This window comes from Ptiloglossa arizonensis, chromosome 13 (assembly GCF_051014685.1).
Source record: "Ptiloglossa arizonensis isolate GNS036 chromosome 13, iyPtiAriz1_principal, whole genome shotgun sequence".
In the NCBI taxonomy this organism is placed as follows: Eukaryota; Metazoa; Arthropoda; class Insecta; order Hymenoptera; family Colletidae; genus Ptiloglossa; species Ptiloglossa arizonensis.
The window spans coordinates 1,418,384-1,706,741 of record NC_135060.1 but is presented as its reverse complement, the minus strand read 5'-3'; the positions used below and the strand labels follow the sequence as shown (position 1 = coordinate 1,706,741).

General features: G+C 42.3%; 13 protein-coding genes across 31 annotated transcripts in view; 7 read left to right on the top strand and 6 right to left on the bottom strand.

Moving 5' to 3' along the window:
• LOC143153963 (kinesin-like protein KIF23) overlaps window positions 1–2,774 on the top strand; it is a 4,142-nt gene extending 1,368 nt beyond the window's left edge. Inside the window, exons 4-15 of the mRNA XM_076325655.1 lie at window positions 1–23; window positions 83–221; window positions 281–480; window positions 561–665; window positions 743–828; window positions 897–1,027; window positions 1,109–1,212; window positions 1,270–1,374; window positions 1,446–1,592; window positions 1,654–1,911; window positions 2,000–2,236; window positions 2,315–2,774. The exon at window positions 1–23 is cut by the window's left edge and continues 176 nt beyond it. Of these exons, the coding sequence (XP_076181770.1) occupies window positions 1–23; window positions 83–221; window positions 281–480; window positions 561–665; window positions 743–828; window positions 897–1,027; window positions 1,109–1,212; window positions 1,270–1,374; window positions 1,446–1,592; window positions 1,654–1,911; window positions 2,000–2,236; window positions 2,315–2,497 (1,718 nt within the window). The 3' untranslated portion in view covers window positions 2,498–2,774. The remainder of the gene's footprint in view (window positions 24–82; window positions 222–280; window positions 481–560; window positions 666–742; window positions 829–896; window positions 1,028–1,108; window positions 1,213–1,269; window positions 1,375–1,445; window positions 1,593–1,653; window positions 1,912–1,999; window positions 2,237–2,314) is intronic.
• A 668-nt stretch (window positions 2,775–3,442) lies between these two features.
• Pip4k (phosphatidylinositol 5-phosphate 4-kinase) lies at window positions 3,443–11,019 on the bottom strand. 2 transcript variants are annotated; one of them, XM_076325640.1, is made up of 9 exons: window positions 10,381–11,019; window positions 9,304–9,401; window positions 8,740–8,850; window positions 7,620–7,802; window positions 6,855–6,993; window positions 6,490–6,789; window positions 6,250–6,425; window positions 6,037–6,179; window positions 3,443–5,972 (listed from the first exon to the last, which is right to left on the bottom strand). In XM_076325640.1, the coding sequence occupies exons 1-9, from the start codon at window positions 10,516–10,518 to the stop codon at window positions 5,785–5,787; spliced, it is 1,476 nt and encodes a 491-aa protein (XP_076181755.1). In that variant the 5' UTR covers window positions 10,519–11,019; the 3' UTR covers window positions 3,443–5,784. The 2 variants fall into 2 exon arrangements, with proteins under 2 accessions (XP_076181755.1, XP_076181756.1); XM_076325641.1 differs by lacking the exon at window positions 7,620–7,802 and having other exon boundaries at window positions 10,381–11,017.
• A 760-nt stretch (window positions 11,020–11,779) lies between these two features.
• Window positions 11,780–15,127, top strand: LOC143153839 (carnosine N-methyltransferase). Of its 2 annotated transcripts, none has more exons than XM_076325437.1 (7): window positions 11,780–11,963; window positions 12,461–12,668; window positions 13,062–13,219; window positions 13,361–13,501; window positions 13,580–13,742; window positions 13,805–14,038; window positions 14,112–15,127. In XM_076325437.1, exons 1-7 carry the CDS (start codon window positions 11,857–11,859, stop codon window positions 14,280–14,282), a joined length of 1,182 nt encoding a protein of 393 aa, XP_076181552.1. In that variant the 5' UTR covers window positions 11,780–11,856; the 3' UTR covers window positions 14,283–15,127. The 2 variants fall into 2 exon arrangements, with proteins under 2 accessions (XP_076181552.1, XP_076181551.1); XM_076325436.1 differs by having other exon boundaries at window positions 12,461–12,686.
• A 131-nt stretch (window positions 15,128–15,258) lies between these two features.
• Window positions 15,259–16,889, bottom strand: LOC143153840 (protein KTI12 homolog). Of its 2 annotated transcripts, none has more exons than XM_076325439.1 (6): window positions 16,675–16,889; window positions 16,313–16,606; window positions 15,963–16,224; window positions 15,756–15,894; window positions 15,614–15,676; window positions 15,259–15,484 (listed from the first exon to the last, which is right to left on the bottom strand). In XM_076325439.1, the coding sequence occupies exons 2-6, from the start codon at window positions 16,473–16,475 to the stop codon at window positions 15,287–15,289; spliced, it is 825 nt and encodes a 274-aa protein (XP_076181554.1). In that variant the 5' UTR covers window positions 16,476–16,606; window positions 16,675–16,889; the 3' UTR covers window positions 15,259–15,286. The 2 variants fall into 2 exon arrangements, with proteins under 2 accessions (XP_076181554.1, XP_076181553.1); XM_076325438.1 differs by having other exon boundaries at window positions 16,735–16,889.
• On the top strand, window positions 16,552–22,504 carry LOC143153837 (putative chitinase 2). 2 transcript variants are annotated; one of them, XM_076325435.1, is made up of 9 exons: window positions 16,552–16,662; window positions 17,681–17,829; window positions 18,535–18,732; window positions 20,200–20,365; window positions 20,439–20,535; window positions 21,128–21,334; window positions 21,415–21,609; window positions 21,772–21,900; window positions 21,974–22,504. In XM_076325435.1, the coding sequence occupies exons 2-9, from the start codon at window positions 17,766–17,768 to the stop codon at window positions 22,196–22,198; spliced, it is 1,281 nt and encodes a 426-aa protein (XP_076181550.1). In that variant the 5' UTR covers window positions 16,552–16,662; window positions 17,681–17,765; the 3' UTR covers window positions 22,199–22,504. The 2 variants fall into 2 exon arrangements, with proteins under 2 accessions (XP_076181550.1, XP_076181547.1); XM_076325432.1 differs by lacking the exon at window positions 16,552–16,662 and having other exon boundaries at window positions 17,580–17,829.
• Window positions 22,505–23,074: 570 nt separating this feature from the next.
• On the top strand, window positions 23,075–24,389 carry Prosbeta7 (proteasome subunit beta type-4). Its single transcript, XM_076325709.1, has 5 exons — window positions 23,075–23,234; window positions 23,499–23,705; window positions 23,772–23,918; window positions 23,983–24,181; window positions 24,249–24,389. The coding sequence occupies exons 1-5, from the start codon at window positions 23,104–23,106 to the stop codon at window positions 24,336–24,338; spliced, it is 774 nt and encodes a 257-aa protein (XP_076181824.1). The 5' UTR covers window positions 23,075–23,103; the 3' UTR covers window positions 24,339–24,389.
• A 22-nt stretch (window positions 24,390–24,411) lies between these two features.
• Window positions 24,412–26,708, bottom strand: LOC143153992 (methionine aminopeptidase 1D, mitochondrial). Of its 3 annotated transcripts, none has more exons than XM_076325706.1 (7): window positions 26,668–26,708; window positions 26,385–26,424; window positions 25,450–25,686; window positions 25,191–25,382; window positions 24,912–25,062; window positions 24,739–24,849; window positions 24,412–24,668 (listed from the first exon to the last, which is right to left on the bottom strand). In XM_076325706.1, exons 1-7 carry the CDS (start codon window positions 26,703–26,705, stop codon window positions 24,478–24,480), a joined length of 960 nt encoding a protein of 319 aa, XP_076181821.1. In that variant the 5' UTR covers window positions 26,706–26,708; the 3' UTR covers window positions 24,412–24,477. The 3 variants fall into 3 exon arrangements, with proteins under 3 accessions (XP_076181821.1, XP_076181822.1, XP_076181823.1); XM_076325707.1 differs by having other exon boundaries at window positions 26,412–26,424; XM_076325708.1 differs by lacking the exons at window positions 26,385–26,424; window positions 26,668–26,708 and adding an exon at window positions 25,753–26,216.
• Window positions 26,709–27,136: 428 nt separating this feature from the next.
• Ebo (exportin ellipsoid body open) lies at window positions 27,137–36,451 on the top strand. 3 transcript variants are annotated; one of them, XM_076325698.1, is made up of 16 exons: window positions 27,137–27,337; window positions 31,706–31,879; window positions 32,214–32,405; window positions 32,494–32,653; window positions 32,784–33,040; window positions 33,120–33,286; window positions 33,381–33,687; window positions 33,759–33,851; window positions 33,921–34,089; window positions 34,162–34,300; window positions 34,391–34,749; window positions 34,842–35,169; window positions 35,255–35,452; window positions 35,527–35,805; window positions 35,881–36,046; window positions 36,122–36,451. In XM_076325698.1, exons 1-16 carry the CDS (start codon window positions 27,320–27,322, stop codon window positions 36,197–36,199), a joined length of 3,084 nt encoding a protein of 1,027 aa, XP_076181813.1. In that variant the 5' UTR covers window positions 27,137–27,319; the 3' UTR covers window positions 36,200–36,451. The 3 variants fall into 3 exon arrangements, with proteins under 3 accessions (XP_076181813.1, XP_076181810.1, XP_076181811.1); XM_076325695.1 differs by having other exon boundaries at window positions 31,706–31,909; XM_076325696.1 differs by lacking the exon at window positions 27,137–27,337 and adding an exon at window positions 30,650–31,080 and having other exon boundaries at window positions 31,706–31,909.
• Window positions 36,452–36,616: 165 nt separating this feature from the next.
• Aldh7a1 (aldehyde dehydrogenase 7 family member A1) lies at window positions 36,617–40,122 on the top strand. Of its 4 annotated transcripts, none has more exons than XM_076325701.1 (10): window positions 36,617–36,753; window positions 37,181–37,288; window positions 37,437–37,653; window positions 37,724–37,911; window positions 37,978–38,177; window positions 38,301–38,416; window positions 38,505–38,633; window positions 38,745–38,854; window positions 39,170–39,430; window positions 39,505–40,122. In XM_076325701.1, the coding sequence occupies exons 2-10, from the start codon at window positions 37,181–37,183 to the stop codon at window positions 39,715–39,717; spliced, it is 1,542 nt and encodes a 513-aa protein (XP_076181816.1). In that variant the 5' UTR covers window positions 36,617–36,753; the 3' UTR covers window positions 39,718–40,122. The 4 variants fall into 4 exon arrangements, with proteins under 4 accessions (XP_076181816.1, XP_076181815.1, XP_076181817.1 ...); XM_076325700.1 differs by having other exon boundaries at window positions 36,739–36,879; XM_076325702.1 differs by lacking the exon at window positions 36,617–36,753 and adding an exon at window positions 36,821–36,946.
• Window positions 39,744–40,496, bottom strand: LOC143153994 (rRNA N(6)-adenosine-methyltransferase Mettl5-like). Its single transcript, XM_076325711.1, has 2 exons — window positions 40,117–40,496; window positions 39,744–40,054 (listed from the first exon to the last, which is right to left on the bottom strand). Exons 1-2 carry the CDS (start codon window positions 40,454–40,456, stop codon window positions 39,759–39,761), a joined length of 636 nt encoding a protein of 211 aa, XP_076181826.1. The 5' UTR covers window positions 40,457–40,496; the 3' UTR covers window positions 39,744–39,758.
• Window positions 40,497–40,594: 98 nt separating this feature from the next.
• On the bottom strand, window positions 40,595–42,491 carry LOC143153995 (SOSS complex subunit C-like). Of its 2 annotated transcripts, XM_076325712.1 has the most exons (4): window positions 41,345–42,490; window positions 41,063–41,218; window positions 40,870–40,994; window positions 40,595–40,784 (listed from the first exon to the last, which is right to left on the bottom strand). In XM_076325712.1, the coding sequence occupies exons 2-4, from the start codon at window positions 41,088–41,090 to the stop codon at window positions 40,629–40,631; spliced, it is 309 nt and encodes a 102-aa protein (XP_076181827.1). In that variant the 5' UTR covers window positions 41,091–41,218; window positions 41,345–42,490; the 3' UTR covers window positions 40,595–40,628. The 2 variants fall into 2 exon arrangements, with proteins under 2 accessions (XP_076181827.1, XP_076181828.1); XM_076325713.1 differs by having other exon boundaries at window positions 41,063–42,491.
• On the top strand, window positions 41,642–80,379 carry Lis-1 (LisH and WD40 domain-containing Lis-1). 3 transcript variants are annotated; one of them, XM_076325703.1, is made up of 7 exons: window positions 41,642–41,781; window positions 48,574–48,721; window positions 70,008–70,161; window positions 70,940–71,146; window positions 72,915–73,325; window positions 75,677–76,025; window positions 77,598–80,379. In XM_076325703.1, exons 2-7 carry the CDS (start codon window positions 48,684–48,686, stop codon window positions 77,669–77,671), a joined length of 1,233 nt encoding a protein of 410 aa, XP_076181818.1. In that variant the 5' UTR covers window positions 41,642–41,781; window positions 48,574–48,683; the 3' UTR covers window positions 77,672–80,379. The 3 variants fall into 3 exon arrangements, with proteins under 3 accessions (XP_076181818.1, XP_076181820.1, XP_076181819.1); XM_076325705.1 differs by lacking the exon at window positions 41,642–41,781 and adding an exon at window positions 42,529–42,664; XM_076325704.1 differs by lacking the exon at window positions 41,642–41,781 and adding an exon at window positions 43,537–43,685.
• Window positions 80,380–88,574: 8,195 nt separating this feature from the next.
• On the bottom strand, window positions 88,575–253,910 carry Cut (homeobox protein, cut). 5 transcript variants are annotated; one of them, XM_076325449.1, is made up of 8 exons: window positions 253,147–253,910; window positions 179,700–179,900; window positions 114,432–114,750; window positions 111,360–112,757; window positions 91,934–92,276; window positions 90,893–91,550; window positions 90,543–90,816; window positions 88,575–90,279 (listed from the first exon to the last, which is right to left on the bottom strand). In XM_076325449.1, exons 1-8 carry the CDS (start codon window positions 253,252–253,254, stop codon window positions 88,589–88,591), a joined length of 4,992 nt encoding a protein of 1,663 aa, XP_076181564.1. In that variant the 5' UTR covers window positions 253,255–253,910; the 3' UTR covers window positions 88,575–88,588. The 5 variants fall into 5 exon arrangements, with proteins under 5 accessions (XP_076181564.1, XP_076181565.1, XP_076181566.1 ...); XM_076325450.1 differs by having other exon boundaries at window positions 90,558–90,816; XM_076325451.1 differs by having other exon boundaries at window positions 90,893–91,526.
• Between the last annotated feature and the right edge of the window lie 34,448 nt (window positions 253,911–288,358).

The following is a 288,358-nucleotide window of genomic DNA, read 5'->3' as shown; positions in this document are numbered from 1 at the left end:
TTTTTACTATAAGGCTTGTACAGGTAAGACAAATTTATAATATTATTATAACCTTCTTGTTATTACACGAGTTTTCTACCAGGCACCATTAGATAGAGAAGGTGAACAAATTGTTCAAGATAAACGAGTTATTTGTGTTAGTCAGTTATCTTTGGTGGATTTGGCTGGAAGTGAACGTACGAATCGTTCTAAAAACACTGGTCAACGACTCAGAGAAGCAGGTAAGTAATACAAATATTGCTTACTTTACCATGTACATAATCTATATTTATTAAAATAGGAAATATAAATAATTCACTAATGACACTGCGAACATGCTTGGAGATACTTCGAGAAAATCAAACCCAGGGCACAAGTAAAATAGTTCCTTATCGAGATTCTAAAGTGACACACCTTTTTAAAAATTATTTTGATGGCGAAGGAAGTGTGAGGATGATCGTTTGCGTTAATCCTAGCATTGATGATTATGACGAAACTATTGTAAGTATTTATTTATTACAATTCGAAATAATGTACAAAATACATTAAATGTGTGCTAATGATATTTCTTTTTCATAAAGCAAGTAATGAAGTTTGCTGAAGTCAGTCAGGAAGTACAAATTACAAATTCTACAACTCCAAAACTAGATCTGGGATATATACCTGGTAGAAGACAAGCCAATAAAGTAGGAAAATGAACTTTTTTAATGCAATTAAATTTAGAATTGGATCATATATGTTTATTATTACCCTTTTTTTATAGATATTTAAAGAGGCAAAGAATAGATTAGAATGTGCTGGTCATTCTACTGCAAGTGACTTAGAAGTTGATTTGGGTTTAGTATATAGGTACATTGCATTTTATTACTGTTTACATATCAAGAATATTATTTTGTTATACAAAAATTTTCTTGTAGTCTTGGAGGTCCATTTCCAGATACTGACTTAACCAATCCACATAATGACGAAATAATTACTACGCTGATGCGCTTTCTAGAAATGCGTATTCAAAAACGAAACATTTTGCAAGATGATTTGAGGCAGAAACGTAATTTTTACACGTGTATAAATTTTATATGGAGTACTAATTTCCCTAAATAATAAATTCATCTGAAATTGACCTTTTTAGAAAATAACTTCAGGAATATGCTGGTGAAGATCGAGCGAGAGAACGTATCACTAAAAATTGAAAATTCTGCATTACAAGCATCGACTAATCAACAAAAGAAAAAAGTAAACTTTTAAATGAATATTGTAAACATTATAACTACTATTATCAAATTATTACAGATATCTACTTTGGAGGCTCACATCTGCAAAACGGAAGCTCAAATTGACACATTATTGTATAGATTAAATAGTGCAAATGACATAATCAGGCACATGAAGCAAGAAGTAATTTAAAAATGTTATATTATGAATTATTTGTCTTTTATCGAGCAAAAATTAATAAAATCTCTCTACAGTTAAAAAACAAAGACGTAGTAATAAATCAACGTGAACTGGATAAGCAAAAAGTTAAGGAAAAATACAACAGTAAAATTCAAGCAGAAACTGACAAAATGAGCAAAGAATTAGAAAGTAAATTACGCCGCCAACGTGAACTTCTTCAGGTATTTAACTACATTCACATACATTTTACATGGCTGTTAATTTTGGTGAATGTTTGATTAGTGTCAAATGAAAGAGAAGGAGGACAAACTGAAGTTAATGAAACAAATATTAGTAAACAATAATGACGTTGACATTAAAGGGAAAATAGAATCTAAGGAAACAATTTCAGTAACAAATGATACTGAAATTCCTACGTTTTCTAAAACTGCAACTATTGCCTCGGAAACTGTATCTTGTATGCCAACTACCCCCAAAACTACAGTAGGAGCTTCTACTGTTAAATTTGACGATAACAGCAATCTCCAATTAAGTAGAAAAGTAAACATTCCATATCCATTACCTTATTGCATTCTTATCATAAAACACTATAATTATAACAAGTTATTTTGCCTTTGATTATTTTTAGGAAAAAATTCCAGTAGTAAATCTAAGATATAGACGGTCACAAAGTGCAGAAAGGTGGATTGACCATCGACCTCCTGGTTTAGTTCCAGTTGGAACCATTTTCCAACCACTTATGCGACATAAACTAAGTGTTACACAATTGACAGATCCAAAGGACATAACAGATAGAGCATCCAGATACTGTCTCGTTGCACAGGAGCAGGATATTGACGGTGAACTTGAAACTAAACTATATAAAGTCAGTACTAGTAATTTTTCTGAATATAAATACAATCGTAAAATAGGGCATAAACTATAAGTAATTCTTGCATCATAGGGTGATATATTACCAACTAGTGGAGGAGGTGCACAAGTTGTATTCAATGATATGGAACACTTGAAGCAAGTATCACCCATTACGCGAAGAAAACGTAGTAGTTTTATAAATCCAGAAAATATAGATTCCACTTCTCAAAAGGATTGTGTAGAAGAAAATAATTTAAAGAAACCACGCGTTTAGTTTTATTAAGTAAACTTTCGTATGTGTTATTACTTTGCTTACGAAATATCGTGAAAACTTGTCTCATAAATAAGATTAAGTACGTAGCGTAAATGTAAAAACCAAAGTTGCGAAAAGATACAAATCTTTTCAATTTTTGTATGCAATAACAAAAAGTACAAATCAATTATAAGCGTATAAACTAACGTTTAGTATATTTTTGTTTAATTTGATAACGAAATATATATTTTCTGTTGCCGAGTTATTTTAGTAATAGAAAAATAATTTAACTGTTTGTATTTTAAAATATATTGTTACGAAAAATTTCGTTTGCTAAAAGACTAATTCCTTGATAGCTTATTATAAAATAAAATTCAACGTACTCTTTTCTAATGTCTTTTTTATTTATAATTCCGTATCATGTTAAATGTTCATTTATTTCCCGTGGCTTATACAACACAGACTCTGTGAATAATACAAACGTTAGGACAACAGAAGCCTGGATATGTACTGCCAACAGCAGAGTAATGAATATACAGGGTGTCTCAATAACTCTGTTATAAAGCGATATCTCCATTACCGTTAGTGATATGAAAAAATGGTTAAGAAACAATTTGTTTGTTTCAAAGAATCACATGTTTTGGTGGAAATCATTTTTCCTTAAGGTCATATTCTTTGTGATTACACGGTTATAGAGTTTTTTTTTTTAAATAGGATTGCATATTTTTATTATATTATAATAGTGGAGATTAAGGTAAATCCAATGATCTATAATACCATGACCTTCAGACAACCTTACACACGAAAAATTCAAAAAGTTTTGGAAATGACACAAATAACGAAAACTATTCTAGAAAATGACTACTAAATATTTATTAATACAATTTTAGATAGAGTTTAATAAACCATTTAAAAAAAAAAAAAAAAAAAAAAAAAAAAAAAAAAAAAAAAAAAAAAAAAACCGGTGACCTACAAATCTCGGAAAATATGACCTTGAGAAAAAACAGTTCTCACCACAATGTGTTCCTTCGAGCCACATAAAGTGTTCGACCAAACAATTTAACGATAACAGATATATTGCTTTGTACCAGAATTTCTGAGACATCCTATATGTATACATACATCGTTTCTATACGGTGCGAATTGCCAAAGTTTAAATTGAAAAATCATCTTAATGTTTTTTTTTTCTGTAGTCGATTTACAAAAACGGTTTTGCGAATGTGTAGACTTCCAAATTAATAATTAAAGAAACATTTTTTATAAATTTTTAACGCTTTTAGTATTTGTAAATCAGTTGATACAGTAGTTAAAAAAAAAAGTATATTCCAAAATTTGCTACTATGTAGCAGTAAACTGTAGTCGACAGAACAAGTTATATTTTTTATCTTAGAGAAACTACATTACAGAAATTGAGCGTACTCTTGCAACTGATATTATTGTATAGTACAGTGTCGTCGGCAATATGCATCCCATTTTCATTTTTACTTCTTATGCTCCCGATGTGTTGGCAACGTATAAAATCATATAAAGTATCGAGACTAGATGAATACCTTAATTAGTAAAGTAATTAGTCGTTATATTATGATCAGTTTTAACAAATTATAAAAAATCGATTATTAGATTATTTAAGGATAGAGTGTTATGCAACGATGCATTCTCCCCTTTGCTTTTACGTAGTACAAACGGTACAATATTGTTCATTAGAAGCTATTTGTTGCAAGGTAATAAATTTATCGAATAAAAAAGTGAAGTTACAATAAAGTTGTCTTGCATAGAAATTGTTAAGCGAGTTCTTGTGCAGCTGAAGTTGCGCTGAAGTCTTAACGCATTGAGAACCGAATGCTATCAGTAATTTATCTTTTTTTTATATATATGTACTTTGTTAGAAAAACTAATATATTGTCATCAAACTACTATTGCTTAATTTTTACATCGAGGAAAGAATATAAATATACTTTGGTTACATCATACTGCTCAGGAAAGGAACAAGTCGGCGTCCCATCCTCAATGCGTTAAAAAAGAGTATATATGCCATTCTCATTTATTTAAATTCTATAATCGAAACACGGGGCTAACTTTGAGCACTTTCGCGAGTGAAAGGAGACATGAATCGTGCATAATACGTACGACTCGCTTTGTTCCCTGTAAATATACTTCACGAACTAAGCGAATCGATGATCTAAACATCGACTCGCAATAACTGAAACGACCGAGGAGGTGACATTTACAGACTTTAACATTTACTCGTAATTCTTAAAGTTTGAAGCTCTTATTATATATATAGTACCTTCTGCGCGTATAATATATTACTTCTCTCCTCCCTTTAGACCTACCGAAACAAAAGTTCTCGTCGTAAAAGCGGTTACGTTCTAACTCGAATATTTAAACATTCCAGATAATACCACGGATACTAGACCAGAAGTATTGTGATTCTTCTTTATGAAATTGGAGAGACTCATTATGATAGGCGTAGGCTTCTTTCTCGAAACATTTAAATCGCGTTTCATTTGAGATTATTATATGTAACATCAACATTACTTTTCATATTTTCCAGTAAAATAGCATTACGTGTAATTTACTGTCAGGCGACGGTAATTAACACAGCTTTTGTAGCACATTATATGTACCAACAATAACATACGATATAAAGTTTCATTATCACTGTCGATATGCCAATGTTTAGGACACCAAAATAATAAACATACTAGTAAATATCCACATATGAGAAATTTTTCCTTGAGTATAATGTTGAATATCATTTTATGAAACAAAGAAGACATACGGTAAGTTCTTCTGATATTTTATAAAGTCTTCATATACTCTGTTTGTACACGTAATGCGCGCAAAACAAGGTTTTGCATTTCGAAAATATCGGTAAAATCGATAAAAAGAAAAAAAAAACGAAAATCATAACAAAACTACGATGTTTAACGATCGAGACTATAGAAAAATTGTAAGCTAATACTGAAAAAATATGTCACTGGTTATAAAAGTTCACAAACATTCCCATGAAAAAAATTTTTGAAAGGTCTCCTTAAAATGGCGATCCGTGAAATTCAATCATTTGTTACGCTTCTACCTTCATTGTAAATGTCATAAGGAATACTGAGATACTCGATAATAAAAGTATTTCTGATGGACCAAGTGAAAATCTATGTGGTCAAACATCAAAAGTGCAAAGAGTAAACATTCGATGCACTAAACCTTCCTTTTCCATGAACGTAAAAACATAGTATAAGCAACAGTTTCATCACGACTTTCGAACGAGCGGTCCAAATTTACAAGCTTAGCAACAACGAACAACGAGCTTACTCTATAGCTTTGCTCATGAACTCTATAAATCGCTTGCCATATTGTTCTGGATCACAGGTTGATATACCATCAACATTAGCACCATATTTCACTGTTTTAGCTGCCTTTGCCGCTTGCTTACGAACACCGTAATGGGTTAGCACATCGATTATGGCTAAAAAATAAATTTCCTTCATTGGTGCACCTAAAACAAAATACCATTTCAATGTTAGATTAAGTGATACAATATGAGTTGAAAGAATACTTACCTTCTTTACTAGGAATAGCATAAATATCTAACTCAGGAATTATTGCATCTTCGTACTGAAGGCTCGTATCGCGATTCAATGGAGCATGTGGTGATTCAGGAGGTGTTGCCATACCAGCAACACCACTCCAACCCCATCCACGACTAAAAAAATAAATAAACATTTTAAATATTGATAATCAAATCTTTTATAGAACTTTTAAATGATACCCACTCTCCCATTGGACCTCGTGAATCTAGACCACTTCCAGACTCACTATCCTCTTCATCTTCATGATTATCCTCTTCTTCCTCCCTCTCTGCACGTTCTCTATTTTCTTGTTCAGCCCTTGCACAATCGTGTAAACCAAGTAGTAAAGAATAATCCATTAAGTGCAATCGTGTTAAGAACTGTAAAAATAATTTTTTAGTAAATGTGGTATATAACATGCCATAAAAAAAAACGGGAACTCACATCAACATCAGCAGTTAATGTTTCTATAAGCTTAGCTTTTGCATCTTCGCCAATATAAATTTTCATTCCTTCTTTAACAAAATCATTGTCCTTATAAGTTGGCAGATCTTTTTCTTTTTCTTTGTCTGATGCTTCACGGTCTACTGTTGAACCTTTTAAATCGAATTTCTTATGTGTTGTTAAGTGATTCGAGAATACATTCCTTATTGCAACAACATAATGTTGGACTCCATCTACCGTTAAGCGATACATGCCAAGGTACTGAGGCAATAAAGTTTTTCCATGCCTTTCCACAATATACTGTAAACAATGTTGTTAGTCTAATATAAAAATATAGAAATATTGCAATAAAAATTGTTCCATACCGGATGATAGTGCTTTAAAAATGAATGCATTCTTTCCACCTCTTCGCTTGTAAGAGTTTTAATAATGAACAATTTATCATATGATTGGTAAAATTTTGCACCACTTTTGCCAGATGGATCATCCAGTATTGGCTGTGATCTGAAAAAATAATTTCAATTATTTATTTATGTTATTGATCCTAGCATCATATCATATTCTTATTAAGGATAAAGCATTTATCTCTTTCACATAAAAGCACACCAGATTATTCATTTCTTGCAGTAAGAATAGTTTTGTTTTTATAATTTTTTTGATTCTAATAACTACAAATACATTTTAACATGCATACAAAAATGAGGAGGCTAATTTTCCATATAAATATTAAGCATAATAATTCACTTGTTATAATAATATTATTCACATATTATGTTGTGTACTCTGATCGAATAAAAAAACATTGGTACAAAACTATGAAAATGACATCTAACAGTCAATCAAATAAAACTCAGAGAACATTATAATATTATATACTGCAAAAACTAAAAGTATATCAAGCTAAACAAATAAATGCATGCTAATATTATATGTAATTCTGAAGGTTTTAATTTATGACACTTTGTAGGAATATATGAATAAATATGTTCTTTGTGTATGATAAGACAGTACTATGAAATAGTGTATGTGCTTTGTTTCTTTTAAGTGATTCTTTGTCCTTAATGAGGAACTCATGGAAACGTGTTAGCCACAAGCAACACGCACAAAATGAAAAATCAAGTCTGGCTAACCTCAGACGCTTTGGCTTAAAACTGTAGGAACGTAGTGGCTTATTTAGGACTGGAATTTGTGAGAAAACAGGAGAAGGAGAAAAGGTTATTGAAGGAGCAGTAGCAGAGCGCTGTACCAAATCACGAGCCTTCCCAGCCAAATCCGAATGCCTCTCTGTTCGCGAAGGATTAAATGCCCGACATCTAGCATCAAAATTCTTGTATTACAATTTACCATCAGCAGAATTATTTGATATTTTCAAATGAAAAATATACTTTGTACATATGACAAAGCGAAGCAAATTATTTTCTCATGTAATGTGAACTCATTATTTTCTCATGTAATCACATTTATAATACTTTGAAAACCACATATTACTTAATATATTGCATATATATTCCACTTTAGATGAAAAATATGTTAGTCACAAAATCAATTTATAATCTGGTAATACACTTTCATTTACATGCCTTGTAGAAAGAACACTATATTATTTTAATGTTTTAGTTTTCTTAAACCTTAAAATGTTTAACTTCCTTTATTTTTACAAATGTAATTTTAAACTTTAATCGGATAATATATTTTCTTCAATGTTTAGACATATTAGAATAAGTATTCAAACATAAAAACTGTGCATCTTCATTAATGCAAAATGTTACTAATATTATAACAAAATATCTTTCTCATGACATTTTAATTCAAACTGATATTAAATAGCATGATAAAATTTTTATTTACACTAATTTGCCTATGAGTCATTGGGTAGATTATCTTCCTTCAAGGTTGTATGATTCCCTAAATCTGCAATGTTCTATAAATAAATAAACATGCCTTGTAGCAGAAGGAATAAAGAAACATTTACTAAATTATTTTAATACATACACAGATGCTTTACATGTGCACTATAGCTATCATAACTTATACTGAAAACTTTCTCAAAACATGACACATATCTTTAACATGCAGTGTAATATGAAAAAAGAAAATTTTTTAAATAAATTAAAGGTTGTTTTTTATTCATAAAGTACATTGCAAATAAATGTTGGGTTTCATTATTACTTTTATAATACTTTTCAATCAATTTATAAAATCTCAAGTAAATGTTTGAAAGATATAAATATTAAATAAACTATCTTTTACCTTGTCATTGATTCCTTATAGTCCAAGTCATCTATACCAAATCTTTCCCGTAGATTTCTGAATACTAATGGACAATACTCTTTGATCTTAAAGTGAGAGGGCATATTCTCTCTAAAACAAAAAATTAAATATATGAATATTCAAAATTCTTTATGAAAAGAACAATGAAAATTTCATTAAAGTACTTATATTCTTAGATGTTCAATAACTCTTAAGGAGAATTGCTATAACAACAAGTAATACTCGCTTTCAAATTAAGGAATAAAATTATTCATATTTTTATTGTTAATCACAACCTCAGCTCATGAGGACCTTCATTGATTCTATTATTAAAAGCAGTGACCAACCTACTAATTCAGTATTTAGCGATATATTTAGAATAGGCCACCTCAGTGGTTTGCTTTAAATTTACATTAATGATTTCTTTCCTAGGTTAAACAGAATATTGTATTAATATTTTAAACTACTACTAAATACATTTACATTTATTCTTTCTCTATCTTCTTGTCATTTCAAGTAATTTCCAAACGAAAGGAACATTACTATATAATGTACACAACTCACTTGTTGAAAAGATGATTATCCACTTTCAACTTGCTATAAGCTCTGAAATCATCTGGCAGGAGCATTACTGGTACATTAACATGACTAAGTTCATTTATCTGCAATATATAAAAACATAATATTCAGATAAAAATAATTTCTTATGTCCTGAAACAATTTTATTATTAGTGCTTTCAATTACTATGTAAAAATATTAAATTTGTGTATCTACATGTATACATATTTACTCCATGTAATATTTATTGTATAATCTGCATATAATGAGATTACACAGTTGTGTATACAAATGTAATCACTCATAAATGGATATAGAATATATTGCATATATTTTCTCATATTGATTCTTAATATAACTTATTTTAACTGCTCAATATTTTCCTATAATTAATACTTAATTTTGAGCTTATTTTTGAACATATAAGCAAACCTCATGAAAATATCAGAGCTACAGAATGAAAAAATGTATTCTACTTTCAGTTATGTGACAATATATATGTAAATAAATGTTAAAATAATTTTTCCATCAAAATGATTTATTTGTATTTATAATAAAACTAATACAATCGTTTAATTAATTCATTAATCTAATTGTAATGTTTATAATAGGCAACATTATTTAATTGAAATATTTTTAATTGAATCCTAATTAAAATAAAATTAAATAAACACACGGCAATTGTAGAGAAATCAACGCGTAAATAAATGTATATAATTAACGAGCAAAGTTTGCAAAAAACAAAACAAAGTATAATAGAATATAAATGTTTCGACGATCGATCCCTTACTGTCAAAAAAATTTGCGTCATACTTGCTTTGTAAACGTGAATGTAAAATAATTCGTGAAAAAGTTAATATTTTGCACGCAGCGAGAAAAAGGTAATCGAGATATTATGTATACTCAAATATTTTCGGATTACGGAGAACCCAACGAGAAAATCATAAAATCATAAACACAACAAAATACTGCAACGTTTGTATAAATTTCCGGATTCTATTAAGTTTCAAGAAAGAACGAATGAGGAAAATGGCATTTCGATGACGTACGATGCTGTCACACGCAAATACGTTAGTACTCACCATGTGATTGACACCCCACATGAAAACACTAAGAAGGGGTTCGTTCGCACGAAACAGCTTAACCTTTTGATGTTTAACTCGAAAGTGTTTCTTTTTGAGCTTACTAAGCCCGCTAGACATTTGCGGCGCACTGGACATGTTTCTTGCGCTGGTGCCTATTTACGAACACCTTTTGGTAACACCTCTGTTGCACGCACAATGAAAACTCACGGGAACTTCTTTACACAGTCGTCATCGCGGAATTGTCTCGTACTGCGAGACCTAACGCGGAAAAAAAGTCGCACAAGTTCGAGGTGACAATTGCCGCGAAATAACAAACGTACCCGACCGCGGTTGATTAGCGACTGAGCTCCTTTTAAAAATGGCGAGGACTATCATGTCCTACCTGCAACCGCACATCAGCTATAGAAACTCTGCAGATACGCGAGTTGCGCCTTGGCACCGTTTCCAATCGTGGCGAACAAATTTTACTCGCAGATTCGTTGCAACGTTCCGTTTGTGTTAATTATTGTACAGAATGGTTAATCGAATTTTATTATATTTAATATACATTTTCGAAATTTCAATATATTTATGTGTACACGTATGAGTATTTCCCTTTAATTATATTTCAGACCACAAATTTAATGCGTCATACAGATTTAGCATACGATAGACGTCATTTTTATGAATTCTACAAACGCACACTGTTACAATTACTCTGATACTTTAAGGCAATTTACATTTTTACTATTAGTTTCTTCATGCGATTCATGATATAGAGTTACTGCAGTATACAGGGTGTTTAAATTATAAGTATTCAACTATTATTTGTGGGTACTGAAAATGTTTCACTATTTTTATAAACAAAACAATGATTCAAATCATATTTAAAAATTTGCAATAAATTTCGAACTTTGGAACAAATTCCATTTTTTAAGTAGTAAGGTATATATTATTTTTTATACTTTTTAGAAAAGGGTCTTAAGATTAATTCAATAATATATGTATATGTCATAAAATAATATTGAAGATAACGTAAGATTATGGATATAATTTAAATATTTATAATTTTTTACACTGTTTATACATATCATTTAAAAAATTTTGAACATAAAATCATTACTTTCTTTTCTACTATATGAATATTATATTATAATTATTTTACATCCTAAAAGTATAATTTATTGTTTTATAATATACAAAATAAAACTGACTAAAAGAAATTCGACAAGACAAAGTTTATACATTACTTGACTGAATAATTTTATCATATTATAATATTTAGAAGGTAATTACAATTAATTGAACGTAATAATAGAAATTTATTTATCTTAATACATTTGTCGATAAGCAAAATCTGTGAACGATTTTGCCTTAAAGGTAGATTCATCGTGATAATGTGAACTGGTCATAACGCGTGCACCAAGAAAGCCGCCACCGAACGTCGTGCTAAAAAACTCATTAAAATACAGAGCTCCACGTTCGAATATAAAAATGGAAACAATGTCGAATCCTTATCCAAGAAAGATGCACGATACTTACGAGGACGAAGAGGAGAGAAAACATTTTCAACGCATCGTGTCGGCTTTCAAATATTACAAGTGAGTACTTTGTGAAAAATCGTTCCGTTTGCTTCACTTTAATCCTCGAGTTGACGATTTACCCTTATCTTTATTACCCTTATTTTTTCCCTCTACACAATGTACCAGTGATAACTCTGTAGAATGCTATTCACGATTTTGGTTGTTGAATATTCTCATCGGTATTACTTAACCTTCGGTGAAATGGTGTACTGTAATATTTCATTTAAAACTTTTCACGATTGTCCTATAATTAGAAATTGTGATTTAAATTCTGTTATTAAATCATCATTGTCAGGACAAAGATTCAATCACATGTGTTCAACATAGGTTTGTGTTAAGAAGAAATTCAGAGATTTATCCAATTAGATATGGCTGTAGGCAATCTGTCAAGTGTTGATCTCTTAAAATCAGTATTAGTTTTGAAGTAACAGCTACATGACAAGAGAATAGAATAAATGTTATTTATAATTATAATCATATGATGAATGCCTTTCATTTTGCAATCTTTTTTGCAGAAATCACTCATTACTAAGGGTAAAAGAAACAGAGTCCTATTTGCTATCGCTTCCAGCTCATCATCAAAAACTACTGTCAAAGTATAGGGAACATCTGCAAGAAGTTAAAAGATGTATTGAGAATAATGATGAAATAATTAAACTCATCATAAAGGATGTAGCCCATATTTTTGAAAATGTGAGCCCAGCCAGTGCACAGACTGACAGTGTAAGAAAAGTTTACATGGTGTGTGGCATGTATATCCTGTTGTACATTATTACATGTTTTAAATATTATAACAAATTTATTCTATTAATCCCATTAAATATAAGCAAACTAGTTTTATTAATGTCACAACATAAATAATGTTTTACTTCACTTTATCACAAAAATAAAACTGTAAAATAACATAAATGTAATGATTCTCTTATATTTCATAAAATTTAACCATTAACTTAATTTAAAAAAAATAAGCCCTTTTATCTTTGATATGATTTATATTTTCAATAAGAAATTTTGGATCTATTTCTCAAGCTTGGATTTTTTCTTGTCATCTTAACAAGCTTCTTTTTTCATAAATATATATTCTATTGTACAAAATATAGGTAGGTCTGATTGCAGACACTAAATCCTCGTCCAGTAATGGCTGATCAGGAAAAGGTTCAAGCTACAATTAAACAACTGGTCCGTGATTGGAGTGTGGAAGGAACTGAGGAACGCACTGCATGTTATCAACCTATCATAGATGAAATCTTGAATCAATTTCCTTTAGAATATTGGTATGAATCCTTCAAATTTTATGAATACTTTGGATGTAAACAATATATTCTCTATCGGAGTAGCGGTAGATATTTAGAATAGCTACTGTGTTATACTAAAATATTGTTCAGAAAAGTATGAAATGATAGGTAAATTTCCAGTACACCGTCGCAAGTGCAAATTCTAGTTCCTGGAGCAGGTTTAGGAAGACTTGCATATGAAATTGCACGACGCGGATATACTTGCCAAGGAAACGAGTTTTCTCTGTTTATGTTGTTTGCTTCGCATTTTGTATTAAATAAGTAAGTATTAATAAAAATGATTTCTTAACAAATGTTCCAAACTAAACCAATGTTTGTTAATAATTGATTATTTTAAAGATGCAGAGGAGTAAATTCATACCAAGTACATCCTTGGGTACATCAGTATATGAACAATTTAAAGCCAGAACATCAAACTCAAGCTGTATTTTTTCCTGATGTAAATCCTAGTGATCTTCCAGAAAATGCTCAATTTTCAATGGCAGCAGGAGATTTTCTGGAGGTGGGTTTCATGATGTATAAAAAAAAAGTAAATGTATTGAAAGTTTATTTTCTACATTATAGGTTTATACAGAAGATAATCATTGGGACTGTGTTGCAACATGTTTTTTCATAGATTGTGCAAACAATGTTGTACAGTTTATCGAAACAATCTACAAAATTCTGAAACCTGGAGGAGTATGGATAAATCTTGGGCCATTACTATATCACTTTAGTGATATGCCAATGGAAGATTCAATAGAACCGAGTTATGACGTTGTTCGCGATGTAATTCAGGGATTTGGCTTTCAATTAGAGGTAATTAATTATGTATTTAATACTATTACTACTGTATGTAATACTATTTAACCTAATCTTACTGTACTTTCAGAAAGAAGAAACACGGGTGAGAACGCGCTATGCCCAGAACGTTAATAGTATGTTACAATGTGAATATAATAGTGTATATTTTGTTTGTCGAAAACCTAAAAGACGCATAGACCATGATACAAGTCATAGAAATGGTTCTGAAAGCAACGGTATGCACGAACAAGAAAATTAACTATCAATGACCTGATGTGTTTCACTCGTAAGGAAAATTGATATAACTGTAAATGCATTACATAATAGTTTCATTACTACGAAAGCTGTTATACTTTGTGAATACAAGTCAATATTAGGCAATTTGAATCTAGAAAGGAAACGAAAATCTTTAAAGACAATTAACAACTAAACTGATATTTTTTTATCAAGAATTTTATTTCAGTAACTGCTAAATACATTCGCTCCAATGTGAACAAATTGAATAATAAAGCGGTACAATTATTTTTTTAAATATCAACAAGTTGATTTAAATTCAAAATAGTAAATCTTCAATAATAACAGTTTTGCAATTTCCCTATTGAGTTCAATATTTGTGATTTAGCATAATCATTAACGTTTATTGTTTGACTTATTTACCAAATATCGTGATAATGTAAAATAAAAGAAACTAGATTTGTTGCATGTGTATACTATGCAATATTCCCTATTCGCAAAGCTCTCTTCCATTTGCTTTATAGAAAAATTTGATTTGTTAACAGTATCAGATGCATCTTTTAAAGAATACATGTTCCAAATTTTTGCAAAAACCAATGTTGCCTTATCCAGTTTTGTCTCAAATTGACGAATATTAATATTACAAAGAACGTGCAATTTGAATATTATATTTTTTATTTTGATGTTCAGTATTTTTTCTGCTTTTTCAATAATGTATTTTACAAGACTAAAAAAAAGTCGCACAAATTTAATTATCTATTTCAAAATAATTTATGTCCAATGTTGTGTTACTACATAAAAGAAAGATTGCATTTTGAAGCAAAAATTTACTTTACAATGCAGAATACGTGCAGGCCAAAATTAATTATAAAATAAGTTAGGCCTAACAATGTAATTAATATAATTTTTTATTAAAAAATACATGAAGAATTTTGTTAATATATTTATTACCTCTTAGAAAATCATTATTTTAAAACACTTATGATACAAAAATAGATAGTGAGAAAATAATGCCAATATATTTTGTCCTTACAAACTTTTATTAAGATACTGTACAAATAATGCTGCAATTTGATTAATTTCAATTTGTTGCATTTTACTATAAGTTAAAAATTGTCTTCGTAATCTCATAAGTTGTGCTGCTGTACATGGGTTCTGTACTGTTAAGTTATAGCCAGGTATCTTAAATTCATTTTCAATACCTAATTGTTTGGCTGATAATATTGCCTTTACAACAGAAAACATATACATTTATAATTTATCATAATTATATTATTTATGATTCCTGATCAGTAATAGTATCATAATAAATTTTATCACAATTAGTTGGAAAATAAAAACTTCTAAATAACTTACATTTACAACTTCTTGTGTTACTGAATCCAAATCGTATAAATAATTGGTAGATGATAATGGTGGCTGAAATGTGGCACATGTTTTCATAAGCTTGAAAGAAACATTAATAAAGTCTAATTTACTAAATTGCATAGATACTAACACATTGAGTACTTAAATTTGGTTTTGGTGCTTTCACTCCATATAGTGATCTATTAATTTCATCAAATTTTAATTCATCTTCTGCTGAGACTGTAAATAATGGTGCATCCCAACGATTCTTATTATTTGGGATTTCATACCTATACATTGTATTATAAATATCTTATTATATTACAATAAAAAGTTTTTCTGTATTGTCCTTATTCACCTCATTACAAGAGCATCAAAAATTTCTCTAGTGTATTGTTCACATTTTGGTCGACTTTCATTCCACAACCAAGCATGTTCAATTGGTATATCACAATGTATTGTACATTGAGGAGTTTTATATAACTTTGTCATACAGTAAATCTCATAACGATATCCCTTAATATAATTGCTACCATCGATTATTAATACATCATTTGTATTTAGCATTCGTTGTACTACCGATTTTATATCGCTTCTTACGCTTTTCTCTTTTTTAGAATCTGCAGCAAATAGTAACAAGAGTAATAGTTCAATAATTCCTATTGAAATGTAAAGATTATAGTAAAAAATAACAACATAAAACCTGACCAGCGTAAAATGTATTTTTGTTATAGCCTGCTTTAACCACAACATCAATTTCATTGATAATGTTTACATTTTTTCCCGCTTTATTCTTAAAATAGTCTTTTAATTCGGCTGTTCGCATAGTTTTACCACTACAAGGTATACCAGTTATAATAATAAGTGGCATTGTGCAAAAATGACTTCAGAAATGACAATTCAACATAGACGTCCTAACCTATTACACAGAAACTATGGGGGCTGTCATCTTAAATTGCAATCTTACAGCGGATTTGCATGATACGATTACAAGTACTCAATCTAAAATAAATTTAGAAATAAATTAAAAAATTAAACAAAATTTAAAAAAAAAACAGGTATGTACGTACTACGAAAATCCAAATGAAATCTACAAAATAAAAAGCAGACAACGTTTAATTAAAACTTACTTGTCAATTCTCAAAGCAGACTATTCTATAAACACCATTGTATTTAGAATTTTATAAAATTCGCGGCATAATTTAATATATTTAATAGTACAATAGTAATCGTTTTTAAATCTGAATTTTTTCTTCGGATTCAAAACGCAGAGTCATCCCCACCATTATTTATATTACCTCAGTGTAAAAAATGCGCGTCGATTTAAGTGGCCAGCTGCTGTGTTGACAAAAGCCGGCAGTAATAAACCTCAACATTTTTATATTTTTCATTACATCTTGATGACCGTATTGCCATTGGATTTATGATATTTTTACAATGAAAATGAATCTAAACATGACTCTATTCGAATTATTCTTAATTATGTTTAAAATGAAATAATTCTGAATTCCACAAACAAGAACGTCGCGGAATAGGGTCATATTTGGATTTATTTACATCGGAAACATTTGATCAATGCATTAATAATATTCTTATAAAGATATAATGAAAATTATACAAATTTCATTAATGTTGACACACGCTATGCAGACGACATCAATTTGAAGTTTTGGTACTTGCTCGCTGTCGCTTTATCTCGCTTACTCTCAGTGTATTCCACTTACTTTCCTCGTCGGATAGTGAAAGCGGGAACTATTGTATCACTATAAATAGAAATATTTAATAAGATCTACCTGTGTTAAAATCTTTTAAACACAAAAATTTCAAATAAATGATTTAACTGAGAATTAGTTTAATATAAAGGAAATTACAATTCGACAACTTGTAAATAGAGAAGGCTTAAATTTATTATCAGAAGTAATTAATGAGTCACTGATAGACCGCAAAGCATACCTATATTATCATTTCTGTAAATTCTTCCGGGTTGTGTATACGCACGTGTATATCGACACAGCAACAGGTTCTAGTTCCGTCCTTTTTTGAAACACCAACACCGGCGATACTCTCCTTTCTTAGAATCGAGTACCGTAATGCGGCTTTAAGCCGAGTGAAAGCTATCTACTTGGCCAATAACTCGGCATTCGCTCAGTTGGTCTCAACAATGAAGGTGTGCGGTTTCCTATCTCTATTCGCGATTCTATTTCTCACTTTCAACAATGCTGTATGTAAGTACTTATCATTGCAACCAATATTCGCCGCTTATCTTTTACTATCGCTTGAAGCATTATTTTTATCGTTTAAAAAGATTCATCGTGTACAGAAAAAAAATCTTTAGTGAACCACATTGAAATGTTTATGTTTGCAATGCAATATCATATTTTAAAATAATTTTTAAATTCTTTCAAAATAATATTTCTTCTGCAATTCGTAAAAAAATTAATTCTATCTTATCCAAAGACGAAAAATGTTTACGAATTGATCGGACTGTTTTGTAATGCATTTCGTTTAATATCGGTACTCGCAAGCGACGGAGGACTAGAAGCAACATAAAAGAAAGTCTGGAATGTGTTTGACATTTTCTCTGGCGTCTTGTGCAATATAAATCTGACATTTCGACACGACCTTCGGTGTCATGTCTCGAAGAACACAAGCTGATTAACTTTCGATTTCTTGAGTTAATACATTATTTCCAAAAGACTTAACAGCTCATCGTTTAATAAATAATATTGTCGGCATAATCTTAAAGTGACTCACACGAAGTGTTCAAACGTTTTTTCCTTTGCGATTAACTGCGTAAAGAAATTTGATTAGGTGATGAAAATTGAATCTGAAAAAAACATATTACAAATAACGAATTAGTGATACGAATTTATTACAGAATATTTACGATATCGTTATAATCGTTTAATACTTAATGGTTTATTCGCAAGCTCTAATAAGGACAACACAGGATAAAGTAGTGACCTGCTACATTGCTTCCTGGGCTTCGTATCGGAAGGGTAGTGGCAAATTTACGATAAACGATCTTCGTCCAGAACTTTGCACGCATCTCATATACGCGTTCGCCGGTTTAAATAACGAAACGTGGAAAATTACCAGTTTGGACCCCAATAAGGACATTGAAAATGGTAAATAGGAAAAATCTCTATTCCACGTTTATTAAAACGTTTGATTAAACTGAAAACTTTTCTAAAACTTCAAAATGTAGATATATCACAAACATAACAATGCGTATTGTTAAGAAATGAAGGTAGAATATTTATTGCTATAAAAATTGATACAATTTTCTAATCATGAACTATAAATCTGTTAATCGATCTGTATTTTAATTCCTGAAAGGAATACTCTCGTTAAATAAATAATAAATAATACATTTAGTAAGTGATAATAAGTTTTTCGGTGCAAATGTTAGAATAAAGTTACTTATCCTCGAAATTAGAGCAAAGTTACTAAAATGTTAAAACGTCAAGTCATTTGTGTCGCGGGTTTCTATTGTCCAATTAACTGTTACTTTCGTAGATATTGGTTTTTTACCAAATGGTACAAATCTCAAGGATCACAAAATACAAGGAAAAATATTAAATAAACCGTATAATGTGACCATTTCTACTATTTTTAACGTGGATGATATGATTACTTTCAAGAGGGTCCTCACTTTTTATCTTTTATACGATCTTTTAAACCTGTAAGAAAAGATAATTCTAATCAAGAAAAATTTTTTAAATATTATATCAAAAATACGTTCCAAGATCTCTGATCACATATTAGATATAAAAAAACATTGTTTTTGAATGTGTGTGTGTGTGTGTGTGTGTGTGTATGCACTTACCTAGGTACGTGTTTGTGTCTGTTAACACTATTATGTTTAAACGGCTTGATGGATTTTAATGAAACATTTTCCTTTAAATTTAATATTCACATTGTAAGATCTAATTAAATTTTGTGCAAAATCATTATATGCATAATAATAGTTACCTCGTGAGATTTTTTTGATTTTCTGATATATATTTGTTATTTGTAAATTCCTTTCAAATGTTTTAAGTAAATTTTAAAGAAAATTAAATTTTATATTCAAAAATTCACGAAATGTTTTCTTTATCTTTTCTAATAAAGAAAAAATTTAATAAAATCTTATTCATTAAATACATCAACAAAGGAAAAATATTATGATGTTTTCACTACTGTTCATTTTGTAAGATTTCGTTTTGTTAACTATACTCCTATAGTTACCTTTACCTATTATTTAACGGGCATTGATATGTAATCAATGAACTTAATAAAAAACATCGTTCTCATTTCAAGTAATAATATGGTGAACAAAGTGGTTATCTAAGAAAAATAAATTTACTTAGACTGAGTAAGGTGCGATATTTTTAATCATATGTTTCCATACCCTTTCCTGTATTGTTATTAAATATAGTATTAATCATTAAAATTTGTTGTGTTAAATTCATCGAATACATGTTGTTGCAAGTTAACAAGGGTTGTACTTAGCAAAATTAAAAATGATCTTGAAAATTTACAAAAAAAGTATATAACAAATATCCTGTTGTAATATTAATAATAATAATAGTACACACTTTTATGTTTAACAGGAAACGATGGTTACAGGAAATTAACTGTTCTTCGTAAAACGTATCCCAAATTGAAAGTTTCTCTTGCAATTGGTGGATGGAATCAAGGCAGCAAGAGCTATTCTGATCTTGCTTCGTCCCCTGAACGAAGAAGCAGATTCATCGATAGCGTACTCAGTTTCCTTAAGTAGTGAATTTAAATTAAAGATAATTTGTATTTCACAAAATTTCTTTTGAATGATCAATTTTATTTTACACAGACAATTTGATTTCAATGGGTTCGATTTGGACTGGGAATTTCCCGCAGCACGTAATGGATCATCAGTGGATAAACAGAATTTTGTTTCCCTTGTAAAGGTACGATTTTGTAAAATAATTGAAAATAAAAGTCAAAATTGTTGTTTTTAGTACATTATATTTAAACAATGCAAATGAAACTCTTTTTGAAAACAATTCTAACATTGTGAACTTCAATGGAAACAGACAAATAAAAGTTTTAGTTAGAATAGAATTTATACAAAAGTTTTGTGTAACAAGAACAGATATTTTGCTCATTGGTACCAATAAAGTTTTTAATCCATACACATAAATATAATATTTAAACATATAATATATACATCAAGTTATATATCATGACCTTATGACCATCATCACGTGTTAATTAATCTGTAATAAAAGTCCAAAATAACTGTTTCTATGGAATTTTTATTAAAGACATTCTAAAATATCTGTTTCAGGGGAATAGTTTTTAAAAAAGTTCCTAATGTTACAGTTTTTATTTATAAAAATACAAGAACAATTCTTTTAGTTGAAAAATATACGTTCTAAAAGAGTGTTTCAAAATAACAAATTGATTATTTTTTCCAATATCTGATTTAAAACATTCGGTAGTTCGAATGGCGATGTCTGTAGATAGCCAACATAATGAAAACGTTTAACTTTCTACCAGGAACTCAAAGAAGCATTCATTGAGCCCGGCTATATATTGACTGCAGCTATAAGTGCCAATAAAGAAATCATAGATGCAGGGTACGATATTCCTGAAATTTCAAAGTACCTTGATCACATTCACGTAATGGCTTACGATTATCATGGTACATGGGACATGAAAGTGCTTCCAAATTCACCACTGAAAAGCCAAAATGATCTTAGCGTGGTAAGAATACATAAATAAATACAATAAATGACAGATACTGCATTCAGAATACAACTGTATGTGAGTTCACTTCTTTTTAGGATGTTACAATCAAGCATTTGTTAGATAGAGGTGCACCTCCGAGCAAATTAGTGTTAGGTTTGCCCATGTATGGGAGAACCTTCATATTGGCCACTAAACCAAGTTCTCTAGAAAGTCCTATAAATAAACAAAGCTCGGCGGAAGGATTCAAGGGGCCTTATACCGATCAAAATGGTTTTATGGGGTACAACGAAGTACGCGTCTCCTTTAATAATGTCTTTCTACTTAGATAATTTGTTTCGTCAAGTACCTCGATTTGCATGCTTCTTTCGCTCGCGAAAGAAATAAAAAAAAATGAAAAGGACGCGAATAATCGATATTTTTGTCTAAAACTGATACACAATGTATTTTGATAGATTTGCGAAGAAATATTAGACAATTCCGAAAATTGGAGTACTGGATGGGATAATGAGAGTAGTACCCCTTACGCAATCAAAGACGACCATGTTATTGTGTACGATAATCCGATTAGTATGAAGGCTAAGGTTGGTGTTTCACAGTGTGAAATTACGGTAGTTATTAAATGCGCTCGCTGTAAGCTTTATCGATAATTCTCAGGTTGAGTACGCAATGAAGATGGATCTAGCTGGCGTGATGATTTGGAGCATCGATACTGACGACTTTCATGGTAAATGCGCGGTTTTGGGAGATTCTTTGGATCCAAGAGATAAAACTTTTCCCTTGATGAGATCGATCAACGCTGTCCTTCGGAAGTCCTCCACAGGAAGATGTTTATATAATTCTACATTATTATTATTAGTGTTTCTTTCACGTTACCTATGAAGAAGGCTGGTGTTAGGAGATGTAAAAATGCCAAAAATTTTATAAAAATCCGACGCACTTCAAGGACTGATTTGTGATCTCTAAACAGTAATTCAAAAGAGTTCCTCTAAAATTAACCACCCATTACGATCCATATTGCAGTAATAGGTCTTGCGTATAACAAATATTGTGCTAGTGATTATACGTTACTAAAATTTTTTTATTATTTGTGTATATAAAAATAAAGAAACCATATACTGAACAATTTTGTAAGAAAGTGTATACTTAGGTGTATAGATGAATAGAAATGTATCTATAAAATCACGATAACAATAGTGAAATTATCTCTTAAAATGTTTTACGTGTTGAAAAGATGTAATATAACGATATAATGTATAATACGATAATGAATTCGATCAAATACTTTTGAAAGGATACATAATTTAATCATATAATTCATTCTTTGAACTACGAGTGTTTAGTATCGAAAAATCAAAACGATATTTGACCGACATATCGAAGTTAATCAAGGAATCGATTTCTCTAGGGAGAATTTCAAATGTAACTAGGCAAATTGAAGTTACATCATTTGCTATCTATGTATACAATATGTAGTAATGTTGCGACACTTAAATTTTGAATAGACAAATCTCATTGTCAACAAAAACTTTTATTTTTTTTTTAGCTTTCATCAAAAAAGTAAATTACTCTAAAAATTGTAAAAATTTTTCTCAATCAAAAATGTCAGAACTATAAACTTATTTTTGCGGATTATCCTCTTTTTAGTTATATCACTAACTACTATCGTTCATATGAAACACCTTATATAAGTACGCACATTTATAGGAATTTTTTTTAAAACTGTAAGCTTGTGGGGCGCTCAAGCTTCAGCTAATGACATTTCAAACTGTTGCAACTTAAGAAACATGGCGCTTCTCAGTAAAGGTGATTGGTATACTCCTGCACCGTTTTGGCAAAATGGACCAGCACCGGGTTCATTTTATAATTTTCCTGGAAGTTCTACGCAATCTAACGTTGGAGGATTTCAAAGATTACAGTAAAATTTCTATTTGCGTATTTATTTTCATTTAGACGACTTTTCTTAGAAAATTGCATGTCATGTCGCTTTTCGTGAACATAAATTACAGACTAATTACAAACTATTTCAAAATAATTAAAACCTTTGTAATTACATAATTTCATAAAATAACGATTTGGTAAAAAATATAGATTTTTGAAATTATGTATATATTACAAATAAATAATGTAATTCTAACCTTGATTTAATACCTTGATTATGAAATTAGTTATCTCTTCATAGGGGTCCAATGACAACTGGTACATCTGTAATTGGAATTCAATTCAAGGATGGAATTCTTATAGCAGCAGATACTCTTGGATCCTATGGATCATTAGCTCGGTTCAGAAATCTTGACAGAGTTATGAGAGTCAATAATAACATTATTCTTGGTGCAGGGGGAGATTATGCTGATTATCAATATCTTAAAAGTATCATTGAAACGAAAATGTATGTTTTTATTATTGTTCTACATATATTTTATAATTTTCAACTCATACAACATATATATTATAGCCTTGAGGAAGAATGTGTGGATGATGGTTTGTCTTTAAAACCAAAAGCTCTCCACTGTTGGTTAACTAGAATAATGTATAATAAAAGATCAATGTTGGATCCATATTGGAATAATTTTATCATTGGTGGTATAGAAGATGATAACATGTAAGTAATATATTTTTTGTCGTTTTAGTTGTATATATAATGTTTATTTAAATGCCTCACATAGGTTTCTGGGTACTGTGGATAAACTTGGCACAGCTTACAGTGATCCAGTAATTGCAACTGGATATGGTGCATATATGGCAACACCTATTCTGAGAAAAGCTCTGGAAGATAATAAAGAAATGACTAAGGAGCAAGCAATAGAACTCTTGTACAAAGTAATGCAGGTCCTTTTCTACAGAGATGCACGATCTTTCCCAAAAGTAAGTTTATACATTGTATTAAAACCACATGATATAAAATACAAGACAATTTAACTTTTATTTTTAGTACCAACTTGGTATAATTACAAGAGAGGGAGGCATTGAAATACAAGGATCATTAACACTAGACAGCTATTGGGGACCTGCTGTTATGTAAAAATGAAATATGAATAAACTTTTTCTTATTAAAAATATTAATACAAAACTATCAAAAGAAGTATCATTTAACCTCTTGTAAATGTAATTTATTATGGACAAAATTTTGTACAAAGGAGAAATTTGTACACAAAGTAATATTACAAAGTTAGTATATCACAACCAGTATCAGTAATCAAAATAGTATGTTCAACCTGAGCAGTACATGAATTATCAATTGTAACAGCTGTCCATCCATCTTCTAAAATTTCAATTTCTGTGCTACCTTGACTTAGAATTGGTTCAATGGTAAAAGTCATTCCTGGTAGCATTTTTCCAGTCAAATCATTTGCTATTGGTAATAAAATATATAACATTATATTTATTTAATATAATTGTAGAAAATGAAAATAATAACATACCAAAATGTAAAATGTTTGGTGGTCCATGAAAATATGTACCTATACCATGTCCTAGAAATATTGGAATTACAGAATATCCATTCTTGTTTGCAGTCTCTTCAATAATATTACCTGAAAATTATAAAGAAGTAAATAACAATTTTTTTTTGTACTTTGATTATTGTATTGATTACCTATGTTGCAAAGATTCTCATTTGGTTTACAAATATTAATAGCAGATTTTAAGCATAATTTTGTTACATTTATTAATTGTCTAACATTACTATCGCATTCTTCTACCTCAAACATATCAGAACAATCTCCATGATACCCATTCAAATATACCTAAACATAAAGGAACAAAAATTCATACATTTCTATGTAATCATATAATAGGTTGTTCAATAAGTTTTTTCATTTGATAAAATTTATTGAGCAAACTAGTACATCTCAAAAACCATATTTCTACATACTGTTACATCAATATTAAGTGTATCTCCTTTTTGTAGTGGTCGATTGTCTGGAATACCATGGCACGCAACATTATTAACACTAGTACATATTGATTTTGGGAATCCTTGGTAATTGAGGGGACTGGGATAAGCACCATTACTTATAATCATTTCATGTGCTAATGCATCTAATTCATCTGTAGTTATGCCAGGCTAAAACAAAATCTATTAATTTAATGAAATACTTGATTAAATTTTATATTAAATACATATTAAGTACCTTTACAAATTGTTTGATATAATTCAATACTTGTTTGGCAAAATAGCAGCTATCTCTCATGCATTTTATTTGATTTTTATTTTTTATTTCAGGTTCTTTTGGATTTTCTTCAGGTATAGAGGATTGACTGTAAGATGGTTTAGATATACATGCTGGCACTTTTCTCAACCTTGAAACTGTCCATGGTTCAACAATTTCATAATTTCTACATAAATTTACAATTTTTTGTATCGATATCTACAAAATTAATATGTTACATAAATGCCACAGATAACAAAAACAGTTTTCTAACAACAAACGTACGTTTGATTTTTTTTTAAATAAATTTCTAAAAAACATTTTTGACAATACTATGTTCAAGATATATTTTTAATCAATTGTAGTTTGAATAAAATTTAATTAAATATTAGTATAGGAGCAACTAATACCACAATCGGGCTTTATCTTTTTCGCACAGAAAAATTTGTCATGATAATTTTTATTTAAAATATGAGGTAACCAAGGATCATAAGAGTATGTATTTTAATTCTAAAACATTGCCTGACTTCGTGATAAAAATTAAGGAATATGCTATACACTTTGGCAAATGGATTCTAGTAGCATAGGGAAAAGTTACTAACAACCAGCTGTCCTGGAGATAAAGAACCATCAATAGTTATTATGGTCGACAGTTACCGATAGTTCAAAATATATATTACAACTGAAGAAATATATAAATTTATTAATTTTAATCTATTAAAGTCCTCTTTTTTAAATCTTAGATCCGAAAGTGTGATAACCATAGAAACTATTCTAGTTTCATAAATAAAGAATCTTTTTTACCGATCGAGCAAAAATAAGGTACTTATTTGATAATTGCTCGACAAAGTAGAGATATTGGTAGACGATGACCTTAAAACTAACGTAGACATATAGTTTGAAATTAAAGAACCCACTACGGATGCGATGTCTTTGTTCGATACCTTAGCAATGAACCTAAAACAGAACTTACGCACACAATTAATTATAACTAGTGTGGGAGATTCATTTAAAAGAACTTGATATGACAAATAAATAAAATTTCAGAGTTCCGCACAAATAAAAAAAAAAATGTACCCAACTCTATTTCAACTTGTAATTCATTATTAAATTGGCACAAAAGTTGCTTATTTTTTGAGCAACATTTTTAACTTTGTATTAATACCTTTAGATACTTTGTGTTCAATTTTCGATACTCACCGAGTAAGTTTCCACAGGTCACCGTTAACATCTGTCATCTACTGGTAAAACAAGGAAGTTGCATTTCTTTCTAGGTTTGTTAGATGACACCACATCATACATTACACGTTATAGAGCTTTAAATTTTATCTATTGTACCCCCAATATCTATGTACTTAATTAAATTATTTGGAACTTTTGAAAAAATTTATTAATCTACTTAAACTTAAACTCATTATACATTATTTTAAATTATAAATAAATTATTACATTTCATAAAAATTCATTACGAGGTTATTGCTATAATACTGCTCAAAATCATTACAATATAAAACTTCATCCAAATTCAATCAATTGTTTAACGTGCATATGTATATATATCTTGAGTCTTAAAAAATATTTTTCCGTAAACAATACTTTCCCGAAATTTTTTTTTATTACAATACATTTCTTCTTCATAGATTTGAAACAATTGTCAAAACAATGGCAGCCAAGATTGATCAAGATCAGTTTTTATTAGATGGACCAGGTTTTTTTGCGCATGCCCACCGAGAAAGCGTCAGTAAAGTGCTTTGATCAAGTGCGAAAGGTATTGAATGGTCCCCTATTTTATAATTTCTAAAATTATCCGGAAGTTTTTGAAAAATCAATAAAAAGTGTGAGGCAAGATGAGATGAGGTGTGTTGTGTGTGTAAGTATAAGTATATGTATACGTTAATACAGCTGCGAATAAATACGTATCAACTGTTAAACTTTTTTAATTTAACGATTTTATTCTTCATAATTAAAAAAAAAATAAAATCCAATCAATATACAATTGCTACATACGTGTAAATACGATCACGCAGTGTTACATGTTATTGTATCTATGTACGATATTAGTAGAAAGAATAAGTTAAAGCAGAGAAGTTGTTGAAATAATTGGTTAAATAGAACATCAGTTTTATTTGATCTAAAATAGAAATGTTATCGATGTGTTAGAGGCCGTCAAAATTTGTTTCCATAACGTTAGATATGCACGTTACTGTTTTTGCTGTCACATTTCAGCTGTTTCAAGAAGGAGAAAGAAAGGCTTACATTCGCCTTCTTTTTCGATTCCCCGAAGCTGTCCGAAATGCCGAGCTCACGTACACTCGGTCAAAAAAAACCTGACCGCACTACACACATGTACGGTCACTGCATATTATGCGCACCGCCCCTCGCGCATCACATAGCTTAGGAAGGGACTCCTTCGCTAGCGACGACGGTGCATCTACACTAGTGCGGCCAGGTTTTTTTGACCGAGTGTACACGCGGCTAGTGCATAGCATATATATATGGAGGGGGAAATTCTCTCTGATCCCGTCTCGAATCTGGTATCATTGGGTCTCACAGTTCCGAGTTAAAATTCACTACCTACCCCGAATTTAAAGCAACTGACGGACCCGATTTTTCGTCTTGAAAATTGGAAGTGCTGTAGTCGGTTCTTAGACCTTGAAATCTGAATAGGTTTTATCACGTCATTATACGACATACAATGTCAGTCAAACGCAGCAAAACACGTGTTTACTTGACACTGCAGCAACAGAGCGACATCTTACAGAAACTGGAAAATGGTTTTCCGCAGAATCAATTGGCCAATGACTACAATATCAGCGATACAACCATCCGTCGCATCAAAACGAATGCAGTCCAGATACGGAAAAAGTCACAGATACCGGCATTACAAGGTTGGAAGAAATTGCGGAAGCCCGTCCTGGTTGATCTGGATGCTTGTTTATATTCGTGGTTTTTACAGCAACGAGCAATAGACGATTGCATTACTGATCTAGTACTACAAGAGAAAGCGATTGCATTAAATAAAGAATTGGGCGGTCCGTCGTCATTTTCAGCTTCTGCAGGTTGGGTATGGAGGTTTAAACGTCGACATGGGATCCGTTTTCTTAAATTGCATGGTGAAAGCGCAAATACCAACACAATGGCGGCAGAAGAATTTTCCCGAAGCTTTTTACAACGACTAAAAGAGGAAAATATAAATCTACGGAATGTCTATAATATGGATGAAACGGGCCTAATGTGGAAGGCTGTTCCGCAAAAATCATTGGTACACGCTGGAGAAAAGGGAGTCTCCGGAAGTAAAATAAAAAAAGATCGAGTTACCGTGGGGCTCTGTACGAATGCAACCGGAACGCACAAGCTTCCGCCAATCTTCATTAATAAATACGAAAGGCCACGGGTCTTGAAGTATTGCCGGAATCCATTGCCGGTTATTTTTAAGGCTCAGAAAAATGCTTACATGGACCAAAACGTGTTCGCTGATTGGTTAGAAAACCATTTTAAACCAGCTGTGAAAAAACAACAGCTCGAAGAAGGTACTGGCGGAAAGGTGCTGCTATTACTACATAATTATGAAGGTCATGTGCTTCCATCAAGAGAACAAACACAAGGCGATAATATCGAAATAGTATACTTTCCGGCAAATACGACGTCCATTTTACAGCCAATGGGTCAGGGAATAATAGAGACTATGAAAACATCCTACCGTCACCGCATGTTGCTGAAAATTTTGGAGTTTCCTGGTGGACTGGAGGAATTTCATAAAAAATACGATATCAAGGATTGTATTAATATACTTAACGAGGCTTGGGTAGATGTGACGCAGATTATTATTTGTAAGTCATGGGAGAAAATACTGGCAAACGAGACAATGATGAAACAAGAGGCACTTGGAGGCCAAGAAATTGTAAGCACATTCGTGAAGGAGACGGCTCCTCAACAGGAGATAGAAGAATCGTTTACTAGTTGTAGCGAAGCAGAAGATTATTTAGATTTAGAGGTTTGTGACCACCGAGACGAAAAACCGTCCCTCGAACAAAAGTCGCCTCTAGACGAAGTGGAAATAAACAGAATGTTTAAAAACCTAGTTTTATGGTCGCAAAAGCAACCAATGTTTATTAAGATACAGGTGCAGGCATTACAAGATTTTTATGAATATAAACGAAGATAATGTAATTGACACCCTAAAAACCAATAAAGCTTTCATTTGTATTCTCTTTGAATTCTTTATCAAGCTAATACTGCTCACTAGTTATCGCTTCCGTAATAAAAACAATACGCATTCCTATTATAGATATTTAAAAAAAAAAATATCGAGAGCATTTTATCATTACCGAATTCAAAGTAGTGTTTTATAATTATAGTATACCATAATTTTATTATTAACTCTTTCATTATAAGAAATAAACTTTTTTGTCGCGTAATATTTTAATCTGCAGAATTCAGGAGTGATTTGTATAACTATAAATAGTCCAAATAAGGTCATATTTATACTCAATTTGATGGGCACAAACTGGCCAATCTGTTAATAATACACTCACAAAGATATCATGAAATATACATATAAACAATTTTGTATTACACTAGGTAACACATCGACACGTGTGAAATATCACTAAAGTTTCAGCTACTCGCTCGCTGTTGCTCTATCTCGCTCACTTTCTTTGTATTATTTTCTCGTCGGGTGAATTAGGTCTTACTATATCTCAGACTCAACTCGCAATAGTATTCGCTATATACCCCTAATTCAGAGTAGTTGGCGGACCCGATATTTCGTCTTGAAAGCGAAAACTATTATCATTACTGGTTAGCAACATTCTGAGATTGAGATTTGTTGCTCATAGTTGATTTCAGCAAAAGAAATTAAGGTTAAATTGGAAATTTATATGAATAAACTTTTCGACTCGCGCCAATCACAACCAAGAACGAGTTTGCGTCTCTTTGGGCCCGTTGTGTAACAGTATAGTATGATATGCATACATATATATGTATGTACAAAACGTTCTATGAGAAGATAAACCTGTATATAAATAGATCTTGTCACGGGATCAAAATTTCATTGGTCCGCTAGGTGGACACGATTAGTTAGGAATGTGTCGTAGGTCGTCGGTCGAATAAAAGTCTATCATATTTGTATATATTTCGGGAAGAACGTTTTGTCAAGACGGCCCTGCTTAGTCACGTGGTTTTGTTTGGACCCACTTCATCGACTCATGCAACGTACTATAGCATGAATGTATCATTAGAAGGAAATTTGATTTCAAAAATAAATCAACAGATTTTATTTTAAGTTGGAAATTTGATTCAATTTAACAGTTTACTTTCTGCGATATCGTTCACAATCCATAGTGACTTGTCAATAGAGCTTTCTTGTTATTTCTTACGATTGGTTATATTTCTACATGGGATAATGACTTACGCTCGTGTATATATGTGTCATAAATATACATGCGGAGTTGCATTTACGTGCTGCATGTATAGGAATTGAAGAATCAAGTATTTTGATTACTTTGTTGCTTCAAATATGACGTCTGACAAGTGAAAATCAAACCTTCTTTGATTTTGATACATAGATACTGCATTTTTAACAAGACACGCATTTTGACTGTAGCTATAATGGTACGTGCAATGGTTACCGTTCGTTTTACATTTAAACTGAAACGAATGTGTAACATTTCATCGCAAAATGTAGACATAATTTGTGTAGTCGAACTACTTTTTAAATGATGTTTAATACATGTTATTTTATAAAAAATACAAACGCTGTCAATAAATTTTAAAAGCATATTATTTATTTTTGAAAATACATATAAACATTTTAGTACTTACTATCTGAAATTGTGAGAATTGCTGACTTCACATAATAGTTTATTAATTATTAAACACAATGATTATAATATTTAATGTTGTAATAAAAAACAATAATCACCTACTTTAGTATATACTGTCAAATATTAATCTCAGTATATTATCTTACAGCAAAATTAAAGGGAATCAATTTTTGGGGCAAATAGTATATACTTTTCTATGTAAACTATTAATTGTTCCTTTATATCACTGTTTTCAAAGTAACGTTTGATGTTTGAAATGAAATTAAAGAATCAAAGGAATATAGTTAATAATCTTTTTTATTTAAAACTAGCTACAGAATTGATTAACAATGCATTTGTATTTCTCCCCAGAATGTGTCATTTTATAGCATAATTTGTATTACAAAGATTTAAAATAAATGTTAAACTTCCAGGACAATGATGCAGCTGCTCTGCAAAATTTGGAACACCTTATGACAGAGTTTTTTTCTCAAATGACAACTAATGAACGAAAACGTACAATTGAGCAAAGTTTTCAGGAATTTGCTGGACAAATTGATTCTTGGCGTCCTTGTTTACATTTTTTGTCTTCTACTAACAATCACTATGTTAGTATGTTTGCTTTGTCCACCTTAGAGGTATATATTTGCATAATTATATTTTATAATTTTGGTCTTTGTAATTAAAGACTACAGTACAATTCATTTTTATTATTTTTGCCCTTCTTACCTTTTGCAAATTATTTTACAAATTTATAATCAATACTTGTATTGAATTCATATAATGAAAAGAATAGTATAGAGTAAAAATTATGAATTTGAAAGACAATTTCAATATATATATTTCTTGTATTTAAATCTGAGTGTAAATGGTTAAACTAATTATGCAGTAAAATAATAGAAAATACATGCTACATAATTGCTAACATGAATATGGTTGTAGACCACTATTGGAAGACGGTGGCCAATTCTCCCATGGGAAGACAGAGCTCTCACAAGATCAACCTTATATACATTATCATTAGAAAGAGGTGTAGCTCCTTTTGTAAGAAACAAAGTAGTCAAATTGGTTGTAGATATTGCAAGACATGACTGGCCACACTTTTATCCAGATTTTTACTCAAATATTTTACAGGTTTGTAAATATGCCAGTATAAGATTTTAATTTTATATAAACTACATTTGACGTAAATAAAGTTTAATTTTTTTGTGCACATTGAAAGCTCTTAAGTCACAAACATACAAGACTATTGGGGCTTATTTATTTGAGAACAGCTTCAGAGGAACTGGCAACTCCAAGAGAAGATTTACCAATGCAAAGGAAGAATGAATTATTTAGATTTCTTAGTGCTCAAGTGCCTTTGACTTTGGATACTCTTGCAAGTATGGTTATTTCTATAAAAATACAAAATTTTGACTTTACTTTAATTAAGTTTAGATTTCGTTTTTAAATCAAGGTTTCCCTATATTATTTGCACATTTAACAAACTTCAATATTATTTTCTCAATTCAGTACTTTTAAAAGAGACAACAAAATTGCAAAATCGCTCTGGAACAGTTACTCCACCTCCCTCACCCACCAGTGGTCAAACTGTAGCACCTGCACGAGCTATTTTAGATGTGGAGGGACTAGTTATAGGAACTAGTGAGGTGTGCATAGCGACGCTGGATGTATTAGCACATCTTTTCAGTTGGATTGAATTATCAGAACATATCTCAACAAACCTCCTGGATGCCATTTTTACCTGTGCCAGGTACCATGATGCAATGGTAGGCTTATATGTTAGATATGACAAGATATTGTAATGTAATCAGTTAAAATTGTAGCTAACTATAATTTTATTAATAGAATGGTAAACAGATAGAAATGGCTGTACAAGCTGTAACTACGATAAATGAACTTTTATATCGACCATTGTGCTCTCCTGATGTAACTGATAGATTGTTGGTAGAAATATTCCAAAATGGAATTACATTATTTCAATTTATGGAACGTTTGGATTCCATAGATGATAGGTACTCATTATCTGCTTAAATAATTTTATATTAAATCTTAAACATTTTTAGATTAAAGCATAATATTTCTAAATGAGGTACATTGAATTTCCAGTTATATGGAGAAACTAACAGAATTCTTGCAATTATTTGTAACGAATCATCTGAAGAGGGTTGAATCATGTCCTAAATTTCCAGTGAATACTTTGTTAGAAGTCCTGTGTCATCATACTTTTCAACAGTGTTCAACAGTGAATGGATATTTAAGATGCTTAGATGTTTGGACCACTCTTTTAGAAAGCACGCAATCTCAGTATTCACCAGTGGCATTAGCTCTTGCTGAACGAGTATTGCAGAAGATGAGCTTCAAACTTAATACACGTGCACTGAAAGATCTTGATACAGAAAGCTTAGATGAAAATGTGAGAGAATTCAAGAAATTTAGTTCTGTTTTTTTTTGTTACAGCACCCTTATCCTAATAATTTATTACAGGAGGAAACAGAATGGCAACATTTCTTAAGATGCAATGTAGAATGTTTAGCAAAAGTGGCAGATATTTCCCCAATTCCAGTTTTTACATTACTGGTAAAATTGGAAATAATTACGGATGTATTTAACTTAATTTGCTGTTAATAATTGGTCTGAACTTTTTAGTGTCGTTCTTGGAGAGAAGGACTACTAATATTTGGAGAATTGGGTGCTGCTATTGCTAATAATCAAGTAATTTTATTAAATGAATCAGAGGCTTCTAATGTTCATGCACACTTGCGAGATTTAGCTTCCACTACTCAAGCGTTGGCTAGACTATATTCACTGTTTCTTGGTAAGTTAATTTTGTTGCACAAGTATTACGGTTATAATATTTGAAAACATAAATCCTTATTTGTGATAACAGGGGATGAGCATAGTATTAATCAATCACTAGCTGAGGAAGTAGTGTCTCAGACATTGGATGCATGTAAATTTGCCAATGTTAATCACTTATATAAAGCATCATTACAACCAGCTGCAATTGTAATAGATCTTATAGAAGTGTAAGTAATGTAAACAAAAATATAGTATTTATAGTTTTCAAATATTCCAAGTAAAATGAGTTTTATATTTATGATATTTCTTTTAAATAGTCATTCACAGTTATTAGCATCGCTCCAAGCTTGGTGCCATTGGGTAGCCAATAGGCCAGAAAAAATTAAAGAAAATCTTTGTCAACGCTGCATTGACTCATGCATTTTAGCATTAGATTATACAACATTCTGTGATAATCCTCCACCAGCAAGTCTAACTCATTCTGCCACGCATCTATTCCAAAGTATTACCGCTATTTTGAAACCAATTTTATGGGACGTACCTACATTTAGAAACTTAATTTCTATGATATCATACCCATTTATGAAACCTGATACAATAAAAGTATTGCGCAGAGCATTAGTGAATGCAATTATTCTACCACATGGTGATGGGATTATCAGAGAGAGACTATTAGGTAGGTATACATGCATAAGAGGAATATAATTAATAATTTTGGTGTATATACATTGTACAGTAATTAATAATGTTTGATTTTAATTTAAATAGGTACCATGGTATCAACATTATCCTCGTCTCTAGGTTCAGAAGGACAACCTGTACCTTCAGAATCCACAATTTCAATTACAGTAGTGCCCTTAACTCAGTTACTAGAAGATTGTTCTTCATCATCCACAATGATAAAAAAGATGTTGCACTCATGTTTGGGATCAACTGTGAATCGAATATTAGAATTGTTGCCGTACATGATAAGGTGTCAGAGTATATGTGAAATTTTACTTAGTTTTCTGCATTCAGTATTTTCAGTATTACAACAGCAATTAGGACCTGAATTTACTCAAAATGCAGTTCAAGGAATACTGCATATTTATACTAAGTGTGTAACTTAATTATTGTTATCAGAATCTTTTATTTTTAATTTCAATAAGAGAAAATAAAAATCTTTTTTAATACATTTGCAGGGAAAATATATCCGCGGGACCTGCATTAGATCAATTGTTGGAAATTTTGATATTGGTCGTGTCAGCGCCTAGCAGTGCATTTAAAGCATTCGTCCCTTCAGTGACGAATTTATGTTTAGGCCAAGTATGGCCAGCTATTGGAAATGATCTTAGTATGCATCCTGATACTACACTTGTTTTATTAAAACTTTTTCATAGGTAACAAGTGAATTGTTCAATGTTTCCATTTTACACAATAATAGAACCACAATTAATGTATAATCTTTCCTTAGTATTCTCATGCATCGGTGGCAATACTTTTATAACACCTCTGTATTACGCACGCTTGGTCATACTGATGAAGATGAATCTGTTGAGCACAAAGAAGAATTGGTCGCAATTTTAGAAGCTTTTGGCCAGGCTCTTCTTCAACCAGATGTAAATATTTTTCGACAAAGTTTGCAGAGTCTTGAACAATTGAACGTACGATGGCGACTTTATCAACGATCTGTATTCAAGGTTCATTTGCTTCAAAGATTCTTAATGGCATTATTTACAGTGTTGTTTCAACAGTGAGTCCAACAAAATATTTTGGTCGTAATTTATCATTTTAATCGATAAAACATCTTAACAATATCCACTTTCAGATCCCATAATTTATTGGCAGATGAAATTGCAACAGCTGTTCATAGTTTAGCTTCTGTTAATATAGCATGGTTTTTTGGGCACTTTCTGCCAACGTTTTTAGCGAGCTGTGAAGGAGTAGACGACATGCAAAAAGCCACATTATTAGGGAACTTTGATAAGTCTACAGTAAGTTCCTATCAAAAATATAAATAATTCAATTAAAATATGCGGCTCTTTATAATTCTAATTGAATATCGATAGGATCAACCAACTTTAACGAAGTCAGTGCTTCAACTTATTTCTGATCTACGATGTTACCAATTTTGTCGACCTGGCTGAAGCAATTACATTGAAATGAAAAACTGGATTATGATGACACTGCTTAATACAATTTCAACATTGAAATTTAAAGAAAGCAGCATTTACAATGAATTTCCATTCTCTGTGCCTCGAGAGAAATACCAATATTCTTTTTGTAAAGTGGAAAAGGACGAAATATTTTCTAAATTTATTAATGTGTGTAAACCACTGCCGTACCGTATTGTGATGTCGCTAACATTATTGTTACGAAATAAAACGCGTTTTTTTTTATGTTTTCGAGTTACATAAATGTTACCTAATTCAATTAGTTCTATAAAATTTTCTTTGAACCACGTTTTTATCAACGAAAAAATATATACGTGTAGCGGACCTCTCCGGATAGTTTCGGCGAAGTATAGCTATGCGTCGAAAACGTAATTTGACGCGCGACAGTCGCGCTTGTGTAACATAAACAGGCGAACTAGCTTATTGTTGCCGGCGGAGGCCTGCACTTGACTAGATGAGTTACCGCTGTCCGAAAGAAGGCAATCGTGAGAATCGGCTTCGAGGACAGCTGAGTGGCGGTCGAAGTAGTAAGCACAGGTCGCCCGTAAAACGAAGAACGCAGGCAGATCCTTTCCGTCCGCCGAACTATTCACTCGACTTTGACTCGCTTTGTGTCAATTATTTAATACCTACCTACCGTACAGTCCCCAAATGTGAATAAATTTTCGATATAAATTTGAAATATCCAGATTTATTATCTTTGAAATAACATTGTAATAAGTTAGTACTGAAATAGTGTATCATGGACTCAATTTTAATTACTTAAGATATATGTTGTTTTATACTTATCACATCCCTTCTCTTTTTGTTGATAAGCGAAGTCACTCTGATAACCTACAATCTTTTTGCATTACATTGCCAAGATTGCAAGAGTCAGTGACAGACTGACTCTTGCAATTTATAGTAATGTTTCGCTTATTGTCTAGAAATACTAGTTACGTTTCTGAGTTACAGATGGCAAGGTACTTGGTGACTGATTCGCAATATGGATTTTTAAAACAATTAGGTCTTACAACAGAGAACCCAGGTCTTTATGATGGAGAATGGAGAGGATCTGGCGAGGTATTTTATGTAGTTAAAATTAATCTTAAAACTAATGAACTAATGAATAATCTTAAAACAGTATCCGAATAAAGTTATTGTTAATGGAAATTAATTTTTGACAGTAATAAAGAACATAAATTTTATTAAACTCAATTTTGTAACGTAGATTATAGAATCTATTTCACCAACGACTGGCGAAATAATAGCGAAAGTTCGAACGTCAACTACACAGGAAGTAAACGATGCTATTACAAAGGCACATGAAGCATGGCCACAGTGGGCAACATTACCAGCACCTGCGAGAGGAGAATTAGTACGGCAAATTGGGGAGGAACTTAGAAATAATTTAAAACCATTAGGACAATTAGTGTCCTTAGAAATGGGTAAACCTTGGTAATTATACATTTTTAATTTTCCATTAATTTGTTTTAATCTTAATTGTATAATTTTTAGGGAAAATATTAGCTGAAGGTATTGGAGAGATTCAGGAGTTCATTGACATATGTGATTATGCTGTTGGCTTATCTAGAATGCTATCTGGCAGTATATTTCCATCAGAAAGAAAAAATCATGCACTTCTAGAGAAATGGAATCCCGTTGGAGTTATTGGAGTTATTTCTGCATTTAATTTTCCTGTTGCAGTAAGTATAATTACAAACAATAAATGAATGAAAAAGGAAAGTAATACAAAGATAATATTGTTTTAGGTGTATGGCTGGAACAGTGCAATAGCAATGGTTTGTGGGAATACAATAGTTTGGAAAGGAGCACCTACTACTCCTTTGGTATCTATTGCAACTACTAAAATAATCGCAAGTGTATTAGAGCGACATGGTGTACCAGGTTCTGTTGCATCTTTGGTAACAGGTGGGTCAGACATTGGTGAAACTATTGTCAATGATGCACGGTAAGTCTAGAAATATTAAATTCTACAAATCCAATTATGTTGTTTCTAGTAAAAATATATAATCCTGTAAATCTAATTGGCATTATACATAGTATTGTCTTCCATTTTCTATTTATTTCTAAGTATACCAGTCGTTTCATTTACTGGGAGTACTAACATTGGAAGAAAAGTGGCTCTTAAAGTTCAAGAACGTTTTGGAAAATCTCTGTTAGAGTTAGGAGGTAACAATGCATTAATAGGTAAATCAAAATTATATTTCTATAGTTTGTGTTGTATTTATTTATATTTGCCTTGTTTGAAATATTGTTGCATTTTATTTGTTAATAGTTGCCCAAGATGCAAATTTGGAAATGGCAGTCAGGGCGGCAGTGTTCTCTTGTGTGGGAACAGCAGGACAAAGGTGTACTACTACTAGAAGATTAATTCTTCACAATGAAATAAAAGATGAATTTCTAGGTAACATTTTAAGTTTTAATTAAAAGTTGGTCTTTCATGAAAGTTACAATTGTAAAACTGTGCGATAATATAAACAGTGTTGAATTAAGAAAATAATTGCAAATTTTTTAGGAAAATTAAAGAAAGCGTACGAGAGTATTTTAGGGCGGATAGGAGATCCGTTAAAGAATAATACATTGTATGGACCATTGCATAGTCAACGTGCAGTAGACGACTACAAGGTACTAATATTTTATGTAAAATATTTATTTTTTGTACTCCGATGTTGCCCCACAACTAACATGAAATTACAGTTTAACTCGAATATTACGCAAAAGACAACATATGTTTAGCAAAAGAACTCTTAAGTCTGTCCTTTAAATTATATGTCCTATAAATTTTAATAGTAATTACGTATTTTTAATCTTATTATACGTATAGCATCTTAGATATTATAAATAATATGTGAGGGGACTAATTCGAAACATTTCTACAGATCAAATATAGATTAACAAATAAAATTTATAGTAATGCAAAGAGTTTATGACTTTTTACAGAATGCTATAGATAAAGCTTTAACGAGCGGTGGTACAATTGAATTTGGTGGAAAGCAAATAGACAGACCTGGCTTTTATGTAGAACCAACAATTATTTCTGGTTTATTACCTGACGCCGAGATAGTTCAAAAAGAGACTTTCGCACCGATCGTATATATTTTCGAAGTAAATTCTTTAGAAGATGCTATTGCTCTTAATAATAGCGTAAAACAAGGACTCAGTAGTTCTCTATTTACTAAAAGTATGGAAAATATTTCTCAGGTAAGCATGTGATTGTATAACTATACACTTATGTTATATCAATGTTACTAAAGGATATAAATATTGTCTCATAGTGGATCAGTCCCTGTGGCTCTGATTGTGGAATAATAAATGTTAATATTGGAACTAGTGGTGCAGAAATAGGTGGTGCATTTGGAGGAGAGAAAGCCACAGGCGGTGGTCGTGAGAGTGGAAGCGATGCATGGAAACATTATGTGCGACGTGCAACTATCACAATTAATTATGGAAATGAATTGCCATTGGCTCAGGGAATCAAGTTTGAATAGTTATTCTGGATAGAATATACAATTAATCTCGTAAAAATATTTTAATGATTTAATTCAAATCGTATAAAATCCACCTGAACGTCGACAGAAGCTTTTTTATGAAATTTGTATGCTTTTGGTAGATCGTATCTCAATTCTGCAATAACTTTTCCTTTGGCTCCAAAATGTGCAGCTTTTTGGAGAATGTAATTACGCGTACTTGTCTTGTGCAAAGAATACACAGTATTTGATGCAAGTTTGGTTGCAATTTCTAGAAACTTTGTATCTGTACCTGCATTATGCTTTGTTCCAAAAGGTGGATTCATTATCACTGTATCAAAGTATTTTTCGAATTTTCCTGCAATATAATCGTGAAAAAATATGTATTACTTTTAATGAATAAATTTAATATATTCATACCTGGTAGGTACTGCAGTACATTGCATTGCACAGCTTCTACAAATAGTTCTATATCACTGCAATTTTTAGTTTGAATTTGAAGTGCTTCAGAGTCTATTTCAAAACCAATTACATGATTTGCTCCAAGCATTTGTGCCCCAAGCGACAAAATACCACACCCACAGCCTAAATCAGCTACTGTACGTCGTTCTATGTCATCAAATTGGGACTGGGCAGTATATAACATACGCGATGCAATATGTGCACTAGTAGAGTACTGTTCAAGTAATATTTTTGGCTTATCGAATCCATCCAATTGCTGTAGATATTCTTCTAATTCACGAAGTTGCATACTAGCCATTTTCTATGTTTAGTTATTGATCGTCACTTAGTTCTGTACTCTAGTTTCATGGGAAGTGTACTCGAGAAACTATTGAGCTTTTATTTAGAGTCACTTTCATCACACTTATTTACATACACAGTCTTTGTAATCATTTATTATTTACAATTTCAATATATGTTAATTAATTCTTTCATTTAGTATCAAACCTGGGAAGAACAGGTAAAATTAGATTGCCAAAAGAAGAGTCCTGTGTCACAAAATATCCTGACGAGGCTGCGTGTGCATTATGCAAGGCAGCTCTTTGCGATGCACTCATTGCAACACCATCAGTAGGTTGTGTCGTAGGCTAATAAGAGATATATGAGAAGTAAACATACAATAGTATGTCTTACAATTGAAATAAATTACCAAAATATGAAGTATATGTTTACCAAACTAGAAGGGGAACCTGTTGATGTAACGGCTAACGAAGTGTTCAATGTTGGTGCTACACCTTGCTTTAATAGCATCTGCTTCTTCAGTTGCAATTCTTCTAAGATTTTTCTGTTTTGTAATTCTATAATCAATCTAAGTAAAGACTTCGCTTTGTGTTCAGAAGAATGATGAAATTATGAATGATAATACCTCTTGAATTCGATTGTGAAAAAGCCATCAAAAATTTAGATTCCTTATTTTGAAATAGGGGAAAAGTTTTATAATGCTTCCACTTTACGGAACAAAAAGAGATGCGTAATCGGAAATAGGTTACGTTGTCGATCGTTTTAAATTTATTTTTTAATCCTAGTTAAAAAAATAAGGTAAAAAAATATGTAATTAATATAAATACTTCGTCGTAAATAAATCGGTGGTGTCCGAAACATGTCAATATTTTGATAATGTTTACATTTCGGAATAATTGTGTGTTACCTTAACCTCATTAAAGTGACAAACTCTGAAAGGCCACTTTGTTCGTCTAATATCGGTGTCATATGTATCTTTCTATTTAAATAAAATCTTATCAGTTTCTACAATATTAGTGTCCATTCAATACTCCTGAAATATTGTTGCGCTATTTCAAGATTCCCTAATCTCTTTTCCAGAAGGTGTAAATAGAATTAATGAAAAATTCCCTAGGTGCGATCGGATGGTTGAAACGCATAGTTCCTAGGGTACCGAGAGAGATTTGTGACATCGATACTTGACGCATGCGTCGGGATTGAAGATTCTCGCAGGCGCCACCTTGCGAGACAGTCCTATCGTAGAAGTTATCTCGAGTAGTTCTTCGGTGGTTGTGTTCGTCCGGTTTTCCCGTGATTTTTTCCGATCTCGAAAGATCCCGGTTACTGCTACTCCGACAAAAAGACGTGAGTATCGAACTCTCAGTCTGCAAAGTTTGTTTTTGACGTCGCATTTGCGAGTGGGCTGGACGGGCTGGCTGCAAAATCTACAGCAACCAGACGTGACAGGTTCTAGCAAAATGGCCGTACACGATTTACAACAAACGGTTGTTCCGCGTTCGTCCGATGATTTCATAGCAGTGCTTTCTGACCGACATGACACTGCCTGACATCGTACACTCGATCAAAAACTGACTAAGTCAATAAGCGGCGATTCTTGGTCAGCCATCGAGCGGTGTTCCATACATATTCTACGTACATGTTGCACGTCACTTCGAATTGATTTTTTCGCGAGTGACCGCTTGCGTGGTGCGGTAGTATAACTGCTTTGCCGCAACTATCGAGCCACCGAACTTAAACCTTTGTACCGAATTTCGTTGTTCCTCAGTTTTAGATATTATCTTATCTGTCAGACGATGGACATTGAGAGGTAATTTGATTGCACTTTTTGACAGGACGGTGTCTGCGCGAGTTGCTATTGAGTCAGCGATCAGCTGTCGAGTCTGTCAGCGACTTCAATTTCTGATGACGTTTTTGCACGGAACGTAAATGTATCGATATACTTGAACAGTTATCTTCTTGTTATTAGACTCTGTTTTTTTTTTAAACTTACGAAGATTTTTCTTGAAAACTGACATTGTTGCCAAACGAGTTTTGCCTTGTCCCACTCGAACGCGCGAACCGAGAAGTCTCGGTGTGTCTAACGCTGTGAGGTTGCCAACGATTTCGAGTAACTCCTCGTGCTAGCTCGTAAGGTGATTAGTTAAGAAGAGCGAAGCCACAGGTAGATCGCGGGGTCGAGAAGGCCAAGAGTCGCTCACCTATACCGACGATCCCGGAAATAGCCGTGGTAAAAAATCATAGATGATTAATATAACATATAGACGGTAAAATCGCATGTAGAGTGCAAGTGTGGTGGTAGTTTACATGTTACCGGTCGGAGTAATATACGTGTTTTCCTGGTTTGTTAACCAGGTTGAAAATCCATTTTCGAATAACAATTAAAATGCTTCAAGTAATCGATTAAAAAGTTATTTTCGTATACGAAAATTCATTTCGTAAAGAATATAAGAATTTTATTTTTAAACCGGTTTGTAACATATCGCGCGACCTTCAAAAGTGGGGCGCAGCTAGCCCAAGTTTTGTCACAAAAAAAAAAAAAAGAAAAAGAACGCAGCTCAAGTGCGACACAAGTGCAAAAAGTTTCGTGAAAGATTTAATAATCTTGTGTTTAATGTTTACAGTCACTGTTAATGTAACTGAGGGTAGAGAATTGAAGAAGGCTGGCATGAATATTTGAATGCACTGCAAGGTGAAACATACACGGTACCGAGGGTGGGCGGACAGCCGGTTTATCGATTACGGCGCATCGCGCCGATAAGCATCGTCATAAAGCGTCGCGACGACGCATCACGCTCTTGCGATTGTCAAGGTCCTTCCTCGTGGCGTATTTCTTCTTGTGGTGCATTGCTTTTCGTATCGGAGTAATTAAAAAATCGTGACCGGAAATTTTTAGTTGTCGGTTGAACTCGAACGTTACCGGGGAAAGATGGCTGCTGGTGATCCATTGTTTCTAATTGGCTAATTTCGACTCGCTTTAGCCAATCACAGTGGACTTTTCTGCCTGCCGTTCAGAGATCACTGGCCAATCGCGTTCCCATTTATTTGATCCAAGCCCGCGTTTTTTGCCAAATGTTATGTCATACTGGGGATTGCATCGTGAGGAGCGTTTCGTAGAGGCAGAGAAATGCAATCGATATTTTGGTCCTTATGCGTTGTTTGTGTTCGAATAAACTGTTACAAAGCTATCGACGACTTTAGATGCAGATTTATTTAATTTTTATTTTCGAGTATTGCCGAATTTTACACATGTATGTATGAAACAGTGAACGTATATAATTTTATACAATTTTATCAGTTTCTATTTATTCAGAAAGCTGTGCAGTTATCGCAATTTCACAAATTGTATTTTTCACTTTGTTAACAGTCGCACATATTGATACGGGACGATGTAGTTCAAGTACACTATTAGATGGAACTTCTGTAATGCTTTTGAAACGATATCATTGTTTAAACCAGTATTCCCATTTTATTTAACGAACAATATCTAGTTTAAGACGATAACGAAGTAGGGAATCACTTTTATCGTATCGAGTCTCCTTCACTTTTCACATTCGGTTTGTTTGTTACGCGTAGAAAAATATTATCGGTTAAGTGAAATCGTTCGCAATAGATAGCGTTCTTCGGTATCGAATGTTCGCAAGTGTTCACCATTGGTAGATAATGTGTAACCAGTTTACTTTTCCAACCGAAATATCTTCCAATTTTACGAATACAAAATCATTCATTTGGTTATTTTCAAAATCCGTATCGATGGATCAGGAATAAATTGATAGTGATTAATATTCGAATGCTTTTTCTGACAACGGGATGACTGTTTTATTTTTATCTCTTAAAATTGACACTTTTCCAATCAATTTCGTGCGAAAGGAGTAACGTGTGCATCTGTGAAAAATGATAACAGAAAGAATTCAATAAGCAAAGAGTTTGCAACGACTGCGTGTAGTTTTTATCGTTGTTGTTTCTTATTGAATTTCTAGCGTGAAATTTCCAATTACAATCTAGGGCTATATCGATTCGGTGGTGAAAACGTATGACGCTTATAGGAAAGTAAAATAAACCGCGGAATTGATTACAGTCTCGGGAGCATGTTATTGTTCCAATTAAGGAGTTCGGGACAAATCGTTCTCACACGTTCGTTTCGATGTTCGTATATATTACTTTCTTATTGGATAAGAAATTGTTTTGCTGGAAGTATTTTAAACCGAACCACACAGTTCTGTAGGAATATAGAAAATCATGTTACGCTATCGTTTTCTTTTCGGAATTTGAATTTCTCGTATTTTCAATCCGTTTAATATTCAGTCGATTGAATCGTTCTTATAATCCCTATTCTCAAACGGAAATAATAACTTCTTTCTCGAGTTAAGCGTTCATTTTGCTAGTTAACCGAAACATATTTATCAGAGAATTACCGTTCAATTATGTTCACCTGTTGTTACACGAATTCTCCCTTACGAGATTGCCTAGCATACTTTCGTACTTGCTCGACGATTAATTTTATGTAACCATGGTGTGGATCGAAATTGGGTACCATAGACAGACTGGACTTGGTCGTGTAAACCGAACAGACGATACAAAAGTGTATTGTTAACACGGTTGGGAAAAGAGTCGTACTTCAATAGGGCAATGTACTTGTAAAGCGCGCCGCAGACTACTTTCCTAATAAAAAGAACCGACTGTTTTGGAATTGTTGGCAAGAAAGTCTCATTTAAATATAATAGAGAACCGAATTGAAAGAACTTTTAACTTTGTTTGTTACCGATGAGAAGAGAATCGCAAGTGGAAACCCACTTTTTTAAGGAATTCTAAGCCTGGACGAGCTGTTCGCGAACATCGTGTTGTGCCATCCACCTTTTAGGCATATGTAACTAGTCGTTCTCAGGATGAACAGAACAAATAGATTAAAACTATAAAATTATAAATGGATTAAAACTTTTCTTTGGTTAGTCGTGTATGGAAACCGCAAAGTTCTGCGATTAAAATAAGGATAAAATTTGGAAAATTCATTTTACTTTGAATCACTTGTCATTTGAAATTGCAGTAAATCCACCTATCAAACGTACGAACAAAAGAAATTGGGAATTCGTTTTTTAGACAAACATTAATTTACATTTATTCGAAAAAGTTAGTGATTTTTTTTTTTTTTTAAAGAAAACGCTTCGTTTCTTTTTATCTCGAATCGAGTTCGAGTCTTGTACTTCGAGAGCGAGTGAGACAGCAACACCGAATGAACCTTGGAGGTCTTGCACGTGAGATAAGTCGTTCGTTAATGGAAATTTCAATTTCTATATATAATTTTCAATATATTTTCCCGAGAATATTACCAATGGATTGGGTACGTCGACGAAAATGTGTCGAAACACGATCTCGGTCGAGCCATCTTTAATTATGCGTTATCCGAATCACTTCCCAAGAATTTCAAATTACGTATAATTAAAAGCAGTCCGAAATGAGGTCGTGTTTGGACATTTTTGGCGTAGAGAAATTCTTGTCTACTCAATGGTGATACTTTCGGTAAGATGTACCGCAAAATATAAATATTTTTATATCGAATTGGTCGTCGATTCATTTCGTGGCTCGTTGGAATCACTTTAGGTCGTTGATCGCAAAAATCGACAAATTACGCGAATAAAAAACGAACAGTGGTGTGTGGATTATATTGTTTCAGTTATCTGGGTGAAATTGTATTAGTTATCCAGGTGATACTGTAAAAGCTGGAAGTAATCTTTCAGAGTCGAACGTGAGTCACGAGCAATGCTCAGCCAAGAATTATCTGCAAAATCTATTCGTTGCTATTGTATAAAAATATTTTCTGCGAACGTATTGGGTCATACGTTTTTTTTAAATACGATTTTTTTAGAGTGTACAAACACATTTTATCGAACGATATATTCTCCATTTTGGAAAACGAAATCACTGGAGACGTTCAGTGGAGACGAACGATTATTTAATATCGTTTTTTGATCACAGATCGAATATTATTCGATACCAACATTGGTAAACATTTGTTAGAACCGTGCGGTTGATGGATACTGCAGTTGCGCGATAATCGATTATCTGTGATTACTTTTACACTCGAGTAATAGGACTAATCGCTATAATGATAATCGTAACTGTTCAACATTGACATTGAACAATCAATGGGGGCTTAAAAATAACATTTTTAATCTGTAATCATAGATCGTGTTCAGTGCTAGATTACCTATCTTATCTTTTACAGCAGTGTATCTTTCATTGTGGGAATCTGCGTCAATCACTGTTTATATTTCTTCGGCTCAACCACTATTTAAATTTCGTCGGATCCGTCGACTCTCGTGACCAGCAGTTGCGTATTTATTATAAAAACCAGCTTGTCGAACTTCAAAGCGATGACGCGTACATCTTGGTATGGTAGCTACCGATGCAAACTAAAAACACTTCAATTTCCCACCGTGTGTTCACGAGAGTATTATCGTTAAGATGGTGGAATTTTTTCAATGAAAATATCGTCCGAATGCGATCTGATTCGAACTACTTTCAATTGTACAGTGAGGGTCGATATAAGGTTAACGATTACAATTTTTAAAATCGAAAATCGAAAATCGAAAGTCTAGGCAGAACCGATACGAATAAGTTATAATAGAAAATTCTTCGCAAACAGTCCTTATTTGGACAATAATTTCTAATCAAAGATCCTGGGAATCGATTAATATTATTATCGTAAAGATACAACGAAAAGTATAGAAAAGATGTTGGTTCGTATCGATGTTGACTCTTGTTGTCGCTTCGAAGTTTCGATCACGAGCGATGTCTTCTTCGTATACGGGATCAAATTTACAGCTATTCAACGTATGCACGTATCCGAGAGCTCCGTTGCTTTATCTCGTTTAGGGTCTGTGTTGTATCTCGTTCACTTTCTTCGTCAGCCGACACTCGTGAAATAAGAATCGTTATCCGCGTGTCATTTAGAAGCGGCTTCGCCTTTGTCTCCTATAAACGGGGGTAGGTGGAAATTTGACACTTTAAGCCAGGACAAATAGCGATTTTTATCTCTAAGTCGAAGTCGAGCAACTCCTGATTTCAAAGTCACAGGTAAAACGGTCGTAAACCTTCGCGCGTATGGGTCGATTTTAGCTCGGGACTTATCGCGCGGAATAATGCTCGGAGTACGTTATTCTTTTTAGAAACATCTCTCATCGATGTAAACGGTTCGAGAAACTAATTAAGCCAGGGATCAATCGATCACTGCTGCATCGTCATAAATTTGTGCGTGTCCGTCGGACACGTGCGTTTCTAGCTACGCAAAACCCACGACTCGAGGCTTTCATTTCTATTCTCTCGTTTCCATTCTCTTTGTATTCTTTAACAAGCTGATATCGTTGACCAGTTATCACTGTTGCGACAAAAACAACACGAATTGCTTCTATAGTTATTCTCCAAGAATCTATCGCTCGAGTTTCGACACCATTGAATTCAAAGTAGTAAATTTTAATCAAAACTAGTAGAAATCCGATAGAATTCTAATGTTGATTATTACGCTATAGGAATAAGTCGTTTCGTTCGAATTTCCCGAACTTGAGAGTGATTTTGTAATTAAAAGTAATCCAAACGAGTTTAGACTCATTTTCATCGGAATAGTTATACCGATCGATTGATATTGTTCTCTCAAAGGCACAAAGAAAGATGTAAACAATTCAATATTAATTCACGTTTACGTTGACGCAACAATACACATTCGGCACCGCTTCGAAGCGGTTGTTTCTCAACGATACGCTCAACTTGTGCTCAAAATTGGGGACAGAAAAGAAAATCTCATCACAGATGTCATTTAGCGCTAGATAATACGCAATTGTGTAATTAAATAATTCATTTCGTATCGGTCCGTAATTCGAGAATCTCTGTAAATTCGTCCGGTCCTTATTTATCCTCTCGACCAACTTTTCAGGGTCGTGACAAAGATTATTGCACTTTATACGGTGTAACGAAGATCATTGCCCTTGGGAGGAACGGTGACCGAAATGTAATTTCCTAAAAATTGTATATCGAGGTCTTAGAATGAATTTGTTCGTATTCGCGCGATCGAGACTCTCGAATTGATCACGAGTATTACATATTTTGTTTATTTTACCGTAATAACAGTGTCGATTTGTTTTACAGGCGATGTCGATAGCTGGGTACTAAAGTAATCAGGAGCTGACTGGAGAAGAATCTAGTCGCGCTCATTCGAATCAGTGTTGAGTATCAGCCAGCAAACACACGCGAGGATCATGAAAATGGTGCTGTCTCAACGTCAGAGGGAGGAGTTGTAAGTAGAAAATTTCCATATTCGTTAAAATACGAAAAGATAATCAAAATTTCATTGGAACGCGATCGTAAAATTTGGCGATTTTAGTCACCGTGTAAAACAAAAGACAATTGCACGATTTTGTAAATTAAATCCGACCGAGCTATTCAAACTTCAAACTTCTTGTATAATTTGACATTCGTAGTTGTTTTCGTGGAATTTTGTATATACGTACATTTTCAATGTAGAAGAATCAAGTATTTATTGATGTTTTTTATAAAAGCGTCATATGGATAGTTATTCTGCTCGAGAGCTACATATTCGATACCACTCGATACTGTTTAGGTTCTAACGTACAGCCTAGTATCGTTTGTATTGTTTTGGTATCATTTCCATCACTGACTGGAACTCAAATAACATTAAAAACGGAAAGTAATCCGGTGTATGTATCGTTATTTCGATATACTTGCGTTAAAGACGTAAGCCCGTGAAATTCTTTATCGTGCCATTATAACCGGATTCTAACACACGATGCATACCAATTAATAACGTAGAAGCAAGTGTGGATTGCAATGTTTGCTCGTCGGCGGCGGTGTGGGTGGAGTGGGAGACGTATCGAGTAGTGATGGAATCAACTCGATATGTGCTCACGAATATCAATCGATTTAATATCAATGTTTTTCGTTTCGTTACAATTTAGAAGTTGCGCGTCAATTGTTTCAAATTTCTAAATTTGTTAACAGTGGGTTGAAATTTCTGCGTTGATTATTCGTTTAGGCAACTGTGCGTTGTGCTTTTATCGTATTAGAAAATGATTGAAAAACCAGTATGTAGAAATTTTCGAAATACTTTAATTTTTCCATAAAATTCTCTGCGGCTTTTGGTACAGAAAGAAATCATTTTTTTCTCGAATAAGTATAAAATGCATTTTATATCCGATAGAAAAAATGTGACGTTTGTTTTTATAGTTTGAACATTTGAACGAGAATAGTTCTCCCCAATTTGAACGAGAGTAGGTTTGTAGAGGAAGCATGGACGATGCCATTTAGTCTTTCTTCTGTCACGAGCCTTCTTGCAGCTGATCTTTTATCAATTGTTTCTGGAGTTTCAATTGTATCACCAAAGACAAACATTCTCGTGTTTTTCTTGGTATCTCACCAGCCAATAACAACACTTCCGCTTTGTATCGGTTAAAGTAAAGATAAAATATTATTGAAAAAAGTACGGTCATGTTTTCCGTGCTTGTGATTACCATTATCTCGCGACGTTTTAAATTTATGTACTCACTGTGAGGTAAGAAGTATCATAAAATATCTATGAAAAAAATTGTTAAATATGCATACGGTAACGATGCATTTTGAATTGCATCCGTTTCTTCGATCGATGCATTCGTTGACCGGTCTATACTTATTACTGCAACGTTTATACTTATTAAAACGTAACTATTTTTTAAATCGGAAAAAAAAGATGTCTGGTTAGGGATAGAAACTGAGACAAAGCTTTCGAAAGTGAGTTTGAGACTGCGCGATAATTTTCAACATTTGAAATGGTAAAGTTCCACAAGTAACTACTTCGGTCTTTGCAAGTTTGGAAAACTTTAAGTAAGATTCAAGTCCTTCTGGTCAGAATCTTGTCGGACTTGTACGGCCGGTGCAGTGAACAATACACAAACATGTCAATTGTTACGCAGAAACACGACGCATGTAATAAGTAGAATCGCTGCGAAATTATCTGCGAGACCGCGAAAGGATGAAAGGGATTGCGGCACAACGAAATTTTATCCAGTAAGGTCGCATTAACCTCAGCCGAATAAGCGAGAACAAAAGACGTTGTTGCGTACTCGTAACTTTCCTTTTCCTTCATTTCTACGCGATCGTGTCTAGGTATAGGATCAACGGTATCATAAATATTGAAGCACGATGGTTCTATATAATTTAACAAAATAACGCCGTTAGAATACGTTCGAACGACTACAGAACTTTCTAACTAAAAGTCGCAAACGTGGTCCCGAGTATGGTAAAAAAAGAATTACGTACGATAAACGCACATTTATTATTCGACGTAAATTAGGTGATGCATGCTACAAAATGATCCGAGTAATCGCGATACATCTGCTAAAAGTAATACTCGTCGTCAAGAGAATCAGGATTAAATATATTTTAACCCTTCGAACTCGAGAGGAGACCCTCTCTTCCAATTCGGGGAAATTTTGTGAAATTCAAATTGGAGATTAGGTATTACACCCTTTTAAGATGTAAACATACGTGTGTCAAGTATTGAAATGAAAATATTCCATTCCATATTAATTTTGCGATTTAAAAGATTCAGACCAGTTTCAGGTAGCAAAATCGCTTCGAGTGCAATGGGTTGAGCTACAAACCTAGGCTTTGGCGGTTAGACGCGATATATAATGTATATATATAAATTTGATAATATTTCCTGCACGGAAAATAGTGTCGAAAGTTTGGTATTTCGATAAAATGTTGGGTAGCCGCGATGCATGAAATATCCGTTCGGTGGTGGTACCTCTGATCCTCTGAAAAAATATTGTTAGGGAATTTGTAGGAAAACTTGGCATAAGCGGTATGACAGTTTCCAGACATTTATAATTAGAGCTCTTTCACACGGGTACACGAGTGCCGAGGCAACTGTCGAGCTTCCAGGTTCTCACATGCCCATGCGAAGGTGCATTCCTTATTATAGTTTCAACGACAGTTCCTTCTGGTTGCTGCCTTGGTACTCGCCCGATGAATTCCACGTGGACGAGTGAAATAGTTATTAACCCTTTGCACCCGATCGTCAACCCATGCATCGGAATTTTTCTAATTTCTTTAATCTCTAAGGAAAAATCCAGATGAAAAAAAAAAACGAAAGTTTTGTAAACTATACAAAGATATATTAAATTAATTCCGCTTAATTTTCATTTCAAAGATCTCGAGAGGTTTTCAGTTTCCCGTGTAAAAGAACAAATCGAACGCGAATGGATAAAGAAAATTGGAATCTGGAACAGTTGGTTCTCTGTATGATTCATGAAAATGACAAAAAACGACGATACGTAACACGATGTGTGACGTGAGATGGATAATAATGTATCGTGCTTGTTTTGGAGTAGTTTACCCGATTCCCAAGGTCAATTTAGGTAAATATAAGTGACGTTCTGTCTTGATACGCGATGGAATTTTCTTATTAATGTTTATGACTCTTATACGCTATTATATCTATTTCGTTCACTTTTTCATCGATCGCTACGGCACGAGACATTGGACAGTAGATGTTGGTATAGTTGTAAACGATTAATGGCTTACGTTTTTGTATCGTTTGATATATTTCTCTTTATAAACTTATGGAGCAAAGTGGCTGTACGATACCATACCTTACTTAAATTTGCTTCTGGAGCAAAAATGCACATCTGTAACTAAAATATTCTGGTTAACGTGGGATAATGCAGTTAGTTAGTTATTTAATGCAATACCGAGTATGAGTATATTATTTTAAAAAATAAAATCATTCGTATATGCACCTAAGAAAAATAACTAAATTGAGCCGTACGAAATATCGTTTTCTCATAGTATCGGAAGTATGTAAATTTTTTGAAACTTTATTTACTTCATCGAATCAGTTTCCACGCCGTTTTTACGCGTCTCCAACGATCCATTCACTTAATTCTTCGTCTTTAATAAATATCAGAAACAGTGGAGGTCGAAAGGGTTTCAAGTTTCATTGTTTACCACGCTCTTTGATCTCCTTGCGTCGGTTCCATTTTCATTGATAGATTCTTCGTTCTGTATTTTGAAAGTTTCCATTGAATATTTCTTACATCGACGACAGTTTTATCGAACGGTGAATTTGTTCCTCCCGTATTTATAACATTTCTGCCGACATTTAAATTCCTAAAGAGAAATCACTGAAACATCTCGATTATTTATATTGTCAGATAGGAAATGTTACATAATAAACTGGGAATCCTTTTCAAAGATTAATGTTCACGTGTTGTGAGAAACTCCCCTTTCACTGCTATCTACATCGATACGCGCTCGACGAAATTGCTCTACCGTTTGCTATCGGCGTTTACAGACGTTCGATTTTGTTTTTACAATCTCTGTTGAGTTAAAAAAGGCCATCTCTTTTGAAAGTTATAAGACGATGAAGCAATAGCTTTTAATGCCTAATACAGGCTCTTTATACAACACGAGTACCGTATGTGTAAAACGTGAACAGGTATTCCGTATACAGTAGTGCCTGATTCTATGGGAAAATTACACCCAGGATATATGCGAAAAAATAATCTTCATCGAGTGTTTACATTTCTTCGGTTCGACTGGTCGGTAGTTGTGAAAACAAAATTTGATTTTTAACAATCCTTTTACTTGTCATTGAAACTGCATTCTAGTATTTATTACTCATAGAAATATCAGTGTGTTCGTGAGATTTTCTCGATGAAAATGATATTGAACGCAAATTTACTTGGATTACTTTATTATATATACAATAGTGTGTATATAAATAAATATATATATTTATAACGACACACACAATGCTATTCCCACACTCTCTGATATAAAATCATCGATAGTTACATGCTTTCCCATATATATTTTAAATTGTCACATAAAATTCTGTATTTCGTTCGCGAATTTTGCAGATTTATTTTCCTATCTATTTCTTTTTCACCTACAAATATCACCAGAGAAATTTATCATTGTTTTCGCGATCCCTCTTGATTTTATTCGCTGAACAGCAGTTGCTTCTACGAAATGTCATTGGAATCTTCAAAGGGCAAAATCTTATCAACTTTTACTTAACATTTACCGTGTTACGGTTTCGTTGTTCCAAAATTGTATCATAAAACCGATTAACAACGGACACTAATCTGCTTTGCTGACCGTAAGTAACTGACGACGTTTGGGAGACGTTCTTGACATTTATGGCTTGGGAAAAACCTGGTGTCAGGAGAAATGTCATTCCAACTAAGAGGTTAATAATTAACCCCAATTATTGTGTCTCGCTGCTTTTCACTGTCCTTTACTCTCGTCCCTGATATTCAGGGTGCGGTTAAATTCATGGTACAGCTGAGAACGGGGCGGTTCCTCGTGATGCATCCGAGTCGAAAGTGCAGAATTGCAATAAGTATTTTCAAACAAGCTATCATTTTCGAGAAAATAAAATCAGTGTTCGTAAAATGCATTTGTTGAATGTAAACGCCCAATAGATTCAAATTGCGAGATCCAGATTGCATCTGGAAAACATTCTAACGCACAAAATTGAATCGTTTAAGGACATCGAGTACGCTACAAGCTCGCTTCTTTGTGCAAGTGCAACGATGCAATTGTATCTTTTATATGAAATGAACTCTATATATTTTTTTATACGAGCCAATTCTTCTCATTCTGCGTATAAATCTATCGGAGTACAAACGTTGAAAAGCGAATACTGTGTAAAATATTTGGAACCGGAACATATTTACAATTACATTTGTTTTTAATCGAAACATCGGGCTGTGGTCGGGTGGTACGGGTCGAAGCACGGGAAAGCTACCCCAACAAACGTGTTTCACTTCCCCATATGTTGTAAAGATGATCACTTTCCGATGCTTGTACTTTAATCCGCGTACACGCAGGATGACTAGAATAATCGGCTTATACGAAAAAGTGTATAGTTTTCCTTTTAAAAGAAAAGATGCAATTGCTTCTTCGCGTGCATCGCTGCTCTTGCGGAAAAAGTGGGGTCATAGGAAGTTAGACATTCTTAAACCATTCAACTTTTTCCATTACCATTTTTTTTTTCTATCTTCAAGCAAAAGAAACACATGACCCGTTCCAGTTTCTATAATCATTTTGTATATGGCCGGTTGTCTATAAGTGTGCCGTCGATATCATCGTATAACTTACATCCGAATTCTCTATAGCGAAAGTAATACTGTTAATACAGTGTATGACAATTGACATTCAAATATCGTTTAACTCGTTATTTTACGGTAAGAGTGTAACTTTAGAAAAACGTTTCACGTGCATCGACTCGATAGTTCTTTGGTGTTTTTTTCGTCTGCCAATTTATTTCAATATATTTTTATTACACTTTTGACGCGTACGTTTCGTGGCATCTATAGAAAATTCGTCAGGAGCGATTCTTCGTTTCTTTTTCAGAATCGTAAAAATAAAAATTATAAACATTTTATAGAAATAATGAAAGAAAACGTATCAAATTACATTACACACATATTATAAACATTACTGTTATTATTTCTTGCTTAGACATCTCCGCTGTTATATTATTTCCTAATTTATTTTTTATTCGACATTATTGGTCTTGCTCTCACTGTATCTCTTGATTTGAATTGTATTCGTTTCACGATTTCGGCACCGAGAACGACAAAATTTCGTTAATTGTAATTCTGCGACTCTTGCGACGGAAAACGATTATGTTTCACGCACGAGATTCGTAAATTGACGTTCAAAATGGCGCGCATTTAAAAACAAATTAAATTTCATTCCACGTTCGGGTTTACGTATCGCGATTACATTTATTCGAACCGAATCCCGGAAACTGTACTTACGCAACGTTGGAAATGCTATTCCTTCGTTTGTAACATCGTAGAGACATCGCGTTCAGATTGCATCGTCTTCGAGCACGTTAAACGTATTCCGAAGATCGAATCAATTTCATCGTCGATAAGCGTTTATTTTTTCATCTCGAAGGGGGGCGAAACGAACGAAATCGCCAATAAACGGAGCGACGTGTTATTGTTACCAAACGTTTGATTAATCGATCTTAAAAAGAAAAAAAAAAAAAAAAAAAAAAAAATAGAAAGATATCGAAGTTCTCCAGCGGAGATCAATAAACGAACGTGTAACGAAGAACGGGGCTTGATTCCGTCGTTCTTCTCTCAAGGGAAACTATGTCGATCGCGAGTGAGCCCAGTTTGAGGGTATATTCGATATACCCTGGCAATAATGCCGAAACGGGACGTCATCGATCGTGGTGTCTGATCGATGCTGACTAATTCCGGTGACGTTGAATCGGTCGTGGATCGACGTGTGTCGTGCGCGAGTTGCCACAGGAGAGGGCGTCTCTCGAGCACGCGCGAATACCGGGATCGATAACGCGTCGAATGAGTCGACTGCGGCCGAGGGTGGAACAGAAAGAAAAGGGGCTAACAGGGAAATGCAGGAAGACACTAGACGCTGCTGGAGGGGAGTACTGGAATTGGTTCTATTCGGTATATGTAGAGTATTGCCGAAGTTACCGTACATTTTCTCAAGATAGAGTAAATTTCGAACAAATCTCTCGATTATAAAGTGACGGGAAAATTGGAATATCTAGTCTGTCCGAGCATAGTTCGATTATGTAAACGTTTCGACTAGAGAAATCGAGCCCTCTTCGGTAGAAACATCGGTTATGTTTTAGGCATAAGGATACACGTACCAGTCTCGAAGAAAGTGTATTTGTCATTAGAATTTTTTTGATTAGAATCGTATTTTGATGTTTTTAATATTTGTGAGAATACATACTGTGCTATTATATTGCACCACTACTGCTACGACTGCTGTTATATTGCAAATCATTGTAATTCTCCTAGTTTACGAAAAACTATTTTCTTATCGTACATTGGGTGACAAAAGGGTCAATGAAAACATCGAATGAGCGAGACCAAGTGATAAATTGCAAGGTCAGGCTGTCAACTTAACGCCGATAGTATAAACAATCTATGAGTCGTCTTATGACAAAGATAGAACATACGTCAGAATTTACCAATCTAACAAACTATTAACACACGGAAGGCGGGTGGTTTGGAACAGAGATGGGCAAAATTTTATTCATTGCGTTTACACGATTGGATAGTTAAATTTTGATTTGTTGATATCTTTCATTCTATAATTCAAATTGTAAATTTTATTCAACGAGTAACAGGTAAATATCGTTAAGATATTTATTTGCGAGTTGCTCTATTTCGTAGAGACATGTAGTTACATTTCTGACATCCTTGTACAGCTTGTGTAAATGTAAATAATTGACCGTTCATTCGTACAGTTTGTCTAGACTTTATGGCTATGTAAACGTGTGGAAAGTGACGTGTTATCTCGACGTCATCGTGAACAAATCTATCGAGTTAGAAAGCCTAAATATAGCCGTCAATCTTGGTTGATTCGAGTTGATCAATGAATACACGTCGTTGAAGATACATGTATTTTAGAGCGGTCTTTAGTGTTTCTTCCGAATTTATTTCGTCTCACGCTTCAGAATGGTTTCAACGTATAAGAAAGTAATTCCAGTGAAACATGAACTCGATCCGATAAGAAGGAAACGTGCCTCACGAGCCTTGAAGTTTTACAAGCAAAATTATGTGCCCGCGGCTCTGTCGTTGCTCCCAAATCGTATACAAAAATTGTCCACCTTGACCGATCGTTATATTTTACTTTTATCAACCGATACGTAGACGACCTTTTAATGCCTTTTTCACACGAGGGGTGTATTCGATCGCAACACCTTTTGCAACTGTTTTCCCCGGGGTCTGGTTATCGGGCTGGAAAAAAGTTCAAAAACAAAAATCTCCACCATTTTTAATTAAGGAGTAACCCAATACACACGGATCCGGTCAGGCAACATCAGTGAAAACAGTTTCAAAAGTTATTATCTTAAACACGCCTTTCGTGCGAAAAAGTATTAAAAGATCGTTTACTAGTAGATAAACATAAAATGTAATAACCAACCAGGGGGACAATTTGAGTATATATTTTGACACACTACGAAAAGGTAGCAACATTAAATCGAGTCTTCCTAAATATTTTTTTACAATTCGTAGTCTCTTTAATTCTTCATTTTAGTAGAATCCCACGTTTAACGAATAGTTTACTTAATATTGACATTTATGAAAGAAAATGTACGCTTAGGAAATATGTACAAAAGATTACTACGTGTATACGTAACAACCTCTCTGATCCTTGTTATTGATTGTAGTTTGGTACTGTATTGGTGTAATACTTTCTATAAAATTTTGGCGTAAAAGGTCCACCGAGACGTATTTGGAGAATTGGATGTGTCAACTGTTCTATCGTAAAAGCACCTTCTCCTCGAAGCTTTTGCTTCGCAACGACTCATACATTTTGTATTAAATTGGTGTCGGGCGGCTGAGATGCCCATTTAAACGAAGAAACGCAATTTTGCTGTTTCCATTCACGGCTGAGCTAGCTTGGATGTTTTGGATCGTTATCCTCTTGAAGTATCCAATCTGTACATTCACGACGAAACCACCTTTCTATGGAGCGATACCAAACTTCTTTTATAGAATTCGATCGTTCGTGGTGCCCTTAAAATGCCAATAAATACGTACAAAGTGTCGAAATCGCAGAAATTGAAACAACTGTAAACGTTGAACAATTATTGGGTGTTTAACGGTTTGTCGAATCATTGTATTTTTGCAGAAAGATTAAGATTTCCGTCCAGGAAGTAACGCTCGAGAATCATCCGTGAAAACGACACCATTCCAGTCACGATCGATATTGTTTCGAATTAATGTTATTGCGCTTTCGATCGCAGAGATCATAATGCTACGTTCCGTTAGGAAACGTTATTATTTTTTAAACGCCGTTTATTACACTACGGTTATTTTTTTCGTCGGTGGATGTTAGCAATTAACGTAAACTTCATTCAGGTTTACGTTCAAATGAATCGACAACAGTATTTATCTCTTTAAAGCTTCTTATCCACTTTCTGATAAAGTCGTTTGATTTATCGATACATTTGGATGTAGCATACAAGCCGTGTTTCGTCATTTCGCATTCTTTGCACGTTCAGCAGTTATGTTTGAAAGACTTTGTAAGGTACAATGAAACGACAGATACTGGGTCAACTGTTGTAACGTGTATTTGTATACATTATGTGTTTCAAGAGTATAACAATTCCCTCTGTCTCGTTTGTTTTTCTTAGAAGTCGCGAACACTACGCTCTTATGTGACGGAGTGTAGTTATTTTCACCGAGATGTTACTTACGCACAATAATGGTACCTTTAATATAATGAAATCTCCGAGCAAGCCTTTTAGCATCCGTAATAACAGTTAGTCGTCCACGCGTCAACCATTGCTCTAAACTCGGAGAACTTTGCGAGAAATTATTGTCTATAACAAATTACTTTTTATAAAAAATGTTCTTTGGGGAGATTACGAGTACCGGTGTATTATGTCGGAGCTACATCATCGTATTCTATAATAGGTTGTTCGATAAAACTTATGGAACAATCTAGTAAATCTATTGAGCAGCATTCCTCCAGTACAGGAGGAATCGATACAATCGTAATAGAGGTCCTTTTCCTCCATCAGTTGTACAGTTATTTGAAAATCGTGCATTGTCTTTTCAATCTAGATCATTTCGAAGACTTTGAGAGAGATAGAAATCCAAGGAAACAATGTACGACGAATATGCTAACTGCATAATTCTCAGGTGAAGCCTTGTCATTTTAATAACGCTCCTTTTACGATACGTAGCCTCGCGTTATCCTGGTAGAACAAAGCTCCATGTCGCGTGACTGAAGCCAATTATTGTTCGACTGTGTAGACTGTCAGTTGCGACACTATTGCCCATATTTGTAATTTGTTCCAATATTTTTTAAACGACGGTGGTTTCTCGAATGATTCGTCTTCAGTTTAGTACCGAGTTTTTCAATACTTCAAATTTCTTCAAAAGATTCACGGATCTTTCGATCCAAGCATCTTCGAATTTGCTTAGTGTACCTTTATCGGTACACTTTTTTTAATCTTCCTCAATAGAACGGTACATTTTCCGTCGATATGGTTTTATTTGTTCTTTGTTCGAACGTGTATTCTGCAGAGAAAAAAAGATGATCCGTGCGAGGGTATTGTTATTATAGTCAGTCATCATTCTACTTACGCGCAATACCACATTCCCCTTAATCCGAGACTGTTCCGTCATTCCTCGTTGCAATAAACTCGCTAACACGGATTCGTACCGCGCGAGGGGTAAATGGCTCAGTTCACGTTACCCCCTCTCCTTCGCTTGTAGCTGTCGTGCAGCTGAATCGTTAGATGGCGTTATTGTAACGAAGTGACGTAGTGCGCAGAATCATTATGGCATCGAACGCACGACAGGACAACGGAAACCTTCCAGAACATCTCACTTCGTCGCGGTAAACCTATGTGCGACAAGTTGCACGAACGATTATGAATTGATAATGTTTCGTCAACAGCTTCGCAACATGTACAGTTTTTAAAAGATCGTCAATTCAACGAATAAATTACCATTTACGAAGTACGTATAATTACGTCTCGGGAAACAATTCTGTTACGTGTAATTTCATTTAAATGGCGTATCGAAATATACCGATATAAATATATTTCATTTACCAAAATATGCAAAATATAAAATACGCTGAATGTAATGTACGAGTTACAGATAAATGTGTAGAGTGTACAAAACACTCTATTTTAATATATTTCGTATATATATTCTGTTATATAAAACGTACGTAACGTATTTGTGTGTACGTCGTTTAAATAAAATATCGATTATACGTATCGAAATTTATTCATAAAATTCAATAGTACCTACTTGATAAATAATACTTGATCGATCAATTATTTGAATCTTCATAGATCGTACGATCTGGAAAATAATTTTTGGAAAATATTTATTTGTTCGTTGAATTGATACGATACAGTCTAAACGTCGTGTAGTTCTTGTGAGTGCATTGTCGCTATATAGCCGAGTCTATGTGACTCGTTGCATATACATATGTATGTAGGTTAGATGTTTGGAGGTTTCTGCTGTTGTTATGCGTTCGATAAGAATGATTCTGCGCACCTACGTCACACGGTAGTAGTAAATATGCGCTATGTAGTCATCAAACTGTGATACGACATTGAAAGATAGTTTGCGTTTGTATTACTGTTCCGTCTCGCGATATTGTTCAGCCGATTGTCGTGATCACACAGTCGGAAGCTATCTTACCGGAAAGAATGGCACGTTGACTATGCATCTCTTATAAGCACGGTGTATCAATCACGCCACACTGGTGCACTAAATTTCATAACTCGCGCAAGTAAACACGCATCAATTATCTCTACGTTTTTCGATACTTTCATAAAATTCTCTTCACACCGTTCCTTACTTACACTGTTTTCTCTCTTACCGAGTAAATTGAATCCACTTTACGGACGATCAATCCTTGGATTTGGTTTTCAGCAGTTCAACAAACAATTTAACACACTGTAACGAGGCAATTTACTTCGTAAACGCGAATTTTGAATCATATATATTCCTACTCTGTAAATTTCGTCGAACGTGTATACACGTACACGTATACACCGTTTCAGACCACTCATGCTTCACGTATGCAAATAAATATAGTTTTGTATATAGTACTATGATAGTTCTTCGTGTTAATTTCCATGACTCGTACAAAATCAAGTAATGCAAGGTAAGTGTAATGGAGCAATGGAATTCCTTGCGTAATATTACGTGTTCGATTACAATTGTATTCTTCTGTGAATGGTTAATGTCAAAATTTTGATCGACAATAACACGGAATCATTAATCGAATTGCAACGTTTCCGTTGAAGTACAATATTTTTGTAAAAAATAATTTTCAGTTCAAAATTGAAAGAAAAATGTATTTCTAAAATTATCACACGAAAATCAACAATTCCAATGCGAATAATTCGTTCTTATCAAAGTGTATCGTTATATTGTAAAGTGTTAAGATTAAATCTAGGTAAATATACAAATCGAGCCGACTCAATTGATCGTAAAACTCAATTCTAAATCAGAGTCTGAGAGGTGATAATTCATTAATTTAAAAGAACACCGATTCAACAACGCAGGATTAAAATTGATCCATTTGAAATTGATTACCCGTTTCATCAATCAAGATTCACAGTCCCAATAAAAGTATACGTATCGATGGAAAATAAATCGTTATTCGTCCGTTTTCATTATTCGTTTATTACTCGAGGAAATAAATAACGAAATATTTCATATTTTGTGTCATAAAATTAATGTATTACACAGGGAATGTAAACATTTATCATGGTACGTTTTTCGTTCGGTAATAAACAATTTCCGTACGTATTTAACAATTTTCTTTGCTACATTCGTATAAATTCCACTATAAATTATTGCACTGTTGTAATTTAAATTTACAGTTTCGCATTCATCTAATTTTAATAATACCAGAATGTGTATACTTGATCAATCTTGAACGATTAATTAGGTTTGGTTGGGTTGTTTGAGTTCACAGATATACGGTTGATTATAGCAACTATACACGTTGTTAAAATAGGTAATTACATATCTGATGAAATGCGCCGTGCACATGCTTTGAAATATCGGTTTACCTCTTTCACTACGAAGTGTTACTATTACCACTCATCGAAGAGTGCTCGTAGTGTACTATACGGAGAAACACTACTTACACGCAGTAACATATTCCTCTTAATTCGAGGCTGTTCTTTTTTTCTCTTTGTAATACGAAGAACGACTATATTGATCACTTACTACGAACCAAATACTACATATACTTATGACGTCGATTTACATATATCATCGGTCGCGAAAGTTCACACAAGAGTTTCAATAATTCTATATTAACCCATAAATGATAAGATGAGGATCCGATGGACTCTAGCGAATTTTGTTACTGTCAAAAATTTAATGTATCGATTCCCGAGATACTGTATCAACTAACGCAAAGAAGCTAACCAACTTCAAAATTTCGACGTACCAGTGTTAAAGTATAAAGTTCGGTTCAAAGTCCTTTTCGGAATAATGCACGAAACGTTCGAATCTTTAAAACGTTGCGAACCGAATCGATTGTCCACCTCCTGACCAAGCAGATCACGTTAACGGATCATTGTGATCCAACGGAAAGAAATCGGTGCTCGTTACACCCGGTCGTACCGTAATTTCTCGTTTAGTTATTTCTAATGGAAATATCAAGATAAGGTAGGCCGGTTGAACGTGCCAACGAAAGAGATTCTACACGTTTTAATGAGGCAATAAAGCAAAGAAGATACCACTAGGAAGGAGATCGTTAAAGATATCTCGAGTTGTCCGGAGTACTCGGGCGACTCGACTGTGTACACGAAAGTTCCGAAAGGATATACCAGCTGCACCAGTGAGACCTAGTAATCGATAGAGCTCCTCCCTCTTCGACGGCTTACGTTTCTTCCAGTCTGTTTCGTTAACCGTGTACTTAAGAGGCGGAAAATAATAGGGGAAAAAAGGGTGAAAGTGGTGATTCGGCGCGATCAATACGTTCACCACCGTGTAAAGGGTTTCAAATATTTAAAGGGTTGTAACTGATAATTACGACACCGAGGGCAGTGCCACACGGGCGTCGACGTTCCTACCAGCGATCAACCATTAACTGTGTCTCTCTCGCTCGCTCTCGACTCTGTTCCCGACTCGTCCCTCGTTCTTTCTCCCTCGCTCTCGAACGGAGCCAAGGCTCTCCTTCGTCGTCGTTTTTTCCCGAAATCTGTTGCCAACATTGGCGCCAACGCCCGTCTCATGGCCCTAAGAGTAGCGGTGGGTGTTCACGTGACGTTTAAAGTCGAAAAATCGTTGTTTCGAAGCAACCGACGGTTTAATATCTTTTTCCACCGGTAATTTTGTCGCAGTTCTGCGTCACGACATTCGTCACGATAAACACCGCTGCGAGGTGATTAGATTTTAGATGCTCTTCGTACTCTGGAGGAAATTATTCGCGCAGACAGTGAACGAATTAACGGGAAATGGAAATACGCGAATCGGAAAGAAAATTGAAGTAGAATGTAAGAATTAGTTTTATTTGAGGTATGTAAAATACAAATGGGACAATCGCTGTAGAGACAAAATGTTATTCGCATTACAATTAGGTCCAAGATGTGTAATTTCGACTCGTTAATGAAATATTGATAAAGGTGTACAACATCTTGGCAATGGCGTGCCAGAAACGTTGCAATTCCTAGTTCCGACTCTTAATATCGATCGGATGTCGTTGCATATTGTGGTGAAAACGTAAGTAAAAGCAGCTATTTTCTGCAGTATCAACATTTTATTCGTATAAATATTTTGCTTTCTCAACGATAACAACGTATCTATAATTTCGGTAAAATTTGTTACGTTACTTCGATAAGTTTTTTATTCGGTATGGAATGATCCGTTTGTCTTTCAAAGAGGCAAGACGAACACTATGGTGACTTTCTAGCGAAATCGTGCCTTGGATACGCAATGTTCAATGTTTGTAATTAAAACACAAGGTGTTGAATATTAGGTGTGGAATTTACAACGAATAAGCATTTCATCGTAATAGTGAAAATCTTTTGGGTGTACACCGTGTAATTATAAAGAACCGATACAGACTTCCGTGGTGTAACTATCGTAAAAAGTTGAAATATATTTTATCGCGTTATTTTATTGTCGAAATTTAAGCTTTACATCCTGTAAAGAATATTCTGGAGAATGTTAACAAACAAGTATATAAAATTGTAATTCGGTTTTCGATACGAAGTGAATCCGAATTGTGGATCAATTTTAAAAATTAATACCGGCGTGTAGATGATTATTTCGTCTACGAGAGATTATTTGAATAATAATTGTGATTAATTTACACGGTATAGAAATCTCGACTGATGCCACGTGACAGTTACTGAAGCAAAATTTTGAATAATAATACACAGTGGAACGATAACACACTTGGTTCTATATTTGGTGTGTTATTTTGCCAAGGAAATATATTTAAAAAGAATGTATCGTTGCAGTTCTTTTTTTTTTTCAATTGTTTTCGAAGAAGAAAATTGTTGACGAGAGGAATAGCTTCGTAGAAGTGGAAGGCTTTCGTAGATCGGAACCAGACTCACTTTCTAAAGGCTGTATCTTGTTATTCGGACTTTTATACAACTGCAATTAGAATTGCAATTTCCACTTATAGGTAGTAACTACACTGGCAAGTTTTATTGCAGTGAAATTAATTCGCATTATCTTGCGTGCCTATACGTGCTTCGTTGAACCTTAATGAGCAGTTGATGGAAAAAAGAAACAACGTTGGTTATCCATTGAAATTTATTCTGTATGTACGTTTTCTATATGTTGAATTATTGGAGGCTTTAAGTGCGTATAGAAAATAATCACTTGCATAAAACGTCACGTTGTAGATTAAGATAATGCTTTAGATCAACAGATTACATATAACTACTGGAGAAAATTTGAAAGAAATGGGTTTCTTTCGGCCGAGGTTTTACACTCAGTCCGTTCCAAACAAACTCCTCGATTAATTCAACGCGTTTGTTCTTTGTATGAAATTTTGGATCATTTTGAACACAATAATTCATTTTTAAGAGATTAATCGCGTCTCGCGTCGTGCGTTGCACGTATAGGAAGACGGTCTTACGAATTAATGCAGTGTAAAATTAATTATGGAATTAAGGGATGACTCAAAAACAATGTAAAGAAGCTCCATTGAAAAAGTCGTAAAATATGACGTCGAAAGTGATTGCCTGTGCGGCGAGTATCGATGCACCAGAATTTTTGTCATGCATTCTCAATTAGATCTTTGTTCGCTTTGTAACTATACAATACCTAAAGCGGACGAGTTTAATTGAAGGCTGAATGGCTTGATACCTTACGTAGAAATAGTTGCACAACATCTGGGATTTCCTAATCGTATAATATCCCCTGAATATTATTCAGTACACTGCGGCGATCGTGCGAGTTAAAAAGTCGCGTTGGTTGTGATTTTTGTCAAAGTTGCATTGATTTTTCAACGTGAAACCGCCTAATTGGTTCGAAATATACAAAGATGTACCAGATACGTATTCGTTCGCGAGTTCTTGGTTCATGGTATAGTCCTTCAATGTTTAACAATTTTCATCCGTTGTGTAAACTCTTCTACTCTACAGTCGTAATTCATCCGTCCGATGGTAATGCTCAGAGCGTCCATTAGTTGAAATAAGAATTTTTTAAATTTATTTTATGCACAGTTGTTTATTAACGAACGAGAATTTACGAGATTGCATACGAGATTAAAAGGTGGAGATCAAGACCATAAACTTTGCTTTCGAGATATTTAACGTCTCTGTCGTACGATTTACATGTAAATGATTATAATATATTGAATTCGAAATGTTTCTCCAAAGAATGTTTGATTCGGCATGAAATAACCTGATCCGTATGGTTTACACGCTACGGTGTCTCGCCACGTTTTAGTTGCGTGGGGAGATCATTTTTAAGCGAGCGATTTCTAAATAAATGGGTTGGACGTGGGAGACATCGCCCGGTTACCTCGATTCTCGTATTGAAATCCAATAGATTTTTATATATCCAAAAAATCGTCAAACGTGTCCAATATGGTGTAGAATAATTCATGTACGATGCACAGCTTGAAGTAGAACGTCTCCCAATGATTGATTATTGGAAATTATTCAATAAACTTGTTTCCAAACAAGATGGTATTCGTCGATTAATTTTCTGTTTACAGAAATGGAAAATAGTTTGAGTAAATAGCAATTTCTGTCCATACATTAAAGTTGTATCGGTGTTTCGAGATTGTACAACGACGTGCAGATTTTCTTCGATCCATTGATGGGTATTGTGAAAATTTGATACACGATTTTTGGTAGATAAATAATATTGGATACAGAAAATTCTGGTTAGGAGTCTGCAATGACACTATTGAGAAGGTCAGTCGTGGTAGAAAGTTACCAGAAGTAAAGTCCTTGCACCCTTTGTATGTAGTACGGATACAGCTGTTCATCATTCAGTATTTTCCAAACAATCGCGTGTCCCACGTTCTCCATTCTCGCAATTATTCGAGTGCTATCCCTATCACTGTACACACGAGACGAAACCCAATTTCTTTTCCTTTCTTACGCCTCGAATTATTAATTGTAGCCTCGCTACACGTGAAATAAAATTCAGCAGTATCTGTAGACAAGTGTTGTTCGTTTGAATCGAAGACTTTAATTTCCATACTTCCGTGTGAGTATGGGTATCGGTAACTCGTATAAACAAAGTATTTTTAAAATGAGAGATTTTCGCAAATAATAAGGGTTTTCTTTTAAAATACTATTCGATAAAAATTGTAATAAATTAATTCGATGAAGATTCACGCGAGTCTGTTAATACTTCTCATATTTATTTTTATTCATTGCGAACAATGTATAAAAAATAAAAATTAAAAAATACGGAGCGATTCGAATTTGTAATACAGTTTTAATACGGTTTTAAAATATACTTAACGAATAATAATTCTACTTAGGAGTTCCGCTAAAAGTTTCCCTTTATCTAGGGCATTTACGGGAAGGTAAAGTTTAAGAAACATTGCCCTTAATTATTGTCCTATATTATTGTCCCGTTTATACCTTTCTTCGTTTCAATATTAATAAAACTACATACGAAAACTATTCAAAGATATTTAATATTCAGATTACAAATTTACGCTATTGTGGATACATTGTTATCAAAACCGTAAACGTCAGTAACCGTGATTTTTTAAAATAGGAAAATAATCGTCCGCGAAATTGTCCGCGATGGGTTTTGCGCACAATTAATTAAATTAAAACTCATCGGCCTTGTAATCCAAGTATAAGAAACGACGTGTTCCGTGCTTAAAATTTACGGTGTATTTCTCGTGCACGCGTTCGTACGATGAGAAACCTTATATCTCTTATACGCGATACCTGCTGACGGGTGTGTTAAGGTACATAGAAAAAGAAGAGTCAAAGAGAGTGTAAAGGGATCGCCTTCGCTATAGAAGACGATCGCGTCGTTTCGAACGACCCCCGATGCGTTAAATTTATGTTAGCGTAAAATGGTAAAAACTATTCCTCTTGCATCGTGCGTGATCAATTTTCGTTTATAAAAATCGATCGAACCTTTCCCACCGATCGATCGAACGTTCGAATTTCTGTGCGCAACTGTTCCTCGTGAGATCGATCTTCGCGCAAGGAACACCCGAATCGGGTAAACGGGGTTACCGGGAAGTCATCGATAACGAAAGGCAAAGAAGTCTCGAACGGAGGGATGATTTGTCGTTACGTTTAGTGAAACGATAAGCTCCGTATAGAAGAGAATCTATCGCACATCTCGGTTGTTCGCTTTGTTTGCCGGCACTCGAACGCCACGAGATAAAACCGATGGTGATAATTCGCTACATACTATCACGTGGAAGCAGGTGAACAGAGACGAACGACCGACTTCAGGCCTTTCACCCCAGCATAATTTTACCCGACTTTCAATCTCTTTCCCACGTACTCAACCTGTGGCCTCTATTGTATCTGCTTACATTGCGAACAGTTGTTACTGAAATGTCATTATCGAAAGTCTGCTATAATTCCAGGTCCGTTAATATTCCTGGGAGAAATGATCGTTCGTGAATATATACCGAATAAATGATCGTACTGTAGGTAAAATTAAACGGAGACGGAGTTAAAGTATGCACACCTGTGAACGAAGAGAGAACGATGCGTAAAAGTTCCAAGTATTGTTGCATAGACCGAGGCAAAGAAAGTTTGTGGAAGGTGAGGCACCTAAGAAAGACAGCTCGAGGAGTGTTTCTCATGCTTTGGAGATTCAAAGATGGTGCCTATGTGATCAAGGCACGTTGATTATTAAAATTATTACGCTTCCTGGATCGTTTGCATTGTCGAACGTCTGTAAAGTGATCTGTGGATCGTTGGAAACTTTTTAGGCAAATCGTGCTGCATCTGTATCGGTCAATGTCAAACTGGTGCACCGGTGCAATGGTGCAATGCATACTTGGAACCTAATATAATTCGGTCTCCTCTTTTGTATGTTTTTCTTTGTACGAAGAAATTGCTTTATACCTTAAAGAATCGTGTAAAAGTTTATAGTTGTGGTTTGCAAGGATAGGATAGTTCATTGGGCAGTTGCATATTGAAACTGAGGATATATGTATATCGTTTCGAAAGTAGACAGTTAATAGTTTTGGAGATATTTAACGTTTAAGTTTTGGCGAACTTTATCTTATGAAATACCACTTTAATTGACAGCTGAGAACTGAACATGCTGACAAGGTGTTTCTTGGCCAGAGTGATGCTCTCTTAACGCAGGCTCGAGTCCCGTTGGAACTTTCCCTGAAGACATGTTTTTATTATTATTCACACCGATACGAACATTTCGTTATTTACATTCGAGTTCAAAAATTACTTTTCGTCACTAGTGAATTCGATTAATATTCTTGTTGTAATTGATGTACGGGTTTGGAAAATATTTATCGTAAATGTAAGTTATAAATATTGTAAAATTTGTTTCTAGACACGATTCGTAGACAGTGTATTTTATAAATACGATGAAAATGTATTCGAGAAACAAATATAAAAGATTCCTGTATGCTCGTCTTGCAAATGCACAGTACATTTAATTATCTTGTATTTAAATAGCAATTTGATGCTACGCACAATTAATCTTCTATCTCGGGTGAAAATTTGTATCAACGTTTGTTTTTACCACTGCTGCCAAATAAATGGCACGAATAACATTGACTTCTTCATCGTATGGTCAAATTTTAATTAAAATATACGGGGTTTACTAGAAACTCGCCTAATTCTTCTAAGAATTATTATTGTTTCGTATATCGACGAAACGGTCTCACACTTTTGTTTTCTAATTAAACAACTGACGTTCTTCAGAAATTTCCTCATTGTTACCACTCGCGTTACATGCAGGCATTTCCTTCGTTTGTTCACATCAACGAGCAATCGTTTAGTCGTTATTGTTATATTTATAACTCACAATTAACTTACGGTAAAAATATACGGTTGATTTATGCTGTAATATAGGAGTGGAAATGCGGTTGGATTAAAAAATTATTAGTTATCACGAGCGTAGATTGCGACCCACTCGCAATGGTCTACAATGCGATTACAATGTCTTCACGAGCCACGTTGTATTTTGTTTTCGCCGTGGTTTACGTAACATAACACACCGAACGATCGAAAATAACATTTTAGAACTTCTGACACTATTTCGTAATTTTCGATCCGAGGATTCTTAAATTAAAAAACATAATTTTTGGTCGGCACGAAACGTTAGAAAGGATAACAACGCCTACGAAAGTTTCAATTTCATTTTCTCAATGCAGCCGTAAGATAAAAAGAAATTCTTCGAATTGGTGTCGGGATAACTACAAGACGGTCTAAAAGATCATTGTTAAACGTTGCGGTGTTGCTCAATGAGTGATTCTCAGTACCCGAGACTGGTTTCGAATGCAAATTCGCGGATAATATTGCAGATCCACCAATAGACGTTACGTTAGAAAATGCAATTACGAAAGCTAATGATCGATGTATTTTTTTTCAGAAATAAGGCGATCGCGGACTACCTCAGCACCAATGGTTATCAAGATGCGCTCGAGGCGTTCAAGAAGGAAGCCGATATGCCTGGGGAGGTGGAGAGAAAGTACGGAGGTCTTTTGGAGAAGAAATGGACCTCGGTCATACGCTTGCAAAAGAAGGTAACAGAATTATACAATTCAAAACTGTGTGCTAATACATTTTACATTACTTCGCATTGACTGCATTCCGTAATATGTGTATCGAGATGGAAGCGAGTTTTTATTTAGAAGGAAGGAAAGTTACGCGTAAAAGAGAGTTCAGAGCGTGTTAGGCAAGTTAAATCGTTTCGATGCTATTTTAGCGGAGATTGTAACAAAAAAAATTTGTCAAACGTTCCGACAGAGCGTTTCTACATTACGGAATTAATTTTTAATAAAACCATCGACTCGTTGCAAGTCTCATTCCCAATGCATTTTTAATATACGAGTATCGAAATGGTGTTATCGTATCGTGGTTAAATTTTTCAGATCATAGATAATATTATTAGACAGAGAATAGGCCAGTACAAGGGGCGAATTCGCATAATTCGTACGTTGATTGATAAATTTTTATCGAAATTTAGTTACACACCACTATTCGTTGATCGGAACATCGAGGTGTCGATATCCGTGTAATCGTGGAAGCATAGGCTCGCATAACCGTGTAACTTTTCCTCCGTAGCTCGAACCCACAAGTAGAATCCACAAAGTACGTGTCTTAGTTTCTGGAATGCTCTCTCTGATCGTAAAAATGTTCCCAACAGTTACGTGTAATAACTTCGTGTAGATGTAGAACACGTGATGTGGTGTCATGAAATGGCAAGCAAGACGCGTAGCGTCGTCGGGAGTGGGAAAAGGAACAATGAAGTGTAAAGCTGTCGTGACTGAAATGTTAACGGATTGTTTACTAAAACTGCAGGTAATGGAACTGGAATCCAAACTTTCCGAAGCAGAAAAAGAATTCATCGAAGGAGCACCGACACGCAACAAAAGGTCGCCGTCTGAATGGATACCAAGGCCACCCGAAAAGTACAGTCTCACTGGACACAGAGCTCCCATCAACAGAGTTATTTTTCATCCGGTTTTTAGTCTTATAGTGTCTGCTAGCGAAGACGCCACCATTAAGGTAAAAGAAGTACTCTATTAACGAATCGACCCTCTGCGCTCGAAGCATTTTTCTACGCGAGAGAAACCTCAAAGAAACCTTCTACATCGGATGTGTTATCTCGTCGAGATATTTCGTACACAAGACACTTTATTTATTCACGAAGGAAGTTTTTCTCTTGAAAAATTGAAACTTGGAAAAATGAGAAAAATCCAAGTGCATCGGTCGGCGAGTCTCGGTCGCTTTTCGAGTGCAAAGGGTTAACGGACCAAAGAACTGGAAACTCGTCGAGTCTAAATGGTTGTTATCTCGAAAGAAATGTATCCTTACGGAGTGATCGACGTACGGCACTATTACTAGGGTTATCGAGCTCATTTTTTGGCGAGATAGTGCACAGTGCCTTACGGTTACGGCTCATAGGACGCAGAGTACGCGCTAGTTTACAGTAATCGCACGATGCACATCTCGACGACTGATTGGTTAATGATGTCACCACTTCCCCGAAGCGATTTTATGTTTAAGGTAGACACTAATTCCATAAAACGTTAGACCCTCGGCACGATAACCAGATACGTTTCGAATAGAATTTTCCGTTATATTTAACGTTAAGGATCAGCGAGAGATTATTTCCTGAAATACAACTGTAATCAACAGTTAATAACGATTGAGATCGTAAACTCTCTCGGGGGTTTCTCTTTCCCGTTTCTTTTATTCTTTATTGTAAAAGAGATTAATTAATACTTCTGTTGTAGTCGGTAAGCTTCGATAAAGTTTGAGTAAAATGTATCATAAGAAGTTGGTGTTTCTTGCTTGCGTCAGTGTGAAAAATTCCGCTAAAAAAATCAATGTTACACCAAAACGCTTCTTCTTAACAGAATGTATCGCGTATTCGTTCTACGCGTTGATCGATTACATACTCGTACGAATCAAATTGTACTTTGTGCCTCTAATGTAAACTTATCACAAAGTCGTGTTCTATTTTTGTGTCCGGTGTCTAACGTTTCGTCACGTTAATGTTTATGTAAAATATACAATCTCTTTAAGCAGGTGATGACATCATTAGCGAATGAATAATTTGCCAAGATGTTTAACACGGAACAGTCTCTCCATATTTTGCAATTTCCGCCTACATAGTCACGAGTAGGGTTGTCCGACCATGATTCAAAGGGGTGCAGGACTATGAGCCTGAGCGAGGGTGTGCTCGAACGTCTTTGTCGTTGATATCCTCCCGAGAAAGATAGTTGATCGAGTTTACGGGCAAACCTCCTGTAAACTTTAGTATTATACCGTATTATACCGTGTACGTGCAATGTTCAAATTCTGTATTCATTTAATGCAAATGGACCTATTACGGTCCATAAAACGGAAGAAAGCCTCGATCTGCCGAGATATAATTTTACCTCAGTCACTGGCGGGAAAATATCTTCGACCGGCCAATAGATTCGACGCTAGTTACAGTTTCGGAGGAGCATAGATTAGTTCTTACTCCAAAGTGTAAATATTACTATTCTAATTTTAAATACTTGGAAAATGTGTATAGTTGGACATATATGGCACACGATTTTCTATTCCGTGTATTAAATTTATCTCCATCTTACAAATGTATCGTATACAATTCACGTTAATAAAAATGGCAAGTTTTCTTTCCAAAAAAATTGTGTACGGTGGTATTTTACACGTTTCGAGATAGCAACCAGTTATTTTCGACTGTTCCCGTTTATCACGTTTTCAACGTAAATCGATCACCTTAACCTGTAGAAAAATGTCTCATCTGCGATTCTTTCACCAGGTATGGGACTTCGAAAGCGGCGAATTCGAAAGAACATTGAAGGGACACACTGACAGCGTACAGGACGTTTCATTCGATGTCTCCGGTAAACTGTTAGTCTCTTGCAGTGCGGACATGTCTATTAAATTGTGGGACTTTCACCAGTCATTCGCCTGCGTGAAAACCATGCACGGACACGATCACAGTGTCAGCTCCGTCGCATTTGTGCCACAAGGGGATTTCGTAGTGAGCGCTTCTAGGGATAAAACGATCAAAATCTGGGAAGTGGCAACGGGTTATTGTGTTAAGACATTGACGGGTCACAGAGAGTGGGTACGGATGGCCAGAGTCAGTCCCTGTGGCGAGCTGATTGCTAGTTGCTCGAACGACCAAACGGTACGAGTCTGGCACGTGGCAACTAAGGAAACAAAGGTACACGTTTCAAAATTAATTCATCAACTTCCAATATCGTTCCATCGCAACGTCTCTGCGTTTAATGCGTGTATTCACGGGTTATCGATACTCGATCACGGTTCGTTCAATGCACTCTTCGTTCGGTCGCGACGTATCAAATGTGTACTTAAAAATGGACTTGTTTGCGTTTGTAGATGTAGGTAGTTTTACCTACAGCGTATTCTCTTTAGCAGCTGATTGAGAACCATCTCGCAACCTTTTGCCGATACGGACAAAGTCCGTTCTACTTTCCGTCCCTAAAGTGCTCGGTAATTCATCTTGTGTTTGACATACTAAACTTATCTACCACATATACCTTTTTTCGTTCATTTTAAACATTCCTCGAACAGAACTACTTTTAGAATTCATAGAACTTATGGTTTCGGCTTTACACGAAATCACAGAGAAATTGTAACTACTTTAAGAGAATTTTAATTTAATTTTAAAACACATGTGTCGTACACTACAACCAAATATTAGAGAGAACTTAATTTTAGAGTATGCAACCTATTAGCTAGAGTGGTTCTTCGTTTATTTAGATTAATGATACTACTTAGCTTTTTCTTAATTGAATATATATTACACGTTACAAAGTTATCGACTTTAACGTAAGACGACTTAACGTTTCAACCAGACCGTTCTTACGTCTGCACGAGTTTACAGCTTTGCTCTCTTATGCTACATGTCCACTTGAGAGTTACTCTCGACAGCCACTGTCGACATTAAGAGCACTTTCACACACGCACGCGAGAGATACTGCGTTCTGGCTGTTGTTTCGGCACTCGCGTACAAGGCTCTCGTGTAGCCGCGCGAAAGAACCCGTTTTCTCGATGCCGCGTTCACCGAAGCGGTGGTTTTCGAATTTTTTGGAATGCGCCACACCCGAAAAAAAGTATCTCTGCGATCGAGATAAGTGGTGGATTTAAAACGATTCAAGAAAAATTGCTGCGCCGCTTGGCAATAGGTTTAAAACTATTCAACAAGTATTCGCTAAAGTTGTCGATGATCTATCTATTAACGGGAAATATTGTTACCGAAATTTGTCTGCATTAAAAGTTTTCTTTCTCCTCTTATATTGTAAAGCGTGTCACGAAGTGCCAAGCAATTCCTCTTATGGGGCACGTCCCTCACTTTGGAAAACAGAGAGAGATTTGCTCTCAATAGTGTTATCGCATTGGTCTAGTAACTCGATCATTTCATACTAGAATGTATGTATATAATATATATAATAGAGCGTGTATTAAAGATAGCTTTTCTCCTCCTCCTCTTCCGGTTAGAATTTTGCAAAGTTATAAAACTTAGATTGTAAACTAAGTTACACCACTGATACACTCGAGTCTCATCGCAATCGCTCCAGCCGGTTCTCCGTAGAGCGATAACAAATAGATTGTTAACGTTTCGTTTACACAGTTTACTTAAATTTATATTCTAAATCGTTTATCAATATATGTTGTTACACGCATTCAACTTTTTGCGTCCCCATTTTTGTTCTCATTCTTGTCAAAATAAAATAAAAATTACTCGAAGATCGGGCAGGGTTTGTATCGTACGTGTACTATAGCGAGAGAAAGTAATTTTACGGGATTCGTATATTCACATTGCGGTGTTCCACTTCATATAGGAAAGTGCTCTGACAACCATCGCAATAAATTAAAATGTTAATGTGAATGAAAATAGGTAATATTTTTTGTATCGATAAAAGATACGCGATTATGATATTACAATAGCATTTGTAAAATATAAATTATAAACGTTACTCACGGTATTACGTCAGACGTTTTCGTTACTTAACGCGCCTTGGATTTCACTCGGAAACGCATAGCTGATAAAGTTTTAAAACAAGCTGTCGAATTTTACGAACATATTTTACTTACCTGTACGATAAAGCATTTAGGGTATAGACAGGACCGTAAACGATTTTATGAATTATTAATTAATAATCGTGCGACAAACATTGTCTAATGTCACGCAGGAATTATTGTATAACGTGAGAAATCGTTCAAACATTAGATAACGATAAGGAATAATTAATAAACAGCCACTCTTGGTGATCTCATCGATCGGTGGCCCACTAAAAAGACGTTTGTACCTAATTGACGCAACACACAAATAGAAACAAGAAAGATTCAATTTTTCAAACGTTTTCAAACGGTATAAATCAGCTTGGTAGTTCCGCGCATAGTGTATTCTGCAATTACTAACTTCTAATAAACGATTCTTTTTCAATTTGCGATACCTGGTGCGGTGAAGGCTAGGTCGACGAATTTCGATATACCAATTGAAGAAAGATTGGTCGCAGTGCACGGCGTTAAGAGAGTTTCAATTTCCAGGTCGAACTCAGAGATCACGATCACGTGGTGGAGTGCATCGCATGGGCACCGGACAGCGCAAGGGCATCGATCAATGCTGCAGCAGGGGCCGACAACAAGGGTGCCCACGAAGGACCTTTTCTCGCATCTGGTTCGCGAGACAAAGTAATCCGCGTGTGGGACGTCGGCGCTGGTGTTTGCCTATTCGCACTCCTGGGACACGATAACTGGGTGCGCGGCATCGTTTTCCACCCGGGTGGCAAGTTTATCGTCAGTGCTTCTGACGATAAAACCCTGCGAGTCTGGGACACGCGCAACAAACGAGCGATGAAAACCCTTGAGGCGCATGTTCATTTCTGCACCTCCGTTGGTGAGTAGGATTTCATCTTGTGCCTTCTTTCAGAAATAATTACAAACTTCGGGGATACTTACCGAAAGTCCCCGGGTGATTGCAACCTTAACCTTTCAAAGGGTTATCGTTTTGCACAATAATAAGGTTCGACCCACCGAGAGTAATAATTTATTAGTCTCTGGTAACATCATTTTTAGTTTCAGTATTTTATTATCCGAGAATAATCATTTATTAATCTTTCGTGACTAATAATTTAGCAGTTATAGCATTGATCGCTGAGACTAATTATTTATTAGTTTCGCTACGTCGAACCTTGTTACATTGTTAGCACCAATGTAGCGGAACGTTGATTAACCGAAATGTTGATTTTTGGAAAGAGTGTTATCGAAACTATTGATTGTTGAAACAGACGAGGTAATAAGTTCCTCTGGTTTATTCTTGAAGAGGAAGAAAGTATTTTCTTTATTTTTCGAAAGCAGATCTATCGTTTTACGCGTACAATAAATGCTCCGTCTGTTAAAAATAACGAATACAATTCTACGAAAAGAGTTGATAAAATTTATTACCAAAGTGTCCTTGAAATGCAATTTGATATTTTTATTTATCGAACGTTCACTGAAACTTTGACACAACTGACACGGCCAGTGTACACACGTATTCGTTTCATTCAATACAATCTATTTTTCAAGATAAATCAATTTCTAGATTAAAATTGATCGTTCTTTGTGTTCTTGCTGGCAAACACTCAAGATTTATCACATAATCTCGTGGCAGATAAAAATGTATAAGTAGATACGTAATACGTCGCATCGTTTACTGGCATTCGGATCGTAATAACTTGATTTGCATTTAAATTCATCGATAAGACTCAGGATGATGCAACGACAAATATAGAAAATTAAAATTCCAGTATTGCAATATGCTCGTATTTGAAACAAAAACTTTCCATTTTGAAACCGTCTTCAAATTAACAAAAATGATCGATAAAATATACGACGCAATCTTAAGTATAAAATACCAGTTCGAACGAGGCTGTGCCTGGATTTATTTTTATTAGAAAAACTTCTTAGATCGATTATTACTATCGCCATAAAGATAGAATAAATGTTTCTTCTTGGAGCGGTTCGTTCACCTAGATGCAAAATAAAATTTTCTATCGACTCCAACTTCAAGATCGCTGACAGTTCCGATTTTCGTTCTTAAACTATTCAACGTTCTCAACTGTGCAACGAATGTCGAACGAATTCTGTACAAGACGCGTGTACGATCCAGTTGGATAAATTACCAATTGAGCAAAGTGTTTGTCGAGTAATGGTAGAAACGATGAGTATCCACAAGTGAAACCACCAGAATGAATAAGCCGGATAAATGACAAATAGGTAGATCTACGGATAAGAAAGAGACTAGAATCGCAGAACTGTTGTCACGAATAATCCCGTATGTTGAACGGTGGTGATTGTTCCAGAGCTAAGCGTTTTTTCGTTCCTTGGTATACGAAAAGTTTGTCACTCGTTGCAAGGAAGAATGCTCTCGCGAGGTGAATTCTCCCCGAAAGTCTCAACTTGGGTTAAATCAGTGTCGTTTTTATAGATTTTCACAAAAGCCATCCTTACGTGGTCACGGGTAGCGTCGATCAAACGGTGAAGATCTGGGAGTGCCGCTAGTCACCAAAACGTCGGGGTCTCGTTAAACCTTCGTCAAAGAAGACAGATTGTGGAAAGAAGGCGAACGATGCGCGTCGAATTCGATGGAAACGGCCGAAAGAGTAAGCTGCTACAAATGAAAAAAAAATTATCGTACATACTACTATTATTAATATTAACATTATTATACACACATAAACACCTACGGTTAAGAGCTCTTTAATTTATAATAAAGTATACTTAGTAATTATTAATATTATATGTACCTTCTTCGGTAACGAGCTGCACGACTCGAGGAGAATCGGCCGGGGATTAACTTTCTTTCGCGGGGAGGACATTGCCATAAATTTCATCGATGGTAAACAAGCTTACGAGTAACCGAAGATTTGACCGATGGAACTTGGTTCTTCGAAGAGGGCTATTTACTCGGGGATTGTTCCGCGGTAAAGCATCTTGTACGATTTGTTCGAACGCGTCGTCCTCCTCCAACAATCGACGGTGGCAAGAATTTTGGCTATGTCGTAACTTAAAGCATCACGATCACTCGTTCTCGTTTGCTACGCTGATCTCTCCTCGAGTGTTCTTGACGATGTGAATCGAGAAACGACGCCGATATATAGGACACAGGTACTGGCGCATGTGCGCTCGTGCGCTCGTGCAACGTACACTCGAGAGGAATGCGTGGCGACATCGTTTACTGTGTATTGAACGTCGATAATTTATCCAACGCTGGTCGAGTACGTAGCATTGGTTCTCGTGCGAGTTAAGAATACACAATGTAAATCGAACGAGCGTGTCAAAGTGAACACATTGGGCGTTTGGCTGTAAAAAAAAAACAAAAAAAAAAGAAGAAACGAAGCAGCGCGGTTGAAAACGAATGGCAAGTCGAGCAATGCCCCATTGAAACGTTCAATTTAACATGCTGCGTTTATATCCTTGTATGTGCGTACTATTAATATCGAGAAAAAAATATTGAAACTGTGCTCTAAAAATTGAGGAAACATCCGACGAGATTGGCCGGTGGAGAACCGTGTACCGCGGACGGAAACTGCTGATTAGCGTATAGAAGCGATTAAAAGCGACGAAGTATGCAATTCAACAGTGCACGGTATCCAATCAACGTGCATTATTAATAATAATAGTAGAAAGCAGAGACGGCTGAATGGAGCGTGCGATTTGTGAGAACGCAAAATGCAAGCGTGTACCCGTATGGAAGTATTTCAGGCGCATAAGTTGTAGCATGGGTCCCGAGGTACGAGAGGTACTAGTTTTATAGTTAGCTCTAAACTGCTATTAGAAGTAGCGCAGACGTAACGTAGACAAAAGTTTAAACAAAGGGAATAGAATCAGGCCACGAGTGGAACAATCGACCGGTACACGCACTTATGCAGACACTCGTCAAGACCTCATGTAACAATGCTTAATCGATTAAGACCGATTTTTAAAACGGTACACACTATTGCCAGCTACAACATCTTTCCTACCATAATTTCTCCCCCTACCCCACCTACCCATCTAGGTAGACGATTCCTGCTCCCCGTGCTCTTCATACTTCGGGAGAGCCAAACTATTTGACTCGATGTGGTACTAAATTATTTTGATGAACAATAAAAACCGAAGTTCTCATTGAGCCGTGTAACATTGTTCTATTGTACTACCGGTGTGTTTCGCCGTCGTTGTGCATCGTTGTTGCCACATTTCGATCCATTGATAATAAAAGAAATCTTGTAGCGATCACGATACATTGGAGATTCTCTTCTTTTGGGAATTCACCTATATATGTATATATATATATATTTACATATACGCGTACACGTGTACGTGTATGTATATATAAATATATAGGGCGAAATTGTGGAAATTCTTCGGAAGATAAATCGATGTATTCTTTTATTTGAGCAAACTTCATCATACGTCTACTTCGTTCTTTTTTTTCTCCCACCCCGATAGAATTGTAGCACTCTTGTACAAAACGGTTCTTTGGAATCGGAGCGTGGCAGGATCGCGAGCATATCGCGGGTCCGATTTTTGACGGTGTCCGGGACTCGCTTCGAACAACACTGAAACATTTTTTCTTAAGCGATCGGTATACACCACGGTTACGCTTGCGAGAGACGGACCACACTCGCGACTTCCGCAGCGAGAAATGCATTCGATTTAAGTCACGACTCCGCATTACATGCATGACAGTATTTTACATTTATAATAGAGAGAAAAAGCTAAACACACACTTACACTTACCTACACACACTCATACACGCACAGAAACACACACAAACACGGTTATATATTTATAATATATAATATATATTATATATATACACGTATGATGTATGTACTTATACAAACAAACAAACACACACAAACAGAGAGAGAGAGGGAGAGAGAGAGAGAGAGAAAGAAAGAAAGAAATAGAGAGAGAGAAAGAAAGAGAGAGAGAGAGAGAGAGAGTACACACGCACCACGTACACGCAACACACATGAATATACAAACACATTATTGTAATTAAGCAATGGAATCGAACAAACGTGTACCGAACCCGGTCCGATGTTCGATGTTTATACGTAGGATGACGTAATAAAAGTAATGTCGTAGCTGCTTTTCGTAAATTCCGTCGCACTTGCTTTAGTGACTTTTCGCTTTTTCTACCCGCCCTTCGAGAAACAATACTGATACGTCAAGTAGAGTAATAATAAAGTGTTGTCACCATTTGTGATATATACGCATACATCGACGAGCTTTCATTGAAATCCTTGCGTTACGAATTTGAACGAAACCGGCGAATTTGTGCGGAACATATGGGGAAAAAGAGGGAAATAATATTTAAAAAAAGAAAAAAAAAAAAAAAAAAAAAAGTCACGATGTAAGTAGCGTTTTTGCGTAAATGTGTGGCTCACAGGGACAGTGACACCTTTGACATTTTCAATTACCTCTTTTTGGAGAATCTGGAACGAAAATAAAGGCATATGTGTCCATATTTACACAGATTGTTAACGTTGAAAATTGAACCCTTTCATCGACGAACGAATGCAAAAGTACTCCGTGTCTACGACTCGTTCGTGTCAATAATCGGTACGGTAGCGTGTACCATTGGTTTCGAATGAGCTTTCTGTACTATTGTAAGCGTGTTGACTTCCTTCTTCCGATTAGTGGGCAAGCTGATCGGTGATTGCTACAACGCATTCGTGTGCTATATTCGTAGCGATGTTTACGACTCGTTCGTGAGTCGCGTGACGGTTAGATATTTTCGGAAGATTCGAATCTCTTTATTATGCGATCGGTGACAGAGCGAGATCGATGCCTTTCGGTGTACCCACGAACGCTATGATATTGTACACGCGCGAGAAGATTGCATTTGACGTTACGGCGTGTTCAATTTGTTCGGACGTCCTCGAGCGCGAACAAGAGGGACGTATACGCATCTTTTTTCCCGCCCGACGAGACTGCCTTTGACCGAATAGGATTCGCTGAAACACCAAATGCAATCTTCTCGCGCGCGTACTGTACATCACGATGATCGACGAATTATGTTACGCGTGCAAAACTTGTTACATAAAACTTGTTAGTTCTTTTGCCGCAGCCGTCGACTACCTGGCTATGATCGAACCTCGATACACGAATTCCAATTAGACATGTATTTTTGTTCGCTAGTGTTGTTTGGTCTTTAAGTTATCGATATTTATTTGTTCGTTTCCATGGCACATAACGAACAGTATAGTTAAAAAAAAAAGAAGAAATCGGACAAATATTGAATGAAAAAGAGGCGTAACATTGGCAAAGTTCTTGCGTTCGAGCCTGTTACGTAACACGTGTCTTTTGTTACGATCTTTCGGACTGATCGGTTGGTTAAGATTTGAACAATTTTCAATATTGTACTTACATCTTCGTAAATGTCGCCCATTGGTACGAACGCTCGGACTTGCGAATTTATTTTCGTTCTAGATTCACCGAAAGAAATTTTAGAGAAACGAATAATTTTATCGAATCGTACTTACCAATTTTGCATTTAGATTATTTTCTATTTTTTTTTTTTTTTTTTTTTGAGTGTTTTCTCAAGGATCTTTCATTCGTTGTGTAAGAAAACGGTGAAACATATTCTTTGCAATTGACGATTGTAGAGTGAAAGTTTGTAATTCGAATAGAAAATCTCGTAAGGAACACGAACGTTTGCGTCTTTATGATTTTAATGTTTGGTACTAAAGACGACTGTAATGGTTTCCGGACATACTTTCCTGAATTGATGATTGGTAAAGTTTATAAATCGTTTGTTCGAACGAAAAATTACCACAATAACTCATTATTAGCATTTGCTACGTAATAAAAGTGCCAACAAACATTGTAATTGAATAACGATGTAATTTATTGTGCCATTGTTATACAGCACAAACTAAGGCTTTTCATAGAGACAGGGTGTTACTTGTTTAGTATTGTATACACGAGAAACGTTCACAATGGAATAATATTACTAAAATTTATAAACATAAATATTAGCAAATTCAGTTAGAACGTGTTTTAAAACGCAAACTTCATTCGGTTCTGAAGCCTGTATCCGAGATAGAATTATGCCTTTCTTCTTTCAAAATAACTTTGTAATCCTGTTTTCTTTCAACATTCTTTTGTACATTTTTTTCATCAAAATCAGAATAAACGGTCTTATTCATTTTGCATTTAACACGAAACATCCACTGAAGCGGGACTCTATTCTAAATAATAGTAAGTATTTGTCTTATTTTTTATGAAGTTTAATGAATTAGAAATTTCTTCGTACATACACTCCAAAAAAAAACTTTAGATTTGCTAATTATCTTTGGAAATATTTTCTTAGTTACCACAAGATCGAGGATCTAACGTATACGAAATAAATTTAGAGTAAATGTAGTTTCGGTTTACGGAACTTGATGATACACGATCTGAAGTACCGACCTCGATATATCGATCATTTTGGAGCGACCTCTTCGTTCAAGAATGCTGATTCTGGGAACCAAATTCATCCGAAGCAACAAAGTTGGTAAAGGTAGTAAACGTAGAAAATTCGTCCCTGTAACTAACATCGTTTGTGATTTTATCAAACCTATCGATCGCAGAAAATATTCTAACGATAAGTTTCATTCGTTTCCGCAGATGGAACTTGGAACATTTTAGCAACACGAAACCATGAATATTTTCAAAATTAAAGTTGTACCAGCGCTTACTAAAATTTTCCAAGTCCAATCTATGTTCAGATCCTATTCTGTAATACACAATACTTGGAATTTTAATATCCCTTTTCCGCATAATTTAAAATTGTATAAACGGAAGGAAACAGAGAGAATCGTTCGACGATATTACGAATGATTTTATTAAAAAAAATCAAAGTTACATTCATATTTTTACATTCCGTTAAAATAATTTAAGTATCATAGATTCTTATGTGTTGCACAAGTTTTCTATGTTAGGGAAGTAAATGAAATTTCCTCTCTAATAAAAGGAATATTTTTTCGTTTAATATGGAATTTTTGTCGTTCTTGAAATTTATTTATCTCTTCACGAGGAAAATCTATTCTTAAAGATAAAACGAAATTTTATGGGAAGCAAGTGTAAATTTTACGAGTGCAAATTATAAGAATTAAACAAATGTTCCATCAATGTGTCTGATAAATAATTAGTTATTAAATAAGTTATCGTGCCTGTGTTTCTAAACAAACCGGAGTTAGCTATCGGTTGAATAACATTGGATAAACTTTTATGCAAATAATTATTTAGATAAAAAGTTTTATTCGAATCATTTAAGTGGATAATCGTTATTTCTTTCTCGCAGTGTTCCTCTAAAACGAATAAAATTATATTTAGATAAAAGTTGATTCGAATAACGTACAAAAGGAAAAATACTTATTCGTTGTACTATATATGGTAATTAATTAATTCTAGCGAGAGGATTTGCAACCCCTGATTCGTGTGACACGAAAAACAATTTCTTGCAACGTTTATTTTCTAGTTGTGACTTTCAATGGATAAGTGATTCTTTTCCGAATTTTTTATCAGAATCTGGAAGGAAAGTCATTGAAAAAATGCGACCGTATTTATTCCGACAATTCAACTAGCCAATTTATTAACGGTTTTGGCAAAAGCAGAGAGCTAATTATTGTTTATCGGTAATAAAGGGCATCGATAATTAATAACGTTCTTTTTACAGGAGAAGTAGAGAAAAAAATACAATGAGACGTTACGAAGACATTTATAAATGATCGTTTTATTGATATTCGTAACAACAGTAACATAATATCGCCGTATTACTAATTAATAATATTATCAGCTTCTCGTGTTTTTCGTTACCGGCAAATGGTAAGGTAGTAAATCTGACTTCGTTGAGAATATTCTTCAACGTTTTCTTTTTTTCTCGTAATTCGGTGCCCGGATTGTTGCAAACAATGTTCTCGTTCGAGCGTAACTTGTTCCTAAAAAAATTTGTACCGAATACACTAGTGCAGTCTTTTCTCCGTATTCGCGATTCCGTGACGATATCGTTGCACTCGAATCTATCGAAATATCGATCGGAAAACATAGAAAAAATCACATCGAGTACTATTTGATTCATTTCCATCGTGCATTATGATTAAAATCGTTGTTCTCGATTCGTTTACTTAATTCGAGGTGTTAAATATTTTCAACAATTCCATTCGAAATAAGGAGGGATCAATAGAATAACTTTTATACAATTTTCAATACAGTTCTTTTAATTTAGAAATTCTTGAAAGGAGACACTGATATGAATAATATAATCATATACGTATATACAATAAAGAGAATTTTCCATTTGTATCGTGTTTTAATCGTATTATTGCGTGTTTAACGTTATCGCGGAATTTAAATTTGTATAGGCTGTTTACCAGGTTTTATATCAAACGAGAAATAATCTGTACATCGGTAAGTCGTAACGTGCGAGACATCGAGTGTTTCTATCGATTTGTATACTTCCAGTGCTTTTCGTTGGCACGAAGTTCGTTAAAAAGGAAACCGATCGTCCGGTGCGAGAGAAAGTAAAGTTTTACTCGACGGAATCGTGATCGATGATTCTTCACGATTATCGTTGTGGAAAACGTACGTTAGAAAATTTGAATTCTATGGGGTGGTCAGCTTCGTGAAAAAGGCTGCGTTGCGCTCGATGCCTCCGAAGATGCGATATCTTTAAATTAGCCGCAAGGAATTATCGGAGATCGTCCTCGTTGTTCCAGATCCAGAATAAAATCTCTCATGTGTCTTCAATACTTTGTATACCTTATTTATTTTCTTCTTCATCTTCGTATAATAATCATAAACGTACAATTTAAAACAATAGTGCTTGTGTGAGTGTGTATGTATGTATGTGTATGCAATGTACAGGATAATCTTTAAGCTATAATACAGTTTGAAATGAAACACAAATCAATAAACTATTACGTTAGGTAAACCTTCTCGTTTTTTTTTTTTTAATACAATTATTTTCACTACTGAATGACAATGTCCTTTCTCAGCGTATAATAGCTTGCTCCTCGCGTCTCCTATTTTTTCCCCCGAAATTTTTTGATCATTTCACGCGACAGTGTACGCGCGTATACAAGAGCATCGATAACCTTGTTTTTTTTTTTTTTTTTGAATATCTATCTACAGTTATCTTTACGTCTTCTTTTTTGTTTCGTCGGTTCTGTAAAATATTCATTATTATGTTTACGATATGATTTTCCTCCTTTCCGGTGGTCCTGTGTGACCTCCGCTCGTGTGTCCGCCACGAACCTTTTCCCTATATTACAAACTTCCTACCCGACGATCGGGTACTCGCCTAGAAAGCCGTTTCCGCTTAAATAATTAAAGCTATCTGCTATCTAGAGTCTATTCGGTATCTACAGAAGAACCTATATGCCTCGCATCTCGCTCGAGAAACAAGAGAAACAAAAAATGAAACTGATGAAAAGAGAAGGGAGGGGGATGAATTCCGGGTTTTCGGGTGGTCGAGGAAGGGCGGAGTGGGCGAAAGAAAAAAATTAAAAAAAAAAAAAAGAAAAGAAAAGAACAAAGAAACCACGATGCCGATCGTCCCCAAACGAATCGGATTACATTGTTTGCTCAGCTGCGCGATCGGCGACGATCGGTCAGCAGTCTTCGTGTCGTAACCCAACGAGATTGACAATCGGACGGTCTCATCAGGCTGGATGAAGTCGGTTTGGCGACAACGCGCTACATGAGATCCTTTTTTCTTTTTTTTTTCCCCCCCAACCCCCCTTTTTAGTGGCTGTTCGCTCATTTTCGATACACCGATTCTCCGACACTGCGTCATTGTTCGGTTTCGCCGGTGCCTTCAACGATTGTCAGGCAGCTCCATGTGACTGGTCGATGTCATTAAGTTACGAGCAACGATACTAGCGACGACGGTAATAATAATAATAATAATAATAATAATAATAATAATAATAATAATAATAATAATGATAGTAATGATAATAATAATAATAATCATAAACATAATAACGATGACAATAATAATAATAATAATTAGAATAATAATTAGAATAATAATAATAATAATAATAATAATAATAATAATAATAATCGTAATAATAAACGTTAAGGATAATGAGGGTGACGTTAATCGTAGCGATAATGAACAATGGTAGGGATGATAAATAATAGCATTGTGTACAAGTCGATACTAGTCCCCCGAAGGTTATTGGGTAGGCGAGAAACGTAAATTGAAGAAACAGAATGTCGGATCACTGGTCTCTCAATTAGCAATGCCCTTTTTGTTAAATGTTCCTCTCACTGGTTGGCTGTCTCTCGATCGCACGTCATTTCTCGTTCACTCATACCGTCTCGCACGCATCGTCTCTCTTTCTCTCTCTCCCTTTCTTTCTCTAGCCATTGTTCGTTTTAACTGCGGACTAGAATTTAATCGAAGATTAAAATTTAATCTGGTAAATACAAGTTTGATTCGTAATATCGAGGATAATTTTTTTTCTTCTTCTTCGTCTTGCCCCTTTCTCTCTCTCTCTCTCTCTCTCTCTCTCACACTCACGCACAAGCACGCGCACTCACTCTCGCTTCCTCTCCCTTCTCAGGCTTCGATAGTATACGGTAATCGTAATTATATGTTCTCCTGTCGTGTCCATGCGTACCGGATTTAACGCCGCGTTTCCACCGCGCCCCGCGTCCCCCGTGAACCGTGGACTCCGTTTCGTTCGTCCGCGGTCGGTTCTCCCCGTCTTCGTTTTCACCGGTTTTTCTTCCTTTTTCCGTACGTTCGTTCGTTTTTATCGTCCGTGTTGGAAACACGGCGTTACGTCGCTCGCATGCACGTTCGCACTTACTTCCGCGGTGAATATATCGCTATTAAAGAGTTAAGTGTGGTAATTAAGTATAATATACAAGATTGTGTATGTGTAATGTCTCGTATGTTCCGAGTCTCTTTTTTGTACAGTTATTTACATGTGGATGCGAGCTTAACGGTGCCACGCTTTAACACCCGGTTTAAAGATGCCGGCGCATCTTCATCGCACGGAGAGAGGCCTCCGACCTCCCGCGTGCGTCGCATTTTTTTAAATTTTATCATCGCATATAAGCTCTATCACATTGGCTTCACAAGCCGTATCGTTATCGCGATAAGAATTCGAATGGTAATAAAATAATACAATATAATCAATAATCAATAATAATAATAATAATTAATAATAATAATAATAATAATAATAATAATAATAAAATAGCAATGATAACGTAAGCCTAATAATACAGTAATATTGGTAGTAACTGATAACCTCGATCACCGATCGCCTCGTATAACTAGCCTTCTGTACGCGGGAATAGAAAAAGAAAACAAAGACTATTCAGAAGTGGACAGATTGTTGCTCCGGCCTGCGCCGCTTGCCAGTTCGAGAACAGCGAAACGAAAAACCAAGCCCCCCTCCCCCCTCCCACGTGTCCCAAACGAGCGAACGAAATTGATAACAATGATTAACCCGGTCCCAGGTGATTTCGCTGCTTGTTCTACGCGAACCGCTGTTGCAAGCAAGATGCAGGAAAAAGAGCGAGAGGACGTTTTTACTTTTTTCTTTTTCTAACTGTTTTCTTTGCGAAAAAACGACGCGCTTTAACCGAACAGACAAAAAGGTACGTAATCGGAGAGCGGAGTGTAGTAACATTAACAGCTTAACAACTATGGGATAGGAGAAGTGTATAAACAATATAACATGAATCACAATTATGCAATAATTATTAATCGCTCATCTTGACGCGTAATTAGATAAAATTAATAATAATTTGATCTAACAACTGGTTATTCGTAGATTGCACTCTTGATGAACCCGGACCCCTTCCGTTTTCCGATCGATTTACGTACACCCGGTTTGTTCCCGTAGCTTGCAATCCCTCAGGGTCCGCTCGAAAACGGAATCGGCCAGGGTTTATTCGGATTTCGAGCGAATGTGCAACACTCGCCCCCTTTCCCGAGCTACCTCGTCGCGTTACAGTCTTTCTAACAATACAAATCCGCTGTAGTAACTGTGTGCACACCAACACTAGTCCGTAGCCGTATCGTCGAACGTTACGGAACGAGTAAGTTCTTTTGATTGAGCTCCATCTTCCTCGATAGCAGCTTCCCCGCTGGTAGCCTTCGCGCCTCGACCAAAGGTTCGTGCACATCTTCGTGTCTTTTGCTTTTTTTTTTTTTGTTCACGTATCCTACTTTGTATTTGCCATCCTATGATAATGCCCTCGTGGTAGGCAGGACTCGGCCAACCGGACCTGGCCGAATCCTATGACTGGTTTCCTCTTTTATTATTTTTTCATTAAGAACTTAACTAGGCCGTGGTCTTCGGCAAAACGGGACCATAGATCTGCAGCATCATTTTGGCATGTTTCCGACCTCGTATTCCCCTTCGATCCGAACCCTTTCGAAATTTGTCCAAACGGTCCTACGACCAGAGATCCTCTTAGTAATCCCACGTTTCTTCCGGCTCGTGTTTCACTAGGTTGTCCTTGGGGCTCTCCTCCGTGGATTGTTGCGTTTGCTGCGTCGAGGGCGGCCTCGGCGACGTAACCGGACTGTTCTGTCCCGATTTCGGACTAGGTAGAGGGCTGTCCCGGTCCTGGCCATTGTTTCCCGACACGGACGATACGTCGCTCTGCGCGTCCTCCTCGTATCTGTCCTGTACCGGGGTCGGTTCGACCCTAATGGTCTCCTCGGTTTCCCTTTTCACCCCGTAATCGTCCGTTTGCATCACGCAAACACCATTGATGATCACCTCGTCGCCGGTTCTGGCCGGTTCCTGCCACTCCGGGTTCACCCACTGCGGAGCGGCAGGTTTCCTTCTGTTCGATCTGACGGTGGTCGGCGCCGTAGGTGTCTCCGCGGGTTCCCTCTTTATACTGCCCGCGGATCCTTCGGAGTCCTCGCTGCCGAGATTGCTCATCGCGTCCTCGGCGTCCTCGTCCTCGAATTCCTGGTTCGGTTCCCTCTTCAACGCGTTCATCGACAAATCGAGCCCCGAACACTGTTCCTTCAGAGCGTTACCGACCAACGCTGCCAAGTTGGGATTGAAGTAAGGCGAGTAGGGCAGGGGCACGTTGCCCAGGCCCAATCTCTCCTTTTGTATCTCCAGTAATCTTTGGTTCAACAGCAATCTAAACTGTACCGGGTCGAAGGGTTGACCGGGTTCCCTGGGCGATTGAGGTTCCGGTTGTCCGTGGGGTGTTTGCTGCTTCAATCTCATCCGATGATTGTGAAACCAATTGGTTATCGTTCTCGACGAGAGCGCCAATTCGCTGGCGAGGAATTCGATGGTGGCCACGTTCGGGTACGGATCGAGAGCGAAAGCGAGCCTCAGAGCTTCTTTCTGCTCCTCGGAGAATAGGACGCGTTGTTTCTTGGCGGAGGCTGGTCCCGGGCCGGGGGAAGCCGCGTGATAGAACTCGGCGGTGTCGTTGCTCGAGGTGTCCGAGCTGTTGTCGTGGCCCGGTCCGCTGCTGCGCCGTCTCTTGTTCGCTTCCCTTCGTTCGTTCTTGAGCGCCTGTAGCCGATCGACGTTGTGCGCGTCCGATAGCCAGAGTTGCATCCTGATGAACGGCTCCCGGCCCTTTATGCTCAGCATGTGCCACGGTTTCGGTTTGCTCAGTAACTCGCTGACCGATCCCTGCGAGAGACCGAGCACGGCCTCGCCGAAGATTTTCTGTCCGATGTTGTTCGCCAGTAACGCTTCTTTGATCTTGGTGGTGATGGTTTGGGTGTCGAGATCCTGCGTCAGCGCGGCCATTTCGTACACGCTCGGCGAGATGTGCGGATGCAGTCCACGAAGAGGCGAGGGCGTCATCTGATGGTGCGGCGAGTGAAGGTTCATCTGTTGTTGTTGCTGCTGCTGTTGCTTCTTCTGCAGCTCTTGCATACTGAGCTGGGTGTGAGGATGGTGAGGCCCCGGAGGGGTCAACATCATCGGTGGGGGTGGTTGAGGATGTTGTGGATGTTGCGGGCTCTGCTGAGGCGGTCCGAGTTGTATTTGGTTCTCCTGTTGATGTTGCGCAACCGCCTGGGCAGCTGCCTGGGCCGCGGCCTGGGCCTTCGCGGCGTTCTGAAGCTGTTCCTGAACCAGCTTGGTCGGTGGCATGGGCTTCATCGGCGTCCCGCAAGCTGGAAAATAAACGAACGAAAGGTTCAAGCGTGGCCGTACGCGGACCGCGTGCGTTGATAGTCCGAAAGCTCGCTTCGACGGACCTCAGAATGTTGCTCCGTTAGACAAAACGCATTCCGCTTATAGCTATGGCTCGTAGCTATTCGTTCGTCGCTCGTTACACTAGCCTAACTATTCATTCCTTTAGCGTAGCAGCATTCGGCTCACAGTTTCGAGCTCCCAAACTATGTTTTTAGTAAAATAACAAAACATCTATATTGACCTGAGTTAAACTTACGAGGCAGGCCACCGTAGCCGCCGGTCCTCATCAGTTTTTCCGGTGCGATCTTGTACTGGCTGGCTACCAACTTGTGCACCGCGTTGTCATCCTCGAGGAACATCTTCATCCTGATGAATGGCTCGCGGCCTTTTTGCGTGAGCATGTGCCAGGGCTTTGGCCGCGCCAGGAGGTCGGAGACTGATCCCTGAGAAAGACCCAGCACGGATTCACCGAAAAGACGTTGGGAAATGGAATACTGAGACAATTGTTCCTTCACCTGGGAAGATGAATCTCACATGAACATCATCGTTAAGGCAAACTACTTACGGGAGAACTTTGAACGGTTCACTTACTCTCTTCACAATGTCCTCGGTGTTCAAGTTATTGTACATGTCGAATTGCTGCTGGGTGATGGGAGGAAGTACCGCTTTCAGGGGTCTCTGGTTGGCTGAGTGATGAGTGGGCGTGGACGGTTGACTGATCAGACTATTCGTGATAGAAGCCATCCTCTGTAGCGGACTGGCTGCCGCCGCACCAGAGAATTCCTCGCTGGGTGTCATCGCGGGTGGAAGAATCGAGTTCCCGAGCGGTGAACTCGCGCTGGAACCACTCGGGGTGGATTGGGGGGCGGTGGTTTCCTGTTTCGGCCTGACCAACGAGAAAGCGCTACCGGCGTGTCTCATAGCTTCCTCCATTTTTTCTTTCTCCTCCTCGGAGACACCGTTTATCATTTTGTTTCTCGGATCCACCTTCCCCAGGCTGAGATCCTGAACACCGCCGCCGTTCGTGGCCAAGTGGTGCTGCTGAAGGGCTTGTTGCTGAAGCGCCAGGAGACCGGGTAGCCCGGGAAGTCCTGGCAGTCCGGTCAACGTCGGATTTTGACCCGGTGTCGTGTTCAGTTTCTGCAGTTCGCGGTGGTACGCGTCCAGGGCCAATCGAATGTCCTCCTGGGTGCGTTCCATGCCCTGAAGACCGCCTTGGGTGCTACTGAAAAAGTGCGGAAACATCGCACTACAATCAATCGAGGTCACGTGCTGTCCTCGATAATAATCAATCGGGGATAACTAACGGCGATGAGTAGCGGGCAAGTGAGTCGAGCCACGGGCCAGGAAACCTCCCTGTTTACACCTGACATTTACGTGTTAAGTTACGAAACCGATATAGCGGCATATTAATTTTAGCCGCCCGCGTACGTCATCTTTTCAGCATAGTTCGTGCGCGGCCGCGATTTCCCGTGACTCACAAGATCTATGGGATCCACTACCGGTTTGGATAGATACTTTAGGGACCTTTAACCGACCCTACACCCCAACAAACAGCCGACAATCTACGTCGGCGGCCATGGTCGTTTTGTTTTCGTTTCGTGGTCGATATACGAGCGTATCGAACCTTACCTGGAAGAGAACTCTCGTGGTCCGCGGAGATCGTCCACTCTTCTTCCCATCAGCTTGGCCAATTCCTCCTGGTAAATCCTGACTACCTTTTCCTGCGGAATGTCATCGTTTTCGTATTTCTTCAGTCTCCTGTTTTGACTGTCGAGCCTATCTTTGTTAAACGGACTCGGACAACCGATTCTATTCGGACTTTTGCTGTCTGCGTCGTTCGACACCTCGTGCTCGCCTCTCATCTGTAGGTGGCCAGATTCCGAAAGGATATGCGCCAACCTTTCGTCACTCATTTCCGGCGGACCACCTTCCTGTGGTCCCCGCGCGAATGCTGGCATTCCTTGCTCCTTGCCTGAAACATACTCTACGGGTGAGGCACAACTTGTGGTGCGTTCTTACTCGGTTTGGTCTTAAAGGTACATGTAGAAAATATACATACGTTAAATTAAACATACACTTTTACAGACACCACGTCGCTCGAAACTTTCCCGCACCGTTCGATCTTTACCTTCTATCGAGTTTTTCTTTCTCCACGGTTACTCGTTTCGTTTCGACAATTTTACTCTTTCGTACCATTGGGTTCTTCTGAAAGTCGTTTCGTTTTCCAAAATGGAGAATACATCATTTAATAAAACGTTTATACGTTTATAAATTTTCACCAAAAAAAAAACGAAATCACTTTCCGAACAACCTGATAAAGTAACGTTACTTGGATACGACGTGAAACTCGGTCACTCTTTAGAGAAACAATGTTCTTTTACGAGGAAACACATCGTATCGAGTTGCATCTTTTCACTTTCAGCTGATCGATTATCCTGTCGATTTATCGTTTTACAATCTTTCGTTGTTTATCGAAAGTAGCGCATTCGAGTAGTTCTGTGCTGCAAACTTTTGAGCGACGGTGTGTCGATTTACTGAAATCCACGTAGGTGATGATTTTCCTGTCGTCTTTTCGGACATCATAGATTCTCAAAGGTCACGCTGTTTCTCTGTTCGAACCTCTGCCGTTAATTTGAACGAAAGTTACAATTTCGAGTCTATCGAGAGATACCCGGTGATAATTATCGCCAACGAGCTGATCCGCAAGATAGTTACGCGTAAATTTTTATGAAGAACGATTCGAGATGGAAACTTATTCTTCTCGCTACCGGAAACTTGAATTCTGGACTATCGATGTTCGAAATTTCTAAAACCCTGGATCTACAATCTCCTACAGAGTCTGAAACGAAACTCTCGCGTCGTATACTATTTTCCAGTGAACAGAGTCTGGAGGATCCATCTTGGAAATATTTATCTGTCTACAACCGCTCGAATGATAATAATTACTTTCGTTGTTATCGTTGCACCAAGATCGTACACATCGAAAAGGAAAGGTAACGATAATACAGTATCGAACGAAGAAAAGAACAACTACAAAGATAATTCGATCTTGTTATTAACCGAACCTTGAATCTAACCTTGGCGTTAAAATTGAAATTCGCGAGTCCAGGTTATCGAGTTTCCTTGATTTCTCTCGACGAGGTTATAGGAAAACTCGACGCATGTGGAGATACGAAATTCCGGCAACTTGAACGTGTTAAAGTTCAAATTTCGTCGCGATCGATGTCGTTCAATTCCGACCATTAGCGGCGAATGTTCGATAAGGAAGAAGCAGCCCCACGTATCTAATCAGGACCGGGGGCTGATTTCATGTTCGATCGAACGTGGGAGCAATTAATACAACGCAAAATTAATAATACCGGCTGCAACCCGAAGGCAGAGTATAACCCGACGACGATAATTAAAATAGCCTTTTCTGGGACCTCACACTTGCTGGCTTTCCCTTGCGCATAGGCTACCGTGTACTTCTCCTACGTGTTTCCCGTCTAATTGACCAATCAACCCTAAGATTCAGACGAATGAGCCATCGATCATGTCTTTGATTGCTTCGCTGCCCTTGCTTTCTCAATCCCTGTGAACTCGTTCCCCACGAATCGACGTCGTTTCAACCGAATTCATCGATTCGAGATCCTTTGAAAATTCGTCGATGTTCGAACCATCGTTAATTATCCAGAATTAGGTGAGATACACGTGTATTAGGTTCTCCTAAAAGTTCTTTACGTAATTCTACGCTTTGATTTGTATACAAATGAAAATTTCTGTTATTTTATCATTATTCTCGTAATCGTTGTACTATTTTTTGTACACCAAAGTGTATTTTTGAAAACTGATCGAAGTAAGGTGGCCGAACGGATCGTACACACTTTAATAATATTGAATCGTTTGTAAAATGTACGCTAGATATTTCTAGTAAGAAAACGAAGAGGACTTTTTCAACTACCCAAGAGTCGTTCGTTTCGAAACGCTTGACGTTATCGATGTTCTTTCGATGCATCGAATGTTTGCACCGAAGTGCAATAGGTTCCACTCGTTGTTGTCAGTGTTGCACGAGGTACGCGTAATCGGGACGTTATCAAGGGTGGTTTAGTTTCATAAATGCCATCGGTTTGTTTGTTTTCGCATCGATGTCGAAGTGCATAAATAGACCAGCGAACCTCTAGTGACTGTTGTATATCGAGTACCCTATTTTCTATTCGGAGCTGTTGAACATCGTTTCCCGAAATAGAGGTTTTCGCCCGATGTTTACAAAATAAAGAGAACGCGACACGGAGAACCACCTGATCGCTTTTACGACCGGTGTTTCGAACGAATAACACTTGAAAAATAATAACGACGAGTTTGTGTAAAAAGTGCGCGTAAATTGTATCACTTGTACTCTCGTTGAATACTTCAAACTATCATCTCTCGTCGAAGAAGATCCACTTTTCGAATCACGTTCGTTCAATCAGTTCGAACCTGCTCCAAATTTTCTCGTTTCTGCAATTTCTGTACCGAATAACATTTGAAAAATAAGAACGATACATTTGGACGAATACTTTATCGATCGTTCGGTGGTAAATTGTATTTCTTCCACTCCACTCGTTAATAATCTCTCGTTATCAACTTTCTTCGACGAAGATCGATTTTCTTTAATCTCGAAGTTCAACTGGCTCGAACTCGGTTCAAATTCTGCGACGGTTTCTCCAGTTTCGCTCTAGACTCGTCGGACGTTGATTTTTCGTACGGACGTTCGATCGCGTTGGGCGCGAAACGAAATGAGAAAAGATTAATTAATTGGTCGTTAAGATCGGAATGTAGAGAACGATCCAAGAAACTGGTGTTGCAGTTACTGCAATATTGGTCGACGAGAAATGTTTCAAGAAATCGACAACGTTGTGGGTGGAAACGGAACGTTACGAGGACAATGACGACAGTCGAGGTTCGTTTCGTGGATGTGTGGAACCGAACGGAACCTGTACACACACGGTGTGGGCGCGTGTGTGGCGTCGTAACGCTTGAATTCGTGCCAGCAACATCGACTTATGCCAACCTCCTCTGTATCCATACGGCATTTTCGCGAAGCCACGACCACCTTTTAACGAAAGCATCGACTGGTTACCAAGCCGATCCGATTAGCCCTGGGCGTTCAATTCTCCGCGACGAACGTGACATAATTGCGCAAACTGTACCATCTTTTCGAACGTTATTCCAATTTTATTCGAATTCCAGCGAAAATATCCGCAAACCTCGAAAGATGTTCACGGTTCGAAGATACCCCGGTTTCTTCGAAAGCTCGTCGAAAGTAAAATTACCAAACGTACTCGTCGAGAGACAATGTATTCTAGAAAGTGATTTCGTTTTCCAAAATGGAGAATGTACAATTTGATAAAATGTTTATACACTCGAAAAAAATCGTGTTTCATTTTCACCGAAAAAAAAACGAAATCACTTTCCGAACAACTTAATAATTGAAATAACGAACACGAAGCAACTTAATTCTGTTATTTCGCGTTCGCTATTTATATTGGAAGATCAGTTAAAGTTTCAATTGTTTAAAAAGCACTTGGAGCATACGTAATTGCCCAGTTTACTTTAATTTTTGCGACTCAGTAATCGGAGTTCTTGAGTCGTTCGGGTGAAATTCTATATTTACAATGAAAATTATGTTTCGGACATTTTTTTACTCGTATGTATTGCATTTTATGTACATAAAAAATCATACAAACTCTTGGCAAAAGTGAATAACAAATTTTGTGGTTTCGCGATAGTATTCACAGCGATTAGAAACTTTTATCAAGGGAGTATTCCGGTATGGAAACGCGGAATTGATTTTTGAATTTTGTATTTTTCAAAATGTTTCCAGCCCCGAGAATGTGGTTCCCCGAGTATTCAGAATTCGAAAAAGTTACGATGTTACAGAGTTTAAAGAGCTTCCTCGATGAGTAAACACGAGAGTGTCTTCATCGAGCCTAATTCACCTACGTACGAATCCAATGTTTATTATCGTACGACCGTTTCCACGGTTTGTATTGCCTGACCTACAGTCAAATTTTGCAGCTCCCACCAGAAACACGTAGAACGGTTTAGTTCGGTCGTGGACTTTGCTTGAAATAGACATCTACGTTCTATGTTTCGAGAGCTACAATACTGGAAATCGTGCGCGGGAAATATTATTAACGTACACGGTGTGAACGAATCGAGAAGGTAAGTAAAAAAAAAAAAAAGAAAATATATCTCATAACAGAGAACGCGACGATACACCGGGCGAGGCGGGTAGACAAGTTTCGCAAGTGTCTCTAACGTTGAAAACATTCCCACAGACTTGTGAACGACGGTTATTGTTTTGTACAATTTCGAACAATAAAACACGGTTATTGTTTCGTGCAATTTTTCACCGTCTTTTCGAAGATCGACGGATAATTTATGGAAGCTGTCGAGCGATGTGAAATTTCGTGATTCGGGTTTGCCAATTCTCGTAAAGTGTGCCACGAAAAATGTTTTCTCGTGTCCATTGATACATAAGGCGTACGAAATAAATCGTCGAGCGTTTGTCACGAGACTACGAGGAGTCGGTTTGTCAGATTCGAATTTATTTTGCGGCTTGACGAATTCGAGACAAGGATTGAGTAATTCTATGCGTGCTTCGAGAATATATTTCTGGCGTCGCGAGGTGTTTGAAATTGTTTACGATACCGTTACCAAGAAAGCGGTCGAGGAAGAAAAAGTGACTAATATCGAGCACGATGTATTATATATACGATATATCGCTGACAGAATTTACTATATATTTTGGCGTTTGATCCGCGAATGATCGAAGAAATTTATCGACACGATCGAATCGAGTCTCTGTCGAACGTGTAAAGCGAAACACAAGATACGCACAGAAGAATCGAACGACGGACCACGAAGAAACACGTTCGAACGATCGCTCGAGTAGGAAAAATGGAGATTTCTCCGCGAAAGAAGTATTTTCGAGTTCGATCGAGGAATGTGAAATTAAACAACGAACGGAGACGGTAAAAGTTTCAAAATAATTTTGTACATCGAAAGGAATAGCGTGTTGGCGGTGTTGAAAATAATATGGGAAATTGCAGGGACATCGGTAGCAGGAAAATTGACGGAGAAAGTGATCGGTGACAATACAGGTACTACGGTTCGGCAATTAAGAGGAATCGAGGTTCTATGGAGAAAATGAAAAACGATACACGGGCAATATATTATCGTGTGGGTCTTGAAACGAAAATCCATAGCATCAATTTTGTTTAGTAGGGGATGAAATTTGATGCAAGTGGCGTAAAGCGGAAGCTGCGGGTACCTTGGGGTCTTTCACGCACGGTATACCACCTTTGAACAAAGTTCTTTCGATAATAAAGCCGATCTTCGAGGATCGGAGCTCGCGTGATTTATCAGAGAGATGTTTCGTAGTGAACACGTGGCACTAGAACGAGAGTCTCGATTCTCTAATATGGACTTTCACCGTCTAACGTTTGCATTCGACGACTATTCCAATTATATTTATAACCGTGTAATTGGCGATGGATTCTATTTTGAAAAGAATCGTTGCAACGAGAGTGAAAATTATCTTCGAAATATAATTCTTTTGCAACAACGTTCAATCGGAATATTTTTATAGAATTGACCGTTTTTCCGATTTCCTTGCAACGATGTTCAATCGGGAATACTTTCGAATCGTTTATTTTTCCGATTTCCTCGCAACAATGTTCAACGGGGATATTTTCACCGAGTCGTCTATTTTTCTCAAAGTTTCGGTTTCCGCGCGTTTACGCTTTTCGACTCTTCAATGGTTATCGAAGCGTACGCGTATCTCGTCGAAGTATCTCGTAACAACGCACAGATATGCGAAAAATATGTTTCCAGTCGAATCGACAGCGCTGACAGACGCGAGTCCACCGCTTCACCGAGATAAAGAGAATGAGGTCATTATTATGCGTTATTTCTTTCCTGTAAGCTGACTTTTTGCGGTCGCGCTGATGAAATTGACATTATCGTTATCGAACGGAATACAGATTAACGCACTGCGGTAAGAACGATATTTCGCGACAAGTTACGTATAAAGATTTATCGAGTCCAATTACCGCTAAGTTCCTGCATTAATATCTCTTTTTTCCCTTGCGTCACATCGGTATTCATAATATCCGCGACGCGTGAAAATATTTTATCACCTTGCGCGTTCGAACCCGTCGAATGAGAAAGATCGAAGCGTTCTAATTTTATTTATTACGGTTGTAAATACCGCTGAAAGGCGTGTTCTCTTTCCAGAATCCGAAAACGATTCGTTTCAGCGAGTCAAATCGGCCGTTCTGACAAGAATCGAGAAATATTTTTTTCCGAACAATTTCTACGTAATATGGGCGTGTTCCACAAATAATTGTGCACGTTGCAACTTTGGTACATCGAGCCATTAAACGTAACGAAAAATAATTTCGAGTTCGGTTCTTCGAAGACGAAAAACTATACGCGAACACACATTTGACGCGATCGTTATCGTTGAAGAATCACTCGGTGCTGAAGGAATTTTTATTAGAAAACGTGATGGTCGAACGAAGCGAGATTTAAATTTAAAACTTGAATTTTACGCGATTCGTGCCGAAAGGAAAACGAACGATGTAAAGGTAAACTAAACGCGAGATATATTTTTGTAAGTAGCGCGAAGAAGGGCTTACCGACGATCTATCGATATACTTTGTACAGTTTGTTTCGTCGGACGGTTTAAAAATAACAGGAAACAAAGTGATTAAAATTGCACAATATTTTCTGGCACACCATAATGCTACAAGTGTGTAGGCGCGCTTCAACTTCCGATTGTGCGGAATGCGGTTGGATGCGCAAGCTGATTGCCGATAAGTCCATCGCATTTGTGGTACCGTGAACGAGTTTTGTTCGGATCTCTCTACACAAAGATCGGGTTTGTTGGGTTAACGTAAGAACGAATTATACATTTTACCAGTGTAACACGATCAAAATAGGTTACAACAAGTACCAGTACATTTTTTCGTTATGTAAACGTTACTCGTTGTATCGGTGATGAATCAAATATGTCTTTTACCTTTTTTTATTTCGAATAACTCGATAGAAAGATTTGGGCGAAGAATAAGGGAAATATTGACAATTAACGATACAAAATCATTTTCGTTGGTTCCGTAAGACGGTTTAAGGTCACGAGATCACCCTCGTGAATCGAAGCTTACTCGATTCACGTATAGGTCAGGGACTCCCGAGTGAAAACCGTGATGTGCTAAGTATACCAGTTGAAAAACTACGAATAGCTCGTGTATGCTTTCGTTTGAGAATGTATTGGTCGGAGTAGGGTAGTTTCTCGATCTTAATTTTTCTACTTGGACGAGCAATCGATTAAGAGCGAAAATGAGTAATTATCCGGCCGAAAGAGCACAACACAAAAAATTCTGATCTTTAGAATCCATTCCAATTAAAAAATCTCAACGTTTGCTATCATTTCGAACGAAACAATTTTCATTTTCACGATCATTTGAAAATCAAAAAATCCGATCCTTTGACATTTTAGAATTCTACTTTTTGTCGTAAATTTGATATTTTGGCTCGCTCAAAGGGCGTTGAAGGTGATGGAAGAAAGAAAGGGAGAGCGCGTTTCATTCTGGGCCTGATACTATCGGTAATTCGTCCTATCGGGCCCTGCCTTATACACCGGGACATTGGTAGATCGGTAAGGGACCGTATATATACCGAACGGAGCAGGTGCGAGAAACTGTCGGTTTTCCTCTGGTGGCAAGCGCGGATAACATCGCCGCGATACCTTAAAATCGATCCAGATAAGAATTTCGCTCGAACCGTGGAAATAAATTATTCCGAAGAATAATCCCCAACTGCTAGTGTCGCGAGCTCGTCTACTCGACTCGTTTGGTCGGATTATTCGTAAAATAATTTCGTCTTCTAAAATGTAGAATATATAATTTACCAAAATGTTTACACACTCGGAAAAAATCGTGTTTAATTTTCACGGAAAAAAAGAAGAAAAGAGAAAACGCAACGACTTTCCGAACAAAGTCGGTCCCGCGACTCGTCTAGTCGTTTCTCCGTTGTGACGAAACGTCACGGTTCGTTCGCTCGGATCGCGGCGAGGCATCGCTCGGTCCGGCTGCTAGGAATCGACGAAAGAAAGAACAATCGCGAGCGTAAGTACAATGGCCACAGCTCGGAAAGGAAAGTCATAGCACAATTTGTCCGAGGCGCGCGACGGAAACCGGACCATCTTTCGCGGCAATTATTCACCGGGACAACGCATTGTCGATCCGGAGGTGTCCCGGTATTACTCACGGGATCGAGGGGAACGGGCTGCTAGTTGACAATACCCGATTACAAAATTTAGCACGATTTTGTGAGAACCGGTCGCGTCGGACCGGCTTAAGAAACGAGACGATTGTTGCAGGAACGCGTGTCCGCGATTACGTTGTTCCTTACGCCGGATGCGATTGTTGCTTGCCTCGTGGAAAACGAATAGACGCTCAGGGCGTACCGCTGGCTACCCAACCGACTCTACGAACCTTTGGGAAAACGAGCCTCTAAAATCTGGGCCCATTTCCATTACTTACCGAATGGTAATCGACCCACGTTTTCTTATCGAAATAAAGAACAAAGGACGTCTCGTTCGCGTTGATAAATAATCGAAATCGGTAGAATAATATCGTTCAACGCGTGTATTCCCAACGTCGTTGTCGCGACGCGTGGTCGAATTACACGTACGCAACTGTTGATTTGTTGCGCAGTAAAATCTAATTTTGAACAGCTCTCGATGTAATATTAAGACCACCGGCGAGAAGCTAATGTATTTTAGCGTTTTGTATATTTACGTGTTTTACAACATACCAGCGAACGAATCGGGTCGCGCTCGTACGAATATTCGACCGGACGAATCGAACAACCGTTCAATTTTTCGCGATGTTTCTCGGTAAATGAATTTTAGCGCGTTCGGAGCACGTGTGCGTGCTTTTTTTGGGCATTAAACGTGAAAGAGAAACGATCTTCGAAACGGGAGAAGCGAGAAGAATAACGGTTTCGATCGTAGTTCTTTTTAACGTAGATAACGTATCGATCGATGCCAAATATCGAGGAATGTAATTTACGTATTACGTAATAATCTAAAATAAGTTATCGGAGCATTGGTTCGAGGAGCGACCAGATACTCCATTTTATTTCTTATTTTTCTTTAAATCAAGCGCTGCTGAAATTTCCGCAAAATAAATATTTCTCTTTACGGCCCATCTTCGGAAAAACACGGGAAAACACGCAAAGTATTCTCGACTTGTTTGTTCGGAACGTTCCAATTTTAGAAAATTTTAAAAACGATCTAAATTAGGCAACCTTTCCCTAATACACGATGACCATTGAAAGATACAACACAAAAGAAAAATAACTTTTACAAACGCGCGTTTTTCTTTAATTTTCTATGATTTTATTCGAAAGTATACTCAATGTATTTTTTTACTTTTACGCGCGAAGAACAACATCTCTCGAACGATCATCGAATAAGAAAGATTGAAAACGACTTTTTCAAGCTTTTCGGTTTTTCAGTGGCTTTAAATAAAACCCCGTGTGCATCAACAGGACGTAAGGAACCATCGTCCGCAAATTGTGAAAAACTTCCGTGGCCGAAGTTTACAAGGTTTCGTTTTATTGGTACCCCGATCGGGGCACATTATGCAATGGAGGGTTAAGACCTTGTAATTTCCGTGGCTCCTAACGACGACAAGGGCCGTGCACTCGCGCAAACGAGGCGTCAGGAGGCGGAAGGATACAACCGGGACAGAAAATCTGATAAAATCGGTATATGAACCGGAGTGGCCTCGCTAATGAACGTAACTCTTTCGCGTTGCACTCGTGTGCGTGGGTCTTTCTCCTCTACGGGCGAAAGATGTGCGTGGTTGCATACAGTGTGTTTAATTGACGGTGAAACACGCGTCCATGGGGCACCGTCGAGGTTCCATCTTCGAATCGAAGCCAGTAATAGGCGCGAGGACGCGTCCTCCAGAAACAAATTTACAAACTTTCAACCTCGTTCCTGGAAAATTCTCGAACAACTTACATCGATGTCTCTTCGGGGCTGTACACGGAATCGGTGCGTATTCGCGAATCCAATCGCGGTTAAAGTATTCTGAATTTTCCAAGCATTCGATTCTCCGAACGATGCCGAATCGAAAAGAACCGAACACATTCTGTGAATATGGAACCAAACCTCGAACTTAGCGAAATACACTGTAAAATAGATTTACAATCGATGTAGAGGTTCGAATAACGTTTGATCTAAAGGAACTTTTATGCGAAGCAATTTCATTTCCGAAATTTAACGTACCTGTACAAGAAGTTGACCTTGTTATTTTTTAGAATTTCACTGGAAACTTGCATTAATTCAAAATGTAGGTATTTTAATTGTTTTTCGTTTACGATACGAAATTTAATTCTTCGTTGGCATTTTACAAAATTTTGTGTCAAATAAACGACAGCACGGATGAAGTATTTTAACATTCATTGCAATAGTATTCTACTTGTGCAGTTCACTTCGATTTGTAATTAGGTTTAAAATCGTGCTTCGGCAATACGTCAACATCAGAGAATTATGTAATTACTCTGGTACGATACGTATACTTTCTCTTCGTTTATGAGATATAATCGTTAAAATAATAAGAATAAAATAATACATGTAAAAGTGCTCGTAAACTTGTATATTTTAATTACGTTTCGATCCTCTGGTATGGAATCACCTTCGACTTACCGAGAACAAGATAAGAGGATAAAAATGATAGAACAATCTTACAAATTAAATCGAATTTAAGCGAAAACAATAATAATCGTACGAAATAGAATACACACTCGATCCGTAGATAAAGTAGTCCTTGAGTTTCAGTTCTATTCTCTTCTATACGATCATTATTATATAATTCCATTTAATTCGTACGATTTCGAAAATTTCGATTTTCTCACGTTGTTCTTGACAATTTGAAAATGGTCCCAAAAGTGGAACATTGAAACGCAATTAAAACGTATACGCGTTTATTTCGCGTTCTATTCGTTTCGATATTTTTAAATATCAAAAGTAACGATAGAATCGATTTCTATCGAAATAAAATAAGTATATCTTTCGGTTAGAGAATTCTTCACCTCGAACCACGAGCTCCGAGTTAAATCTTGAATGAAATTTAATCGTAACAGACCACGATGGAATCGAATCGCAACGAAGCGAATTCAACCACCGGGAAATTAATCGAAGATGGCAGGAAGAAATCAGATTTTTGTAACACGCCTGAAAAAAGAGGTTAATACGATTTTTCTCTCGAGGCAACACTCGGAGAAGTACGTAGTTTCTAATTCGCGGAGCCTAGCAACAATTGCCCGATCTTCTAGCGTTTCGAAGCCTGATGCTTTCACGCAATTAAGGAATTAAAGCGTGCGATTAAAAAAAAATGGTCGTGTCGTTGCCAAGGTACCGTCGGCGTACAACTGATTAGAAAGTCGCGGCAGAAACGCGAACGATTCGCGCAGTACCGATTTCGTGTAAAAATCGTAACGTCGATTGCCCCGAGAGAACCGATTTATCGACGAATCGGCTGGCTGGATCGCGTACCGTTACTCGTTCGTCCATTTTCGTGTACGGAGTCGGATTTTGAAATCACAATCGCGCACTGATAACGTTATCTCTCACGGATTGGGTCAACGAACGTTACGATCATGCGTTAATTATATGATTCGACCACAGTTCCACGTGAAGTCGATTTTCTCGTTACAATCATTTTTACGCTTTTATAAAATGCTTTCGAAAAACGAGAGTTTCTTTAAATAATTACTTCGAAGCGCGCGCGCGTTCCCCGTGGAATATTTTTTGTTCGTTTCCAGGGGAGGGAAAACGGCTGTAATAAGATATATTTTTTCTTCTTCTATTTTTTACACACAGAATTTACTTCTATTTTTTTTTGTATTCTCGAATTTTCACACGATCGTTGATTCCGGTACGAATTTTTGTTCACGATTTAACGAGCGATTTATCGAACGAATTCTCGATTTGAAAACTGAAATCTCGGTGCTCCGTGTGCTTTCTGTGTTTTACATTCCATTTATTTAGCCGGTCTCGCGGCGAAGAGGGAATAACAAGCATATTTCAAGCCGTACAGTGGAACAACTTTACAATTATAATCGGACAATTAGAGTCCCATGGCTGTGGCGATGCATGTCCGCGTTTCGATAAATGGAGCGCGCTTCAAAGGATCGCTGAATTAAAAAGAATTCCAGCGATTTCAGGTAGTTCGAGCAGCAACCAGCGCTTCGAGAACCGAAACCGACCGAACAATGAGCCATCGTCTAAGCGAGGGAATACAGATTGCGATCAATTACGCCAATATGACGTTGGTAATTAACTAATATCCGATAAAGAATCCTTGCCGTGTACGATGCAACGGTTTCATTTTTGAAAAAATCGATTACACGGACAGCCGAGAAAAGAGAAAGAACCTCCGATGATACGATTTGTTCGGCCAAACCATCGAATTGTTTAAATAAACGGATAACGCGAGATTGCGTTGGCCGTTATAACGACTTTTTCTTTCATTTTTACAAACGAATTCCCGCTTCGTTTACACACCGTTTAATTAATACAATCTTTTAATTCTCGGCTCTATACTTACATATATCGTATACGTTTCTATTTTTATACAACCTGACAATATAAATAGGTCAATAGGGAAAACTAAACGAATTTATCGCTTTTTCGTCGAAGAATGATATTTCGCTGTTATTATCGACACACGCGATATAAATTTACAAAGAAAAACACGATATTATGCCATTTAATTCGAGCAACCTTTCGGCTGTGTAACAACTTTGATCACGCTACGGGCGTAAAATCTGCGAATCTATTTATTACTATTACAACGTATTTATTACGCAAAGTAGAAGAAAGTGTAGACGTTCTACCGGAGTAATTATATAATTGCCCGAAGACGAGGTACGGCCGAAGGTTGCTTTCGTACCTAACCTCAAAACTTGTACGTTAAGTGGCGGTAATTTTAAACCATCGAACAAGGATATATGTAAGTGACAAACGACTCGATAAATCTCATCTACGCGTGTTAACGCGATGTTTACTTTCCTATCGGGGAGAAAAGTATTGTAATCGAGACAAATTTTAAAAACATTTTGTACGAAAACTTACATGCTTCGATTATCAAAAATATATTTGTCGAATGTACATACATGGAATGGATTTGAAACTTAATATTTTACATTCATACGATGTATAACGATGATTGACCTTTTGTAGTCTTTTTATTCTCTCCGATATACATTCGTTACTTGCAAAAATTGAAGAAAAAGAAACGTTTCAGGTGAATCTTAAAGAGAATTAAATTCTCTTTGCGTAAAAGAGGTAGAGAAACCTTTTCTCTGGTTTCCCTGGTAAAGAAAACATTGAATCTCTCGGTATCGAGTAGGAATCGTCTCTGTTCGTTAATTACGCGACACGATTCTAGAAACGATCGTTCGCGATTATTATTTCTCGTGTTTATTAGATTAACGGCCGAAACTCGTTTATCGACGTTGAATTCGCGGAAACGCGAGTGTAAATGCAAGAAAGAAACTTCCGCGATAAACAGACTTGGACCGGTACCAACTATCTTTATTACGGTAATCTCGCGGTGCGTTGCTCTTGGACCAGCCGTGCTTAGATTAATTGTGTTGCACCGCTCACGGGCAATAATAAACGCTCCGAACGTGCCTTGTTGAATAGTGGGCCACGGTCCAGGTATATTTGTCACGGGATTAGCAGTTCGCGCGATTTTTGTGATACAGTTCAGCAAATATTCATAACTAAAAATATTTCTTAATAGAGTGCCGGGCGGGTATTTATTACACGGCTCGGTAATTTACGAAACTCTGATTGCCAACCGGGGGAGGATTGTATCTCGGATTCGTTTGTAGAATCAAATTCAATGAGTCGAATAAATAACTCGCGGGCTTCGTTTCTCGAATAACTCTCGGATCATGGTATTTCTACGGTAATAATGTCACTCGAAATCTTGCGCGTAGAATCTTGCGCGAGATCGTTCCGAATTCGAAAACGTTCCAGCTCGTTTCCTCGAAACGATGAAAGAACAGGACATTCGTTTATATAAATTGCCGTATCGACGATATTCGGTGTCGAAAGGGAACGTTGTACTCGATCTCGATACTTTTATTTATCTCTCCGTGGAAAACGAAATTTCTTATCTAGTTCACGGAGTACAATTCAGAGGTCTGCGATTGGAATATTGCCACGGATCAATTTCCCTTCAAGTTGCACGATACTTTGCCCGTGACGTCAATATTACACTTTTTAAATAGACTGCGGATGTTTGTACGCGCAAAGTGTGTCAAAATGTAAAGTAAAATAACAGTACCGCGAGAAATGTTCAAGAAACACGCTGGACGTAGGTAAAGCGTGCTGGAAATTCATGTTAGAAGAACAAAAGGTATTAAATTTTCGTTATTCGAATATTCCAATTTAGATTACATTAAACGGTAATTACTTTTCGGTACTTTCTCCGGAGTGGGTTATTCTTATACGTTGGCGGAGGAGAAATCTGAGAAACACGTATATCGAATTATATTTTGTATCGTACCACGAAGCGTATGCTTCGATATCAGGGGCAGTTCACCGATAGTATCGATGCCTTGGGTAGCACGATCGAATGGCCGCTGAAACCAGGTGAACGTAAAGCTATAGCGTTGTCACTTTCTCAAGGTTTACTCGGAAACGTATACAATACTTGTACGCATTATTGTTGGGAACTTTATCAATTACAAGATGTTCGAGAGTTTTAACAAGTGGTATCGATTTTACGAAACAAACGCGAGAAATGTACACGCACGCGATACTCGAGATATTCTTGCACCCGTTTGCGAACGGTATTATTTAAATTCTATGTACAAAAATATCGATTCGCAGTCCAAGAGTGCAACGAATACGATTTTCATCGCGTGCGTTTTCTTTCGAACGCACTGTTAAATAACGAAAAAATCGCGACAACGGAAAATGATGGAACAATCGTATTTACAATTATATTACCGATCGAAACGTCCACCGAGGGAACGATGATGTTACAGTTTTGATATCGATGGCAATTAATCTGCACGGTAACGATTTACCGGAAGCGAGCGCACTTATTAATCACTCTTATACCGGGCCCCACGAGTTCATCGTTAACCCCTCGTACAATCGAGAAGAATCACGGTCTAATCGATGGATCAATTTTTTTTAAACGTAACATCATATTTTATTAGAGTCAGATTTTGGCAACGTTATAAACGATCCATTGGGATTTATCGATACTGGCAGAATTTCCAAATAACGAAAGAACGCTTTCTGAACGTGTACCGGAATTGTAGCAAAATATACGAAAAACGTTTTAAAGTATCAATCGACACAAATGACCCTTCGCAATGACGTTTCCAAGGGTGCAACACTAAGAGGCTCGTGCAGACTTTTCTAAAACTCGTTGCTCTCTCCTTTCGGCTTTCATTTTCAAATTTCAACGCACCAACCACCAGCCGCCACCCGTTCGCTAAGCTCACCTCGTCTATAGTCGATCATTTTTCTAACTTGCGCCAGTACGAAGCGTAACGTATTAATAGTTACATCGGAAGCGTTTCGGAGCTCGAAGGTTGTCCCGTTTACCATAACCTTGGTTTCGTTTCCGATACGTCTATGAACGTGAAAAAGCGTACCAATTTTCGCGACGAATAAAAAGAAATTTGAAAAAATCTACTAAAACAACAGAGACGAACGCAATTTTGAACGAGCTTACTTGATTAAATTTCGAGGACAACTGTAAAAACGAATAAAAAAGAAATCTTTCGCTTTCCGTTCTTCTTTCCGATAAACGTTCGTTCTATAATTTTTCTACTCTCGATTCGTTTGTTACAAACCCGAGGACGGTCTCGAAACGGCGTATCGAAAGTAAAACGGATTCCTATGGTGGATTGTGCGCGGGTCTGTGATTTTTTTGTAAAAATTCACGTACCACGCGTTTCTCTACGTGGAAAATAGTTTATTTAATCGGGTTAACGGCGATCCTCGAGCGTTAATCACCGCGAACGGAACGTTGGAGAATTTTGTGCCCGTTCCTGTAATTTTTAAGTCAACACATCGAGAAACGGTATCCATCCGTCGAGTGTTCCTCCCGCATCGTTTCTTCCTCCACTCTTCGTTTCAGCTAGCCCTCCACCTAGTGGTGCCCGCGGTGCGATCCCTTTGGCCCCCTCTTTCCCGTGCAATAAGCATAATTATCATTGTCGACGGAAACCGACAATCCATTGATGCGCAACGTCTGCGTTGTCAGCGCCAGCCTCGTCCCCTCCCCTCGTTGGCTATGAATTATTGAATATTTTATACGAGTTTTATTTTTCGCGCGCCGGACACGGATGTCCCTTTATGACGCTCGGCTCGACATCCTCTACCGTCGGTATTAATATTTACGGAAAGCAGGAAACGATCAACGACGATCACGGGGGAGGGGGGAAGGGAATTAAACGAAACGAACACGTTGCAACGACGAGCACGACCTCCGCTCGGTAAAAACCGAAGGACCACGAATATAGTGCGTCAGGTGTGCTGGATAATACACGTTCTACGTCCAATCGTAGTTCGCGGTTCGTCCAACAGCTGTTCGCGTCGGTGTTTGTCGCTGTAATTGTTCAACGAGAACAGAAAAAATACTTGAAACTTTCAGACTGTAATTTCTACGAGAAAATTACACCGATCATTTTAACCGTTCGAGTGCACTATTCTAGTCGCGTTTCGATTTTTTAGGACCTGGACACACGGTTTTTAAACACGGAGAAATTACAAGCGGTTTGAGAAACATTAGGAAATATCGTCGCCTCGAGAAGCGGAGCAGGTATTTTTCTCGCGTTCGTTTTCCGATTTATTTTTGTTCATGGACGTATTACGGTATCGTTCAAGATCGAACAAGTATCGAAAAGCTACGTAAGCGAACAACGGTCTCAACTTTCGGAAAATTCGCTCGTCTCGAAGGGAAGTCGAGCGATCGGGACAGTGGCGTCGGTTAAAAATTGAAAGATCGAATTCGATCGCGAAATACGCGTCTGGATCCCGCGAAGCTGGTCAAGATCACGAAGAACCGGACGACACGCGGACACGAAGAACGAAACCGGGCAAGATCCTCGTAACGATTTCATCCGGAACAATTTTGCGATCCCTTGGCAATCTAGCGAAAGTGTAAATTACCTTTGCGATAAGTGCCGGCGGATCTGGAACGGCTGTGGTCTCTCTCTTGGACCCTGTTTCCTTTCGTCCACCCCTCTCCCCCTCATCCCGCCCCCAAACTCATCCTCCTTTCTGTTCTGGAACCCTTTATGTATTGCACCCTTGCCTAGAACTCATCCCCAGTTTCCTACTCCCAAGAGCTATTAGTCTAAACAATATGGCTGCCAAACGCAGCAAACAATCGATAGTAAGCGTGGTGCGCCAACTGGCTGTATAATTTAATTAAGACTATTAAAGCCGAAATCGAACGTCATCTTCGAACCGTTTTGCGTCACGTGCGCCACCGTTGGCCCGTACATTCTCGAATGTTTACCGCGATGGCTGTTCGTTTAATACCTCGAGACGTTTCGCGTCGCTCAATTGAATTTACAGTGTCATCGAGTTGTTGATGTGTCATCGGTATATCAATATCGTACGTCGTAGCAGATTCGTACGAAGGTACGTACGTACTTTGATATCTTGCTATCGGTAGAAAACTCGCGATACGTCGACGAAACGGTTTCACCGTTTCAATAATTACTCGAGAATTTCGATTCTTTCAGTCATCGATTTTTCTTGCTCGGTTCACCGATACTGGAGCCCAACGAGCAAAGTTACGACGATATCCTAGTCGATCAACGAAGGTTTCGACACTCGAGAGCGTTCGATGACCATCGAGTAATAATTTCTCTAAAATTGCCATTCCTTTAAAGTTATCGATCGTTCTCTCTTATTCGGCGGGTACGAGAGCCCAACGAGCAAAGTTATTTCGACGAGCAATTTGGTCTACTCCGGTTTGGTGTCAACACGTGGTACTCTGTAGAGGCGTTCGAATCGATGCAGCCTGTTGCGCAGTTCGCTATAATGTAGAAACGCTCGAGACTCCTAAATTTGCAAATCCGTTAAAACATAATCTCGACGGCTAGCTAATATACATCTAATCGAGGGCGATCTACCGCTAAGTGTACTTTCGTCCTGAGAAAGAATAGCGCCCTGCTCCGATCGAGTCCGGTGTAAAGTTACCTTCTATGAATGTTTTTTCGAACGACAGGGAAAGCTCACGACGTCACCAACGCACGGCTACATCGACGATCGATTTTGTAGCGCTTGTCTAGAGGGACACGACCTCCGGTTTTCGAGCGTTGCATACGTTTCTCGCGGTAAAGTTAGGCCAAAATAGAGACACCAGTAACACCCGTATTAGACAGCCGAAAAAAAGTTAACTGACAGCTCATGGTTAGTGGTTCGGCAGAACAGATTATTGGCAGTGCGAGGCAGAAAAGATTTCTTAGGAGTCAAACGGTAAATTGTCAGCGGCGAAGTTGAAACGATCCGTTATCGATCAGCAGCAAACTCATCGACAGGTTCGACGTTGCGGACAATGTTCGAGGCGTTGTTTCGATGCTATTGCAAATTGAAAGGAGAAAAGAAAACAGGTTTCCACGGGCGATGCGCGTTCCATCGAGTCGTCGAACCTGTCGATGCTGGCTGGTCCGAAACGGTCGAAGAAGAAGCGGATGTAATTACTCGTGGCCACTGCAATACCGTACCCCGATAGAGCGTCCCATTGCAGTTTCCAAGTTGATCTCATCGTTCGGGAATCCGATCGGGTTTGTTATTAGAAATAAATCACGGAACGTTTATTCTCCTTAAAGCGATCAGACCGAACGTGCGTAATTACAAGGTCCCGTTTCATCCCGCGGACGTTTGATCTTCACCGCTTGATAGAAGTGATTCGTAGGTACGTAACGATGGGAAGACTGGAGACAGCTGGAAACTGATCGTACTCACCTTTCTTGGGTATCAGGGATTTCAACAGCAGTACAGCGTTGTCGTCGCAAGCCCAACCGTGCATCTTCCTGTAGCTATCGCGACCTTTTTCCGTCAATTTGTCCCACGGCTTCGGTTTACTCAGCAGTTCGCTGACGGTGCCCTGACTCAGCCCAAGAACGTACTTGGCGAACAGTCTTTGACCGATGTTGTGTATCGAGAGCAGTTCTCTGACCCTCCTCGCTATGTGGAGCGTGTCCAGATTCTGGGAGGCGTATTTGTCCATGTTGTATCGCAGCATCTCTTGGAGCCTGGCCTCCATCGGGTCGCCCTTCGGTATAAGGGACTCGCCGAGTCGACCGGCCATACCGGCTGCACCGTATTCGTCACCGAATCGGAACGGATGCGTTCTATCGTCGAAACGAAACGGACTCTTGAGGGTGTCCAACACGCTCAGACCACCGATGTTGTTGTTGGCCAGATGGTGGCTGTTGTTATTATTGTGACAGGACTCCTGGTCCGCGGGACTCTTTGGCGGTGGTACAGTCGGTACGGCGGGTATCATGCTACCACCGTTGATGGAGGCGGATGAGGCAATCGTCTCGATCATCGTCGTGGGTGGTTGAAAGCTTGGGGGTGATGTTAACGCGGTGGTGGAAGATGGCGTCGGCGGTGCAGGTGTTTCGTGACCCGAAACCGGTGTTGGTGCCTTTTCGGCGGCATCAAGGCAACTCAGTGGAGTGGTTCCTAACGGGGTATTCGATTTGGCCGGTGTGTTCGAGCTGGACGACGGGTCCGTTGGCGATGGAAGATGATTTATGCTACTGGTGGTAGACGGTGGGTGCAAACCGACGAGCGGCTGAGCTTGCTGCAACTGTTGCTGCGACAACTGACTGAGCGTAGTCGACTGATGTTGTTGTTGTTGTTGTTGCTGCTGCTGCTGCTGCTGCTGCTGTTGCTGTTGCTGCTGCTGCTGCTGCTGCTGCTGCTGTTGCTGCTGCTGTTGCTGCTGTTGGTGTTGCTGTGGGTGTTGCTGTGGGTGTTGCTGTGGGTGTTGCTGTTGTTGGTGTTGTTGTTGTTGTTGTTGTTGTTGTTGTTGTTGGTGCTGTTGTTGGTGCTGTTGGTGTTGTTGTTGTTGATTCATGATGGACCTCTCCAACGTTCGCCTCCAGTTGGCGACGATCTCTTCGCCGAGGAAGGAGCCGAAGGTCTCGACGTTTTGGAGAGGAGGTGGGAAGAGGAGGCTGGACGTCGTCGAGGTGGCCGAAGACGGTGTTGGAGTGGAACGCGGTGGGAGGGAAACTGCTGCTGGGGGCGGCGGCGGTGGTTGCTGGGAGGACACGTGGGACGAAGGCGGTACACCCCCGACCCCGTGGGGCGAGGCGGTTGAGGCGCGCTGCAGGGGTGACGATAGTCCACCTGCAACCACCAAAAACACAAGGGACCGCGTCAACACGAGCTCACACACGCAGACGGACGTCGATCGACCTAAATGGTTCACGATCAGCGGTTTCGATTGTTTGTTTTTTTTTGTTTTTTTTTTTCGTATCGTCTGTCGTGACAACTGACGGCAATCCTAAGTTCTTCGGTAGCCTCCTGGACGATAGACGACGACGACCGAGACTCTCTTTTTCGACGCTTCGTCGCGTGATCCACACAAACGAGGAACAACGTGGCCCAACGAGAGGAAAAGTAGTCACGCGCCGGTCAACTGGGTTCAGTCTCCCTCGTTATTTCGTAAAAGGAATCCTTTCGTCGCGTTGCGATCGGGTTGTTCTCTCGAACGTTCGTCCGCGAAAGACTGAAGACCAGTCCGTGGCATTTTTAACGATTTACAACAAAGCGGTATCACCGAGGGGTGTTTGGGGGGTTGGGGGTTTGGTGGTGGTGGTGTTGGTGGTGTTGGTGAGTTCGGGGCGGGGATGTAGACGTCTCGTTGTTCGCGGGACGGCGAGAAGTCACGAAATTGGAAAGGATAATACGCCTGGAATCCGGAAACGATGGCATTGGATCTCTTTCTCTGCCCGTGGAGACGCGGCGGCTTCTCTCTCGCTCTCTGGTTGGTTGTCGTTCCCGGTCGATTCGTAAGAAACTCTGGCCCAAGAAACAATGCTTTGCCCCGGGCAGCAAATATTCCGAGTATCGTCCACAAATTTTCGTGTACGGGGTTTCGTGTGTTTCCCAGCGTGCAGACGTTTTCGTAGCGGGAGCTCCGGGTGATGCGAGGTGGACTGTGGGATACGATCACGGTGTCCGTGACGCATTGGTGAGAGGCGCGAGGTCTGGGTTAACGTGCGGGTCTCGGTTGTGTTAGTACCTCCTGCGAGGGTACGTTGATGCGCGTACCAGCGAGAGAGTAGCTCGGAAAAGAGTGCAATCTAAGCGGTAAAGGATCACGGAGAAACAGGCAGAGAACGAGCAACGGAAGAGAAAAAGAAACGATGAAAGAGTGCGCGAGAGGACGAGAGTACCGCGATCGCGACTACGGCCGCGGGAAGGAGAAACGAAAAAACAAGGATCAAAGAAGAGAGTAGAAACAGGGAGAAAAGAAACAGATTGAACGATACAAGTGGGAGAAAGAGAGACAGAAGGGCCAGATACAAAGACAGTTAGAAAGAAATGCGAACACAGTGGCAAGCAGAGTTACTTTGTTGTTCCTTTTCTCTCGGTAAGCTCCTTCAGTCATCCCTCGTTCTTTATAAAAAGCGTCCGCGTTGCGTGACTCGTGTCCTTTTTATCGTTACTCGATATCGAGTCCTTCGACGTAGCCTCGAAGAGAGAGAGAGTCGGGGATCGAAGACCAGAGCTTTAGCGCAGGAATTAGTAGCGGTAATAACGAGAAGGCTCTTAACGATGTCACGCGTCTACCTTGCTGGAGGTTCTCTAGCTACTGGCAAATACGTCTCGAACAATTCCTGATCTAAAGCGGACACGAGAGCTATCGTTCGGAAATCGGCCGATTTCGCCTGATAGATCGTCGACCGATCTCTCGTCGCGGTAGAGACCGGACGAACGAATATACGATCGAGAGATCGTTGAACTCTTTCCTAGGACCTAACGCTGCGCAAAAAGAATTGATTCGAGCGGACTCACCAAGCGCGTCCGGAGTATTGGATGGCTTCAAGATCTCGGTTTGCTGAAGCGCCTTCGAGCGTTCCATTAGAAGGTGCTCCAAGCTCTTGCCAGGTTCGCCGGTCGGTATCTGCGAGAGGTCGACCGACCTCAGCGCGTTAATTTCGCGTTTTAGGTCGTCATAGTCCCGCTGTCGTTCCAGTTTACTCTCGAGTCGGCTGATGTGCTGTCTGCGTGCCTCGAGTTCTTCCTCGAGCCGCGCCGTCGCCTGTGCGCTGGTCTCTTGGAGACGTTGCAGGCTTTGTTGTAACCTGGACACTTCTTCGACCAGCTGGCTGATCTGAAAGCAAAGGTCGGCTACGTTGATCAAATCGTTCTTTCGGGGGTTCTTCCTTCCCGCGAATTTACAATACGCGGAATCGTTCAAACTCGGACCGTGTCAATTTCACAAATACCGAAATCTTTGTCCTTTCGAAATACTTTTCGATCTTTTACGATTTTCAAATGTCTAATCGGAGAAGGTCTTTCCGTACCCGATACAGAGTCGAAGTCTCGATTCTTCGAAGATACTCTTAACCGGTGACGATACTTGGAGAGGCTCTCTTTATACCCGACCCAAGGTCGAAGGCAAAGCTTGCCCTTTTTACGACGCAAAGGTTATCGACGTAATCGTTAAAATTCGGAGGATGAACCGTAAATTTCACAAGTACCGAAAGATCGATTTTTCGAAAATATTCTCGATTCCGAACGTACTTGTTAATCGAGTCACGGCGATATCGATGAAACGAAGTACCGAGTATTCGGTTACCCGGCGTCATCGCCTTGTACGCCGATCGGTACCTGTTCCCGGTTGTCGTGAAATCGAACATGAACGTAATTACATTATCGTCGATACAAATATAGAATTGCACACACGAAATCCCGCTCCGTCCCTCCTCCCTCGGTTTCGAGCCCCTGTGGACTGCTCCGGGTCTCGTTTATCAGCGAGTAAGAAGCTTACCAGAGGCTCTTTATTAATTTTATCGAATCGATTATACCGAATCGATATCGGCCGCTTAGCGAACGGGATAAGTTTAAATCCCGACTCGGTTCCGAATCTAATTACTCGAGGATTAAGTTGCAAGTTAAGGCGCGGGATTCTTTCGCGTCACTCGTGCTCCACGAAAGACATCGATGAACGAATTCGAACGTGGACGCGAAATCCGGTTACGTTTTCGATGCACTGCGCGGAACGAGGCTGAGCAACGCTTTTGTAAATAAATAAAAAGAAAAAGGGAACGTAATTCTGGCACCGGGGTTGGAGAGTAATCGATCGCGTGAGAATTCGAGTCTATCTGTTTTATTTAATTTATACGAACGAGCACAATGAATACGTGCTGGCAAATGCGAGGAGAGGGCCGAACGAGGGGAGGAAGGACGAAAAAAGAAAAATGTGGAGAGTGGCAAGGCAAGAGAACCATCGGGGAAATGAATGACAGATGAGGAGGAAAAATAAACGGAAAGTCCAACAGTGGGGTGGCGCAGCCAGAGAGAGAGAGAGAGAGAGACAGAGAGGGGGTGAGTTAGTATGAGAAATCATGCAGAAACACCGAGAATAGAAAAGTAAAAAGAAAGGAACGAGGGTACCGATGGTGTACGCGAATCCAGAAGGGAGATAGATTCGGACTTGGCGAGAGGACGGAGACAGAGATGTAGACGTCTAATTGGAGAGGCGGTGCGGATTCGGTTACGCGTAATACCAGGACTCGTCCATTAACTATTGATCGTGTGTCGTTAATAACTTACGATGCACGTCATCGACCGATCTATCGTCACGGAAAGCCTTTCGTCGTTCGCGTAACTTCGCGTACGCGTGTATCCACTCGAATGAAAATTGCGGACAATTCTCGAAACTCGAGCCACGTACGAGAGCTCAACGCCGCGTGAAATTCCACACTTTCCTCGACCTTTCGAACGAATTACGGGAATCGTTGTTTCTCTTTTCTTATTTTTTCGATTCCCTTTCTTCGTTCGTCGACGATTGGAACACCGTTCGGTCGTTATTATCTTTGCTTCCTTTTTCTTTTTTTATTATGCACGTTGTATTCGCGATCAGCTTCGTAAAACGAACCAACAATTATAGAAACGTAGCTCGCGCGTTCTTTCAAACTCGAAAGCTTTCGACGTCAGTTTCCGCGTCCAGCATCTCGTAAATTGAATCGTAACGTGTCTATAGTTACGACCATTTTCTTTACCGTGTCTCGATACAATATTTCGAGCGTTCTAAAATATGCACGCTTCTTTAGTATTCGTGATACCATGGTAGCGAAATATCGGAGTATCGTCGAGGTCCGACTCTAAGAAACGATCGCGCACGAGTAGTTCTCTTAACGATTCGGTAACTCGATAATTATAATTACCCCGTTCCGTTCACCGAGAGAAACGCGAGTACACCGATACATTATCGACAGTCTGTAGACTCAACTTGCGTAGGAACAAAGCTCGCGCGGGGAGCAACGCTCGCGAAAACGTCCGCGGACGTAGAGCCAGCCAGCCAGCCAGCCCCGCGTCCCCTCGATTTTCATCGGTAGGGAACAATCGCTCCGTTCGTCGGCCGCGAAGAAAAGGTGGAAGACAGAAATTGCGGGGAAAAAAAGAACGTGTCACCGATGGAACCCGATACTCCCGCGCGATGTTCTTGGAATATTTTTTATTCCCTGGGAAGATGGATCCCGGGTAGTGGTTCTTGGAACGAACGGGGCAAACAGTGGCGGTCGGTCGGTCGTTCGGTTGGTCGGGGGTCGGGGTTTGGGGGTTGGGGCGGATAGGGTAGGCAATCGTCGTGGCGCGATCAATCGCGATGAATCGCGGGTGCTCGAAAGTTTCGAGTTGGAGCCCATCCACGTGTTACGCGACCGGCTACGGACGAAAATATCGGTTGCGAGGAGGGTGTGCAAACGGTGGCCAGGGGTGGTAAAAGCCGACAGTACGAGAGAGGCGAACGATTTTAAAGCTGAATGCGTTTCGCACGGTGCAACGGCGATGCGAACCAGATCGTATCAATTGTTTTTTCCCAGCGAGGCATCATCCTTTTTTTCCGGGGGGTTAATTGAGGAGCGAAGCTTCAATATTGCGAAATTCACGCCCCCGGCGTGCATCGGCAGCTCGAGCCGACGATATGAGCCGCAAATTTAAAAAACCCCGGGGATCTCCTTTCTTTCTTCTTTTTTTCTTCGTTTTTCTTTTCTTTTTTTTTTTTTTTTCGTTATCAACCCTGTTTGACAAACACGCGTTGCTCCGTTGTCTTTTCTTTCGTTTTTCTCCATCCGCGTTTCGTTCCGCCAACAGGAAGGGAACGGAATCGCGGCAGCGTGTTGCGCCACGTTCGACTAGAAATTTGCATTCGTGTTTCGTTTCTTGATCCTGGAACTCTCGTCGTTCGATCTCTGGACCTGTCACCTGGAACACCTGGAGGGGAAAGGTTTCTCCAACTCGCCTCACTTTTTACACATTCGTGTTGGAAAAATTGCTTTTACGGCCGGAGTGCACACATCGCGGACAATGCAATTATAAAGCGGAACGATAGCGCGAGTGCGCAGTGTTACGAAATTAACGCTGCAAAGTAAAATATTTCCCAAATATTTTTCACGTAGACAATTTTCGCGCGATTCGAGGAAAGCCGAAAGGTTGAACTTTTCAGCAGCTTCTTTGTTCGTACGTTTAAAAATTTTTTCGAGAATAATTCTTTGCGTAAAAAAATGTTTCAAATGTCCCAACCAGAGATATTACATTGTCTCCTGTGGATAATTTGTGTACCACTTCAACCGGTCCACGATGTACATCGATCTTCTTTCGTCTCGAAATTCTCGGTATAGCGGTGATATATCGTCTGCCAGATTTTGCAATCGAAATATCCGTGTTGCAGTTTACCTTCGCTCGCGAACGTCGATTCACAGTTTTGTTCGTCTGTTTCGACGCTACCAGAATCAACGATAAAAGTATCACTTTCGTGAATTTTTCGTCTTTACTGCTTCCCGATACCACCGATTCATCGGTACAGCTTTCGCTGTACACTTTTCAAATACAACGATGTAAAAAACTCTCGGAATAAATGTTCGCTTTCAAATTTTCGCAACTCGGCTTCGATAAAACGAACGTGTGTCTTGGCAATTAAGTTTCGGTATATTTAACGACCTTTAGTGTATTTAGTTTCGTTTTTTAAAAATCTTTGACACTTGCGTTACGCACGAACGAATTTAACAGAATCTCGTCTATCGCTTCGTTTTAAAATGCATCTACCGGTACATTCGATTTTTAAAAATGTTTCATCGTGCTTCAAAGTAAAGTTATACTTTGTTTTCGTCGAAGAAAACACCTGGACTTTACTTTTCAATCGTTTGTATATTCGAACGATTAGTTCGTCCGTGAAAACGAACCTGTTTCTACAACGGTTAACGATTTCCAGGCTTCGAGGCTCGGCGCAGGATCGAAGATCCTTGATGCGGTGTCAAGTATTCTCACCTTTTAATTTATTTACCACCGTACCTGTTAGTTGTCCCCCTATTTCATTTGCAATCGATACACGCTTACGGCTGTAAGTTACTTTACCCCGCGTTTCGATCAGTGAACAGAGGGTACAGATTGTGCGGATAAGTACGCATCGACGTTCTATATACGTGAAATAGATGAACGCGAGGAGGGAGGGGAGAGTTCTCGGAGTTGCTCGTAATAATGTCCGCCATTAGCAATGGAGTAGGTTATCGCTTTGCGGGCAAAGCTGAGAGGAAGGACAGCTGGAATTAACAGCGTGTCGATATCGTCGAACTTGCCGCGTAAGTACGACCATCAACGGAACCAATCTTTTTACCGGGATCGGGAATTAGAAACGGAATCTGCCTTCGTTCGACGAGAGACGTTTACCTCGAAAGATTATCGAGAGAAAAGTCTCGAAACCATGAGTCACGCTTACGTTCGACCATAGAATCGAAATCTTTGCGCTTAAAAATGTGTCAAACGGAGAGAACTCGTGTTTATTATTTTATCATTATTATTTATTTGTATTTTTAAATTTACAACGCAAGGTGGACCAAGGAAATTCAGTTGCACGTTTATCGCGATAGCTCTGACCGTAGAAAAATAATGTAAACACAATTGTACCGAGAATTCGTCTTTCGATCGTTCGGACAATGCATCGTCTCGGTATCGATGGTTTTGTAATTCGAAGAGTAAGTTTTCTCGGTAGTTGGAAATCCATTGGTACAAACGTTGGTAAAAACAGTCGGTGGAACGATCGCGCTTCGAGAGAAGTAATTGGATCGGCATGCCGCTAGAAACTCAATTAGGCTAGTATCGGACCGCATTGGATAGAGCGAGGGCTGTCACGGTGTGAAAAGTCAGTCGTAGCGAATCGCTACTAAGAAAGCGCGACTATCGCTCGGACCGGAGGCTCAATTAGATCGACACGCTGTTAAACAGTTCGCGGTGTAGTCCACGGTTCGTATTATCGCGTCACAGCGGACTCGATCGAGTCCTCGCGATATCGAGAGCCCGGTTTCCCTGTCACGGTGCTCAAGGATCGTTACTAAGAAAGCGCGACTAACTCTATTAGACCGTCACGTGGCCAGATAGTTCACTGTCCGATCCGTGGATCGGACTATCGCGTTGCTGCAAATTCGATCATCGAGATACTGTACGATAGTCGCATCCTGTACGCGCCGACTCCTAAACGTCGCGACGATGATCCCACGTTCGCGTACAGCGATCTAGGAACGAAGAGGTTGGTGTTATCGTTGGTCGCTGACGACTACCGCAGGGTAGACTGTACTCGTAGGTGTATCGTGGACTCTTTTGGAAAGTACGAGCGAGCTCTGCGATTCCATCGGGGAGAAGATTCTAACCTGGTGCATCGGTGGGCAAAAATTCAGTTCTGGCAGAGGTTCGGTAGATCGCGATGCTAGCCGGAAAGTGTATTCGACCGGTGGAAATCGTGCGGGTTAACCCGGTGCATCGATAATATCAACGAGCTTGTTTCGTTCCGTCCGCGGATTCGTTAAATTTAATGTCTCCGAGTCGTTCGTAAAAAAGCCCGGAGCCTCGATCGGCCAGTCTGCGCGTCGCCTCTCGTATTGAATTTCGATCTTGCCCCAGATCTCAGGCCGGCCTATGCCATCGCCGCTGAATAGGGATATTCCACCGGACAGGAGATCATAAATTTTTTGTCCCGCATTTGGATCATTCAATCTGTCTAGCCAATATACCCCGGGTAATGAAAGATACGAGTGCCGAGGTAGATACGGACCCGGGGCAAATAAAACCGAAATCGTATCCGTGCGGTGTGCTTGAAAAAAGAAAGGAATTCGGGAACCGATGTCACGAATTTTTCCGGGGGCTCGGGGGAGGGGGTGACCGCGTCGGAAACCGAGCTTTACGGCCCCCGATCCGGCGATACTTTTTTGGCGAAACTTGGAGCGCGGGAAACGCGGTCCTTCGAGGAACAACGGTGAAAAGTCAACCAAGATTAACGATAGAAAAAGCGAACGAGGAGGAAGGGAACGCACAGGTTATAACCGTTGCGGTGTATCTCTCACCCCTTCATTTTTCCCTTTTTTTCCGAAACAAGGAGGTAGAGATTGTAACCGTCACGATACATCCCCCGTTCCCTCTATTTTTCCCTACTTCCCTCTCTTTCGCGTTTTTTGCCCACCGAAGGGGCATAACTATCGTGGCCCGCTTTTACTAGTATCGCTCGTACTCCACCCTTGTTTTCGGTATCTCTCGTTACGTTTATTTCCCTCCTCTCCTTTCCACGCTCTTCGTCTTCGGAGAGGGAGAGAGAGACGAAATCTTGGCGATATTGTTGTACCTCTTCCTCGAAAATCGAATTTACGAAACGAACTTGCCGGCAGGTTTTCCTTAGGTGTTTACGTATTTCGTTTCCTTCGTCGTCGTTCGGAACGCGCGAAATGGTCCGTGGCTCGTCACCTTGGCTCTCGAAGAAAGAAACGCGAGTCTCGGTAATCGGCCCTCGCGATCCTCCCGTTAGGTTCCACCTTCTCGGTTCTTTTTCGAGAGCCGCGCGCGCAATTACGCGACGGCGGTGTCCGTTCCCTTTTCTCCGGTGGTGTTCGAGGTTCCCGTTTTAAAGTGTCGGTAGGATGTCATCGATGGAGGAGAAACGGGCGTTGTTAACGAGATCCTCGGGTTGTTAAGGAATCCATCGGGTCGCAGGGTCGGTGTGGCCGCGTACGGCTAGCGACCGCGGAGGGGCGTCCGGGGGTTGCGTTAGGAGGTAAAAACAACCGGGGCTTGATCGATGGTCGCGAGGCATGGCGGGTAGCGGTGGCCAGACCGAAGGTGAGTCGGACCGGAAGACACGATCGGTCGTATGCAAATTAAACCGGACCCGAAGGCGTCGGGGGTGAGAAGTCGACCGAGAGGGTTCGAGAAAAGGGGACCGTGTCGAGCGAACGTTCCAAGTAGCCGCCACCGCCGCTCGCGTTGCCATTGTTTCTTGACCGTCGATCATCTTCTTCGACCCTCTGCTCAGCCACCACCGCCGCCACCTCCGCCACCTCCGCCACCACCACCACCGTCACCACCACCACCACCACCATCGTCACCACCACCACCACCGTCACCACCCCCCGGTCCCCACCCTCCGGCACCGTGATTTTTGCTATTTGCATTATACACAGGCGTCCGAGGGGCCTTTGTTTGTCGAGCTATTGATCACATTTTCTCCCGCGGTATAATCAATCTTCACGCACACGGCCGCAGCCCTCCTCGCACTTATGTGCCGCGGGGGTGCGCACACGTGACCGCGGAAACGAGTACGTGTGCGCGACGGCACGCAGTGGGAGCGCAAGGAGGCCGGTTGCTTCGTGTATTAATTTTCGTTCCCTGTCCACCAATGATGCGCCGCGAGGGATCGTTATGGCCGCAGGAGCTCGTGTGCTTCCGCGAGATCTCCTTCCTTCCTTCCTCGAGAGGGAGGCGGTGGGACGCGAGTACGGAGCCCGTTGATACTGTACGCTCGGGAGCCGAACTTGTTCTTTGTTTCGTCGAGCGCGTTAACCGTCGAGGGGACCGTTTCTCCAAAGTGAAATTACGATAAATTCTCGACTCTATTTTTTCCTTTAAGTTTCTTTGCGTTTCGGGACGACGAGGATCGCTTTCAACCTTTCTGTTCAACCTTTGTATCTTTGTAACCTGCGCGTGAACCATCTCGGGAAAGTTTCGTCTAATTTTTCCCGTTGGAGAACGTACGGTGAACGCGCGCGACGGTCGCGTAAAAATCGGTTCGGAGGCGACTGGAGGTCTCGCGGTGGAGATCGAGTAACGCGTCGGTGGTAAAATCCGAAGGAGGATCGGTCCGATCGGAGGACCGTGGCGGCGCGAGTCGCTCGATCGTGAATTTTTTCATCGCGCGGAAAAGATCGCAGCGGCGGTCTCCCCTCGTAGGTAACGGACCGGGGGTTCCCTTCCCGGTGGGTGGAGGATCTCCGAGGCTCTCTCCTTTTCTCACCACGGGAGAATGCCAATTAAAAGCCGGGCTCGGAAAGAAAGCCCAATCGATAGGAGGCGGATATCCCTTTCCCTCCCCCCCCCCCTCCCCTCGGGCCTGCTCCCTCTCCGAGCGCCTGGCCTCGACTCGCTCCGGACTCCTCTTTCCCTTGCTTATTCCGATTCCCTTTCGTTCTCTCGACGGGGGTAGCGATGTAGCCGGAGCCGAAGGGTTGCCCAAACTGGGAAGTGGGAATTATGGGCAGGATTAATATGCAAGGACTGGATACGTGCGGTGGCAGGGGGTGGATGGCGAAGCAACAAAAGGGGTCGAAGGGGAAGCGCGGGAAGAGGAAAAGGGGTTGCGTTCTGTCTTCGTCCGTCTGATATCGAGGCGAAGAGCCCCGTTTCCCTGCTTCTCCCTTCCCCCTGCACCCTCGCCCGTCCTATCGGCTCGCATCTCATCCCCTCCACCGTCTCCTTACAGGATACACGGCTAACGGACACCCCTATCGATTTTACAACTCGATATATGTGAATACCCACTTGTCTAATGACTGATCGGGCTTCCAGCTCAACCCTTTCCCTCCGACTCACCCCCGCTACCGGCTGGCAGAGCTTCTCCGGCAGCCGCCCCCGACGGGGCGGCCCCCGGCGAATGTATCTCGCCTCATTACACCGACTACGTGCCTTTGGCCGACATCTCGCGCTGCATCGACGCGCACAAAAATCCACCCTGACCTCCGCGAGCTTTTTTTTTTTCCCACCCACCTTACCGTCACCACCGCCGCCGCCACCGCCGCCGCCGCCGCCACCCCCCGACTCGATCGCGTTACGCACCGGTACTCTCGCTCTCGACACACGTGCTCCGAGATGCACGCTCGATTATTGAATTTTTTACGAAACGGTGGAGAGTTCGGTCGATGCCGATGCCCGCGAACCGATTTAACGCTCCGTCGCGGGGAAATTCGATTCCGAGTTCTCTCGTACGCGTTTCGACGTTTCGTTCTTCCTTCGAACTGACCCAGATCCTCGAGATCGCGTCCTCGCCTACTCGTTTCCCTCTACGCGTCTTTACTCGAGGTATTCGAAATCGCTGGAAGACGATCATCGGGAAACGGAGATCTCTCCAGCCCCGTATCCCGTGACGATCGTGGAACGCGAAGCTGGGGCGGAGACGCGAAACGAACGGATGTACACCGAGAGAGGGGACCGATAGTCGTAACGCGGACCGCCGCGAACGGTAGAACCCGGAATGTATGATATTTTATTTTAGCGTTCTTCTGGGCGCCGCTAGATAAGCCTCCGAGGATTTATGCTTATTACGAGCGAGCACCGGGGAGGCCGCTCTTTGCCGAAACCATTTCTGTACAACGGCTGGTCTCCCTCCCGCGCCCTGCCTCCTGTCTCTCGTTTATCTCTCCTCTCGCTCTTACGGTGATTCTCGTTTACTCTTACGTTTGATACCGCTACCCCTTTTATTCCCCTCGTTGTTACCCGTTGTTCGGCGAATCGTTGTTTTTCGGTCGGTCACTCCTTCGTCGCGGAATTCCTTCGTTATTATTTCCTCGAGATTTCTCGTCGAATCACGACCCTCGCGATTCCTCGATATCGTGCTTTTCCGATTCTCGTTTCGCGGCTCTCGCGAGATTCTTCGATACTCGATTATTCGTACCTTCTTCTTCATTTCTGTCTTTTAAAAATACCCTTGGACCGTGAGCAATACGGACACTACCAGCGGTGGATTCTTTTCCAATTTCGACCTCGTCTACAATTACTTTTCCAATTCAATTTCATTTAATTATTCGTAACTTTTTTTTTGTAGTTTTCCTTCCGTATTCTTTTTCATCTTTTTTAAATATCTAGTCGCTAGGAACGATAGCTCCTATCGAGTTTAGGTTTTGGACCTTTCGGTGCTCCGAATCGATACCTTCAAGTATCGAAAGTTCAACTTCGGTGTCGATATACTTTAGAAATTCACTTTTTACGCCCGGATCGAGTTCGTAAGGCAAAGTTGTAACAAAAGTTTAGATCCCGGTTAGATATCGGATTCAGGTCGGACGTTTGGGTCAGGGTCGGTGATCTTTTCTTCGAAACTCGATTTCGATCGCGCCTAACCGTGTACAATTTCGTTCGAATTGAACGTCACGGACGCGAACTGCAACGTTTCGAGGCAACGGGGAAATATTCGTCGAGTAAACTTAACTCGTAAAACGAACGGAGCGATCGATCGTTAAATACGGTCACCCTGCCGAACGCATTTCTGCAAGAAGGATCAATCGAATCGTTCTCTTCGGATCTGTCGTCCGAGTCGCTTCGATTCGACGGGAATTAATTGCAAAGAACGTTCAACGATCGATGTCTCGTTCCACTCGAACGGACGCTTCCATCGGACAACGTAAAACGCAATCGTAACGCAAATCGGACGAGAAACGACGAAGCGTCGGGTGAACTTGAACCGTTCGATACGAAAGTTTACGTATCTTGGCGTGTATTCGAGATTCAAGATGGTCGATTTGATTTCGGAGAACGCGATCGGGAACGCGGCCGGTGACTCGAGCCTCGAATAAGATTTGCTTCTGGGATTCGATTGTCACGTGTTCGCCGACCGATAAAACGAGCACCACGACGAAATATTTAACGTAAAATCGCGACGCTCGACGACTCGGCTTCGGAATTTATAATAGTTCGTGCAGGGTGTCGACTCCGACGGTTCCTCCTGTTCCTCCTTCTCCTCCTCCTCTGACGAGCGATGGCGAGAATAGGATTTCGAATCGTTTATTTCGTAATCAGCGAGCTTTCGAATCGACGGCATTGTGGCTCCCGCTGCTTATTGACAGAAGCGTTCCAAGTACGAAGCTCGCGGTGACATTTATTCGTGGAAGGCCGGCGATCGCGAGCGTTCATTGTTCGTTGCGTGCGCGGACACGGCCGCCGCATTGTCGCGCTGGCTAATGAGAAAGTTGCGAGCTACCGGGACGAAATCCCGGGATCCGAGAACCCCGTTCGACGATTTCGGCAAACCGCGAATCGTGCACCTATTATTTTATCGACACTTTGAAATACCTCGCTCGGTGCTTCCTTCGACGGTGGAACGCGATTCGAAATTACGTTTCGACGGTTCTTGAACGTTTCTGAAAATTCACAACGAAACACAGAGATCTTAAAACGTATGTACCTCTCGTCACAGTCGCATCGATTTCTTATTTATTACCGCTTCGCTGTTTCGCCAATTCGATCCGCAATTTTGGAAATTATCGTTCTTTGCTCGGTACTTTTTAACACTGTTTGTTTCTTGGTGGACGATTAAATTGTATTAAAATTAGAAATTTCACCGGTGCTTTGGAATTCCTTGTTCGAAGATTCGTTCGAGAGTGAAACGTGATTCGAGAATTAAATATTTAACGACTGTTAAAAATTTTACGAAACGAGGTGATCCGGGAACGTACACGTATCGTTTCATCGATGGTTTGTAATCTCTTATCGGAGAATTTCGAACCGTTTTTAAAAATCGCGCCACTTTCACCAACGGTCCCGCGTTTTACAAATATTTCCAATGCGCGTAACTCGATCCGCTGTACTCGGGTCGATATTAGGGCGATTATTACGTTACACACGCGTTACGTATTATACCGCTATTATTATATTCGCTTATCAGATTGTACATCGCTTATTATATTACACCGAGCTGACTGGAAATACGGTCCACGGAGTTCGGAGCTACGTTGTCCGAGTTCGCTCGGACACGGGAGCGTGTAAAATTCTATCGAATTCCACTTACCGTGAGTAAGCCGTCAAAACTACTCACGCGGTTCTAATTCGAGCGAAATACCTCGAAAGATGTTTACGCTGGAAAACGGTGACGAAACGTCGCCAAAGGCTGTTTAAATTTAGAAATTATTTCGTTTATCGTTCCAAGTCGTGTGCCTTCGACCGCTGTAATTAATCTTACCGGTCGAATTCGTTCCGCAAAATTCATTTTCGTCTCTTCATCGCGATTATTTTTGCCATTCGTTACTTTGTACGTGGACCGGCGATCCCTTTGAAATTCGACGAGAACGATACGCGCGATGCGGGAGAAGAAACATTACCGTACACGTGACTTTGCGAAATCACTCATCGCGGAAGGAATCGAAGGAAAGCGAACTGGTTAAAGACGCGGGGTGTAAAACGAGAGTCCTGGAACGGTGGTGATGGTTCGTTGGGCGATCGGCTGGCTGGAGGGTATTCTCGCGAATCTCGCGTCCCCGTGGAAGGATAAAATGGTGAAACGTGGTCCTCGAAAAATATATATTCAAGATACCGAGGGCCGTATCGGTTCGCGTGGAATCCAACCGTGCACCATGGCCGAAACGAAGAGATCCCGAGAACCACCACGGGGTTTCCTTCGCGTGGTCTAATTGGTGGATCCGAAGGGTGGAACTTCCCCGTAAAAACCAGCGCGATATCGAACGTACGTGTCCGCCGACGTTATATGGTTCCGCGTATGATACGTGTCGTTACTCACCCCCTCGGTCTTCCGCAACAGAAAACCGCACCCCGAGCCACCCCGTAGCGGGCAATGCAAATCTCTTTTTCTCCGCGCGTCTCGGTTTTAAATGCCACCCTCTCTCTCTTCCTCCCTCTCACTCTCGCTCTCTCGCTCTCTCGCTCTCTCGCTCTCTCGCTCTCTCTTTCTCACACATTCCGTTTCGCGTTCTCGCTCGCTCCGTCTGTGCCTCCCTTACGCGGTCGGCTACCCTTTCCGCCTATATCGCCTACCGAAGCCCCCGTTCCACCCCCACGGCTGTGTGCTCTTTGTTCTTCCTACGGGCCAACTCCGGCGGCGTCGCAACCCTTCCTTCGCGGCGTCGCCCGCTCTTTTTGTCGCTGCGGCTTATTCGATATATTGTAGCGCGTCCCCGCGCGACTGGAGGGACCCTAGGTGGGGAGAAAGGGTGGAGGCTGGGGGTGGAGTGATATCAGAGACAAATGACGGACGGGCAAAAAACCTAGCGGACGCGGGGGACAATTTGCTAACTGTTGATCCGTGACGGGATGGAGGGATAAGGTTCCATCCGACTTGCGGTCGATGGTGTTGGTATTTTTTAGGAGCCACGGGACGGACAGGGGGAATCTTCGGGGGAGGGTTTGGATTTTTGGCTCTCGATCGATTCGAAGAACATCGCGACAAACCCCTCGAACAACGAAACGGTCCGCGAAGGGTGAAACTGTTCCGTTAGAAACCGGCCCTTTCGCCGAGGCTCGGGCGTTCCTCGTTGGAAACGATGTATCGGGTAATTAGATTTTTTTCAAGTACGATATTTGCCGTTAAAGGGAGCTATTCGATGTCGAAGAAGAGAAACGAATCCCGATCCTCGTGCGTCCGCTCGTTACCGACGAGTTCGATCGGGGGTCGAGTTAGCGAGAGGGAGGAAGAAATTGTACGCACCGCTGAGAAGAAAACTGCTCGAAAGACAAGTTTTCAAGATCGATGCTGTTTCGAAGACGAATGTGGATCCTCGAAGGTTCGCTTCGCGTTCGACGACTCCTGGTAAAAGTATTTGCCCGGTTTTTACCACGCTACCGAAAAAAGCGCGTTTTGTATATTCCGAGATTACATCGAGAGTCTCGATGGATGGAAAAATATCTCGGAGAAGCGAGTTTCGCGATTCGAAGCTGTCAGGACTTTGGAAAATCTGTCGGTAAAGTTCGTTGGAAGAGGCGCGCGCGTAGTAAAGAGGAACCCCCTCGTAAATTCTATTTGGAAAATTTGTCGGTAATGGGATAAGACGGTGCGATACTCGTTGTATATTAGCGCGGAGGAAGCTCTCGGTTTGGTTTCCTTTACGGTGGGAATCGTCGCGAAACGGTCTCCTCCAGCCCCGCGTGTTCGTTCCCTGCATCGTCTATGTTTGCGTCGAGGGTGGCTCGAGATATTGGAGACAAATGACGCTGCAAAAAAACAACCCTCCTGACACGGCTCTCTCCCTGATCAGTTACTCTTTGAATAGCACGACTGTCCGGTAGAATAAACCTCGAGAAATATTCTTTTGTGAGCGGAAAACAAGGCCGAAAATTGTGGCTCTAAACGGCGATTTCGTGTTCTCCGGCAAATAGCCTCGGCGAGGGTGGTTCGAGCGCGTTGTTGAATTTTATCACCGCCACGCGATCTCTCGCGATACACACGGGCTAGCACTGGGCTGCTGGAACGGGGAAGGAATGCTCCCGGTACGGGCTAATGAACTTCTCATTGATTGGTTAAAATTTCGTTAATACTCCGACGTGTGCTGGCCGTGCCTCGCGCTGGCTCCTCGGAGGTATACGCAACCCGTCTCTGCAACCCGTTCCTCCTTCTCGGCCCACCTCGTTCCCCGGCGAACACCCTCGTCTCACCCCTGCGAGGGCGAATTTTGAAGGGTGGCTCGAACGTTAGTTAGGCTTCTCCGCGGTGGTGGCTCAAGTACCAACACCACCACCACTACCACCTTTGCCGCCTTTTATGACTGGAGGAAACTAACGAAATTTCCCTATCGGCGATCAATCCACCCCCGGGCCGAGCAACCCTTTTCATTGATCTACCGGCCTCCTCCGTCGAGGCTCAACCCCTTATCGTAACACCCTTTTGGCCGAGCGAACGTCCCTCACCGACCCACAACCTCCTCCTCCTCCTACCTCCTACCCTCCTTCCTCCTCCCTTCGCCCACCTCCCCCCGTACCCGATCGTTCTGTCTCTGCTTTTCTTCTTTCCGCCACCCACACCACCCCTCCGTCTTCGTCTCACTCCCTTCGAAATATTACCATCGTCCGAGCGTGTCCCCGCGGCCGACGAAGGGTGCAGGAGAACCGGCTTCGATGACGGATCTCTAATTTTAATATCGCTCCAGTTCGCTTTGAAGTGCCCTCGTTAGGCACGGGGGTGGACCGACCGAAGGGTTTCTTCGCCCTCGCGGAACGCAACGGCACGTGTTGCGGACCGAACTTAACCTCAAAATCACATGTCGTCGTGGCTCGGCCAGAGACGCTCCAAGGGGATGATTTTTGACCGCGAGACACGGGATACGTTCACCGAATTTTAACAATCCATGGCTCGCGGCCTTCGATACCTCCGATCGTTTCGTCCACTCGATGGTATTTTATGCATCCCTTGCCGTACATTCGAAAAATACAAATTAATATCAACGAGGTATTCAATATTTAACAATCGAGAAAGCGTATTGGGAAGACTTTGATCGCGGTTTCGAAACGCTAACGATGATTCTTCGAGAACGGTATCGTTCCTCTGAAACCGAATCGATCGAAAGCGAACGAACAATCGTCGGTTCGCTCGAAATTAACGCGACGCTCTTTTCGTGATAAAGTTTCGAGCTATCGCTCTCGTTACATCGGTAGGACGATGCGGCTGAAAAGGCACGCTTCTCCCGGTACGCTAGAAATCCTTTTTAACGAAGCCGAAGAAGGGTAGGAAGGGACGTCGATAATCGTTAAATTGCCTCTGAAATTCCTAGCGCAGCGAAACCTTTCGCTAGTTTCAATGGGAACGCGCTTATGATTCGCTTTAACAACAAACCGATTCTCCGGGTAGTACGTTCTCTTCTCTTTCGAGGATCGAAATCGAGAATCGTGCGGATCGTAATTACGTAAGGAAGATTCAAAATTCGAACTTGTACGTGCGTTTACGTTAGCTTCGTTTCGAGTTAGGTTCGTTTTAAAGCGTGTTTAGGAAATATTCGGTGCTCGTCGATAGACCCTTTGGTATCGACGGTCGCCTAATTACTTCGACTTTGATTATTTCGTTCGATACCGGGTTTCGCTACAGTACACGCGACTATAGTCCCGACAAAATCAATCGACCCTCCGAGTCCGAGCAGTCGTCCTCGCTTTATTGTTCGCGCGGTACGCGTTCTTCGTCTCTCGAACAGAGCCAAGATGCCATCGCGTAAAAGTGGAAATCGTGTTGGGCACGATTCACCTTTAGAGAAGTGGCCTCGAGCAGCCGATTCAGTTTCGCTAGCAACTATAGTCGCCGATAATGGATCGCTTTGCTCGATTGAACGAAACAGGCCGAAACGTTGCTCGACGATCAAAATAAAGATTTTTACCGTTTCTTCGTAGATCGTCTTCCACGATAATCGTTTCAAAGTCGATCTCGTTTCTCATCGACGAGAGAAAACCTCTTTCGATGCTTCCAGACACGATCGTAGTACACGTGTACGTATCGATTTGGATAAGAGAGAAAAATTTCGCTTCAAACGTTTAGTTTTTACACTCCTTGTATACCGGGTTGTTCGATAATTTTTATTGGTAGTTGTCGCGAGCGATACTTAAAAGCAACGTTTCGAAAAGACTCCCTTTGTGGTTGCCTGGTCGATCCCTGTTGTCTGTACGGTGTCGATGCTACGCGAAATGTCAACAAATCCGTCTCGCTAAAGTCATGATCATCCACGTTGATACCCCTTTGACGTCACCGTACGATGTTCGGTGATTGACGCGTATCGGTATTAACGCGTTCACTGTCCTTGTAAACAGAAACGTGTATCGCGTGTCTGAGATACGACAACCTCTCGATTATAAATTAGACGGACTCGTTTTCGTTAATTCCTGCATTCCTTTCGTTTCAAAGCAGCCAGAAAGAAGAGTAGACCGCTGAGATTGTCTCGATGCGTCCAAGATTCGTAGACTCCCGTACACGTGTCAGCAAAGTGTTCCTACGGTCCCGAATTTGGTGGACTCGAATTCGTTCCGTGTTACAAGAGCCGTAGAGCCAACCATCGACTACGCGATAAGTCGTAGGTCGAGTTGCAACGTTAGTCGTACGGCAGCGCCCTACTGCCATTCATCACGGCCACGTGTACGACAGGTTGTACATCAACCCCGCAACTTTACAATTACCGTTGAAACGGTCGTATCGACGATACTTAGTCGCTTAAATTATTCTACGCAAACGTCGTTACGTTCGTGGTCCCCGATCCTGTTCGTAAAAATTTCCGTAAACGATGTCCTCCTCGTTCGACCGACGAAATCGTTTATTAAATTAAATCGAACTGAAATTGAACCAACTGCGTTTCGAGTCGCAAACGTTTCTTAAAATCGGAGCCAAGGAGAACGGCTGACCCGTAAAAGTTTCGCAAACGATACGGTTTTCGTTCGAAAGACGGTCGTAAAATCGAATAAACCCTCGCTGCGCTACATCTGGGTCTTTTCGGGCCCAGAGAGACCTTTCCATCGTTCGATTACACCGTCGGTATAATTCTCCTTGGAAAGGAAAGAAGGTGCGACGAGACGATAGAACTTTTATCGAAAATATTTGCGCGAGCAATTGTGGGTCCGTTTAGAGGTGTTGTTCGCAATTGAAGGAACAACAACGCACGATTATCGTACGTCTGGAACTTGAAACGCGTTCGAGGGAAACGAGGATTGCGCGGGTTCGAACAGTTCCGGTGTCTCGAGGCGATGATAAAATTCAGTTTCCTCGCGCACGATTCGAAAAATCCGTGCGAGGTACGGGTGGAAAGAATCCGTTGGAAAGAACGAGAGAGAAAAGCGTCTCGGCGAGGAACGGGCGCGAGAAAGACGGAAAGAATAACAAGAAGAAAGGGAAGGAGACGAGCGGGTGCAGAAACAAACGCGTAATCCCTAACCTCGGGCAACGAGGTTCGGGGAAAGAGACCAAGAGGGAAAGGAGGACGAGAAGGTGGGCGGAGGATCGAAAGAAGTTTCTGACCCGCTTACGGGAAGTGCGAGCCTCGGAGTTCCCGCTACTTCACAAGAGTTTCCGAAGTGGCGAAGCAGACACCACCCTCCCTCTCGTCTCAGTGCCACACCGCAACTCCTTCAGCCCCCTCGTCCGACCCGGTATCCTCCTTTCAAACACCCTACCACCGTCCAACGGTCTGCGTTGTCGGCTCCTCGTTGTTTGCCCCTTTCGCAGGCCCCCGAGAGCGGGGATGTAGCCTTTACTTTCGCTGAACGGTGAAAGTGCACGCAGCCACGTTCCGCGTGCAGCTGAACACCGCGTTTAACTGGGACGTCCGGTACGCGCCGCTGCCGCTGCCGCGCACATAAGGGGGAAACTGGCACGCTGTACAATTTCTAGCCGGCTTTCGCCGATGGGGTAGTAGGCGAATCCTACGACCAGAGGGGAGACCACTTCTTTTCTTTATTTTTTCTTTTTTTTTTGTCGCCGAAGATGCGTCCGATCCGAGTGCAACGCTCGTCTCTTTTCAGATACGGAGAGACTTTTCTCGTTGGTGCAGCTCTGAGGTAAATTTCATAGAATTTTTCTTCGAAATATTTGCTCAAAGTTAAATTACGGATCCGCTCGAATCCAAGTGTGAGTTTCTCCCATAGTCGTCTTCTTCGTTGGTACGGCGAGAGTTATTTGTAACGTTTCACCCTCGTTTTAACGCACCTGGTTGTTTTCGGAGTCGGAGAGACTTTTTCCGTTGTACAATTGCATCGTTGGTGCAACCTGCCTTGGAAATGAAAATAATTGAATTTCCGAATGAAATATTTGTACCGGAGCGGCGATCGAGATAAGGGAAATCGAGGGAAACGAAACGAACGTTCGTCACCCGGAAAACGACGTCTTTAAACGCGGTTAAATAACCGATGAGCAACGAACAAACCGCGTTCAATTTTAAAATAACTTTCGGTTTATCGATTCGACGAAAATAGGGACCCCCGAGTTTATCGTTCGATTCGTTCGGAATTTCGACTTTAATTGCGTTTAATAATTCAGACGTACAAATCCCCTTCGTGTTTAACGGTCTCGGTTACGCGACGACGTATCGAATCTTGGCTGGAGAACCGATCGAAGAGTCCTCTGGGTTTCATCGGACGTGTCCACGATCCCTGTGTAAACTTGGCTCGATTTTTTCTCTCGAGCTGTACACGTGTATCCGTGGAACTGTCGACCTTTGCATCGAGTTACCTCGCAGTCGAGCAGATCGGTGGTGGTTTCTCGTGGCGAGAATCTCGATCGCGCGGACGATACGGTTCTTTTCTCGGACGGAGGATATCGAGGGTCGAAAGAAACGGTCGAGATCCGCGATTCCTCGGGTGGATCGGGTGAAAGGGATCGGTGACCGATCGAGCGATCGAGCGATCGAACGTAGGGAGGTCCGTGTCCGAGCAGCCCGATCAGCGGCTTCGTAACGCGCTAGGCAAGTCAGAAGCCCGCATCGGGAGTTTCGGCCGTGCCTAGGCTACGCGAGGAGGATGAGGAATCGGAGGCTGGGAGATTTAAAGGGTGGATGGTGGTGGAGGCGGTCGCAATGGTGGTGGAAGGAAGAAGGTGGAGTGAGGGAGAGAAATAGACAGCCGGAGAGGGCGAAGGGAGACCAGGGAGGATGCAGTATAGGTGGTACTAGGTGGCTTTAGCTTCATCTCGCTCGGTATCTTACGCCGATACCTAACTCTCGCTCCGTTCTAACCCTTTGCCGGGCGATTCATCCATCCCCTTCTCTCTTTATTTGAGTATAATTATTGATTATTGGACGACGGAAGGCCGGCTACTCTAGGACGTGGAGAAGGCAGGGTTGGTGTAGGTACCAACGTTCGAGAGGGTTGGCTGGAGGTTGAAGAACGGTAGGAGGGTGATTAAGCTATATGCCTGGCATATCCCACCCCTTGCTATCACCCTCCAGTCTCCCCCGCGCTCGCTCGTCCTCCTTCTGCGTTCGCCTTTCACTCACCCACCCCTTTGCCCGCCATCCGTTCTTCCGATACCACGGGGTTGCTGTCTCTCTCGGTCTTTCTGTACTGACAATTAGACTGATAGGTATATCTTAGTCTGCTATCGATTTGATTCCACCCTATCGTATAGGGTGCACCCGCACACCCGGGCAAAATTTACATCGTGTATGCTACAACGACGTCGATCGCGGTGCCGTCCTACAGCAGTTACCTCCAACCCCGAACGGTGCCTGCCTGCCTGCCTGCCTGCCTGCCTGCCCGCCTGCCCGCCTGCCCGCCTGCCCGCCTGCCTGCCTGCCTGCCTGCCTGCCTGCCTGCCTGCTTGCCAGCCCCTTCTACCCCTTTCTTGCCTTCTTCCCTGTTCTCGCACTCATCCATGTCCACCACCTCTCCGCCTTCGGAGCAGCCTTCGATTATAACCGAAACCCCTGCGCCCTGTCTCTGTAGCGCCAATACATCCGCCTTCCAAGGGGTTGATTAGTGCATTACCACTCGAACTTGTTCCAACCCTGTCCGACCGAGGAGGGAGAACATTCCCGTCGACCCCGTTCGCACCGAATTCACGCTCGTTCTTCGCGGTATCCCAGCCCCGGTCTCTTCCCTCTCTGTCCGTCTCGCTTTGTTCTTTCGGCCAGGGGACGTTTTTTTCCCTCTCCCTTCTTCCCCACACCCCACACCCACCCCCCTTATTACCCTCTACGATCCATGGGTATTCTCCTCACTTTCGACGTAATCCTCGGGGTTGGATCGCCCACGGAGTCGGTTACCGGTCCCGGCGATCGGTAATTGTGGGATTAATTATGAAAGTTACACTCACCCTCCTCCTCCGTAACCCACCCCCGCTCTCTATCCAAGGCGGATTCCCCGGTTAATTCGTAATTTCGCCGATGGGAAATTGCGTTGACTCACCTACAACAGAAAAAAGGGGAATCGTGGGGTTAGTCTTCGGCTCGTTGGAATTCGTTCGCGATCGGAAACTAGGATTCGATGGGCTCGCATCGGAACCCGCGAATCCCAAAGAGCGTCGGACGGAGCGCGAGAAACCTAGTCGCGGTGTAAACACCAGGTTCGCTCCGGTTCGATTCGCTTCTGTTTCGATACGTCCGATCGGGTATCCCTTTGCGGGAATTCTCCGCGCGGCGCGACCCACCTGTCCGACACCGTTCGAAAAAAGAACAGAAATTCCCGTTCGATTTTAAAGAAAAGAGTTTCCTCCCGTCGTCCAGGTTGGAAGAATCGCAATTCGAAAGGGAGTACTCGAAAAGAAACAGAAATTCGTCGAAGGTTTCGCAATTCGAACGAAAATAATCCGATGGTTGGTAATCCACCGCGAGAAATCGATCTCCGCGATAAGAAGAATTTGGTTACGGTAACCACCTGTCGTTACCCGATAACGCGGTTCGAATTCTTCTCTTCTATTTTTTTTTTTTTTTCGTTCGTTCCGATTCGTCCCTGCTCGAGGTATCCACTCGAATCCGTCAGTCATCGTTTCCAGACGCGCCTGAATTCCTTCCCAGAAAACCATCGCGCCCCTAATGACGTTGAACCGGAAACAATGAAAAGTCACCAGCGAGGCGACACGCGGGGTACGGCGGGGTTGAACATCACCGATGTCGATTATTAAAACCCCGCCGAAAACGGGTATCGACGGTGTCCCGCGCGTAGGCGCTCTATTAATTGTCGAATAATGAACGAAGTTAATCGACAGCTCGACGAGTGTCGACCGGGTCTCCATCCCCGCGCTGTCCCTCTCGCGGTACATCACCTTTATATCATTATACGACGAGCTAATGAAATTTTCATAGCGTCGAAATATCGATGCGCCACGCTCGATGCTTTGTATCGGCCTATCAATCACCCCCTCGCGGTGTACACACACTCGCGAGCGGGATGCACACATCGATTACGGTACCATCCCTTTCCCGACTCGCGCCGCCCATTCACGCACCGTGGAATATAATTGACGTCCGTCCACCCTGTAAACGAGTGCCCGGTCCTTGTCATTCGGTTCGAAGTCGATTTCGATCGGGCTTGGTTTTTTCGAGGAAAGTCGACGAAATGCAAAGTGTCTGGTATCGACGAAACGCGACGCGGGATTCGTACGAGCTTCGATCCAGCGATAGTAACGGGAGTGATCACCGGTTTGACGATCGAGCAACAATCGTTCCTTCCTAACGATCGGTATTTTGTATTTTTCTTTGGAAAAGGATCGAACTCGTTTGGGAGTTGAATGAAAAAATAACGTATACGTAGGAGTTGCTGTGGTACGATTACGAAATAAAAGGTGAACGCAGTTTCGGGATATACGTATATCGAATGAATTAGTAGAATGAAACGCATAAATAATAACTCTTTTCTCGACTCGACGCGACGCGTTCCGCCTAATTTACAAAAACAAGTGGTCTCACAAGTCGTTTCCTGGCACCCTGTATTCTCGCACGCGTTTATTACCTTTCGTTATAATTCTTAATTTTTCTCGTTCCGTGCGTCCGGTCGCGTTTACTCAAAATTCCTCGGTCTGGCGCCATTTCAATTGTTCGTCTATTCGCACCTCGGTCCGGGCACCCTGCCGTTCACTTCAAACGCTCTTTTTTCACGCCTCGGAATCACTTTATTCGCTCATCCGTCCCAAACACCTCGCATTTTCTCCGGACCGCACGTATTCGCTTTCCCACGCATTATCGCGCACACGCGCACGTATAACGGATAAACCAGTGTTTACGCAACGAGGTAATTGTTGGACGATAAAGGAATACGCATTGAGAATTAAATATGCAATTAATCGACAAATTGCACTCCCGAAGACCTCGAAGGACCTGTTGAAAAAATTCGAAAACGAAGCTCTCGAGAGAATCGATAAACACTGGTACTTGGAACGAAAAAAGAAAGAAAAAAAAAATAATAAACGAGGACCGGATAACTCGTTCGGTGCATCGAATCGGTATTGTCCCCAAAGTGGTGGAAAAAGCACGCGGGTTAAAAAAAGAGTATCGATCATAAAAGTGGGAAGAGGCCGAGCGTGTCCTCCAGGTAAGTGCAGGCTCTCGCGAGCCACAAGAACGTTAATCTCGCCAACAGGAGGGTTTTATCGCCTGCAACCCCCAAGTGACACGCGACTCGTCGTAAAAATCTCAGAAGCCCCCTGGGCAGGTGAACACGCCAAGGCAGAGCAGTAAACGTTGCCGGTTAATCGAGCATACCCACGTATACGCGTTCACGTGGGCCTACGTGTACGTACACGCGGTTATTACTCCGTGACAGCGAGAGAGCCGTAGAGAGACGGAACGAGAGGGTGGTACGAATCGAGCCGGAGAAAGAGAGGACAACGTTCGACGCGGCAGAGTTGCAGACAGACTACGAAACAACTATGACGAAATGTACAAAGAGGCGCGAGAGAATTACGGAGCAAGGGTAAAACCGAGAGACACCGATAAATCAACCGCGGAACGAGATACCGACCGATCGGCCAACGTGGAAACACGTCCAGCGAATTATAGGGCAAATTTCAACGCGGAGGAGACCTCCGATAGACTACGGAACTAGACGGAGTTCTACCTACTTGGGAAATTCTTTTAGCTACCAGGTAAAGCATTATATGTATAACAAATAAAACGAGTAGACGGGCGACACAGCTAAAATACCGTTATTAAAAGCTAACCTCGTTACCGAGCGAAGGGGAGATCAATGGAGTATAATAGAGAGATCCACGGTTGGATCCCCTGATGACGAAAGCATAAAACGAGAAAGAATTTTAGGAAGTGCCATGGAACGGTAGAATTATACGGCTTAGGATGGTACAAAATTACGATAGAGAAAATCTGGAGCAGTGTTTTTCAAAATGGCCGATCGAAACGTCTCTTTCGATTAGCATCGGTTTGAAAATGGTCAAACTAAACTTTTCTCGTTTCGAACCAATTACCAACGTCGATCGTGGAAATGTTTTCGACTTTCCAGAGGGACGGCTTTCGAAAATTTTGGGAAACGTCGCTTTGGAGAAAAATTGGAGATGCAAAGATCGTTGCCCAGAATCGTTCCAGAGCATTCGAAACGTAGTTTTAGAGCCCGGTGGAAATACAATGCGCGCAAAAGTCTCCGAAACGCGTCGATGGAAAGAAAAGCGACTCTGGTCCCGGAACGAAACCCGTGCACGGAAAAAGATGCGCAAAAAGTGCCATAACCTGCGAACGAAAGCGCGCGAGAGAACGCGGTGGAAGTTTAAGCGGAAAAAGGAGAGGGAACCACGGCCGGGCGTCGGTTTAATACATAGATATAGGGTGGTGTGCGTGCGCGTTTCAGCGGCACCGGTGCGTCGTTGACAAGCTTGTAAACCCATAAAGAAATTTCATAATAAATAGAGAAGCTCGGCCGGCGTCGTCGGTTTTTATCGGACCGGAGAAATTACGCCCGGGCCGCGTGAGCGTGCACGTATCGTTTGAATTGACAATACTTGGAGCTATAAAGAAGGCGGGAGGGAGGGAGGTAGGTAGGTAGGCGAGGGTTGCGAGGGGCAAAGAAACGTAGGCCGGTTAGAGCGAGGCGATTGAACGCGCGTGTGCAGGCATGTGAGCAAGTGTTCGTTCCGGGCGTCTGGTGGGGGCAACCGAGGGGGACCGGTGTCGTGCGACGTAGGTGGGACATTTATACGGCAGAGAACTAAACAAAACCCCGTTCACGTGGCGGTTCTACGCTTTTACGATCGCGGCCTGATCTTATTGGAGTCCGATCATCTCGCGGAGGAAGTTTCGTTGGTTGCCTACCGTCGAACAACGGGAACTCGAGAGAACCGAAAAACGTTCCTTCCATCGACCGTGTTCAATATTTCGAGGTTAGGGCTGGAAACACCGCCTCGCCACTTTGCGCCTTTATATTTTCCGCACCTCGCGTTAAAAACGTTCCGCGAGACGAGGTCGAACGAAATGGAAGTAAACGAATAAAATTTGCGATTCGCGACCGTTTTCGGACGTCTCGATTTTCGACAATGTACTCGTATTTCTCGTGTCTCGAGGCGAAAAGTCTACCAGCGACACGTCGAATTAAATAGAAATAAATAAATAAAATTTGCGATCCCTGACAATTTTGGAACGTTGTATCTCCCGTACATTAACAATCGGAGGTTTTCCGCAGAAAAGGCATGGAATAGAATACAAAATTTACACTCGGTGAAAATCTTGAAATCTCGCGCGACCGATCCGTAAATAAAATTTCCGTATCGCGATACCTCTCGACGTACACTTACGAAACCAGTACCCATGGAACGGATCTAATTTCGGTCCCATTGTTACGCGTTGTCTAAAATTATCATCCGATTAACCGTTTCCCCGAATCGATTCCCGTAACGAATTTACGTAACTCTTGGTTACGCGATCGTTCAATTTCGATACCACCGCGTCCCGTTCGCAATATTTGCTTTCATTTTTGTAATTCGGTTTCCGCGGACAACGCGTTTTTTTTGTTTTTTATTTTCGTCCCGCGTGGAGCCGAACGAAGAAACACGATATTGTTGCGATCGATACGCGTGGCCGGTAACTAAATAGCTCGATAGCGGCAAAGAAAGACAAGCCTCCGGAATTATTGAAAATTTGCCAGGGAACCGTATAGCGTGTAAGCGGTAGGGTGGGGGTATCGGTTAGATGAGGCCTGCAAAATCGATGCGATGTATTGAAATTGGAAGTGGCTCGGGGGGATTAGAGTCAGTTGAACCGTCGTTAATCGATACCGAGTAACATCTATCGAGACGTGTCTCTTGATAATAAACCCTTAGTACGCCCGGACAAGCGGTTAAATTGCATTAACACGGTCGGCGAGTAGAGACGGACAGAATTTCAGGCAGGAAACGCTGATAAAGAATTCAACGCTGTCATTCCGCGTCGCGCGGACGCCCTCGCCGTGGCCGACGATACCGTCGATATATCTCGTCGAATAACAATCGATATTGATAACTATCCGAGCTCTCGGAAACTTTAATTCGCGCAACAAGAAACCCACCGCCGTGCGGTAAACGCGCTTTATTTTAACTTCCCTTTGCGTGCAACAAGTGTCATAATTTTTTATCAACAAAAGCGAAACGTTCGTTGAAAGGGCAACGGTTGTTTGCGCCCCATTATCGCGAATTGCGTTGTTGCTACGAACAGAACGAATCACGAAACGCGATGCGCGTTCCGTTCGGTCCGTTTTCTCGCATAAAATTACCAATCGGTCGAATTTCGTCGCGTGGCTCCGGTAAATCGAATTTCGAGCGTTCGATCACGGGGACGTTTCGAAATAAAAAATTTGCTTCCACCGACGCGAAGCTTCTACTCCGATGCGACGAATCGTTACACACGGACGCTTCGAGGAAATCAATTTTTGTCGATTCTTGCAAAAGTATGTTGTCTAATAATAGTAGTACCACGGTGTGCAGAACTGTGCGTAATACAGTCGACGAGAAGACTCTCGATTCGAAGGAAATAACGAATAGACGGAGTAACAAATTCGGGGCGTTTCTTCCCTTTACTTCGACGATGAAATTAACAAAGTTAGAATTTTCGGATTTAGATCAAATATGAGTTATTTTGTACGATAACTTTTCTGAATTTCGAAGCCAATCTTATAAGTCCTCGTCCCTATTGGTGAAAAACTCGAGCGGCTCATTTTCGCGAGCCTCCCTCGAGGCCAGTTTTTTACCGCGAAGAAAATTTTGCAAATGCTCGAAAAGGTGATAATCGCTCGGTGGCAGGTCCGGGCTATACGGGGGGTGCGATACGACCTCCCATCGAAGCTCTCGGAGCTTCTGGCGCGTCGTTAAAGATGTGTGCGGCTTGACGTTGTCTCGATGGAACGCAACACCCTTCCTATTGGCCAATTCTGGACGCTTCTCGTCGATCGCCTGCTTCTATCCGATCAGTTGTCGACAGTATAGGTCCGAATTGAGCGATTGGCTCGACGGGAGCAGCTCGTGGCGGAGGATTCCCTTCCAATCCCACCAAACACACGGTAAAACCTTGGTCGTTGATTCCGGCTTGGCGATCGTTTGAGCGGGCTCGCCGCGCTTGGATCGCGATCTTTTTCAACCGTTGTTCTCGTATGTCGGCCATTCTTCGTCCCTAGTCACCGTTCGCTTCAAAAATCGATCGATTTCGTTACGTTTCGGCAAAGAATCGCAGCCATCGATTCGCTCCGAAAGGTTCGGGAGGTTTAATTTTCTAAAAGAAAATTTTACTTCAGTCATCGACCGAATTTTTTCGATAATAATCGGAATAATTCCGTGCGAGTAAATAACGATACATCGGGTTGTTTTCGATGAGATTTCCACGATCGTATCGATAACCAGATAATTAACCGATCCTCGGTTTTGTCTCGTTAAAGGGTTTCTACACGGGCAACGAGTATCCCGATTAATTAAAGGTGTCGCGTCCCGACAAAGAGAGTCGAAGAGAGAGCAACGACACTTGGCCGGAACGGAATCCGGTAATGGCGGCGACTCAATTCCCTCGATCGGTGTCAGCGACCGTCTCTTCGAGTGTATCGACGATCGGCCGCGCGACGAGTGCCTTCCAATAACGATCGCTTACTCGCGAGCGAACGGACTCGAATCGGAGCGCACGGACCGCGTTCCTCCCGCCTAACGACCAAGCTGTGCTTCGAATCGGTGGCTCCGAGGATAAAGACGGAGAAAGAAAAAGGTAACAGGAGCGTAAATCGACGGAAGAGGTACAAAGTCACGAACGAACAGGGACGAGTCGCGAACCAAACGAAAACGAATAGAAGAACGTTAGATGCAACGGTGGAAGCTGCGAACAGAGCGAGAACAAAATGAGAAAGAAGACCACCGAACGCCAAATTTTCGTCAGTTTTGCTTCGGGCAACTACTGTAGAAACGTCACCGAGAAAACCTCGGACGAGGGGGGAAAGAGCGCGAAACGAAAGAAACGTGCAAGCACGCGAGGAAGATCGCGAACGATCAGCGGTACAGTGGGTTCAACGAAACGAGTCGGCTGATGTAAACAAATGCACGTGATCGACGCATGGCGCATGACAGGCCCGATTCGCACATTCCACATCTCTAAATGCGTACGTGGGTATGTGGATACCGGAGAACAAGGAGCCACTTTTTTTAATAATTATTTCTCCGCTGTAATACGAAGTTTCTCTTCGTCGATGTAAATACACGCCGACCTGAGAACGCAGCAAAATTGAACAATGGTTAAGGTTACGCTACACGTGTTGTAAGATATGCAATCGTCGTCTTCAACGAACAGATCTTTTCGAATTGGTCTCCGGTTCTTTTTAGCAAATATTCAAAACGGTGTTCTCGGTTTCTTTTCATTTTTTTAACGCGCGATTCATCCCATTCGTAATCGGAATTTAAAGAAGACGCAACGAAACGGTGAAACGAACGTACGCTCGAACGACTCGTGAAAACCTGAACCCTGTTTTCAGCCCTTTTCCACGGTCACTCGGAGGAACGGAATCTTTTTCTCCAATTTCAATGGAAACGTAACAATTTCTTTCCCTCGATAAAAGTCCGCTACAAATACGTCTCCGTGCATCAACAATCGACTACCGTTTAACGCTCGATAACCACGATACCGATATTGTTTCTTCTCGCCGACACGTTGGACCGAGCATTGTTTTTCTCTATCGACTCGTCGAACCGACCATAAACCGTGACACGGTTTCTTTCTCACAATTTTAACAAACTGCCCACGCTTGGACAAACGTTTCTTTCAAGGCTGTCTTCGACGAGGATCGGTTACAAATTCATCCCTAGGCGTCAACCATTGACCACAATTCGACGACTGCGAGCTTAGAATCGCTTCGCTTTCTCTTGTCGACTCTTCGGACCGACTCTGTGTATTTTCGACATCGAGGTTTCGTTGAAGTGTAAGTTTACGGAATCTGGGAGACGGGACGATACGTCGTTGTGCATGCGCGCGCGTAAGCAGAGACTTACACGCGGTGTTCCATCGGTAATGCCCGGATTCTAACGGACCGCTCAATAACGCGCATATCCAATCCATAAGTTATTAAGGCTTCGTGTGCGTTCGCCAGTGGCTGGTTGCGGAACGTCGTGCGGGTAGCTTCGGGGATCGGTTACAATGGCTAGATTATTTCGCGCTCCTTTTGGTCCCTCCTTCGGCCCGTTTGTAGACCGAGCTATCATCGATACGATTCAATAATCGAAGAGAAACCCTCCGTTGGATTCTTCTCGAACGAATGCGGGAAAATAAGGTATTCCTTTACGGATGGTTCCGCGAAGGGAACGGAATTTCGGGTAGGTCGCTGTCGATATTCACTCTCGTTCGCGAATCACCGTTTGCTGGCCGAGTTCGGAGTAAGAACGACGCGCGAATATTAAAACGAAATCTAGACTCGTTGCGTCGCGGAGCGATGTCCCCTTTAATATTTTTAATCTCAACCGCGCGCTCTGTACGATTAATTATATGTTTCGTAAAATTCGCGTCGTAACGTACAACGTTATATTCGAAGTAATAATTTAAAGTAGGTAAATACGACAAGACGAGGTAATTAAATCGCTCCGGGAAACGGTGTCTGTATATTAATTTGCATTTTCCACGCCTGTCGGGCAAGTGTCCGGTGACTTACGTACGCCTGTGCACGTTATCGTATACCATCGCGTACTACGCGCTGCCTACGATAATAAACATTGTCGCGAGACGCTGATAATTCGCGATCGGAGAAATTTTTCTTACCGGTCACAGATATACAGTGCCGTTCCTAGAAATTGCGAAGCCCGATTTTTCTGTTTCGATACGATTAAGAAGTTGGCCACTGTTCTAAAAGCATGTACACAAAATTGAACGACTCGAGCAGTACAGACGTTCGTCTAAATGTAACAATTGAAATTATTTTGCTTTATTCTCGCGTACACTTGCGGATGTACGTTCAGTACGCTAAGTACGAGAGACAAAAATATTTAGTCCTTCAAATGTTTGATACACCGAGAAAAAAAAAGAAACCACATCCAAATTCACAAAGCTGCGAAACATTCTGCGAGACTTTTGAGCATATCGGTACCTAGATGGACTTTTGGAGCAGAGTGTGAATTTCCAGTTACCGATGACTCAACCGATTGATCCCGAGCCCCTTTTCTCGCGTTAACGACCGCGTCCCGATACTCGTAAAGACTGTGTTTCACGGTTGCAACCCGCCCCGTCTTGCATTGCACTCGAGCGGCCGTTTCGATCGCAATCGTTTCGCGTCGTACCGTTGTCTCGAAACCACCCCGAGACCAATTCGATCGCATGCGAGCAACTTTCTCGCCGTTGGCATTATTTTCACCGTGGAATCAATAATCCCGGCGCACTTCGGTTTCGTTGTTCCGTAGCCGCGAGACGTTCCTTCGAGCGGAGGGTAGGAGGTGATCCGTGAAACCGGCATGAAGAAGACGTCGCGAAACGACAGCAACGAAATACACAAGAAGGTAATGGGTACCAGCCACTTAAACAATGATTTAAGACGGCCCCGTGAACTTTCGTAGTTCGTGTACCAATCCGGCTCCTAATCGACGAACAGAAAAAGAAGGTGGGACGGGGGTGGAATGTACAGCCGATAGTTGGATCGCGTGCTACGAAATCGTGGGAGTGCTCCGAACAAGGGTCGCCTGTTTCTTTCGTTGCCTCCCTTCTTTTGTTTCTTTTTTTTTTTCGTCTCGCCCGGCCTCCCCGTGTCTACGAACGGGGAGAAGGGCGAACGGGAAGGGGTTGACCGAAACGAGGGCCGCTACTCGTTCTTATTATTTTTCTAGATACGATTCGATTCGCGAGACCTCGCCAACGATACTTCGGACAGCAGGTAGCCGATTTCGAGTCAAGTAGCTGCCGAAACTTTCCGATATTACCATCGGTAAGTTCGTTTGTTCTCGCCACAGCATCCCTTCGAACGTTTCCTTTCGTTTTCGTCCACCCTCGACGCGCCCGGTAAATTAAATCTCGAGGTTCCGGAACGTTTAACGCATCGACCGGTGTGTCACTCGCATACGACCCACACGATTTTTTCGATCTCGAGCCAAAGATATTCATTCTACGCTCGAGACGAATTTTCAAAGGTTTGGGGAAACGCGTCGCGCGAGTTTTAGGTCGGTTTTCGAATCGGTTTCGAAAATCAAATTTTCGGTTATTCGATTCGTCGAGAAAAAAGAAACTCCGTACGAATAGCGATTTTAACGACGAAAGGGATTCTATCGTTCCTGTGGAACAAATATCGGTAAACCATCGAGTGAAAATGTTGTTTTAGCGAGTGAACCGAATTATTCGAAGGCTGTATCGATAACGGAACGGAACGACACTTTTATTCGGAAATCCCACGATTTTCAATGTAACTCGTACGGAGCAAAGAGGGCGAGGGGGCGAAAATTTCGTGGCACTCGGGGCAAGCAAGAAGTTATTAAAGAAATGCAGAAACAATTATCGAATTGCCGACTGTCCAGCGAGATCGAGGGTTTTTGCGGCGGTACGAAACCGTGGGAAGATAAAGGAAGGCGATTAGTGTCATTTGGAGAATGCGGGAAGAAGTTTTTTTGCCGTCACCGTGGAATGCACGGTCCTTTCGAGAACGTCTGTCGTTTGTCCTGGAGTAGCAGATCCGGAGGCGGGAGGGGAGGGGGAGGGCGGCAAATGTGAAAACGGCCAGGACACGGGTTCATGTACACGCCGCGTGAAATGACTGTAATTTACACAGCAGTCTTTGTCGTTCTCCTTTATTTTATTTTTGAAGCCGTTTCACGGTAATGTCGACAATTTCGTTAAGAATTTTTTACACTTGGATATATTTTCACCGCGTCGCAGCCCGGAGAAAATTATGTAATCGTTAAAAGTGACGATCGATGGCACGCTAGCTCGGGGAACCGTATCGTAAACCCCGCCGTAATAGATGTCCTACGTGCGATGGATTCTCGGAAAACGACTTCCTCGCGTTAAAAAGAGAAAAAAAATCTTTCCACGGGGATGTATTCGTTTCGACGTTGATCGACGTTAACGAATTTTTCGACAAATATCTTCTTCCAATGGGTGCACAATTCCTCGTTGAGTCGTTCGAGGAGAAAGCAAACGCGTGTTCTACGAACGTGTCGATCCACCGTCGATCGAGCGTGGGTCCTTTTCGACCCACGCTCGCGAAAGCTTCCTCGGTCTCCTCGATAAAAGATAACTCGAACTCGGGTCTAGACCCACCTGGAAATGGTTGACCACCGGTTAAAAATGAACCTATTTTTCTCGGTGTATTTTTCGTAAAAAATTTGGCCAAGATCGAAACGAGATCCAAGGACGATTGCTCGTTCAAAGATTTCGAGACACGAGTCTCCCGTTTCCCGCGAAAAATTCGCGCAAGATCGAAACCGACGGAAAACGCGAAAGGTGTTGTTCGATAGTGAATCGGTCGTTAATTTTTCGAAATGATCCGCGAGCTGACCAAACGATACCCTACTTTCCCTGGGAACGATTGACCATCCGGGACTTGTTCTCGTTTTTCGTTGGACGGGCATTAGTCGCGGGGAAGATACGCCTGGCCCGATACACCGTGACGACGCCCAGGGGGCCTACTGGGCTCAGCCATTAGAATATCTCAGCCACTCGAACCATTCGTCTGTTTACCGGAGCCTGATAAACCCTCGATCGTTCATCCCCCTCTGGTTGAAGTCGTTGCGCGGCGTGGCGCGGCGCAAGTCGGAAGCTCTCTCGCTGGAGCTCTCTCCGAGCGGACGGAGAGGAGAGGAGAGGAGAGGTGCTCCTCGACCAGGAGGTAAGAATCATCGGTCCGGGTTGCCTCTTCGATCGTTGAATACACCCCCGCGATCGAAGGTTAAATAAGTAATTCTTGCCAATTTTATTAGGCGGTTCTTTTACCTCGGCGGCCGACCCCCTTGGAGCTACGCGAAGGATCCAAGGTTCGTGGTTCGCCGAGGGGACGAAAGGGGAATAAACCGGGGAATAAAGAGGGAGTAAAATCGTCCGGATATCGATACCTATTAAACTAATGAATTTAATCAGACCGGATTGAAAATGCGATGGCTCGAGACGGCCGTCACCCCCCGCCGCGGGGGTGGTTTTTATCTTACGGACACTCCGAACGAGCGTCGGAGATTAGATTTCTAAATTGGAAACGATGTCGCCCTCGCAGACACGGTCGTATTTCTGATGGCTGGTTGCCGCACTCCCGAATCTCCGAATTAGCATATCTCGGGAAAGTGATCCCCCGCCTATAATTGAATTATTCTTAAATTCCCATAAAATCGCGTAAAAATTACCAGGGCCCGCGTTTTCTACCCCGACGCGTTATTGGACGCGATTAATTTTCTGGAACGTTACGCGAACTTCGACGAATTCCGGCGTATCTCGATCGACCTTCGCTCGGGGGGTGATTCTTTAATTGGAGGGGTTCTCGATTATCCGCGGGGCGGTTTCTTAGATTGCTATCTCGTTTAAGGGGCCTGCCTTCGTTTTTCTTTTTCTTTTTTTTTTTCTTCTTTTTTCTCTCTCCTTCTTTCTCGACGCGAGAAACGACGCTCGAGGAACTCGTTCGCTCGGGTTACGAGCTTTTCGATGATTTACGTTTAGAAAGGACCGAACGACGCGTTCTTTTTCGGAAAAGTCGAAGGAACTTTAACGTATCCTTTTCGCGAAAATCGATGAAAATTGGCACGTTTCCCGAAGACGTTGCGACTTTTCCTTTTTTATCGAACGAGAAAACTCATCGAACAACCTGGTGTACCTCAATATTCCGAAATCGGTCGGTAGTTAAAACGCGAACGTGAATAACATACCGGGACGCGTCGCGGGCTTTAATCGCGATTACAATTTCGCGTATTCCCAGCTGCGTTCGACGAGAGCAATATTTCGCTAGGTTCTTGGTTATCAATTAAAATCATCCCCTTCGAAGCGTCTCAGAAACAAAATTAAATTTTGCCGCACGGAAAGTTGCAGCTACGCCCTTAAACAAGCGAAATTTTCTCGCGTCGAAGCGAGTAAATCAACCCCGAAAAACTAACCCTCTACCATGCTCGATTTTAACAAACATCTCGAAAAACTTCCCCGCCATCGCGGAAACTCCACGCGGCCACGATAATCGAAGTCGGGACACTCGAAGGGGTGGCTCCAATCAGCGGCACACGAGATACGCGTTTCCACTAGCATCCATCCACTTAAAACTAACTGCACGCCGGGGAACGCGGCTCACCAAAGGCACTCGACGTCCCTATGATAATTTTAATTTTAATTTCGATCGGATCCCTCGTACACCCCAGTTTTACCCCTGCCGGAGAAGTTAAGGAGCCGATCTAAAAACGTAATCCTGCTTCGCGCGAGGAACTCATCTACCCTTTTCGCTCCCCCACTCCTTCTCCTCGAACACTGTCTATTTGCTTAACTAGTTTTGCGACCCTCTTCCCTCCTCGCGGACCGCGATACGCCCACCGATCGAATCGCGCCGATACATTAGCCTTCGAAGCCGAATTAATTTCGTTCCTCCTCGTACCGACGATTCAAACGTCTCCAGGTGCGATTCACTTCGATCGTTGTTATCGTTATTCTTCGTTACACGGATCGATGGCCCGTTTCGTACTTCTTTATCTTTTCGCTCGACTGGTAAACGGGTTTGACCCTTTGGTAAAGGAAAATACAGAAAACGGACAAGTTACGCGAAACCGGTGCAGGAGGCGAACAATAGTCGCGTAATATTATTTTTCAAAGTAACGGAAGAGCGAAGAAGTACGCAGGTTCGATACAAAATTGTTCTCGAGGCTTTGGAAATAATTAAACGTGCAACAGTGGTTCGCTTTGGTTTGCGACACATCGGAGATTATTTCTTGGCACGTTCTACCGCAATTGTACGTTTATTTTCTACGTATTTTGTATTATACTTTAAAGTGGATAGCGTTAAGATCGTTCGGGACCACTTGTTCATCAAAATTCGAGAAAGAATTTCTGCGATATTTCCAACGATCGCGGTTCATTTTCTATAAAGAACTTTTTTATCATTTCTGCGAATAGTGCCCTTGGGTATATTTTATTCGCGATCTTTTTTAAATCGCTCCTCGCTCTCGCGAACGCTCTAAGAGAAGTTTCTATGGAGTCAATGGTGAACCGTGTAACGATAAAATCGTACAACGATGTATAATTACCAAGGGGAGTTAAAGGCATTTACGTAACCGAATTGATCCAAAAAAGAACCGCATCAACGTAACAAGTCGGGGGACGATATCGGCCGTGGTTTTTATTTCCATCTTTTATCGTCGAATCGCGTATCTTTAAATACCTTCGAAGTCGATGCGAATCTATCCACCGCGAACGAATATCGAACAAAAAAGAGAAATAAATTCGAGTTGAAGTTTTCATTGAAACGATCGGTTACGCCGAACGGAGGAACGTTCGGCTCCGAAGACGATCTTTTTTTTTCTTTTTTCTTCTTTTTTTTTATCGCACGAGCCATCAATCGATCTCCGCGTCGACCTATAAATGTTCATTCGAGTTGCGGCGAGGGATACCGCCTCGAGTTTCGCGGACGTCTGTCGCCGTAATGATGCTATATAGATTTTTCGCGATACGTACCATGACGTGGCAATCGTACGAACGCTTATGTTTATTTCAGACGGTCGGTCATGTCTATCAGCCACCTGCAATTTCTTAGTGCCCCCGCTGGAAATACTTGCACGATTCTTCGTTTCCGATCGGAACAATCGCCAAATACGTAACTCGTGTCGCTATAATTTTACACCACCGAAACGAGTTCTCGAGGTGCGAGCGAGTTTGGATAAAATCGATCACCGATTCGGACGCGTGACCGTTTCGTTTAACAGTTTTCCAGTTCGAACGAGTTTCGGGGTTCAGTTTCGGATAATACGCAAGCGTTCACCTAGTTTCACCGATATCGTTCAGCTCGTAAACGTTTCAATGTTTTTATTGTCCAACGATACGTCGATGGTACCGTTTTTACATTCAATAATGTTCCAATACGCAAAATAGTGTTTCATCGTTACTCGTGATCTGTAATTCTTCGTAGCATTGGTGCCATCAGAATTTTCAAACGATGGCTAAATCGTGGTTGAGTGTATTTGTATTTTTCGATAAAAACTTTCTACAATTTCAAATTTAGATCTGTATTTCTTTTTACGGAAGTGTAATTGGAAGTTCGATACGAATATATTTTAATTGATATTTGACGAGAAGGGTAACTGCAACGAATACTCCGAAATCTCAGCTTGGTGGAAAATTTCTACGATTGTTACAAAATTCGTTAGGTACTTTTCTTTTCGAACGACGTGCTCCTCGATAGCGTTTGACTCGTTTAAAATTCATAAAGGCCTCGTCACACGGGCGTTTGTCTTAACTGCAGACGTATCGGCAATCGCCTGTGTGACTGGGCCCTTAACACGTTTTTGCACCGTGCGTTACACCAGTGGAATGGCGGCCTTACTCCCCTCCGCCTGAAGCAGTGCTTTCTAAACTTTTCGGAAGGCGCCCCTCTAAAAAAAAAAAGAGGGAATTTCTGCATCCGAGATTTACGGACGAAACATTTTTGTTATGTTTATTTTATTTACCCCGGTGTTAAAGTTGTTCGTATCGATTTTCATTCGACGAAAACATTCTTTAAAGAAAACCTCCGAACCGATTTAATGCTCGAAAGTCTTTCGTATCGCTAAATAAATAATATTTGTAATGCTACGTATTGCACACGATGCGATACGAAAGAAAAAATTCGTGGAAATCCATGTAAGGTATTTTGTACCGTTATCTTCGATTAAAATTTACGAATAAAGTAAAAAGAAGAATAAATCGATACCACTGCAATTCTTTATTTTCGAGGACGGTGATACGCGTACTGCTCCTAATCGATGAAATTGCACGATTAGTGGAAATATTTTTAACTGGAACGATCGATGAAAAAGAAAAAAAGGGATTAGGAATACCTAAAATTACGATGAAATAGTTGGGATGCAATTTTAATTTAAACAGAGTTTAAGACGCGCTAATAAGAAACAATTATCTCGTACTCACGCGTGGTGCACGTTTGCCGTGCAACACGCGATACGCATTTCTGGCGTGCCTTGTGCGCACAGTTTCCAATGTCCGACGATGCATCGGAAACGTGCATGACCCGTATACACGCGCCTCGTACACGTCACCTTTACGTCGACGTCTATTTGACGTCTAACGACTTCGATTGGCTGGTCTCTAGTCTTCGTACAAATCCATTGCCACGTCAATTTCGTGAGATTTATTAAACGGAATTCGCGACGTTCTCGATAACGAACCAATGTTAACTTCCGCTTTACGATCAATGTTTTTATGTTTTTTTCAATACACGAACTTCGATATCGTAACGCGTAACGATACATTTACGTTTCGAATGAATAATTACGTTACGCGATGAATAATTAAAAATATTTGGACGATGTATGTGCATTAATATTTATACGATGTATTCGTTATTAACGAATATACATATACTCAAAATGTATATTTACGTTAATAAAGTATACAAATTTAGAGTATTTCAGTTGTCCCTTGATTAAACCCTGCTCCTTTATACGTTCAATTGTTTCGGTGTAAATATGAAATTACGTACGTAACTTCGATAAATATCCGGAAAATTTTTATTTGCGGAATTTTCTGGAAATGGTGCCACAATTCTAAGAATATGCGATATTTCGAAAGGTGTACAGGACGAGAGAAATGTGGAGAAAATAATAAAACTGATTGCGTTTAATGTTAAGTAACTTTATTTAGATTAAAACCTGCCATTTTAAATACAACGGTCTGACCCCGAAATGGAAGACACACGACTATTGTAATACATAATAATAATAATATTAATGATAATTAATAGCGATAATAATAGTTGTAGCAGTTACACTAACAGTAATAGCAATAGTAACGGTAATAATTATAGTAAGAGTGGTAAGAGTAGTAACAGTTGTAACAGTAGTAACGGTAATAACGGTGATAACGGTAATAACTGTAGTAACGATCCTAACGACAGTAACGCTCCTAACAATAGTAACGATAATAACGGTACTAACGATAGTAATGGTAGCAGTAGAAGTAGCAAGAACAGTAGTGGGAATGGTAGCATTAGTAGTAGTAATAAAAGTAATAACAGCAATAGTAGCGGCAGTGGCAGTAGGAACGGTCGTAGCAGCACTAATGGTAGTAGTAGTAGTAGCAGTAGTAGTAGTAGTAGTAGTTGTAGTTGTAGTTGTAGTAATAGCAGTAATAATACAAGTAGATTTGTAGCTGCTATAAAAGACAAGTTATTTGTATTTTATGGAGGATAAATAGTCTTCCTCGAGTTTAGCAATATTTATTTTATTTCAATTTTTTCAAATTGTTATCAAATGCTGAGAAAACATTCGAAATAGTTTATAATGTTCGCACGAATTTGGTTTTTAAAGATGTAGAAACACGTTCTACGTTCGATAGACTTTCAATAACTGGGACTTTAATTCCGGGTTGATAGAAACCTGTTTGTAGCTACAGTGCTACAAAAATACTGGAAAGTTCATTATTTATTTACTGTTCTACACCATTTAATGATAGAAAAGTGGTCATACGTGTATATTTATTCCGATAGTACACGTATAACAACCTGTGGTAGTTTTGCACATAATTACGAGAGTTTTGAAGTGAGAAAGTAAATTTGAAATAACCGTGTAAAAATGTTACAACTGCATTGTTGGCAGAGACGGATTTACCATTAAATTAACGAAGCTTCACCTTCGGGCCCTTAACAGTTTCTTACTCGTTGAATTTTTAATTCGATTAACATTTAGAAGCGATGCGTGGTTCGCGTTAAATAATCTTCTAATTTTTTCTGAATTTTATTTAAAACTCAGTATCTGTAAACCTATTGTTAACGGTACGGGTGCATATACTGGATGGAACGAAAAATTGGAATTTTTTATCAAATAGTGCGGTATTCTGGCAAACTCTTTTTTGGGAATTTTTTTTCCACACAAGATTGCGTATGTGCAATTTTTTTTCCATTTCGTACTATTTTTATAGCTCGGTAGTGCAATATTTTACGAAAGAAAAGCGTCCCTTAAAGCAATTAGCTACAGGCCTTGATAATCTATGTCTGCTGCTAATCATTGGTCGTAGTATTTATTTATCAATGTGTATTTGATGTTACCGAATGCAAGATGTTTTACATATGCAAAATACTTTGAAAATTCTCGAAGGCAACGATTCACGAAGGCTCAATATTACTGAAATAATATTTTTAACGTTTCCTTTCACGGAATAGATATAATGATATATTCTTGGTATATTGCGCAATACTGTCTACATGTGTCTCAATGCGACAGGGTTTCGATAATATCACACTTTTTTATTATTTCAATATATCGTACGAATCCACAGTAATGTCCATAGACGGTCAATAATATTGCGCGGTATCGAATATTATGTGGGTGTACCTTTACACCGGCACGTTAAACACACGTGTCTATGGCTCGTATAACTTTTTATCATAAGCATGACTACTTGCTCGGAGCATCAATCAAAGCAGTTTATTGCACGAATGCACACGGTGCAAACAATACGTTTATTTAAAATATATACGTCCATATTCGCGGAGGGCGATTCGATAATATTTTCTACGAAATAAATTATCGAACACCTTTTCTTAAATAAATATATCGTGGGATTTATTGTTTTCTTTTCGAATCGTATCTAATATTTATCGAACGGTTGATACGTCTGAGAAATGTCTTATAAAATATGTTCGACCGTTTTAAAATAATAGTAGACCGATAAATAATAGTTCCAAAATGAGGCCAATGGATTTTCTGTGTACCTTAAATTGATCTCTGATCATCCCCTCGAAAGAAGTTCGAGAAGTATGAAACCGTGATCTTCAAGGATACATAAACGTCAGAAATCGAGCTGGAAACGACAAATTCACGGAGCTCGAATGGCACGAGTATGCTCGAAAGGTGTAAATAAAAAGTTTTATCGTCGGTTAACGACACCCGAGGGGTGTCCGTATAAAATGGTCTTTTTAAAATATTTTTGATCTTTCTAAAGTAATTTTAAATTTCACTCATACTCCGTAAAAAAGAGAAGAAAGTTCGAGAAGAAAAATTTAACCCTCGACGGGAGTACTCCGAGTCTATTCTGAGCCAAATCTGAATGTGATTAGTCCGCTTTTGAATACGCGAGTTTCGATCGAAATTCAACGATATTAGATTTATAAATTGACCACCGACGGTTACGGCGAGCACGAAAGTGAGGTAAACTTTGCAAGGATCAAAATTGACCCGTAATCCGCGGAATTTAATAATCGAATGTAAAGTTTCGCTATCGATCAACGACACCCAGGTGTGCGTCTCTAAAAAATAGTCTTCAGTTCGAGTATCGAAAAGAGTTCAACGCACCTGTGTTGCACCTTGAACGTATTTATTTATTTATTTACGGGGTTAAACGTTTTAATATACGAAGAAAAAAAAATAGAAGGAACGTACAACACGAAACAATTGCAACTGAAATCTAACAGGAGTGGAAAAGAAATCGATACGTTTACAGTATTTATTAAGGTACGTTCCATAGCGTTCGCTACCATTTCTAAAAAAGGTACGAGTCGCGATCGAAGGTTCGACGAAGGAAAGGTTGTAAATCGATCGTAAACCAACGAATCGAGGATGCTCGGTCCGCGCAGGTACCGACGAAAGATGCGAATGAAAAGTTTCGCTGTCAGTCAAGGTTTAGGGGGTGGTTGGTTTCTGCACCGAATGGCTCGGGGGTTTGATTCGATTGATCCGGGAGCATCGAGAGCCGGCGAGAAGAAACGGAACAAGGTGGAGAGGAACGGTAGGCGGTGCAGAACGGATGGCGGGATGAGAAATCTTTTAGGCTCTAATTGCCGTAATTAAATCCAAGAACTTACCCGATTCTCCGGTCGAGATCTCGAATCGTTGCGTCCCCTCGAATTATTCTCAGCCACCCCGCGGAGGAGCCCTCTTGCCGTGCAATCCCTATCCGGGGCGTCGTGCATTTAACTCGAGTTTCGTCGCCGTTTCTCTGATATTTTTACCGGGGTTTCGAACTTACTTCGAGCGGTGAAGGTTTCGGGAAGGGCACCGACCCCTCCGTCATCGTCCTACCCTCCCCCTCGAGAAGTTCGCGGCCCGAACTAGATTTCAAAGTCGCGCGCTCGCGATCGCGGTCGCCCCGCGTTCGAAAGCTTACGCGACCTCGAACGCTTCGAAACGGTCCCGAAACGTTCCAAGAAACCTTACAACTTTCCTTCACGGGGCAAATTTCCAAATTCGAGTCGAATTTCCCACAGATTCGACGCGACGTCGACCAACTCTCTCACTTCGTATCGCGCGCTTTCGATCGCGCGGTAAATTTCGAAATCGATCTCGGTTATTCGCCCCGTTCGAGGTCACCGGCGTCGTACTTCCATTTCGGAGTTGAGTTTTAGTTTCGAAATTGACTTTGAGTGTTCGTACCGATCGAGGTCAATGGCATCGCGCTTCTACTTGGAAGCACACGTTCGATCGCGAACGTATCGACGGTGAAAAATCACGGCACCGATTTCGCGACCTTGGACACCCCGAATGGAAGGATCGAAGAATTCGATTTTCGCGCGCGAAAATGTCGAAACCGAGCTCGAGTTTCGCACTGGTCGAGGTGAACGTCGTCGCACTTCCACTTGGAACGACAGGTTCGATCGCGAAGGTATCGAGGGTGAAAAATCACGGTTAACGGGAAACCAACGGTGGAACTGGTCACCGACGACTTGTCACGCACGCCGACGATTTGGAAGTGAGCAGGGAGCGGGGCCATTCGGGAGCCACGCTCGTCGTGGAACCTTTCCATCCTTGCTGCAGGCATCGAGGAACACAGTAAGCTGTTTCACGAGATCGAACAGTGCCGCACGATTAGCCGAAATGTATAAACTTATTTATTTCGTGGCAGATAACCCCAGCTTCCCGCAACAGCCGAGGTGCCCATTGGCGCCGAATTTCTTCGAACCGATAAGGGGCATCGAGCACAGGTTCGGTTCCTCGATCGTGCGCGTTAACTTTCGATCGATCCGCCGAGATCGTTCCTAGCCTCGATGGCTATACGTTTTCTCGAATCACCGTTTCACCGGACGGACGATTTATTTTTCAACGTACGCGTCCGTTTCAACAATTCCCTCCACGCGAACGAGAATTACAATCGAAGTTGAGACAACCTCGAGTTCGAAGCGAATCGTTCGCTGCGGGAAATATTGAAATTGAAACGATAACGGTGGTTTTGTAACCGAGTTTCATACACCGTAATAACTTTTTCTCGCGGAGCGTAATTTCATTCAAGTTCTTCGACTTTTAACGTCCGCTTCGTACGCTTATCTCTGTCCGGCGCGTCTTCTTTCTTCGATGTTACTTTTCGTGCACTTTGGTTACGTTTGGACTCTACATCGTTTTCGATCGATCATTTATTATCATTTATTAACGTACGGGCAAGAGTCCCGATGCACGCGTTCTTCGTGTGCAATAAATAAACGCTAAAGTGTAAAGAACGACCGAACGAAAAATACAGGCAAAATGGTACGCGATTTTTGAACGTTTCGAATTAATATACTTGGAAATAATTTGAAGAACGAATAGAGTATCCGTTTTGTCACGTATTGTTTCGAACGAGTTCGTTTTCGATTTGTTATTAAAGCGGCCCAATTTTCCAAGGTCAAGCGTTATAATTACGCGGCCCATGAAACGAGCGCGTCGTTTCTCCAAACTTTCGGCGTTACGTTCTGGAAAGGTCACGGGTCGTTTATTACTTCTATTCGAAAAGACGCACAAACACCATCGGAGGAAGCTGCCCGATAAAGATTCTTCTGGAAGTTGCGCGCGGGAAAACAGATAACGATCGTATAAGCATTTAACGAGCGTAGTTATCGAATCTGTTGATAGAACCGTTTCGATGAACTGTTTCGTTTCGTTTCGTTTCGTTTCGTTTCGATCGGTCCACGTGCGGAAGTCGAAGCTGATAATTGATAAGAGCTCGTCGTCTCGAGCCTCACTGGAGCATACACGGGTCGAAATGTCAGTATTATTGTGAGTTTGCCTAATTGCCGTTTTAATCGACGATAAATGCCAATGTATCGCCGATATTGAAAATGCGTTACAAAGAAATATTTGAAAATATTTATTTATCGAATTTATCTCCCCGCTCGTAAGGAAATTTTATTGCAGCGATAGTAGATGTAAATATTGCTGACGATCGGGCAATTTTACCGTTCGTGAGTCCTTTCGACGCAGAGTCGAACAATTGATACCGATTCGATTCGTTCGATTTGTTTTTTAACTTTTATTTTTAATTTTCAGGTACTCGTATCTTCGAACGATCTCGAAATAGAGAATCGAAACGCAATTTAAATATACGCGCTCGTTTAAGACTTCTTTTCTTTCTTTTCTTTTTTTTTTTTAAAGAATTTAAAAACAAGCCCTTCCACGATTTATTAATAGTAACCGTTAAGTGGATTTTTACACAGAGCTTTATTTCGAAGTTACCGAGTTCTATTTAATGCGAAGAGATGACGCGTAATTTCTGTGCGAGATGTGTCCTCTTTCGAGCGTCTCCGCGCGTTAAAATGGATGTCATATTCGGCGAACAAATTCGTCTTCGTACGCGGTACGAGTTCAAACTGGGTAACAACTTACTGGAAGCGGTCAGAAAGATAAATATAGCATTCGCCGAGTCTAGTAGCGGACCGCTACTTCCGAATGTAGTATTCGGCGATGGTTTTCGAAATTTCGATCGAACGATATCAATCTCATGACGGCCTTCTGTTTCATTTTCGGTAACTCGACGAGAGAAATACATTTAAAAAAAAAAAAAAAAAGAAACAAATAAAATAATTCTATAATTTATATCAATATCCTCGTTTGTGCTACGATAAACTCGATATTGGATACAATTTATTTCTTCGTAAATTTTAAAATCGTACTCGCGCAAGTAATATTCATAACAAACGCGGTTCCAATCGCATTTCGTATTACTCGTTCTAAAATTGATTTCACGTTGTTTCCGAAATTCCCAAAAATTTATCCATTATTCGCGGTACGTTCGTTGTAAAATCGAACGGTTTATCCGCGTACGAATAAAAATCGTATTACGGTATTTCTGCTCGTCGTAGCCATCTAATGCTTCTAACGGTGTTCGAGGAACGATCTCGACAGCATCGCGAAAAGAATTCACTCGAAAACGTCGCTGGAGGTAAGTTGTAAGAGGAAAGAGTTATTCGGCGTGTTGGGTCACGGGACGTCCGTCGAAACTAAGAAGATCGAGATGGTCGGAATCTCAGGATTTCCAAGTTTTCGTGGGCGATCGCGAAAGCAACCCCTCGAACCTGTGGTCAACGTGAACGTTCAGGACGTCGAGGAGGGTGAGTGCGATAAGCACCAGGATTGCGGCCGGGCCGATCATTGGCCGGCGCTGTGCCGCAGTCAGATCGAATCACGATCACCGATTTGCCGGATGGAAGGTGCACCGAAGGGATTTCCGGCGCAGATTGGCCCTAAGCAAATGACAAAGCACGGACACACGACCGTGAATGACGGAGGGGACGGAAGAGGGAGGGTACCGAGGGAGCGAGAGAGGAGGCTGAAAGGAACGGTAATCCTAAAACGGGGTGAGATCAGAGGGTGGTTTCCTTGGCCAGTCGCAATCTGTCCGCTCGCCCAGCAAAGCTCCAAGAATCCTGCTCGAGCGGCCTTTGGAGTTTAGAGTCGGCCACTGTGCAACGCGCGACCCTTACCTCGAAATTCGAGCCCGATTCTCCTATTTATCCCGAACCGGCAACGATCCCAACACCGACCGAATATCTCCTATCGACCGAAACATGTACTCCGAGTTGTTCGACCGTTTCCACAATTTTCGACATTTTTTCCTACCGACCGCGGCAAACGCGATTCCTCTCGATACTAGGAATCTCGATACGGTCATTCCACGAATTAGAAAAGGAATCAAAAGTAGAAGAAGGTCCTTTCGTACCGATCGAAACTAATTTTTACCTCTACTACAGGATAAAGATAAGTCGATAAAATAAGAGAGAGAGAGAGTGGTTAATAGATAATATACAAAAGTCGTTGAGCGTATCCGATGCGAAGGGATACGATAATATTAATTATTTTATGCGCGATATTTGTAAAAATGTTGTATAAGAAGTCTCTCGTAACTTTGAAAGCAAAGAATGCTTTTTCGAAACTTTGCGCGAGTTTTTTTTGTTAATCGACGAAACGGAATAGCGACTCGCATCGGGTAAAATGTACGTTAACCGCAACCATCGCCGCTTGCAATTTATTTCATCGATATTAAGAGTTTGGCGAAAGTATTGTTTTTTACTTTTGGAAAACTACGTGCTTTAAATTTACCGGTATCGGTAGCGCTGTAATTGTTAAACGACGACGCTGATGAACCGTTTATTCCTTTTATCGGTTTAATTCGTTCCTCTTCGTTTTTCAAACTGGCGATCGATACAACTTGATCGTTTCATTCGCGAGAAAATAACACCCAACTTACTCGATAAATAACGATTGTCGTTTAAAGAAACGCGTCGATAATTTGTACGTACACCTTTTTTCAAATAACTCGCAAACTGCGTATACGTATATATATTTTTTTGAAAAAGTTTCATCTTACGGAATCGCGGAAGAGACACCACCTACAATTTACTCGTGAATAGAGCCGTGGTACCGATCACGCGCTGCTAGATTCCACGGTAAATAATATCGTTGTCGCGTTCGAAGGAGATCCCATCGTTCCCGATAAATTGCGAAAAATAATTCTCGGAAATTGTTCGCGTTGTGTCGTTCGAAACACAGCGTGACTTGATGCACAGTGTCCGCGTGTCTTGGCATAATCGGCGCGTGTGTCATCAGAATTAACCTATTAACGCCCACCATCGGGCTGCTCTGCCAAGAGTAATCGACTCTGCAGCGAGATTTGGACGGGCCGCGAAACACCGGCATTTGTCAACCGGCTTGAAAGTCCGCTTCAACAAGTATCTTTGGAAGGGACGGAGAAATATTGCGACGCGTCTTCGGTGCTCCGTCCCGGTAATATCGGAATTGTTCGCTCGAGCGATAAATCTGTAACGTTGAGGGGAAAAATCGTCACGAGGAATTTCGACGAGGACGCTGTCGTTCGAAGACCAGCGTCGGTTGGAGAACATCGGATTCGAAAAGCGACCCGATTGGCTCCAATTGCGAACACTCGAGTCTCGATTCGACCATTCTACCGAAACTCTCGCAACGGTGTTCGATACTTCCTACGTTACGTCCAAGAGAAATAAGCAAATCACCCGCAAGTTCGAAATATTCGACTCGAAAATCGTTCAAACGACTCACACCTATTCTGCAAAGAGCGTCCGAACTCGGCTCGGTTTTCTCAACGCGTTACCACCTTCTTGGCCGAGTTCGACACCACGGTGTTCGCGCGAACAACGAAAAGTATTTATCGCGCAGCGTTAACGAACCGTTCGATCCAATTACCCCACCTTCGATGTTTATCCGAAAACTTATCTTCGACGGGCAACGGAGCTCGAAGCGTTCCCGAAAAAAAGGAAATAAAAAGGGAAAAAAAAGAGAAGAAAGAAAAAAAAAAAAAATTCTTCCCGTCGGCGGCGAAGCGACGAAAATACGGAGGGGGATGAATAGAAGCGCGGAAAACGAACCGGAGAAACAGCAGGGCTGGGGGTGCAGCAGGCAGCAGCCGTCAAAAGTTGCCGAACTAATAGGACGATTTTCACTGCGGGAGCGTTTAATTAAATTAATTATATGCGCGCCTCGGTCGTAATATAAATTGTGAGCAAGCGTCGCGGACGAACGCGAAGGGGGTGAGTTCCGGTTGCGCGTGGGCGGAAGGGTGGGAAAATGCCGTCAAGCTGCGATCGCCAACTTTGATAGTTACGTTTCATCCATCTATCCCAGATACGTTTTCCGCGGACTGCTTCGACGCGAAGTTCCAGATCGGAACACTGCACGCACCCACACACGCCGATCGTCGGACCACCCGTCCGCGTATCTACACGTACACCTATGCGGATACGCGCACGGTTGTCCGATTAAAGTTACGCTTTTGACGCTTCGAGCGGCGAAGACAATGTCGTTACGGAGAGAACGTAACCCGGTGTCGTTCCCGGTGCCCGAGACCGAATTTCAACACAATTTATCCGGTTAGCGACAGGTGGCGTTACCGACAACCGATTCTTAACCGTTAACGAACGGAAACCGCGGTTTGCCGGAGACCGAGAGGACCGATTTCTCGCGGCTAGGGATCGCCTCGCGTTCTTTTAACGAGACAACCTCGGGGCAGTTTTCTTTTCTTTTTTTCTTTTCTACCGAAGTGCAAGGAATCGAAAATCCCGCGCGGAAACTCGGGAATAAGAAGCGCGTTCGATGGGACTCTGACCGTTTCGACTCGTTACCGCCCCCTCGAAGAGAAAAAAAGGGAAAAAAAGGGAAAAAAAGGGAAAAAAAGGGAAAAAAGAAACTAGAAACAAAATCCCGAATAAAAGAAACAACCCTCTAATTTCAACCTGTCGTCCAGTCGGTAACAATCGAGTCCACCGCAAGGGTCGTGTAGCTCCATAAGGGTTGCAATTCCCTCCCTCCACGGTGCGGAGTCCCCGAAAGGTTTGAAAGGCCTCTGCGGAGTTCAGGAAACGGACTCGCGGGTTCCTTTGGTCGCGCAGGCGCCCCTCCCCCGTGTTTGCACACACGCACCCGCGGATAACAACGGGAGTGACTGCAACCCCGTGCGCCTCTTGCGATTTCTACGTCTCCAGATAAAGCGGCGAGGGGTGCACACACGCGCTTCGGGGGTAAACAGCGAAGTTTCCAGGCGGATGGCGATCCTTGCGAGCCAGACGGTAAATACATTTTTAAATAAGAGTTTTTTACTCTACTCGCCCCCGTCTCCGTGCTACCGTCCGGATTCTGTTCCCGTATCGGGGAATTATCCTTTGCTTTGCGTATTATCCTTCGGCCCGCGGTTGGGGTAGCTTCAAAAGGCATCCACGGACCGGGCCAGCCCCTTTCCCACACACCCTGCCACTGACTTCGGCATTAGACCGCGTTTCCCTTCCGATTACCGTCTGACTTCAATCGGGTAACGCTACTTTCCGATGCAGTTATCGATGACTTTTCCAACCAACTTCACCCTCGCGAGGGACTTCCGGCCGCGTTTGCGCAATCGAGACTATCGTTACGGAAACATTTCAACTACAAAGGTGTTTCGAAGTTTTCGGTCCATAGGCTGATTTTTATACGTATTCTTTTTTCGATAATAATAATAAGGACATTATTATAAGATAAATATTTTCATCGATTTACGAATTTTCGATCATACCTCACCGCCACGAATTTCGTATCTGCGGTCACGTTTCCGCGACAAAGAGTCGCTTCACCGAATCACTTTGGGTCCGATACCGTCTCGAAGTTGTAGGTCGATACGCTGATCTTCCTACGTTTTTTCTTCTATTTAGACACGGCGAATCGGGCTAATCTAGGCTTTCGTTCACCAGGACGATCGTTTCGCACGATTAAAGGCCGATTTATATTATCCGTTCGGACACGGAACATTCGCGATACGATCCGGTCAAACGTTCCGATGAGCAATAAGGTACGAATGTTTATATATAATGTTGCGGTTCGGTTCAAATACTTTACGTTTCAAATATACCGAATGTTGCAGATCGGCTCGAAAACGTTTCGCGTCCGAACGGATAATATAAATCGGCCTTAAGCCGTCGATGAGTCCTTCTCTTCGTGTGTCGTAACTAAGATGGCTGCCGTTCTTCTGGTTTTCGCGCTAGGAAGAATACGACGGTAGAATTCCCAGAACGATCGTTTTTTTTTCTATAAAAGTACCGTAAATTTTGCGAAAGAATATTTTCAAGATAATTTCGTTTCCTTGGAACGCTTCGAACCTTGAACCGAAATTGTCTCGAACCGAAGAATTTAATTGCGGATAAACGTCTAGCCAGGTTGCAAACCATCGTAGGCGTTTTCGCGAATCCATTCTTCGAGCGCAGTTCGCGTCTTCGGTTCGTCTTCCTCCTCGAGCGGTTTCTTTTTCTTTTTTTTTTTATTTCACCCTGCCGCGTACTCGCCGCTCGAATTCAATTGTGATTGATCACCGACGGTGATTGAGGATTCGAAATGAAAGCCTCGGCAGTCTCGGTGGCAAAGACAAAAAGACGAGCCGCCTCTCCTTCTCCTTTTTTGTCTCGTTTCCACGGCGCCCTCCTTCCCGCGGCTCGAACCTCGTGCAGGCACAGACGGCACGAATAATGGAGTAAAATTCATACGACTCCATATCGGTGCGATAAAAAGACAGACGGACAGACAGTCGAGCTAGCGAGAAGCCCGCACAAAGGAAGGATTAATTTTAAATATCGTATACTTGCCGGGCTAAAAGCGAAGGTGGAAAGGGCACCGTCGCCGGGGAAACTCGGAGGACTGATAAGTTACGTCCTCGCGGAGAGCCGGCTTTTCAGGGGATTTCCCTTTTTGGGTCGTAAAAGACTACGGTAATTTCATCGCTGCCCGAAAAGTCGCGGAGAGTTTTTCACAAGACTCGTCCAGACGATGCCGCGATCGGAACCGTGCTCCGCGACAGTTTTGCGTTCGTTCTCCTCTCGGAGAAATATTCCGATACGATAAATCCAACGGTGAACGATCATCTTTGCGACAGGAATACCGATCGACTAATGTTTTGGATGACGATTAACGTTTCGCGTTCCTGGTTACGCGGTGTATCGACGCGTCGACGTAGCAGTAGCAAGTAATAGGACGAAACCGCTAACCGTAAGTGTTTTCAACGTTGAAAAGGTTCCGTTACAAAGTGTAACTACGGTACGTATGTCCTACGTCGTACGTTTCGTCCCAAATCCATCGCTCTAAAAAATCTCTCGTTGTTCTCGTACGCGTGCGAGTTCGCGAAGAACCGATCGTTCGAAATCGATCGGGTGAAAAAGGTGGAAATGGAATTTTGTCGGTTGGTTCGGTGGTAGGTTCGTAACGATTCGAAGTGTCCCGAGCTCGTGGCTGCGGAGGACCCCTTATTGTTCTGGTACATATGTAACGTTCGGTACGTTAAAAGGGGTTTCAAGCATTGGCAACGCGGAAACTCCGTCGCAGGAAAATGGTTAAAAAGTGGTCGGCGGAGGAGGAAACCGCGGACGGGGAACAATGCGGGGCCACGAAATCGCATAAAGCCCTGCGACAATGCGGAACACAATCTAAGAACTCCGGCATTATATTACATCCCATTGCGTAATAATACACCGTCCGCGCTTTGGACGCGCGACACACGCGCAGTTTTTGTTCGGTCGCGAATAAACGTCACGGGGGAATTCTTATCTGACGATAATTCAACGCGCGCTGTATCGCACGCTCGATTTACCGTACGCTGCGCGAACGCCACCGCCACCGCCACCGCCAAAGAATGCCACGCCGTTATTATTACACTTTCGATCCTGTGTTCCGCGAACGGCCCGCGGCTAACGAGCCTTTGACATTTTGCCAATTCAATCGAACTCGACCGGTCCGAAAACTTGCGATTTTTACGCCGCGTCGATCGGATCCGAGACGATCGTTTCGCGGCTTCCTCGCGAACACCGTGATCTCAAAGATGAACCGAATCCTACCTACGACGAACCGAGGAACGCAGCGTGGACGGAGACATCGCGGACAATGCTCGAACATTCCTCGAATCGATTGGAAAGAGATTCGTATATTTGGTTTTTTTAATATTCTATCGGCGATTTGTTCGATCGTTGTACAATCGCGCAGCTCGACGCAACCGGGTAAATCTCGTTACCTTCCACCGACGTTAATCACGTACGTACGTACGGTTCGACGATTAACTCTTTTTAGCTGGCAGGCAACTTAGCGTGCGTTGTAAAATTGCCGAGACATTTTCGGTGAACACCCAAGGTACAATTTTGTTATACCTAAGGGCTTTCGATCTACGTTTCTCGAGCTTACCTTTTTTTTTTACAGTCGGAAATACGTTTACGGTGGTAATTACAGGCGAGATACGGCGAAACAATAAAGACGATTTATCGTAAATATTGTGTAAGTCCTTGACAGGATTACGAGGAACACGTGGCCGATCGTGCCAGATCCGAGTTTGCGAGTGGACGAGAAAAATTAAAAACCGTGACATAAAAATTGAGCGAAAAGATAGAGGTAATTAGAGTCGATTGGTTTAATTTACGACGAACGAAACCCGTTTTAATTTATGAAACCGACTTACTTGTCTTTATTTTTAAAAGAACGGTTTCTAAACGTCGGAACAATCGATAGATCGGACAGCACGGGGGACATTGAAGACCTCGGGGATCGAAAATTATGATTAACGATTTCGTTCGGTCCGGATCTTCTAATATTCTCGTACACGGATTAATCGAACGAGACGCGAAAGAAAATTTATCATCGAAGAAAGAAGAAAGAACGTTTACTTACTTTATCTAACGCGAAACACAGAAAAAGGCTCGATCGATGCGATAATAGAAAAAATAACGTTCGACGTAAGGTGTCAAAGTTCGAAAATGTTCCGCGAACTTGTCAATGGCTTTTCGATTATCATCGTTCGATTCGCGACGTTGTATTTTAGACCGAAGATATCGGACGCGTTCTCGAAGAAACCTTTCATCGTGCGCCGAAACGTCGAACGCATAAATAATTCATCGTATCTACAGCGGTTTGCTCTCGTAACCACAAAGAGCTTTTCGCTTCCCCCGGTGTACGAGTCGAAATTTTACACGCGTCGAGTGATAAGCAACTTGTCGTTTTCACCCTTTCCGTGCGACGAACCAATAGTCGCGACAAAATCGTTAATTTAGGCTGCCTCGTAACCAGTGTCGACAAAATTGTTCGCCGATTCAACCGATCCACGCTGCGAAAAAGAAGCAAGGGTCTGCCAGTAATGAAAGTAACTGCCGAAAGTATGCCAGGTAATGTACGATGTTTCGAAAAAAAAGAGTATTCGAAGATGAGTCAAAAAAGTATCGCAAGTGGAAGCCATTGTCGACAGATTCCTTGGATTCGAAAATAAGTTTCGAAAGGAAGCAAGTTACGCGGTAAGCTCAAACTGACGGTAATTGGGACGTCTACCTTGCCTCCCGATGCTTCGAGATTCCTCGCGTGGTCCATTTGCTCGGGACTGGTATTCCCTCGAATCGCAACAGTGTCGCGAAGACGTCGACCGAGACCGTGGGAGGTATTTCTCGCGAACACCCCTCTTAAAAGTGAGCGTTCTGGTCGGTGGGTAAAAGTTCTCGGTAAAAATAACGAAAATCAGAGTAAGATAGGGTAAGGGGGTATAAAAATTGCGGGAGGTCTGGTCTCTGGCCGCGATTTCTCGAATTTCCGACGCAACGAAATTACGAGGCTCCGTGGAGTTTCCGGTGAAGTCGATCCGGAGAAGCAAGGAGGGTGGCCGGTGAAGAGAGACCGGCTCTCGTGGCGGATTAATCGTGAATTATCAATCGACGGAGTCGAGTCGAGTAGAGTCGAAAGCCGAAGGAGAGCGGCACCCTCTGGTCGAGAGGGCCCCGGAGGGCTTGCTGAACGACGTTTCTGGTTAATCGCGTTTGCGGAAAAACGGAGATAATTCCTGGTCGTCCGTCTGGACGATGGAGGCGTGTACGTAGCGCGGAGGAAAGGCACACAGCGAGCCAGCCCGCCGGGGGGAGGTAGGAGGGTGGTGGCGGTTCGGACGAGGGAGGCGAGAGGGCCGCCGGAGGATATAACCGTGTAGGATACCGGGGGTGAAAAAGTGGGGTCGTAGGTGATCTCTTCCCCGTGTACGAGACCGGGTAGCCCGGCTGGGAGGGTAGGGATTGATATTCGCGGGCACACGGAATTTTTAACTAGCCCGGCCAGCCTTTAGTCGTTCCGCCGCGAAAGCGCAGCAGAAAAGTTATGAATCTAATTTTCAGCGTATTTGTGTCTCAGTCACCCCACACCCCTCCGCCACCACCGCCTCCACCGCCTCCTCCGCCTCCGCCGCCTCCTCTGCCTCCTTCTCCTCCTCCCACGTTCCCCCTGTCCTCCCTTTGCTCCGCCATCGCCACCAGGAACACCTATATCAATCCCCCTTTTCCGTCTCTCCGTCTCTGTCTCTTTTCTCGCTCCTGAATACACGCGTCCCTCTTCCTCTCTGTCTTTCGCTCACTCCACCTCTTCCGTCGTTCGCTTTCGCGTAATAAAGCGCGCCGCGGCTTCGTTAGGTTTTTATCTCGGCCAGCAAAAAAAATTAATTTCGAGAGACGCCATGGTTTTTCCAACTCCCTTCGTCCGCCACTCCCACCCCTCGCGCCGCGGCAGGGTTCTCTACGCGCCGGGAGATGGAACGCGCTCCGTACGAGGGACCGTTTTCTTTATTCCCCCCTTATTTTTTTTCCCCTTCGTTTCTCTTTTTTTACGAGAAACAGTCCAGTCGGAGATGCTACCGAGAGTCAAACCCGCGATTAGGGGTCTAGGGGTCGCCCGGACGCGTCGGTCCCGTGGGAAAGCGATTTTCAAAATTTCGACGAGTTTTCGAAAGAATTGTGGAACAATCGCGTCGATAAAGGTACCGTTTAGTTCGGTTTCCAAAAACGAACAAGTTACCCGATATCTGGATGTATCCTTAAGTGTAATCACTCCGTCTGTTACAATGAATCCATAAGTGTGATTATTCTACCCGTTGTAACGAATTCGTAAGCGCAATTACTACCCATTACGATGCACTCGTAAGTGCAATTGGTAATCTTTTTTTATTCCGTCAATTTTAACGTCGAGCGAAAGAGAAGTATATATATCGCGCAACGTTACGCGTAGTTTGTGTTTCCATCAATGGATCTGGGACATCTGGGACATGGCGTAGGGGGACGCTAAAGGCCGAAACCTTGATAAGAAAACGAACCATCGAGTTTTCCCTCAGGTTTGTGCTTCGATCGATTTTTTCATCGTCGAAATTAAAAGGACGGGTGTTTTCGAACGATCGTAAATTACGCTCATCCGAAACGGTAATTTGGTTCGTCGTTACGCAGGAAAGGTGAGATCTCGATCGTTCCTCCCGTCAGGAATTCAACAGTTCCATCATGGTTGAAATATTAATTCGCTGGTTGGGGAACGCGCGGTCACCGATATCCATGCCCCAATAACGCTTCGAAACGCCCCGGTTACGCTCGAATCCAACGCGACCGAACCGGGGACTAGAACGCTGGCGTAAATCGAGCCAAAAAGTCCCTATATTTCTCTATACATCACTGGCGTGGATCGAGCGTGTAATTCCCGAGCTCGCGTTCGTCACGGTTATAAGCGATAATTCCAGTTAGTGCTTTCAGTTCCTCCCGTGGCCACGGTAGCCACGTTCGCACCATCGGGCGCTGGCGCGCGCGCGTTCCTTCGTTCGCGTTCGCGTTCGCGCTCGCGCTCGCGCGTATATATCTCGTTCTAGATCGTGGCTCGTATACGAGGCTAAGTCATGACAGTACGCCATCGCGGCGGCCGGTTTCTATAAATCTCCGTTGACCCGATAAGAAAAGATTGCCTATCGATGAACCTCCCCCACCTACGGTGGTCAAGAAACGAACCACCGGCAACACGGTCGTACGATACGTCTTATTGTCGGTGCGGCGCAACCGTGCTCGGTATTAAATCGAAGGGCGCGAGCTTCAACCGAGTCCCTTCGTTCCCTGTTCCGGCTTCCCGACAGCCACCCCCGCTTCGCGAGCCTCGCGTGCTCGATGAAATATACTTAAAACCGTAATTACGATATAATCAGCGGCCGCCGTGACCAGATACGCATCTCGGGGAATGGAAGAAGAGGGGGTCGATCGATCTGTTCGAACTGTAAAACCCTTTTTAAAAGTATACGGAGCAAGGGTGAAGGTGCAGGAGAGTGGTAGGGGGTTTAACCGCTGCCGTTCAGCCGCCAGAGGAAAGCGGACTTCCCCCTAACCCCGTGCGCCGCCACCCTCCCGCCTCCCGCCTCCCGTCGTCATACGCCGCCAGCACCGCTACTCTCCCCTCCATAACCCTCACCTAACCCCCGAACAGTCCCGTTCCCGTCCACACCCCCCCGTACCTTCGCCGAACGTCCACCGCGACGACGCACACGCACACGCACACGCACACGCACACCCGCGTTACCAACGAGCTCGCGCGCACGCGTACACTCTGCCTCCATGTGTACGAGCCGGGGAAACGAGTTTTACACATCGCGTAAAAGTTAGTTCCTAATTATTCAGATTTTCTAATTAATGTTTCAGCCGACGATGATGGAGCATCCGGCCCGTCTTTCCTCTCCCTCTTTTTTCCTTTATCGAGCGCGCGCATGCAGTCTCGTGTGCGCGAGCGCGCCCTTCTTATTTGTAATTGTGTCGAGCCCCGCGAAATCACTCGCATTCGGACCCATTTTTAACGCGGATTTCACGCCCGCGCGACGAACGCGATCACACCGAGGAGACCAAGTACTCGTATCCGGGGTGAACACCGTAAACGGATACCGAGAAACGTTCTTCGTTCACGCCGACGAAAAAAATCTTCCGACGAAAGAAATTTCTCATTTGGAATCTGTACTTTGACTCGATGTCCGGGCGTTTCTTTCACTCGTTCGATAATTTTCTTTTTTTTTTCTCGGAAATTGTTTCGAGTTTCATCGGTAAATTGAAAATTGCCTCGCTGAAAATTTCCAATACCGACCGCGATGTTTTCCGCGCAAATAAACTACTCGAAGGGCAGAGATCTTTTTATTCGAATTCTTTTTCAAAATTATAGCGATCTATAATTACGGCGATATTATTAAATTTCGTTCCAATTTGTCAAATTTAGATAGGAAAAAATACCAAGGAAACCGAACGAGCCGAGGAGTCGAGACGTTGGCACGTTCGATCCATTTATCACGTTACATCGTTCGGACGAGGCGTAAATACGATAAATAATAACGAGCTAGCTCGCAAATCGCAAAGCGCCGTCATTATGACAACTTTATCAGCCGCTCGGCGTCATTCGTAGCGGACTTTAAGGATGTTGTCGGCGCGCATCGTCAGATGGCGTTGACTCGAGTGCAATTTTCACGCGTCGATGCGGGAACCACGTGAAAACAAGGATGGACGGAAGTTAGAAAAAAAATCGAACATCGAACGGCACCGACCGTTTACGAGGACAAGCTTGCAAATTTCCTGCGATCAAAGAGCCGAAACGTCTACTCTCTTGATGTCGCTAACGGCAGCAAAGAAACCATTCCCTCGACTCGGGAACGATCCAGTGGAGCTGATTTGCTCCGAAACATGTGCAACCTCCTCGTTACGAATGCAATTTCGTGGGTTACACAGATAAGAGGGCAAGTGCACGGTTGGCTAGTCCGGAAAGGGGGTGACTGTGGCGCAACAAAAAAAAAAAAGAAAAAAGAAAAAAAGAAAAAAACGAGCAAAGGCAGCGGAGATATTCTGAGCGGTTTCTATATTTTGTTCTACTTGAAACTTACGAAACGAATATCTAACGATATTGGCTCTATCCGTCCAAGAGTGCACCTCCGACCCGCGTCATTTTCGCTCGACCGCAATAATCCTAGGTTTTTGCCAGCCCCCGTCATCCCCTCCTTGCCCTGGAGTCCTTACCGAGCTACCATCGCGGGATTCGTTGAAACAACGATTCATCCACCACGAAAATTGTCCCGCGAGAATACAGTAATTAGGGAAGAAATTAGTTAAGGGTTCTATTTTCTATATAAAACGTCTAACTGGAATCAAATACAGGAGACGAGTTTTTGCGACAGAGATGTCCAGGATTACACCTACGATGAATACCATCGCGCGAGAATACAACGATTGGAGAAAAAATTAGTCGAGAGTTCCGTTTCCGATGTAAAATATCTGACCGGAATCGAATGCGGAAGACGCGCTTGGGATTCTAGATGTCCGAAATTCGTGATTCGTTGAAACCGTATCGCGTGTGAAACTGGCGTCGTCGTCTTTCAACCCCTACCGCTCCGAATCGTTTTCGCGCTAAGCGATGCTGTTATCTATCGCTTCGCCATAAGTAAATAGATAATGAACTTCGCGATGCTATAGATTTTTTATTTACCGCTTTGGAATGTAAATTTACGATGTTATTAATTTTGTATTTGCTCGTTTAACATCGATATCTGTACAGATACGATAAGGAGGATAGCCTAAAAAAAATCATCTCGCGGGAAAACGTTTCGTCACGTTTGCAAAAGAAACCTGTAACGGTGACTGGCTGCTAATATTTGATTCAAGAACCGATACGTAATTTTTTTACACGATCGTTTCAATATTCTTCGGCGTTCATTCCTATCCAAGTATTTCCTCATTTTATCAAACGGTGGTATTTTCGTCGCGACGTTATTTGCAATTCTTTCATCTCGAATTAATCGATAGGAAAGCGCAAGGTTCTAACGTATTTTCCGAGATTTGTGACACATTTTGCAATGTTGCGTTACGATGAATCGTAAATACGATAAAAATATCCCGATTTTGTTCATTTTTATTATTATTCTTCTCGCAAGATCTCTCTTAAGATATTAGAGATAACGTAAAATACTTTTGACGTTAATACTCGGGAAAAAATATCATCGATTCGAGAATTACGTTCTTTTTCGTATTTACAAATCTTTTCGCAAGTAAATTGAAATCGTGTAAATCAAGAGCAAGGTTTGTACAGAGATGAGAGGACGAATTACAAAAGATAAGTTATTCGATTCAAATTGAAAGACGGGTCGCTTATTTTGGACTATCGGTCCTCCGATTTCGAGCGTATCGCGTGAAATATTAAATTTCGTATTTAAATAAAAGTATACAGTTTTAATTCGGTCGTCAGTTTTAGTTCCGAAGAATCTTTTCCTTTTTCATTTCTAACGCGTATTTCGAGCGCATCGAATTCGAAAATGTATTAAAAATAATTCGACGACAAAAGTGATTCCTAAATTACATTTGTTCAATTTAAGAAACACGACGGTCGCGGAGTTTCCGTCACGTATACACGCGATCTGTTTATCAAGCCCAACGATTTTTCCGCTAATATAATGTAAAATGACCGTATTGCGTTGTATATATATATTACCATCTGTATTTTAAACCCACTACTCGCGCGATCTAAACATTACGTAGTAGCTCCTAAAAATTAGTGTTTGCCGCGTAACGAATTAACCGCGGTGCTTTCGAACACGAAACTCGACGACATGCCGTAATATCGCATCAACGGGGAAAACGGATCCGATAAATAACGTTATCGTACTCGTTTCAACAATTTATCAACGGTGATCCAAATAACGCAATCGTTCCCTACGTTTCTTTCTTTTTCGATAGTTTATGGCACCGTATACGGATCATCGTGTACATCGTCTATGTCGTACATAGATTATGCAGTGTATACAATTTTACACGCGAGTAACGAGTGAAAGAAGTCTCGACGATTCGAGCTTGCCTATGGATTAAACTGTCCGAAACTTCTATATTTCTCTCCGGTTCTATAGTTTTTTGGTATCGTATATAGATCATCGTAGATATCTCGTTCGTGTTGTGTACACGGTTCTACGCGTAAGTAACAAGCCTACCGATAAAAGGAGTATAATATTCCAAACTCTTCGATGGATCGAACTGTCGCTAAACATCCTCCGTCTCTCTCTCTCTCGTGTTATAGTTTTTTTCTTTCACGTCGTATACGGATCATCGTACATATTGTAGCTTTACACGCAAATAACGAGACTACCGATGAAAAAAAAAATCGATGTACCGAGCTCTACGGATGAAACCGTTTCACTCTTCGTCCGTGCTTCTCTCTCTCGTGGTAGAAATTTGTTCGTATAGTGTACAAATCATCGTACACCGCATCGTCTGGAGTAACGCACAGCTTCGCGCGTGTGCAACGAGTCTAGCACCGTCGCGATAAAAGTCGCTGGTCCTATTGGCCGTGTATCGTCGTTCGAGGAAACTCTCGTAGGTTGAAATGTGCCGATCGAAATCCATGGTGGCTCGAAAAAATGTTCGATCGTGACGGTGCAGAGGCGCGACGAGATTTTCCCGAGGAATATTACGCAACCGTGAAAGCCTGGTTTCTCCATCCACCCACCGATCTGTCAGTCGAGCTCTAATCCGTTTCTCAACAGTCGGTTTCACGGTGCCGCGCTCGGAATCGAGCGATAAAATTCGTCGTCCCGTCCGTGGCGATTGTTTGTTGCGGCGCGTATTGCGCACTCGATTGCCCCTTATCGCGCCAATTATCAGCAAATCTTCGTATCAGAGTAAATAGCGGGTAATGTCGTGGCAGGAATACGGCTGTTCGGCCTACCGGCGTTACCAGTATGGCCGCGTCGTCGATGTCTCCGCGATGGCTTCGCGGTCCACGTGACCGCCGGCGATCGCAATTATCGATAAAAACCGCGACGGAGATGATGGCCGCCGAATGTACGCACAGCTTCGGGGAGTTTGGTTTTCAGATCCGATTAGAATTGGTCGTTGCAATGGCCGCGCGGATCGCTTCTTTCACGAGCGCGGGATTGGTAGAAACCAATGCAATTACCGATCGAGACAACGGGGGCGTTTGTTAGATCGAAGCGAACATCGACGATCGAACTACTTTCGATAGAAATTCATCGTCGATAGATCGTAGGCGATCTCGACAGAAATCGAGGATCGAACGACCGAGATCGATTTCAATAGAGATCGAGCGTCGAAAAATCAAAGTTGATTTCAACAGAGATCTTAAAGATCAATTTTAACAGAAATCGAGCGGTTGCTACATTCCGGATTGTTTCAAAATTGGATCACCGTTTCCTTCGGTGTGCAGGATAAATAAACGTAACGCGATTTCGGTGATAAAAGTTTAGCGAAGGTATGCAAGAATTGTTACAACGAAACGTAATTTTTGAAGATAAAACGAACGAATACCTAACGGTAGAATTCAACGTCGTAGATTGAAATTTTTAATCGCAATGCTAACGGTTTTAAAAGTATACGGACAGTTGATTTAAACATTCCCGAAGTTTTTTCAACGCCTACTTTTATATTTAATTAACCTCGCAATGTTCTTCAACTGTTGCAATTCCTTTAACTGTAGAAAAACTGATACGTTGCGGTCGAAAAAGACCAGAGGCGACAATTTCGAGAAAATTCTTCTCGCCTATTGAAATATTTAGCAAAGAATTCGGAGGGTGCGATCACTGTAAATATATTACCTCGCGAGATGTCACCTCCGAAGTATTTGAAACGATGCGCGTTAGAATTACTTCAAACCCGGCCCGGAGGTTTGCGCGCATACCAGTGTCGTTCTCATCGCCGTTAATGTAATTAAGGGTAATTTTTCGACGAATTCCGGGCAACAAATTCTGGATCATCGTCGTAATGTTCCAACGGAGCAGGAAGTCTCGTCGCCGAGAAGATCTCACCTTACCGGCTGTCTAGGAGAAGTGCGGATAGCGTTCTCGGTTATTTCTTGATCTATTGCGCTCGGTACATTAGCCAACGTGTTTTGAAACACTCGTTGAGCGTATTTGCGTTGGCATCGGCGGCGCGTTGTCTCTCTTTCATCTCTCCACGATGCCAGGCATCTCGCCTCGCGTGAAACACCGCCGTGGAAGAAAGTCATCGGCTGTCTAATCGCGAACTCTTTCTTACCGGGGACGACCCGTCCTTGATCTCGGGATCTTTTCTCGAGGAGATCGAAAATACGCGCGAGGAGCTACGGATCGGTTGCAACACCGCCCACCGAGACTCTTTATCGGTAATTACACACCGGAGCGAAGCTGGAGATCGATCGAAATGGAACGCGAATTACTATTGCGGAATTCAATCATAGGAGACACTTGTTTTTACCCTCTGTTCCTTTATCGTGATTGTTCGATGATCAACCGATCCGACGATACGAGTAAATAGAAATTTGAAAAGATTAGGATCGCGAAAGAGATTAGCGGAGAAACATGTAAATACTGCGTAAAGGAATCGAGACGTTCAACAAGTTCTATTTCGTTGTGGTTGTTGAACAATTAACGGTAGCGTTGTTTACTTCGATCGTTGCTCGTAAGCCTTTTACGTAAGCCTGCCCCGGAGCGTAGAAAGAATACCGAAGAAAGTTTAAGTTCTGCACGCACTTATCGGAGAAATATGCAAATAACGATACAAAGAAATTGATACGTACGACATACGAACTTTGATTAAAAGTAAGTAACGCTCACACCATGCGCATAAAACCAAGCTGTAATGTTGATCGTGATCCAAGATATATAAATATTCTCGGTCTGCTCCAAGTAATATTATTCAAATCCACATCGTGCGGATTAAGAACACAAATTGCGAAAAGAAACGTGAAAATATAAATAAATATTTATCGATGCGGCACGTCGCGAACCAAAACTATCGATCGAAGGTTCGATTCGTATATTTTTGGTACAGCCATAGGCGTAGATAAACGTTCGATCATCGAAGCCTAGTTTTCTTTCGAGTAATAAAAACATGGAAAACAAGTCGTAGAAAAGGGTAGAAGAATAATAATCAAACTGGGACATCGTATTTTGTAACGTTACTACCGTAACACGTTTTAGCTAGAATATAATCGGAATTTATTCGGTTATTTTATTAGACCCTAATAAAATCACCGATATCGCAGTCGACTTATTTCGAAGATACAGAGATTGTTAACCCTGTACCGTATAATGTGCCCGATTGGGAACCAAATAAAAACTATTCCTGTAAAGTTCGCTGAAAAAAATTGACAGGACAACGTTTGCGAATAATATTCTCTTACGTACTTTCTTGACGAAAAAATAGTTCAAGCCCGCGTTTGCGTCAATTACAGTTAGGAAATAACATCGGGACAAAATCGAAACGTTTTTCAAAGAAAGAAAAGAGAACAAATGAATTTTGACGCTCTTTCGAAACTCTAATTTTTATTTTCAGAAGAAACGGAGAACGAGGTACTTGTTTTACCATCGTTAACTCTTTCGGAATCTCTCGAAGGAATGAAAAATAAAATTGGAAATCCACCGAAAGACGCTCCGGAATAAAAGGACGAAGATCGAAGTCCCGTGACGGCATATTAAACAAAGGTCTTCCGGTTGTTTTTATTTTAATAGACGAAAGCTTCTTCGAAAGCAGATCAAAGCGATCCGTTTTCGCGGCCGGCTCTTCAAACAATCGGAAAATGTCCACGGGACTCGAATGTCCCCGATATAAAATGATGACATTGCGTTATTTATAACTCGAATACGTCAGCCGCCACGGTAGAAAGCGTTTAGCTGTTTTCCATGAATTTGTTTTCAAGAAGACGCTCTCGAGATAAGAGGAGACCGCGGAACAATGATCGATGCGGATGTCCCCGGAAAACTTAAAAGAATCGAGTCGATGTCGCTGCGGATTAATTAACGAGCTATCGGAGAAATTAAGATAAGGAGAAACTAACGAGACGAAAGAAAAATTAGAAAGAGATCTCCGGCGTAAAATTAGAATCGCGAAAGTAAAATCTCCTGCGCGTTGGAATGACGAAAACCGTAACAACGAACCGATTCGAGTCAACGTTGATCCTTCAACGATTAGCAACAACGAAAATCATTCACTTGGAGAGACTGGATCACTTTCGTAGAGAAAAAAGGTAACGATACAGAGAACGAGATACGCGTAACGAAGCTAGAATAATAATAATAATAATAATCTAATATCGCTCGAGGCGAATCTCCGTCGAGTGATTTGTTCGCGCCGAAGGTAAGCATAAAACTCACCCCCGTCTTTAGGATCTCCCGAACCGTTCATCTCCCTGCCGAAGATAATCGAACAACTACCCCTTTCCCCGGCTACGCTGTCGCATTATTTACTCCTCATTATCGTCTCCAGGCCAGTGGCCCAGCTCCGTCACTCCCCGTTTCTATCCCCTAATCGGGGAATAATAAAAATCATTCCCGTCCCGCGATGGCTTTTCAATAAAGACATTGTCCGTGGAGCAAATTCTTATCCGTGAAAAGGCGTCGTCTGGGGTTCTTCCTAGAGGGGTAGGTACCGGGGGTGGCAGGGGGTTACGGAGTGGAAAGGACCCACGCGAAAAGGAGCGGGGGGTGGGGGAGATTATCGGCTTTGGGATTACAACAGGCCGAAGCAAACGATTTCCTTGAAAACAAGAATACTGGAGCAGCCGGTGCAAAGTGGCGGGCAGGGGTGGGGGGTTGGAAAGGGGTGCGGGCGTTATTGGCCCTAAGCAGGATACTTATTGAACTGTTAGCGGTGTTTTTATCACTTCTTTCTCGCGAGCACGCGCGCGCGCGCGCGAGCGTTCTCCACCGCCGCTTTAAGTGTTTTCGCCTTTGTTTAAAAGACTCGCTCCCGCGCCGCTCGCATTATGCACCCTCGTTATGGGGTGCGAGAGATTCTTACAAGACTCCGCTTCGTAAACCGTAAGTGAAGGGTTCGACCACTTTGTGTCCCTTTTCGAAGCCGGAACGAGCGTGGACCGGCGAGAGGGGAGGGGGTAGTTTTCAGGCCCCTTTTCAGCTTGCCCAGTGACGTTCGAATCGTCGAACAATTTACAAGCGTGCGATAGTTTTCGATTCGTCGGTGAGATTTTTTTTTTTCGGGTTTTGTAAACGTTATCGAGTCGTTACTCGCGAAGACCGATAATTGACACCGAATTTTGGACAATCGTCGAAAGTCGATATCGTTGTGAATTGCAGATAATTTTTTTTCGGCCATTGACGATGTACCATCGAAGAGAAACGTGTACGTTATCGGTTAACCGAGTCGATCGTGTTACCCCGTGCATTCGTTTCACCCTCGCCGAGTCTACGAAAAATTCTATTCTCAATCATCAATTTCTCGGGAATCCTCGCGGTGAATCGGTGAAAATGGGAAGGAGTCTGATTCGACTCATCAAGGCACGTTTCAACCGTCTCTGTCGAAATCCCGACGATTCCTGTCGGCTCGAGAGGATGAATATTCATCGATACAGCGTCTCCTATTTATGATCTTCTTTCATTACCAATTCCGTCGGTTCGTCGACTGCCATTAGTCACACTTTGCGTCCCGAAAGCGTGATTCGAGGCGTTTATCGCGTATCGGGAAGGTGAAGTGCACTCGGGGGTGAATTTCACCGGCTGGTGCGCGCGTGCTTCGTGCGTACGATCCAGAGAAAACACCGAGACAGGGAAAGAGGGAGGGAGGGGGGCGATGGAGAGAGAAATAGAGAGAGAAATAGAGAAAGAGAGAGAGAGAGGGGGAGGAAAGACAAGCGCGAAAAGGGGGTGAGGGAGAGCCACGTGCTCTATCGAGTACGTCAGTCGTTCAGTTCGACGCCCACGCAGCTGAAAGCTCCGCGTGCAACAGTTAAACGGAATTTCAGTATCGCGAGTGGGAAAATCGGTGTGTTTCGTTATGGGGTTCTCGGTGTGCTCCGAGACGTGTGCTCGAAAAACTAGACTACGAACACGGTTTCCTTTTTTTCATCTACGCGTTATTAGCGACGATGATTCGATACTTTAAGCGCGAATCGAATGCTATTGAGAAACATTGTATCTTTCGAAAATAATATTGTCCAATAAAGGGAAGATGGGACTCGGGAAGATTATCCAACGAAGGGAAGATGGATAATGGGCATTCTAGAGCATTTATCCGCATATATTTTACGATAGATTTAATTATAGAAGACGCGACGGGGTGAGAAAGCCCCGAAGAATACACTAAAGTTAACCGCGAGATTAATTTATGGGTCTTCTGCGGTGTCACTTCGAGTGTTTCGTACTTCCAAGAACAATGCACAGAAACGGAATGTACTCGCGTTACGATGTTTCGTTACACGGAGTAGACGAATCCAGGTACATCACTAATGTATCCGAAATGCGAACTTCGCCGCGATGCGAACTTTATCGGCTCGTTGGGGCGTCAATTACGAAACGTTCGCTCTAGAAGTTACTCGTCTCAAGTAAGCTTCGAAGAATCGAGGCACGCTTCTTCAAGATTTTTCATTCGTTTGTAATGATAATTTTTCGCGGAAAATCGATTCTTCTCGACGAGAATTAAAGAAAGCAATCGGTCGGATAGTTTCGGAGATAAGAATTCATTCGAGTTGGTTTTTCTCGTTCTTCGATCACAGTCCGTCCTGGAATTCAAAGCTACCGCGAGATTGGAAAATCTTTAAAATACGAGACTCACCTCTTTGTCCTTCGCTTGCAGTTCCTGTTCCAGGTTGTTGTTCGGCGTTCTCCTGGGGTTGCTCGCATCGTGTACCTGCTGCTGCTCGCTTCCCTGTGGTGTCTGAGACAATTGATGTCCCTCAGTCTTCGAATTCCCGTCATTTGCCGCGGCAAGTTGCTCCTTTAACGCGGAAACTTCCTTCTCCGCTAATGTCGCCCTCTGTAACAATGCAAATGCAAAAGCAACGTGTCAGTACGATGAAACTGAAATCGCGCGACCGTTTCTATAATTTTTAATTTTGCGATTCGCAATTGGAACACGATTTACGATCACCGATTTCGCCTTTTCTGGGATAAAATCTATCGCGCGAGACCAGAGCGTTTATTCCCTCATCGATTCGTTCGCCACGCTTGGAAGAAATAAATCTTCGATCTCTAAAATTGATACTTTCGTTTGAACCATCTTTTGAAAATTTATACGATAAATATTTCGTTGTTATTGGATCGTGGAAACCAACGACGAAGAGAAAGGAATTTGTTAAATCCTCGAAATAGCTATTCTTCGAGAACGGAGTCAAAGTGTATCGAATATTTCGTTTCATATTTTCGCTTTGATAACGTCCGCGATCAACGACTTTTCAACGAGGTGTACGAAGAACAAGAACGAACGAAGGAAACGTTCGACGACGATGAAATTATCGCGGTGCCGTAATGACAAACACTTGCTCCCTCACCCCGGCCCAGTGGTTCGCATAGGCGAACGATCTGTACAGCACGGCACATGGCTAACTCATTAATTAGCATCTGGAAGCGATTAAAGTAACTGCGAATTTGGTAGTAAAATATCGAAACGCCACGTGGACAACGACAACAAATCCACGTCAGTTTTTGCCCGATGCATCGAACCCGATCAATACTTCCGCGAAACAGTGACGCTAGCCTTCCTTCGATTTGAAATTCTACGCGAACGTATTGTAATGCCTCTGTTCGCGAGTCGCGCATAGTTTGTTTAAATTCATCGAGCTGTTTTTTTTTTCTTCGCTTCTTGATACGGCGGGGTGGCTTTTATTCTTGGTAAATCGTTTGTTGACGAACTAGTACTTGTCACAGAAGCGAAACGAAAATAAGAATTTTAATTCGATTACGACGATACAAGTTGAAAGATTCTGAGAAAAAAAAGAAGATAGGAAGTAACGAGAAAGATACTTTTCAATGTTCAACTGTTAGGTTAATTCGTAAGTCTTTGGTTATTCAACTGTGTGAATTTACTCGTGATTGTACGTTTCTCGAAAAGCAAATCGATTCGATTGCGAAGAAAACTCGTCCGGTACGCTTGGCAAATCCGAAAGATGTATCGAAGAATGATCCGGTGCCCCGATGAATATACGAGAGCGAATGAATAGGAGAAGAAGGCGATCGGGGGAAGACAGAAGCAACGGCGCAAACAAAAAGAAAGACAGGCTTCGAGACGATGTACGAGGGAACTAGTAATGACCCATTGTTTCTTGCAAAAAGCCTTGACGATGTTATCGATAATTACGAAATGATACGGGAAGCATAAATACATATTCGAGACCGCGGTGCACGTTCATCGGAATGGCGGACAAGTATCGATAAGCCGTCGCGCCTCGTCTTGTGTATTTGTCGCGTAGCGCGAGCTGGGAGGGAGGCAGACACCGGGGTGGGGGGCAGAACGGAATCGTGCTTGATAGAGAGGATCGAGAAGATCGCCGATAAAGATCGTACGCCCGCGATCGTCACATTAGCAGCGGAAGTCGTTGAGAAATAATGGCTTCTTTGAACGTTTCTAACGACGCTGTTTTCGTCGTTGTTCTATCAACAATCGGCTGTTAAAAGTTTGAGTTATGGAATTACGGGAAACTCGAACGTATCTTCCGATCTTTTCGTTTTATACTTCAAGGCTTTTCTCTGCTTCCTTCTCGATCCACAAATATTTTTCGAGCAACTTCCAACGGGTACGAACGTCGCACGATAGGTCGAAGGCGGAAATAGATTCAATTTTTTCAATGTCAAGAAACGCACTTTTTTAACTCCTACGTAGTAGGACAGTCGACGTACAAAAATTGATAAAAATTTTTGAAGAATGTCTTACAGTTTGTGAGAAATATAACGTCAAAGTTGGGGTACAGAATAGATATTTGTCAAAATATAGATTCCACTCTCGCTCGCCCGTCTAGTTGCAAGGAAACTGTAGCAACTCGGCGAGATAACGGGCAGCCGCTTCTCGAGTTGTCGCAGTCGTTTCTCGAGAACCGGAGAGAAGGTACCGCGGTGCGATTTAGTATACAGGGAGAGTTTCTTATTGTCCACTTTGGTTACAAAGTCACGATCGCGGTAACAGAGGAGGGCAGAGAAAATTCGCTGAAATTGGTATGAGCAGCAGCCGGTTCGAATTCGATCGTCGGACAGCACCGATTACGTACTCGCCTTTCGACCCTGACCGGAAGGAGGCGGGTGGAATTTCGATCACATCGCGGCGTTACTTCGTCTTGGCCTCCGACGCTCGTCTTACACCCCTTGGTAAATTGACGGTTATCCGACTTACACGGCGTCCTGAGCATCGATCGATCGCCACTCACCGATTCGATATACGGAATCGCGGCTCGTTGCACGTTCCGCGTGTGCAAGAACCTGCTTCGGGGCTGCTTTTAGGCCGGGTGGTCACGCACTTTCGGATCAGCTACCGGGGCATCGATCGGGTTCTGTCGTGTTAATGGTGGTTTCCGTGTTGTCTACACACTCGACGATTTCGTGTGTTGCACCATCGAGGGTGTGCTCCAATCTGGAGTATACGAAAAATCGATTCCGGAATCGTTGAATTGTCCTCGTACTTACGAACTCGAGAAAACGTTACCAAGTACAAATATCGTTCGATCGTCGAGGCGTTCGTTTCTTGCAATTTTTCTTCGCTTCGAACGTATCGAATCGTTTCTAAAGCGGTATCAAACGATGCAAGAAAAATCTATTCGTCCGGTTCTTGAATTCCAACGATCGAAATATCAACGAAAATTGTTATTTAAGTCGTGAACGCGTTCTAAACGTTGATTCGCGAGCCCTTTGAATCGTAAGGCGCGCCACCTAGGCGTCGGTATCTCCTACTTTGGAAAAGGTTGCCACACACGCAACGTTCGAAACGAAACGCAATAACGAGACTCTTTCCAGGAAAAGAGTAACTTTCACCGAGAGACGTTGATTTTCATATTTCCGTGTTTGGTATTCGTGCCCGGTTCGTTTTGAATGTCTAAATTCGAGAAAGTATTTGGTCGGTAGGCAAGGTTGAAACGAAAGGGGCCGTCGTCGGTGTCCACGCATATAGGTTATGTGTCGCGTGCATGCGCGCGCACGGCATGCGAGTGTCGCAGCTGGCGTCGCGCGATGTCGTGGCCCGTCAAACGCCGAGCATTCTTTGTGCTCCGGCAGCAGAATATCCCGAATAGATCAGCCTCCCTCGCGGCGAACGCACACCCACCCTGCCCCGCGTATTTCTATTTTTATGCCTAGCCCGAATCATCAACACGTCGCGTTCATTTTATACTATTTATTTCTCGACGGTTGACTAATGCACGAGAGGCATCGGGAATTCCGGCGGGATCGATGTACGTATTTCGATGCGACCTGCACCGTGCGCAGAACTCGTTTCTCGATCGCCGAGAACACCGGGGCGGAGCAACCAACGCGATCGATGCCGATTACGGTTATTCGGTGTTTAACCTACGACACTTCTCTCCGTAAAATATCAACATTTCTTACACCTTGACTCGATTTCAATATTTTCCAGTACGTATACTGTCTAAATTTTCTAGATTTTGCGTCGAAAGAATTGTACGCTCTTGTTTTTGGTATCTATTATCCGATCTTGCGTAGTCGAATTTCGAGACCTCCCTTGAAAAAACAACGAATCCCTCTATCCGATTTAAAGTACATCGAGCTACTCGCGAACGGCACAAAAACGACGAACGAACGTGCATCCTTCGATTTACGTTCCAATTCGAAACTTCGTGTTCCCGCTTGTCGACACTTCGCGCGCTTCTATCTCGGATTTTACCGCGAAACGCATATTCTTGGAAGTTACACGGGCACCTACGATACTTTCTCATCGAAATAAATTTTAACGACCCTCTGCCGTGCCATTCTCCCCTGAACGAAAAAGAAGAAGAAAAAAAAAAGAGAGAGAAAAAAAAAAGAAAAACCGAAAAAGACGAAGCAAAAGAAGAGGAAGCGAGGCAAAAAAGAACTCGACGTTCCGGAGGCGGCTAAGTAGAGTAATTTATACAAGCCACTAAAACGAATGCCTAATTACCGTGAAATGCATCGTTTACATTTACGGCGCGCGTTTTACTGCGCCTTCGGTTTCATTTTCCAGATTCGCGTGATCCCGGGGACCGTGTCTCCATCCGCGTGACCTTTAACACGTCGTAACGTCGCGCGTAGCGTTTTAAAATACTGTCACCCGCTATAAATACGAACCGTACCGTACACCGCGATGTATATTCGACTCGTACTCCAACTCGGTCCGTCAACGAGGTAAGGAACACGCTCGCGATACCGAAAATATCGCGTCTCGTCTGTCCACCCTATCGAGAAAAAAAAAACACCGTCTACGCACCGTTACCGTTAAAAGAAGTTACCCTCTGTCTGGTCGCCGGGCCCTGAAGAAAAATTCTCAACGATCGATGTCGAAGGGGGGACCAGATCGATCGGCGCGTAGACGCGAGCGATCGCGGTTCCCCGCGTAAACACCACGATGGCGTTACGCGGTTGCAAGAAAGGGAGGAATACCTTATACCAGCCGTCTTTATAATCTCCCGCGGGGTAGCCGAGGGGGTGGTAGGGGTGGATCAGCCGTTTATGACTACCGGCGGTGTTATATTTTTTTGTGGGTGGCGGAAGGCAAGAGACGGCCGTGATATTTCAAATTTTCTCATTACACCTCGAGGTGCGAATGATCTCCATCTCCACCGCCTCCCCCCAGCCCCCGTCCCCCTCCTATCCACCTCCACCGTCCCCCACTACCCCGGTTCTCTCGAACACAGCCCCTCTTTCCTTCGTCGAGCCACCCTATCTAGCGCAGGCTCTCTTTACCGCACCGATACACCGTGACGCCGTTCCACCACCTCCCCCAATCACCTCCCCCAGCCCCCTTCTTCAATCTCACACCAACCAGCCATCAGGCTGAACCCCTCTTGTATTTATTATTAAGATATCGACCGGCTCTAAGTCCTGGTAGGTACTGCAATATGCGGCGGGAAACACTCCAAGCATACACGAGTCGCGAAAGAGAATACCGTTCGACCCCTCTTACGATTTCATCCCCTCCAAACGCTTTGAGTCTTTCGATGGGTGCAGAATACCATCGATGCTAATTCGCGCTTTGTTCGAGACACTTTTGTGCCGCAGCAGCGCAACGCGAGCCAGAGCGAAATAGATGAGAGCGTTCTTTGTTTCGATCTGATTAAATGGCGCATCGATTGGCGCGATTTTAATTGCTCGCGCGCGACGCTCGCCGGAATTTCTGCAATATTGCTCCGAAACTATTTATTTTGTTTCTCCGTGGTTCCAATTGCGTTTTGATAAATTTGCCCGCGCTACGTTCGGAGCCGAACAGCGGGGCTCCGAAACGGTCGATCGCCGAGCGGACTTCGAGCGTGGATATTCCGCGAGCGGTTTGCGAGACAAAAATATTCGACGCGCGCGGAGCGAAGAATTCTTTTTTAAAAAGAGGCGGGCAAATATCGAACAGGAGAGAAACGGTTGCTGCGTTTAATTTTTGTTACGTAAAACCCGTGTTTACCAATCGAGATCCTCGAAAACGATACGCGCGACTTCTATTAATCGAAACCCGACGTTCCTGGAATCCCGGGACCGGACCGATATTGTTGAAAAATTATACTTTCTCGTTTTCTCGGAGCTTTTTTGTAACGAACTTTTGAACGGATATTTATACGAAACTTTGCCTCCGTTCGGTCGTGGGATTTATCGGAGTAGACCGTTCGCTTTGGAAACACTCGGTACATCTCAGTGGATATTATTTCGATTGTACAAGGATCGTTGCAATCTTGACCGGAATTTTCACGAATATTTGAAATTTATGGGTATCTCGAATGTTCGCGGGTTCGGTTCCGGTGTTAAGAATGGTGAAAAAATCGGCGACGGAAGAGCCGAAAATTCCTCGAGAGGAACGGTTCGCGTTCGAGAGAATCGTCGTCGAGGAAACTGCGCCGCGGAGCACGAAAGTCGTTAGCGGCTCCCGGTCTGGGGTATCCATTAATCGTAGGACAATAAACGCGCTCCTCTTCTCAAACGAGATACTTTTCGGAGGGTCATCGACCGTGGTCTCCGTTTGCTTTTCTCCGAAGTACGAGTGGCGAGGATGGCTCTCCATGTGGCACAGGTTCCCACGTGTGGGACCAGTTCGAGGAGCGTTCAAAGAGAGGCGACAGGGAGGACGTCTTTCAATAAGAACGCGTCCGTACGGCAATATTTAAGAAATGTCAATAGATTGTACGGAGAGGGGGCGGATGAAGGGTTCGGATGAAAGTTGGGCGAAACGACGACAATACCAACGGCGGGCCATCAGTTCCCGGGGATACCAGCCCGGAGGCATCGGTTAAAAAACGAAAGACCTCTTTTGATGTTCCCCGTTGTCCTAATGAAAAATTAAGACCCCTTCTTAAACATCATTAGACACGAGCACTCTTTCAAGTCCTCCGACTCGCGATACGCCTGCAGCGCATAATCATGATTCCGAAGAGGTCTGGTATTTCGGCTCGGAGAAACCTTACCGACGGTTTTCGGCCATTTAAACGGCTGCTCTATCACTTTGCAACGATCGATGTCGCGTTTGCGCCTATAATTGGTCCGTCGTTGGTCACACCGTCTCGAAAATACGTCAACGAACGATACTTTATTCGATCGCGTGGAAATAACCGAGACCGAAGCGTTTTACCGCGCGGTTGGCAAGCGTTAGGGTTAGTCATGGAAATATCGAGCGTTTTTATATTCCGAGTCTGTTTTCTGTTGGCTTTAAACGGTGCACGGGACAGTTCTTCTCGAGATAATTGAGAAAGTATATTTTGCAATTGGTCGCATCGTTGCGTTTTGGAACGAACAATTCGGACAAATAACGATACTCTTGACAGATTTCTAATCGAAATGAAAAGCAACGAACAACGAAACAACGTTCGAGAACAATTAAATCGGTCCTTAATTCCGTAAGGTTGGGGTGCCAGTCGCTCGTGGTTGCTTCCAGGCTTATTTTTAATCTCTCTTTCTCTTATTTATAATCATTCCCTCGGCAAAATTCCAGACACACGTGCGAGTCAGCGCCCGAGATCTTCTCACGCACGATCCACTAATAAATCACGATGGCCGTAAGAAAAAATCAGTGATCATCTGCTGCGGAAAGAGAGACACGGACTATTTCTTTCAGCCGGCGTTCCTGGGAAGCGTTGGCGTCAATTTCCTCTTCCAATAACCTCCGACGAAAAAACTCGGACCGTTCGAAATACTACAACGTGTCTTTCGAATTCGACTATCGACCATATCGTATCCACGGTGTACAAATAACGTCTCGAATCAGGTAGACCTTTTTTTCGATCTTCAATCGTACGGACTTCTTATTAATAATTCTCACGTGCGCGTGTCTTTTACCTCTATACATTCTGCTTATACCTTACTCGCGTGGTTAACTATTTATTTTTTAAATTACTTGCGGATAAATAAATGGTAAATAAACGATACCCTCCACATTGGTGCACAATCGTCGAAACGGAGAGTTCGATTCCATTTTCGTAGGATTTCGCTCCCCTCTTTGTTCTCATCGATTTCTATTTTCGGTTCGTTCGTGTTATCCTCCGTCGTTCTCCGTTTTTCATTTCTCTAGGTTCTCCATTGTCATCGCGTCGCCGAGAAACGACTCGATGATTTTCGATCGACGAGCGAACGGGTTAAAGCGGTCTCGCGCGTTCTCCGAAGAAACGAAAAACAGTGAATTCCGATTGTTTTCACGAGGCCGATTTTTCCAGTCGAAAAGCTTTTCGAGGGGGGAGTGGGGGGGGGGTGGAGGGGTGCCGCGCGCGCAGAAACGAATTTCGTTTCGAACAATGGAGGGCTTGATACGTCGGAATCAACGAAAGGGACAGCGGCCGGTGGGCAAAGCGATTGTTGAAATTTGCATGAATCGATCACGATTGTTTGGCCGCGAAATGAGCGCGCCACCGCCGGAGAAATAATTTGCAATCCGTGTACAGGCCGGCCAATCGAGTTACCGTTTGCCATTTCGATTCTGCTCGGTCCAGCGGACGACAATGGCCGTACGCCAAAAGCGAATCATCTTTGTGATCTGAGCCGACCGATCGTCGTACGGGCTGACTCACCTCTCTCTCTCTCTCTCTCTCGCTCTCGCTTCATCTTCTCAAATTTTTAGAGTACCTTTTTGTTTACTCACTTTAGTCGTTCGTAATTTTGTTGACGAGCGATTCGTTACTCTTGCCAATCTACGATGCTCTACGGGCCAATCTACGGGTGTATCGGTACGATACGACGAGAGAAAATAAATTGTTCGTAACTGGAGGCGGACGAGAAGAAACGATAATCAGCAACGATTTTTAAAACAATCGTAAGTCCGCGTCGACCGGTTTATTTCATTCGAATGTCAATTTATGGTGAGAAAATTAATTATGCGTGTTGCAACAGATGGACAAGAAGAAACGATCGAAATTTGAATAATAATGGCAAGTTCGCATCGACCTGTTTGTTACGTTCAAATGTAAATTTAAAATAGGTGGAAAGAAACGAGTGATATTTTTAAAATAATAGCAAGATTCGTAACGGTTTAATTCGTTTCGTTCGAACGTCAATTCGCAATGAAGAAAAATGAATCGCGTGTAGCAACGGACGAACAAGAAGAAAATTAATATTTAAAGTACAGTGAAAAGATCAACGTTATCATCGTTACACGAATATTGTACGCTACCGATTATTTGTATTATTGTTTTATTCGTTGACGCTACAAGCAAGTACGTTGGTTTTATCGATCATTGCAATTTTAATAAATCATTTTCCACGCGCCGTACGTCGCGAGACTTTAAAATTATATCTTTAAAAGCAAAAGCTTACGAATTGTTAGCGACGCGTTTGTCGTAAAACTGCTACTTTTGTTTCAAAAGTACTCAACGAATCAAAGTACCCACACACGGTCGATATTGTTGCCGGTATTCGATATTTTACAGTAATATTGACCGTGTTGGTACGTTTATGCGTACCAAATATTTAATATCGTGTAACAACATTAACCGCCCAGAAGCGATATTGTGTATTAATACGATAGATTGGAATAATCGAAAACATTGATATTATTAAAACCAATAATACACAGAGACGCGAACATCCAATATCGCGTGGAAAAAAATTAAAATACCATCTCGATAATATTCATTTGTCTCTACGAACCAGCGTTTCTCAATATTGTTAACTCTATATTATTTGTCGATTGTCTTAACTCGAATTTGATTGGCTCGAGTCGAATTGCACAATATATAATATTACGGACACAGTGTATTCCGGAGAGTTAAGAACAATGTGGTACCACGAGTACGCGAATAATATCGATCAACGTTTGCCGAGTCACAGACCTTGCAAAAGTCGACTGAAACGGAATCGATTTTTCTTTTTCTCTACGATACGTTTACCGTAGAATTGTAGAAATCGGAGAATTGTAAAATTTAAGAAACGAGAATTTTATTCAATCCGTAAACACGTGTGTCTGTATACGCGCAGAGAATACACGTAAGGACACAAGTGGGGGTAGAACCGCGCAACTCGAGGACTCACTGTATCGTATCTGCTAATATTGTCGATGTTACAAAGGAAACGTTCAGGTCTGTATTAAAAGGTATGACGAGCGGGTATCGTTCGTATTCTAGTCCTTCGTTGAAAATAATTTAAGCGTCGCGTGTTGGAATTCCACCAACTGCATAGCCGAGAATTTCGATTTCGATCGATTCTGAAAATATCGCGCTGTCGAGCGTCCCATCCTGCCAAGATTGTACAGCGCGAGTCAATAACAATCACCGTCCGAAATAACTCGCTATTTATTAATTTTCGTACACGATACGTTACACTCGATCATCCGGCACGTCGAAACGACTTCGATTCGATCAAATGGCCCATTCGGCATTGCGTAGTGGTCGATAAAAAGACGAATCGACCTTCGAGCGACCAATAAGTCACAGTGGTAAACGATACTCACGAGGAGCCATTATCGTTTGGTAATACGGATGGTAATCGTCCCACGAGCACGGAAGTTAAAAGTAACGCGTATCTCGAGGGTGAACGTCGCTGCAAGGTCGTCGTATCGCGCGTAGAAGAAATTCGATATCTTGGAAAATACAAGCCGCGAAACGAGGAAAATACTTCCGTTCCGTAAACCTCGTTCAATACGATACATTTCGGGCGAAACAGAATTTTCGGGGTTGAAGAGACCGATGGACCGTCGTAAAAGTATAGAATTCCGAAAAATCGTTCATCGATCGGAAAATGTACTTTTCGAAAAAAGAGTATCGATGATACAGGAGGGGTAGCACGCGTTTCGAACGATACGCAACGGCGAGGTGACGGTCGACGCGGAGTGTACATGATAAAAATGGTCGTAGGAAAAAGTAGAGGTTTGGAACGGAAGCGAAACAACTGTCGAAGGAGGATCGGAAGTCTGGTGCACGCGCATACGAGTAGATGGTGCACGAAGATACACGCAGAGAAGACAGCAGGGACTTTTAGTGGCTGCGAGAATATCGGTACCTGAGCGAGTACAATACGGGCTATATTTTTATAGGGCCGCCGCGGGAGTCTAATGGCAGGCCGCGTCAGAGGGGGAGGGTGAGGGGAACAGGGATTTGGTATAGACGTCATTGTTTCCGTTCGGCACCCTTCTTCCACCCCCGACCGAAAACTACCCCTTACTACGGTGTGGCTGCCATTGAAGCCACTTTTTCATCTCTCCTCTGTTTCTCTTCCCGCGTTCTTCCACACATAGATTACAATATTACCGCGTAACCCACCCTCACGACACGCCGTTAGCCGTGCTGCAATGCCGGAACGCGTCCTCTGATATATACGCGCACTTCTGATCGTAACATAAATTTTAATGATGCTCGTGATGAAAATATAAGAACGCGGCGATATTTATGGCGCCTGGCCCGGCCAGTCTCTACGCGTACATGCGTCAAAGCCCCTTTTCCGTGCTACTCTCGCGACTTCCACACCCCTGTCGCGGGATTCTTTCAAGAGACCGCCGAAACACCACTTTGTCCCTGAATAGCTGACTCCGGTTGCTTCGATTGTCCACGCGCGGACGATTTTCCTGCCTCTTTCGCGACGACCGCGCGCTCGCTCGGGTCCCTTGGTGAAAATCGAAGGATCGAGAAACAAGAAAGCCCCTCGAGGGCCGGGATAGCCGGAAAATTATCAAATCGGCGTTGGGTATTCGGACGAGTCACGATTCGCAAGAACGTGAAATTTTCATTGCCCCGTAAGCTCGGAAATTCTATAGGATTTTCCGCGTTTCGAGAAAGTGAAACGTCGACGATTCGTAGAACAGGTGTACCGTGGATAATAACCGGAGAAATTAACCAAACGAGGGAATTGAAGTACCGATGATCTCTTATCGAGCTCCAGCGTCATCGAAACACGAATCCTTTGAGAAACGATTCGAATCCGTCGAGCCGTCCATTCAAAACGTTTCGTTATTTAACGCATTTCCCCTTTCGTTCGACACGGTATAAAAAGCAAACGGTCCAACGGGGTTGAATTGGCTCTACTCTCTCCCGTGGAGGAGACCGCGCTGAAAAACACCCGGGAAAATTCGAAAGCCGCAGGGCAAATGAGCCGACGACGGAAAGAAACCATTTAATCGCATTCTTGCAAGGATCAACGTTGATCTACTTAGCCTCGAGGACGCGGTGCGGCGCGGTGCGGCGAAACGTCCCGTTACTCTCCGTTTTTCGTTTTCCGCTTAACAAACGCCTCTCGCTCCCTCCCTCTCTCCGGTTAGGAGTCCTCTCCTTACCCCGCATTTTTGACGCTTCGCTTTGGAAATCCTTTGACTCCCATCTTTTCGAGGGTTCGGAAACGTCGATGTGCCTTCGCATGAAAAGGGGTTCCTTCCAAGCCGTCCCCTGATTGGGACGATAAAAGAGGGCCGCAGGGACCGCGCGGGGAGGTAAAACACTAATTAGTTATCAAAGGCCGAGGAAGGGTTTGGTGACAAAATAGTAGATCCTGAAACGAGGAACACCCTTACTCCGCGCTCCCCTCCCCCTCCTCCCTTCGTGAGATATACCACCACCATCAGCCCTTCTAGTTTCTGTTCGTGTAGAGTCCCTTCTTCCTCGTTTGACACTCGCCTAACCCCTCCTCCTGTTCGTACCACCCCCGGTTGCCCCGATCCCCACCGCCGCGCCTTTAGATAGCGTCACCCCCACGGTGTCTTAATACTCTCGGGAGGACGGGCCTGTATTGATTTTCGAATCATTAATTCTACCTCTAATCAGAAGTTGCCGGCTCTGTGTAAGCGTACACGGACGCAACACGTGCACGGTGAACTGCATGCGCCGTTCCTGCTGCCGATCGCCTCTGCGTGCAAACGACCGAGTATGTGCGACACGTGCTTCGGTTCGAGTTAAGAGTTCGCGCAACGGCCACCACCGTTACGAAATATCGCTTCTTCGAGATCTCGACGACATCCAGGACGGAACGTTCGGAAACTTGGAACGTCGAAATTCGAGCCCGCAAGTTTGCGGATCGAGTTTTCGAAACTCGATCCACGACAATTATCATTTCGAGAAAATGTACGCGTTGCTCGTGATCGCGAAAAGGAATCGAGAGACGATATTCGGTAACGAAATATTTCGAAATTTGGAAGATCGAAGAAGTTCGAGGTCGGAAATTTGGAAGAAAAGAATCGAACGAGTTAAATCTCGTTTAAAATTTCCAAATTTCTATCGTCGAATTCTTTCAATTGTTGCCGAGCTAACGAATCGTCCCGTGAATGAATAAACGAATAAATAATACTCGGTAGGGACGATCGAAAACGATCGGAAAAATTAACGAGCCAAATTCGATTGGCTCGTCTCCGTGGAACGAAACCACGAGACGCGAGAAAACGAGATCCGTGAAAATAATACAACCCGAGATAAAATGTATTATGCCAAGAGATGAGTCATCGCTAATCGTCGAATTCCTGTCGACGGTCCTCGCGACGAACATTGGTCTCCGTGGTTTCTTTTCGCGCGCGTTTGTGTAACAACTACCATGCGAAACCACTGAAATCTATCGAAACGTTGATTCTTGGAACGAATCAAAGTGTTACACGTATCATCGAGAATATCGCTAATTATAGCGATGAGTAAGTAATACAGCGACGACGAGAGTTTTGTCATTGGAAACATTGCGAACGTCGGACGTTTTCGACGCGCGATACGATTCTACGATGTTGCTCGATAACTCGTTGTTCGTGCACATGGAAGAACGAACCGCAATTACCCGTGTAAATTTTACGCGAACGTCCAAGGTCAAGGACGGATCAAATTTATCCGCAGTTTTTATATTTTTCGAGGATGCTCGTTACGAACGTTTTCCTGGCAGTGTTGATAAACGCGCAAAAATATTTCCTGGTTCCTTATTTACATCGAGCGCGAAACTAAAATATTGTTCGCAGCTTCTATCGAACATTAACGTTCTCGCTGGACCTTTTTTACCCAAGGTGTACTTATCGTTTCATTTTGCTCCTTTCGACCAAACGGAACACGTTTCGTACACGACAAATAATCCGTACAATTATTAACTTCTTTCTTCTATTTCTATTTCAACTTTTAGGAAGTAAATTTATAATATTTTTCAATGGTACGTTTGCGTTTCTTTTGTCCACAACGATCTATTCAAATAAATAGAAATACTCGTCCGATACGATCAACGTCACCTCGTTTGGTCGGTTTTATCGAACTCCAAAAATTGACCTGCAAAGTTTTCGCGTCCTTCGAAGACGTGGTCGTCGCAAATATAGTATTTTCCAACGTTAACGAACGCCGAAGAGTCTGTTTCTCGATTACTTGTTTAGGAAAGTGAAAATCTTGGACAAGTTTTCCCGAGGTCCCGTTACCGGAACTCCTTCGATCGGTTTTATCGAACCGCCCCCACCCCCGTTGTCCTCGATTACTCTTTCACCCGCACACTTGTCTACACGGTACGCGGCCACTTTGTTCTTTCTTGCGAAGCGGAGGACCGTTAAAAATTAAGTAATCGAATAAACGCGATTCACCCATCAGGGATCAGCGATGAAATTCGCTCGTACGAGCAATACTAATTAACCGAAACATTGGAACCGAGTTTCCACCGGTCCCTGGCCCCCGCCCCTAGCCCAGGAGGCGGCGCAAGAACCGGGCGTTACGCGCTTAACAGTGGAAAATTGCCAATTTTCCCGATAATGAAAATTCACCCGTCGCGGTTAATTCAATTCCCTTAATTTCTTCGCACCGAAGCCAGCCGCGAAGATTACGACTGCAGTCGCGAAATGGGATTTCGACGATTCCGGGCCTGAGTTATCCGGGGATCGTTAACCCCCTGTATTAGGACTATAAAACTATTTACGTTATTTCGTACGCGTACCACCCGTTCAAAGTCGGACGGGAAATCGACAATTTTCGTTTACGTCGATGATAAACAACATCGACATTTTTCCCACGAAAAGGAAAAAAAGGAATTTCGTTCGGGAAGAATGTTATTTACGTTGTTTGGCACGGTTTGAAACGATAAAAAATTGCTTTTCCTCGTTTTTTTATCGTTTTCTATTGTTTTTTACCATTGAAAAGTATAAAAATTGTTTTTTATCGTTTCGTGTACCATCGCGTTTATTCCTGTCATAATTTCGTTCGAATCTGAAAAAGGGGAATATATATACATATGTACATATGTATCGAGAGAGTACGATGAGAAGAAATGGCGCGAAAAACAACGAGAAATTTTTCGAGCCACCGGTTCACGACGCGATTATAATTCCTGGACTCAAAATCGACTATCCAATGCAAGGAACACGTCGCTTGGATTTGTTATAGATTTTTATAAAAATTTCAGAGATCCTTTTACGCTTAAAGAAACTTAAACGCAAAGGAATTACCGAGAAACGATAAGACAGTCGTCGAATTTCTTAAGTATATCGAACTATTGCAACTTTATAAATAATTTTTCGTTACATCTCGATGAAGCTTCGGGCCGAAACCTTGTACGAAAAATTAAATACTCCCATGGAGAATAATTGCTCGTAAAACTAAAAAAAATACACCTTTCTCGATCGAATCTTTCCCAATGTAAACAACCTCGGCATATGAACGTCCCGCGACGAAATTATTATTTTCTATTACCATCTTGCTCGCTATAGACCGTTTCAATGGTTAACAAATCGAATAAAGAGCGTTTCAACAGTCAATAAATCAAATCGTTAAATAATTGAGTCATTCGTCGAGCGAAGAAAATGAAATATTCGATGCTCGCTCGAAATTGTTACGTATACGAGGTGTACGAAACCGAGGCAAGTAAACGTTAAGTGGTCGAAACGACTGAATCTGCGTAATAAAAAAAAGAAGCCACAGGTTGCCGAGCGGTGCTCCAGAGTGTAGAAAAATTTTTCTCCAGAAAGAAAAGACCGAAGCGATCGCGAAACGTTGAACTCCGTTAATGCCCGAACAAAGAGAAGCGCAGATATTTCGCCATAAATCGCTAGGTAACATTCCGAAGCGTACGATCGGGTAGCTTCCAAGTTCAAACGGGTGACGCTACGATTCCACGTGGGGCGCCAGTAAATATTCGCATTTCAACGAACGAGGTTCCCGATGATCCGTGGGCCAACAGATTTATTATTGCGTTCTGATAACGACAAATACGAATCGCGTCGAGAACCCTGGCTCCCCTTTCTCCGCCCGAAAGACATCGGAATGCAATTTACGACCGTTTCGATAAGGACACACTATCGCAAAATACCACGTATTTGCGACTTTTGATATTACGAGAGCTAGGGACATTTCTACCTTTTTTCTTCTCGACACGCGAAACGAAAAATTCTCGACAATTACACGTCCGTACGATACCCAGAAGCTACGAAAATCTTTTTAACGAGGATCCCTCACTCTTTTGGCCGTGCTTTTCGTTGTTGAACCGATTTGCTAGTTTTTCGATACAATTGTACTTTTTCGCTTGGACGAAATTGAGAAATTTCGAAAGCTAACAGCTGCTCGCTGTTTCGAACGATTGTTTCACGGAAAACGCTCCGAAGAGAGAAAAACGAAGCAAGTTCTTACGGAAACGAAAACCTACGGACGAAGTTCGAGGAAAATGGAGGATGCGGTCAAATTTCATATTCCGTGATACAATAACGTACAAAGTTTCTCTATCGTCGCTCCGGATGTACGAGGCCTTGCGTTATCGCGCGATAAGATTGGCTTCCATCTGTTCGCTAATTCAGGTTGCTCTTCTGGTAATTGTAAATTAACGATTGTTCGATTTTAGAGAGCAACAACGAACGAGTCTTGCACACGAATATCGAGTACACAAGGTGAGTCGATTCGAGTTTCCATATAGTAACGACTACTTATTATTTGCACAGAATTATCTCTCGTATCTTTCGCGGGGATTTGAACAACCTCTTCGACCGATTGTTTGCAAAACTGATTGTACGATTCTTTGCAATTACGTTATTAACTTATCAAGCACTTGGCTGCTTTCGATCGATTTCCATTTCGATATAATTTGTATTTCTTTCGTTTCGATTCATCGAAAATCTAAACTATTAAAGTACAGAAATAAGAATATTTACATTATTAGACAACGATACGGAGATTATAACCGTACAAATTGCGTAACTAGAAACGCTAATATTCGTTGCGGAATATTCGATACTTGTTCGTCTTTTAATAGCTTTGAGAGTTAATCGATTCGAAACCGAACATTGTAAATTTTGGTACACGAAGGGGTGTCTACCGAATAAAAGAAAAATATTACAAACGTTTGAAACCGTATAAGACGAATGTATCGATCGATGTTGAAATTATCCACATAGATTCGCGCGTTAAAAATTTCCTTTCGCCCCCTCGGATCACGAGCCATCGTAGGGGTCACGGCCCCAAGTTGGTGGAACACCGGCCCGAAGAGTTTCTTTCTCCGTGTCTACGAGCGAACGAACGAACGAACGAACGAACAAATAAATAATTACGTAGGCTCGCGTGGCGGTTTCGTTCCCAGCAGAAATTTCGTGCCGCGAATTGGCCGAGAGTTCGGCGCCGCCACCGTAATCCCCGAAGGACTGCGCGCCTTTTACCGAAAGAATTTTAACTCGACACAGTCACGTAGCCGAACGACGCCGCGTCGCGATCCATAGGCGCGGGAAACTTCAAAAAGGGCTCTCAGGAGGCAGGCTGATTACTCGATGAGAATACGAGCGTTTCTCGGTACCCTTTTCTGTTTGTTGCTCTCTGTGACCCCTTTCTCCCTCCGTCGTCTCTTTCGCCACGGGACAAAGAACCGAGGCGAAGTTCGCTTCCCACCCTTAACCCTTCTCGGCCGACGCGACCGATACGCAAACGCGCAACACTCGTACGAGACGGATACAACGAACGGATAATCTTTTAAAACACGGATAAAATCGATAGTATTCCCTAGCCTCGTGTGGCTCGAGTCTCGTTTACGTGTTTTCCACCACCCACCGATTACTCCCCTTTCGTTGCGTCGCAACCATCCGATATCACCTTTGATTCTCTGCCGAAGATGCGTTCGCGTAGAAAACTCGATGCCAAATCGTGGCGAGCCGCGATACGCGAGCCGTTCACCGCTCGAGAGTACCGTTCTCCCGTAAACCTGCATTTTCCAGATTACGCGCGAATTTCGAGAACCACGGCTCGACCGGTCCTCCGAGATCTCCGCGACGAACGATCCTTCTCGAATTTCTTTTCCATTCGCGAAGAATCCTTTCGGTTGGTCAGTTCCGTGGAAAGTTTGACTCCCGAGAACTGCTCGCGTTTCGAAAATAATCATTTTCACTCGAAGGGGGTAGATTCGGGTGGGAGCCACCCCGGGCGACTCGGTCTCGAAATCTGAAATTCGTTGCTCCGTTTCGTCGGTTCGCTCGTGGCGCAAATCGCGAACGACGTAACGCGACATCGGACACGCTCGTTCCCGCGAAGTTACCCTCCCAGCGAGCGACACACCGCGACGGCGGACCCCTGAACAGATTGAACGATAAAATCGTCTAGAGGTCTTTTGAGGAATGGATTTCTAATGATTGATAAAGATAATTAACCGAGTACGGTACGGGTGCTCGACTCCCGGCGCTCCGGCAACCCTTTGATTCGAGGCCCCCCCAACCCACTCTTCGGTCCCGGTAGTCGTCATCCTCGGCTTTGAAATCTCCGCGGCAGAAGTGATTTTCCACCCGATCCTTGCCCCGTTTCTTCGTCGCTGGTGCGCCTCTTTTGACAAGAAAATTCGAGTCTCGGGAGTTTCGCTCGATACACGGCTGTTATGCCGATCGTTGCTCGGGTATTCGCGATAGCGCGGCCATCGATCAGGCTTGTTTGCTTCTTTAAACGAACGTGTTTCGCGATGGATTACGCGCCGAGCCGGTTGCACTTACAGCAGAAATTTCACCGCCCTCCTCGGGCCCTACTCCTTCGGAAAACTCGATTCTATTTCGACTCGCGAGGCCCCAGATTTCCCAAAAACGAGTTCTCGCGTTTTCTGTAAAAAATTGGAGCACTGAAATCTTTCGTTCCCCCTTGGTCGAAACGCGTTCAGCGATGGCGAAGCGATCTCTCGATTTGGTATTCCCGTGATCGGAGAAAAACTCGCGAGGGAGGGGAAATCGAGGTTCGTTTACCCGCGAAAGGATTCGTCGCGTCGAGGGGACACGAAATCCGACCGAGGAGGGGGTGGGAGGGTAGACAGATAGATAGAGAGAGAGAGAGAGACAGGGTAAAAGGAAAAACCGATCGTGCGAAATTTGCGCGCGAATCGAGAAAAATGTATCCCGGTTAAGGTAGCGGAGGAGGATTCGCCGACGGATAGTTGGGGGTAAGGGGGGTGGTCGAGGGTGAAAATAAGCGATAATGCGGCAGCTTTACTTAGCTAATTAGGACTCTCTCGGTTTCTCTCGCTTTCTCGGTAGATTCGACGGTCGTTTTCTCGCTCGTCTCTTCGGGTTCGAGCCGCACCTACCCCCTTGTCGGTGCAGCTCGGTTTCCTTTCACCGCGGATATTAATTCATTTAGATATTATTTTGCGAGCCGGCATTAACGTTCTCAATCAAATTAATTAAATCGCTCCGGTCTGTGTACCGAAAGCTCGGGGTTTTCCTACCGATCAGGGTTCTTTTCACCGTCGGATAGAACACGGGGCACGCATGCGGAGGACGAGTCGAATTCGAGACGAGGGGGTGGGTAGATTTTCGGAGTATCTGGCGACGCGAGGGGTAGATCCAAGTAGAAAGGCAGCGGGCGCTGGGCGCTGGGCGCTGGGCGCTGGGCGCCGGGCACCGGGCGCCGGGCCGCGGGAAAAGGGGTTAATGCAAAGGTCCAGGATAATTACCCACATGGCTGGCAATGCGTATTTCACTTTGATCAAGTCTGTGTTTTTCTTCGTTCGCCTATCAGACCTCCCCACCCCCGGCTCCCTCCACGCCCCCGGCTGCCCGTTCTTTCCTTCCTACGAGTCGCCCTTACATCGTCACCGAGACCGATGGGTAGGTAACCGGGCCTTTTGTCTTTACCCTCCCGCGTTTTAATTATTTTAAACCCGGGCCCGCGAGCGTCTAATTTCCGCCTCGGAGCGGCCCTGTGTTTTTCGTACAACTCGCCAAGAATCGACGGACAAAAACTGGGTGAAAATTGCACAACACCGTTCCCCGACTGTGAAATTCGACTACGCGGCCCGAAATATGCCAGTGGGAGTTGCCTTCTCGAACTCCTCGGGAGGCATTTATTTATTTCACGAATTTATTGTATCGCGAATGTTTCACGATCGTTAACGCGTTCGTGGAATTGGTCAGAACTTCGAATCGGGGTTTACAGCGATATTTAACGTCCTTTTTCCTTCAGAGGCCGGTATTTTTTCAATTATATTTCATTTCAAAGGCGGAGTATCGTTACAGAGACACGAAATAAATTCGGTTTATTCGTAAATGTACAAAGTAATTATTGCGAACGAAGGCCGTTTCGTAAATTTTCAATTTTTATCGTTTATTTTAGCACCACGGGCAATTAAACTTGCAATTAACAAAATTGTACTCGTATTTGTATTCCAGTTGGTGGTATCGACCGACAATATTGACCGGCAAGGGAAGGAAGATCTCTCTTTTACTCGACGGTCTCGCGTTAACGTATTTTGGATAATCTTACATCGAAATGTCTATAAATTTGAAAACGACCCCTTCGAACGGAGCGCATTCGGAAATAGCTGGCAAAAATTCAGAAAACTCCGATTCGCATTATCTCGAAGCGCGTGGCACGATGTATCGTCGTCCCCGGTGTTTAACCGCAGAAACGACACGGAGGAAAGAAACAAATTATTCGTTGTACACTTGGAGGTATTATCGAGCCTCGGAATCGACCGTTCAACGTTTCGTCTTTCACCGGCAAATTACCGCGATAACGATCAACCCTCGTCGAAATATAGAAACGCAACGAGCGTAAGTACGGATAGTATCCACGAGCGGGTGAATCGCTCCGAGGACCGATCGAGCGTGCCGGCCCACTCGAGATGTAACAAAAATGTCGAAGACCCCCCCGCGAGGATCGGGCATAACGCATCGGAATTAATTAAATCCCGTTTCCTCGAGCCGACCGGCTAACCAGCTCTCGCGCGCCCGCGCGCCTAATTTATTAAGTCCGCGTCGCTAATGATTCGCGGGATCCAATAATTAGGTTCGTTATCACTATTATCAACGCAAGATAAAGGAGTCCCGCCACTCGGAGACGACTCGAAGAATGCGACCGCGGTAATTAATGCAACGGCATATAATAAATATCGAGTGCAGGCCCCGTTTCGCGTCCCAGCTTCCCGTTAAATTGAATTCAGTATAGTGAACCGGCGCCAATATACTCGCCTTCAACCCCCCTACCCTCCCTCCTTCCCCCGCTCGCCCGCGTTCCTCGCCAATGCCTACGCCAACCCTCTTTCTAAGTACCCTTTGGCTCGAAGCGACAAACAAGCTCGATACGAAATGAAAATCAAATGAAGATTAAGGCCTGACTTATAATGAGAAGATTGCCTCGGGGTTGGGGGGTGATTACCGGAGACTCTTTTCATCGGAGGTTTTTTTCGTTCGCTATGAGATTCGTTGTTGCTTCTCTCTTTCTCTATTTCCCTCTCTCTCTCTCTCTCTCTCACTTATTTTTCTTTTTTTTTTTTAACCAGTAATTGCCGTTTTTCGTGCACAATATATCGGAACCTTTTGATACCTATCGGGAGAGGGCGCTTTAATATTACCTCATTAGAGGGGGTGGAGGGAAATTAGGAGGCAAACCGGAGATTTTAATTGCGAACGATGCCTAGCGATACCGTTCATCGAAGTTCGTTCCTATTGAGGCGCGCGAATCGTTCGACTCCGGTTATGAAAGATGAGTAACAGGAGTTTCTTCCTTTTTTTTTTTTTTTTTTTGAGAATAATTCAAACTTTCCTCTCGAAGGAGACGTTTCGTTACGGATATTTTTCTAGACGATCGATCCTTTGTTCGTTCCGTAACCGTAATTTTGCGAATGCAAAACTGATTCGATTAAAAGGGAAACGGGAGAAAGTTTGAAAATTTGACGGGACGGGATATAAATGAAAAAACAGCGACTGCGATCGAACGGTAAAATGATTCGGCAGAAACGTACGTTTCTTTTCACTTTCTCGAGATTAATGCCAATTAATACGCATCGTGAGTCGTTGTACGAGAACGTTATCTTTAACGAAGAGTTTGCTCGTGTTTCTGTAGAAATGTAACGGCAATAATATTTTGTCGAGTCTAATAATTTGCATGCTCTTTTATAATTTGCAAAATCTTGCTTTTTGTTTAATCTTCGCGTTATTTTCTAAGAGATTACGTTGGTACAAATCAACGCGAAGATCATCGATGACATTTTTATCTTAGATGTGTTTATTAACGAGATTTCTTATTTTTTAAAGTGAGTGTGCCGTAAGAAAATTGAGAGAGAAAGGTCGAAAGCTCGAAGTTACTCACTCCGGTCTCGGAACCATCGTATCGAATTCGATTTTGACGATTATCTCGAAAAATAAACTCGATGCGTTATAAATACGTACGAAGAAAAAGAAAACGTGCAACGCTCCGTAGCGACGTTAACGTAGATTACGAAACTGCTCGATGTTTTTCATTCCGAGGAGTCGTTCTAGGGTGTTTGTCGAAACAGAGTCTCGCTCCTGACGTTATGCAACCCGCCGTGCATCGCCAATGACACTTTCGAGTATTGCAAAATATTTTCGAACGTTCTTATAACGCGACGAAAAGGTACCAAAGTCCTCCGCTCAACGATCCATTTCGATATCCTAGAATTCGCTCGATCCTCCGTGGATCAAGCTTGGGTCTGTTCGGACCCGAAACTGTTCATCTCAGAACCGATGACACAGGTGGGTCGCGAATCAAACTAAATTATACGTTCAACGATATCACCGTGACATCTGTTGCGAAATCTACACGTTTGCGCAAAAATGGTACACTCGGTTTAAACTGAATTTTACGTTGAACGTTGCCACGATGACGTCTACTGCAAAATGAATATTTTTAGACGAAAATAGTCGAGTTCGGGACGCGGTCGAGAAAAATGTGGGCCTCGAGTCGACCCCCGTGGCGAAATTCGAGCTGACGGTGTTCCTCGCTTATTCAGAGACCTCCCCCTCCACCCCGCGGGGGTTTCCTATGCCCCTGAAACTAAACATTTGTTTTTTAGAAAGGAATGCAAAACGAATGATCGGGGCGCGAGAGACGTTCCTTTCGGGAGGAAATCTCCCGCACAATTTGTCCGAAAAAGAGAGGGTGTGGGGTGCGGGGCGGTAGGTTTCGCGTGGGAGGGGGGAGGGGGGGTGCCCGTGAGCTGAAAAGGGGCCTTGTTCGGGAATAATGCCGGCCGCTCATTGTTCTAATTATTCGTGCATACGATTAACGCGTGTGCGACAAATATGCGGCGTTCTCGCGGGACGAAAAGGGGAGAAAGGCCCGACGATACTCCCACACGGGGCACAACGGGCACAAAGCGTGTCAGACGTGTACAATGATCGCCATCTGACACTCAATTAACGAGTTAATGCGGTACCGTTGATAATTAAACAAATACGCGGGGTTTTTTTCTTGCGTTACCGGCCCCTGGCATCCGTTTTTGACAGGGTGAATTGCGCGTTCGTGGACAGCGGTGTGTACCTCGCGTTATATGGCCAGAGTTCGCAGACTTCGGTTTATTGGCAATTATTGCCGGGGAAACAATCGAGCGAAATACGCGGCACGAAAAATGAGCCCCTTTTCAAGGTTGCGCTATCATTTTATCGACCTAGGTGTCCCTTTGTGCTCGATCTTTGAAATATCCTACGATTCGAACTAACGGTTCGTAACTAAATTGCCAACTTTCGACGTTGCTAATTTATTTACGACCATATTGAAAGTAAACTGTTATGAAAATACGATCGTATCGCGTCCTCGCTTCTTCCTGTTCTTCGTTGATCGTGCTCAAAGGTCTCGATTACCAATGGAACCGATCCAATGGTATTCTCGTTAATAACGATACGTATCAATTCTCAAGCATTGTGTCGAGATATCAAACAAGTGTTGAAATAAGTTGTCATCGGTATCGGTAGGATGTACCGGTTGACATTTATCGCAACGTCGATGCGATTTAAACTTTAAATATCATCGAGACCTCGACGAGAGACAAGAGTCTACCTAGTCCACTATCAAAGTCGGTGATTACGCGATTTATCTACGCGATTGAATATTTATAATTACTTTTCGCGCGGTACGTTTGCGCGATGTTTCGTTACTGTACAAATTCTTCGTCTCGATTAAATTCGGTATTGTTGTCGATTAGAATCAAAGTTGATCGATAAAACGGTAAAAACATTAATTTTGTCGAATAATCGTTGTAAAGTCAAAGATCGAATACAATATAATTGGAAATGCATAGTAATGAATGCACAAATTGTCAAAGTATTTTTTTTTTCGTTGGTTTAAATTTTCAAAAATATTTTGACGACGAAAACTCCGTTCTTTAAGATAATTTTCCCTACGAAGGAACTGTTCGTTGTAAATATCGTTTCAAGCTGAATTCGATCGGTCTGGGTTACAACTCGGTGTACAGATATTAGACACGGTGTATGCACTAGAAGATACAGACAAGACGAGTTCTGTTGTATTTCGTGGTTTTAACTCGAAAGCATTCGTGTCTGTTTAGAATTACAGAAACACGGAGTAACATCCTCTCGAACGAGTGGCTGTACATTAACACCATTTATTATAGATAAATTTATCTTCAAGCCGACATAGCAATTTGTAGCGTCAAGTAAACCAACGAACGCAAAAATAAAAGGGACGGAACGCGAAAAGTGCGCTTATACGATTTTTTTGCTAACTGTATCAGATTCGGTTGAATTTATAGTAACTGCCACCGACACGGTTCAATCTATGTTAACTACGTCGGATATAATTGAAAAACCTCTCGTTTCTTTCGATTTATTTTAAATTGAAAGCGTTTCAGATATTTTCTTCGATTTCTTTTTTTCGATAACTTTCGATTCTTTTTCGTGGTGAAAATAAATAACAATAAATCGATACTGCTCAAATTTTCGGAATAGCGTTGATGTCACAGCTTCCAGTGTACATTAATTCTTTCGATTGAATAGAATCAATTATAGTCCAGTAATCTTTTAGATTCAACGATCGTGTACGCAGCAAGCGAACCAAGTTCAAAGCAAATGAATTTAAACCTGGCTTGTTTTTGCTACGTACACGATTGTTGATTTTTCATAATAACAAGCGATATCTATTATCAATCTGTTACACTGATAAGAACAAGTAATTTAACATTGTTAATCGTAAACGAGATAATTTGTGTCCCTCTTTCCTTCACCTGCCTCGATCGTTCAACGCGTTGTGTACCGAAACATTTTGATGAAATATAAACTGGAAAGCTGCTGACAATTTCGACGTTCTCGGTTCAATTCGGCAGCATTCCATCGTTCATCTTTGTTCAGGTGGTTCGCAAGTTTAGGTTTAAGTTAGATTTTGGAGAAGTCGTATTCGCCGAGAACGTCGATCGACGAGGAAAATTATAGAAACCGTTCGACGAGACAAATAGGTATATATCGAAATTCATTTCCTTCGAAGCTTTCTAATTTTATAATTCTCTATATCTGGTATACCTATCTCTTCCCGATACGCGTCAATTTAACGCAAGAAATGTCCGTGAACCCAGTGTTGGATAAATAAATGAACGAAAAACTAAGAAATCACCGACAGGTATATTTGAATCGTAAAAATTCTTTTCGCGTTCAATGGAAAATGTGTTTGCGCTCGAAATTTTTCGTTGCAGAGAGGCGTGACCCACCGACAGGTCACGCGACAGTAAACGCGTTAGATCCGCTAACTCGAAGAGTCGCAGAAATTGAAATAAACTTCTAACTCGCTATCCCCGTCACAAATAACACTCGAAGGAATTGTACCGCGAGACCGATTATTGTACTGCCGGAAGCGGATGTGTGAAACGTACGAGGGGGGTAATGAGCATTGTGTTCCTTGTCGCGAAGAACAGAGAGCCGAAAACGAGGTTTAAGAGTCTTGGAAACGGAGGACGACGGCTTGCATCCGCCGCTGTGAACGGGAAATAAATCATTATCCTCTTGGAGTTTCTTGCTTTAACAAAATTTACAAGTCGCGGCGAAATCTTCGACGCGCCTAAAAATCGCGAATCGTTCCGGGTGAAAATGAAATTTCATCCTTGAAACTGTAAAACCGTCTCCTTAACCTAATCGCGTACTCGTAATACGTTATTTTTTTACAATTGGAACTATTACAATAGATACGACTGTATTTCCAAGGTGTACACCTTGCATCGCAAAGAGAAGTCTTTGTGTTCCGTTAACTATACGCTTGAAGGAACGTATAGTTAAACGAAATAACCGTTTAAGGTTAATGTCGTAATAACGAAAAAATTTTGGTAAGGGGATATCGTATCGCTACTCGGCGAGTTCGAAAACAAGTCCTAGCGAGAATCGATACCGCGATTGAAATACCTACATATGTATTTGGATCGAGGATCGAATGTTTCAGTGGACCGTAAACAAATCTTTAGGAATACATGTACATCGTGCCTGACGCGTCGGCGTGTTATGTCTTTCTCGCAAACGATACCGTATCACGTTTGCTTATCAACTTCGATACCGCTATCGACTCGAATTGTTCTCGATGCTGCGAGCCACTGCACCGGAAATGCGCTATTGTGCTCCTTTTCTTTTCTGGCTATATTTTTTCGTCGACCGACGAATTTAGAATTAAATCGAATATGTTGTTCGAACGATTCGCGCTCGTGTGGTTTTTCGACAAAATCGGTTCGGGTGAATAATATTTTAACGATTTTTCGAGCGACAGTTTTAGAATTCATCGGTTCTCTTCGAAAAAAAATATGTCGATTTTCAGATCTAAATATATCGAGTCGCGCGAAGTAATATAGGAATTGTATACAAACACCGAAGAAGAATAAAAACAAGAACAATTTACGTCATAGTAATACACATAGTTGTCACAGTGACGGTTTTTACTAATAAAATTATTTTACACGTACGTGGTTATAACTTTAAAATTACCCAAGTCAAATAATCCTACTTCGTACGAATAATTCTTCTCGCGAGTTGTTCCTAGCTACGAAGATACATTAATAACTTTCTTGGTGTATAAAAATTTATGTACAGGTCTGTTCGAGCTAAGTAAATTTCCAGATTTGAACTGTTTCAAATCCTCGTCACGTTTCGAGACATATTATTCTTTACGCGAGAAGTTTGGTTAGTAACAATCGGAACTCTAGGGGAAAGAGACGTCGAATCGTAGAAGTTCGAGTTTCCCGATGTAGACATATTCGTCTTAGATTTCCTCGCTTCGCATTTGTTTCAATTCTATGATTATACGAGGCGAGTCGAACCTTCGTGTCGCCAAATTGCTCGACAATTTTCCGCGATGAGAATCGAATATCTATCGCTGGTCATTAGTTTGCATAAGATGAGATCGCATCACGGTCGACGGTGACATAATTTGTAAGCTCGGTTTATCAATCAAGTTAAGAAGAAGGAAACTACTATCCATACCAGTGTTTTCCATCGGGGTGCGGCTCACGATTCGAGGGATACGAGAACGACAAATTTTTTAACGTAGAAAAATATGAATAATTTTAACATTTTTCTATTGTATCGTTTCGAATACACCACTCGTTCTTCGAGTTGCGTTTGTTTCTTCGTTGTATTTACAGTTCTGTAAATTGCAACTCTATCTAACATCTACTGTCATCGTCGACATAAAGAATGTTTCGTCTATCTCGACCATCGAATGTCTCTGTTGCATTTAACTACACGCAGAAGTGGCAGAAGAAGGTATCTTGGAAAAGATGACGCGATGGTATTAATTTTTATCTCGAAAGATAAAAAATCTCGTTGCGAAAAAAATGTTTAATTTCCTAATAATCGAGGACCGTGGTTCGTAAATGGAGTCCCATTGGTTCGACACGAAGCAGCTTTGGATTTACATCGAATCGTTCGAACAATTCCAAAAACTGATACACAGTAGCATGGTGTTCCCGCCTGGGTGGTAGAGACCTCCTGGTTGTTATCTACTCGGAGTGACACCTAAACACTGATGGAACCAACATCAAACAACATGCTAGTCGATCTTCTCCCCGTGTAAACACTTTTGGGTATTGTTTTCCTACCTCAAAATTATCTCGAGGCAATGTTTGGTGAAAAGCGATCTCTGTGAGAGAGGAAGAAAGAGAAAGAGAAAGAGAGAAAATAGTAGTCGTCACCGATTTCAAATAATTTCAATATACACCGAATTGGAGTTGTTCGTTTCTTTTAATTCTCGTGCAATAACGTTACACATAAATATACTTTGTGAAAGACTTATTTCGATGTCTTAATCGCAGATGTAACGGAGAGCAACGTATTGTCAAGGAAGAATAAATTCGAGTAAACAATAGTACAGAAAAATTAATACAAAGCTTGGACATTTGTCGATCGATTCCTTTAACGCTTCCAAACCGAACAGTGGAATAATAATTTTACAAAATTCGGAAAAGATAAAACGAACGCTTGGGATAAGAGCGATATCGTGTACCAGATAATAATAAAACCGAGCGGAGGTTGTTTATCTATAACCTCGTCAATTGAAAACCGCTCGACGTAAAGTTATGAAATTCTGGTTACGAAGTTATCTGCCAAAATGATCTCAGCACGTTTCAACAGTGGTCCGATTATCGAAATTCCAATTACTTTCCCCGTAATTAATTAAAATGTTCAAGAGATCGTGTAAAATTTGAAAAATTCACTGCACGACTTTGTATAATTATTCAATCGACTCCCCGTAAATATCTGAGAAACGTTTGCGATATCCGAGTGCTTGAAATTTTTGAGCAATTTATTGTACAATGATGGAAAATAAGTTTATTCGCACGAGAGAAGTTTACAATTGGCAGCATTCTTCCGAAACCGGTTCCAAATTACAATACTTCGTCAAGTACGAATAATTCGGTTGTTTCGATTATCGCAACCGAGTTTGCATTGAACAATCGGCAAGGAAGTTTAAAACAGAGGTCAACTCGAGACTAACTCGTAACAATAATATATCTGTAATCGAGTATCATTGTAGAAACGAAAACCTTGACCCGGATTAGGACAACTTTACGGAATTGGATAACAAATTGGATATATCACGAGAGATTCAATTCAGGAATGTATTTTTTTAAAACTAGCATCGAACCTCGAGACTAACGTAAAATATTTATATATATAAAGCAGTTCTTTTAAATTTCTTCGTCAGACTGTTGTTCTTGAACAACTACACCTACTTCTACTTCGTACAAACATAATGCATGTGTACTACACGACTTCCGGCACTGCTTCAATATACACTACCTCGCAATTAAAGTATCAACACAAGTATCTCGTGTTAAGATAATCCTATATCTTTATCGTACACGGACGCTATATTTGCGTATTTTTTATTTTTGCCATCAAGCGTCTATCGATCGTTTGTATATTTTTAAACTAACTGCACGTTATTGTACGTGGATTCTTTCGTAACCTTGAAAGTTTGCGAACACATTTCTTATTTCAGAAAGTATTTTCCCCGGGTGTCTGAACAAAAATACAAAATTCGAGAAAATAGAGTTCGATCGAAAAATCTGCGGTCTGGTATCGGTGTAACGGGACGAGGCTCCCTAAATTTGTTAATTTTCTAAAATCTCGAAGCGTGCGAGCGGACGTTTCGATGTTTCGAGTACGTAGACTGCGCTTAAAATGATTGCACACCGTTCACTCGTAGATCGACATACCGAGTGAGAGAAGCACCGAGTCGCGAGCTGTACGTATCCTACCATCGGTTATACGGATCCGCAATCTACAAAGTGTGAAAGCGTATAGCAAATAACGAACACGATAACAATGTTTCGAGACGTAAGACTTTCTGCTGCTTTGTTTCTCGCGTTGGTAAGTTTCTCAGGGAAAATTCGAATGCGCAATCCAGTGGCGTAACGACTCTAAGGTACACGCGCTGAAACAGATGATGCGATCCTTTTGGATGGAAGTTAATCGGTTCGAATCTCGAATAATATTAGAATAAAATAAACCAGCGGGGCAATCTTTCGTAGACCGAGTAAAACTTTTGCTATTTATTTACTTGTATGTTAAAAATGGACGATTGCGGAGTATCCGCGGGGGAAAGACGGTGAAAGAATAGAATTGGAAATGAATCGATACTGTGCTCGTTTCGCGTCGTTTCGTTAGGAAATCGGAGTCGGTCGAATTCGCGTGTTTTACACGCGCCGCGCTGCCCGAGTTGCGCCATTGGCGGAATCGTTTTGCCTCCGAAGAGAACCGCAGCGTTTCGTAAAATCTGAACGCAAAAATAGCTGCAAACAGTAGCATCCTCCTGCAAAATTGTTCTCGTTGGAATCGCGAGCTTTCGTAATTCGTTCCGAGGCTCTGGTTGCCCGCGAAATTAATTGTCCGACTAAACGCGTTCCTTAAACTCGGCAAGAAGCGTCATTACACGTTGCAGGATGCCCGGCTGTCGTCACCAGGCCGCTTGGGCAACCGCGCGAAATTCGTTTTATTATGAAAACAATGCGACTCTTTCGCCGTGAGCGCAGCTGCGCTACTAATTGCAAAACGATTATCTCGCAACACGGTGCCGGGTTTGTGGCCGAACCCGCTAATCCGAGATTGCTCGCTAGCAATACGACGAACGCTATCACGAAACGTGCGTTTACCTTTACGGAACGATAGTGGATTGTTCGGTGATCGACGGTTCCGAGAACGGCTGAACGATAACAATTGGAGGCTTTCTGGCTCCAGAAGACAATATCGAAGAACTTTTCTATGTTCTTGGACCATCGATATTGGGACCGATATCGAATCGGTACGTATCGATATGTATCTCTAACCTTTGATTTTTTATCGAACCGATTTCATACTTCTATAAAATTTTATTAGCCTTGTCGTCTCTTGATCGATTTCTTTGAAGACAAAGTGTTCGTTAGGTTCGAGAATCGATACCTCCGCGAAGCATCGAACAGGTTTCGATTCGGTACATTCTTTTTATCGAGTAGGTACTTTTGTACGGAATTAATATTGAACACGCTCCTCTTGTCTACGAAAAGGATACAATGGCAGGAAAAAATGACGCGAAAATCAATGGGAAAGTTTCCGAGTTAGTGGATGACGACGCGATTATAATTCCTTTGTCTTCGGCAAAGAAAAATAACGACAGGAAAGATGACGTGCTTTCCTCGCGGAAAGAATGCCCGAGTACGGTTAGCTAATGTTGCACACAGTGAATATAAATTCTATTTTAATACTTATTTCGTCTTTTGTTTTCGTATTTTTCATTTTTCTATGTTGCACGTTTCTTAAGAGTAAATATTACGATTATTTACGTACTACCGCCGTCACGATGAAACAGGCACCTTATATATTTAAACAAACCGTCGATTCTCTTCGTTCTTGTACCGATCAACGAAGCTCGATATCAGAATAGCGATAGTTCTATCGCGCGAACATTCGTTGCATCTTCCTATTGATTCGTACCCAGCAAGAAAAAAAATATCACTCGAATCGGTGAGAATTTTGCAAAGAAAGTGATCGAGTGAAACCGATCTCGAACTTATCGGTGCTTCGAATTTATCGGTGAAACAGAACTTATTCGTTTGGTACTCGTTCGGCTAATCGTTTCGACGATGGCCGAGTTACAATTAGAAGCTTTCCACGCGGCAGTTAAACGGCCGAGGTTGAAAAGCTCGTGGTACGGGGATCGAGCGTAATGTCATCGAGCAACGATCATCGAAATCTCGAGCAGCGGCAAACCATCCGAGGAGTTTACGAGAAGAACGTCCGGTAGGCACTCTCACAGTGGCCCGAAGACCCGAAACATCTGTTTGACATCCCTGTTTGTCAAGGCGTGACTCGGCACTTGCGCCGCTCCATACAAAAGGGATCCATTCTCGTTTCTTACCGATGATCGTCCTCGCGATCGATCTATGAACTGCGAGCCATTCGCGTCCAATTACGCGTGAAAATCGTAAACAATCGCGGACAGATGGCACGAAAGGTAACTTTTTCTCAAAGACCCCGATACTCCTCTCTCTTTGTTTCTTCCCTTCTTTCTTGCACCGGGGCCCAAGTGGAAGCCACTCGAGCCACTGTTTCTGCAATTCGCAGTCGAGTTTCCGCGATCGAACTACTCGCTGAAAAATTATAAAAGTTACCCGAACGGGAATGCTTTTTCGTTTTCTGGAAATAAGTTTCGAGCTTTCCGATCTCAAGTCTGAGTCGCGTTACGTTTCCGGCTCCTGTTATAGAAATATCTACGATTACGATAGCTTCGGAATTATAACATTTTTATCATTCCGAAACTATTGTACTATTTCTCCTCTTGTTACGCCATTTTCAAAATTTCAAAACTATCGCAATTCTTCCTCCTCTCGCGTGTTACAACGTTCTTCTAATTTTGAAATTGTTGCGTTCTCGTTCCATCCGTTACAAAATTTCTACAATTCCGCAACTATTACGATTCCCGTATTTTTATTATAACTACGATTGCAACGGCGATAGTTCGTACAAGACTCGAAAACGTTACACGACGCAAGCCTGGTCGGATCGTCACGAATTCTATTAGGTTTCCAAGAAAATTGCGAGATCGGTCGACAATCGACACGGTCGAAGCACGATCTTTTACCGAACGACTCGGACAATTCTGTCTCCGATCGTCCGTGACCCCGAGGCGTTCGAAAAACCTTCGAAACGATTCGCTCGACGTTCAACGACGCGAGATTGTTCAATTTCCCGCGCTCCGTGGTTCAGAAGTAGGCGAGCACGAGTGCAATCCAAACAGAATTCGCGGGAAACTCTCGTCGAGAATCCGGACGCCGAAAGGAATCGATTACGCGATCGAGAGCGAATTAACGGACCACGAATAAGGGAGAAAAGCGGAATCGAGCGTAATAGGAGGGTGAAAAACTGAGGCTGGTTTATGGGGTATCGAACCTAACCATTGTGACACGCCACCGGCGTATCTTTGTGCCGACACACCGACGAAAATGGATCTCTGTTGCGCGCCGCTCGTGCGGATCACTTGTTGCTCGATCCTGCGTGGGTCAGGGTGCGTTGTTATCACGCGCACCACGCTCTGATAGCGCTGGAAACTGACAACGACCGACCCGTCGAGTGGCTCCCCCTACCTCGCTTCGATTTCACGCAACTTTACGAATTCGACGATAGAACGCAACCAACAGATCCTCCCGTATTTTTCTTAACCACGATGAACCAAGTTCAACGGGTCAAACCACCCTCCGAAGTTTCGGTACACAGAAGCTACCCACCAACCAATTGGACACGCAGAGAGACGTTTTAAACAAATTCTACGCGCTTCTCAACGAGAAGTAACACGGTGAAGTAATACGTATTCTTTATTTTATACCACTGTACGAACCTGTGAAGTTTCGTAATAATCGGGAGAGGGTTTAATTGCTTCGTTGGTTCTCATCGTCTGTCATTAAATTCGCTCGTTGGTTAAAATTCGTATCGATCGCAGCAACGTTCCAATCCCCATTTAGTTCGAGAAACACGCATAGTCGTAGGAAAGGCCGCTAAATTCGAGCGACAAAATGGCTGCGAGCCGTGCTCTTCGACGGTGCAGTTTCTTTCTCGTTCGGGCGGTTTCCTTGGAATCGTGAATATTTATCGGGATTGCATCAACCAGACGATCGATCGACCGAATCATAGTTTACATCTTATGGTAAATTCGCGATACGTTTAACCACTATTTACATTTTAGCTAGTTACTTTCATTGCGAAACTCTTCTAATCGATAAGTAAGCGTATTTGTTAGTTACACGAAACGACTTTTCGCTCTGAATAATTGTCAACGTTACAGATAGGTTTCCCAAGTCTCCCAAAAGTTAAGCAATAGCGTTCGAAGCGTATCTCTCGTTGCAAAAAAATCGGTACGATGTGTGCGCAAAGTGAATTTTAAACGATGCAATTAAATATTTCTTATCGCTACGAGATTGAGTTCATTCGAGTGATCGACTCCTCTTTAATTCGAGCATCGTTGTCTCCTCGATTGAAACTGTACTCGAAACGTAGAATGCGTAAGAAATTATTTATTTAAAATTGTACTCGAGTAACGTAACCCTCGACCGTAATACGTTGTGCCTCGCTCGAACAATGTTCGTTCGACGTATCCAATTATCTTTATTTACAATATGGAAATAATTAAAACTTATTATCGTTTATCGAAATAAACGGTTACCGGGGCTCCCTCGGAATCGCAGCAGGGGCTCCGTAAAAATATTTTTAGACGATTCCCGGCCAGGGAGAAAAACTCGGGGAACCGGCCCGATTGGAACACGCGCCACGTGCAGTCAATACGTCTCGAAAAATACGAGGATCGAATTTTTGGAACGAAACATTGGAACCACGCACAACCGTGTTTCGTGCTCCTGCTCCGGTGTCGTTCTTGCACCGATCGCCCCTCTACGTCCAATTTTCCAACATATTTACGACAGACTGGAAAGAATTCCTTATCTCTTTTCAAACCGACGTTTCTTCGAATTACATTCGACCATTGGAACTTTCTACAATTAACATCAACGAGTTTCGAATAAATTTCGAAAAATCGCTCCCTTCGAATCGAAGGGACTCGAAATTAAACCGAGCGACGATTTTTCGTAGATTTGTAAAATATATTTTAATTCGACCAGAGGACAAGTTCTATCAATTGTTGGGAATCGCTACGATTATTAATTCGTTTGCCTACACTGTACTTTCTTAAAGATCATTGATATTTAATACTCGGGTAGGTATTCAAATACTACCCTACGAAACTTCAAACACCATTAACCCTGTTTTGTAACACGACCGTGTGTAAGTATCACGTTACGTTTATCAACAGATTTTCAGTTTATAATTCGTACGGAATAGAAACTCTATGTTTATTTAGAGCAATGGTTAGTTATAAACAACGAACGTTTCGATACACGATTCGGTATAAAATGTATAAAATGTATAAAATGAAAAATAATCAGGTGGTATTAAACAATGCGATAAATTCGATCAGTCATCGTGCATCTCGTCGACCAGAAGAAGCCAGTAGAAGATTGGGTATTTTAATAAACCATGGAAATATTGTTTAAAATAAATTTGACATTACGTTAAACGAAAGCGTATGGTTCACGATCGTCTTTACCCGATATTCGACGCTAAGGAGATATTATTTTATTTCATCCGGCCCACTAGCGGAGAAGGTTGCGCACCACTGAGTCAGAGGTTGCAATTATGGTTGAGACGGCTCGTCGAATTTTCCTGTATACGAATATTCAAACTCTTCGGTGATTCGAATACTCGGCGTTAGTATAATTCAAAAAATTTTAGCATTCGAATACTCCAAAAGTCAAGTATACCAATATTTGAATACTAATTAGTCTAATACGTCAATAATCGAACACTCCAATATTGAAATGCTCCAATAGTAGAATACTTTGATACTCAAATACTCCAATATTGAAATGCTCCAATGGTAGAATACTTCGATGCTCAAATACTCCAATATTCAGATGCTCCAATAGTAGAATACTTCCATACTCAAATGCTCCAATAGTAGAATACTTCCATACTCAAATGCTCCAATATTCAAATGCTCCAATATTCAAATGCTCCAATATTCAAATGCTCCAATATTCAAATGCTCCAATATTCAAATGCTCCAATATTCAAATACTCCAATATTCAAATGCTCCAATAGTAGAATACTTCGATACTCGAATACTCCAATACTCCAATATTCTAATCCTTGGTTATTTGAATACTCCACTAGTCGAACGTCGTTCGTGGGGTTCGAGTGGCCGCGAAATATTCGAAAATGAAATTATTCGGTCAGTCTCGGCGAAGCGGTTAAATCGGGGGAAAGGAAAGCGGTAAAGAAGCGGTGGGCGGGGGACGCGGGGTACAACCTGGACGTAGCGTAGATTTCTCGCATTCTTTCCGTCGCGTCGTTTTATCAAAGGCACAATCGCCGCGTCGCCAAAGAATCGACGCGATTTATTATCATCGAATTCGATCCGTCCCCCCCCCCCCCCCCCCAGTTATCCGAAGCTCCGAAATTTCTCGAGCGGCGGCCCAAACAGCCGCCACCCCCTTTCCACGCAGCCCCCCGCCACGGTTCCCTCCTCGCGTATCGGTCGGGTGAACTCCCGCTCGGCCAAAAAAGTTCCCGGCACCCCCCTCCATACCCCCCTTCCGCCTCCTCCACCACCTCCTCCTCCACTACCAATCCCTTCAAGTCAGCCACGAATCCTCGCAGCGTCCCGCGATTTCAGACACATCGAGTTCTCCGATCCGTATCCCGCGCGATGCTCGCCCCCTCCCCTCGATCCGTTCTCCGGCGTAACCTCCCTCCCCACCCTGCCCCTCCCCGGCCTACCGCCCTACCGCCGTCCCACTCCCCTGCGAGGCTGCAGCCAGCAGCCGGCACACCGAGTTTCCCGCGGTCAATACTTTCGCGGCTGGATATAAAACGCTCGCGATAAACGTATCGAGATAAAGCGGCGCGCTGTCATTGGCCAGGCCCCTCCACTCCCCCGTAGCCTCCCTTTCGCCCTCCCGTGTTCAAGAATCCCGTATTTGTCCGGCGCGGATCGCAAGTTGCACAGGAGAAAGAGGAATCTTCGCTGGCAAACTGAGAAGATACGGGAGACCGAGAGTGAGAGAGAGAGGAGGGACGAGCGAGTGAACAGAACAGAGAGAGAGAGAGAGAGAGAGAGAGAAAAAGAAAGAGAGATCGAGAGAGACGGCGGAACGGAGCGGAGTGGAGCGAAGCGAAGCGGGGGGAGACGAGGGACCGAGGGAATCGCGTCTTTCTCACGTTTGCCTCACCCCCCTCGATCGTCTTGGACTCGATCCGAGTTCGATGCCTCAACGCCGCCGCGAGGGAGGACGCTCGGCGGGCGGGGGCGTCCGCGAGAGGGAAAATCGAGCGAAAAAGAGAGAGAAAGATAGGACGAGAGGATCGTCGGCACCGCCCCCTTTTTTAACCACGCCTACCCTCGATATAATATTATATCTACTGTGTGACCCCCCCTCCCGGTCGAGCGCGAACCCCCCCTCCTCCCCCGCCACCTCCACCACCTCCTCCTCGTCCTCATCCTCCTTCTCCTCCTCCTCCTCCTCCTCCTCCTCTACCTCCTGCTGCCCCCGTCGTCGCAACACGCGGAGAGACCTGTCCCGCGGGTTCCTGTACGTGCACAGAGAGATACGTTTATGTAGGACGCGTATAATGACCACGTTTGACGCGATGTTCTCCTTCGAGTCGTTTCTGCGTGTACACGGGATGCCGTTCGACACACCGAGGGCAGAATTTTCGGGGACTTTCGAGCGCTCGGTGGGAATTTCGAAACAGGCTCCACGGTTTTCGCCGAGTTGCGGATTAATCGTCGAACACGGAGAGCACGTTACGCTCCGAAATAGGTCTCCGAGTAACTGTTCGACCGACCCTTTTCGAGGACATTTCAGGAGGATTCAGCGCCGATGGATACTTTCGGTCGCGCGGAAACGGGGTTCGGGAAACAATATCAATTGTCTCCGGAACGGAGTCAGACTGTGGGGATACGTCAACCGTCCGAGAAGAAACTTGCACCATAAGGTAGCGAAAAACCTTGGAAAACTTAGCCTTCGGAGATGGACGAAGCGTTAGGTGTACTCGGAAGTCTTTCTTACCACTTTGCTCAACTTTCGGCAGAGTTTGGCACTTTGAAGACAGTTCACTTTTTTTCAATTTTTCCCTCGAAAATGAAGATTTATGGAATCCGCTCGAGATACGTAAGATTGCGCGAGTTTCGAACCGCGGTGACGAAAAGCCTTTGGAAAAAGAATATCAACGCTCGAGAAACACCGTACGCGTTTTTCACGGTTCTTTCGCGTCATAGATCGGAAGAGCGTCATTCTCCGTCGAGAACCTCGAAATATTTCGATAAGCGTGACCGCGCGAGACTTTTCGATCGTTGTAAGAGTTCTCGAACCGCGTAAAGTAATTCGAGGACACGTTTCACGACCTACGGGGAGTAGGTCTTATTGGCCACTGATTTGCACCTGTACGGAACCGTTCCAGGCCCTGAAGCAACGTTTTTCAAGGTGGGGAGCACGATCACCGAGAGGGCCGTTTACGGTCCAATGGGAGAGCGCGATAAAAACTAAAACTTCTTCTACTTTTAAAAAAATGTCTTCGAAAGAGTTGAAAATCTATCCCGCGAAATTTGGCTACGAAATCAAACTTGGAATCAAAGTTTGGGGATTTTTTACACGTTCGTAACGTTGCCCAATTCGTCGACGAAAAGAAGAATCGACAGAAGAATCGAGCAGAATTAAATTGCATTTGAATTGCACGATTAATCGAACCACCATCCGGTAGACAACAAATTGATATCAACCGAGATTTAATTATTCGATCAGTTTCCTCGACCCCATGAATAATAAATTGATAACCTTCTCGATCGAATAATGTAATTGCTTATCGCGGAACGACGAAGAATACGTGCTAACGACGTTCCGTTAATGTAATTATTTAATTATATACCGCGAGCTAATAAAGAAGAAAAATAAATCGAAAGAGTCGCAGATTTAATAGTTCGATAATTCGATCGGAAGTTTGTTACGGTTATTCGTCCAAGCTGTTCACGATACTCGACTTTTTACTTATTAAATGTGCTCGTGATTACGAAAGAGGCACAAGTTTGTGTACTTTACGTATCGCGTATTAATATAACCGTAGATCGATGCAACGCGAAACGAGCGATAAATTAAAACTTTTTTTCCTTTGACTTTTTACTCGAACCGCATTCATAGTCGCTCGAACATTCAATGTTCGAAGAAACTATGGAATTAATTTATCGTTAAACATTGAACGTTTGCCCGGTTAGTTTCGTAGTCCGAAATCTTCGATTATTGAGAGAAAAGATAAAAGATTCCGAAAATTGATTTTCGAGGAACTTTGAAATTCGGAAAGAAGGTCGTTGGCCCTGAATTTGTCAGAAATTGGAGGACGGAGAAAATTTTGTTTGACCTTGGGGCGCAGAAATGGGAAAACATCGATTTCAACGACACGATCGACTCGGGGTCGATTCTTCCATCGTTCGAGCGATCGGACACGTACGTATTAACGCGACGAGCAGTTAGGAAACACGTAATTTCGCGTTCTTACCGCGATGTCATCTGTTCGTGGCAGCGGTTTTACGTAACTCCGGGAGTCTGTCACGGTATCTGTGCTTGCATTCGTACAATACCGTCGTATTGGCATTCCCTTTTATTGTACGAACGATAAGAAAGGCGGAGATCCGTGTTGTCTATCGAAATTCCGCTTCGTCGGCAATTATTCGATCGTCTACGTTACATATTCCGTATACTTGCGAATCGCTCGGCCTCACTGTCACAGCCAATTTCGCGTTACATCGTCGAGGATTTTTCACGCGTATCGAAAACCATCGCGTCGCAGTTTCGTCTCGTTTCCGCGGACTTTTCTCGCGAAAATTTATTTTTCGCGCGTTTCCGCTCACCTTAGCGAAGCTTGGTCGAAATGAAAATTTTCAGGAAGACGAAGCACGTTTTTAAACGCGCTTCGAAATCGAATATTTCGAGGCAATGAAATGTTCACGATCACTGGCGTACGCACCGTGTGTTTCGAAAAGTTGGGATCAATTTTTTGGAATACGCGGTTGTAAGAAATGTTCAACTACGAGCCTACAGCAGCACAAAAGACTTTATTACGCGTCAACTTATCGAGTAAGTCGTTAGGTCGAGCAAAGTAAACGCAATACGCGCTAATACTACTATGTAGTTGTAGATAACCGATGTCATTCGGTAACAACAACGGAAGAACTACTTTGTCGGGCTACTCCACGCTTTATCGTGTTCGTATTTCGCCGATAAAAATGTTTCGTAAATCCGAAACGAACGATATTTAGACCACGTCTATTCGAACTCGTTTCGATAAATGCTACACGCTCCCGAAGGTTGGATTCCAACTTTTCGAAACACACTCCGCGCAATATTTGTACTCGTATCTCGATAAATCGACAAGTTTTCGATATTGTACAATTTTTTGTATCGTTTCGATAGATCGCACCCTCGGGTGGTCAACGTTACGATCTAGAGGAGCGAGACCGGTTGGATAGCTTCGGAGGCAAAAACACGACGCGACGGTCAACGCGTTGACGATGACTCGTTACTTTCCACGGAAGCAACAACCGCACCGTTGAACGACCACGATAGGAAAGAGCGAAAGAGGCGAAAAATCATAACCGCGGGATAAACGGGAAAACCGAGAAACAATGAACCGGCCGATTAAAGGTACCGAAGTGGCTGCTCGGCTATCAATAAATCGCGAAGCCGAACGCGCGATAATCGCGTTAATCCGGCGTACATACGGCTGACGGGATTCCGCCCCCGGTTTGCCTCGCGCAAATATACTCCCGCGAGAGACTGCGGGGGTGAGCCCCGGCCGTTCGATTCCTCCTTTTTTTCCCAGCCACGGGCTGGTCGAAAAGGGTCAACCACGCCACGTGGGAGCCACGCGTGACGCCAGACACGTTGCGTACACGCCGACCGGGACCGCTACCGGGCAAAAACATCCTAGCCCGCGTTACCCATCCTCGAAACCTTACTTTCGTTTCACCGGGCTGGATGGAACGAGTTGCCCGCACTCGTACCAACGTCGAACGAAAACGGATACCGGTGACGATAATCGACGAGGTGGGTCTCCAGAGAATTTCAACGATACGAGTAAAGGAAACGGCAAAATATTAAATCTAATTTTTTTCGAGCGGGGAATTCTAATTCCAAATTGTTACCCGGAATAGAATTTTATTCGAATTCTCGAGAATCGTTTCCAATTGAACAAATATAAAATAAAAGTATTGCTTTCGCAAAGGAAGAGGTATCCTTCTCGTTCCACGTGTAAGGTACGCGTTAAACGATTCCCAGAATATTCGATTACCGCTGAAAGCGCCGATCGCTGCGAACTTTGTCGATAATCGGGACCGTTCGACGGTGTCCCGTTGTCTAACAATTTCTCCGTTCGAATGCGCAAGGTTGTCGGGCCGGTAGCGGTCCCAAACATCGGCTGTTCCCCCGGCGTAGGCTCCCGGTGTAACGTCCCGCGAGAAGAGTGGGGGGAACGAAACATCGTTTCTCGGCTGGACGGTCGCGAGTATAAACGCGTAAAGAGCGAAGGCCTCGTGGTCGTTCGATCGTCGGATCGTTACGAGCTTCCGACACCGATTATCGAGCACCGGGCGGTTGCGCAACGTTGGGAAAAATCCACGAAGGAAAGCGAATTCCCACGTCGCGGTGCGCGACAGATAAATGGGATCGGGTCCGCAAAAGCGAAAGAAGGGAGGTTGGCTGGTGGGGGCCAGTCGAAGCCGAGCATCTTCAAGTTCATGGCTGCGTTTAAAACACCATCTGCGAACGGACGTGGCCTGCGAGCGACCGGAGGGGGCGGCCGCCCGATGCATTCTGACGCGTGATTATGCCACGGAGGTCAGAGAGGATCTATGCCTGACTGCACCTCCGCCATTGCCGGGGCACGATCGCCTATCTTTCCGCCGCTGAAAGTCCAACGTTCCTTCTCCATTTCGGGGACCCTCTTCGTCTCGTTTGGGTATTCCCCCGGCAATTAGCACTTCTTTATCGTGGCGGAACAATGTTCACCGTGGCCTTGAAGCCTCGTTGCCATCCTGCCGCGAACAGGATTTGCCGGAGATTAACCGGACGGATCGTAGATGGAGTTGCGTGGACGTCACGCGTCGCTTGCACGGCGAACGTTGACGGAAGGTGGTTTACGAGGGCGATGAAACGCGCATGGATTCGCGGCTGCTCCCGGAGAATCGGATGCCTTTTCCTTCGGCAACTATTTTTCTATACTTTTACGCGAGAGTGCTTTTCTCGAGAACTTTTTCGAGTAACGACACCGCTACGGATTTACTACACGGGAGTACTCTTTGGGAATTTAACAGCGACAGATTTCTCCACGTGGAATTCATTCCATAGGAACGGTCAAGTCTGTTTTACGTCTACGCGTAACCGAGTCTATAGGAATACTCTTTGCGTATTTAAGAGCGAGAGATTCGGGAATGATTTTTCTCTTCCAAGGCAACGTTATTCCGCGATCTGGCCCACGCGTTTGCACGGTTCTCGATACGAGTGAGTACTTCGAACCGAAATACGTACTCACGTCCGGTTACTAAACGTTCTCGTTCGTACCGATTCGTCCGATTTCATTTTGTTCCGATCCGTTTCCCGAAATAGTTCATTTTTTCCAGGAGTTCAAGGGTACGAGCACGATGGCGATTCCTTTGACCGCTACTATGGAGAGTTATAGCCGAAACGGTGGGTGAGAAGGGGCAGTAAAGATGCGACGAAGGAAACCGTCGAGGAGTCGAACCAAAAGGGAAATTATTCAAAGTAGAAAAAAAAAAAAAAAAAAAAAAAGAGGAAATACTTCCGCGGAGCCCTTGACACGGAGGAGCTCAAGTGTGGAAAGCCACTTCAAAGCCACGGGCGCTAATTGGATTTACAACGAGTTAGTCCTCCGTGGACCAAGTTTCGAGTATCTGCGGAGCATCGCGCCCCTACGTGTGTATGTGGCTTTTGTAACCGGATGCGAGGCTAAGTTGGCCGGCAACTGAGCCGCGATAACTTTTCCCGTTTTCTCAGTGTCGCAAGACACGAACGGTATCGCCAATTTCGCGCGCTTCGACGCTCCCGAATCGAAAGCCTAATCGCGATCCTTCCAAGCGGCCGAGAACTCCGAATGTCTCTCGATACCGAACATCCTGCACGTTGCTTCGGTGGAAATCTCGATTTTTCGCGAAACTGTCCCCTTGAGTCGATGATCAACTTTTTCTACGTTTGTCAACAACTTGGTACCGCTTTTAGCGATGTGAACGCACACGTGCAACAAATAACAAATGGTTAAAAAGCTTCTGTATGCGACCTATGGACCGTGTTAAATTCTAATCTAGTAAAATTATACGAACCTTCTACGAATCTAACAATAGAAGAACAACTTTTTCTTTTATACGTTTCTTCTAAAGTTAGCTAAATATGGTTTAAAAATTTATATTGGAAAACTATGGTCGAAAGAAACATTAAGGAAATTTTTTAACGAAAGTACGAAAAGGCTCCGAATGTACAACCATTTTGACGAAAAAGTGCGCCAATTAATTATTCCAGAGAGTAAATTCGCGTACGTTGTTTATTTTCGCGAACAAAAGTGGCAAGCCAGGGGGAAAAATAATTTAAAACCGGTAGAGGGTCAAAATTTTACTCGAGGAAATTTCCAAAATTGTTAGTCGTTTCTTCGAATCTGTGAAACGAGTAACACGCACTTTGGTAGGGAGGCGAGCAATTTCTCGGTGCTGCCCTCTGCACAGGATATCGAGGATCTCCGTGAAAATGTAACCTTGCCGTAACCGAGATAAACGGGCTCGATGAATTCACCTAAGCGCATATTTTTTTTTTTGGAAAATGGATTCGCGCGAAGCGAAGATACCAACACACGGCTGATATCATTGCACAATCTAGAAACGATATCGCAATAGCAAGATGCTTCTTTCCTGTCACGTATCATCTTACGGTGTATCCAATCTACTTCTTGCATTCGAGAAGCATCGTTATTCGAACGTGAGGAACATTTTCAGCTCGCTGTTCCTCGGATGCAGGTTTCTCTCCTCGTCGATACAAAGACCCGGCTTGATCGTTCTACAATTTTTAGCACAGTGAATTCAAAGTAGAACCCGAGGAAAGAAACGCTGTCTCGAACAATGAGATCTCCAAATCTTTCACCAGTTCTACCGTCTCGTCGTTCTCGTCAGTCTTTACCTTTCGTCCAAGAGTTTCAACGATAGCACGATTCGGATCGATTCCAAGGGAATTGACGCTACACAGTGACAAAATTGACAAATTTTTAATATCTCACTGTCACCGTACTTCGTTACGTCTTACGTAATCTTGTACATTGTAGAATTTGTAACCCGGAATTTGCCATACCTTCTACAATAATAGAAAATATGAATAGACTTTTGTCTATTTTCTTCTTTTTTTGTTCCTTACGTCGTACAAAGGGTTTACCCTATCGATTACGATAAATATTATTATTATTATTATATTATAAAGTGCTCCGTGCAAGGTAAAGTTTCTTCGTATTGTCGATGCAATATCGCGTTTTCGTAAAACGGAAAGGATACCGATGACTCAGCGATCGGCAGTATCTCGCGCTTCTATCAAATATTATGCTCCGGACGGTTAGTTTTACCGGCTCGAAGACGTTATTTCTTGAAAACTCGCTACTCGAAACACTAGAAATCCTCTTAAATTATCGTACGAACGAACCAACGGAAGAAGGAACTCGCGCATCGAAGAAGTCGAGCGGGAGACCTGGCGGCCATATTTGCGTCGACGGTAAGAAACGTTTTCCCGGTCTCGGTGATTTTACCTAGAAAGCGAGACGATTAGCGTATCGAGTCATTGGATTTCTTTTTATTTATCTTCCTCAGCGACGATAAGTCGCAAGAAGTCGATTCGAAACATTCTCAATGTTACTAGATCGTATCCGTGATCGACAGGAGTGTCGTAAATTTCTGGTTTTATCGTGCAGTGCAAACGTAACGGCCGATGTAACGTAAAACTTGTTCTCCGAACAAGTTCTTGAGAACGAGAGACATTAACGCGTAACGTTTTAAACGGTTTCGAACGTATTATCGTTCACACGCGTTTCTCGACCGATTTCGTTTCCACATCGACGATCGGAACATCCGTCGAGCACTTTATTTCGCGTGTTCTCCGATCGAAACTCTGAGAGATAAATTTTAATACCGTTCGAAATAAAGAACGAGAAGAATCGGCGAATCGGTTCGTCCGCGACCAAGACTAACGCGCTATTGTGCAGCGTGATAAATTTAAAATTAATAATTTCGATAAAAGGGAACGAAAAAGAAGAAGAAAAAAAATCCCAAGAGATTTATCGATGCTCGTAACGGGTTCGTGGCGGGGCGTCGAAACAATAAAAACTGATTAATTTTTCGTCAACGTCGACATTTACGGTAACTATTCTTCTTCCGATTCGATGCTATCGGATAATTTGTACCTCCGATGTTAAAAAATGTCACCGGTTCGAGGGACGTCGAAACACGATCGACGTAAGGAAATTTCTGGATATTTCGATTTCGGTGGTCGTTTAGGTTTACGTGGTCCGATCGGTCGAAAAATGTCTCTCCACGGCCGATAACAACCGTACCCCGTTGAATTGATTTGTCCCGCGTCGAATTCCATCCGGGGGTTTCACACGCGTGGTTTTCATCGCGGCGTCGGGCATGTGCTCGCAAGCCGCGCGCTACAAAGACCGCCCCGTAAAACGCAAAACGTAAAAAGCGAGCGGGCCGATATATTATCGCGCGCGCGGGGTCATTCAGGCGAAACCAGTTTCTGGGCCAATTCTTTTTCCCAACGCCACTCTTCTTCTGGCTGACGCACGATTTACATAGATCCCGGGCTGCCGATCTGCATATCGGGTGTCGTTCGAATTAGGTCCGCGCCGAGGAGCCAACCCCGAGTCCCCTCTCTTTCCTTTCTTCTCCGTCGGGGAAAAGGGACGAACCCCTCGGTTACGAGGCGACACGATTGGACGGATTTCTGAATCCCGCGCCGGGGCAATCGAAAACAGTTAAATCGTAATTTTTCGAAGGGCCAGCTCCCTACCTGGCTCCCCGGCTACCCCTACGCTCCGTAACGATCCCCTTGATTTTCATTGTCCGTTTCTAACGTTACGCGTTTCGAAATTCCCGAGTTAATTTAACGCGTTTCCAGAGGATATTTCGAGCCCCGTTCCGCGTTCGATAATCGTTCACCGTTTCTAACGGTTGGCCGTGCGCGTTGTTGAAAATTCGTAGATTCGATGATCGCAATTTTCACGCGGTTTTCCACGCGCGGTCGCGGCGCATTGTCCCGTGCCCGCGTTGCACACCGATTGAGATGTAACCGTCAATTTAACCGAGGCATCGCATGTTTTACGGGAATTTAAGAGGATCTCGCCGCTTACAGTTAGCTAGCGTTGAATTATGTCGGTTAACATTATCCACTCGTCGAACAACTTAGCACGAAATCAAATAACGTTCGCACAAATCAATTTAACGCAAGCTCCGCGCGTTAGCGTACCCAACCTCGCGGATTCAACGGTAACGCCAACAACAAGTCCAGGTGATAGGTAATTAGAGCCGGCGTTCGCAACGCATCCAAGGTGAGTCTACTTAATCTTCCCCGGTCGGTCGTTTACAACCGGAAGCAAGCGGTCTGATTCACATTGGTCGAGTAATATCCAACACTCCGACCGACTCCGACGACATTGTATCCGTATTCAAAATATACGGGCACACGTGTTACTTGGCCGCGTTATTTCGAGCGACCCGTTTCCTTGGGGGCTCGATGCGCGTCACTGGCCCTTTTTTCCTCGCGGCACTTGTCTCCCCTCGGATCGGAGCCACTTCGTTCGTTTTATGCGTTTCGGAAACTGAAAAACAACGCCGGAGGAGCGAAGATCGACGCCGTCTCCCGGAAGCGGGACCCGCCACCGAAACTCGTTAAAACTCATCGCGGTATCGAGGTGTTTTACTTTGAAATACGCGTTCCCTTACCCCCTTTTGAATACGAAACGTTCCTAGCTTATCTCGCGGCGTACCAATTTCTCCTCGTACCGAGATCGATTCTTGAAAAACCGAGATAAATCTCGAGGATCGATCGAAGGTCTTTCCGGCCGGTGAAAAGCGTTGTCGTGATACCTCCGCGAGATCTCGAACGAGAACTCGAAAAATTTTGCAAACATCGAAGCGACGAGGGAGAAGGATCTTCGTCAAAGGGGCGAACCGGTCCTCCTTTGTCGGTGGAAAGTGTGTTGTCGTTTACGAGTGAAACGAAAAGGAAGTTGTCAAGTATCGGAACTCTTCACCGGTATCGAAGTGTTCCACTTCGAAATGTGTATTCTCTCCTTTAGGTTTTAAACATCAGGGAGCTGTCTCTTCGAGTACCAATTTGTATAATAGCTGAAAAACGTTCGAATTTTTCGAACGTCTCTCTCTCTCTCTCCACTTGACACCGAAGAATCGAAGAAGGAGGATCTCCATCGAAGAGACGAGACAGTCCTTCCTTCCTCGTGGCTCGAAAACCCTATCATTTATCGCCAACGAAAGAAAAAAAAGGTTCCCAAGCACCTATCGAAACTCTTTCAGCGATTTCGAGGCGTTTCGTTGAAAAGTACCGGCCCTCTCCGAATTTCTCGCGATCCTAGGTATCGATGACCGAAAAATCTTCGATTCGTGGCGTACATCGAACAAAGGAATAATCCGCGTGGCACGAGACGAACCGTTTGTTCCTCGTGGCTCGGAAACGTTGTCGCTTACGAGTAGAAAAAGAGGAAGTTGGCAAGTATCGGAACTCTTTCAACGAACAAAGCAGACAGTTGCTTTCCTCGTGGCGAGATCCCGTTAAGACAGCCGGATGCGGCTTGTTTTAGCGACGTTCTCGCGGCGCCGCTGGCCGCGCCGAAAGTGCAGAAAACCGTGGCCGCGCGAAAATAGCGGTAACTCGGTATAATGCGATGCAGTAGCGGATACGTTGTTACAGTAATGCGCTCGCATCGCGCGCAACTACGCACGTGCGTGCCACGATTCTTTTCGCGTTCGAACGATAGTTTCGGCGAGTGCGAGACTGCTTCCGCGGCACCATCGAGGCGTCCGCGCTGAGCTCGGCGATTTTACTCGTTCACGAAACCCATAGCTATGGGACCGGTGGGTACCTCGCTCTTGGGTATCGACGATGCTCGAGAAATTCGATACCAAAGCGTTTAGCGGGAAATTTGGAAGGTATCGAAGAAGCTCGATGACTTTGCGCGTGACACGATTAATAGCTGTGGGTCCGATACATTAGCGATACTTTCGAGTCTAAATCTTTTCGTCTAATCGGTTTTTAACTGTACGTGTCGCCAATAGTGACACAGCGGCGCTTAAAACTTTGGATTTTATTATTAGAAGTTCGAGACACTTTAAGGGTATACATTGTACGTACATTATAGAGGTTACTGTATCAATCGTTTGTACGGCTTCGCTGTACCGCGGCACTGTACGGTCTCTATATCAAAAACACTTGTCCAATGCACTGGAACGTATACGGATAGATTTCTGTCTCGTTGTCCTCAAGTTGACGACGCATCGTTGTTTTCAAAGATTTGATAAAAAATTACTCGCGACTGTGTCAAAGTGTCGTAAGTAAATATAACGTGCCAAGATTGCTCCGAGCATCGATAAATAATTACGAAGACACCCAACGAAGGTGGAAGATCCTCGAGAAGAGTCTCTGCCTCCTTATCTCAACCATCGTAAAATAATTACTATCGAGAATATTGGACGAGTAATCCAATTATTACTGTCCTTGTAATTACTCGCAACTATAATATAATCCGACCCTAAAGCCGATCACGAGCGCGATAAACGTGCTGCCTTCGACCATCGACAAAGAGAGAACTTTATCTTATATTGCCCAGAGATTTATTCCCGAAAGAAACTTTGCGCTTTCTTTGGCGGAACAGTTTTTATCGCGGAGATCGACAATAGCGGTACTACGGAAAAGACAAAAGGTAGGTAAATACGTTCTCGAAAGAAATGCCGAGCGGGAACTAAATCGCGCGAAAACTTTCCCACGTTATTCGGCTTTCGCGAAAATGTTACGAGACGCTTCGTATGCGTCGAAAAAATAGAAGGATGTACAAGCATCGGTGTTTCTCGATCGAAAAAGAAACCGTTTTGGCAATTGGCCCCAAATCGAATCTGAAATCGTCCAAATTGCAACTTTTCTGGCCGCTTGCGCGTTCAACGATGGATTTACACCTCTCGCGTAAAGTACAGAGACGATAAAAGTCACCGTGGACTTGCTAAAATATTTACGAATCGGAACGACGCAAATCGGATACCAACGGTAGAAGAGGCAAGGCGATCGAAGAGTCTGACAAAGTTGCAAAAATTGAATCGTACGAAACAGCAGAGAATTTATTAGATTTTCTCGAAACGAAATACTTTAAGTTGGCGCTGCTGGTGTCTTCGAAAGTACCCGATATATTATCTCAAAATTTCTAACCATTTACAAAACACAGGTTTCTTCGAGTATCTGAAACACGAATCGGTTTTTATCAAAATTCGATCTTTTACTCTTTACACGACGAATCTACAATTCGAAACGATACGAACATTTGACCCATACTTTAGAATATTTCTATACGTTTGAAACTGTTTCTACATTTTGAAAACTCTACTTCCAAACTGGATCGATTGTCGCGCGAACAATTCGGAGACCGCCTCGGTTTTCCACGCGTCCTTCGAACGCTCAATTTTTGTTCCTCCGGCGCGCAAGAATCGACGTCGACACCGAGCAACCGGAAGCACAAATTACGCGGAGACCGATAGGTTAGAGCCGAAGGAATCGAGGGAAAAAAACAATGAAGCGAAAGGTGGACGAAAAGTGTCCGTTTCGCGCGAAACGGAAGCGAGACGATCGTGATCTCGTTCGGGCGAGAACCCCGTGGATTTTTATTCGGTGGAAAATTTCGTATCCAGAAAACACCGTTTTAAATCGAGCGCAAATTAGTACCGTGGCGGTGACCAGGCAGAGAGCAACGAAGTTCGCAGCTCGCAACCGGAAGCACGGTTCAGGTGTTACTTATATCTCTTATCGGGACGCGCCGGTCGTTGCGACCCCATGAGACGGTTTGTGGCTCATTGTCCACGTCCGAAACGGACGGCGCAAGGCCGTATAAATATCAGGCCACCGTATCGCGCATGCATATCGCTGGCTTCCCCGCGGCTACTCTCTCTTTCTCCATCCTCGTTTTCTTCGACCAAACGTTAGTCGAGGTTACAACCAACCGGGTAACAGTTGGTAACACTGTGACGGACCTGCGCGCTAAACTGCCAACGAAAGTACCGGTACGTGGGTACTTTTAACGAAAATCTCGTACCGCGACCGATTCGAGACAACCGCGAACGTTTCGCGAAAACCGGACCGATATTCGAGGAAAAATTTCAACGCGATGGCCAGCGACCCGCCGCAATCAACGCTACGATCGTTTCGAATCCGCGCACGGAATTATCGAATTACGCGGTAAATCTCATCGGATCGGAAATTTATTTCCAAGTGCAAAAATATTTAATACATCTTCCTTGCCAATTGGCATCGATCAGCGGGCAGGACTCGAGCGAATTGTAGCGCAATAATTTTCAATTCCGCGCGGTTAAACGAAAAACGACTCTGTACGTAAACCCCTTCGGATCTGACGTTTATTTTCGAATGTAAAGGTATTTTAACGCATCGCGGTGCGATAAATTTAATTCGATGTTAAACGAGATACGACACCGGACGTAAATCTTGCCGGATCGGAAATTTATTTAAAAACGTTCAAACGTTCGATGCACGGGTACGGATCGGTGGACAGGAATCGCGCGAATCGTACCGTAATTCCAAGTACACGTTCGAACGAAATATTTATCGCACCTCTCCGAATTTCCAAAGAGCCGAGACGCGACGCGGGCGCGTACGGACACGCGTAATTGTACGATCCGAAAAGGGTTAAGAACCGTCGAGGAATTTTCGTGGCGAAAAATATAATCCCCACCTGTTACCAGAAAGCGAACGCAGCGCCCCGAGGTAACAATGTCGTCACTCCCTAATCCGCTAGTTTAACGCGGGCGCGGGCGCGGGCACGGGCGGCGCATAAGTCTCTAGGAAATTTACCGCTAAGTTGAACCGCTGAAAAACAAAGAACCAAGAGCGAGGGAGCAGCGGCAGATGAAGCCGCTTCGAATTTCAGGTGGTATCGGTCCGTTCATCTGTAGGCCTCGCTAATTTCTCCGCGCGCCTCTGTTCCATCGCGCTTCTTTCGTTCCCAACGTTATCATCATCGGTCTTTACGAGCGCATTTGCATCGGCCCGGAACCGCTTCTGAGCCGAGCACGGCCAAGAAGAACAGGAAGAAGAAGGAGACGCGGAACGAGGAGGGAAACGCGACGGAGGAGGATGAAAAAGAAACGAAACCGTCGAGGGTGGGGGAACGTGCGAACGGCGTTGCTTAATAACCCGTATACCGATTCGCGTATGCCCGCGATCGCGTTGGTGTTGGTCGAGGGACGCGCTCGCGCTCGCGCTCGCGCTCGCGTTCGCGCGCGCACACCCGCACGCGCACGCGCGCACGCGCGGCGTACAGACACACCGCGTCAACGTGGTTAGTCGAGATACGGCTCGGCTCACCAAACGTCTGGCGTCGGCGCATAATGCGAGCAGCTCAGCCGCGCAATGCGCGCGCGTAATTTCGTCGATTCTAATTGCGATGAGTTACAATTAGAAAGCGCACTAATTGAAAGCGTTTCGCAATGCGCGATGGCGCAAAGGTTCGCGGATCTTCGCGAGCCGTGTGATTTACCGGCTCGACGTGGGATTCGTCGTTCCGAGGCCGAGCGTTCGCCCCAAACGATTCGGTTTCGACGACGAATCGCCTACAAGCTACTCCTACCGAGATACGCGTCGCTTACACATATATTTATTTATTTGTTTCTCTCGTTTTTTCTTCTTGGAACATTTGCGCGCGAAGAGAAAAATTTAAACACCGCACTCGTGTTCCACGGAGGCAAGGTGAAAGGGCGCGGTTCGACCAATATGGCTGCCCGAACGCGATCACGCGATCGACTTCGACGCGATGTTCTTTGACAAAATTTTCACGATCCGTTTTACTTTCAGAATATTTAGAGGAACGTTTTATTTTTCAGACGCACCGCACTTGATTTTGCAAGTTCGGGTACAATTTGGACAATTTGTATTTTAGTCGAAGAACGTTCGCAAAATTATTTCTTCGGATTACACTCGGTTCGGAAAACGATCGACGAACGTACCAACGTTCGAGTTTGAAAATTCCTCGAGTGAATTTTTCCTTGGATAAATTGGAAAACGTTCTCATCGATGGAAACCGGATCGTTTCTAAATACGCAGCGTAGGAATGGAAAAACGTTCGTGTCCCGATAAAGCAACGATCCATTAAAAACACCATTTTTCCCCGGCGGATCCACCGGAGTCGCATTAAGTTACGGGCTCGGAAACACGAGAAACGGCAGTGCGCGTGTATTCGTTTGTATTAAATTAGTTTCTATTCGATTGGTCTCAATGCAACGCTTCCGCAGAGAGTCTGCCGCGGCGCAGGCACGCACACACCGAACGAGAGCCTACTTAAGGCCTGTACGCAAGTATGTATCCGTTTAATACTCGCCTCTAGTGGCGCACCGTCGAACCACGCGTTCCGCGCGCGTGTGTATTTACGTGTGCAACAGTGGATATTACCGACGCTGTACTTGCGCGTACTTAGCGTACACTCATGGCCGATGCACAGATAACTTCACCGAGTACACCGTAGAAACGCGAGTTACGCCGAGGCGTTCGAGGATCGCTTTGCTTTACGAGCGTTTACGTGCGCCCGGAGAATTCCGCGGGTGCGTGCTGTTGCACGTGCACACCAGCCCAGAGACTCTTTTCTCTTTTCTCCTTTTTCAGGGCTCCGAGACTTCGGCGCGGAAAGTTGCCGTAACTTTCGATCGGTTACGATCGCATTCGGTGATTAACCAGAATTTTACGTACACCGTCTGTACTCGTGAGCGTGTTTCACGCACGGACTCGACATTTCGGCAGAATTGTACACTTCTGGTTCGCAACGTTGCGCACGCCGGGGAATCGGTTTCCTCGCGGAGACTCGAACCAAGGATCCGTGATTTTCCAAACGCGGAATTCGAACCGGAGACTTTGCGTTTCTTCCATTACCGAGTCTCTTTGTTTCGATAAATAGAGGAACGATCGGCAGAATGCGTACACAATTTGAAACAAATGAACCGACAAAATTCACAAATACGCGAGAGACGTACCACGGCTGGAAATCCAAAAACGTTTGATTTTTGTATAAATTTTTCGCAACGTCTCTGTTCCACGAAGTAAATGTTCGTTTATCGAGGCGTTGCTTAAATTTATTCCGTTACGATTATCGATAATTTTTCCTTTTTTCGCGCGAGCACGTACGCGATACAAATATTTATAAAGGAAGGTTATCGCGACGTATATTATTGCGTTTGTAGGTAAGTTTAAGGTTCCCGTTCGCTCGGAGAGGGCCGTACTCCCCAACGGCGTCTCCCTGAAACGTCGCGTTCGGAATAAACAACGTTCGAGCCAGCCCGGGGAGCCCGTTTGCTCGAGATTACCAAACAACTTGCAACACATCGAATTTATAGGGAATTCGCGTAACAAAAATCATACGAGTCGGATAAATGACTCACGCTCGTCGATAAGAAATAATTCAAGAGAAGCGTTTCGAGCGTTTAACCGCGTACTATCTGGTCGGACGAACACGGAGAACCGGTACACGGTGTTCCAAATGAAGTAACAATTGTGACGCATGGCTATACCGATTACGAAAGTTCGATATCCCAGGGACTTTTGCGCGCCGCTAACTGTTACCGATTGCGGTAAATTCAACCGGCGATGCCCACGACGCCGCGATAAATTTCCGCGAGCGCGTACGTTTGTGAATCACGTGCCGCAGCTGGTATTGTCTAGAAAGAAGAAACTCGGTCTGCCGTGACGCGATTGCACCGGTGTTGCGATAAATTTTCCACCGCATCGCGATGTCCTTCCAATACGAAGAAATCCGATTTTCCGATGCACCGGAAACCGTGTCGTTAATAATCAACGCGCCGCGATCGATTCGCCCGCTCGATAATCGCTCGCCGCCTCGCGAAAATACAACCAATGAATTTGTAACGCGATAACCGAGCATCGAGCACACTTACCGATCGGTGAACGCGTCCCGAACGCACCACCGCGTTTCCACGGCCGATCGAGCGACCGAATACGGGTAAACGGTCGCAAGATTCGGCTACGGATCCTCGTCGATACGAATCTATCGACGGTGGTACTGTGCGCGGTTCGCGAGAAGTCGCTTACGGGGGAGGCTCGAGCGAAACGTAAAAAAATGTTTGGAAATTATGTGGAACGTTAAAGTATACGCGTGAAAAGTAACGACGTTCACGGTGACTAAAAATTCCGCGGACACTCCGCCAAACTGGACGAAAGAAGACTCGATCCTTCGCGGATCGTCTCGGAGCGACGAGTTTTTAGTTCGTGAACGCAATACAGGTTAATCGCGCGTGACCATTCGTCATCGATGTTACGGAAACGGAGGGTTTTCGGAGATTACGCGGAATTATTCGATCCCTCTATTATTTAAACCCATAATACGCGAGGTTCTCCGTTCACGCGTTGCACTATTGTACAGTCCGTTTCCCTCTAGCGAGCCACAAATAGACGGGGGTAACTTACATTATTGAAATAGAACGTCGCTGTTTACCTCGAAAGGATCGATCCGCGCACTCGCGTTGACCGAACGGTGTTTTTTACGCAATTTAGCGAAACATCGGGAGCGGGCGACGTTTCGAACTAGCTTTCGAAAACGTTGCGTTCGATCGATCCGTTCGATTCTCCCGTCGTCTTCTTCGTTCGGTTCGAAACGCGTCCCCGTCTCGCTCCTCTCCTCGCGCGTCTCTCGATCGTTCCTTTGTCGGAGCCCTGTGAACGTCCACCGATAGAGACTCGGAGTCTTTCTCGATCCGGGTCGTCTCTCTAAAAAAAAGTACCCAAACGTATCGCGCTCGGTCGTTAGGCTTGAAATCTCTCACCGTCTGTTCGGAAAACTGTGGAAAAGTCGAGCACAACGGTTGCAACCGCATTCCCAAACAACGGTCCTAGTTTCGAATCGAATCACTCGCGACGCGTACCGAGCGCCGTTGCGAATGCTAATTAACGTTTCGCAAGTTTCCGCGACAACGGTGGTACAGGTGTAATGCGTAAGTGCCTAATGCGCGGAAGTTCAGCGCAGACGGACTCTCGGCTAGAATTGAAGGAACTTTTCGACGAAACGATAAACCGATTTGCCGGGCCGGCGCTAGTTAGCCAGACACGGGACAGCCATATTCGCGCTTCGGCCATTATCCTGTTTCGGACGTGACTGTAATTAAGCCTGTTTCCGGGGATTAGCGCGCTCGCCCGCGCGCCAGCGCAAGCGTTCGCGCGCGAGCGAGCGAGCGAGCGAGCGAGCGAACGAACCAACGAGCGCACGGTACGGGACCGTGCTGCCGGTCGAAGTTGCCTTTCTTTTTGGTCAGAGTCCATTACGGCCCGGAACAACTACCGCCGGGATAGTTTCGCGAACAAACGCTCGCGAAATCGTCTCGTTCGTCCTACGCGAGAGGACTCGATCTGGATTTTTACCGTTTCGCGAACATCTTTCTACCGCTATACCGAGCATAAACGTGTCTTTCGTTCTTTCGCCGAATTTATACCTTCTTAAGGCTATTGTCTTTCGCGCGTTTGCGAAACAAACGTATGAGTATTTCGACACTGGAACTACCGACAGGTTCCGGAATATTAATATACAACTCTCGGCGGAAAGAAATTTCGAAACGTGTGTAATCGATGTACCGATACACTCGGGAAAACCGGTAGAAGAAGAAAAAGAGGAATTTCTTAACCGATGTTAACAATTCAAACTTGCACGAATCAAATTTCCATATTGGACGAAGTCATTTTTAAGCAGTTGCGTATTATTTTCCTACGATGTTCGCGCTCCAAAATGTCCGCCCGCAAAGGGTTACGAGCATTGCGTTCGAGGATACGTATTTCGCGAGGAACTAGTTCGCAGAAGCTACAGCTACTAGATTTTACGGAAGAGTATTAAGAAATTCTTGAAATCTTCTTCCGTTCGACAATTAACGTTCCCACTGTTCTTTATTTCTTGTTGAGTTTCCTAAACACGCTCGTTGTTGCGTATCTTCTTCCCGTTAAGCAAAAGAACGTTTCCTCGTCCGAAAAATTATGTTAAAATTCTAAAAAGTGACTTTAACCATCGCGATTCGATATACGCGTCGATAAAGAAGCTATCGACGTTAAAATCGTTCTCCTTAACAATATTCGTATACGCGAAATGTTCTACTTAGCGGTTGGACAATAAGCGGTACGAGTAATTCGATAAGAATTAGTCGTTTCACCCGTATCTGTTTTCGAGGTTCGGTATTTCGCGCGCAAAGTCGGAAAAGCGTTCCACCGAAGATAAGTTTCGAAAGTAAAAACTCTAGGCGGTCGTTTTCATGGAAACGCTCTTAAATCGAGACTCGTCGAGGGGTTCGTACTGTTTGCCGGTATTTTCCGCGCAAAACGGTCGGATCGCGGCGTCTAGATTTCCCACGTGTCGTTGGATCGTTGCGTTTCCTAACAGCGGGTGGTTAAGCCGGTCCCGGTGCACCGCGACGGGCCAGTGGTTTCCATGAACGGGTCCCTGGTAGAAAACCGGGCGCCCCCGTCGCCCCCTCGGCCTCCGTTTGGAGATCAGGGCGCTGCGTATCGATCTATGCCCGCGTCTTCCTCATTAGGCGGATCGGTCGATTTCGTAGGTGCTCTTTTGACGCGGTCGCGGGTTGCGATCCGGCCCTAAAGTGGTGACGCAACGGTCGAACGAGACCCCAATAGGTCGAGATGAGAGCCATTGTATGGCAATCTTATAATTTAGACAATCACCGATCAATTGAATGGGCCTTTACTACTGCTATACATGCAGCGCCCGTACACCGGCGAGAGTGAATGATGAATGAATGAAGGGACAAGACTGAATGAATGGACAGATAGTTGGCTCCGCTTAAACGTTCGTAAATAACCGGCCGCTTCATTCAATTACTTTCAATCGCTTCGAGCCAATAGATACAATTTAGAAAAAAAGAAAGAAAAAGAGTTTTAGCCGGGCCACGATGGAATCCGCGGAGATCCGCGCGCCGACCGGCCATTGTCAATTAGAACGCTTTAGAAAGTCCCGACCTCTTCGAAAGTTTATTACCGGCGACGCTTGTAATAAATTCGCGACGTCAAATTGAAGCGATGTAAACGATGTTTCGCGCGCACAGGTGCGAAAAGTTTCAACGCTCGACGAATCGGGAAACGACTGCACTCGGTGCTCGACAAAGGACGATCGAGGAACCGTACCTGACGGACACACCGATGGAAAACCTATGGAAAATAGACCTTTCTTTCCTAATCGGATCTCGACGAATAATACGATTCGATCTTTGCGGTTAATAGATCGTTGATTCGAACGGTTCGATGGGAGGTACGCTGATGGAAAATTTCTGAAAAATCGTCGACGGACGTTCCGTTTCGTAATCTCGACGAATAATTCGATCGGATCGTTACGGTTGATGGATCGTTGATTCGAACGGTTCGATGGGAGATACGCTGATGGAAAATTTCTGGAAAATCGTCGATGGACGTTCCGTTTCGTAATCTCGACGAATAATTCGATCGGATAGTTACGGTTGATAGATCGTTGATAGATTCGAACGGCTCGATCGTATTTACGTAAATACGATCGATTTTACGTAACGGTCGATCGAAAAACTAAGGTCAAAGATTACGCGCGAGTATTTTTTTGTAAAAGTCCCGTCGAAAGTCGTAATTTCGCAAGCATTTTAAACGCGCGTTGTTCGATTTATAGGAGAGAGGGGGGAAAAAAGACAATCGGTTTTATTTTTAATTCGGCGCGACATAAAAGACTCGAAAAATTTTTCACGGACAGCGAAAAATATTTTACGACGTCCGAGATTTATTGCAGTGTTAAAAACACGTGCACGTTCACGGGGAAGTGTTTTTTCTGCGCCGATTCGCGTCTCGCGTCGTCAAAGCGAAAGAAAACGACGAAAAGTCGCGTTAAATCCCGGCGGAAGTTTTACGCAAAATATTCCAGTAATTATTACGGCGCGCGACGTTACGTTGGCAACGATTATCGGAATTCATCGAAAAATTATACTCCTTTCGCGGACAGCTCGAACGACCGAAATAAACTAGTCGAGGATGTCGCGGGATGTTTTCACCGATGCTCCGTGTAAATACATAATCAACCGCCGTGGACACCGTCGATAAGATAATTTGATCGAAAGTCCCGGCCAAAGAGAAAATTACACTGATCAGCGCTCGTGTCATTAACGAGCCACTGACCGACTCCGAGCTAAGAAAACGCGTCGTTGCTTTTCTTCGCGAACCGCGTTTACGGACCTTCTACCTACGGATAATTGCGATCAATTTTTGGTGAAAATTCTTCCCCAGTCGTACCGACCGTTTTATCGTTGATATCGACGACGAAACTTTTCACGACTGCTCGACTATTTTTACGCCCCTTAACGACGAGCGATAACGCCTTGTTTTAGAAATTTCCCACTCTTTGTGCGCACTTTTGTCAAAAGGACGCGCGTAAAATTTTACTATCGAGTAGAAAACCACGAAAGCGATTATTAACTGTAATTTCGCTCGTATTGACCTATCGCGATTGCGAAATTCGCGTTAGGAATTTTTCTAATTTATGTAATCGTCGCTCGCGCAATTTCCAATTTACACGGTTTTAAATAATTCCCGTTGCGGTACGTCACCTTTCCCTTTTTCATTTTCTTAAATTTCCTTTACCGTGATTATTTGAATTACGATTTTTCCAATTTCCATCTTCCAATCTCGCGATCATTAACTTTTCCGCTTCTTGCTTCGAATTTTTACATCTCGGACTCGTATTTCTTAACTCGTATCGCAACTTCGCACCGGCCGGAACAACAAAGTTTACGCAAATCGAATTTTCCGTTCGAACGAACGAATATACACGCGTACCCTACTATCTGCGTGTACTGCTTCAAAGAGTCCAAAGAAATGATTTTTTTCGTTCTCATCGTTATTAATTGCGTCCGGTGGAGCAACAGAGACGAATTTCTATCGATTTTTGCACAAGCTATTTTTATTCCTTCGGCCCAAAATTTCATCCTTTGTAGCTCGACCAAACGAGCTACAAGTACACGTGTACGCTGTTACGGAGAGTTCAACGAAATCGTTTGGTTTCTTTTTTTTTTTACGGTTATTAATCGCATCTAACGAAGCAGAGAAGAATTCACGATTTTTAAAAATAATATTTGAAATAGCGTTCGGCCGAAAACTTCATCCGTTATAATGTAACCCGTTGAATGGAATCGTTTGATATCTTTTACCGTTGTTAATTACACCTAACGGAGCAAAGAAGAATTCATTCGATTTTTATAAATAATATTTGAATTTACTTGGCCTAATTTCGTTCTTTATAGTCTACCGCTACTGCAGTCACCGTGAAAATGGTGTGGGTAGAATCGATTCTCGTCTCCGGTTCGGAAAGAGGTAGCCGAGAATTGGAAAAGAGGCTGTCGCGCGGCTGGCGGCTCGAAAGAAATCTGGAAACGTGAAACTGAAAGGCAACGAGTCGCTGTATCGACTTAATGGACGCCGATTGGTACGGATGGCCTTAGACGGTGTTCGTACGGTCGCGAGACTCGCGCCGCGTCACGTCCGGATGAATTTACATGCGTAAAACGAGACGGTCCGAGTCTCGATTCTCGATAGGGAGTTTCCTTTTTCAGCGTTACTCCGATACCAATTCCCTCGCGAATACGAAATTCAAAATTCGACCTTACAAAACTCGTGCTTCGAGTCGAAACGCCATTTTCTTTCTTTTATTTTCAAACTTCAATATCCCGAAACGCCCGAGAAAATGTTTTCAAATTTTAGCGTTCTTCGTTCGAATCGAGACTCACTTTTTTTATTTTTCGTTCAAACGTCCTTTTTTTCGTTCGAACTCGATACCATCGGGAGAACGTCGCTTTTACGAGTATTCCCAGTGGCGAATCCTTTATTTCCGGAGCTCCCGGTGAAAACAAAGTTCGGAGAGTCCAACGTTTCGAAAGAAATTGAAATTCGAACGAACAAGTACGGAACAGAAACGTTCATCTCCGTAAAATGGAAGTTACAGGTGTCGATTAACGGATACGAAATTATGAATAATATTCCGATCGATAAATCGTTCGAACCTCTCCGAAGCGTCGGTGAAATAATTTCGCGCAACGTTTGCGCGAGTCGAAGCTGCGAATCGAGGTTATAACTTTTTACGTTAATTCAGGGGGCTCGGAGCGCGCGAGGCCCGAGACTGTACCATACTCCGCGATTACAATGGTTCGGAATACCAATATTTTAACGTTATTACCTGCTACCATTGTCGGCAGGTTTATCCAACCGCTATCAATTACGCAACCATCGGGGAGTACGTAGAGTGCAAAGAGAGCTTTGTTTTCTCCGCATCGAACAATTAACCGGCAGCGATCTCGTATCCGAGACCTCGATAAAAGTAACGAAATCACTCGAGCAAACATCGACGGGTCTCCTCTCGACTCCTCGACACGGAACAACGGATACATAAGCATCGGCGGAATATCGTATGCGCATCGATAAGATTGCTTTCGTAGATCAAAGCATCGCGAACCCCCTCGAGACTGATAGATCGAAACTGAATCTCCGGGCAAGTGGACTCGAAACGAATCGAGTGGTGTTCGTTGGAGCGGCTGTCCGTTATCAGAATCGAGAGGAAAGCTGGGCGTATACCCGCGACCAGCATCCGGCTGCTTATCAAACGCTCTTCCGTCCAAACGTTCGTTTCGGGAATTCAATTGTAGACTCGCCGCGTCGTATTCGACGAATACCTATTTATTTCGTGCACGTGCACACAACTCCGAAAACTCACAGCCCGGGTTCACCGTATCGAATATAAACACTCCGAGCAATGTCGAGTGGAAACTTTTACAAGATGGAAAGAAATGAAAATTATTTTCAACCCCTACCGCCGACAAATAGAAATCATTGTACACGCTTGCTGGAAACATTGTATACCTACCGGAAAGGAACAAAAACTATTTTACGATTTACCGTGCCAGGAGGGAATGGAAAATATTTCGTATCGCTACCAGAAGCGAATGAAAATTATTTCGTACCCCTACCGGTGGGAAATGAAAACTACTTTGCACGATACGACTACCGAAAAGAATAATGTCGATAATCCTATTTATTGCGCTAATCCCACGGTGCGAGGAGTAGAATTTATTCGAAAAAGGGGAAGAATGGTAACCGGATAACGAAATAATTTTCGAGCATTACGAAAAGATTTCGTAAATAAATTACGTAAATACTTTACGTAATAATAGAACTCGTATATTTTCTCTTCCCGGGCTTTTCCTGTCGCGCGAAAATTAAGCAAAAAAGCAATCTTCTAAATGTACCGAACGTTCCCACGGCGCGGCGGATCGTAAATAGTTTCTAATTATATCGAGCTTCGAGAAAGCTTCTCGAACAAAAGAATTCGAATCGCGGCGGGCCCCCCCGATTCCCAGAATCGTTTTCGACCACCTTCGCGACCGACGAATCGAACCTACGATTCCTCTACCGGGAATAATTTGTATGGTTCGGCGGGGCGATAGCGCGCTGTAACGATAATTCGTAACAAATGCGTAACAACGGTACGCAACGAAGCTGATTAAGTAATTCCATCAAAAATCAATTTCATTGGTCGGAAAGAGGGGTCGCGGCGAAACCGTTCGCCATTAGCGGCGATTATTCGCAGTCATCGCGGCCATTTGAAAATTACTCGATCGAAACGGTACGAGTCGAATATGCAGCCGAACCGATTAATCCGTCATTCTGATTTATTTCTCCGTTGGCGGGCCCGCGTTTGGACGCGCGGCGCAGGACCGACGAGTAGCGTTATCGCGTGACAAAGCGCGTATAGGTGAACGATAGACGGTCCGTCGCACCCGTGAATATTCATCCGACCCGCTAATTGGCGATACAATGACTATTCATGAATCAACGATTCTCAATAGCTGTTATTCGACGTACGAACGAAAGGCGGAGCAACAACGAGGAAACCAAGGAGGACAGGGACGAACAAAGGAGAGCTTCCAAGGAAAAACCGAACCGCGAGCCATCGACGAAGAAACACAAAGAAGGGGAGAGGCCAGAGAGGAATCACCGAATTAGAAAAAGAGACCGAGCGTTTCGCGGCTCGGAAAAGTTTACCACCCCTCCTACGAAGATCCGCGCGTGGAATAATTCGATCGGACGCGGTGCACGATTTTAACCGTGTACAAACGAAACGGTATCGAATAGGCTAACCGGAATACTAGGAACGTCGCGTCACACGGGAGGGAACTGGTCTCGTACTTTATTTGTTTACACGGGCATGAAATATAAAATCAACCGTGTCGTTCACACGCGAGACGTTGCTCTCCCGCGAGAAATCACCGGCGTCACAGATTTGCGACGCTCCCGGCGAACGCGTTAAAGTGAGAAATCGCGAGAGGAGGGTCCGATATAGATTCGAAAGTGGAGGTCAAAGGAGAGGAGCTCGATCAATGGGATTCGAAGACAGCCGGATAAATGGAAGGGAATGCATCCAGAACGGATCGATTCCGAGAAAGCGATCAAAGCGGAGAAATACGAAACGAGCGAACCAGCGAGCGAGCGAACGCCGCGATGGGATGGAAAAGGATTACGCGCCCGCGATCCCTGAAAATTCGCGGCTGGATATAATTAGAATAAGTACGATTGAAAAAGAAAAATCGATATCGCGGTGAAGAACGACTCGTACGCGCGAGAAACGGACGGGAAAGTTTACGCGCGTGCAAACTTTCGGTGCCTCGAGAATCAGAAACTCGCCTAAATACAGACCCAAAGATCGGGCCAGTTCTCGCAAAGGAATGATATTCGCGATTCGGACACGAGCGCGGAAAAGTCGAACGGAAGCGCGAAAAAGTACTCGAGCAAAGATTTCCGGTAGGAGAAGAAAAAGGTAGGCATATTTTGGAAGTTTGTATCGAAACGGGTAAAGATTCTTGACTAGAGCGATTCGGCCTGTACAAAAATATAAATAAATATCTATCGGGCTCTCTTCGAGGTCGATAAAAGAAGGAAATTATTCGAGAGAAATTAAATAAACGATCTGAACAAAATTGGGTGCTTTAAATTCCATAAATCATTGAAATTGTTTTTTTTCCCCGTATTCGCTGTTAATTATTAAAATTTTTTCTTTCATTGGGATCAGAGGGAGCATAGCAATATTCTCCGCTTAGACGCATAAATGAAGGAAACACGGCACCGGGGGTATCGCACGGTAGTTAATAAGAATATTTCGCGTTACTGAAACAAAAGTTATTTCATTCGGCAAATCTCTCGAATGGAAATTGTTTATCGACTCGATCGTGTTTTGCCATACGTCGTACCGTCACGATTGAAGAATCCTCGCGGTGCCTTTTAGAAATCGTAACCTTTGGTAAAAATATCGATTTAATCGTTACAATAATTGTAACACGCGCGTAAAATAAATATAAAACGCTTCTCAACGGCAAACCGTTATAAAAGCGTGAACGCGTGAAATAAAATCGTTATTTTGCACGGATACGATCGAAAACGATATCGTTCGTACTTGATTCTTTTAAAGGTTCGCAGCGCGAAAAGAAAAAACCGGATGAATTTTTCGTCCAATAATCTAGATGACATTTTGAAATTTACTTTCGACGAGTGTACAAATACTTGGAAACAGTGGGAATATTCGGTAACGTCGAAGAAATCGAAGATCGGTGAGTCTGGAAGCTCGAGCGAGCTCTCCCCGTCGTATTTGCATGTTTAACGATATTTGTCGATCGCGGAAATATCAGGGAAATTACGATTCCCGGGTAATTGCTCGCGCGTAGCACGCGTCGATCTCCCACCCGCGGAGGTTCTCTTTCTCTCGTAAGTCTTGTTCGCGTCACGGTCTTCCTCGGTCTCGGTGCGTACCGTTTCTCCTCTGATAATCGCGCCAAGTAGCCACGGATGCAGTAATCGCACATGTCGAACATAAATTCGTGCGCGCTTGCGTCGACAAACATCGACGTGGTGTGCAAGAACGCAGACGTGGTGCCTCCCCCGCGAGGTTCTGCGACGCCCGGCTCGATTCTCGTCATCGGTATTGGTCATCGTCGATGACAAAGCCATCGGGTTCTTCGCTCCCGATCGACCTTCCCTAGTTGCCGACTCGCCCGTGAGAAATCGCTTCGAAATCGCTCCAAACCTCTCGCTAGACGTCTGCGTAATTTTCACCGAAGAAGAAACGAAAAGGGAAAAATTAACGCAAATCTACCTACAGGGTGTATCATGTGGGAACCGCCTCGAGGTTAGATTCTGCGCAGGAAAATAATAAAAAAGATTCGTTGGAACCTATATTCTACTTCAGCTTATGTTTTAGTTACGAGTGTGTTTTTCAATACACTATAGTTGTTTATCCGTGCAAGAGGTTCAGAATGACCTCCCTGCATCCGAACGCGAACATGTAGACGTTTCGGTAAGAATTGTGCACTTACCATACAACGGTTAAAATGTTCCAGAATTTATCCGTAGATCGGAAAGGAGGATTTAAGGGTGTCAGTATTCGAATTCGATGGATCTCTATTGTCAACGATCGCATATTTCTTCTATCCTCCTGTTCCCGAGCGTAAGGGGTTTTCGGTCCTCGACGATGATAAAGGACGCGGATAGCAAACGACTATTTTTGGTGGATTTTCTCCGTGAAAACGCGTCGCGCCACCGAAATTCAACGATCGGAAACGCATCGGCGGAAGGGCGACATTCGCTCAAATCGAAGTTTATTTAGCCTGGGTTTACAGCTCACTCTGGATTCACTTAAGCTCGAATCGCCGCAGGAATCGCAGCGATGTCGTCCCATGCGATTCGGAATTTTGGATCCGTTCCAAGCGACCTTTGAATAGTCTCCGAAGGCGCGGAACGAGGAGGGGGGAACGTTAGCGATCGGAGGCTGGCCCGCGGAAAAATTTACGACGACGATAAACTTCGTGCGCCGTGCGTCGTGCGGGGGAACAGGATTATAAAAAAAGGAGACGGGGGAGGGCTAGGAGAAGAAAAGAGGAACCGACCGGTAAATTGTGCGCCGAGGGCGCTGCACGATTATCCAAGATGTTTCGACTACCGAACCGTTTTCGCCGCGAAATTCACCCCCGGACCTTGCTCGCGGTCAACTGTCCTACCACGCCTGGGAAATTGACTAACGGTTCATCGATTACCTCGTTACTGTCATTTTCGATGACGGTGTGTACCACGGTGAAGGGTTTCCACCCCTACGGTCGAAACGATGGAATCGTACACGAGAGAGAAAGAATCGCGCGCGAACAAGGAAGATCGCTGCGAGCAACTTCCTCGAAAGAACGAAAACAATACGAAGAGACGAGAACGAACGTAACCCCAAATACGAGACGTTGAACGCTCTCGGTTTACGTTTAATCTGCGAACGATGCCTACGACGACTCGCATAAATTTAGTTTGCCCGCTCGCGTTCTTTTCCGTAACAGGTGTGACTATTTTTCAAGTGCAGGGATTTTATTTTGTTCGATACTCGGATATGGCAATTTTCGCGCCTACGGGAGGGTACATTGGCGCGGAGATTTGCTTCGACTTCGACGTCGAAGAATATGGAAGAAAATGGACAAAGAAATGGAAAAAGTGTCCGGTGGGAGGTCCGTTTTCGATTGTTCGTTCCGGGGAACGGTAGGCGGACGTTCTATCCCTATGGATGGGGATGGATGACTGGCAAACATTTCCGAACGTGGCGTGTTCGCGTGGCCGGCGCAACTGTTGCACGCACACGCGTGCCAATTCGCGATTCCTGCGTAGAAATTAACGACACGGAGCGAGTGACCCTCGAGTTTCCACCCTACGAGTCAACGGAGGGGTGTTTAAGGGGTCGCGCGAGGTAATTAACGCGCTCGGAGCTACGTGAAATTTGAAACTTCCGGTAGCATCTTGAAAACGACCGAAGAAGTAGCAAATTGTAATCTTTCGTTGCACGATGTTCAGCGACACGGGCCAACTTGTTCAACTTCCGTTTTACACCCAAGGGGAACCAACTTCCGGAATCTCGACCAGAGTTACCCGTTCCTAGAATACGGCTTGTTTTGCTTTCTTGGATCGTTAATTCTTTCTCCGTTTCGTTCCAACCGCCTCAACGTACACTATTGCGTTCGAATTGAGAAACAACTGTAAATATTGTAACGTATCGCTCGACGAATTAGAATTAATTTCATCGTTCTTTTCTGTTTTTCTATTTCGAATCATGGATGTACACATCCCTAAAATCGTTCCAGGTCAAAAATAATAACGAAACGGTCGAGCGATTGTATTTCCGGAAAGTTTGAATTTTTTTTTTTCGACTATAGAAAAAAAAGCATCACCATCTAGGTATCCATATCGGAGTTGTTAACCGGTCGAAAACGTCCTCAAGGTTCCCCAGCTTCCCAGAGGATTCTTTTTCCTCGGCAAACGGCTGCAGAAATTCTCGGAAACGCTCATTAAGACCCGCACGAGACTCGCATTTCGCGATGCGTGTATCTCGATATATTTAGAGTGTGGGTGAATCACTGTTTGGCGGCCGAGCTCACCGACTCCGGCAGTTAAACCGCCGATTTCAGAAATAACGGCCGCGAAAATTAATAACCCGCCTTGTTGTATCGCGACAGGCGCGCCGAACGATCGAGTTCTACTTTCGTACGACAATCGGTCGCGTTCGTTGTTCTTTCCTACGAGAACAACGGTTACCGACCGATCGGGAAATCGACGCGAATCTCGAGCACATTTCTCGGTAAAAATACACGGTATCTTAAAATTTCCCCACTAAACTCCACCGGTGTGTTTAGCGAGAAAATTTATATTTTTATTACGACTCGAGGCGTACGCGAGTTTGCGGTTATCTTACAGTTTTCGTTTCGAAAATTCCACCAATGTGTTTCAGAGCCGGGAAATGTAACCGCAAACTCGCGAATGTTTCCAGTCGTAAGAAAACTATAAATTTTACTGCTTCGAGGTATCGATGAAAAGAATGAAATTTCGACGGGATACGATTGACGGGAAATGAAAATTTTTTCAAGAATTTTTAGCGATTAAACGGGTGTTTCGATATGCGACATCAACGGTGAATAATCAATGCAAGTTACATTTGTAACATTTTTTTTTTACACGAACGTATTGGCAGTCCGATCGAAAAATTATAGGACACCGTGTATACGATTCGTGCGGTAGATCAACATCGCGAACCAACGAGGGGAAGCTGGAACGTGGATTTCCCGTGGCAAAAGCTTGGAATTTCTCGTAACCGTAATTACTCGAGACGATGTTCTTCGTTGCGACGCGACGCGATTTTTCGACGACTCGCTGAAAGATGATTGGTCTAAACGTGGACGTGTCCTAGCACCGGTGTAACGAAAACGGAACAACGAGAAAAGATCGACCGAAACGCGACACTCGCTCGTTGGTCATTTGTTAACGTGGAAGCGAATAAAGATTAGCAGGAAGCGAAAAAAAGAAGGCGGTGTTTAACCTCGGATTTCCATCGACGAAAAAACATTAACGTTAAAAATAAAGAAGCACAATGTCCATCGTTGAATAAAAATTCATCGTTCCTCCGACGCTTAATTTTATGCACTTTGTAGCGTAACAATTATTTTTATTCGTATATAATTTATATCGGTTGAGCACGAATATTCCGAGTTTATATATAATTTACTTAGTATGGTTTCTCGTTTCTACGAACACTACGTGCCGTATCGATGCACAAACAATTATACCAGCTTCTTTTTCACAGTTTTAGTAACGATTCCGTATCGCTCTTGTTTTCTATCTTTTCGTGCGACAAAAATTGTTCAATTTTAGAGTTTTCCTGCCGCAGTGAGCCCTAACCAAACGCGTCAACTATTGCGATCGATGTCCGACGATAATATCGACATTTCTAAATTTCAACATTATTAAAAATTACAACTCGTAAGTGCCCCGTTTTGTCCAGAGTACCTATTGCTCGAAAATCGATAACAATGGAAAGTATTCCGCGACGCGAATATATTTGGTAGGACGGAAAATCTCGTTTTAAAAAGAAAAAATCGAACCAACATCGAAAGGTAAAAATAACCAACATTTACGAATTTTTTAAGGGATGCACGAAACGTCCACTATCGGATTATGCGCACACGAATTTGAAACATGGTCGCGTTACGCTTAACCCTTTGACTGCGGCGCGTTTCGAACAAGATAAAAGTAACGAGGAATCGCTTCGTGGAAAATCACGAAACATCGAAATAATTTATAATAAAATGTGTCGATCAAGAACGCGCGTTACTTTCAACGAGAAAAACGTGGATAATTTACAGAGTGTACGATATCGGATCGTGCATCCGATACGTGAAAAATTTATTTTCATTTACCGAAAGGGTCTGGTCTTCGAACTCGGCGCATATTTTTAGTACAAATATTTATTTCCACGTAAACGGTAAAATTCCAGGTATTATCGACTGCTTAAAAATAATAAGCAAACTCGTAGCCTTTTATCGAACGTGGATACAACGAAACAATTATCTCCCCCGAGGCTGGTCTCTATCAATAAACGAATGTTTATTCTGTTCGCGTACCGCGGGGTTTCTGCGATAAAAGTGTTAAGTAAGAAAAAAAAAAAATTGAATAACAATCGAATACGTTCCAGTATTCAATACCAAGTTCAATGCCAAGTATCCGTCGATACTTGTGCACCGCTGACAAATAAGTATAGTATCGAGTGCGTATCGACACTTGGGTGAAATTAAATATTTGTTAACGCTTGGGTATTGATATTTGGCTAACGCCAAGTATCCGATAATGTTTAGAGGCCAAGTATCTCGTTAAAATGAAAGAAATCTTTCGGTGGAAGTGGACGGGACCGGATCCATCGGTATAAATAATGGTAATAATAATGGTATCGAATAACGCGTTTGGTAAATTCGAGCGGTAAGCACGGTATAATTGGAAAAACACCTGTGCGAAAGTGTGGGGCGCGATCGGGGCTTGCGAGTTCACCCTCCCCGTTTCTCTATTCTTTCGGTCTTCGGAACGAGTTCTCGCGGTGTTCGGTACTCGTTAGGTCGTTCGTAACGCGTTTTAATAAGGCGACGGGACGAACGGCAAATATACACGCGGCTCGGTGCACCTGCGCTCGATTATAGTCACCACCTAAGCGGTCGTGTTGCCTGCCGGCAGCTCGTAAAACGGGTGAACCCCGGAGGTCTAGACCAGCCCTGGACTAGACCAACGAGACGACGCATCCGAAATAAGCCTCTATATTCTATTTCGAGGCAGACACGCCGCGCGATACAGTTTCTCGTGTCAGTGGAATACGGCAATGATTCCCTCGTTGGCCCGTTTTCACGTTCCCGGCAATTATCCACCGACCGTCTTTCCTTTACGCGCTCTTTCGATTCGAACGCGTCGTCGAATCTTTTCAACCGGGGAACCCTGATTTTCGAGCACCTTCTTTCATCCACCTTCGATCCAACCATCTCCCTCTCGGAAAATCGGACGCGACTCTCCTCGAATCGACGTCTTTGTTTCGCGGTGAAGATCGAACACGTTGGATCGCGTCTCTGCGATTCCAAAACTCTACCGAATACCGATTTAACTTGGATCGCGACTCGGTTTGCTCCGTTTGAAATTCCGTAGCGCGGAGTCGCGTTAAAGTCTTTCTCAAACTTCTCGGTCGATCGCAACTTTGTTCTACCTGCCATTTCCGTGGTACGAAATCTTGCGTTCGTATTTGAGTCGTTTTCAAACTTTTGCGCCAATTCGCAAATCTTTCTCAAACTTTCACACCGACTCAATTTATATCAGAACTCGGCTCTATTTATTCTCCGATTCGAGTCGCTACGTACAGAATTTCGTCTTCGACTCCAATTCAATGATAAATTAAAACTCGAACCGCTCTATCCTCTGTAACTCTACCGCAGATTTGTGCTCGAAACGGGATTCCACGTTTGCCGGTGCGTTCGGGAGTGGGGTGTTTGTAATATCTCCGAAAGAAAAGATGTGAGTTTGGAGTCGAAGCGGAGGGTTACTCGGGGAGCGCGGGATTCTAAAATCGTTCGGAAAGAACGATCGGTGTAAACGTAATCGGGCGAGAGGTCCATACCGGGTAGAGAGGGCCGGTGTCCACGCGGGTTCTCTTCTCGGCGGTGTCAGAGCGCGCGTGACTCACGTCTCCGCGTCGTTGAACGCGTCTCGGCAAGTGTCGCCGCCACTCGGGAATCTCGGGAACCGCTTCAGGGATCCCCCTACCGCCTGTCGAATCGCGACTCCTGGAGGGGGCCAGGAGCACGGTGTCGAGAGCGGGAGGGGAAGTGACGCGAGTCATGGCAAAACTTTTGTCCATTCACGGTCGACACGCTCCTAATTGGGAGTACGCTTCGTGGTCTCGTTCCACGCGCACGGTTGCTCCGTGGAAAGGCGACCGGACGCGAGCCTCTCCTCCCCGAATTTTCTCTCCTTTCGAGCGTTGAGGCCCGTATACTCGATAACCGGCCCGTTCGACCGATTTTTACCCCTACCCCCCCGCCACCGGTACCGTAACGGACCGATCGCCAATTCAACCGCGCGTTTCGTTGGAAATCGAGAAACGTCCGGCGTAACCCCGGCTCGCTCCGAGTAAATCAATCTCGCCGGACGGGTATATTTTTGCCCGATCGACGAAACGCCCGACCAGGAATTTCTCAACGAGCCCATCGATTCCGGAATCGGCGTCGATCGGCCCGTGCACCTGTTCACGGTCCACCGTGCCCGCGTTTATTTTCGTCGGACCAACGATCCGAGGATCACTCGGAGCCCGATTATCGACGACCCGGGAAACCGATACGCCACCGAGAACCGCCGGATTCCACCGGCCTGGATCCGAAAATCACGCGCGATACCTACCGCTCGACCTACTCAATTTTTTCGTCGATCGCGTCCAACCGACCCAACGGAGAGGTTCTTACGTTTCTCCGAAGAATCGAGTGTCTTTTCAAGGAAATTGCACCGCGGTTTTCGAGATCAGTTGCATTTAGATCGTTGTCCAAGACGATTATTCCTTTTAAATAATCGCGGAGGACGAAAGATATCTTTCGTTCGGACAGGGAGTTTCTTTCAGACCGATCACTGTCCAAAACGGTTATTTTTGCGGGATTATGAACCGGTATATTTTTGAAAAACAAAGACACATTTTAGGGAAGACGAGATACTTTCCGATCGATGATTTTCTTTCGAACGAATCGCCGCTCACGACGTGATTTTTTCTAGAAGAATTGATCACCGTTTATGGCAAGTCGATGATCGATTTTGCACGAAACGGAAGACACTTGGTTCGTTTGTTTGAAATCGATCGTCCAAGACGGTCGTCTTTGTAGAAGAATTAACCACCGTTTCTGGGAGATCGAAGATCTATTTTGCACGAGATGGAAAACATTTTTCAGATGCCCTCCTTTTGGAGCAATTGGCTACCATTTCTGGTAAATCGACGATCAATTCTACACAAGATGGAAAACATTTTCCAATCGATCGTCCAAAACGGTCGTCGTTCTGTAATTATCGACTACCGTATCTGAGAAATCTAAGATCAATTTCCCACAAGACACGTGACATCCGTTTCTTTCTCTCGAACCTATCGTTCGAGACACCTATCTCCTCGCAATAATTAACAACATTCGATTCCGTCTCTCGACAGAGAAGACCGCTGTGCGACACAACGTTCCCTACTTTGAATTCTCGGGTCGGTGCTCCAAAATTGTAGTCTCTCTATCCGTCGTCCACGTTAGACGCGTACCCAAAACACTCCCATCGAAGAATCTCCGACGTAACCTCACCGTTCGACTTGGCGATAAAAAAACGATTCCTCGTAACCGATCGCGCGATACTCGGCAGATTGTCGAAAGATTTTTAGACGAGATACCGGAGAGAGTCCCTTCGCGAGCTCTCTCCGATCCGTTCGGCGAGAAGCGATCCCGGCGGGAAAATCGCGGGATTGCCTGACCGTTTAATCGCGCACGACGGTACGCGAGGCGGGTTGGCTTTCGGCGTTTTCACTTTCCTCCGAAACGTGTCAGCAGGTTATACCGCTTCATCGATCCTCTCGCTACGACCTTTCCGCGCCGCGTCTGTTGCGATTACGTTCGAGCGAATTAAGTCGGGAACGGGGACGCGACGACAGCTTTTGTCGATAATTGTCTCCGTCGTTTCGTAAATTCGCGGCTGAAATTTTCACCGGCGAGCCTCGATCGTCCACCGTGAGGAAAAACGGAAGACGACCGGCCGAGAGGAGGTTCGAAACGCTTGGAAATTCGCGGCGACCGAGGTTCCCGCTTCTGGGAGCTTCGAGCCACGTTCCGGCGTCATTAACCCCCGGCCTAATCAATAGACATAATTATGAAACTATGCGGTATTAATAGTCCCGACCCCGGCCAGGTCGTAATCTCGTACCGGTACGAGACCAGTTCGCGCGTTATTAAGCGACCGTATTTTATCGAGAGCAACCGATCGGGTACAACGCTCCGGAAGATCCTCGCGCGTGCACGGCTCGCGTCCCGGAACTATCTCGAGGTTTACTTCGCGCGGGAAGAATACGTCCGTGGAAATATTTTCCCGGACACTGTTACGCGACGACGGTGACGCGAAGAATTTTCAAACACTCGGCGCGCATCGCGAGAAGAAAACGCGCGAGGCGTCGACACGCACCCTACGCGGTCTCTTTCAAAAGCGGATTCACGGTGCAGCGCTCGCGATGCAACGAACGATACCGTACGCCGCGAACGAATTGTGACGCGTCGGAGCACTTTGGAAAACACTCGGGAGACGTAATTGCGTTTTCGTGGATCGTAAATAGAGCTGCGCGGAAACACCGATGCGTTCCGGGCGCGAAAACTCACGGAGAACGAACATCGAGAGGGAAACGACCACCGCGGGAGAACACTGCGCGAACTCTAACGATTAGGCATCGTGTCGCGAACGTGACTCGATGGGGAAACTTTCGTCGACTCGAGGGAGAGGTTTCGACAACGAGCCTGACCGAGATCGAAGACGGTGACTACCGACCGGCAGGTCGGACGATCGAACAACACTGGTAAATAAACACCCCTGCATCGCACTTGAAAAATCATCTTCGAAGAGTCGAACAACCGCTTTGGAGAGGCCTCGCGCGCTCCGTTGGGAGTAAATCGTTGCGGAAAACGGGCACGGGTGATCGTACGCGGAACACTGACTATACCCCGAACGGTTCAACTATCCTCTCGACGGAGAGTGTCGGTGAAACTTGGCCACCCTCGCACCCTCGTTGAAACTCGTTCACGGGGACGTGGCGTCCGGTGAACCGAGCAGCGATTATCGAGCGAGAGACTCGCGTAAACGAGGAACCGGTGTACGTCGATCGGAGCTGTCAATCCGTGTTTTCCTCGCGCGCTCCACCGGGCCCGGAAGCTACAAGTGTCCGCGGCTAGTAACCAAAGGGGGAGACGGTTCCTGGATGCGGATCGGGCAGGCAGGCAGGCAGATAGGCAGATAGGCAGATAGGCAGGCAAGCAGGCAGGCAGGCAGGCAGGCAGGCAGGCAGGCAGGCAGGCAGGCAGGCAGGCAGGCAAGCAAGCAGGCAAGCAGGCAGGCAGGCAAGCAGGCAGGCAAGCAGGAGCGGTCTCTCGAGGGTGCCAGGGGTGGTCTCTCGACTCTCCGTTCGTCGAGGCGCGTTCGCGAATCGAGCACTTACCTGTTGCCAGAACTGGGCGAGCAGGTATATGCGCTCCTTCTTGAACAGCCAGTCCATGGATTGCATGGCCTGAATGTCCAGCGAGTTGGCCTCCGCAGAGGCCTGCATGCTGGCCAGTGCCGGCGTGTTCAGGCTCGCTAGTACGGGCTGCTGGAGCACGGACGCGTTGCTGCTGGCTAGCAGATTCGCGTGATAAACGGCCGGTGCATCCTCCGAACCGCCAGCGAGTAGTTGGGCCCCGATCGGCGCTGATGGCCCCTGGAGGCCCAGTGACGAAGCCACTTTGACGGCTTCGAGCTTCTCCGCCGGGCCCAAAACAGTCCCCCTTCGATTGCCGGCGCCGCCGACGCCTCCTGGGGCGCACGCCTCGGCCGGCGGGCCCGTCGCTACCGTCTCTTCCTGTTCCTTAGTCCCGGACACTGTCCCGGAACACACTGGACCTGTTGCACCACACACTGGTCCCACGGTCACACGAAATCGCACAATGTCCTCGCCGAGTTCACCAGAGTCATCGAGGAGCGAGCCCGTGTCGGGACGCCGGGCGATCGGTTCTCGATCCCGGCCGGTCGTCAGGCTGCTGCCCGTGGTTCGCGCGACGGCATCGCACCCACACTCGCGACCGTGTCACGACCCCGACGATTAATACGACCGTAGAAACCCGCACTGCACGCGATCGCACTTCACTGGCTCCGGATTTTCCCTCGTCTCCGTTTCGTCCCGTTTCGTCTCGTCTCGCATCGGCTGACCTCGGGAAGAGTGTACGAGACCCGTCCTAGCAGGCTCCTAACCTGAAACTAAGAGCTACTGAACGACCGATGCTATGTCTGGAGGAGGTGCACGGCCGCTAGAGGGGATTGGGCGGAGCTTCCGCAACGGGGTGGGGGAAGCCCGGCCCACCGGTCGGCCAATCTCGCCTAGCCCGGCACCCCCACCATCGTCCACGGACCACGGATTCAGAGGAGAGCGACCACCCGGTGGGGATAAGCTGCGCGGAGGAGGGAGACGCCGCGGTAAAGGATCGGAGGCTGGCTAGGTGGTCCCTACCGGAGCGGATCTCGTATTTTCAGCTCCCCGACCGCCCTTTTCTCCAACCCTGCCGATCGTCGGTTCCCTTCTTCTTTCGTTCCTCTTTTTCGCCCGGCGTCTCCCTCCTCGTTGTATCTGTGTTTCTTATTTTCGCCCCCAGCCCCGCACGTTGCCTCTACCCCCTCCCCCTAGCCGCTGCCGATCCCCCTCCTCCCTGTTCGGCCCACCCCACTACACCCTCCCGCTACTCCTCCTCCTCCACCTCCACCTCCACCTCCTCCTCCTCCACCTCCTCCTCCACCTCCTCCTCCACCTTCTCCTCCTCCTCCTCGCCCTCCTCTCGCGCGCCCCGCTCAGACAGTAACCCTTCGATTGCTCTTTGGCGACCGAGCGGCCTTTGTTCCGAGCGCCGTTACGATTTTCAGACGTTCCCGAGGATAACGAGGTGAGATTGAGTTTCGAAATGGTTACCGACGCGCGCGCGGCCACCGGGATTTTCGGCGAGAGTCCCGGCCTCGCGACCACTTCCATCTTTTTTTCGACCCTTTCGCCGCCAACGTACCGTTCCGCTCGAAACGCGGATACTCGCCTCGCGGAATCTATTTCGCGCGCCTCGACCGATTCTCGACGATCGTCCGCGCGACTCTCCGCGATTCATTTTTCACGGGTCATTTTTCCTTCCCGTTCGTTCCGTTCGAAAGAAATCGAACGAATCGGTGAGACTTCAACGCGCGAACGAGATGCGATTTTCAGCGAGATCGCGACGCGGCGAAAGGGTCGATCGCGCGGATTTGAGTTCCCCTCGCCAACTACCGATGTCAAAAGCAACATCGACCGGGACTGGAACGCGCTCGGCGTCGACGAACGCGCGAAAAGAATTTCTCAGCGAACCGGACCACGATGCGCCGAGTTCTTTCGCGAAGTCAGCCACCTCGATCCGATTACCGTGAACGGTTCTCGAACCGGCCACGGTTTCGAGAGGATCGACGACACTGGAAAGCGTACAATCGCCGTTTCGACGTCCAGTCATTGGAATTTCTGTCTTTGTTTTTTTTTCGTCGCGACGCGAATTCGATGTCGACGACGAGGGTTGTTTCGAGGAGCGCCGAACTGTAACTCTGCCGATCGCGATTAATCGTAAACTGTAAGAGACCGTACGAACAAAGTCGAATCAACGTTCACAGATTTTTGCGACATCGTTGATCTCGAACTCCCGATTCGCGTTAGGAACGCCTTAGATCCGAAATTAGTATTCGTCGACGTTCCGGTAGGTATTTTTTGACGAAGGCTAATTTCTCCGAAAACGAAATACTTCGATCGTTGGAAATTCCGAGGAAATTTCGGTAACACCGTTAATTTTGAACACTGCTCTTTTACCTTTGACATTCGAACCGCGGATCTAAAATTAATATTTACCGCTTCTCCGAGAGGTCGTAGAAATTAGTACGACAGAAATTTCTCCGAAGAATAGACTTCGAAGCGTCTCGATTTCGATCGTCGAAAATTCGAAATCGTTTCAACGTTAATTTCTCCGAAACGAGACTTTCGAGCACCACGATTTCCAAAACGTCCTTCGATCGTTTCGAAATTCGCTAAAAATATTTGCAAGGCTAATTTCCCTAGAAAGAAAAAAACTTGGAAGCATCTCGAATACTACCTTTGAAAAACGCGTTCGATGGTGAAAAATTGGGTGAAAAGGGTTCCAAGGCCGATTCCGTTGGAAGAAAAAGGAGACGTCGAAGTGGCCAGGTCTCGCGATTCCTCTCTCTCGAAACTCGAAATCGCGAGGTTGCGCATAGAAATTGGAGGATGCGCGCAAGTTCGCGGAGGACTCGCCATTAAAGTCCGTAATACCGGGCCGCGTCTCGAAGAAAGTCAAAGTTCCCGGAGAACGTTCACCGAAACACGAACTCCACGGAGAAGGGGGGGTGGTTGGCGGGGGGTGTCGGGGGTCAGCGCGTCGTCGACGTCCCTCGATTCCCGCAAAACCGTGAAAGGCGCGCCGCGGCTTCCGGCGAACGCGTTAATCCGCGTTACCGTGTTAAGCGCGCTTCGTGACAGCCGAGTTAACCGGCGCCGGGTCCTGGATAATGCAACTTTAATTTCCGCGGTGTTCGCCGGTTACACGAGTTAATCATCGCCGGTGGATGATAGTCGCTGTTGACGCGGAAACGAAAACAACTGTAACTCGATTCGCGCCACCAACGCCGCATACTTGTTGCTGTGGCTTTCCTTTGGATCGATTTCCCGTGCTATGCTCGATCGATCTTTCGTGGATCGGACGTTTTTCAAGCCGAGTTTCCGAAAAATCGACCAGAGCTGCGAGAACTCGTCGATCCGATCGTCGAGTGTCCCGCGAGCTACTTTTTCACCGTATTCGCGAGAATCGGAGTCGATCGACACGGTACCGCCTACCGGACGATCGCACGAGAGGTTCGACGACCGACGACCAAACGCGGAGTGAATCGACGAGAGATCGCCAGAGACATCGGAGAGAGGAGAGAACGTCCGGTGAACGAACACGGAGAAGATCGAGATACTTTTCACGGAAGACTATCGCTCGTGTCGAACACCACCGAGACAATAAACAGAACGAGTTACGCGCTCGAGAGTCTCCTGGATACGAATCGAACGCTCGAACGTACAATTTTCCGAATTGAAATTAAATTCCAGTTACCCGAACGAGGATCGAATCTTTGAAAATAAATTTTTCCATACAGAAGTAAACTCTATGCGAAATTTTTCCGGGTAGAAAAATTCTGCTCGACATCGAGAAGGAGTATTAACGATTTTTCCGAAAGATACGTTCCCGTGTCGCATCGGATAAACAATTGTACGGTCGCTGTACGTATTTCGAATTTCCCGCCACGCGAAATCGCGCTGGTATTTCTGAAATAAAAATATCTGCCCGATTGCCGCGCGCTCGTCGGAGATTTCGACGAGGCCATCGTCGAAACTAGAAATCGCCCGAGGGATAATTAAAACTCGAGGATAATTTCGCGGCGAGGGTCTCGATTTTCGAAATTTCGCGAGGCCGGTGAACACGCGGAGCGCGTACGACGAGACGCGTTGGTACGCGTTCGTGTCCGCGAGAATTGGTCGCAGCTGGCCGCGAAAATGCTAGCCGGTCGTCGGCTTGTCGAGTTGTCGGCGCGTGCTTTACGATCACCCGATATAACGCAGGGATTAGTTTGTCAACGCGGGCCAGCGTGCGCGTATACGCGCGTGCATCGTCATCGCGCGTCTTCGGTGCCCCGACTCGACGCCGCGCATTGTTCTTGCCAATTTCGTAACGATCCTCTACGCCGTTACGAGATTTCGGATTACCCGGAAACGAGAAACAGTCGACCGGAACGATCGAAAATCGAGGACAGAATCGATGCTCGATTTTCCCGGAGAATTTCGAATTTTCCTAGAAAACAGAGCGAGACGTTTCGACGAGGAAACGATACGTGTATTTTTACGAGAATATAAGCGCGAAATTTGATCGAGACTAGAGAGAAACGATTTTTGCGGAGAGTTTTTAATTTCGATTTACCGAAGATCGAAGGGAAAGGTTCTTTTCCGCGAAATTTTGTTAGAATTCGAGGGAAGAGATTTATCACGGAGAATGTTCAATTTTTACGGAATTTTGTACAAAATCGAGGGGCCAAATCGATTTTCAACTTTTGCGAAAATACGTGCGCAAAGTTCGATCGAATATGGAAAAGAAAAGGGATAGATTTTCTTGCGAAAAGAGGGCCGAGGAATCTAATTGAAAATAAGAAGGGACTAAATTTCGCGGAGAATTTCGAGTATTCGCAAAAATTCAATCGCGAAATTTTATCGAAAATCTAAAGAACGCACGATCGATTTAACCGAGAATTTTAACTACCGGCGAAGAAACGATTCCGAAATTCGGTCGAAAAATTAAAGAGACAACGGCAAGTTTCCAACGGTTTGCAACGTTCGCGAAAAAGTACGCGTGAAATTCGATCGGAGACTGTGAGAAAAGGACGTGAAAGTTGGACGATCGATACGAAATTTCCATGAAAATTATCGGCGGAACAGTATCGTAACGCGTATAAAAATGTCTACCCTCTACGGAGATTCCAACGGGAATCGGTCGGTTCGCGAAAAAGTGTTCTCGTTGTTGAAAAAATTCCATCGAGCACGGTAAACGTACCCGACGACGGAACGTTTCCACTCGGAGGATTTCGGAATCGTTTTACCTTCTTCGTCCCCTGCTCGCGTAGAAAGTCTTCGAAGGTCGAGGAAACGGGTGAAATCGAGCTCGTCGCACGGAGATGCACTGGACGATCTGTCTCCTGGACGTTCGACGAAGCGCGGGAAAATCGTGGAGGAAACTCGAATCGAAACGGAAATATATCCATCGAAGGGATCGAAGATTACGGCGTTCTCTTGTTCCGGTTTCCACGGTGAACGGTCGAGGTTCGAGTTACGCGTCACTCGCGGAAACATTCGCGGACGTATTTCGATGGCCGTCGGTGTCGCGAAGAAACTCGCTCGGTTATCGGGGAAAATTCCAGAGGTGTCGCGAGTTCGGGCCTCCTTTGGGAACGAACCGCGAGGTAGCAGAGACGAATAATAAAAATCGAGGACCCGTCTAAACGGAGACGACGACGGTCGTGGAATTTCGCTGCTCGCAGCAGCAGGACTCGCTTTCTTCGAGCGGTCGCACGCTACTCGATATACCGGTCGACGATAAACGGCACCCTCCGCGTGCCCCCCTCAGGCGTCGCGACCCTCGCCGCGGCGCAACGCGACGCTCTTCGAGGGCGATTGTAACAATATCTTCCGGCGAGCCGAAGGATGCGCAACACCGGTAAGTTCAAGAGCCGCGCTCAGGGACATCGCGCGAGGCCGGATTCTTTTCGCCGGATAAGATAATTACGACACGCGGGGTTGCTGCACGCGACACGGGGGTCCCGGGGCCGCGACGGCGACTACGGCGACTACGGCGACTACGGCGACTACGTCGACGCCGAACGTCCCTGGAAACGCGATCGAGCACCGTGGAATTTACCTATCGCCCCGTCGATTCTACGGTTACCGCTAAGATCGGATCCTCGCAGGGGGGCTCGCTTCGGCGAGCTTCTAACCGTACTTGCGGGGGGAAGCCCCGAACCGGTGTCTCTCGATCGACGAAATCCCCCAGCTTCCTCGAACTAATTTTACTTTCGGCCGGACAAACGTCGAAAACGATTCCCGACACTTCTTTCGGAAATTACCACCTCGAACTTTTCAACTTCCACGAGGAGAGATCCTGCGCGAGAATCACTCCTGTTTGCACGATCGGAGTCCTGCTACCACGAGCACAAGAATTCGACGAGATTTCCTACGAGAGCCTCGAGGACGAGTAAATTTCCAGTACGAGGATTCGTCGATCTCGGTGACGACGATGGCACGAAGACGATATTCCGAGCAACGCGCCACGGAGTTTCCCCTCTCCGCCAACAAGTGTCCGAGAAAAGTATCTCCAGAGCGAAGAATCGCCGCGTGGACGAAATTTCGGAGTCCAGGACGAAGAAACTGGCGAATTTTCGATCAACGAGGAATCGTCCCGTCGATCGGATCACCGAAGGACTCGCGTCCGCGAATTTCCTTCCGGGAGAGAGAGATCGTGGAAGAAACGATTTTTCTGGAGAAAATCCTGGCTCGTTCGTTCTCGAAGGAGAGGTCCTCGAGTTGGTTTCTCGCGCGAGGAAGAAGATCGGGAGTCCGGTGTTCGATGGTCGGTTCGCAGTTTGTTAATCGTGTCGAGCAGATGCTCGCGAAACGGCGGCTAGATCGAAGGAGTCAGCTAGGCGCTATCACTCGGTTCTCGGGTTCTCCGCGTTCGTTTTCCTCTCGCGCGGGCCGAGTTGGTTGACCGGTCGCGATAGAGCCGGCCGCGACGATCAAGAATCCGTCCGATGGTCACGTTCCAGCCGGTCGCGTTTCGGCTTTCAGATAATCCGAGGGCACGGCTGCACGTGCGTGCGCGTGAACTTGCAGAAGATCGGGAGAAGTGCGGAACGCGCGATAAATCTCCTCTGTCGACGATCGACGATCGACGATCGACGATCGAGTGGGCGGGGGGGGGGGGGCGTTAAGCGCGAAAAGCAAGAGGAGAAAAGAGAAAGAAGAGAGATACCGGTCGGAAGAAAGAACGGGGGAAAAAAAATCGCGCGCCGATTAGCGGTTTTTCGTTTCCGATCGAGGGTGTTGGGGGGTATCGCGAGGGGAACACAATTCACAGCACACAATTTATCACGAACAATCACCTGTGCACACAGCTACTCTCTTGGTCGAAATACACTTTTCGTCGTATGCGGAACTCGCGATCGCGGTCATCGGAGGGGTGGGGAATAAGCTGAGCTCTCCGTACCCTCGGTTTTCCTCAGTCCACGCACCGTACGCGACTCCGGTACGTACACGTAGATCCTACTGGGCCTGTGTTCTGGCCGAGACTAACTCGAACGCTCGGCTCCTGCAGCCCTCGCAGTCATCCCTCCAGCCACGCACTTTTCCACCCCGGCGAAACAATTGTCACCGGTAGGTTCACCGATCCGTAGGAGTATCGCGGTGTTTCGCGATCGCGCGCCTCGCGGTAACGGCTCGGTTCGGCGCGCGCAGCCCGATCGGTCGCGTTCGATGGTAACGCGACACGTCGTGACGTGCGAAAAGAGAGGGCTCGCGTGGCCCAAGGAGCGTGGACCGCGGACAAAAGTTGTTCCGCGCACCGCCAAGGGACGTCGGCCGCGCAGGCCGTACGGTGGCGCCGCGAGGCGGTAGCCACTCAAAACCGGCCGCAGAAACGCGAGGGTGGCTGACCCCCACCATCCGACGGCATCCCTTCCAGCACCGGCCACGAGGACACGATGCGCTGTATCAGCTATCGGAAGTATCGGTGACTTCAACGGCCTGATCGGAAAGAAGGGTTGCTCGCGTTCGGACTACCGCCACGGAGATTCCCGCCCGCGATTTTATCGCCCCGAGAGGACCCGCTCCTTACCGTTTCGAGGACGCTCTTCGAACGCCTCCGGATCGATTCGCGATATTACGCGCGAAATTTTCGCGCTCTTTGTACGTTTAAACAATTCTCAGACAAGACGGAACCCTGCCCTTCGACGTTCCGTACACGTCCTTGCGAATTTTATTCGTTTTCTTTTTTTTCCATTTCCTCGACTTTATCTATTCTGGATTGAACACAGTGAAACTGGAATTCGTGATTGTAAACGAAGCGCAACGTGAAAATGACATGCGAGTACGGTATAAAGTTACTTCGACGCCAGATCGAGCTCGTTAAAGGAAAAACTTTTTCTTCCTTCGACGATTCTTCCTTGGCGTAAATTTCCCACGATGGCGATTTTTTACGCCAAAATCCTCCGTTGGAATATTTTTTTCCGAAAGAAGTTTCTCTTTATAATCTTCCTTTTGTTTACATTGAGATTTTCGTTAGATCGGTATTTTGTGGAAAATCTTTTTCCGGGAAAACTCGTAAGAAATGCTTTCCCTTTGCGGGAAAGCTGTTACGGAGCAATTTTCGCCGAGTGTCTCTTCGAGGAAAATTCCTTCGAGCCTGTTTCGTTCGATATCAATATTTTCGAAAAATATTTTCTTTAAAGAGTTTCCTTTGCGCGAAGCGATTCGTCGTTATTTCCAGCAGTTGTGCAATTAAACGAATTAACTGTAACGTGTAACTAATTTTTTCGAAAATAATAATAAGGGCGATACGACTAATAATTATACATTCGTATATTGGATTTTGGTACGAGCTCGAAATTCGCGAGTATATTCTATCGTGTGCACGAAATGTAACAATTAACAACAACGGTAATTGTCATGGTTGTCGTTACAACGATAATACTAATAATCGTTCTGTTCTTGTAAATTGTAAATTGTGACACTAATTTCGAAAATTAACGGTAAATAATAGCGGTAGCGTCCTATCTGGTACGATACGATACTTATCGATTGTAATTTACAACAAATTGAAAGTTTGCGACGATAACGTTAAGATTAAAGGAACGGTAATAACGGTAAAGATAACAACGTCAACGATAGCGATTGTTACGGTAATAGTAATCATTGATACCTGAAAATTGTGCTTTAATCTGGACTGAACGTTTCCTACTTATTTACTTGGGCATTTGTTCGTAACGGAATTAATTTCTTCGATAATTCTTTTTCATTTCTTTTCGATAAAACTACCAACATTGTCGATCGATTCGCATATTCGTTACACTTGTGTAAATGTTAGTTCCAAAGTGTTTTCAAACGACTTTTCGCAATATTAAGCAGCACGCTGTAATAAATTAACGCGAACGAAGACAATTACTACACTTGTCGCGTACAAAGAAATCAGATATTCGTTTTTCGGTTTATATTCTGCGTTATTTCGTTTAATTAAAACAAGATTCGTATCGCTGTATTATTACTGTAAAATCGTAGAGCTAAAAATAATTTTGGAGAATCGAGTTCGAATTGAAAATGCTCTTTGTACGAGTCGCGTTGCAGAAAAATCGACGACTGTTTTCAATACCTTGGAAAAAATTAATTTTTTTTCAAATTTGGATCTGCTTTGTTCTATCCCGACGAATGAAGCTTTTTCACGCCGGTACAATTATATTCTAGTAAATAGGAAACACTATTCGCAAGCATTGCATTATCGAAGAATCGACAATTAATCGACGAGTGTTCTTAACGTTCAACAGTTTCCTGAAAACTAAATTCTTTTCAACTTTGGATCCGGTCAGACTCCATTCGGTCCGAATTCATCGAGTTTCTAGGTCCGTGTGCGATTACACGCTCGGAGCCTTTTCTCTCGATAGCCGAGCGATTCGATTAATCCGAATAGTCGTTAGTTCAGCGTGCTCGGTAACGATGGAAAATACTACGGTCTGAAAACGAGTTCATGGGGGCGGCGGGGGTGGCAGTTTAGCTTCTGGCTCCTTTTTTCGATGATATCGGGAGTCAAACCTCGGCGACAGGGTGGGAAACGTGTTGCGGGAGCATGCGCCGGGAAGGGGTAAACTTAGGCGCAGGTTCTAACCCCTCGTAATCCCCACTCCAACCGCTTTCGGGACGATCACACGACCCGACGTTTTTCCACCCTTACCTCCGCTCGCTTCGCCGTCTCGAAAACCTGTACAGGCACTTTCATAGCTCGCACCGCGAAAATGTCGACCGAGGATCTTACTTTTCTTACCAAAAAATAAATAGTACTCGTGATCACCGATACCGCTGCGCTCCAGGGACGAGAAACGAAGTTTTCTTCTCTCGCGATATTCAACCGCGATCTTTTCTCAATTTTGATGTCCTACCACGAATTTATATAATCTTTTTTGTTTGTACTTTATTCCGTCTTATTTTTCATTACTATTTTGTGCAATATGGGATGTTTCAACTGTGAATAAATCACACGATTGTATCATTAATTTCTAACGTATTTTTCCTTCCTGCTATTAATACTTCTCATCTTTTCCGCAATATCGATACAGCGAACGCAAACGTGAAACTCTCGAAAATCTTTTCAAACTTGTTATTATTTTAAAATTGACAAGTTTATACTCGAAAGAAGAATGTCGTTTCTCGTTTGTCGTAAATCATGTCGCAATTTATTCTCCCGGAATTATGGTTGCAATATGTTCGCGACAACCATCGTTTATTATCGATATTGTTTCGCAACTCGAAAAATAAAATATCGGTGCTTCTCGGAACTAACGCACGTAGAAAATCGAATGTCAGAAATTCGTTTCCTTTATTTCGAATCGGTAAGTGTGCATTTGAAAGCAGAATGTCGTTTCTTATTCGTCGTAAACTGTGTCGCGATTTATTCTCCTGGAATTATGGCTGCGATGCATTTACGACAACCATCGTTTATTTTCATTATTATTTCTCGAGCGGAAAAATAAAACATCGGCCTCTCTCGGTACCAGTGTACGTAGCAAATCGAACATCGAAACTTTATTTCCTCGTTATCGATTCGTGACGTTCAACGAACGTAAATGACACGAATGATCAATTTTTGCGCAAGTTTTGGAAAATAAATTCCAACGTCGATTTGCGCGAGAGTAAAATTTTTTCGCGCAGAGTACGTTCTTCGTTGTTGTCGCGAAATGCACCGCGAGGTTACGTACGAGGTAAATTAAGAGGAGGGGGGTTTGAAACAAAGTTTTAAGTTATGTTTGCCACTTGATGCCGTTCGAATGCAATTCTTAGGATCTCACGAAATAAGATCCAAGTTCTTTGCGTTGGGCACGGCCATCTGCTGTGCATTACTTTCCACTGTAAGTACACAAAGAAACGCTTCCTCGGATAATGCCTGTAACGGCACACTGCCGTGAAACATTTACGCTTGTCTTCTTATTTAAACAAAACGAAAGAACGTAAACGAGAAAAGAATGAAAAAAAAGAACGCTTCGTAAAGTGTGGAAGTGATCGCGCATAACTTGAAGAGAGGGAGATCGAAAGAGGATGTTAAAAAGTGGCCGTTTTTGAAAATGAACAATTCGCGCAGGACCATCTTATTTGCTCATTTTTCGGGAAAGTAATAACATTTTTCGTTCCCTTCCTTCGGAATTAAAGTTATCGTAAAGAAAGTTAAATTATATTTCGATCGACGTCTTTTCCTAAACCGTAAAAGGTTAACAACGATTGTAAAAATGCGAAACAATTTTATTTCGAACATAACTTTGCTTAAAATATTTCTTTCGTTCAACTACGTACGAGTAAAATGCACTACACATACCTATGTTAATCGAGTATTTCTAATAATGCGACACACGTACAGAAGGGGTTAAGTTATACACATTATTTGTTTACACGGTCATAAAATAAAGCGTCGTCGCTGTCGGGCATATGCGACGTTGGTCTTTCACGAGAAATCGGAGTGTCGCGTATACGAGTACTTACATATACGGTAGCGAACATGCTCAAGAAAGGTTAGAGCGATGCCCAATTAATATTCAAACAGTACCTTTCCCCAAGTACGAAACAAAGCAACGATTACACGGTTCACGATGTAAGCGAATATCGTGGATTTGACAATTTACAATCGTGCGTATTATAATCACGAATAGAACGCAACTGGACAGGTAACAGCAGTGGCGGATTATAGAGAGGCGGTGGGGGTGTATGCCCCGAGGGCCCCGAAACCGCCAAAAAAAGTTATTATTTCATTTTGAAGCTTTAACTCGCGGAAAGGTTTCGCGTATTTATACGAAAATCGAAAATAACAGAGCCCGCACTTTTTTGTATATTTTTGCTTTGTCAACGCTCGCAACCGCGTTTTATTTTCCTTATCGCGGGAATAAAATGTTCGAACAACGCGTCTTGTATCGATTCGTATAGATTTCCATATTTTCTATCGGGTTGTCCTCGAAGATTGGTAGGTCTTTGGTATTTTAAAACGGCGAGAAAGTTCATTGTAAATAGAACTCGATAGGTTCGTTAAAAACCTACGTCTCGTGACTAGCAACACGGTGAGAAAACTATCGTACTTGGTTTATTTTTTCATCAATTTCTACGCGAAAGAACGGTGTTCGTGGTTTCCGCGACGATCTTCGATGCACGCTTGTCTCTATCTCGGTTAAACCCAAAATGGCTCCGAATCGTCCCGTCACCTTATCTCGTGCCACTCCCCGTACCCTCGAAACATCAGCCACAGAGAGACAGAAGAAAGGACCGCGCGATACACCTGATGAAACGGTGGTCTCTGTGAATACGTCCCGCAGCGTGACCCATTGTTTCCTGTCGTTCTGTCCAGACGGGGACCGAGGTGCGTTTACTTTCGATCACATAATGAGTGGCAATGTAGGCCAGGAACGTCCACAGAATCATATTTCGCTGTACGAGGCGACACTCAACACCAGGGCCGCGTCACACAGGGAACATACGATTAATGTGATAGCGTTCCGCGTTTCTTCGAATCCAAGGTAATCGTCGCGTAATAAAGAACGGTGAAACGGGCATGTCGAACCTGCACCGCATCGCGATTAGTCGAAAAACATCAGGAAACGAACGTTTACCTTCGAACAGAGTGCAACACTCGAAGGGACTTTGCATTCCGTGTTCTCGGATCTTCCAGCTTCGGTCTCGGAGATAGCAGTACTTCGTTTCCCATGGAAAAAGTTCTGTCGAACCGATCCACAGGGTGGTCCGTTAGTCGTGGTAGAAATTAGGGAGATTCTATGATTCGAAATAGAGGAAAATGTGTTCGAAAATCGGTCGAGCACGCGGTATACTTCGCTGATAATCGATGTCAGATTTCATAACGGACCTGTCGGTTCGAGCACGAAGTGTTCGGTCAAAGTTAACGCTACGATACGAGTTGGAAACGGTGGTGTTCGGATACGTAGTAAATAAGCCTCGACATCGTGGGTAGAAACGATCACAGTAGCACGGAAAACTTCCTTAGGACTGATATAGAGGGTGATCCGTAAGTTGCGGTGCAAATGGCGTTAGGGAGAGTTCTGTCGCTCAAAATTGAGAGAAGAGCGAGTAGTTGAAAATTAGTCGAGTACGTGGTAGATTTTCGTACAAATATAAATCGAGAAATTCTTTTCCATTTTGTAACTAAGGTTCCGTTATAGAATTATAACCGGTTAAAGTTTTTGCGCGTGTGAACATCATGGGTTTCTCGCGCGTGAATGTGTGCACGACCACGATCAGCTGACTGCGATATAAATAGCGTCTTCTGCGAATCGTACGGTAAATTTTAACTGCTACCTCGATAATGAATCTTTGGATCGCAAAATGGTAAATGACATTTAAATGTAGCAGTTCTTAAACTTCGGTTCAAAGACATTGTACAAATACGTTACTGAGATTTTCGCCTTCTCTTTGGTATCGTGTCGTATTGGTATCATATTTGCAACGTATAGTGTACAAAAATTCGTTCGATAAAAATCAACGAAAACATCTTAATTGCAAATTCATCGAATTAAACGCAAGAAAAATTCATTGCCTGTAATTTTAAGAATTTTAAAGAAGATTGCAAAATTAATTTCTATTTGCTTTCGTTTGTGTTACCGCGTCCATTTGTTCGTTCGCTATATTCGAACAAAATTAACGTCGAGTTGATGCGTCAGATTCTATGAATTTTATCAATTCCGAGCTTCTCGTTACACTCGATAACTCGTAGCGTTCTTGAAGAGGAGAATGATCCTTCCGAGTACGAGATTTTGCAAGATGACAAGGGTCTTTCTTTCTGCGTAACATTTTCAACGTTAAAAGAGCTTCTAGCTTCGTCGATTTCCGAAATCAACGTTTTCGAGTAGGATATCGTTATACGGGGAATTATCGGAATTGGAATTTCTTTTCTCGCGTCCCAGTGCAGCGCGGTAATCAGAATTATTGCCTACTTTACGTCGTTAGGATTTATAACAACTACCGCGTCTGCAATTTTACTCGCTAATATTCGTATTTCGTGACTCGTGCCTTGAACTCGTTGTTTATGCAACTGTTTTTCTAATCGAAGCTCGAATCTCGGACATCGATGCGACTGCGTTCGATATTGCAACGTATGGACTTGTCGAAGTTGTTCGAAAGAAGTGCGTGTACTCGGGATGTAAGCATGTCGAGCAGAATTTCGTCACCGGGCACACGATACGATTGTTTCTCAAAACAGCGCGTGAAAATATTTTCGAATTGCACAATTTGCTCACTTTTGACGAAGTCGAAAGAAGAAACAAATGCGTTTACTTGTTAAGTTTCAGTTTCACGAAAAGTAATTCGGTAACAAGTTTCTCATAAATATATCATCGAATCGTAATATTTTTATCTAAACCGGTTCGACGTGTTCTTACGTCGCAAAATTTTCCTTACAAAATATGTTCAGTTTTTGATGCTGTAGTGTGAAAAAGATGGCAGAAAAAATTATATTTATTTATTTATTTATCATTAACGGGGTAAAATTTGTATAATACAAAGAAAGAGTATAAATAATGAAAAAAGAGTAAACTGAGAGTGTAAATAACGGAATAATTGATACTCAAAGCTATCAGGAATGAAAAAGGAGTAATATGTGCTTCCTTTAAAGTAATTACATATATCTATAATTATATTAGAAACCTACGAATACTTTTCTAAACCGTTGTATTTTCGAATATCGTAATTCTTTCGAAAAACTCGATTACATTGCTCGGTAATATACCTTACACCAATGTATATTTCGGCTTACCATCCCTTAAAAGTATTTCATTTTCCACTTACAACAATCTGTAAAACGGTCTAAATTCGGTAACTTTCCCCCGAGACCAAATTCGAAATTATTCGTTTTCGCGCGACAAGTAAAATTCAACCTCGGCCATTGCACAGTCGTTCTCAGGCCCGTTGTGCAACGTGGTAATCTCGTCTAATTGCCGCTGCAAGAAGTAATTCGCGATAGACGTTTCGGAGGATTAATTAAGACGTTTCCTGAGACGCCGCTTAATTTCTGCGCGTATGTGTAAAAGCGACGCTCGTGAGGGAACTCGGTCACCGTTTCGAAAAAAGGGACTGGAAGAGAGAATCGATCGAATTGCACCCGAAACGATTCCGAAAGGGGTTGCGAACTCGTCCAGCCGGTTTCCCCGATGGGAACCGGACCCCGCGATTAATAAACATACGGTAGAATGTCATTCGACGCTGCTCATTAGCATCAAGCATCGATCACAGTGCCACGTATCGTGAAAAAACGACGTAACAGCTTGAAAAATCGATCCTCGAGGTTTGGTTTCGCTATGGACGCCAAAAGGGGTGGTTCCTCTCGAGGGACCGAGACGATTTTGGGCCCTGTTTTTGCCTACCAAAGGCTCGAAGGGTAGTGCTCCGAGAACGTGAATGGACGAGTACTTTTGCTTTCGGTTTCTTTCGACTTGGAAATTGTTCATTTCTTTATGAACGTTATTAGTTTTGAATTTTTTTATCAACGGGCTTGATTTCTCTTTGTATGCGACGAATATAACGAAGTACAAAGCAGGTGTATAAATAAAATGGTCTGAGAATATATTATGAAATAGAATAGGATAAGATAAAATAAATTATCTTATTTTCGAATATTTATTTATCGGACAGAGGTTCGTTATTTTAGAGTTTGTACAAATCGTAAAAGTATGAAAGAGCAAACGGAAATTGTGATTGTATTAAAGCATGATAACATAGACAAAGAAATAGAAATGATTGTAAAGTAGTGTCATAGATTGTTAAGAAAAATTCGATCTATAAATCACAGCCTTCGAGATAACCAATGATAAAATGTCACGGCGAATCTTGAAAGTTTGCAACGATCAACTATTTCTTTCTTTTCTCGGCGAATATTGAATAATAATTGAACGTCGAACAGAGGCCGCATAACGTGTTGTTTGCTCGATAATTGCATTCGATTACACAACGCGTCGCTTGACATCGCGATTTGTCATTCAAAAAACACTGCGTGAAACGCAAACACTGGCTTCCTCGAACTTGATAACATTTCCCGAAGATCATGGCGAGTATCTGAACCATTCGCGTTATTACATCGTGACAAGCAAATACTTTTGTAACGGACCGTCGACGTGATCGACAATCGAAACATTTATTATAACACGTGGCAATGACAACAAAACAAACGTAGCTTTATTGAATTTCAAATTTCGATCGTGTACAAATGCATTTAACGGTGAAAAGACTTCCTTCGTTTCTCTTGAAACGTGGACAATTAAGCAACATTGATTTTCTGACGTTGCAAAAAAATTATATCGTCAATTTCATCTTTTGAAATTATTCGTAAAGTGCCCGGAGTTATTTTATGACCATTTGATTTTCACCTATTAACACTTTTCTTTCATTAATTTCAACGCAGTCGTTCTAGCATCAAATAATTTTTCTATTTCAAGCACGTGATACCTTAAGCGTGATACTCCTAAAGGGACCCTAACGGTATAGGACGAAACGGAGTTTAATTGCAAAGTTGTTTTGACAAGAAAAAAATCTCCTCTGGAAAATCCAATTAACAGAGTAAATAAGAATTATTATTTTTGAAAAAAGATAATGTCATTATAGAAGGATTAAATACAAACTAAACATCGTACAAGCAATACTAACGAATCGTACTTTTACTTAAAAAAAAAAAAAAAAAAAAAAAAAAAAACACGAATTGCAACGAAAAGTAACTCTCAAGGAATCGACGGCATATTCGTTTCCTTTTAACATCGATAAAGAAACTAATAGAATATTTCCTAGAATGTGCGTCTTCGGTATCGAAAAGCAGGGCAAAGAAATATGGAATATTATTTACGATATTTAAAAGCTTCTATTATCGCAGCAATTGTTCGACCTTTTAAATTCAAATCAGTCACCACTTTGAATGCAACATACTCCACGAGACCATAAAGGCATCCTTCGACTCGTAAATTCGAAAGAATGAGCGCAATATCGACCGGAAGTCGCGGAAATTTTTCCACGAACGCGACCCGCACGCCGGAAAGCGCATCGACTCGGCAATGCGGACAATTGCATCCCCCCTAGAAGCCATTCGTGATGAAAGTCCAGCGTCCATGGGGGCAATGGGGTAGCCGGGTGTGGGGGTCGCATTCCGGCCGAGATTAATTCAGAGCGAAGAGGAATTCAGCGTCTATCTCGCCGCTCGCGGAACCGTTTTCGAGCAATTATTTCAGCAACATTGCAAAACGATCGCGCTGCGCCCCTCTCCAGCCCCCTTTGGTGCCACGGAACGTGTTCCGATTAAGTTGCAGTCCGTTTCTTCGCGATTACCAACTCTGCCTGGTTCAATTATCTTTTCTCTTTTTTCTTGTTTTTTTTTTCTGTGAAAATTTCGTCCACAATTGAGGCCTTACGCGTTAGATCCATTACGAGGATACGTAGCAATTCTCAATGGAACTTTTTTCGGTGCAAATGTTACACCAGTTCGGTTCGAATATAAAATAATAGTGCAGACAGTCAGTGGAGGTATACTACGCTACATTTATTCACTACGTTTCGTCCTTGGTGTGTGTTTTTTTTTCGGTAAATCAATCTACAATAAGAGAAAAATATGCGTATCTATTGTCAAGTACAATACCGTATAAATATTATTAATTATAATGTCGTTTTACATACTTGAACGGAAAAGTGACATTCTTAATCGATAAATACTACTCACAATCAGAGACGGATTGTAATCAGGATAAAATATGGTTTTCAAAAATTGCATCGGCCAAAGCGAAAAAAAGAATTTCTTTCCAAAAAATTATCCAAGATAATTTTCCAACGAACGAACAACTCTCAAAGATTTTACAACTCTGCGAAAGAGATATTTGTAGTATACATATATATGCAAGATTTTAAGCCAATTTGGCAAATAGTTTCCGAGAAACTTTGACAAGCAGCTTGAAAAGTATGGTTTCGAGGAAAATGGCTTTTAAGCTTTCGATGTTGTTTAAAACAACATTTCGGACACTTATAGTAATCTCGGCTTAATCTGCTATTCCAGGTGGTCTCTCTTCTTCCTCGAAGATGAATAATTCCAATAACTAGGCAGAATCCTATCAAGTTATAGACAACAGTCGTAAGATTGACTAAAAAATTCATCGCTGTCCACTGTTGCTGCCCTTCTTCGAGTTTCAGCTTATGCGTTTCGAAAAATGTATTCCAGATGTTCTGCTTATCTAACTGCAGTTGCAACACGAACTTGGGATTCCTCACGGAGAATGACACAGTACACTTCCGTCCATAAGTTACCGGATACATGAACAACGCAGAAGAAGAAGGGATCGCCATTACGAAATGATGTTAATTATAAAATGAAACGTACTCTTGTCGATTCTCCTTTGTAATTAATTCTTTACATTATAGAGGAAATATTTTAACGAATCAATAGGCAGCAAAGTACTCTCCTTTACAAAGGAAACTTTTCGCGTAAGTCCATAGGAAAGTTAAAGTGTACGTTAATCAAGTATCAGCTTACGCTACGAAAAAAGTGAATCTTCTGGAAGTTAAAGCAAAAATAACTTGTAAGTAATAGTAGCCGAAAAGAGAAAACATCGTCTAACTCGATTGAAAATACGGATAACGATAAAAAAGAGGAAAAGCTCGTCGATCCCGAATAAAGACAAAGATGAATCACAAACCGGTACTACTGACAATAATCGAATAAAAAATGGGTAGGGGGGATTTCGTCGAGCCAGATTAAAATTAGAAATTCAACGAAAAGCAAATACTAAGGTACCTAGGTCGACGGTAAACAAGGAGAATGATCGAAATAGTAGGTCCCCCCGCGTGGTATAAAAAAATCAACTGGCTCGTCGGTTTCGCTTTTCATTAATTCTCCGCTCGCACGATTTTCAATTCAGATCACTCGCTGCGATCGGGCTGCAACGATCCTTTCTTTTTTCAATGTGCCGCGCTCAGACGGAAGATCAAGGCCAAGGGGACACCATAATAAGCTATTTAATAATCAATGCGCAAGGACCAATAATTACGATTCGACGGAGGAGTGGGTATGCAAAGAGGTATCAGCGCGAACTGGTTTCAGACAATGACGACTCCGGTGCGATCGCGTTCGAAGAATAATGCGGCCGACTCTCTCTCGGGCCTCGTTTCGATACGCTCTCGATTGTCCCGTAATTTTGATATGCCGAAGGAACCGGGAAGGACTGCGCCCTTTTTTCTCACGTTCGCTGTTTCTTTCTTTTATCTGATCTACACCGCCGAAGAGGCAGCTGTCCCCGAAGATACAACGGTTTAGAACCACTCGCTCAAATTCTTCGTTGCTCGGGAAATCGGGGCCCGTAGAAATCCACTTTCTTTACTTTCGATAACCGATTACGAACTCCGATTGTCTTTGGTATGCAGCGATGCCCCAATTGCCCCAAAACGAATACTAGGGAAGCGATTTGTTTTTAACTATATACTTTTTTCTTTGTAATAACTGTATGTCTCGTCAAGGGTTACTTTCCCTTGAACTTTAAAAATGTTTAGCTATTTCCAATAGACGGAATGTTGTTTGTCTGAAAGGGTCATTCAGGACCTAGAATACTGGCCTTAAAGTTGTAAAAGATTCTAAATTTTTCAACTTAAAATCGATGTAACGAGTAATGGGACGAATCTTGTGCAAATGTTGGAGAAGGTATCGTATTTAATGCTTCTCTTACAAAGTTTCCTTTAGAATCGTATTGATAATTTCTCTTTTCCTTTTAAACCAGGAGAGTAGTAATTGGACTGTCCAAGGATCCATTTATGGAGTTCGTTATTTCGAAATAAAAGATGGCCGTCAAGTCGATACGGGTCAAAAGGATTTGAAATACGTGCACAACGCGAAATTAAAATTGTTTGCAATAATGAAATTCTGTTAACGACTTACATCGTTACATTTGAGTACTTTTTTCATTCCAAAGGTTACATATCGTATATCAACAACAACGATTAAAATAAACGATAGAAAATAGTCACCGTTAGTTTATAAATAACGACTAACACTTATCGCGTAACAACGTTGAACAACGGACAGTGCACTTCTCTTGAATAGTATTTCACTTTTATGTAGTATTCCTCGTGAATAGTATTTCCATGTAGTATTTGTCGTGAATACTATTTACTAAGTTGTTCGATAAGTTTTGTCGTTTTTTCCATTGTAAAAAAATACTATGACACTTCAACGTTTGAATAACTGTAAATATACGAATGAGTCGACGGATCTACGTGAAACTAACTTTTCTCGTTTGTGGCCCTCTTTGGGTAATTTCTCAAGAATAAGTACAATTTAACGAAAGAACGTCTTTCTTTACAAATCTTCTTGTACGCAAACTTTAAACATTACGGAAATATAATTACATAATGGTGTAATGAAAAACGGATCTTACGTATAAACTGTGTATATACTACTACGTATAAATCTACATGTATCAAATTTTAATCGTCTAGGATATCTGCGGTGGCGCAGTTTATGAAATGAAAGCATGTGGTGGTTGATGTTTAATTATTACCCAGGAAATGCTAAAAACGTTGCAACTAAATGTGCAGGAGAGCAGAAGCATGAATAAATAATAAGCCTGTAGGTATTTTCTAAACGAAGGAAAAATCATGTATAAATACAAACTTACGAGTACCGCCTCCGAGATACACGTTCCAACTTAACTGTTAACCAGTACGGGGGTAATTTTATCACGCACGTGGTATATAATTGTTTAAATACTCCTAAGCGTTTTTGAGAAACGAATCCGATGTTACGAACCACTCGTATCGATTATTAAGAAACCGAATAAATTGAATTTTTGACAGGAAAGATTCGCTAGCGTCCACCACCTTACCGGTTACGGTTTAAAAAGTCTGGTCGAATGTATCGCAATAATTTGACGGAAATAATATTTGCAATTGGACACCCACTCGGTCCCCGTCGAATCCATCCTCGCGTTTCTCACACCCTTCGAATGTACTCTCAACCCCATCGCGTCGATAATTCAAGTCTCCGTTCGTTCGAACCCCGTAGCAGCATCCGGCGTTGAAGAAACCGGAAGACGGTGTTCTCTCTCGGCAGATTCTCCTGGGAACACACGGGCTATCTGTCAATCGTGGCAGCAGTTCGATTCAAAGCGATATTCGGATTAATGGCTCGGATCCACGGGAGGATTGCGGCACAATGGTCTCGATACAATGAGAGGAAATATCCAAGATATGCAAATATCGATGATCTTCGGCCGGAAAAAGGGTCCGGGAAGACGGGACGGGCACACATGTTCGGCCATATTTGCATACCGGCTGATTTGCATGCGGAAATTTGCATCGCGGCGAAGACGATGTCGATCGGAAGGGAATTCTTATGTCTGTCTATTGATGCGAAAGGGGTGCGGCCAGGGAAAAGGGGCGAGGTGGTGCTCCAGACCGAGAAAGAGGAATAATATATTAAGGGCGCAAAATGCTGCTAATGCCTTTGTGCCGCTCGCTCGGAGAATAATGCCACTTTTTCCCTTTGTGGAAATCCTAAATGTGTTTTGATTTCCAACCCAGGCCGCGCTCGGCCCCAGAATTTCAATTCTCGAGTGCCGGCCCTGTCGCGTTTCACGTTTCATTTCACGGCTCCGTAGTTCCACCCTTCTATCGGCCCGTTTCACATGTACCTTGCGTACTTTTGTTTAAACGAAATAACTCGCGACTATTGTTCCCGCGGTACTCGCTTCTCCGGGGTATCTCATTTTTTCTCGATCGTGTTAACAGTGGAACTACCAAAGGGGTTGCTTTGCGATCTTTCGAATTTCCTTTTTTCAATTACTCGATTATCAACGCTGCCTGAAACATTCGACGACGATCGCTGAAACCGAGAATAATCGTATTTCTAGATTAATTTGCTCTTTCCTTTTTTCGTTTCGAAAGTGGTCAAGCGGTCTGGTGCGAATAGGGATACGTTTCGTTCGTGCGTACGTACGAAATTCTTTTTTCATTTTCACGAGATCGATAAGTCGATCGATTCCAATCGACGATAAAGAAACTTCCATGGCCCAAATAAATACGTTCGAGTCAAAGAGTCGTGCTTTGTGAAAAGGCAGCACGACTCGCTCGACACTGTTGCGACCCCTGATCGATGCTGAAAATCGAGTCCAAGGAAAGTCGTTGCAGGTAGCTCGGACGACGTCCATTGTGTTCGCCGGAGAAGAAACTACGTGTGCCAGCCACGGAAAGTGATACCCATTCAGGCTGTTCTTCTTCGTCCGCGGGGCGTCCTGGAACTGGAAACGTGAGACGTTGCTCGCTGCAACAAAGGCGACAGGTAGAAACACTCTCGCGGATGGAAAACCTGCGCTGCTTCGGGAAACCGGACAATCAGATACCGTTTCCTTTCGAAAACCGAAATCTTCGCGGGTGTTGGAAAAACTGGTTCGTGTCTCGACGCGCAGTCACTCAACTTGACCACCTTAAATTGCTCGTTAACCTTTTCACGCGCGAAACAACGTTTCGAACGGATGTCGCGCGATGTCAACGTAGGCGCACGGTACAATAACTTTTTACGTTGCATTACTTTTCGTTGAGTAAAAAAATGTTAGGGTATAATTCGTTGCCTTATCGATTGCTGACTTTTGGTCCAAAATATAATCACACTTCTAAATTCAAAATTTAGTATTTTAAACTTCAGAGTGAAATATTGAATGTTTCGTAAAAAAAAAAATCATGGTGATCTTAGTATCGAGATAAAAATACAAGGCAGCGGGAAATTAATTACTGTACCGTACGTTCTCCTCGATACTGTGGGAATTACTATATATTTCTAGCAGTCAACATACGTATCTTTGAAGTTAGACGGTAAAAGGGCAAATTAATTTACGAGTACCATCGGTTGTCTATTTTGATAATTGTCCACGAATCGAGTAAGTTTAAAAAGAAGTTCGAGGCAAGTCGAATTGACCCTTTTGGTAGTCGTGGTGTTAAAATTCCTCCTTTATTTAAAATTCCTTACGGATCATCGTTTCTCGACGCGCCACCTGTTCCCGAATGGCACCCTGAATTTTCAACGCCAGCTCCCCGAGCCGAGCGCCCCGTTTCCTGCCCAAAAACTGCAATGTTTTTTTGCGCGGAAAACGCAACGTACGTGTACTCGTTAGACCGTAATCGCGACCGCTCGAGAGCCGCAGACATCATCGTGGTGCAATGCTAATCCGTGATCGTCGATCCGCAACCCCTTGCAGCGATCGGAAGACGCAAGGAACGGGACCTGACCTTGGCCGGGCCCCTTCACCTGGCCCGATAAAGGAGAGGTAACCGTGCGTGCAGAAACACACGCGCGGCCTTCTGGGTTCCTCGTACGTGTCATACGATCTACGTTTGCACACACGAGCTACGCGTTTCTACGGTAGTTTTATCGGCGTACAGACCCCTCCCCCCTCCACCTCCTCCACCGGGCGTATCTACAAGGGCCTAACTTGCAATCTATACGCAATGGCGCATACACACGCGCCTCCTTTCGCGGCTATCTTTTTCCTCCGTAGGTATTTGTTTCTCCCACGCTCGTCCGTTATCGTCTTATTTGCACTCCGGCGATTTATTTATTCGCCCCGTATTATTTCCACCGATAGAATTTTCTAATTTCCCACCGTGTACAGATTTCTCTTTGCAATTCCTTTTTCAAATTTTCTTTTCACAAATAACGCTCCCTTTCGATTTCTCTATTACCTATTCGTAATCTTTTACTTTTAGTTTCTTTCAGATTTTGCTATTTTGCACTCTTTGCCAAACTTTAACTCTTCGTTTTCTTTAGGAAGGACTCCCCTGTCGAAACTCCCCTCGTTCCCTTAAAGGTTCCTCTGTACTCTCGATCTCGTCGATCGTCGTCTCCGAAAATTTCTCTCGCTCTCGAAATTAGCCCGGTCTCGTTCTCCGTTCCTGTTCGTCCCGTTCCACCCTCGATCTCTCCCCTCCGTGGCTGGTGGTTGCCCCCTACCTTTCCACTCCCTTCTCCGTCGCTCCCTCCCTCTGTCTTCAGCCGCGCGTACGCATATATACACGTGGATATGGTAATTCACCGGCATCGCCAGTGATATGTAAATAAGTTAGATTCGAGTTTTGTTGCGGGCTCGGGCGAGGGGTGCGCGCGGGCCAGCTCGATGGGAACCATACCGTATAAACGAAAGAACCAGCCATCCGGAGGAGAGATACGACGAAAAGAACGCGTAAGTGTAAGCGCCTTAGTAGCCGCACACACGATCCGGACGACCGGATCCAGATTTATTGGCCGTTCGGCGAACAGAGAGGAGAAAAGCAGGCCCGTTCGGTGTGAACGGAAGCCGGGGATTTTACGATCTTGATTCGGAATTAGCCAGCGTCTTCGTTTCATCCTTCCAGCGGCTGATAATCTGTTCGAGGGCCCGTCGACGCGCGCACGGAAAACCGACGTCCCGTGACCGGAATTTTTCTTTACCTCTCCAAGTGTCGCGCAGGATAATTCTCGGCCACCTTACTCCCGGAAACTGGAGACGCAGCTGATACGCGCACGTCAACGATAACATCATCGTGCCTTAATAGAATTCAAGGTTAGCTTAATGCCAGCGTACCGCTCTACCTCGTTTTTATACCGAACCTACGTTTTAGTTTACTTTCGCCGCTCGATATTGCAAGGTAATCTCTTCTATCGATTACCTACCGGTTTATTTGTTTCGCAATTTCGGAATCGTACAGTGGAGCTTTTAGTATCGAAAAGTTGAAATATTACCATTAAAATTGTTAATATTTATTATACTACTCGACATTTCTAGAATTGTATTTGTACAATTTTATAAGATTTTACGGCGTGGTTTTGAATAAATCGCAACTTATTTGGATACTGCTCAATTCGAATAGGTTTGTACAGCACGTGTTTATCGTATTATGTATTCTTACGGACTAATGACTCATACCCCACGTTCACTCGTCGCTTGCTCATACTTTCGTACAATGTTACGCCGATATTCTAAATTCGGGTGTTACCGACTTACACGTAATTGTATCGCTGCAATTGTAGTTGTCTTTATCTACGCAAGATTAGACGGTTATCGATGTTGTAAAACACACGGTTTTAAAATGATAAATTTTATTCAAAGATATACACTTGGCTGCAATGTACAGTATATGAATTAAAGAAAAGGATGCACATACCGAACGAATACAATAAAAAGAAAATAATAATGAAAATAAAGAATGGTCGATACAAGGTAGAGGTAGATCGAAAATCTGTAGAGAATATAATTTTTGCTATATTTTTCGTACAAGTAATTGAATAACACTTCAAAATTGAGCTACTTGCAAAACCGAAGACTTTGTTAACTTTGATAATTATTGTTTTTAGATGTGCACATTTTTATAAGTACGGTAACGAGGACGTTTACCTTATTATTTTTGTCGTTTTCTTTTTAACGTGTATACTCTTGGTACGATACAGATACGTAATTATTAATTATTACTATCCTATATATTATAATTTACTTTCTAAAAGAGACAATAATAATTTTCCTGTTAATATTAAATTTCTACTGTTGAATCGTTTGAAGTGTATTTCTGTCGCAATTGTTGTTCCAGCTTTTCAAGATGAGTAACGAATACTATAAGTCCTCCATATGGCTACCAAACAGTACCTAATCATTGTTCTTTTTGGCTGTAATTACGGTTTCAACATATGTTTCGCTCGTGTGTTTTTATCCAGTCGTTGCCCCGATGGTTCTCGATTACCATGTAAAATTGATTTTTCATCGCGAACGATGTGTTTAAAAATCAATGTTTTAAGCTTTCGAATGTAGCTCAACTTGAACATTTACTTATCTTCTTTTTTTTTACCAACGTCGATATCGTAACAATTTTTGTTACGCGCGTTCTTGATGCGAAAGCAAGAGATCAAGGATTATCAAGATTTTAATAAAAAAAATATTATTCGAATTTAATAATTTGTAGAATTTAATTTACCAAAAGGGACACACGTGCGGAGTAGAAGATATTCCAACCAAGTTCTCAATGCCCGAATATACAAATGTTTTTTATTACTTTCGTAAAAATATCCAATGGCCAAATACTTACTGCAATTGTTTGTATTTTTCCAAGCACGTATAAAACTTCTCCAAATTCAGAGGGCACGCTGTTCCCCCATTTAACGGTATCTGCCACCGATACATTGGTTTGAATTTTTACCACGGGCTGATGGATCGCTTCTGTTGTTTTTATCTTCGATAGGCGCTATCGGAACAATCGCAAGGGGGTCGGACCCCCCGGTGCCCGCTCTTATGCTAAGTAGTTCACAATTACGCATTGAAACTTGGCGAACGTGACCCCGATTTTTAACCGAAACCGGTTGGATGGAAACACGCGAGACACGTTTGTGAAATATTTTCGAGTTCGTGGAATTTCAAAAATCCTCTTAACTTCGAAATTCCTGCACGCGGGTACGCTTGTTCCATTTTGTCGCGTTCGGATTTTTATTTCATTGTTGCATTTGACACAAATTTTCGCCTCTAGTGTTTTGCTAGCGAAAAATAAAAATATAGAACTAATATTGGTCAGCAAATAAAATTTGAACACGCGATCTCAAATGAAAGAATCCTCTGCATTTTTAAACTAAAATGGTTGCAACTGGTAAAACATTCCCTCGTGTTCCGTGACAGAAATTGAAATAACAGAATAGGGAATATTCATTCAAACGCGAGCTTTCTATTCGATCGCATAAAATTTTAGATTTCCCATTGATATTTGATCCAGTGAAATATAGAAAATATACTCATTGTACCGTTCTTTGACAAAAATTATACTCCGACGTATGTATTTCGTTTCGTGTTGCATCGCGTTTCAAGAGGGGAGAATACAGTATATAATTTTAATGATACGAAACGACAATCTATAATAATCGATTTGAACGAAATAAAAAATATTCTAGAGAAACTTTTCCAAATGTTTTCCATATCTAAGAATAAAGTTAAACAATTTGCAACCACTACAAGAGTCTTACGAAGAGTCTCTAAGTCCTATACGAGCATTACCAAAAACACTAATTACTAATTACGCTCCCGTCTAACATTTTGGTCCGTAATATCCGTAGTTCGAGTTATCCTACACATGCTCGAATATATTCTACAAACTCTCCATGTCCTCGAATCTCAAAAATAAATCTGCAGGAATCTATTCTTAATAGTTACATTTCTCCGAATCGTGAAATAGAAATGCACAATATTTTCGACTGTGCCGAAAAATAATTAATACAATAAAAGTTGCTCAACGCTACGATCATTTTTATTCACGGTTGATTCAATCCTAATTGTCGATTCTCATTTTGGTTAAAATTACTGAACGCTGCAATCGTTGCACGCTTACTCGCAGAGTTACAATTTCGAATTAGCGATTCGTTTTTGCAAAAAAGTTTAAAATGTTCACCGTGAAACGCGTGAATCTTTACAAGCGTGTAGCTACAATGTTTGCACACCTGATTCACGGAAGCTGAAATTGAAGCGCGATAGGTGCGTTATTGCGATAGAGGCGAAGAAAGGGTTCTCCGAGAACGCGAAGTCAGAAAGCCCTTCCAGCTGCGTAGACGGCCACGAAAAGTCGATTAAAATCTCGTTGTAGTCTCCGCGGAGAGTACGTTTTCGTGGGCCGGGTGGCTAGATCCGATCGATCGGCAGATCGGCGGCCCGATTGCGCGCGGGTGCGAGGTGGCAGCACCTGTCCATGCGCCCTCGCGGGGCCTGCGCGCGGAATTGGGCCGCGTTGCACGCGCGTGCACACAAATACGCACACACACGCGCGCACGCCCGTCACGCGTCTCTGAACAATAGCATTAATAGGCCCTGGCGAGTTATTAATTGCCGGTGCCAGCCGGATATGACTGTCTATAGCGCCGTTCGCCAGCGGAAAACGCCTAATATCTGTGGTACTCCGCCGAAGACGGGTTTTTCGATCGAGATTGCCGCGAGTAATAGCCCGTGTCGCGTGAAATTACCGATATTCAAAACTAATCGCCATCGATCAAGAAAACGTCGAGTAAATAACGAAAATTTCACCGATCCGATAACACGAATAATGTTCCATTGAAGACCGTTTCTCTTGTGCCGAATAAATAAAATATTACAAAGAAACGATTCCGCCTCTACAATTCAGTTACGGACCATTAGTATTTTTAGAAACGAAATAAAAGTTTCCTTTGCTCGTGTAAATGTTCAACGATAAGAACGAGAGTACAATGAGTTTCAAAGTTTTATAAATCGATCGAAATAATGGAACTAACGATCGTGTTTTCAATAAGGTGTACAATATGAGATCCAAGTTTGGCATTTCGACAAAGTTTTTACGAAAACAAAATGGCGCTTCGTTCGCTGTCTTATACGAAAGTAAAATTTGACAGACAGATACGAAAGATAGATATTTGGCAGACACTACCATTACTTCGATTATCTTTGTTTGAAATCGATGGCTTTCGAGCCATTATTTATACAAGGACATTATTAATAATTGCCTAAACTATAGTTCTACGACGGTTGTTAATAATCATGATAAACAAACATCAAGATATTACAAAATCTGCGAAGGCGAATGGTTTTAGCGAACGTTTATGTCTCTAGGCGATTGTTATTAACATTCACGCATGTTCCGAACATTTATGTTACAATGTGCATTTTATTTATGTATTGAAAATGATTGATTCGCCTATAGCAATTAATTTTGATCGAGCTTCGCAGTAAAGAAATGTTTCATAAAGTTTTAAAACATGGAAAATAATAATTGTCTATTAGATATATCAATTTAACATTTGATTACTACTTGAAGAATCGAAATACATATCTCCTCAGCGATTTTGGTCTTTGGTATCGGGAGAACATGATAGTCTAGGAGGTATTCCTTTTTGGCGGACTCTTGGAAATGATGTCATGTAATTGTAAATGAAGTGATTCATAGCAATGCAGGAAAGGGAGAGGAAAGTTGTAATTAAAAGATACAAGTTATCTTGAATATGTTTGCTTCACTTAATGAACATACATATTTTTTCGGTATACAATGATATTCTTACTTTCATCGTCGTACAAGTATCAAACAATCTTGAACTCCTCAAAAATGTTTCAATCTTACCATATAAAATTTATTCTCATATACTAAGTAACCAGCCTAAGTACATAGCCGATTAGGTGGGCATTATTCGCAATGGACAGTCTTTGCAAGTACAAGAAGGTTTCTAACATGTTATTTAAGGTTAGAATCATGGGAAATGAGCTTTACATTTATTTCATTCTTACAATTCAAACGATAAAACTACTATAAATTCGCAGCCAATTAGCTCGGTACTACACGCGACGAATAATTATTGTTCGTCGCGAGTAATACCGATTACCAGGTCTCACCACGTGGAGGTTGCTGCGAGCGGAGACCCGGAGAGAGATAGATGGAATCAAAGTTCCATCGATCTCCCTCGACACGCGATACAAACGAAGATACCAAACCAAAGAGATGGAAGGAATCAATGTTCCTTCGATCTCCTCGTTTAGTTCTGCCGAGCAATTACATTATGGAAAAATTAGGCAAAATTGGGAAAGACGCGACACGAACCGTGCAGTTGGTCCTACTAGGTCTATCCCGTTTCTCCTCCGTGGTTCCGATTACAGAGAAAACGAACGACGCCTACCACTCCCCTAGAGGAGTGCCCCGTTTCTCCATCTTTACGACGAGAGGGTCTTATTTTGGAGGCTTTCGCAGGGACCGGCAAAAATGCCTGCTCCTGTGCTCGCAACATGCCCCCTCTGGAAGCGGACACATCGGAAGAGACGGCGATAGACCGTTCGGACTACTTACACGGCCGGCCACTTGCTTGTACAAGAAGCAGTGGTGACCGGACCAAGGAACGAGGAAGCGAGCAAAATTAAGCTAAAGATTGGATAATTGCTTGGCAGATCACACCCTTAAAACTAACTTATCCTAACTGCAGAGATAGAAGGAATCAATGTTCCCTCGATCTCCTCGTTTAATTCTGCCGAGCAATTACATTATGGAAAAATTAGGCAAAATTGGGGAATACGCGACGCGAACCGTGGAGTTGTTCCTACTAGGTCGGTCCCGTTTCCCCTCAGTGGGCCAGATTCTCAAGGAAATGCGCGACGCCGTCCACTCCTCTAGAGGAGTGCCCCGTTTCTCCCAACTCCGCAGCCAGGAGCCACGCAAAGCGTGGACCTGACTCACGGAGGATGACGAAGAGAGGGTCTTGTGGAACAAGGGCTTCCACAGGGACCGGTGCGAACACCTGCCCCTGTGTTCGCAGCATGTTCTCTCTCAAAGCGGACGCACCAGAAGAGACGGCGATCGAGCGTTCGGTACACCTCCACGGCCGGTCACTTGCTTATGCAACAAGCAGAGGTGGCCGGACTGAGTGACGAGCAAGCGAGCAAAAAGAAGCTAAAGGTTGGATAATTGCTCGGCAGATCACAGATATTCGTACATGGTGACCTTAAAATTAACTTGGTCTATACTTGGAATTAACATCGGTCCTCTTCGTTCTTCGTTCTTCGTTTTCCGATACATCTAAGAGAATGTATCTAAGAGAAACCTAAGAGAAACATAAACTCAAGGCATAATAGAAAATAGAAACGAAGTTGGTTAGTGGAAAAAAATAAACATGGAAAAACAAGTAGAAATTAAAATCAGAGAACAAATGAAATGAATTAGACAAAGAAACAATTAAAAAAAAAAGAAAGGATCGAGAGAGTGGTCACCAGTACTGACCACCGCCTACCGGCGGCCAGTACCGGTTACCAAGGTGGGGGGGCCCCCCTTCCGTAAACCTAAAACGAAGAGATCCGTCCACCTCGGAGCCTCCAGGAACAATGAAATTTTAAACAACCGGGGGCTCCTTATATACCCTCCCCAAGGTGACTTACCGTTTCTTCCATTGTCTTTGTTCGATCTAATCGAATATTTCAACGAATTGATGGCTTTTTAGCCATTATTCGTACCAGAACATTGTTAATAATTGTTTAAAATATGTTTCGATGACATTTGTTAATAATTATGATAAACGAACGTCAAGTTATTGCGAAATCTTCGAAGGCGAATGGTTTCGGTGAATGTTTGTTCATTTCAGCGATTGTTATTAACATTTACGCATGTTCCCAATATTTATCGAACAATGTGCATCTTATTTATGTATTGCAATTAATTAAGAAACTTATAGAAATTGATTTTGATCGAGATTCGATGTTAAAACCTGTTTCGTAAAGTTTCAAAGCATGGAAAGTAACAATTGTTCATTAGATACATTAATTTAACATTTGTTTAATTCTTATAATTTACACAATACGCGTAGAAGTTGTATTTTTTACATAAAAGCGCCGAAATTCAATTAATCGCTTTTCTAGATAGAAAAATAATCGCGATAAACACTTGTGAATCGATGATCGATACATGTAGCCTTGAGAATGTCAGTTGGATCTCAACGAAAAATTTCTTCGCGAACACAGAATATTTCAACGAAATGATATTTTAAGCCATTATTTATACTAGGACATTGTTGATAATAGTTTAAAATATGTTTCGATGACATTTGTTAATAATTATGATAAACGAACGTCAAGTTATTGCGAAATCTTCGAAGGCGAATGGTTTCGGTGAATGTTTGTTCATTTCAGCGATTGTTATTAACATTTACGCATGTTCCCAATATTTATCGAACAATGTGCATCTTATTTATGTATTGCAATTAATTAAGAAACTTATAGAAATTGATTTTGATCGAGATTCGATGTTAAAACCTGTTTCGTAAAGTTTCAAAGCATGGAAAGTAACAATTGTTCATTAGATACATTAATTTAACATTTGTTTAATTCTTATAATTTACACAATACGCGTAGAAGTTGTATTTTTTACATAAAAGCGCCGAAATTCAATTAATCGCTTTTCTAGATAGAAAAATAATCGCGATAAACACTTGTGAATCGATGATCGATACATGTAGCCTTGAGAATGTCAGTTGGATCTCAACGAAAAATTTCTTCGCGAACACAGAATATTTCAACGAAATGATATTTTAAGCCATTATTTATACTAGGACATTGTTGATAATAGTTTAAAATATGTTTCGATGACATTTGTTAATAATTATGATAAACGAACGTCAAGTTATTGCGAAATCTTCGAAGGCGAATGGTTTCGGTGAATGTTTGTTCATTTCAGCGATTGTTATTAACATTTACGCATGTTCCCAATATTTATCGAACAATGTGCATCTTATTTATGTATTGCAATTAATTAAGAAACTTATAGAAATTGATTTTGATCGAGATTCGATGTTAAAACGTGTTTCGTAAAGTTTCAAAACAAGGAAAGTAACAATTGTTCATTGGATACATTAATTTAACATTTGTTTAATTCTTATAATTGACACAACACGCGTAGAAGTTGTATTTTTTACATAAAAGCGCCGAAATTCAATTAATCCCTTTTCTAGATAGAAAAATAATCGCGATAAACACTTGTGAATCGATAATCGATACATGTAGCCTTGAGAATGTCAGTTGGACCTCAACGAAAAATTTCTTCGCAAACAAAGAATATTTCAACGAAATGATATTTTAAGCCATTATTTATACTACGACATTGTTGATAATTGTTTAATCTACGGTCCTACGACGGTTGTTAATAATTATGATAAATAAACGTCAAAATATTGCGAAATCTGCGAAGGCGAATAATTTCAGTATATGATTGTTTCAGAACGCGATGGTTATTAAACTTTACGCATTTTCCCAATATTAATATTGCGAAATCCATCTTATTTATACATCATGAACGATTAAATAAACTACAATAATTAATTTTGATTGAGATTCGAAGTGAAAGGTATTGTTCTGATTTTATTGCTTTCCGTGTTTTAAAATTCTGCTTATTTAAACAAAACCTCAGAAACCACTGTTTATTGAAAAAATGCAATTTCTACGCGTATTGTGTAAAATATAAGAATTAAACAAATGTTAAATTAATGTATCTAATAAACAATTGTCACTTTCCATGCTTTAAAACTTTACGAAACAGGTTTTAACATCGAATCACGATCAAAATCAATTTCTATAAGTTTCTTAATTAATTGCAATACATAAATAAGATGCACATTGTTCGATAAATATTGGGAACATGCGTAAATGTTAATAACAATCGCTGAAATGAACAAACATTCACCGAAACCATTCGCCTTCGAAGATTTCGCAATAACTTGACGTTCGTTTATCATAATTATTAACAAATGTCATCGAAACATATTTTAAACTATTATCAACAATGTCCTAGTATAAATAATGGCTTAAAATATCATTTCGTTGAAATATTCTGTGTTCGCGAAGAAATTTTTCGTTGAGATCCAACTGACATTCTCAAGGCTACATGTATCGATCATCGATTCACAAGTGTTTATCGCGATTATTTTTCTATCTAGAAAAGCGATTAATTGAATTTCGACCCTTTTAAGTAAAAAATGCAACTTCTACGCGTATTGTGTAAATTAGAAGAATTAAACAAATGTAAAATTAATGTACCTAATAAATAAATGTTACTTTCCCTGCTTCAAAACTTTACGAAACACGTTGTACTTTGAATCTCGATCAAAATCAATTTCTATAAGCTTCTTAAACATTTTTAATGCATAAATAAGATGCACATTGTTCGATTAATATTGGGAACATGCATAAATGTTAGTAACAATCGCGGAAATGAACAAGCATTCACCGAAACCATTCGCCTTCGAAGATTTCTCAATATCTTGACGTTTGTTTATCATAATTATTAACAAATGTCATCGACACATATTTTAAACAATTATCAACAATGTCCTAGTATAAATAATGGCTTAAAATATCATTTCGTTGAAATATTCTTTGTTCGCGAAGAAATTTTTCGTTGAGATCCAACTGACATTCTCAAGGCTACATGTATCGATTATCGATTCACAAGTGTTTATCGCGATTATTTTTCTATCTAGAAAAGGGATTAATTGAATTTCGGCGCTTTTATGTAAAAAATACAACTCCTACGCGTGTTGTGTCAATTATAAGAATTAAACAAATGTTAAATTAATGTATCCAATGAACAATTGTTACTTTCCTTGTTTTGAAACTTTACGAAACACGTTTTAACATCGAATCTCGATCAAAATCAATTTCTATAAGTTTCTTAATTAATTGCAATACATAAATAAGATGCACATTGTTCGATAAATATTGGGAACATGCGTAAATGTTAATAACAATCGCTGAAATGAACAAACATTCACCGAAACCATTCGCCTTCGAAGATTTCGCAATAACTTGACGTTCGTTTATCATAATTATTAACAAATGTCATCGAAACATATTTTAAACTATTATCAACAATGTCCTAGTATAAATAATGGCTTAAAATATCATTTCGTTGAAATATTCTGTGTTCGCGAAGAAATTTTTCGTTGAGATCCAACTGACATTCTCAAGGCTACATGTATCGATCATCGATTCACAAGTGTTTATCGCGATTATTTTTCTATCTAGAAAAGCGATTAATTGAATTTCGGCGCTTTTATGTAAAAAATACAACTTCTACGCGTATTGTGTAAATTATAAGAATTAAACAAATGTTAAATTAATGTATCTAATGAACAATTGTTACTTTCCATGCTTTGAAACTTTACGAAACAGGTTTTAACATCGAATCTCGATCAAAATCAATTTCTATAAGTTTCTTAATTAATTGCAATACATAAATAAGATGCACATTGTTCGATAAATATTGGCAACATGCG

Coding starts and splice junctions, on each gene's coding strand:
- Ebo (XM_076325695.1), top strand. Junction 33,287..33,380: donor TTGGATTCCATAGATGATAG/GTACTCATTATC, acceptor TTGAATTTCCAG/TTATATGGAGAAACTAACAG. Junction 33,852..33,920: donor TTCCAGTTTTTACATTACTG/GTAAAATTGGAA, acceptor TGAACTTTTTAG/TGTCGTTCTTGGAGAGAAGG.
- LOC143153837 (XM_076325435.1), top strand. CDS start 17,766: ATGAAGGTGTGCGGTTTCCTATCTCTATTCGCGATTCTATTTCTCACT. Junction 18,733..20,199: donor CAATAAGGACATTGAAAATG/GTAAATAGGAAA, acceptor TATGTTTAACAG/GAAACGATGGTTACAGGAAA. Junction 21,610..21,771: donor GTTTTATGGGGTACAACGAA/GTACGCGTCTCC, acceptor GTATTTTGATAG/ATTTGCGAAGAAATATTAGA.
- LOC143153992 (XM_076325706.1), bottom strand. CDS start 26,705: ATGACAGATGTTAACGGTGACCTGTGGAAACTTACTCG. Junction 26,425..26,667: donor GACCTGTGGAAACTTACTCG/GTGAGTATCGAA, acceptor GTTCTGTTTTAG/GTTCATTGCTAAGGTATCGA. Junction 25,687..26,384: donor ACAAAGACATCGCATCCGTA/GTGGGTTCTTTA, acceptor TTAATTTTGTAG/ATATCGATACAAAAAATTGT.
- LOC143153840 (XM_076325439.1), bottom strand. CDS start 16,475: ATGCCACTTATTATTATAACTGGTATACCTTGTAGTGGTAAAACTATG. Junction 16,225..16,312: donor CAAAAATACATTTTACGCTG/GTCAGGTTTTAT, acceptor TATTTGCTGCAG/ATTCTAAAAAAGAGAAAAGC. Junction 15,485..15,613: donor TAACACAAGAAGTTGTAAAT/GTAAGTTATTTA, acceptor TCTGTTGTAAAG/GCAATATTATCAGCCAAACA.
- Pip4k (XM_076325640.1), bottom strand. CDS start 10,518: ATGTCCAGTGCGCCGCAAATGTCTAGCGGGCTTAGTAAGCTCAAAAAG. Junction 6,790..6,854: donor TTTTAAAGCACTATCATCCG/GTATGGAACAAT, acceptor CATTGTTTACAG/TATATTGTGGAAAGGCATGG. Junction 5,973..6,036: donor TGCTATTCCTAGTAAAGAAG/GTAAGTATTCTT, acceptor ATTTTGTTTTAG/GTGCACCAATGAAGGAAATT.
- LOC143153995 (XM_076325713.1), bottom strand. CDS start 41,090: ATGGCTTTTTCACAATCGAATTCAAGAG. Junction 40,995..41,062: donor TTCACAATCGAATTCAAGAG/GTATTATCATTC, acceptor GATTGATTATAG/AATTACAAAACAGAAAAATC. Junction 40,785..40,869: donor CAGGTTCCCCTTCTAGTTTG/GTAAACATATAC, acceptor ATCTCTTATTAG/CCTACGACACAACCTACTGA.
- Aldh7a1 (XM_076325699.1), top strand. CDS start 37,133: ATGTTTCGCTTATTGTCTAGAAATACTAGTTACGTTTCTGAGTTACAG. Junction 38,178..38,300: donor ACTATTGTCAATGATGCACG/GTAAGTCTAGAA, acceptor TTTATTTCTAAG/TATACCAGTCGTTTCATTTA. Junction 39,431..39,504: donor GTATGGAAAATATTTCTCAG/GTAAGCATGTGA, acceptor ATTGTCTCATAG/TGGATCAGTCCCTGTGGCTC.
- Cut (XM_076325449.1), bottom strand. CDS start 253,254: ATGCAGGCCTCTGCGGAGGCCAACTCGCTGGACATTCAGGCCATGCAA. Junction 114,751..179,699: donor TGCAAGCGAAGGACAAAGAG/GTGAGTCTCGTA, acceptor CTTTGCTTTCAG/ATCAGCCAGCTGGTCGAAGA. Junction 92,277..111,359: donor ATCCCTGATACCCAAGAAAG/GTGAGTACGATC, acceptor AGTATGTTTCAG/GCAAGGAGCAAGGAATGCCA.
- Prosbeta7 (XM_076325709.1), top strand. CDS start 23,104: ATGGCGCTTCTCAGTAAAGGTGATTGGTATACTCCTGCACCGTTTTGG. Junction 23,706..23,771: donor AGTATCATTGAAACGAAAAT/GTATGTTTTTAT, acceptor TATATATTATAG/CCTTGAGGAAGAATGTGTGG. Junction 23,919..23,982: donor GGTATAGAAGATGATAACAT/GTAAGTAATATA, acceptor TGCCTCACATAG/GTTTCTGGGTACTGTGGATA.
- LOC143153839 (XM_076325436.1), top strand. CDS start 11,857: ATGGAAACAATGTCGAATCCTTATCCAAGAAAGATGCACGATACTTAC. Junction 13,220..13,360: donor CAATTTCCTTTAGAATATTG/GTATGAATCCTT, acceptor GTAAATTTCCAG/TACACCGTCGCAAGTGCAAA. Junction 13,743..13,804: donor CAGCAGGAGATTTTCTGGAG/GTGGGTTTCATG, acceptor TCTACATTATAG/GTTTATACAGAAGATAATCA.
- LOC143153994 (XM_076325711.1), bottom strand. CDS start 40,456: ATGGCTAGTATGCAACTTCGTGAATTAGAAGAATATCTACAGCAATTG. Junction 40,055..40,116: donor TGTACTGCAGTACCTACCAG/GTATGAATATAT, acceptor ATTATATTGCAG/GAAAATTCGAAAAATACTTT.
- Lis-1 (XM_076325703.1), top strand. CDS start 48,684: ATGAAAATGGTGCTGTCTCAACGTCAGAGGGAGGAGTT. Junction 48,722..70,007: donor CAACGTCAGAGGGAGGAGTT/GTAAGTAGAAAA, acceptor ATTTTTTTTCAG/AAATAAGGCGATCGCGGACT. Junction 73,326..75,676: donor TGGCAACTAAGGAAACAAAG/GTACACGTTTCA, acceptor TTCAATTTCCAG/GTCGAACTCAGAGATCACGA.